The sequence below is a fragment of the Heptranchias perlo genome, chromosome 9 (assembly GCF_035084215.1).
Source record: "Heptranchias perlo isolate sHepPer1 chromosome 9, sHepPer1.hap1, whole genome shotgun sequence".
Taxonomy (NCBI): Eukaryota; Metazoa; Chordata; class Chondrichthyes; order Hexanchiformes; family Hexanchidae; genus Heptranchias; species Heptranchias perlo.
In genome coordinates this window covers 18,693,042-18,918,194 of record NC_090333.1, presented here as the reverse complement: position 1 = coordinate 18,918,194, position 225,153 = coordinate 18,693,042, and the positions used below count along the sequence as shown (strand labels likewise).

General features: G+C 42.3%; 5 protein-coding genes across 6 annotated transcripts in view; 4 read left to right on the top strand and 1 right to left on the bottom strand.

Annotated features, from left to right (window-relative positions):
- The first annotated feature begins 23,804 nt into the window (after positions 1 to 23,804).
- On the top strand, positions 23,805 to 26,224 carry abca4a (ATP-binding cassette, sub-family A (ABC1), member 4a). Its single transcript, XM_067989952.1, has 3 exons — positions 23,805 to 23,888; positions 24,275 to 24,416; positions 25,750 to 26,224. The coding sequence occupies exons 1-3, from the start codon at positions 23,852 to 23,854 to the stop codon at positions 26,000 to 26,002; spliced, it is 432 nt and encodes a 143-aa protein (XP_067846053.1). The 5' UTR covers positions 23,805 to 23,851; the 3' UTR covers positions 26,003 to 26,224.
- Positions 26,225 to 27,172: 948 nt separating this feature from the next.
- abca4b (ATP-binding cassette, sub-family A (ABC1), member 4b) lies at positions 27,173 to 129,109 on the top strand. Its single transcript, XM_067989577.1, has 47 exons — positions 27,173 to 27,290; positions 30,028 to 30,155; positions 38,069 to 38,266; positions 41,075 to 41,164; positions 45,736 to 45,976; positions 47,005 to 47,144; positions 49,016 to 49,132; positions 49,919 to 50,116; positions 55,173 to 55,378; positions 59,426 to 59,602; positions 60,458 to 60,680; positions 62,495 to 62,716; positions 64,404 to 64,608; positions 66,636 to 66,722; positions 69,757 to 70,179; positions 70,295 to 70,490; positions 74,215 to 74,346; positions 75,322 to 75,461; positions 75,985 to 76,122; positions 81,910 to 82,103; positions 82,593 to 82,680; positions 84,454 to 84,659; positions 87,622 to 87,661; positions 90,459 to 90,539; positions 95,937 to 96,226; positions 98,190 to 98,314; positions 99,583 to 99,681; positions 99,879 to 100,068; positions 100,482 to 100,576; positions 100,757 to 100,789; positions 102,614 to 102,719; positions 104,352 to 104,426; positions 105,564 to 105,733; positions 105,957 to 106,134; positions 107,048 to 107,163; positions 107,277 to 107,424; positions 109,306 to 109,429; positions 115,254 to 115,383; positions 116,554 to 116,671; positions 116,758 to 116,820; positions 116,968 to 117,074; positions 117,306 to 117,447; positions 121,223 to 121,357; positions 123,300 to 123,403; positions 123,496 to 123,588; positions 124,222 to 124,471; positions 126,488 to 129,109. Exons 1-47 carry the CDS (start codon positions 27,173 to 27,175, stop codon positions 126,659 to 126,661), a joined length of 7,053 nt encoding a protein of 2,350 aa, XP_067845678.1. The 3' UTR covers positions 126,662 to 129,109.
- A 6,984-nt stretch (positions 129,110 to 136,093) lies between these two features.
- LOC137324966 (very-long-chain enoyl-CoA reductase-like) lies at positions 136,094 to 199,115 on the bottom strand. The gene is made up of 13 exons (XM_067989659.1): positions 198,658 to 199,115; positions 163,934 to 163,984; positions 163,333 to 163,384; positions 162,415 to 162,459; positions 159,373 to 159,476; positions 150,009 to 150,124; positions 147,400 to 147,505; positions 146,181 to 146,253; positions 146,039 to 146,082; positions 144,262 to 144,319; positions 140,934 to 141,022; positions 136,820 to 136,865; positions 136,094 to 136,695 (listed from the first exon to the last, which is right to left on the bottom strand). Exons 1-13 carry the CDS (start codon positions 198,679 to 198,681, stop codon positions 136,568 to 136,570), a joined length of 936 nt encoding a protein of 311 aa, XP_067845760.1. The 5' UTR covers positions 198,682 to 199,115; the 3' UTR covers positions 136,094 to 136,567.
- A 5,743-nt stretch (positions 199,116 to 204,858) lies between these two features.
- gclm (glutamate-cysteine ligase, modifier subunit) lies at positions 204,859 to 222,159 on the top strand. Its single transcript, XM_067989951.1, has 7 exons — positions 204,859 to 205,016; positions 205,254 to 205,319; positions 208,866 to 208,950; positions 210,724 to 210,780; positions 217,501 to 217,703; positions 218,540 to 218,654; positions 220,231 to 222,159. The coding sequence occupies exons 1-7, from the start codon at positions 204,894 to 204,896 to the stop codon at positions 220,398 to 220,400; spliced, it is 819 nt and encodes a 272-aa protein (XP_067846052.1). The 5' UTR covers positions 204,859 to 204,893; the 3' UTR covers positions 220,401 to 222,159.
- A 2,509-nt stretch (positions 222,160 to 224,668) lies between these two features.
- Positions 224,669 to 225,153, top strand: part of dnttip2 (deoxynucleotidyltransferase, terminal, interacting protein 2) — a 25,542-nt gene continuing 25,057 nt past the window's right edge. The window contains exon 1 of one of the 2 annotated variants that reach the window (XM_067989947.1): positions 224,669 to 225,084. In XM_067989947.1, coding sequence (XP_067846048.1) covers positions 224,938 to 225,084 — 147 coding nt within the window. In that variant the 5' untranslated portion in view covers positions 224,669 to 224,937. The remainder of the gene's footprint in view (positions 225,085 to 225,153) is intronic. The other variant, XM_067989949.1, reaches the window with a different exon arrangement.

Sequence of the window (225,153 nt, the reverse complement as noted above, 5' to 3'; positions counted from 1 at the left end):
AGATTTTTTGGAGGTGGAATCACATTAAAATTCCTTCAGAGGATTCATCTTATTGAAGTGGCACTCACACAGTCCCCAACGATTGTACCAGACTGGCCTTTGGAGGACAAGGAGGAGCTCTGAATGGAGTTATTTGTGTGAAGAAGGTGTTTGGTTGCAGTTGAATGTAATCAGCAAAGTCTGCTGTCTTAATTGTTTAGGCTGTCTGCATATTCTGCAAGGTGTTCTACCATTGTCATTATGCAGTTGGTGTAAGGTAGACTGAACAAGATTTGGTTGAATTCTTTGAGGAGGTTGTTGAATGTAGACATTATACATCTTGATTTTCAAAAAGCTTTTGATAAGGTGCCACATAATACATTTATATATAAGAGAGAGTCCTGAGAGACTGATTGGAAGGAGGATCCTGGGTTGGGTAGGGAATTGATTGCATTCTTATAGACAAAGGGTTGTCATTAAAGATAGTGGTTCCATGTAAAGACAGGTAACCAGTGAAATTCCACAAGGAACAATGTTACGACCATTACTTTATACAATCTATATCAGTGAACTAGATGAAGGTGCTGGGGGTATTGTTCGCAAATTCCCGGATGAGACAAATCTGTGCTGGTGCCTGAACCCTTGAGAAATCATGATTACAATCTAATCTAGAATTGCTGGACTATAACTTGGTGTTGTAAAATTGTTTACAATTGTCAACCCCAGTCCATCACTGGCATCTCCACATCATAATCTAGAATGGGCCTGCATGTGGTGTATACATTTAATGTAGATAAATGTAGTGTTAAGCAGGTTGGTAGGGTTGATGCTAAGTATGTGTAAAATGTGCTGGATTCTGAATTAAAGTATGTTGAGTGGGAAAGAGACCTAGGTGTTACAGTGCATGAATCTCTAAAGGTTCACAACCAGGAGGCTATAGCAAAAGCAAATAGACTATTAGAATCTATAACAAGGACAATCCAATATTAAACAAAAGGCACCATAATGTCATTGTACAAGACCTTGGTTAGGCTCCATCTAGAAAACTGTCCAGCTCTGATACCCTCACCTGATGAGAGTTATAGAGGCCCTGGAAAATGTTCAGATGAGGGCCACTATATTAACACTTGGTTTAAAAACCCTTAGTTATTACAATAGATTCGAAGAACTGTGTCTTTTTATTCCAGAAAAGCAGACTGGATGACTTTAAAATGATGAAAGGACTAGACTGTCCATGTGACTAGATTATTTGAATTTGATTAAATTAGGGAAAGCAAGGGGACATATGTATAAGCTATGTAAATATACAACTAGATTAGATGTCAGGAGGCTTTTGACAGCTGGACCTTTGATCTCGGGAATAAATTTCCATCTCATGCAGTGAGTGCGGATTCACTGCAAATATTCAAAAGGGAGCTGGACAAGTTCCTGGAGGAGGAAAATATTGCTGAATACAGAAGGTAGATGTGATGTACCTCATAGCCAACATTATCTCCTCGAACTCATTTTTGCCTTCGGGGGGGGGGGGAAGGATCGGAGAGGAATTTCTCAGAATCCCTTTTTCCCTGAATTGGCCTATGGGTTTTTTATTGTGTGTTTTGCCTTTCATAGCATTGGAGGGTGGAAAGCATTGAGGCCATGTTGCCTTGTTGGAACACGAGTGAATAACAGAGACTCGATGAACCAGCTGGTCCGATTCTGTCCGCCTTTTTTGTATGTTAGTATTGTGATGTAGGAGGAATTCAGTGAGATACCAAAGGCCCGTGGAACTATACGCTAGCATAAGCAGCTTCTTTGAGAAAGAAGGGGTTAGGGAAGAAAAATTATGGGGAAATTGGAATAGATGTATCAAGATTTTTAACTTTTTTTAAAGCAGGAAAAATTTGATGAGCTCCCCTGCTGCGTCAGTTGGTAAAAGGCAGCAAGTAACTACATTATACTGATCTGAAGATTCTTGGTTCAATATTTAATCTGTGCAGAGTTAGCTGGCCTCAGCACCTCTGATAGTGAGTTTTTGCTCATGACTGTCCAGTGAACCTTGATGGAAGGTGTGTTATTTGCCTTTGGATAGAATGCACAAATGCTATTCTTTGGCTCCCAACCCAAGAACCCATTTTTCAATATGTAAATTCATTTATACATATCTTAACATAAGAAATAGGAGCAGGAGTGGACCATACAGCCCCTGAAGCCTGCTCGGCCATTCAATCAGATCATGGTTGGTCTTCAACCTCAACTCCACTTTCCTGCCTGATCTCCATATCCCTTGATTTCCCCTAGAGTCCAAAAATTTATCTATCTCAGCCTTGAATATACTCAATGACTCAGCATCCATAGCCCTCTGGGGTAGGGAATTCCACCCTCTGAGGAAAGAAATGCCTTCTCATCTCAGTATTAAATGGCCGACCCCTTACCCTGCGACTATGCCCTCTAGTTCCAGACTCTCCAGCCAGGGGTAACAACCTCTCAGCCTCTACCCTGTCGAGCCCCCTCAGAATCTTATACGTTTCAATGAGATCACCTCATTGTTCTAAACTCCAGAGAGGATAGGCCCATTCTACTCAACCTCTCCTCATAGGACGACCCTCTCAATCCCAGGAATTAATCTAGTGAACCTTCGTTACTTTGCCTCTAAGACAGGTATATCCTTCCTTAGATAAGGAGACCAAAATCTGTACGCAGTACTCCAGGTGAGGTCTCACCATAGCCCTGTACAATTGTAGTAAGACTTCCTTACTCTTGTACTCCAACCCCCTTGCAATAAAGGCCAACATGCCATTTGCCTTCCTAATTGCTTGCTGAACCTGCATGCTAATTTTTTGTGTTTCTTGTACCAGGACACCCAAGTCTCTCTGGAGACTTATTTCTCTTATCTTCTCCTTTGTACCTGATTTGTAGGCTCCTAATCACACCTGGATGGACATGGTGATCATGATAACAGCCTAGTTTGACTCCAGTCTCCTAGTTCTCCAGAAGTGATCTGGCCAATCAGATGGACCAGATTAAGTTCACAAGGACTAAGTGTAAGAATCATTCAAATCACTGTTGCTTCCTGTAAGTCTGATACTCAGATGCTGTACAATTGTAAACGCCACCTCTTTGCTACTGTATGTCAAAATCAGCAGTTTACATACACTGTCCAGCAATGTGAATTAAGTTCACCAGTACTTCTACAGACTACCCTTAAAGGACATTAGTGAACCAGTTGGGTTTTTTCGACAATTCGAATGCTTCACGGTCACTTTTACAGATACCAGCAATTATTTCCAGATTTTTTAAAATTAAATTCAAATTCTCAAGCTCCCATGATGAGATTTGAACTCACATTCTCTAGATTATTAGTCCAGTAACCACCATACTACCGTATCCTATGTTTGTATTGAAGTGTTATTTTTAAGTTAAATTTAGCTTTCAAGGGTTTAAAATTCCCACTGCTGCCATAAACTTGGAGGGGAGAGGCTGAGGAGCCAAATTCAAGCCAAGCCAAATTGACCAACAACAACAACAACAACTTGCATTTATAATAGTGCCGCTAATGTGGTAAAATGTCCCAAGGTGCTTTGCAGGACCGGTCTGTGACATGTTGCCTGTCTTCAACTAATACAATGAAAGCCCATTCAGACCTTCCTGCAACCCATTTAGATCCACTGTGTCGGGATGAATCCATTCATTTTGGACAAGGGATATTTTCAAGGGCCTTCAGCCCGGGGGTTGCGGGTGGCTGGTTTAATTGGTAGCTTTACTGGATAATCCCTGGACAGGTAGGAAATCACAAATCAAGCAGCCAAATTGCTGTCCAACAAGGAACCAAATAGGAAAGTGAACCACATGTTCTGGCTCCATTGCTAGAAAGGTTACTGAGGGAGACCAGCCTTAAGAAGAGAGCTGACTAGGCCTAGAAAGAGCTAAACAAAAAGCAAAATACTGCAGATGCTGTAAATCTGAAATAAAAACGAAATGCTCAACAGGCCAGGCAGCATCTTTGGAGAAAGGAAGGTAGAGCTAACGTTTCAAGTCAATGAACTTGTATCAGAACCGCAAGAAATAGCTGGCTGGATTCAGTAATTAGGCTGACCACTAAAAGTTAATTTAACCTGCTAGTAGCAATTTTGTTTTATATGTTACGGAAAACATTATAGAAGTTGTTAAAAGTCTAGAATTAGTACTTTCTTCAGTCACCTATAATCTGCAAGTAAACCAGCCTCTTTATTTTTCATTGGTCTCATCTCACCAGAGTTTTCATCAGTTCTACCTCTCAGAAGATTGGAGAAATGCATATGGTCGTACCTGTCAGATTACAATACCCAATTCATATAACACAAGGTTTTTATTGTTACAGCCCTGGGATATGCTAACTCAATACTTGATATTGGGCAGTAAATGTAAATTGCTGATCATACGGGATGCTGGAGAATAGATAGTGATATCTAGAGCAGAAATTTGTAACATCTATATACTATGTGGACTTTGAGTCTCCTCATGGGTGATGAACACAAATGCCTTGAAATTCAGCAGCTCTTATATTGACACTATGAAATTCCTTTATCCACTATTTTAACTGAAACATTAGCCCCTTGCCCACACAATGACAATGACTACACTTCAAAAGTAATTAATTGACTGCGAAGTGCTTTGGGACGTCTGTCTTCAGAATTTTTTTTTCATACAAACATTAATATTCAACAGTCTGAATTTCAAGGCAAGGGTGGGCTTGCTCTATACAAATATTGGCAACTTTTTGTAAGAAAGCTATAAACCTTTGCATGGAGCCTATAATCCTTTCTAATATATTTATTGTGAAATTATTTGTTTTCTGTTTGTTCTTTTTACTTGTGCATGCAAGTTTAATTTAACCCAGAACCTATACAGTAAATCTTAATCATACTGATTGGTTTACTTCAGCAGTGGGACATCAGACTTTTAAGACTAGTACTAAAATGCAAGTATTTAATATAAACAATAATAGTCTTTATTTGAATCTTAGGAATATCCACCCTTTCAATTTTATTTTCGGATCCTTCCAGCTACTCTGTAGGACTGAACCAGGTTAAGGAGCTTTATAGGGACATAACAAGCAATGTAAGGACACCTAACATTCAAGTGAAGCCACTTATAGGAGGAGAATGTAGCAAAATCTGTCTTTGTTATTGTGTATTGCTATGTACAACAGTACTCTATTATTTATGCATGCAGGAAATTACAACATATATATGAAGAAATCCAACTAAACACTTTAACAACAATCTGTAGTTTTGTTTGTGATTTAGTTAGAAGTAATAGCAAAATCAATAAGGGAGAATATCCTCATAAGGTTCAAATTATCACTCTAATTGTTTCATATTAAATATTTGGAATTTTTTGTGGCATTGACATATGGAACGCCTTAACAAACAATTGTCGTCATAATTAAACAAGCAGGTATTATTTTATCAGTTAACCTGAGAATATGAGAATATTATGTCTGTGTCCAATTTGTACTGTTACTGAGACTAGAGGGTTTTACTGTACTGCATCATCTTGGACTAATTAATAATGACAGCCTTGCATATGATTTGCTACAATTTAATAAGGATGGCATCATAAAGTGCCGCAAAATGTAGGTCACGTATTAACAAAGCCTTCTATTGGCAATTTACTTCACGCATTTGTTTCAAATGTTTTAACCAAAAGTCAGTGAAATATGTAACTTCTTCAAATAGTTTTCACTTCAACCAAGTCGATGGAAAAAACAAATAGACATTAACCAGTTTTTTTTATACATATTGCTCGGCTAGAGATGTTCCATTTTGAGAAGGGGATTAAAACAATCAGATTACAATTGAGCTGTGTAGTTTGAAGCAGTTCCTGGTGAGATGTGCAGCAGTAAGAACTCGCTTAGAAATGTATTCTTATAAGAGTTTGTTTCCCTTAGCTATTACTTTCAAATGTCAGTTCTCAATCTGAGGTAAGCTAAAATTATTCTCTTTTTTTACATTCAACAAGTAGTTCTCGTTTTGCATGATCTACCTTCTCCATTGGCTCTTGTTAATCTGATGCAGGCCTTACTGCTTAGTCTAGATCATTATTGCTAAAGCCATGCTTAATAACTACTGGAATGTAAGAATTGTTGTGTAGATACGCATGCGAATAAAGTCCATTTGGTGTCTGGAATCATACAAGGAGCACATTAAAGCCCAATTTTTGTGGGAAAACGTCGTCTGAAATGGATGTACATTCTTGAAATGCTGAGAGTGAGAAGTATTAATGCTCCAGATTAAATCTACATATGTAAAGGTAATTCTCTAAATTCTAGACTATGTACGAAGGACCATAGAAAGCCTTTAAATTACAGAATGTTAGCCTAGAAATTGGATTGTGCCTGAATTGGAGCGCAGGGGTGAGGAGATGTGTGCAATGAACGCTGCACGCGCCTAATGAAGCCAGTGACAGGACCAAGGCAAAGCGGTCTGCTAGCCTCATTAGGATAGTAGCCGCAAACTGCAGCGCCATTCGCGGCCCCAGAAGCAGCTCGGCAGTCGCAGGGGGCAGCAAGATCGGCTGGCTTGGACGCCAGCTGGGGTCCTCGGGAGAGTCCAGGAGAAGGGGGTGAGGGGGTGGGAGAGCAGTGGCCGACAACGAGCCACAGTTTTAATGTGGAGCTGGGAGGAGCACTCTTACCAATAAGGCAAGTAAGAAACTTAAGACTTACCTTTTGGACCTCAGCTTTGGCTGCTGTGGTTATTCGCAGTACCGTTTGGCAAAGGGGCCTGAAACAGGCATTAGGCCACCTATTTTCATAGGCATTGCACCTAACGCCAATTTAGGCGTGCGCCCTGGACTCCTACTGAGCAGGCCTAACCAAAACGGCGCGCACACATGTCACCCGCCATAGTGGATCCTTTGACACCTGTTTTAAGCCTATAAAATAGGCACAGCACGATCCAATTTCTAAGCAGTTACTTCTTACTTTAAAGATGCTTCAGTGCAATGTAATCTAAAACTTCCTATAAAACTACGAGAATATTGAATATGATTTATTAAGTATGAAAAGACCAAGTCATGATTGTGAGAAATACTTGGGGTGAGGCTATGAATATCCCAATCTGACCCCTCCAGTCTATACACCTTAAAATGTGTTTTGATAATTAAGTATAAACTAATAATCTGTAGATCTCTGACTAGATTTAGTTGCAAACAGATATTGAAAAATATCTATCTAGTTTGTTAGTTGGAGTACAGGTTTTGTTGCAGTAAAGCTGTTGTCTTTGCTTGTCTGTTTCATATGTTCATATATGTGTATCATTTTTTAAAAAGTTTATAAAGCAACATTCTAAGAACTAGATTTGAATCCGTTAAATATTGATTGAGTTTTGCCTACTTTACCGTCTTGACATTTTAGTACAGTTTTGTATAAGGATCTAATGTTTGTCGGTCAACATTTCTGGGCATGTCAGCAAAATAAAATCCTGTTGCATCACAAGAATTTGTTCTAATTGGATTAAGTATTATTATAAAGCAGCAACAAAATACTAATGCACCAGCTTTATGAACATGATGGCCCCTCTTATGAGAGCGCATGTGTACTGGACCTGTAAATAATCCTTTTCAATTCTGAACCAATTAATGAGATTTAGATTATAGTGTACAAGATATGAAAAAGAGTTTAATGTTAGATATATTAGTGACTATTTTTGTGAACTTTATATAGTTTGTAGCATATGTGGAATCAACATTGCGAGTGATAACAGCATTATAAATGATTTTATACTAAAGTAACAAAATGTGTAACTTGGGTAATAAAATAATGAAATAGACTTTAATTCCTTTAACGTACGTTGGTTATTACGAAAGAAAACGTGTACTTCAGCTTTCTGAGCTCAAAAGACCTTTTCAGCTTTTAAAATAAATTCCTTTTTTTAAAAAAAAAACAAAAGCCTCTGCAAAACTGATTTTCTGTAAAGTCGTTTCCATAAATTATGTGAAGTAGAATTAGTGAAATGTGTGGAACAATAGGTATATATAAGCTGAAGACTAAAGTTTTGAAGTTAACACTAAAATTCCACTGTAATCCTCAACAGTCATAGGTGTGTGAAAATGCTTAAGTTGCATATTGGTTATTGATACTTTTAGACAGCTATTCCCACACTGTAATAAAGCAAACCTCCTAATAGTCAATAAAGAGTAGAAATTAAATCATATTCACATGTTTATATTTGTGTCATATGGGTTCTTCTAGGATGAATATCTTGAACTTTCTAATATCACCTATATGGTTCACACTACTATAATCTTGGGTGCTAATCTGGAACAGGACCTCAAACTGTTCCTTTAGACCATCTTGATTAGATTATCTGGGATGGGAGGTGAAACTAGTGAGGAAAAGGACTGCTCCCCATTACTGAGAGTCAGCGTCAGCAATGCTCCAAAAATATTTCTCACCAAGTTTCTCTATGCCCTCCTCCTGACTTCAAAATCGGAAGACATGTAAAACGGCCTGCCGATTCACTGTACTATTGCACAAAGTCAAAATTATCCCCATAGTTCCATAAGTCATCGGTCATTCTCTAGCTATTCATCCAAGTGGCCATTGACGGCGTGTGTGGACTGGCTATTGCACCACATCCAAATCCTAATCCTGTCCTTACCCAACATATACACACATGCATTCACTGGATTGTGATCAGGAAACAAGACTGGCAGCCAACATAAAAGGGAATCCAGAAGTCTTCTATAGGCATGTAAACAGTAAATGGGTAGTAAGAGAAGGGGTGGGGCCAATTAGAGACCAAAAAGGAGATCTCCTTCTGGAGGCAGAGGGCATAGCCGAGGTACTAAATGAGTACTTTGCATCTGTCTTTACCAAGGAAGAAGATGCTGCCAGAGTCTCAGTAAAGGAAGATGTAAGTGAGATACTGGATGGGCTAAAAGTTGATAAAGAGGAGGTACTAGAAAGGCTAGCTGTACTTAAAGTAGATAAGTCACCTGGTCCGGATGGGATGCATCCTGGGTTGCTGAGGGAAGTAAGTCTAGAAATTGGGGAGGTCCTGGCCATAATCTTCCAATCATCCTTGGATACGGGGGTGGTGCCATAGGACTGGAGAATTGCAAATGTTTTACGCCCTTGCTCAAAAGAGGGTGTAAGGATAAACCCAACAACTATAGGCCAGTCAGCTTAACCTCGGTGGTGGGGAAACTTTTAGAAACAATAATCCAGGACAGAATTAGCAGTCACTTGGACAAGTATGGATTGATTAGGGAAAGTCAAAATGGATTTTGTTAAAGGCAAATCGTGTTTAACCAACATGATAGAGTTTTTTGATGAGGTAACTGAGAGGGTAGATGAGGGCAATGTAGTTGATGTGGTGTATATGGACTTTCAAAAGGCGTTTGATAAAGCACCGCATAACAGGCTTGTCATCAAGCTTGAAGCCCATGGAATAGAAGGGGCAGTAGCAGCATGGATACAGAATTTGCAAAGTAACAGGAAGCAGAGAGTAGTGGTGAACAGTTGTTTTTCGGACTGGAGGGAGGTGTACAGTGGTGTTCCCCAGGGCTCGGTACTAGGACCACTGCTTTTCTTGATATGTATTAATGACTTGGACTTGGGTGTACAGGGCACAATTTCCAAATTTGCGGATGACACAAAATTTGTAAGTGTAGTGAACAGTGAAGAGGATAGTGATAGTCTTCAAGAGAATATAGAGAGGCTGATAACGTAGGTGGACACGTGGCTGATGAAATTTAACACAGAAAAATGCGAGGTGATACTTTTCGGTAGAAAGAATGAGAGACAAAATAAAATAAAGGGCACAATTCTAAAAGGGGTGCAGGAACAGAGATACCTGGGGGTATATGTACTCAAATTATTGAAGGTGGCAGGGCAGGTTGAGAAAGCAGTTAAAAAAGCATACAGGATCCTGGGCTTTACAAATAGAGGCATAGGGAGTCATGACGAACCCTTATCAAACAGTGATTCGGCCACAACTGCAATATTGTGTCCAGTTCTGGGCACTGCACTTTAGGAAGGATGTGAAGGCCTTTGAAAGGGTGCAGAAGAGATTTACTAGAATGATTACAGGGATGAGGGACTTTAGTTACGTGGATAGACTGGAGAAGCTGGGTTTGTTCTCCTTGAAACAGAGAAGATTGAGAGGAGATTTGATAGAGGTATTTAAAATCATGAAGTGTCTAGACAGAATAGAGAGAAACTGTTGGCAGAAGGGTCAAGAACGAGAGGACATAGATTTAAGGTGATTGTCAAAAGAACCAAAGGTGACATGAGGAAAATCTTTTTTAACCAGCGAATGGTTAGGATCTGAAATTCACTGCCTGAGGATCTGGTGGAGGCAGATTCAATCATGGCCTTCAAAAGGGAACTGGATAAATACTTGAAAGGAAAAAATTTGCAGGTCTACAGGAATAGGGCGGGGGCGTGGAACTAGTTGGATTGCTCTTGCATAGAGCCGGCACGGACTTGATGGGCCAAATTGCCTCCTTCCTTGCTGTAACCTTTCTATGATTCTAATTCAAACAATGAGCAGTGTTCAGGTAGCTCTTCAAAAGTTCATTAAAACTCCATCAGGCTGGCTGGCTGGCAGGGATAAGTGGCACATTAGGGTGTATCTACATATAAAATATTAAAAATCTTACATGTGCACATACTTCCTTTCAACTTTTTCCTTTATATGTTCCTATGTCCACATATACAACAGAAGCTGCTTGTGTAAATTTCCCATGTTATAATTGAACCCTCCTGCCAGTGGTGGCACTGCAGCACCTCCTCTGTGAGAGGTTACAATTACAGCACTGGAAGTTTACAGCAACAGCTTGTATTTATATAGCGCCTTTAACATAGTAAAACGTCCCAAGGCATTTCACAGGAGCGTCATCAGACAAAATCGAAAACCAAGCCACATAAGGAGATATTAGGACAGGTGACCAAAAGCTTGGTCAAAGAGGTAGGTTTTAAGGAGCGTCTTAAAGGAGGAAAGAAGATGAGAGACAGGTTTAGGGAGGGATTAGAGAGGTTTAGGCAGTTCCAGTGCTTGGGGCATAGACAGCTGAAAGCACAGCCACCAATGGTGGGACGAAGGAAATTGGGGATGCACAAGAGGCCAGTATTGGAGGAACGTGGAGTTCTCAGAGGGTTGTAGGGCTGGGGGAAGTTAGAGATTGGGAAGTGTGAGGCCATGAAGGGATTTGAACACAAGGATGATCATTTTAAATTTGAAGTGTTGCCGAACAGCGAACACAAGGGTGATAGGAGAACGGGACTTGGTGCAAGTTAGGATACAGGCAGCAGAGTTTTGGATGAGCTCAAGTTTACGGAGGGTGGAAGATGGGAGGCCTGCCAGGACTGAGCAGTTCCTATTGTAAATGCAGGTGTAGGAATTTACAATGGAAACCTAAAACTAAGGACAGAAGGTATGACTTTAAAATAGTATCTAAAATTAGTCTGCGCCCCCGGTCCAATTATTCCCCACCCACTAACCACACTTCACCTGCAGACTACACTTTGTTTTGGCTTCCCGAATGGGAGATCGACCAGTAAATTTAAAATGGTACAATTTCCTGTGTGTCACCTCAGTTTTCCTGTGCATCACACTTTTTGATTGGTTAAAATAAAGAAAAACTGAAATCAACTCACCATAAGCAGTCCACAGGAGATCCACTAGTAGTAAAATAAAAAGAAAAGCTGGATGCTGGAAGTCTGAAATAAAACAGAAAATACATAGCAGGTCAATCAGTTTTTAAAAGATGGCTTAACATTTTAGTTGTGATTTTTTAAGAGAAACCTCTATGCCAGTATAAAGCAATAATCTGAATGCCTCTGTTTATAAGCCAATTACATAGGTGTGAGGGGCGAGTTGGCTGAGGTTGATTGGAAAATTAGATTAAAATATATGACTGTAGATAAGCAATGGCGAGCATTTAAAGAAATATTTCATAATTCTCAACGAATATACATTCCATTGAGAAATAAAAACTCCACGGGAAAAGTGATCCATCCGTGGCTAACTAAAGAAGTTGCGAATAGTATTAGGTTAAAAAAAAAGTCTTATAATGTTGCCAAGAAGAGTAGTAAGTCTGAGGATTGGGAGAGTTTTAGAAACCAGCAAAGGATGGCCAAAAAATTGATAAAGTGGGAGAAAATAGAATATGAGAGTAAACTAGCAAGAAATATAAAAACAGATTGTAAGAGCTTCTACAGGCATATAAAAAGGAAGAGAGTAGCAAAAGTAAACGTGGGTCCCTTAGAGGCTGAGACAGGAGAAATTATAATGGGGAATAAGGAAATGGCAGAGACGTTGAACAGATATTCTGTGTCTGTCTTCACAGTTGTAAACAATTTTACAACACCAAGTTATAGTCCAGCAATTTTATTTGAAATTCACAAGCTTTCGGAGGCTTCCTCCTTCCTCAGGTGAATGCTGTGGAGAAAAGGTATTACATCCACTGGTTTCCCTTTATCTACCCGGCTAGTTACATCCTCAAAAAACTCTAATAGGTTTGTCATACACGATTTCCCTTTCATAAAACCATGTTGACTCCGCCTAATCATATTATGATTTTCTAAGTGCCCTGTTACCATGTCCTTAATAATTGATTCCAGTTTTTTCCTGACTACTGATGTCAGGCTAACTGGCCTGTAGTTCCCTGTTTTCTCTCTCTCCCTCCTTTCTTGAATAGCGGTGTCCACAGCATTCACCTGAGGAAGGAGGAAGCCTCCGAAAGCTTGTGAATTTCAAATAAAATTGCTGGACTATAACATGGTGTTGTAAAATTATTTACAATTGTCAACCCCAGTCCATCACCGGCATCTCCACATCATGTCTTCACAGTAGAAGTCACAAAAAACATACCAGAAGTAGTGGGAAACTAAGGGTCTAATGAGATTGAGGAATTTAAAATAATCAATATTAGTGAAGAGAAAGCAGTGGAGAAATTAATGGGACTAAAAGCGCACAAATCCCCTAGACCTGATGACCTAGATCCTAGGGTTTTAAAAGAGGTGGCTGCAGAGATAGTGGATGCATTGGTTGTGATCTTGCAAATTCCCTAGATTATAGAACGGTCCCAGTGATTGGAAGGTAACAAATGTAACACCGCTATTCAAGAAAGGAGGGAGAGAGAGAAAACAGGGAACTACAGGCCAGTTCCAGGGTCAAAATCCTGGAACTCCCTTCCTAACAGCACTGTGGGAGAACAGTCACCACACGGACTGCAGCGGTTCAAGAAGGCGGCTCACCACCACCTTCTCAAGGGCAATTAGGGATGGGCAATAAATGCCGGCCTTGCCAGCGACGCCCACATCCCGTGAACGAATAAAAATAAAAGTTAGCCTGACATCAGTAGTCAGGAAAAAACTGGAATCAATTATTAAGGACATGGTAACAGGGCACTTAGAAAATCATAATATGATTAGGCGGAGTCAACATGGTTTTATGAAAGGGAAATCGTGTATGACAAACCTATTAGAGTTTTTTGAGGATGTAACTAGCCGGGTAGATAAAGGGAAACCAGTGGATGTAATGCCTTTTCAAAAGGCATTTGATAAGGTGCCACATAAAAGGCTGTTACACAAGATAAGGGCTCATGGGGTCAAGGGTAACATATTAGCGTGGCTAGAGGACTGGTTAACGGACAGAAAACAGAAAGTAGGAATAAATGGGCCATTTTCAAGTTGGCAGGCTGTAACTAGTGGGTGCCACGAGGATCAGTGTTGGGGCCTCAGCTATTTATAATCTATATTAATGAAGGTACTGAGTGTAATGTATCCAATTTTGCTGATGATACAAAGTTAGGTGGGAAAGTAAGCTGTGACGAGGACACAAAAGAATCTGCAAAGGGATAAAGACAGGCTAAGTGAAGTGGGCAAGAAGATGGCAGATGGAGTGGGGAAATGTGAGGTTATTCACTTTGGTAGGAAGAATAGAAAAACAGAATATTTTTTCAATGGTGAGTAACTATTAAATGCTGGTGTTCAGAGAGATTTGGGTGTCCTTGTACACGAAACACAGAAAGTTAACATGCAGGTACTGCAAGCAATTAGGAAGTCAAATAGTATGTTGGTCTTTATTGCAAGGAGGTTGGAGTACAAGAGTAAGGAAGTCTTGCTACAATTGTACAGGGCTTTGGTGAGACCACACCTGGAGAACTGTGTACAGTTTTGGTTTCCTTATCTAAGGAAGGATATACTTGCCTTAGAGGTGGTGCAGCGAAGGTTCACTAGATTGATTCCTGGGATGAAAGGGTTGTCCTCTGAGGAGAGATTGTGTAGAATGGGCCTATATTCTCTGGAGTTTAGAAGAATGAGAGGTGATCTCATTGAAACATATAAGATTCTGAGAGGGCTTGACAGGGTAGATGCTGAGATGCTATTTCCCCTGGCTGGAGAGTCTAGAACTAGGGGGCATAGTCTCAGGATAAAAGGTCGGCCATTTAGGACCGAGATGAGGAGAAATTTCTTCACGCAGAGGGTTGTGAATCTTTGGAATTCTCTACCCCAGAGGGCTGTGGATGCTCAGTCGTTGAGTATATTCAAGGCTGAGATCGAAAGATTTTTGGACTCTAAGGGGAAGCAAGGGAAATGGGAATCGGGTGGGAAAGTGGACTTGAGGTCGAAGGTCAGGATGATCTTATAGAACGGCAGAGCAGGCTCGGGGGCCCGTATGGCCTACTCCTGCTCCTATTTCTTATGTTCTTGTATAACAAAATTCAAATTAATTAACAGTTGAAAATCACAGCATTGTGAGTATTATTTGTTCTAGTTATTGTGATTTCATAGGAGTTGTATGTTTAAAAGTTAACATCTCACTAGCTACCTTGGTGTGAATTTGTCTTCAGTGGTAGCGCAAAATGGGCAATAGCAAATCGGACGCCTGTTTTACACTCCACCCAACATTCTTTTCCATTGAGTTCACCAGTATTCAGTTGCAGAATAATAACATTGTATGATTGTTTTATTAATTGGTATAAATTGGTCATTTGCCAAAAATATGTTTCTAACACATTGCCACAAACTATACTTTGGATGGGCTTAACCTTGAACAGTTTATATTGCTACCTTTACTTTTTGATTTAAATAATGAAAATGTATAACTATGTAAATTAAATCAGTAAATTTCATTTATGAATGAAATTTATATAGAAAATGAACATTCAAAGATGCCTTCAGAACTACCAAAACCCCAATGCAGTTTCTTTTTTTCAAGAAACCTTGCAGCTGCTGCTTCATCTCTGTGGATAATGCAGTCTTAATTGCAACAAACTTTAATAATAACTTGGATATTCTATGTAAAGCAGCTCAGGCGCTGTTAATATGAAACTCGTATGTTGACTGAAACAGCTGTAGGAAGTGACTGTTCAGCTATTTAAGATGATGGAGGATAGAAGATTTCAAATTTAGCAAAGTGAAATGGCTTACCAATACAGCCTGAATGATCAATGTGTCTAAATAACTTGATGTACATTAATATAGCCTGAATGATCAGTGTGTCTAAATAACTTGATGTACATGAATACAGCCTGAATTTATCAGAATATCTAAATTTAATATGGTATATGCTAATTTATTCAAAATTATCAATATGTCCATATAATCTGATATACACCAACACAACCAGAATTATCAGTATGTCTAAATACAATGTAATATACACTAATGCACCCAGAATTATCTGTGTATTCCGGGTCATAGAAGATGTAAGTTCTTCTCACAGGTGTAATATGAGATACCTTGAACATGATAAAATAATGTGGCCTGAATTATCAATATGCTTTAATAACCTAATTAGGTGGTCTGAATTGGCAATCTGTCTCAAGTAATCTAATATACACAAATAGGGCATGAATTATCAGTGTGCCTAAATATAAACTAATATACACAAATACAGCCTGAATTACCAATATATCTAAAACAAAATATCCTGATATACACCAATATGGCCTGAATTAGCAACATAGAATGTTACAGCACAGAAACAGACCATAGGTGTCTAAATACCCTGATAAAGACTGAACATATTTTCCTTTTTTTAAGACCCATTAAATGACATAAAATGAACATCTGGAGACAGCTGTAACAAGGACAGATGTCTCAACAACAATTTGAATTTATATGATGCCTTTAATGTAGAAAAACTTCCTAAGTAGCGTCATAGAGGTGTAGGAAAACAGACATTGGGAGATAATGCACTACCGGCAAAGTCACAGAGAACGCTGTTCATGAATCTGGTTAAGGCTGTTTAGTTGCTGTAGAAAGCGTAGAAACTTGATTAAAGGGATTCAAACAGGCAGTTGTGGGAGAGATGGGCACAGAACCACATGGACCTTGAAGTTAAAGGGAGGATGGTGATGGAATGGTTTGAAGAGACAGGTGATGTCATTGGTTTTGAAAATTAGAGTGACAGTGCCTGAGGAGAGGGAACCATTAACAATATCAGCTAGCATGAAAGCCAAGAAGGGAAGTTGGGTGGTCTGAAATTTAGTGGGAATGGGATTGAGGGAGCAGGAGGTGAGATGAGCTTGGAGAGAGCATGAAAGAACTTGGGAGATAAACCACAGCAATAGAGAGAAAGCGACAGGAGTTCAGGGCTAGGATGGGAGGGCAACTGAGGGGGGTGGGGGGTAAGGTTTGGCATGGTGGGCAAGGGGAAGGCAGAAAAGTAACACAGGCAGCTGAATGCTTGGGCTATTTTGGTGATGAAGAAATGTATAAGTTCCTCACACTTGTTATTGGAATCTCCATCAAATCTCCATCAAAGACGGGCACCTCAGCACCTCACTCTACCGCAAGCCCACGGACAACCTCACGATGCTCCACTTTTCCAGCTTCCACCCTAACCACGTCAAAGAGGCCATCCCCTATGGACAGGCCCTGCGAATACACAGGATCTGCTCAGACGAGGAGGAACGCGATGGACACCTACAGACGCTGAAAGACGCCCTCGTAAGAACGGGATATGACGCTCGACTCGTCGATCGACAGTTCCGACGGGCCACAGCGAAAAATGGCATAGACCTCCTCAGAAGACTAACACGGGACGCAACCAACAGAGTACCCTTCGTCTTCCAGTACTTCCCCGGAGAGGAGAAACTACGCCATGTTCTCCGCAGCCTTCAACATGTCATCGATGACGACGGACACCTCGCTAAGGCCATCCCAACACCTCCACTACTCACCTTTAAACAGCCACCCAACCTCAAACAGACCATCGTTCGCAGCAAATTACCCAGCTTTCAGGAGAACAGCGTCTCCGACACCACACAACCCTGCAACGGCAACCTCTGCAAGACATGCCAGATCATCGACACAGATACCACCATCACACGAGCGGACACCACCCACCAGGTACATGGTTCATACTCCTGTGACTCGGCCAAAGTTGTCGACCTCATACGTTGCAGGAAAGGATGCCCCAGAGCATGGTACATTGGCGAGACCATGCAGACGCTGCGACAATGGATGAACGGACACCGCGCAACAATCGCCAGACAGGAGGGTTCCCTCCCAGTCGGGGAACACTTCAGCAGTCAAGGACATTCAGCCACCGATCTTCGGGTAAGCGTTCTCCAAGGCGGCCTTCGAGACACACGACAACACAAAATTGTCGAGCAGAAATTGATAGCCAAGTTCCGCACCCATGAGGACGGCCTCAACCGGGATCTTGGGTTCATGTCACGCTACACGTAACCCCACCAGCGAATAAAGGTTATCTTTTTAATACAACAGGTCATTCTCTGTCTTTCTCTTCCTTTCGGATGTTTCTCCCTCTCTCTCTCTGTCTTTTCTTCTGGCCGTTTGTATATTCGGTGGTCCTGTAGGTAACATCTCTCTGTCTGAACACTTTGATTGCCTTGACAACGGGCAGTTGGAAAGATTATCTGTAATCACCAGGTATTGTTCTCTGACGATAAATGCGAAACGTTCAAGTAATCCCACTCACTCACCTGACGAAGGAGATAATCTCCGAAAGCTTGTGATTTTCAAATAAAACCATTGGACTATAACCTGGTGTTGTAAGATTCTTTACGTTTGTTATTGGAAGTGAGGGTATAGGTGGCAGGGGAGAGGGACTTAAGGAATTGGTTGGTAGTAGAGAAAATCGGATTATCATTTCCCTCCAGGATGATTCTAGAGTAGAAACTAAGGCCTGGTAGTGTTGTCTATGGTCGAGGCTAATCTAGTTGTGCATGAGGTATACTAAAGTTTGCACCCCTTGGATTTGAATGAGCAAAGATGGGGCCCGTGCCTGGGGAATATCCCAGATGGGAGACGGTGAAGATTTTCCTAGGGACAGCATCAAAGGTGGAGGTGTGGGAGTGGTTGAGCAAATCAACAGCTGCAGAGGTATTGTGGCGAATGAAGGGCTAAAGTCTTGGCAGCTGGCAGTCTGTAAGTGCGGTTGTAAGTGACTGTCTCAAATTTGTGAGTGCAGGCAGGAAGGAAAAGTCTGGAGAATTCATTTTCAGCTGCCAGGCTGTAAGCTCAAACCCTTCTCATAGTACAGAGCATGCTCCATGAAGCCTGGTTCAACACGTTTTGGTAAACGTTATATTCGCGCTTCTGTATTGTCGTTCGTAGAAAGACTACAAGACACCAAAAAAAGGGATAATATGCTAATTAAAATCAGCACAAGTTTGTAAAAAGGCAGGTCATACTTCAGTAACTTAATTGAAATTACTGTGTGTCGATGAAGGGAATGCAGTACATGTGATATATTTGGATCTACAAAAATCATTTGAAAAAAAGGCCAAATAAGAGATTTGTTACAAAGATTAAGGCGCAAGGTACTAATGGTAAGGTGGCTCATACAGTTAAATGTAGATAGATGTGAATTAATACATTTTGGAAAATGAAAAGAGAATGGAAATATATCCTAAGCTGTAAAATTTGCTGTCAGGTGGAGGAAGACTAGGAGTGCAAATACACAGGTCTTTAAAAGTGGGATTAAAGCTGTAAAATGGGCACATGGGACTGTGACTATTATAGATAGGGACATTGATATAAAAGCAAGGAGGTGATGATGAATCTCTACAAGACGCTGGTTAAATCTCAAATGGAGTACTGCGTGCAATTTTGAGCACACCGTTATATTAAGAATATTGGAGCAGTGAGGGGCAATTCACATTTACAAGGAATGAGAGAATATAGTTTTGATGAAAACCTGGAGCTGAATTCACTGGTGCAGAGAAGGTTGAGAGTAGATTTCATTGCAGTGCTCAAAGTTCTGAAAAGGTTTGAGATGATAAAAAGTGAAAAATAATTTCTACTGGCTTCTGAATTGGTAATAAGGGGGTATACGTTTAGGATTAGTACTAGAAACATAAAGGGTGTGGTTAAAAGAAATTTCTTAAAGTAGAGTTATTACAATATGGAATACATCATCGTCATAAGTGGATATTGAACCTGAGCCTATCACAACATTTCAGAGGGAATTAGATAAACACTTGAAGGAAAATATTAAAAGATAAAGACTAAAAGCAGGAAAGCTGGATAAGGCTAGGTAGCTCCAAATGATCTAGTACCTACACCAGCACGATGGTCTCCTTCTGCATTAGAATTTCTATGATCCTTTCCAAGGGACAAAACTCCAAGGACTGCACTGTCTGAGAGAGAGAACGTTGTCACTGGTATTTCAGGTAGAAGTTTGAGTTTGAAATGGGATGTTATGGTGCAGTTGCAAGATTCTTTAAGTTCCTAGCATAAAGATGGAGGTCTGGTATTTCTTGCTTCTCTTTTTCCCATCCATTTTATCCCTTCTTCTCTCCTAAAGATGTTAGGGCCTTACTGTTATCTGGTTCTGCAGGCAACCATCACCCTCCAGTGCCTCTTCCAAGTGGCTATTGGCTATTCATCGTCTAGACAGTGAGTGTCAGAAGGCTATTCCATCACAGGAACACATCACAGCCAATCCTGATCCTGTCCTCACCTGAAATCTATATATGTGCAATGGTCACTGAATAGTGATCAGGAGTAGGAAACTTTGGCCGATTTTCCCCTTTCCCATCCAAAGATCTAATTGTTACATCTCTAACAATAAAAACGCAAAATGCTGGAAATGCAGAGTTGGTCAATCAGCATCTGTAAAGGGAAAGGACAGGTTTTGACATTTCAGGTGTGTACACTTCATCAGAACTGAAGACTGAGAAACATTTCTGTGTTCAGTTCTGATGAAGGGTATACATCTGAAATGTTAACTTGTCTTTTCTCTTTACATATACTGACTGACCAGCTGTGTATTTTCAGCATTTTCTGTTTTTATTTCAAATTTCCAGCATTTTTCACTTTTTTTTTATAGCCATCTCTACTGTTACCTTGACTAAAATCAGCCAACACAGCACATACCACAGTTCTTGGGACTTTCTTGGTCTGTGTAGTTCAGCTAGTCATTGGTTTAACCAAATGAGCTGTTTGAGGAAGCTAAGGAACTCTGGGTCAAGCACTAGCACCTCCTGAAGAGCTGCTCCTTCCTGAGTTTAAAAATAATTCAATTGTCTAATTCAATTGTAAACTAATATCTTAAGACATTGCTGTTTATATTTTTAGAATTGCACATACCAAATTACTGTAGTGGGAGAGAGGCAGAAGAATGGGCTCCTCCAATCAGATTTCTCTGCTGCTGTGGAAGAATTGGACGCTCAGGAAGAGACAAAAGGTCAGTGCATGAACAAAGGCAACAGCTTGCATTCATTCCCACATCACTTAACAGTAGAAAGGAAATGGAATAAGGAGACTGGGATCAAATGTTGGGTAAACAAGTTCAGACACTGGACTAGCAGATTGTCACTGAGTTCAGTTAGCTATTTTTACTTCAACACTGTGTTCACACAGTTGGCTCAGATTTCATTTTGTTTAGCCTGCTTGTATACAATTCCAATTTGCCAAGCAAAAAGTTGAATCCAATTCTGAAGTTGCATGCAAATGGAAGATCTCTGCTCTGTTTGGCCTCCGTTCCATTCTTTGGCAGCGGACATCACTTACCAATATAGGAATTCAGCACTGCTCTTTCTCATTCTCATTTACCCAGCAAGAGAACAATATTAAGAGGTGGGGCTGCCAAATCATCCACAGTAAGAATGAAAAAGCTCCCGTTTGGCATTTGTCATCTCTAGGCTTGTTTAATCATCACACTTGTTCTTGAAATCATATTGGATATGCAATATGCAATTGGATAAGCAATACTTATGAATGCAGTGAAAATGTTCAGAGCATTCTAGATTTATATTATCTCTACAAATCAAACTAAACACAACTAGGATTTGATAAAATGGAAACAGAATAGGAGTATAAATTAGCCATAACATGTTAAAATAATAATTAGTAATTGGGAATTTAGACTTGCAGTATATTTCAATACTATGGAAGAATAGCCGCTAGCTATTTAACATAAGGAAAGAAAGGCTTGCATTTATATAGTGCTTTTCATGACCTCAGGACACCCCAAAGCACTTTACAGCCAATTAAGTATTTTTTTGCAGTGTAGTCACTGTTGTAGGAAGCGCGGCAACCAATTTGCACACAGCATGCTCCCACAAACAACAATGTGATAATGACCAGATAATCTATTTTAGTGGTGTTGGTTGAGGGGTAAATGTTGGCTAGGACACCAAGGAGAATTCCCGAGAGGGCAGATAGGGCCTCGGTTTTAACATGTCATCCGAAAGACAGCACCTCCAACAGTGCAGCGCTCCCTCAGTACTGCACTGGAGTATCAGCCTGGATTTTGTGCTCAAGTCTCTGGAGTGGGACTTGAACCCACAAGCTTCTGACTCAGAGGCAAGAGTGCTACCCACTGAGCCACAGCTGACATTTAAGATGACATTTTGAGACGTTAAAACCGGTGGTATACTAGACTGGCACTAGGCATGACAAAGTAGAATGCCTAGGTAGTTGGAATGAATAGTTGCTTTGGACTGATTGTAGGACCTGATGTTCCCAATCTCCTCTGTAAGCAATAATACATGGAAGATGACACAGGCCTTCACAGCTGCAATGTGTCATTCCATTATCAGGTCAGCCTGAGATGCTTTTATGCATCTCCTACTGACTGGGCTTTGAGTAGCACTGGCAATGGTCCGATGTCAGGTCTGTAGATTGTCCCCTTAGTGAGGGGAATTGCATGGAACATGGAGACCCCACAAAAGAAAATCAAGTAATTTATTAAAAGGAGAAAAAATATAGTTTATGCAGTAGAAAGGGAAGGTTTTGAACTATGAGTCAGAGTTCACAGCCAGAATTTTATAACTGGAGGCTCCAAAATGGCGAAATGGGGTCTTGGTGCATTTCATTAGGGTTTTTACTAATAGGTTTCCATGGAACTCATGGCAAGTTGCAAAGGGAGTTAGGTATTTTGAGAGCCTATCCATGTTGAGGATTAATTTAATGCAGGGGTTGTGTTCTTTGACCTTAAACTCTGTTGCAAAATTCTGTTGATTTGGAGTTTCTCTTACAGGGTTATTACTAATAATGGGTCAATTACCTGCTGTGCAATCTAATATACTTCAGACAGGCATGCCACTCATAGTTTCGTGAAGGGCTGAGGGAAGTATTTTTCACATGACATAGTTTAATGAGTTTTCACCTGACTAGCTTATGGACATGACCGAAAAATGAGCAACTTCTTGTTCAAACATTTGCGCTGCCTTTTACTGAAGGAAATTCATGCATGTTGTCAAGGGTTCAGCTTTGTGTGTTAATAATTGTGAGCATGATCTTGTTGCTCCCCCTCACATCCTGCAAAGTGACTTGACAAAAGCTTTGTCCATCCACCAGCTGCCTTTAGGTCATTTTTAACATTCAGGGAGCCCAGAGGCAGAACACATTACCAACAAATATGGGAATTGTTGAATCATGTTGTATCTTTAACATGTTGTCACCAATAATTAAGGCATAGGAACAGACACAGGAAAATTCTGAGGAATACACCAGTTAGTGATCTGGACAGGTAAATGGCTGGTCTGATGACCTTTCTTTTCTCTATTAAATAGTCGCGTTATTATTTCCATATTGCCTGAGCTTGGCAAGAACAGTGCTGTGGTCAATGCGCCAAAAGTTTTTCTTAAGATAAGGAATGTGGTTTGTTCCTGATCCTTTCTCCAGGGTATGTAATTCATCGGTCATAGACAAGGCTGCCTTTATTGATCTTTTTTTCTGAATGCTAAACTGATCAGATCTAATGAGTTTTATGTAGTCGTGCTTCTAATTGTACTTAATTGGGAGTCTTGATGCAGCTCTCAGTAACGATGAACCCAGTCCACAAATCAGACCTGAAGTACAACATAATTTGCTCTAACATGGTCATCTTGTGCAGGGACGAGTTTTAGGGTTGCGATTTAGTCACTGTATGTGGGGGAGCAACTCTGAATTTTTTCAGACGGGTGTTATGCCTGACTTGCAAGTTGTAAACACCAATGAAGTGTAAAATCTGTTCCTAGTACAGCCATCCTGCAAAGTGACTTGACAAAAGTATACAACAATGATGAAGCAATTGTTGATGTGTTCACCTGCTCACCCGGCTGAGAGAGAAATTATGAAGATGAATGACTAAATTGAATTTGATGAGGGGTAAAATGGAGGAAACCTGGATTCAAAACAACTTAAGTTATTTGTTAAAGCTTCATATAAAACATAAATCTAGTGATTTTTAACACTGGTCTTAAACTGACACCCATTTTATAATTTTTACCAGCTCCGCTTCCTGGTGGAACTCGTCTGGCCTCTCTCTCTTTTCCTAGTTTTGGTTTGGCTGCGGAAATCAAATCCACTTTATCAACAACATGAGTGTGAGTAATAGCAAAGATTATGTACATCGTGAATTTTGTTGTTATTGCTAAATCACTGCCAAAAAGATAAGTCATCGCTTTTGAATCTCTGGACCAATAACTTGAAATGGAGCCCAACGATACGTCACGCGGAGTTGCTAAGTGTAAGATTTTACAAGTTGGTAATGTTGGCAGGAGTCTCCGTCTGTTTTTGGTCTGAATAATAACTGCAAGGCACAAGCTGCCCTAATTCATCAATCTCTTTCCCCTAGAGGTGCATATTTCACGGACAGAGAATGACAACAACAGCGGTGCGGCATGGAGAGGCTTTCTGGTGCTTGGGCTGAAACTGAATAGTTGATACAGTTCCAAGGACACTTAGATTAACTGAAGTATTAGTACAATCAGAAGAAGTAAAGTTGAGAAACCGAGCTCCTTTCTTTGGAATCATCAGCTTTGTTTGGAAAAGAGAATTTAAACAAGTTTCTAAGAAGAAGTAATTAAATAAACATACTTTTGAAATTTCTTTGCATTTTTCCCCCCTATTTAGGCCATTTTCCTAATAAAGCGATGCCCTCTGCAGGAATGTTGCCATGGTTACAGGGAATTTTCTGTAATTTGAACAACCCCTGCTTCCACTACCCTACCCACGGGGAGTCTCCTGGTGTGGTTTCAAACTACAACAACTCCATGTAAGTATAGTTTAAGGATTCATGGCAACAATAACCAATTGTTATAATCCATTTAAAACAACCTAAAACCTCACAGACCTTACAGATAGAAAATGAATGCTGGCAGCAGTGAGATACGTGACAATAAAATTAACAAGTTGTAAGTGTATATAACAATAGATGCTTAATTAAAGGTAACTCACTTATTCATTCATAAATAAGTGGAAAAATAGATTTTAAACTTTAACATAACCCTAAATGAATTAGCTGTGAATGGTACTGATGTTTGTTAACCCTTAATCAGTTTTCATCCTTTTTTTGGACATATCTACAACCCTTACTTTCAGCTCTCGTCCTCTCCTGAACGTTGTGACTCATGCTGGCATGTGGTTCCATGCCATAGTGGCCATTCTTCATTAGAGGCTTTTGAGTGAAGGTTGGGAGCCCATTAGGGGTTGAAGAGATGCTGCATGTCGATCCTTTCAGTCTGATTAGTTTTCCTCTTCCTATTGAACTAGCACTGTTTGTTATTGCAATTAATGACCTGACTAAGCTCAATTGTCATGTCAACAGTGGCTGAGATCAAACCTTTGACCCCTTGCTCATGACAAATTGCATTAATGCTACCCACCTCAATGAGCAAATCTGATTGTGGGAATGTATCATGAAAGCTGAAATATTTGTCTTCATTGGGCATGTACTGATCCATTCATACAATCGTAGAAATTCAAGTGTGTTAAGCTTGGTATACAGGTTCAACTCATTCGTTCAACTCAATATATATATAAAGGTACAGTAAAATGTTCCTGTTTCAGAAAGCTTACTAAAAATAGTTGTGTTAATGCTTGCATTCAGTCTGTTATACAAAATATATATTTGCAGGGGGGGTTTTAGCCAATGTTCTCTCCTCTTCCTCTTCTAAAGGTGTTGACTCTTGCTGGAGTAATGCTCCAAGAGACCAACAGCCCTCTACTTCCTTGCTGAAGTGGCCATTCTTCATGTTTGAGTTGAGTTAGTGAGTGTCAGTGGGCTGCAATGGAGAGCATCATAGCTGAGACCAATCCTATTGTGACCTGATATCCAAACATGCATGTTTTCCAGCAGTGGATAGTGATCGGGAGCATGGAAATTTGACTGATTTCCCCCTCCCCCCACTCTCCCTGACTCAGTGAAGTAAATTGTAGCACCCCAACCGCTGCCCTGGCTGAGGACCGGATGTGAAACCTATAGTTCTGCTTGAATATTGATATTTATCCATGTACATTGTTAAGAGGTAACAGCTGAAGTTTTGGGTGAGTTTGGATCAAATGCTGTCAAAGCTAACATTCTCGTGTGCTCCTACACTTCTTTCTAGACTCGCTCGAGTATATGCAGATGTTCAGGAGCTTCTGTTTGATAAACCTGAAATCGCCAAGCTGGGAAAGATCTGGGATGACATGCGTTTTCTGTCCGACATCATGAATTTACTCAGAACCCACCCCAGAAAAGTTGCAGGCAAGAAGAAACTATACAGTCACCTTTACTATAAAAAAAACTTGCATTTATATGGCGCTTTTCATGACCTCAGAACATCTGAAAGCGCTTTACAGCCAATTCAGTACTTTTGAAGTGTAGTCATTATTGTTATGTGGGCAATCACGGCAGGAGAACAAGGTCCAACATACAGCAATTAAATAAATGATCAGATAATCTGTTTTAGTGATATTGGTTGAGGGATAAATATTGGTCAAGGTACCGGGGAGAACTCCCCTGCTCTTCAAAATAGTGCCATGGGATCTTTTACATCCACCTGAGAGTGTAGATGGGGCCTCGGTTTAACATCTCATCTGAGAGATGGCAACTCTGACAGTTCAGTGCTCCCTCAGTCCTGCACTGTAGTGTTAGCCTAGATTTTGTTCTCAAGTCTCTGGAGTGGGACTTGAATCCATAGCCTTCTGACTCATAGGCGAGAGTGCTACCACTGAGCTACGCCAACACTAATATTATTGTCGTGCATTGAAAGTCATCTTTCTGGATGGAGGGGCTTGTCTTGTCATTAGCGGTAGACCAGTGCTTATACTGGACCAGTGTGACTGCTGTACTGAGAGAAGAGCTGTCACAGCTCTAGCTGCTGCTTAAAAGCTCTCCATTCTAGTTCTACAGATACCAATTGCGCCACTACTTTTAGGTTTTACAATAGACGTTCATGGTACCTGTAATGAATAAAATATGTACTACAACTAGAAGATTTTAGGACTGATTTATCCCTACATGTATGGGGCAGCACCGACTCAAAAGACGAGAGAAAAGGCTAAGTAAATCATAAAGTAGTGATAAAGTGATACCAAGTTTAGGTTTTAAAAGCCTGAAGAACGCAGCAGGGTGTAAAAACTGAGGGAGGCAAGGAGTTCCGCAGATTTGTAGGTTCTGGGGAAGAAAGTGTTAGAGTAGGAGTTTGTCTGATGAGTTTTGATGTAAGGAGCAGCAGGTGTATAGAATAGCATATTTGGAGCATATTTCTGATGTATGGAACAGAATATTTGGAGCTTAAAAGAAGCAAGAGAGGAAAGTTCAGAGGTATGCTGACCATAGTAACATTGATAAACTAGAAGAGATGAGAAAGGTTGTAATGGGGAAAGACGGACTGAAAGCTAAAGGTGAAAGCATTTTCTTGTATCCAAGGGTGCAAAAGAGGTGTTAGAAGGGCTTCCCCAGAATTGGGAACAGTTTTCAAATTCTAGATGGACTTTGCTTTGTAGAGTGAAAAGAGTTGTTGAGGAAAATAATAAATTTTCAGCATGAAAGAGGAAACTGAACTCCTTGGAAGTAGCTTTATTAATGGAGGACTTGTGGGAGTTCCACTGAGACCAGAGGAGTTAGTGAAGCCACTAAAGGTGAAGTCATCAAGAATAAGAGGTACTGGCTGTTTTTAAGGGACATGAGGATACTGTGTCCTTTGAAGAACTGAAAGAAATAAGATATGTTCCATTGAAGGACAGGGAAAAAAAATCAGGATGTAGTGATTCAACCATTGCAGTGATGACGTATTCTGAATGTAAAGTGAATAGGATTAGATGAGTGGGTGAGGTTATTGCCATGAAGAGTGGGAGAGAGAACAATGCATCATTGAGCCCCTGAGTTAATGAGAGAAGAGTCAGAGGAAGTGCTATCAATTACAAAAAGCAAGTAAGAACTTGCACCTTATCACATTGTCAGGGTGTCCCAAAGCACTTCACATCCAATGAATTACTTTTGAAGTGTATTTACTGTTGTCATAAAGGCAAAGAAGTAGCCAATTTGCACACAGCAAGATCCTGCACACACCAAATCAGATGAATGACCAGTTAAACTCATTTAGGTGGTGTTGGTTTTAGAAGAAATATTGGCAGGGACACTAGGAAACCTCCCTGCTTATCTTCAAATTGTGCCATCGGATCTTTTACTTCCACCTGAATAGGCAGGCAGGGCCTTGGTTTAACCTCTTATCCAAAGCACTGATAGAACAATTTAAGTGAAAAATATATAGCCAAGTACATAGCATTGATGGGAGCTATATGATGGGAATTTATTTAGAGGTGAACAATTTGTCCAAGGATTTGTCATACAATTTGACAAAATGTTCAAGAGTAGATTTTCGGACATGTGTAGCGTGGATAAAACCATGTTGAAAACCATACTGCCAATAAAAGAGTAGGTCAAAACTTTCAAGGTGTAATGTAAGAGTTTGAATATCAATACAGGGACAAGATGAGTCACCTTTCTTACTTAGAAAGGGTGCAGAAGAGATTTACTAGAACGATTCCAGGGATGAGGGACTTCAGTTACGTGGATAGACTGGAGAAGCTGGGGTTGTTCTCCTTGGAACAGAGGCGGTTGCAAGGAGATTTGATAGAGGTATTCAAAATCATGAAGGGTCTAGACAGAGTAGATAGAGAGAAACTTTTCCCATTGGTGGAAGGGTCAAGGTCCAGAGGACATAGATTTAAGGTGATTGGCAAAAGAACCAAAGGTGACATGAGGAAAAACTTTTTTACACAGCGAGTGGTTGGGATGTGGAATGCACTGACCGAGGGGGTGGTGGAGGCAGATTCAACCATGGCCTTCAAAGGGGAACTGGATAAGTACTTGAAAAGAAAACATTTGCAGGGCTACGGGGAAAGGGCGGGGGAGTGGGACTAGCTGGATTGCTCTTGCATAGAGCCGGTGCGGACTTGATGGGCTGAATGGCCTCCTTCCGTGCTGTAATCTTTTTATGATTCTATGATAGGCTTTATACGAGCAAATTCCCAAGGAGAGGGAAAGGTGGGACTGGGAGGAGAGGGATTGAAGAAATGATAGAGGACAGAGATAAGTTCTTCAGGATAATGAAAAGGATGTCATCAGGACCAGAGATAATATTGCAGTCCAGAGAGGAAAAGATCTGACAGACCTGGCAGGAATAAAACTTGATGTCTAATATAATGGTAGGATAAAAGCAAGCAACGGATGGAGGTTCTTTATTAAGATCATTAACAGCAAAGGTACAGAGAAAAGTGGCTTGAAGAGGTAAACTTTTCCTTGGAGTTAACAACTGTATCAGGATGGAAGAGGGGTGGAAAGAAGATTCACCAAAATTCCAAGAGACAACAATGCAATTGCCAAAGCTATCACTCATAACAACATTCAACACCACAGTCCATTGCCCAAAGCAGTCAAAAGCTGTTTATAAATTCATTAATTTTATGTAATAAAAAGGTTATTATTCTAAACAGGGAGATGGGGTAAATTTTAACCCCCAAGAACGGGTGGGAGGTTAAAATAACACCTTTTTTGGAGCAGGACCACATCCTGGCTCCAACTCGCTCACTTCTGTGTTTAATCTAGGCAGATTTGTATGCATAAGCACAGCAGACACCAAGAAGTCCCGCCCCCACTTAAAGATCCTTAAAAGGGCAATGTACCTCATTGAGATACTTGAGGTACTTAATATTTTGTGTATTGGAGACTTAAAATGAATTTAACCTTACCTGTTCGGGTTTCCCGTCGCTTCCGATTCACGTCAGGTGAAAGCAGATGGGAAGGGTCAGATCCATGAGGTGAGTGCCTTTATTGCACTGCTTGTGGGCCCGGAGGAGCAGGAGTGCTTCTTTCAGGCCCAAACAGCTCACCTGGCCGATAGGAACCCTCGATCAGCCAAACGCCCCACTCGCCCCGATCTCTGTTGCTGGCTGACACCCCCCCACCTCCGATTTTTTACAAGCTCGAAGATCTCCCTCTCGCCCCCCTCTCTGATTTGCAGCTGCTTTTACTGTCGACAGGCAGCCAGCCTGTAAATCTGGCTACCCGGTGCGTAGGAAACCTTCAATTGAGTTGCGATCACAGATCGCGACGCACTCAATTTTCTTCCGGGTTCCCCAAGCAAATATCTGCGGACGCGTGGGGTACCCGGCTCCGAGTAAAAATTATGCCCATGGTATCCAAGTTTGAATATAATGGATTTTGATAGATAATGTGAATAAAATCCATTTGTCGCCCTGGTTTCATGCTGGATTTCGAGGGACACCTGCAACCTTACATTCTGACTAACCTAACAACGTAAAAAATAAGTTAATGGGTCAAGAAGACCTTTCTTTCTCTGTATTCTGTTTTCATGATATTCCTGTTTTATTTCAAGGGAGAGGTATTCGAATCAAAGATATTCTGAAGGATGATGAAATCCTGACCTCATTTTTACTCAAAGAAATGGATCTCTCAGACTCTGTTGTTTATCAGTTGATCAACGCCCAGGTGCGGGCTGAACAGGTGAGTGTTGCTGTGGCTGTGTCACTGGCATGATAACATAAGAAAGCCAGGTATGAGAAAAGGCCATAGTGCCCATCAAGCCCTCTCTTTTCACCTTCGACTTATGGACTCATGGACTCCTTCAACCCACCCAGCCAAGAGCTCCGTAATGCCCTTGTGAATCAAATTATTAATATCTCTATAATCCAATGCCCCCTTCTCAACAGATATAAATCCAGTTCCTTTTTAAAAGTATTAATTGGTCCAGAGTACTCTTTCTGGTATTGTCTTGTGCAGAAACAAAATGCAGATTATATCACTGTCTTAACCTAGCTCACAGAGTCATCTGATGTCCTAGATCCAGAACATTTGGGTAAATTCATTTATTTAAATAGATATTTAGTGTGTGGGAGAGACAGTTTATTGGCGTGGGGTTTGATTCACCCATGCCCCTCGAGCTTCCACACTTGGATGCACCGAGTTGGGTTCGGTCGTCTGCTTCCTAGTGGCTGGCGCAGAGTGACCTTAAGAGCGGCCTGGTAGCAGGTCACCAAACCATCTGCTTTATTTGCAAGTGTTACATCGAATCTACAGTGCAGGAACAGGCCGTTCGGCCCAACTGGTCTATGCTGGCGTTTATGCTCCACACGAGCCCCCTCCCTCCCTACTTCATCTAACTCTATCAGCATACCCTTCTGCACTTTTCTCCCTCGTGCTTATCTAGCTTCCCCTTAAATGCTTCTATTCTATTTGCCTCAACTATTCCTTATGGTAGCGTGTTCTACATTCTTATCACTCTTTGGGTTAAGAAGTTCCTCCTGAATTCCCTATTGGATTTATTAGTGACTATTTTATATTGATGACCTCTAGTTTTGGACTCCCCCACAAGTGGAAACATTTTCTCTATGTCTACCCTACCAAACCCTCTCACAATCTTAAAGACCTCTATCAGGTCACCCTCACCCTTCTCTTTTCCAGCCTGTTCAGCCTTTCCTGATCAGTATATCCTCTCATATTATCCTTGTGAATCTTTTTTGCACCTTCTCCAATGCCTCTATATCCTTTTTACAATATGGAGACCAGAACTGCTCGCAGTACTCCGAGTGCGGTCTAATGTGTTCTATACAAGTTTAACATAACTTCTCTTCTTTTCAATTCTATCCCTCTAGAAATGAACCCCAGTGCTTGGTTTGCCTTTTTTATGGCCTTTTTAACCTGCATTGCCATTTTTAGCGATTTATGTATCTGTACCTCGAGATCCTTTTGTTCCTCTACCCCATTTAGACTCTTATTATCCAAGCACGATGTGGCCTCCTTATTCTTCCTACCAAAATGCACCACCTCACATTCATCTATATTGAAATTCATTTGCCAATTACACACCCATTCTGCAAGTTTATTAATGTCTTTTTTGATTTTGATGCATTCTTCCTTTGTATTAACTACACCCCTAATTTGGTGTCATCTGCAAATTTTGAAATTGTACTTCCGATTCCCGTGTCCAAATTGTTAAGTGCTGTATGGACTGGGGAAACTGAGGAGAAGATAGAGAGATTCATACCACCACAAAAACAAAATAAAATGCTCTACGTGAAATTTCATCCTTAACTTTTCTATATAATTGAAAATTGTAATCAAGCCCTTCCCGATTAAAAAAAAAAGTTTTAAAAAATTGATGGAGAATCTGTTGGAACATATCTTCATCACACCCTCAACCAAAGATTTTAGACATAGTGCAGCCCTTCACCCACTGAATGTCTGAGTGCTGAAGTAATTGAAATCTGCATCAGAATGTTCCCTTTGGTAATGGTGTGTGGCCTCAAATTCTTTAACAGATGGAATGCACCAGTGTGGGAAGCAGCACTGACTGACAGTGCCGGAGTAGTAACAAAATGGGAAAAAATTGGAACACAGTGCTAAAGGACCTTTTCATATGCAAATAATAAAATGATTAGAAAACATCCACGTATGCTGTGATTCAAAATTACCCAGACTTAACCACCTTAACCTTCATTAGAAGCTTCAAGCCAAATAGTTCATAAAGAACTGTCAGCACTTTTGTGATGGGGCTCTTTGACCAGTGTGTATTTCTGTGTGTTTGTGGTTATGACACATGGATAAGTCCTGAATAGTAATCTAGCAAACAAATAGTACAATATCTTCATGTCTCACACATTACTGCTGGAATGTCGACGGATTTACAGAAGCTCGCAAAGGATTGACTTAAGTGGCTTTTCTGTTGGAATCCATTTTCAGATTTTTTTTCAGACATAAAGTGAGTTAATTTACTATATGATTAAATGAAGAGAAACTTTCGAAAGATTGACGGCAACTGGAAGAGTTTATGGCTGATTTACAGCATACAAATGGACTGAGGAGTTAATGTACCCTGTGATGCAACTGAAGTCAAAGGTCATAATGTATTTAGAGTCGATTCTGTGACTGAAGCAGACCTGCTGGCTTTGTACTAGACCTGTGGTGCCAGTGTCTAAAGGGCAGTGTAAAGCTGCCATTGTGAGCTATTATTGCCATAAGTGAGATCGTCTGCAAGAGATGGGCTCACCACATAGAAAAGATACAGCATAGAAGGGGGCCATTCGGCCCATCATGTCCGCGCCGGCTCAAAGAACAACCAGGTTCCCATTCTAATCCCACCTTCCAGCACCCGGTCCATAGCCCTGCAGCTTACAGCACTTTAGGTGCAGGTCCAGGTCCCTGCCTCTACCACCAATTCGGGCAGCGAATTCCATACGCCCACCACCCTCTGGGTAAAAAAGTTTTTCCTCATGTCTCCTCTAATCCTTCTGCCAATCAGCTTAAATCTATATCCTCTAGTTCTTGAACTCTCCGCTAGGGGAAACAGGTACTTCCTGTCAACTCTATCTGGGCCCCTCATAATTTTGAACACCTCAATCAAGTCTCCCCTCAGCCTCCTCTGCCCCAAGGAAACAACCCCAGCCTATCCAATCTCTCCTCGTAGCTGCAATTTTCAAGCCCTGGCAACATTCTTGTAAATCTTCTCTGCACTGTCTCCAGAGCAATTACGTCCTTCCTGTAATGTGGTGACCAGAACTGCGCACAATACTCCAGCTGTGGCCTTACCAGCATTTTATACAGTTCCGTCATTACATCCCTGCTTTTGTATTCTATACCTCGGCTAATAATGGAGAGCATTCCGTATGCCTTCTTCACAACCTTATCTACCTGTACTGCCACCTTCAGGGACCTGTGCACATGCACTCCAAGGTCTCTCACTTCCTCTACCCCTCTCAATATATTCCCGTTTACTGCGTATTCCCTTTTACTGTTTGCCCTCCCGAAGTGCATTACCTCACACTTCTCCAGGTTGATCTCCATTTGCCACTTTTCCGCCCACTCCACCAACCCATTGATATCTTCTTGGAGTCTACAGCTATCCTTTTCACTATCAACCACACGGCCAATTTTTATGTTTGCAAATTTGCCAATCATGCCCCCTACATTCAAGTCCAAATCATTAATATATACCACAAACAGCAAGGGACCCAACACTGAGCCCTGTGGCACACCACTGGAAACAGATTTCCATTCGCAAAGACATCCAGCGACTTTTACCCTTTGTTTCCTGTTACTGAGCCAATTTTGGATCCAATTCGTCACATTTCCCTGTATCCCATAGGCTTTTACCTTTCTGACCAGTCTGCCATGTGGGACCTTGTCAAATGCCTTACTAAAATCCATGTAGACAACATCCACTGCACTACCCTCATCAATCCTCCTTGTCACTTCCTCAAAGATTTGTAAGGCATGACCTTCCCTGAACAAATCCATGCTGACTATCCCTGATTAAACCATGCCTTTCCAAGTGACAGTTTATCCTATCTCTCAGTATTGATTCTAATAGTTTGCCCACCACTGAGGTAAGACTGACTGGCCTATAATTGTTCGGCCTTTCCCTCGTACCCTTTTTAAACAATGGTACTACGTTTGCAGTCTTCCAGTCCTCTGGTACCTCCCCTGCATCGAGTGAGGATTGGAAAATGATCCTCAGAGCATCTGCTATTTCCTCCCTGGCTTCCTTTAATAGCCTAGGAAACAATCCATCCGGCCCTGGTGACTTATCAACTTTCAAGGATTCCAGTCCCTCTCGTACTTCCTCTCTCGTTATGTTTACCTTATCCAATATTTCGCACCACTCCTCTTTAACTACTACATCTGGATCATCCCTTTCCTTTGTGAACACGGAGACTAAATATTCATTTAAAACCCTGCCCACATTCTCTGCTTCTACACGCAAGTTACCCTTATCATCCCTGATAGGTCCCACCTTTTCCTTAGCTATCCTCTTGTTCTTAATGTACTGATAAAACATCTTTGGGTTTTCTTTAATCTTACTAGCTAACATTTTTTCATGCCTTCTCTTTGCTTTCCTTATTTCCTTTTTTATGTCATCCCTGTACTTTCTATACTCCTCTAGGCTTTCTGCAGTATTTAGTTTTCTGTGACAGTCATAAGCTTTCTTTTTCTGCTTTACCTTGCCCCGTATACTTCTAGACAACCAGGGGGCTCTAAATTTGGCAGTGGCACCCTTTATCTGTGAGGGGATGTGTCTACATTGTTCCCGTAGAATTTCACTTTTTAGTGCCTCCCACTGGCTTGCCACTGATTTCTCCTCAAGTAGTTGTGTCCAGTCCACTTCTGCCAAATCACCCCTTAGTTCTGTAAAATTCTGCCTTCCCCCAATTTAAAACATTTACTCCTGATTTAACTCTGTCCTTTTCCATAATAATGCTAAAACTAACGGAATTGTGGTCACTATCCCCAATATGGTCACCCACTGTCACTTCACCCACTTGCCCATCTTCATTTCCCAGGACTAAATCTAGAATTGCATCCCCTCTTGTTGGGCTTGTCACGTACTGGTTAAAAAAGCTCTCCTGGACACCGATCAAGAATTTTGTGCCCTCTGTGTCCCTCACACTGTTTGAATCCCAGTTGATGTTAGAGTAGTTGAAGTCCCCTACTATAATTGCCCTCTTATTTTTGCACTCAGAAATTTGCATACATATTTGTTCTTCAATCTCCCTTTCGCTATTTGGGGGTCTATAGTACACTCCTAGTAGTGTGACTGCCCCTTTTTTATTTCTTAGCTCAACCCATATGGCCTCGATTGATGATCCATTTGGCATATTATCCCTTCTCACAACTGTAATTGATTCTTTAACCAATAGTGCTACCCCTCCTTTTTTATCACCCACTCTATCCTACCTAAAAACTCTGTATCCAGGGATATTGAGCTGCCAATGATCCCCCTCTTTACGCCAGGTTTCTGTTATAGCAATGATATCATGCTGCCATGTGTCTATCTGTGCCTTTAGCTCATCTGCTTTGTTTGTAATACTCCTTGCATTGAAGTGTATACCCTTTAACCCTAATATATACCCTTTAACATCAATAGCAGTGCCCTCTCAGGTGGACGTTAAAGATCCCATGGAATATTCGAAGAAGAGCAAGGGAGCTCTCCCCATGTCTTGGCCAGCATTTATCCCTCAACTAACATCACTAAAAAACATATTATCTGATCATTTAACTCATTGTTGTTTGTGGGACCTTGCCAGGTGCAAATTGGCTGCCACATTTCTTTACATTACAACAATGACCACATCAAAAGTACTTCATTGGTTGTAAAGCACTTTGGGACATTCTGAGGTCATAAAAGGTGCTATATAAATTTCTTTTTTTCTTTACTTCTCCCCCAACCTCATCAGAATATGGACAATTACAAATAACCCACCATCCCCAAATGCCAGGAGACTCAAACGCCTAGTTACCATAATGTTGCCAGAGCATGTGCAGCTGGGGATAGGGGGTGGGACTGCTTCCTGCAAAATTTGATCACGTATACATCCTCCTCCCACTAGACCACCATGGATGAAGTATTTCACAAACTAAACTTTTATTAATATTTGAAACAAAACATCTACCTTTGGTGCTATGTCTCCAGTCACATACAAAATATGCTACATATTGCTCAAATTTGGATTTTCGAGAACATATCCGTGTTCCTGATTGGCGCACAGTACAACTTCTTCAAGTCTTTCAGTATTTCCAGCAACCATCAGTGTCTGGTGTGAGAGGTACTACTCTTTGCTCTTTTCCTCTAATATAATATAATTGCCCTCTTTTACCTGAGGAAGGAGGAAGCCTCCGAAAGCTTGTAGATTTCAAATAAAAATTGTTGGACTATAACTTGGTGTTGTAAAATTGTTTACAATAAAATAATTGAACAGATTCAGACCACACTAGGCTTATAGTTCATTCTGGAACCTCAACCCCACTTCTAGCATGTGTGACAAATTTCCAGATCTGAATAATTCACTCCAAACACTTTATAGATAGTCAGCTATTATTTAATTTCTGATTCTATTAAATAATCAAAAATCAGACAGTCTATAACTATAAGAGTCCAGATTTTTTAATTAGATTCTTCAAATTGAGTAGACCTGTAAATGTTTCAAAGTCAAATGGTACTACATTCATTTAAAGAAAATAACAATCTGGTGTAAAAAAGTAGATTTTTTTAACATTTTATCTAAGTGAAAATTATAACTCAATGCTTGGTATCAATGGAATAAAGGCTATAGCAGGGTATGTTGGAGTGCTTGGAAAGCCAACACCGCAGCCTGCCTGGGGAGTTTAGTTTAACATTACTCTGCTGTTGGCTGGGCACCTTGGAAAAAACAAGGAGGGAACCACATAACCCACATTTCCCTTTAGACGGGTGTGTTCTTCTTAGCAGCTGTTTCACTGAGCAGAACTCTCCCACAGGAGCTGTGGTTCTGATCGTCTGCTTTCAGTTGCGAGGGCGGGGGGGAATGTTTTCCAATGAGGCAAGGGAATAACAAAAGCAAGAAGGAATCAAAACAAAATAAATTGGATAAATTTCAACTAATAAAATCATAGTTAACCTTCTCTTAACATCTTATCCTTTTAACATCCTGAAATATTTGACCAGTCTGTTGAAGACTTTCACATAATTAATCTTTTGAAACATCAGTAATCCAATTATCCAGACAATGAACTCTAATTAGTCCCTAAAATATTTGTTGAAGTTTAGATATCAGTAAACGCACAGCAGCACAATTATGTGCTTTCATTAGATTAATAAGATCACAACATTCTGTGTCTTCAGTGAGGTTGAAGGATGATACATTGACAACATTTGCAAAGTTAACCTTGATTCTCCGACTGAACCAATCACAACAACAAGCTTCTGATGCCAGTTGCTTGGTTACCAAGTATTCGTCAACTTCAGCTGGGTAGGAATTGTGAGCTCGGCAAATTTCCTGAGCTGCTTTTGTCCAAAGCAAGCAACTCCGTGAGAGACGTGCAATTTAATTGATTAAGATCGATGGAAAATGTTATGGATGAGATTGTGGCAATGTCACAGTGGGGTACAGCACTAGAGTAGTTAGGCCCAGATTTGTTGTTCGAATTTCTGATCCCAATTTGAATGTTCTTAAGGAGTGTTGAGGGAAAATCAGAAGGGGGAATTGATTAGCATCGCTTTTGTATGGATTACAAAACAATGTTGATGTGACTAGTGAGCGAGTTTCTGTTCACTGCACTTTTATATTACTTCTTCTCTTTCCCACCCACTCCTGCTTAGTTCATGATAGATATAACCCACAGAACATCTTACATGGGACAGATGGCATGTCCTTGTACCAGGGCTGCTTTATCGCTGACTAGAATCACATCTCCGTATTGCTGTCCAGATCTTTTATATAGTACATGCCAAAATAATTTTTACTGCTTTTTATGTATGTAGGCCCTGAACATGAAAGCACACGTGTAGGTGTTTGCTAATGAAGAATGGATTGTACGAAGTGCTTGGGAATTGTCGGCTAAATGTAACACTGCTTGTAAATATTTTTGGTCTGCTTTACTTCCAGTTTGCTTATGGAGTTCCGGATCTATCCCTCAAGGACATAGCATGTAGCCAGGTCCTCCTGGACCGTTTCATCATCTTCCCGAGTCGCCGAGGACTGCGTACCGTTCTGAATGGAATGTGTGTTCTCTCCGAACAACGGCTCCAGAAAATAGAGAACGCACTTTATGCAAGCGTGGACTTATTTAAACTCTTCCAAGCAGTAGGTCCATTATTTTGCCCATTTATTGTTGTTCAAAAGTATGTAGTGTTCTTCTTAGCTGCTACTAAATGCCTTCATTACATGTACTTTTGACTTGTATAAGTTATCTGTATTGATGACCATAAATTAAGTAGTACTGATTGAGTACTGCCTGCTTTCATGTTTACCTGAATCTCAAGGTGGAATTACTACTTTTAATTCACTCCCTAGTGTTGATTATTTTAAATAATGTTTATGTTGTTTGCTCCATTTATTCCCTTACAACTTTTCTGAACAGCTTTGAACTGGATATAACCCTGTTAGTAACAGGAAGACAAACACATTGTGAAAATGCCATGGGTATAATAGAGTCTAATAATGTTTCTCCATCCCAATGTCCACAATACGAATAGACGAACATACGAACAATGATGGACAGGAAAGACTCTCTGGTCTATCCAACCTGTCCCACACAATTGTGATACCTTGTTTATCACAATATATACACTCCCCATCCCACCCAAAACCATGTGATCTCCTGGGAGAGATGAAAAACCAGATAAAAACCCAGGCTAATTTGGGAAAAAAAAAATCTGGGAAATTCCTCTCCGACCCCTTTGGCGATCGAAACTAGTCCAGGAGATCACTCTGGCCTTGATAATTCTATGCATACCCTACCTTTTGTAAGAGGTGATCTCCACCCCAGCCAGAAATAGGTTCAGCTTTCACTTGAAGGAATTCAGCAAATCGGTGTCCACCGTATGAGCTGGCAGCCTGTTCCAGACGTCCACTATTCTCTGGAAAAAGAACCACCTCCTGACATGTAACCTAGATCTAGCCCTAAACTACTTAAAATTGTGACCCTTGGTCCTCCCAAACCTATTTAATTGGAACAAACTGTCAAATTGAACACAATCTATTCCCTTCAGCATCTTATAAAGCTCGATCAGATCACTCCTAAGTCTACACTTCTCTAAAGTGTAGAGTCCCAGCTGTTGATAACTGAGATGCTTTATACTGGCAATTAGTTTAGTGGTTCTTTTCTACACCCTTTCCAAAGCCTCAATATCACCCACCAGGTGAGGAGACCAAAAGTGGTCACAGTATTCCAACTGAGGCCTGACCAAGGTCTTGAAGAAGGACAAAATAGTCTGCTTTGTCTTATAGTCAATTGTCCTATAAATGCACTCCATCATCCTATTTACTCTCGCTATCGCTTCACGGCATTGCTCATGAACTTTTAGCAATCTATGCACTAGAACACCCAGATCTCTTTCTTTATCCAACTGCTTTAATGCTTTTCCCTTAAGGGTGTATGTATGTTGAGTATTTGCCCTGCCCTCATGCATAACACTGCACTTTTCCAAATTAAACTTCATTTGCCAGTCACGAGCCCAATCCCCTAACACATCAAGATCTGCCTGCAGCAGTCGAGCATCATCTACAGTCCTGACACTCGCACAGATCTTAGTATCATCTGCAAATTTGCAGATCATACTCCCAACACCTACCTTTTGATCATTAATAAAAATAGTAAAGAGCAACGGTCCCAACCCCAATCCCTGCAGGACACCACTGGTGACCGGTCTCCAAACAGATAAAAATCCATCTATAACTACGTTCTGCCTATGGCCTTCCAGCCGGCTCTCAATCCAGCTCAATATTTAACCATCAATACCAGAGGCTTCGATCTTGTAGAGAAGCCTCTTGTGCGGTACATTGTCAAAAGCTTTTTGGAAGTCTAAGTAGACAATGTCTACTGTCTAAGTAGACTATAGGTTGGTATCACTCAAAGTTAACAAGTCACCCAGTCCAGATGGGATGCAACCCAGGTTGCTGAGGGAAGCAAGGGTGGAGATAGCAGAAGCTCTGACCACAATCTTTCAATCCTTGGATATGGGAGTGGTGCCAGGGGACTCCAGGATTGCAAATGTTACACCCCTATTCAAAAAAAGGGGAGAGGGATAAACCTGGTAACTACAGGCAAGTCAGTCTAACGTTAGTGGTGGGAAAACTACTAGAGACCAGTGTCAAGGACAAAATTAATTCTCACTTGGAGAAGCATAGGTTAATAAGGGACAGCCAGCATGGATTTGTTAAAAGCAAACCGTGTCTGACTAACCTGATTGAGTATCAGAGAGGGCTGATGAAGGTAGTGCAGTAGATGTTGTATATATGGACTTTCAAAAGGCAATTGATAAAGTACCACATAACAGACTTATTCCCTAATATGTCCCTCTCTATCCAAGTAATCATATGTTACATCCCTAATAATTCCCTCAAGCATCTTTCCTATTACTGATGTCAAACTAATGAGCCTATAGTTACCCGGGTCTGTCTTGTCTCATTGTTTAAAGTTGGGGACTACATTAGCCTGCTCTATGTCCCAGAGTGCAGTGAGCAATTAAAAATATGGGTAAGGGTCTCACGCAGCAGTTTCCAGGCAGCACAGATTAACAATGTATTTCATGTAATCAGACAAAAATGGATGTTAGGAGGGGTTGTCAAAGAAGTGGGTTTTAAGGAGGGTCTTAAACGAGGAGAGGTTAGTGGAGAAGTGAAGGAGTTTAGGGAGGGAATTCAGAGCATGCGGCCTAGATGGCTGAAGGCAAAGCTGTCATTGGTGGGGTGAAGGGAGAGGGAGATGCACAAGAGACCAGATATGGAGGAATGGAGAGTTCTGGAGGTGGTGTGGGAGGCTGGAGTTGTAGGGCTGGAGGAGCTTATAGAAATTGAACCAGACTGTTCCCAACCTCAACGTCCTATTTGACCCTGAGCAGAGCTTCCGGCACAAAAATAAAAGTATATAAACATGCTCTGTTTTTTCAGCTTCCGAGAGTGCTAAACAGTCATTCCGATGGAATAGATCTGCAGTTTTGGGTGAGAATTATGAATAATGCATCACCAATATTAGAAGAGGTAAGGAAATTAAAATGCACAAGAAATAGTTTTACTTTGTTCTGTATAACCCATACCATATACCTTGAGGAAGCCAGCTTATTTGGCTAGATATTTAGTAGAATGGAATCAAATATTTAAAACTTTTACACCTTTATATTTAATAAGTAATAGTTTGAATGATGAATTTCCTTTTAAGTTTTCAGGATTTTTTTTTGTGGTGGGTGGGTGGAGGCTGTAATTTGTACTCATCAAGATGAGGGATGTCAGTGCAGTGGAATGGAACATTTTTCACTGTATGTACCCAGCATCAGGATGAAGCAATCTCAGGTCAAGCACAGCACAGCCAAAAATGAAGGGCAAAGCTCCCTCCACTTTGGCCTAACAAGTTTTTGTATCCCAGTTATACTGCTCTTTGAGGTTAGTACCCTGCCATTAATTTTCTCATACGTGTAGTGTGACATTGCTATACTTAAGACATTCTTAATGCAGCTCCCTCCAAGGTTCTGTGTTGCATTATTCTTTCTCTCTGATAACTGCATTGTGACTGCAGTCAGTACAATGCCCCCTTTTACCTAATACTTTTAAATGGCTTCGGTTGTGCCATTCAGTTTTCTTCTGATTCAAAAGAGCTGACTGTAAATATTTTCAATCAGTATACCCATAGTATAGGAGGCTGGTATATCGCACTCCATGTATGTGTTCAAGTGCATTTGTAGAAAGTTCTCTCATCCATCCTATCAAAAGCAAAATACTGCGGATGCTGGAAATCTGAAATAAAAACAGAAAATGCTGGAGAAGCTCAGCAAGTCAGGCAGCATCTGTGGAGAAAGAAACAGAGTTGATGTTTCAGGTTGAAGATCTTTCGTCAGATCTGGAAGAATCATAGAAAGGTTACAGCATGGACGGAGGCCATTCAGCCCATTGAGTCTGCACCTGCTCTATGCAAGAGCAATCCAGTAGTCCCACTCCCCCGCCCTATCCCTGTAGTCCTGTAGTCCTTTCAAGTGCTTATCCAGTTCCCTTTTGAAGGCCATGATTGAATCTGCCTCCACCACCTCAGGCAGTGCATTCCACATCCCAACCACTTGCTGTGTAAAAAAGTTTTTCCTCATGTCACCTTTGGTTCTTTTGCCAATCACCTTAAATTTATTTCCTCTGGTTCCTGACCCTTCCGCCAATGGGAACAGTTTCTCTCTGTCTACTCTGTCTAGACCCTTCATGATTTTGAATACCTCTTTCAAATCTCCTCGCAACCTTCTCTGTTCCAAGGAGAACAACCCCAGCTTCTCCAATCTATCCACGTAACTAATCAACTTGATGCCAGCAAACAGCCAAATGCACAGTGATTTGGAGAATGAAAGCTCTGAGAAATAACTGTAAATCCATTTTGACCAATGTACCAAAGTTCCAATTTCTGGAATGTAAATGGAGCTGTATATAATTGCATTAATTATCTAAAATTGTGAAATGGAGTGCTTCATTACAACAACTTGTATTTATATAATATTTTTAACATAGGAAAACATCTCACAGAGGACAATCAGGAGTAAATGCAAAGCCATTGTGCGACATTTATGACAGCTGACTGAAAGCTTGATCAAAGAACTATATTTTGAAATTAATTTAGTAGCAGGAAGAGAAGCAAAGGAGTTTAGAGAGGGGGCTTCCGGAGATGTTAAAAGTTTTTGAGCAAGTACAGAGCAGGGAAAGCAGGGGAGGGAGGGGAGAGGAGGAAAGAACAAAAGGGAAGGTCTCTGATAGGGTGGAGAGCACGAGTGATTAAATGACAAAAGGGATGATGGTGCAAGGCAAGGAAAGTGGTAGAATCATAGAATCATAGAAAATTTACGGCACAGAAGGAGGCCATTCGGCCCATCTTGTCCGCGCAGGCTGAGAAACGAGCCACCCAGCCTAATCCCACTTTTCTGCATGATGTGGTCCGCAGCCCTGCAGGTCACGGCTCTTCAGGTGCACATCCAGGTATTTCTTAAATGAGTTGAGGGTATCTGCCTCTACCACCCTCTCAGGCAGTGAGTTCCAGACCCCCACCACCCCCTGGGTGAAAAAAGTTTTCCTCATTTTCGCTCTAATCCTTCTACCAATCACTTTAAATTTATGCCCCTGGTTATTGACCTCTCCGCTAAGGGAAATAGGTCCTTCTTATCCACTCTTTCTAGGCCCCTCATAATTTTGTACACCTCAATCAAATTACCCCTCAGCATCCTCTGTTCCAAGGAAAACAAGCCCAGCCTAGCCAATCTGACATCATAGCTAAAATTCTCCAGTCCTGGCAACATCTTCGTAAATCTCCTCTGCACCCTCTCTAGTGCAATTACATCCTGGAATGGGACAGGTTAAGAAACAAAAGATTGATCAGGAGTAACTGTAAATGGCAGCAGCCAAACCATTACCAGCACCAGCTGACTGAAAAAATAGGAGCAGTGGTTATGATCTGAAGTTATTGAAATCAGTGTTGAGTCAATGAAATCAATGTTCATCCATCCAATCACTGCTAATATAATAGTGCTATAAACTCCAAATTCTCCTCACTTATCCCCATGGCTTTTCTGAGTTAGATTGTCAGGTTAGTTCCAATTTGTCCTGAATTATATGTGATGGGCCCAAACCCACTTGGAACTGAGCTAAAATTGCCAAAGTTAATTTTACATAGGACCCATGTGCTGGAAGTAACAATCTGCTCCAATCCATTGCTCATACGATCTCCTTAGGCAATCAAAACTAGTCTAGGAAATCACATTGACCATTATTTGCGTTTGGCTACCGACCACTGGTGGGTGGGTGGGTCGGTAACCACAGGACACAGATTTAATATAATTGGCAAAAGTACCAAAGGGGAGATAAGAGGAATTTTTTTTAGGCAACGAGTTGTTATGATGTGGAATGGTGCCTGAAAGGGTGGTGGGAGCAGATTCAATAGTAACTTTCAAAGGGGAATTGGATATATACACGAAAAGGAAATATTTGCCGGGCTATAGGGAAAGAACAGGGGATTGAGACTAAGTGGATCGCTCTTTCAAAGAGCCAACACAGGCATGATGGGCTGAATGGCCCTTGTAAGATTCTATGATTCTTCAATGATTTATATTGCTGAGTATTCCATCTATCTTTTGTATGCTGTGATCTCCGCCCCAGCCAGGTCCAGCTCTCTTTTGAAGGTATGCAGCGAATCAGCATTCACTGCATGAGCTGGCAATTTGTTCCAGAGGTCTACTATCCGTTGGGAAAAGAAGAGCCTCCTGACATCTATCCTAGTTCTTCCTTTGCGTGGCTCATACGCATGACCCATGGTCCTCCCCGACCTATCTAATTGAAATAATCTGTTAATACGAACACAGTCTAGTCCCTTCCTTATTTTAAACACTTCATTCATTCCTCCCAGAATTATATATTTTTAAAAAATCTTTGGGAAACCAAGCAGCTCCAGCAGTGGAGCTCTTGGCTCTCAATCGGTGACCCTGTGTTTCATTTCTCGCCTTGACTGATGTTCAGGCTCTAAATATGTTTCAGTAGGATTAACTTTACTGGTGCTCAGATGGTCTGTGGAGAGGGACAGCACTTTATTATAGCAAATTGCTTTATATAGGCAGTTAATCTTCCTTACAGCAGTACAATTCCTGTTGACTGACCACATTGACTGTGTCTATGGAGAAAACCTGGCTTAAATTGTTCCACACTCCTGAGTTGAGGAATAAGTATGACAGCAGTGAGTATGTAAAAAGGACGCACATTCATTTAGACCCAGTTCTGATGAAGGGTGAGTGATGAAAGGTTGATCACTGGACTGGGAACCAGAGGATCCTGAGATTGAATCCTGGCAGGGTTCATTCTGAGGTGGATAAAATGAGTGCTGAATGTAGGAGGAGAGTCTGCAGGAACTGGAACATAGGAACAGGAGAAGGTCATTCAGCCCCTCGAGCCTGTTCAGCCATTCAATTAGATCATAGCTGATCTGGATGTTAACTCCATCTACTCGCCTTGGTTCCATAACCCTTAACACCCTTGCCTAACCAAAATCTATTAATCTCAGTTTTGAAATTTTCAATTGATCCTTAGCCTCAATAGCTTTTTGGGGAAGAGAATTCCAGATTTCCACTACCCTTTGTGTGAAGAGGTGCTTTCTGACATCACCCTATAACGGCCTAGCTCCAATTAAGGGTTATGCCCCCTTGTTCTGGACTCCCCCACCAGAGAAAATAGTTTCTCCCCATCAACTCCTTTAATCATCTTAAACTGAATGCTGTTCTTGCCATACTGTCATAAGTACTGTCTTTGGACTCTACAGACTGTTGACAACAGAAATAAAGAGCAGCATCATCTCAGCTACCATGTGATGGTGAACTGATAAGCCTCCTTCTCTCTTTCATGAAGGGTCTCCCCCAAAACATTAACCTCTCATTTCTCTTCCAGACGTTGACAGATCTGCTGTGTGTCCTCAGGATTTTCTGTTTTTATTTTAGGTTTCCAGCATTCACAAGTTTCTCTTTTCATTGCTACATTTATTTAATTATTCAAAACGTGTGTGAAGGTGATAGATATAATGGCATTTTTAAAAATTGCTCCTCGTACAGTTTGCCGCAAGGGACAGTGTTCAAGATCTGCTCCAGGTCCTTTACCCGCTCTTTACTGAAGGTGGCCCAGCTTCATTCAGTCAGCTAACGGACTTGTTGTCAAATCTAATCTGTGGTTATCCTGAAAAAGGGGGCTCCAGCGTCTTTTCTTTCAACTGGTATGAAGATAACAATTACAAAGTTTTCCTGGGAATTAACAACACAAAGAAAGGGTCGAAGTATGCTTACGATTACACAATCAGTAAGTATTTTCTGTACAGCTTTACATTTTCTCCAGAAATTGTAGATTGGGATAAGCATTTGGACATTGGATTCTGAAGAACCAAAATGTGGACCTTTTGAATTTGAAGTTCAAATTTTATTGGGCTGGAGTGTCCACTGGCACATTGATTCAGGCTTGTAGCTGCTTTGGGCTGCCCTGGACTTGAATGAATATAGCCACTGGACAAGCAGGGAATTGAACACTTCCTTTTCCCCACCCTACACAATTCAAATTACCAAAGAAATTGGATGCTCACATAACCACCAAATCATTAGGGCCTGGATGTACAGCCCTCATATCTCACTACTTCCAGCAAAATGGACACAAACTACTGAGCTATCACTAAATGAATGCTGAAAAATGTAAATATTAACAACTGCTACTATTAGAAGAGACTCCCAGCCTCTGACACCCATCATGTAAACCTCTGGTATGGTAGGAAATAGGCCTGCTATGTTGTAATGTGGGGAATTAGCTCCACCAATAGTTTAATTGGTGAATTCACCTCACAGTGTATAACTGAACCATATAGGTCAGGAAAAGTGGCAGGTTTGATCCCAAATCTGTACTGAGTTGACTGACCTCAAATGGGGATCAGTAGGGGCACAACAGCTGGCCTAAGTGGCTCTGGGTAAGAGAAAATTAATATCAGCTGGGGTTACCTGCTCCTATTCAGTGAGCCCTACTGGAAGTGTGGACATCGGATGAAGGCAGGACTAAGGTCGGCTATCACTCCTGTGCCTCCCCAGTTGTATAGGCTGCCAATTTTCCCGGTCTTGAATCACACATGAAGAATAGCCACTAGGCTGAGTTACTGGAGAATGGCTAGTGCCTATGGAACTGTCATCACTTTCAGAGGGAAGGGGGAGAATATTGATGGGAGGTGTTCAAACAAATATAGTGAATATATATGGACAGGATTTTATGTGATTGGGGTAAACTTTGTTGGAACGAAGTATCAGATTGTGATGGTACAAATACTAATTTTTGGTAAACACTCACTGTAGCTCCCTCCTGTAATGTACTTAATGAAAACATGGAGTCCAACCCTGCAACCAAGATAGTCTGGAATGTGCTGAAACCATTACTGATGGGAAAGATCCTGTTTGCCCCAGATTCTCCTGCAACACGGCAGCTGATAAAGAATGTAAGAGCACATACTTTTTACTTTATTTTAATGATCGATTTGAACAGTTTAAGTGATCACACACACTGGGCACGATTTTAAAAGGGAAAAACGGGTGGGTTGGGTGGGGGCATTCAAAATCACAACCATTTCAGACCCACCTCCAACCCGCCCACTTCCGATTTTCACCAGGGCGGGACGAGGGGAGGGCGACCATCCCGGTCTCGGGAGGCGGTTTGGTGATTAAAATCTTACAAGGAGGTTGTGGGCCTCCATTTTTCCAGAGTTTCCAATTTCAACCCCAGGGTGCCGGGATTCCTGTGCCTTCTCTTTTAAACCACGTGAAAGGAGGGGAGAAGGCCTGAAACTAACATGTACGGGCCTTTCTGGCACCGGTTGTGGACCCGGAGGTCCAGGAGTGCTTCCCCCAGACCCAACAAGCCTACCTGCAGTGACCTCCCCCATTATCTCAGAACCTCCCCGCCAACGATCAAGGACTCCCCTCCCGATCTCCGACGCCCCCTCCCATGATCGCGGACCCCGCAATGACCCCCGATTTTCCCTCCAATGATCGGAGACCCCCACGATGACCCCCGATCCTGACAACCTCCCACCGTGACTGACCCCCGCTCCTTCCACCCCATGTCTGACTCCCCCCCCCCCCCCCCCCCCCCACCGGTGTCCACCCATGCCTCCCATTCCCTTGATGCCCCCCCTGCCCCCATCCGTACAAACAAAGACTTACCTGAAGACTTACCTGAACATATCCTCTCCCTGGCTGCTCTCCCATCCGACTGAGGTTAGCCTGTCAATCAGGCCGGTCAGTCAGACGGCAAACCGACAAAAAAATAAAAGACATCCTTATGTCAAAATCGTGGGCTCGGGGTCAAAATCATGTCCACTGTATCTAAATAATATATATGCACTTGTTGTGAAATCCTAATCTCTTCAAAGGAACGTGTTAGGAAAGTTTATCCAATACATAATATCAATTATGAGCAAAATTAATTGTGTGATTTTTTAATACTGCCTAACCAATGTAGTCATTGGAGGGGTGCATTTTAAATTGTCTTGCTGGTGTGGATGCAAATTTTGGATAAACTAGGTTGGTAATGATGGATTAACCTGCACTGTTCCAGTAAGTTGATGATAGGAAAGTCAACTGAAAGCTGAGACTTAACTTATCGCCAGCAGCCTGATAGCTACAGTCAGTCTTCCATTGTTAGGCACTAATCAATCATTGCTTCACCCACCAGATGTGAAAGAGTTAGAATTGTATGCCAGTCCAAAAAATTGCTGAACAATATTTCTAGATGTGCTGCTGAATGATGAATGTTTGTAAGATGAACTTTTAATTGCCAGTTTTCTGTGCAAAATGTAGCTTTCTTTTTTTGAATAGTGATTAAAACATATTCTACATGTTACTCTGTTCTGTTCGAATTTTCAAAAGATGCTCTCCTTGCTCAGACAGGGAGAAGCTGGCAAATAATGGAGCACATTCCATGGTCTCTGATTTCCAACCTGGCGTGAGGTGGGTCTATTTAAACAGACCAGACTGCCCTGCATTGAGTTTCAAAGTACAGTGCTCAGCCAGTCAGAATGCCTTTAAAGCATTATCAGATACAGATTCATGCATCAGTTTTACTGCACGTGAAAAGGTCCCTTCTTCATTTTTGAATATGCCAATTTATTTTACTGACTCCATTTTTTCACACAAGCGCAGATACAGTTTTTTGCATTGATCACCTAAGGTAAGGATTAGCAGCTCAAACGAATGATCGGCCTGTGTTGTTTCGGAGGAGGATTTGTTCAGGCCTATGTTACAGACACATGGCCATAAAATAGTTAAATGCAGTACACAGTGATATGAGTTGATGGAATTTTCTTCACAGGCTAATGCCACTTTCGAGGAGCTACACAGACTTAAGCAGATAGGAAAGGTCTGGGATGAGGTGAAGTGTCAACTATGGAACTTCTTCCAAAACAGCATACACATGAATATGATACGAGTAAGTGTTGGCCATCAGTACGGGAGGGCAAAGTGTCTCCTCAGCTGCAAAACAGCTCTTTACCTTCTGTTTATCTTGAATGGTTAGTTGTCTGTAATAGAGATAACATCAGATTGCAGAAGATGTTTAACATTTTCCTACTTTCATTATTTTCTCTATCTCTTGATGGCTTGTTTTCCCTCCCTCAGTTTGTACTTTGCATGTCATTCTTGTGTCAATCATATTCGTAAATACTGTCAGGTGGAACTCACTAGCTGGGCATTTTAAGAATAAATCGATATAGAATGCAAAATTTTGAAAGCGCGTAACAGTTCTATAATACTTCTTAATGGACATCCTACACTAATGTGGATTGATGTTAAAGAGGTTTAATTACCTAGTTATTAAGGTGCTACATGAAATGAGTTTGGGCAACTTCCATTTCCTAGAGGGCATGGGCCTACAGCACAAAACTGCCCCAAACTTGGCATTAATTGACCCACTCAATCTGAGGTGTCACAGGATAGCTGGTGTGGGAAGTGGGAAAATCTTGAACCACTGTGGTAAGGGGTGCTTTTCTGATCTTGGGGCTGTGGCACATTGTTGGGGTAGAGTAGAGAGAGCTTTGCTCTCCCCGTAACCGTGCTATACCTGACCTGGGAGTGCTTGAAGCTAACCCAAAATGGAAAAAGTTCCATTCCCCAGCATCAACATGAGACTTTATGAGCACAAAATTCACAACGCAAATTTAAAAAATGAAATGTTACTATTTTTTTCAATACATTTATTGCCTTTTATTTCTCACAGGATTCAATAAAAAACCCCACAGTGTCATATTTCATAAACAGGCAACTGGAGGACTTAGATTTGACAGCTAATGATATCATAAACTTCCTGCACAACAGGCCATCCAGTGAACGTGCAGAAGGGATGTCAAACTTTGACTGGCAAAACATTTTTAACCTAACAGACCAGCTGCTAACCATATTCAATAATTACATGGAGGTAAGAAAATAGCAGAATTGGATTGGAATAGGATTATGTTGCAAAGGTTAACTGTTTTATGTTGTTTTTGCTGCATTTGTTTACGACTATTGCTGGACACAGGCAGCACAGAACTACATTTTGACAAAGAATTTCAGCATTGCACAACATGAACCTATCACTTATCCAGATACAATTCAAATTAAGAAGAAATTAGTACCGTGCTAGTACAGGGACTAGCCATACTTTCCGCTTACTCTGGCCCTAATGCTAGTTTGGGGAAATTAACCAACTGATTTTTGACGCTGACAATAACTAGAAGCTAAGCTTCTGATGGTTCAAAAAAGGAAAAGGTCATTTTAAAAAAGCAAAATGTTACATAGAATTACACAGAATCTACAACACAGAACCAGGCCATTTGGCCCAACTGGTCTATGTCAGCGTTTATACTTCACACAAGCCTCCTCCCACTCTAATGACCTCTTCACACCCTGCCCCTATATCCCACTATTCTCTTCTCCCTCATGTATGTATCAAGCCTCCCCTTAATTGCATCAATACTATCTGCTTCAACCACTCTATGTGGCAGTAAGTTCACATTCTCACCACTCTCGGTGTAAAGAACGTCGTCCTAAATTCTTTATTTGATCTGTTATATTTATGCCCCCTTGTTCTGGACCAAGTAAAAACTGTTTTTCTACATCCTCCTATCGAATCCCTTCATAATTTTAAAGACCTCTCTCACATCTTCACTTAGTCTTCTCTTTTCCAGAGAAAAAAAGCCCCAGCCTGCTCAATCTTTCCTGACAGTTATATCCTCTCAATTCTGGTAACGTCCTTGTAAATCTTTTCTGCACTTCTCCAGTGCTTCAATATCCGTTTTTGTAGTATGGAGACCAGAATTCTAAGTGTGGTCTAACCGCACTTGGTTGATGGAATGTTTAATCTAATCTGAATTCGGCATTAAAGTATGGACAACTGCTTCCTTCCCATAAACCTGCCAGGAACTTGGAGCATTTTGGACTGATAAGAACAGACTGGTTCCATCAGCAATGGCATCTATATAATGGCTGCATCTCAGAGATGATTGCCTTACAGCTGCTCTGCTCTGTTGCACTGGTTTGCTCGCCAGTTCTTGGTTAGTTATATTTTTCTCAGTTATCTATCGGACTCGGGCATGGAGTATGTGGACATTGCACAGGGGTTTACTCTTGAGGGTGGAGTGAAGCCCAGCTGCCTCATGCAATACCTTGCAGGGTGCTCACAGGGTGATGTCAATGGCAGCTGTGGAGATGTTTGCATCCTCTGTACAGCCATGACCCCGACTGTAAAGCAGCACCTTCAGTGAGAAATAAAGTATTGCCCGTCTCCACCCAGCCTCAGCCCACCTGCTGCTGAAACCCTCATCCATGCTTTTCTTAGCTCCAGACTTGACTATTCTAATGCTGTCCTGGCCAGCCACCCATCTTCCACCTTCCATAAACGAGCTCATCCAAAACCATGTTGCTTGTATCCTGACTCGCACCAAGTCCCGTTCACCCATCACCCCGGTGCTCGCTAACCTACATTGGCTGGCGGTCCACCAACCCCTCAATTTTAAAATTCTCATCCTTGTCTTCTGTTCCCTCCATGTCCTCGCCCCTCCCTATCTCTGTAACCTACGCCAGCCTTACAACTCTCTAAGAACTCAGCGTTCCTCCAATTCTGGCCTCTTGTGCATCCCCGACTTCCTTTGCCCCACCATTGGCGGCCGTGCCCTCAGCTGTCTAGGTCCTAAACTTTGGAATTACCTCCCCAAAGCTCTTTGCCTCTCCACCTCTCTCTCTCCTCCTTTAAGACGCTCCGTAAAACCTAACACCTGCCCGAACGTCTCCTCCTTTGGCTGACACTTCGGTGTCAGTTTTTGTCTGATTATGCTCCTGTGATGAGCCTTGGAATGTTTTACTATGTTAAAGGTGTTATAGAAATGCAAGGTGGTATTGTTGCTGCTGTGCCCATTTGCTTCTTTCTTATTTCAGAGGTCCTCATCTCCTGGCTCATTTCAGTTGATTACCAGCACTTTTTGGTTGAGAAGCTGGAGGTTCAGTGGAATGCTGAGTTTTTACTACATTGGGCTCCATCTTTGCTGCTACTGCTGGTGCTCTCAGCTTCCTGTAGTGTTCTCTTTAATGTTAATAAAACCAAAATAATTGTGCCAACACATTTTACTGATGTTAGCATGTCCAAATAGTTACAGAAATTTTTCAGAATGTAATTTGAGAATGACACCAGGTCTTCAAATAATTCTGATTTAACTTCAATCCCTGACAGCTAAATTTGTTTCAATGACCATCCAATCAGTAGATAAGGTGTCTTGACACTGTTACAACAGTTTGACATGAGAGATTAAAAGCATTATCAAGACTTTGAAGTGAAGTAATTGAGGGTTATAGTCTCCTAATAGCTCACTGAGAAAAACAAGATCAAAGTTGTTACCTAACTCCCAATTTGCAACATTTGACAACTAAGTGAAATTCACCCATATTATCCTGGTGCCTTCTTACAGTTCTTGCCAGGATAACTATTCATTTTCTCTCTAGTGCTTTAACTTTTGGAAAATGTACCTGGAGAAGCTCCTCATTAATTAGTCTTTTCACAAGATCACAAGATAGATACGGGTGAGGAAGGCCAATCAGATCATATTAGTTCATCCATCTGAAAGAATCTACAGCTGTTGCCATCATTGAATCCATCTGTTTCTTAAAAGAATCCGGAATTTTGGCCTCCACCCGAAAGTGAAACTCCATGTGTTGACCACTCTTTGTGAGAAGAATTTTCTGAAGCCAATCCTACATTTGTCTTTTGCCAGTTTGAAACTTGTGCCCCTTTGTCCTACTGTTACAGTTTAATTTTAAACAGCTTTCCAGATATTGTTTGCAATTTTATCAATGAAAGCCTGGTAGATGGTGGGTGGGGGGGGGGGGTCCAATGCTGTTTACTGGGTTTCCTATTTGCGTTTTTAAGTATTTTATTTATTGCACAATAATCCGGCTAATGACAATTTTATCTTTACATCTGTAGTTGCCCATTACAGGCACTGGAGAGTCCTCTAAAGTATATTATTACTGGTTTGCATTGTAAGAAAAGCTGTTCTTTTCTTTTGAAAGTGTTTGATAATTACAGGCACTGAGCATCGGTGAGCAGGTTATTGGTGAGTAAGTGCCACTTGATAGCACTGTCGGCGACACCTTCCATCACTTTGCTGATGATTGAGAGTAGACTGATGGAGCGGTAATTGGCCGGATTAGATTTGTCCTGCTTTTTGTGGACAGGACATACCTGGGCAATTTTCCACATTGTCGGGTGGATGCCAGTGTTGTAGCTGTACTGGAACAGCTTGGCTAGAGGCGCAGCTAGTTCTGGAGCACAAGTCTTCCGCACTACAGCCGGGATGTTGTCGGGAACCATAGCCTTTGCTGTATCCAGTGCACTCAGCCGTTTCTTGATATCACATGGAGTGAATCGAATTGGCTGAAGACTGGCTTCTGTGATGGTGGGGATATCGGGAGGAGGCCGAGATAAATCATCCACTCGGCACTTCTTGCTGAAGATGGTTGCAAACGCTTCAGCCTTGTCTTTTGCACTCACATGCCGGACTCCGCCATCATTGAGGATGGGGATGTTTACAGAGCCTCCTCCTCCCGTTAGTTGTTTAATTGTCCACCACCATTCATGACTGGATGTGGCAGGACTGCAGAGCTTTGATCTGATCCGTTGGTTGGGTTTGGGTTCCACCAGGACCACTCGGCTCCAGACCTCATTACACCCTTGGTCCAAACATGGACAAAAGAGCTGAATTCCAGAGGTGAGGTGAGAGTGACTGCCCTTGACATCAAGGCAGCATTTGACCGAGTGTGGCACCAAGGAGCCCGAGTAAAATTGAAGTCAATGGGAATCAGGGGGAAAACTCTCCAGTGGCTGGAGTCATACCTAGCACAAAGGAAGATGGTAGTGGTTGTTGGAGGCCAATCATCTCAGCCCCAGGACATTGCTGCAGGAGTTCCTCAGGACAGTGTCCTAGGCCCAACCATCTTCAGCTGCTTCATCAATGACCTTCCCTCCATCATAAGGTCAGAAATGGGGATGATCGCTGATGATTGCACAGTGTTCAGTTCCATTCGCAACCCCTCAGATAATGAAGCAGTCCGTGCCCACATGCAGCAAGACCCAGACAACATCCAGGCTTGGGCTCATAAGTGACAAGTAACATTCGCGCCAGACAAGTGCCAGGCAATGACCATCTCCAACAAGAGAAAGTCTAACCACCTCCCCTTGACATTCAATGGCATTACCATGACCGAATCCCCCACCATCAACATCCTGGGGGTCATCATTGACCAGAAACTTAACTGGACCAGCCATATAAATGCTGTGGCTACAAGAGGCTGGCGAGTGACTCATTTCCTGACTCCCCAAAGTCTTTCCATCATCTACAAAGCACAAGTCAGGAGTGTGATGGAATACTCTCCACTTGCCTGGATGAGTGCAGCTCCAATAACACTCAACAAGCTCGACACCATCCAGGACAAAGCAGTCCGCTTGATTGGCACCCCATCCAGCACCTTAAACATTCACTCCCTTCACCACCGGCGCACAGTGGCTGCAGTGTGTATCATCCACAGGATGCACTGCAGCAACTCGCCAAGGCGTCTTCAACAGCACCTCCCAAACCTGCGACCTCTACCACCTAGAGGGACAAGAGCAGCAGGCACATGGGAACAACATCACCTGCACATTCCCCTCCAAGTCACACGCCATCCCGACTTGGAAATATATCGCCGTTCCTTCATCGTCGCTGGGTCAAAATCCTGGAACTCCCTTCCTAACAGCTCTGTGGGAGAACCTTCACCACACGGCCTGCAGCGGTTCAAGAAGGCGGCTCACCACCACCTTCTCGAGGGCAATTAGGGATGGGCAATAAATGCCGGCCTCGCCAGCGACGCCCACATCCCATGAACGAATAAAAAAAAACCATGAGCTGTTATCTTCTCACTCTGCTATTTACCTTTGAGGTCATAACCTCTTTGATTATTTGCAGTGTTTAAACCTGGATAAATTTGAAGGACTTTCAAACGAGGGTCAGCTCACCCATCGGGCACTTTATCTGCTGGAGGAAAACAAGTTTTGGGCTGGGATTGTATTTCTGGACATGTATTCCTGGTCAAGCAAGCTTCCAACTCACGTGAAGTACAAAATCCGAATGGACATTGATGCAGTGGAGCGAACAAATAAAATAAAAGACAGGTCGGTTTCATTGTTATACATAATCAGGATTGTGAGTTCCAGTCAGTAAAACTCATTAACAACTGCAAACTCTCAGCAAGTTTAAAAAGACACCATAAGTAGAATTTCTCCCCAGTGTCAGAAATGTCCAAACTATGACCTGCAGGTCATACACAGCTTCCAAGCCCTGTCCATCTGACCCCCAAAACTGCAATGACTCACCCTCTAGTGGTCTTCCCCTGAAATGGTGCAGCACAGTTAGATAGTATGTGACCAAGGATGGAGGAAGAGGCAGGGTATTTGCATATTTTCAATTACATAGGATCCATTTTTAATTTATGTCTAACTTAGCTTTATGAAGGGGGGACGGTGGGCTAAGTGATTTTTTTTCCCCTCTTGATAGCAATGCTTTGTATTGTATGTGGCCCATGAAGCTTCATGGCACACCGTTAAGTGCCCATAAAGACAAAAAGTCTTTTTTGTCTCAATAGTCCTGGTAGAACTAAACTTACCATTACATTTCACTGAGGTGATAAAACATGCTACCCCAGCATTACTAACGAGTGTAAATGTGATAGACATTCAGAAACAGTAGACATCATGTGACAAAATGTCCCAAGGTGCTTTACAAGGGAAGCATGGCCACCAAACAGAAAGCAGAAGATAAGTTATGGCAGCTGACCAAAAGCACAGTCATAAAGGTAAGTTTTGAGGAGGATTTTGAACGTGAAAGAGAAGTAACAAAGCAAAGTGGTTCAGGAAGTGAGTTCCAGAGTGCAGGGATATGGTAACTCAAGTCTCTACCACCAACGGTGGAGTGGAGGGACGGGGGATGTGTAGTAGACCAGAGTTGGAAGAACAGTGAGTGAGTGATAGGATGTAGGGCTCAGAGGAATATTGCAAAGGTGGGGTGGAGAAAGGGCATGGATAGATTGGAGGACAAAGATTTTGCTATGCTCCCAGTGACATTTTCAATTCTGCTGCTAGAAAACATTGAGGAGAGTAAATAGTAAACACACTCAACCCCCTTTAAACTGAGATTAGAAACAACAACAAAAAAATTACTCCTGGACAGGTCATTTTCTTTGATTGAGGTGAAAATCGAGACGGTCCCATGGACCCGACATCACTGACTCAACCCCTTCCATACTACAAATAATTTGCTCCTCTCATTTGCTTAGGAATTAAGCTTTTTTTTTTAAAAAAAGATTGTAGTTGAAGCCGAGCTTGTGTTTCAAAATGGGCATCTATCCAATTGTGTCACTCGGCAGAGCTATGAAGTGTAATCGTAAGAACTCGAGGTATTGAAACTAAATTCATCAAGCGTGTACATTCTCTCCTAGAATTGTAACACTTACACAATGGATGATTGTTTCACACAATAAAGCAAAGTGTCCATAGAACAATTTGAATGTTCCCCACTGTTCTTGATTCCATAGAGCTTTGGTGTAGCTATTTCCTCATCATTCCTCTTTGTTTGATAGCAGTTTGTTTCACCTTATTTCCCCCCTCCCCCCACCCTCGCCCACTGTTCCAGGACTCGTACAAGGCTAACTGTGAGGGAATATATTCAGGGGTAGATTTTCACCTTCGTCGACTGGGAGGTAATCTGGTGGAGTGGATCGCCCGCTCTTTCAAGAACTAATGCAATTTTCATTCCATTTCATTGAAGATAAAAATCTACCCCCAAGTGTTCTATTTTCTCTTGTAATGGAACATGCCAGTCACTCACACCTCACCCACACTCCCCAACAGAACCTCCACGCCAATAGCCTCCAGCCCAGTTACATTGCCAACACTATTAGGAGTCAACTCAGGATGGCTTGTTCTCTAGAATAAACAGTAATGCAAACCCTATTGAATTACATAATCTAATCTCTTCACTGGTATGAGAATGCATTACCGCCAGGAGTAGGATTTATACTGCTATTCTAGAACCACTGTAGAGTAAATAAAAACAGCAATTTGCACCTTTAATGTAATTTAATTTGACCAAGGCCCTTGAAATTCAAGGATAAGGAAAATGGATGCTGAGCCAGGGAGAGATGAAGAGGCGAGACAGAAAACTTGGTGAAAGAGGTAGGCTTTGAAGATGTTTTTAAGGGTGGAGAGAGGCGGGAGAGGTTTCGTGAAGGAGTTTCAGAGAGTAGGGCCAACACGGCTGAAGAGTCTGAAGGCTGAAGGGACGGTGATGCACAGAAGGCCTAAGTTAGAGGAAGGGAGGAGCTACATGACTGGAGGAGATTGCAGAGACAAGGTGGGTCAAGGTTATGGACGGATTTACAGATAAGGATAAGGATACTAAATTTAAATTTAATGCACTGGAGGATAGGAAGCCAGTGTAGGTCAGTGCGGAGGGGCTGTTAGGCAAGTAGGACTTGATGCATGGCAGGATACATACAGCAGAGTTTTGGACAGGTTGGAGTTTATGGAAGATGGATCGCCAGCAAGGAGAGGTCAGAGTAGTCATGCCTGGAGGTGACATATATTTAGATCTCAATAGTTTGGGAGTTTATGCACAAAAAACCTCTGCTGCAGTTATCGCGATTGCTCAGTGGGTAAATATCCATACCTGGTGTGCTGGGCCAAGCAGACTAGGGCGGTCTTCAAGCTTGATGCCTGGCATGTGCTTAGTTACCTGAAAATGGTTGAACAGTGTAATTACCGTACATTTTCAGGGCTAAAGAGGGGGAAAATCAGCCAGGGCACCCATTCCCAATTTCAGTCCAGTGATCTCTATTGTAAAGTGAATTTGTGTGGACATTGGGTGTAAACAGGAATAGACTTGACTGTGATGCCCCCTGTGGTCGTCTAGTCTGACAGTACTCGCTATCTAGGTTCAGGTGTGAAGTATGGCCACTTGGGTGAGGTACCAAAGGATTGCCAACACCCATGGAACTGGCCCTCTCCTCTTCCTCCTTTACATACTGCTCCTCCCACACTAAAACCCACATGCCTGCTGGCCTTGTTAAACCTACACTGCCCCTCTTCCGTCCATCTACAAATCTCTCTGCAGCTTCACTCATCCTACTTCTACAACCTCCTCCAGTCCTGTATGCTCCTATGCCCTCTGGCCCTGTGACTCTAGCTTTCTGTGCCAACCCCCCCACTCCACCAGAGCCTTTAGGCAACTCAGCCCCACTCTATGGCATTCCTTCAGTAAACCCACCCATCCATCCACTCTCTCCATCTTTAAAAGCCATTTTGCAACCATCCTATTCAGCCAAGCTTTCAGTCATCTGTCTTACTTCCTCAAAAAGGCTCAGTATTTGTCCCTTCTTCTCCCTTAAAGGCGCTCTATAAATGCAAGTGACTGTTGGTGACGATGGGGTAGCAGTAGTGGTGATTGATGATTCCGTTGATGGAGGTAAATAATGGAAGCCCAGCACATTGTGCGTCCCTAACTACTCTCTAACAGTAGATTTGTACTGGGTGATACGATATAAAAACGGGTCTATTGTTTAAACAACAGCAAGAGATAATGAAAACTCTACTTAACTAATGATGGTAACTATACTTCATTTGTTTAAGGTACTTCCCTCTGTTAATCCATTAAAGGAGTGGGTGGTAGTGGTGCATGATTCTAAAGCAGTAACCCCAGTGTTTCAATATGATGGTAAAATGAAGGGAAGTGCCTCAGGTAATGTTCCCTTTAAATAAGTAGAAGGCCTATATTTCAGTCTCAGGGCACTGATGATGTTCATTCTTGTGGTTTGCGTTATCCAAAGCTCTCAATTAAATGATAATCTTATACAAGATCACAAGATACATTAGGAAGGCCATTTGGCCCATTTTAGCTCATCAATCTAGAAGAAACCTACATTGCCCCTCCATCCCCATCACCACATCCAACTATTTTTAAATGATTCTAGGGTTTTGTTTCAAAAAACCCTCTTTTGAAATACATTTCACGTGTTGATCAGTCAGTGTGTAAAGAAGAGCTTAAATTTGTCTTTTACTAGTTTGAACCTGTGCCCGCGTGGCTTCTTTTCACTTTATTGCTAGGTTGCAATTATTCCATATGTTGTGTAAATTCAGTAGATTTCCCTAATTCTGCTTCTCCCACAGGTATTGGGACCCAGGCCCGAGAGCTGACCCAATAGATGACTTGCGCTACATCTGGGGAGGTTTTGCTTATTTACAAGACATGATTGAACATGGAATTATCAGGACACATACCAATATTGAGGTGCCATCAGGGGTCTATGTCCAGCAGATGCCATATCCCTGCTTTGTAGATGACATGTGAGTAAATTAATATTTGGAATTTTTTTTTTAAAACTTTCCTTGTTATTTTTTTAAATTGTCGTAAATTCAAAACTTTAAAACTGACTGCTGGTGGGGAGCTTCACCCATCGAGAGCGCATATTGCAAATTCAGGTGCACTCTAACTAAAATTTTCGGACTTGAATCTCCGACATGCGGCTCCCCACTGGGAGACTGAAAGCAGAAAATTAGCTCTTAGGTACAGCCATAAATAAATGTGGTCTGCCGTATGAAAAAGGAGTGGTTTTAGGTTCTGTACCGCACATTCTGGAATGACCGTTAAATAAGGTAATCAGTGCTCCTAAACACACGGTAACTGTCTCTCACTCTGCTACCTTAACTCTTGTTGGACACAATTTAGAATATTTTTTGTGATTCAAGTTTTAAAAATGTAGTGTTGTCTTAAAAATTAGTTCACAAGCAATTTGATTTGAATTCATTATAAAAGTGCAGATTTTTGTTCTATAAAATGAACATAGAACGGACTGTGGTGCAATAAAAAGTGCTAGAGGTTGGCTGTCATGGTCCTTCTGTGAGAGAGAATAGAGTGAATTAGCTGAATTGTGTGAAGGCTGACGGGCTGACAAGGAGAGCATTTGAGAAACCAATTCTTGAACTGATAAAGGTGCGAACCAGGGTTTCAACAGTGAAGGGTGAGGAAGGGACGTAAATGGGCAATATTTACAACTTAAATATTGACGTTAAATATTAAATGCTATTTCTTTGTTTATGTCTAATACTTTTCATTAAATGCTTTTCTACCGCAATGCTGTCTGCTGCACCTGCCCATTCCCCCTCCCTCCCACCCCATGTGCTTGCTGATTCTCGCCCTAGCTTCATGCTAGCTCTAACCCGCTGCTTCCCAATGTTCATGGTGCTCTCCTGGATCTACTCTGTCTCCATGATTGTGAAGAGTATTGTGCTCGAGAAGGAGATGAGGCTTAAAGAGACCCTGAAAATCATGGGAGTCAGTAACTGGGTGCATTGGGTCACATGGTTCATCGACAGCTTCATCATGATGGCAGCCAGTACAGTGCTGGCGACCATAGTGATTATGGTAAGTATTCAGATAAAGCACAATCTAAGTATTTAGCATTCACCCTCAGACAACACCAGGCATGTTCAAGTCGAATATGTGAATACAGGTGGTGACTGAGTACAGTGGTAATGAGCTTCACTCATGTGTCACAAGGTGTTTAATACTTTTACGAGGGTTCTTTTATTTGGAAGCTTGATTTTGCTTAACTGTTTTCCGGCTCTGTCACCAACATTCTCACCAGATTACAGCAGTATGACCGACTACCTCATCCGGTGACTGCTATGTTTATCTATGCCCATGTTAGTTGTGCCTTTCTCCATCTGAATATAAATCCTCTTTTGATGCTGTAACCCAATGGAAGAACTACGTCACTGGACTATTTTGACTCGTGGAACGTGATTTTAAGATTGGGGTGGATGCTAGTTAAGTGTTCTGATGTACTTTGTTGGAAATCAATTTCAAGTGATATAATGGGAGGAGAAGAGGTGGGGATGAAGAAACTCAAATTCAGGCACAGAGACTGCAAATCATCCAAATCACAAGTGACTGCATGATCTAAATGAACTTTTCTTTCGTAATAAGTTAATTTAAAATAAGAAATTGGAAAAAGTGCACCAAACAATCAGAATATCACTAAAACTGGGATAAGGTCAAAACAGGGCATAGGAACATTTGGTTTCCAGGAGTAAATGTCACATTGTGGGAGATTGGCTTGTACGGTCATTTTATTTGGGCAGGTGATTTTTTTTCAAGTGTGTTGGGCTACAATAAAGCCCAGGACACTGTTAACTCAGGAGTTATTTATTAGAAAGTAATGTTTTAACTAATTATATTACATTTATATACCACCTCTAATGTCTTCAGGATGCCCTAAAACACTTCACAGCCAATTAATTACTTTTGAAGTGTTTTGTAGGCAAACATGGCAACCATCTTGCAGACCGCAAGGTCCCACAAAGAGCAAATTAAATAAATGACCAGCCTAATAATATTTTTTTGGTGTTGTTGGTTGAGGGATACATGTTGGCTCCCTGTTCTTCATTGAATAGCACCATGGAATCTTTTACATCCACCAGAACAGATAGCTGGGGCCTTGGTTTAATGTCTCAACCAAAAGACGACACCTCCAACAAAGCAGCACTTCCTCAGTACTGCACTGGAGTGCTGGCCTAGATTATGTGCTCAAGTTCTGAGTTGGGCTTGCACCCACAATCTTCTGATTCAGAGATGAGAGTACTCCCACTCAGCCAAGGTGACACTCAGTCAGAGTATTTCATGCAATGATATGGCACAGTTAGTTGGAACGGAGGTTTCAACCATTGCCCATTGCCTCTGGTGACCTGGGTTCATAAGGCTTTGAAAATAAGGCCTCTTTGCTATGGATGCAAAAGGTGACAGTTGAACGAAATGATAATCATATCAGTCTAATTTCTGTTATCAACCCCTAAATTCACAACATGGAAGATTGTAGATTATGACCATTCCTCAGCTCTCAAAAGTATTTCATACCATAGTATTACTAATTACATGGGTCAAGTTTCATCCAGCCATTATCCTACAAGTAAAAGTACATAGTTGGTTCCTAATTTTAATTAGCTCTATTAATGTCCTCAATCTAGACTTTATTTTATCATCTTTCCTTTGTATTTATTTAAATTATCTACAAAACAGACTGTAATGTGTATTATTGTCAGGGTAATTGACCTTGGCCAACCTTTGAGTGTTTACTGATGTGATCTGATCTTTTTCACAATCTCCAGCGTTTTGTCTTACTCACATGTTATCCTCTACAACTTTAATAATTTGCATCTCTTTTTTTTTGTCCCTTACAGAGAGGAAACGTACTCCACTACAGCAACTCTTTCCTCCTCTTTGCCTTCCTCTTGGTATTTACCGTGTCCACCATTATGCAGTGTTTCCTGATGAGCGCATTCTTCTCCAAGGCCAACCTGGCAGCTGCTTGCAGCGGGATCATTTACTTCACCCTCTATCTGCCTCACATTCTTTGCTTTGCTTGGCAGGACCGTATGACCACAAATATGAAATTGTTTGCGGTAAGCTTAATGTATTCAAAAGTTTAACCCTTTGATTCACATTGATCCTAGTCCAAAGACATTCAAGATACAAAAAAAAATGTGCATTTCATGACCTCAGGACGTCCAAAGTGCTTTACAGCCAACAAAGTAATTTTAAAGTGTAATCACTGTTGCAATGCAGGAAACGCAGCAGCCAATTTACACACAGCAAGATCCCACAAGCAGCAATGTGATAAATGACCAGATAATCTGTTTTAGTGATGTTGGTTGTGGGGTTGCCAGGGGGGAACTCTCCTGCTATTCTTCAAAATAGTGCCAAGGGATCTTTTACAATCACCTGAGAGGGCAGACGGGCCCTCAGTTTAGCATCTCATCCAAAAGACAGCACCTCCGACAGTGCAGCAGTCCCTCAGTCCTGCACTGAAGTATCAACCTAGATTTTTTTGTGCTCATCTCTGGAGTGGGACATGAACTGACAACCTTCTGATTCAGAGGCAAGAGTGCTACCAACTGAGCCACAGCTGACACCATAAGAGATATATTAGAGAGTGCATTTACAAGATTTTAATGCAGTCAAGGAGGTGAACTCGTGTTATAAACCTGGAAGATAACCCACAGTTGGTGTTATGGCCATAACTCACTCCGGTATTACTATTAATGCATAAAATATATCATGGCTATGTTACTCTTCTACTTACAAGAGGTTACTGTAGCCATGACAGTCTTCTGAGGGTACCCGCAGCTTGTGGCTCACCTGGCAGAGTGCGGAGAACAGTGCCCTTTTAAAAGTGCTCACTGGCTCTTTAATTCAAGCTTTCATTTTAGGGCAGCTATGATTATACCGCCTGCTCACATCACTTCTGGGTTGGTAAAAGCAGAGCTCCCCACTTAAATGCTGCCCATTAGTCTCTAACTAACTGTGATGAGGTAGTCAGCTCTTTCCTATTATTATTGAAGACTTAAAGAAGGCACGGCAAGCTGTCCAAGTTCTTGTTAAACTCAAAGTGTAAAGTCCTAAAAGTTGGCTCAATGCCAACCGCAGTTATACGGCAGTCAATGCACAGCTTTAATGGTACATTTCCTTCAGGAGATTTCATATCAATGCCAAACTGCCAAATTCTGTTTGGGTGGCAGTATAATTCAGTTTTAATGGTGAAGTGCAAAACTTTGCACCACACTGTTATCAAGCATGTAATTTAACTGGGACATGAGTGAGCGTGTATACAATGCCATTAAAATGTATCTTGATTGTAATGATGTTTGAATGATCTAGCCAAGGATACAAATTACAAAAACTGGTCCACAATGGGTAAATGTACTGTCTAGTGTGATTCTGAGCCATATAGAACAAGAAGATCCCAGATTTGGTCCTTGATTTGTGCTGTGTTATCTGATCTTAATTGAGTGGCAGGAGGGCACTATAGTTAGTTTCAGTATTTTAAACAAAGTTGATGAGAGGAGCAGAAAATGCGCCAATTGTAAGACTAGCCTGTAACATTCTCCACTGCTGGGTGAGCAGAGAGAATCAGAGGAATGAAAACATGATCCTCATTAAAACCATATTGTACTGTGAAATAATTTAATAGGCCAAAAACAGAACAGTAAAAGCCTACATCGTATTCCTGTTTCTAACACCTTGTTGGAAGTTGAAGAGTGCTGTGACGTGACCATCGCTGAATCTTCTGTTTCCTCCTTGAAATTTTAGAGTTTGTTGTCTCCAGTGGCATTTGGCTTTGGCACTGAATACCTATCCCGTTATGAGGAGCAGGGTCTTGGTCTACAGTGGGATAATATCCATGCCAGCCCTGTAGAGGGAGATGAGTATAGTATGCTGCTCTCCATCAAGATGATGCTGTTTGATGCCTTTTTGTATGGAGTTCTTGCCTGGTATCTTGATGCTGTGCTTCCAGGTAATCCTGACAATAAATTAAGTAGAGGATGTATCCTTTAAAGGAGAATTTTTTTTCAGAAGCCTCAAGTCTTTGTTATAGTGATGATCTGTAAACAAATATTATTCAATGCACCTCTCACTGTAGCAACATGTTCAGCCAAACATAAATTACATTCAAATCATAGAAGGACTCACAGTCACTGCCAGGTCCATTAGTTTGATTACAGTGGCGCTATAGACAATATTTATTTACCCAATGTCATTGTATTCACTTCATATGGGGATGTGCTCCCAGTATTTAGCAGTGTACATTGTAATTTATTTTCTCTTGTGTGTTGTCATTTTCTTTCTATTGTAGTAAAATAAATTGGCACAGACTTGATGTGACTGTTAAGTCAGCCAGTGCTTGGATTAGATTTGGATCTGCAGTGTTCCTTATTGTGTCCATAATAGGACCTATCTTATAGTGTAGAGACATGAAGCCAATATTAGGGCAAAGAAGATTGAGAGGGGGCATGATCCAGGTTTTTAAAATGTTGAGACATAGATAATGTAGATGTAAACAAATTATTTGAGTTAGACGGTGAGCACAGAACTAAAGGACATGAGTACAAAGGCACATTTACTTTTCGGGATCCAGTTTCAGATGAGTGACCTCCATTGACCCCTCTCGCTTTTCACACAGTGAATTGGGAGCTGGGCTCTTTCGTGCTGCTGGGATCTGTTGTGTAAACCTGGGGACTGGTTCCCTGTGTTTGCTTTACAGAAACTGGTTCCCTTGATCCAACGGGACATTTGTAGACTTATCTTATCATGGGTCTAAGATCTTACTGATTCACAGAACTTTGGTTCATTTACACAATGGCATTCAGTTCTCACAGGGAAAACTGGGTGTCTATTATTCTGTAGTATAAAAACAACTTAAAATTAAGAAGCTTTAAACAAGACAAGGTTAGAAAGTCTCCTCTCCCCTTCACAAACTAATGGATTTGTGGAAAAGACTCCAAATAAAGAAGGTAATGCTGTGTTAATTAACACTGTAAAAATAAGACAGATAACTATCTGGTTAGGAATGGGATTGATGATTATAAGGATAATTACAGATGGGGTTGATCCAATGCTATGTGGAACATGATGATTCCTGAGCTGCAGCGACCTTGGGAATGTAACGTCAAGGAGGGAAACCAGTCAAGAAAGAATGATAAAGGATTAAAGGCTGGTTGGATATTTGCAATTTCACTTACCTCTGGAGGGCAAGGAAAGAAGTTGTGGGACCTCTTCTCAGGAGATTAAATGGGTTGGGTAAAGTCCATGGTGGAGCAGATTGTACACGGTCTGTGAAAGATTAGCTTTTGTTCACTCCATTCCTTATGTTCTAAGGAGAAGCAGCCCAAGAATAAAGATTTCCTCTGGTCAATATGTTAGTGACATTGGCATCATATCAAGAAGAGCCATATGTTTGCCATTTCTAGCAATATTATGAAAATGTTCTAAAAGGGGGTTTCTATGGAAGGATGTCCTAGATGGGCTGAATGGCCTTCCTCATCTGTATTTGACCTTTGTGATATTTGTTTCAGCAGTCAGAGGAAATCTTCCACAATGTTTCCAATGTCATCGACAATCTTACCCCCACCCCTCCACCCCCCGTGAGCAAAGGAGATAATATACAAAACTGAGAAGAAAACAGGTAGAATGGAAAGAGAAAAGTTGGGGTATAGATTCGACGACTGCCACCTCCTCTCCAACACTTCAGCCAGGGGGCTATTCCAGATTTGAGCCTAGATAGTAGCCATTAGGCTGTTCAATTATGGGGGTGGTTGTGTTCTCTGTCGACATGCATGTGTACACATTCACCAGTAGAGGTCACTGGGTAGTGGTCAGCGAGAGTCCACACCTTCAGGAAAGGAGGGAACATGATTGGGGTCTGGGTGAACAAATCTTTTCATTCTGTAGCATCAAAGTCACTAGTCAGAAGAAACATTCTCTGGAGCATTCCATCACCCCTTTAATCATGCTTCACTGTGTGGTTCTTTCCCATGTGTATAGGTCAATATGGAATACCATCTCCATGGTATTTTCCACTTCAGTCCTCTTACTGGTTTGGTGTCGAAAAGCCACAAGCTACCACAGATGGTGAGTTCATTTATAAATTAGGGACCTAGGATAACAGAATAACATCTTTAACATTGTAAAATTTCCCTGCTTTTCTAATTCTGTTCCTCACTAATTATACTGGCGCAGTTTTCTGCAACAGTGAGTGTGGGCAGTTGTGGGTTATACCACTTGCTCATATCACTCCTGGGTTGGTGAAAGCAGAGCTCCCCACTTAAATGCTGCCCATTAGTCTCTAACTAATGATGATGAGATAGTCAGCTCTATTGAAGACTTGAAGTGTAAAGTCCTAAAAGTTGGCTCAATGCCGACCACAGTTATACGGCAGTCAATGCACAGCTTTAATGGTACATTTCCATCAGGAGATTTCATATCAATGCCAAACTGCCAAATTCTGTTTGGGTGGCAGTATAATTCAGTTTTAATGGTGAAGTGCAAAACTTTGCACCACACTGTTATCAAGCATGTAATTTAACTGGGACATGAGTGAGCGTGAATACAATGCCATTAAAATGTATCTTGATTGTAATGATGTTTGAATGATCTAGCCAAGGATACAAATTACCAAAACTGGTCTACAATGGGTAAATGTACTGCTTAGTGTGATTCTGAGACATTTAGCACAAGAAGATCTCAGATTTGGTCCTTGATCTGTGCTGCGTTATCTGATCTTAATTGTATGGTAGGAGGGCACTACAGTTATTTTCAGTATCCTTAGTTTCAACATGATCCTATTTCTTGTTGCTATCCAGTGATCCCTTCTGTGTGGACATTGGGTAAGAACATAAGAAATAGGAGCAGGAATAGGCCGCATGGCTGCGCCATTCAATCAGATCATGGTTGACCTTCGACCTCAACTCCACTTTCCTGCCCGATCCCCATATCCCTTGATTCCCCTAGAGTCCAGAAATGTGTCTATCTCAGCCTTGAATATATTCAATGACTCAGCATCCACAGCACTCTGGGGTAGAGAATTCCAAAGATTCACGACCCTCTGAGTGAAGAAATTCCTCCTCATCTCAGTCTTGAATGGCCGTCCCCTTATCCTGCAACTATGCCCCCTAGTTCTAGACTCTCCAGTCATGGGAAACAACCTCTCAGCATCTACCCTGTCAAGCCCCCTCATAATCGTATATGTTTCAATGAGATCACCTCTCATTCTTCTAAACTCCAGAGGGTATAGGCCCATTCTACTCAACCTCGCCTCATAGGACAATCCTCTCATCCCAGGAATTAATCTAGTGAACCTTCACTGCACCACCTCTAAGGCAAGTATATCCTTCCTTAGATAAGGAAACCAAAACTGTACACAGTACTCCAGGTGAGGTCTCACCAAAGCCCTGTACAATTGTAGTAAGACTTCCTTACTTTTGTACCCCAACCCCTTTGCAATAAAGGCCAACATTCCATTTGCTTTCCTAATTGCCTGCTGTACCTGCATACTAACTTTTTGTGTTTCTTGTACAAGGACACCCAAGTCTCTCTGAACACCAACATTTAATAGTTTCTCACCATTTAAAAGGAATAGTCTGCTTTTCTGTTCTTCTTACCAAAGTGAATAACCACACATTTCCCCACATTATACTTCATCTGCCACCTTCTTGCCCACTCACTTAACCTGTCTATATCCCTTTATGGAATCTTTGTGCCCTCCTCACAGCTTACTTTCCCACCTAGCTTTGTATCGTCAGCAAACTTAGATACATTACACTCAGTCCCTTCATCTAAGTTATTAATGTAGATTGTAAATAGCTGAGGCCCAAGCACCGATCCTTGCAGTACCCCACTAGTTACAGCCTGCCAACCTGAAAATGACCCGTTTATCCCTACTCTGTGCTCTCTGTCCGTTAACCAATCCTCTATCCATGCTAATATATTACCTCTATTCCCTTGAGCCCTTACCTTGTGTAACAACCTTTTATGTGGCACCTTATCGAATGCCTTTTGAAAATCTAAATATACGACATCCACTGGTTCCAATTTATCTACCCTTAGTTATATCCTCAAAAACCTCTAATAAATTTGTCAAACACGATTTCCCTTTCATAAAACCATGTTGACTCTGCCTAATCATATTATGATTTTTTGAGTGCCCTTTTACCACTTCCTTAATAATGGATTCCAGCATTTTCCCGACGACCGATGTCAGGCTCACTGGCCTGTAGTTCCCTGTTTCCTCTCTCCCTCCTTTTGCTACATTTGCTACCTTCCAAACCGCTGGGACCGTTCTAGAATCTAGGGAATTTTGGATAATCATAACCAATAGATGCAGTATCTCTGCAGCCACCTCTTTTAGAATCGGATGTAGGCCATCAGGCCCCGGGGATTTATCAGCTTTTAGTCCCATTAGTTGCTCAAGTACTTATATCTCTACTGATATTAACTACTTTAAGTTCCTCACTCTCATTCGACCCTCGGTTCCCCACTTTTTCTGGTATGTTTTTTGTGTCTTCTACTGTGAAGACAGATATAAAGTTTAACTCATCTGCCACTTCCTGATTCCCCATAATAATTTCTCCTGTCTCAGCCTCTAAGGGACCAACATTTACTTTTGCAACTCTCTTCCTTTTTACATACTTGTAGAAGCTCTTACAATCTGTGTTCATATTTCTTGCTAGTTTACTTCCATATTATATTTTCTCTCATCAATTTTTTGGTCGTCCTTTGCTGGTTTCTCTCCCAATCCTCAGGCACCCGTGGCTAACTAAAGAAGTTAAGGATAGTATTAGATTAAAGTATTAGTAAGGACTATGGTGCCTCGTGGTCAAATGATCTGACGACACTCACAGTACCCTAGTGTGAGTAACTGTCTTCACAAGAGATGGGGAGAAAAGTGGGAGGAAAAAAACAAATGAACATCAGTGTTCTCAGTCTATTTAGTTTCAAATAATTGCCCTTGAGTATATTTTTGAGTGAAGGAATTTTTTTTTTTAGATGCTGTAATTGTGGACTGATCTAATAGTGGTTTATACTAAACTTTGAATGTAATCCATCTTCTCATTCTCAACATCCAAAGTAGACATTAATCATGCTTTACTGTTTTAACTTTGGTAAGACAAAATAAAAACCAAAGAGGATGCAAAAGCTGAGACAGGAAAGGAAGAGAAAGCAGACAAATCTGGTGAGAAGACGGAAGACAAACCAAAAGACAAAGCAATAGAGCAACCTGGAGGACAAACAGACAAACCTACAGAACAATCTGCAGAGAAATCAGTAAAACAGCCTGAAGATAATGACAAACAAAAACTGGACAACAGGAAGTTATGTAAACGTAAGGAAAAGCAGGAGAAGGAGAGGCAAGAGAAGGAGAGGCAAGAGAAGGAGAGGCAAGAGAAGGAGAGGCTTGAAAAGGAGAGGCTTGAAAAGGAGAAGCTTGAGAAGGAGAAGCAAAAGAAGGAGAAGGAGAGGGAAGAGAAGGAGAAGCAAGAGAAGGAAAAACGAGAGAAAGAAAAACGAGTGAGCGAAAAGATCAACCCAGGTAACTTTTAATTCATAACAGTAACATTTTAAATTGAACTCTGTTCCCTATTCCCAGTTCTCTTTCTCAGACGCTGAAGCAGTGACTATGTCCATTTATTGTTATCTGTTGGCAGTGACAGCAGCAATGGCAGGAAACCCCTTCTATGAGTTGGAGCCATCAAGTCTGACACTGGGGGTGTCTATTCAGAGCCTAGTGAAGATTTTTGAAGAGGGGAACAAGCCAGCTGTGGATGGACTGAGCATTAACTTCTTTGAAGGACAGATCACTTCCTTTTTGGGTCACAATGGAGCTGGAAAAACCACTACAATGTAAGAGTTCACATTCCTCTGTTACAACAAGAAAATAATCATTGCCCAGCTTAAAAACAAAACAAGCCATGTTCATGCAGTTCTTTTTACATCCCTGCACAAACTGAAGGCAGCAAGAACAACATGGATGTAGGCTGTCTGTATAGTGAAAATAATTGCTCCACAATGGGTTACTTTCGTAACTTTTGATGAACAGCTATAATTTAAATCAAACGTTAACGAGCAGCTTCATTACAACAACAACTAGTGTGTTTATATCGTGCCTCTAACGTAGTAAAATGTCCCAAGGCGCTTCACAGGAGCATAATCAAACAAAAATTACTTCGAATACGGTTTGCTACTGATCAAAGACCAAGTGTAAAGTTACTGCAAATCAATTCCTGAGACCAAAGGCAGGGGAGAAGGAAAAGATGAGATAGAAAGTTGAAAACTGAGAGGAAAGAAAGTAAGAAAGATGGAATACAGAAAACAAAATGAGAGAAAGTCAGATGTTTGCTTTTACAGATGCAATATGTTTTTGTTACGGATTATTGGAAGTAATTCAATTTTATTCAATTAAACTATGTGCTCCTGTAGCCAGCACCTACTGCCTTAAGACTTCACTGCATATGATTTGTTAAGTCACTATAATCACCCGACTGTAATGTGAACTGTGGAAAGTTAAGCATTCAACCTCAAAGTAACACACGTGGCAATTCACTGAACTAGAATAATAGCTGCTGTTAATCAAGCCACATTACAGCGCCTTGAAAACACATCCCATCTCAGTGGTGCTGCTGCCTGCACTACCCTCTCAGATAAATCCGACTTGCATCAAAAACCAGCACCAACTCCTAATAATCACAGCATTGTGAAACTGTTTTGTCCCGAACCAAATGTTTTCTGCCTCAGAAACCAGCAGCAGGAAAACTCACTCCCCTTTCTGATCTTTTCCTTAATCTCTTGCTTGCACATGTGCCAGATTGGGCTGCGTATCAAAAGATAATAAAGGAAACAAACTTGAGAGTGTTGAGATATGAAGCACAAGCTGCAGTCTGTCCAAAATGGGTGAAACATTTTCAGTTTTCCAAGAAATTTAGCCCAAAGGCTATATGAAGATAAATATTAACTGGAATTTAGCACTGCACTTGGTAAATTTTTGAACCCGAGATTACTGAAGTAACCTTGAGTGTTGTAACATTTCGATTCTTCGCTGGAATAAACTGATTCCAGACTCCAACAAATATACAGAAACCTAAATGGTATGATTAAAGAAAGGAGAAATTAAGAACTTGCATTTATATAGCACCTTTCACGACCTCAGGTCACCCGAAAGTGCGTTACAGCCAATTAAGTGCTTTTTGAAGTGTAGTCACTGTTGTAATGTAGGAAATGAACAGCAAAAAGTCACCAGTTGCAGGGATGTTCAAAGCATTAGCAGAAAGTCAGAGAGAAAGGGAGTCAAAAAAAATCTAAATGGGCGACAAACAGACATACAGTTACAGGAAAAGATAGATGCACAATTTTATTTTAAAATGTTGACATACGATCAACTAATGGAAATGAAACAGCTTCACAAGGAACTACCTTAATTCAGTCAGGCAATCTTTGAAGAAATTCAAAATAATGATTAAACTGTGCAGTAATGTCTTTAAGACTTATTTCGCGCTTCTGTAAACCTCCTGGCAACAGTTGACTGCCGTAGCCAAAAAATTATACTCTGCATTTTTATTGAATTTAACCAAAAAGTACAAAAATGTCAAAACCAAGAAACTTTGATAGGAAATGGTTCAATAAACCTATGCTTTGTTTTGCAGGGATTCAGTTTTAAGCTTGCTATTCTTCACCCACATAGAAAGTGACATTTTCTCCTTTGTGTAATGCACGTAGTTTAATAACCAACCAATTTGCAGGAAAGGATCCAGAACTGGCACATTATTCCGAGCACCAGGTCACAAATCCTGCTTCAACTAATAAAGTACAAGACAGCATCTTGAAGGAAGGTGTTCCCAGTAGTGTATCCCAGTTAGGCTGTTTTCACTCAGAAACCTGTACACACAACTACAGGATGAAGAAGAAATGCCATCTCAGTTCATGTTACAAAGTGACATGGGTTCAGCAAGTATAGCCATACAGAGCAGAAAGGTATCAGGGTTCAACCACCACTGCCTTCCACCACCGCCCCCCACAGTCTGTGCTGAGTTAGATGATTTCAGTAGTGTCAGTGGTATGGTCGCTACACTTCAATCAATCGGCCCACCCTGGGTTAGGGCAATGAAAATCAGGCAGCTTTCCCACTCCTGATCACTATCCGCAGCCCATGCTGGAAGTATGCGTTTGTGGATGTTGGAAGAAAACAGGATCTGGCTCTGCTGTGACGCCACACGTGGTCAAATAGTGTGCCCGCACTTGCTATTCATTGTTCACGTAAATAATGACTTCTTGGGCAACATACTGGGGCTGACTTGGTGCTGGTGGAAGGAGTCAGCATATTCCAGAGGGGAGAAAATCTATGGGAAGAAGAATTCCAACAATGCAAACTTAACTCCTCCAGAAAGAAGCAGCGTGTGCTGGGAGCAAGATAGCTGATTCTGTTAATAAGTAACCTATCAGGATTAATATATATTTTTTGTTATAGAGTTCAAGTTCCCTTTAATGTCAATTGAATTTGAGCAAAATTGTGCAATTATCTCCTCTTAAAGACATGTAACATCTTCTTTATGGGTAAAAGAAAGAAAGACTTGCATTTATATAGCACTTTTCATGACCTCAGGATGTCCCAAAGTGTTTTACAGCCGATGAAGTATTTTTGAAGTGTAGTCACTGTTGTAATGTAAGGGTAGTCCTTAGCTTTCAAAATTAAAAAGTAAAGCTGAGGCTGTGGATCATGGATCTTCATGGACTCAATTTTCAAATTTAAAGAATGGGTGGGTTGGGGGCATGGGGGCATTGAAAATTGTCACCGTTTCAGACCCCACCTCCAACCCGCTCATTTCGGGTTTTCACCAGGGAGGGATGAGGGGCGGGTAACCAACCCGCTCCCAGGGGGCGGGTAACCAACCCGCTCCCAGGAGGCGGGTCGGGCCTTAAAACTTTCAAGGAGGCTCAGGCCTCCATTTTTCACTAGTTCCCGATTTCAACCCCGGGGGGGGGCCGGGATTCCCGGGCCTTCTGTTTTACACCTCATGAAAGGAGGCGAGAAGGCCCGAGACTAACAGGTAGGTGCCTAGAAAGGCACAGCTTGTGGGCCCGGAGGAGCAGGAGTGCTTCCCCCAGACCCAACAAGCCTACCTGCACCGACCCCTCAACGATCGCGGACCCCTGACCCCCGATCGCAGTCCCCCAACCCCGATCCCCCCACTCTGATCGTCCTACCCCGACCCAGAGCCTCTCCCCGCCCCCCCCCCCCCACTCTGATCCTCCAACCCCCGACCCTCCCCCCGTGATGACCCCTGATCCCGACACCCCCCCGTGACTGACCTCCGATCCCATCCCCCATGACTTGCGACCCCTTTGCCCACCTATACCCGCCCATGCCCCTTGCCCACTCATGCCTCCCGTGCCCACCCATGCACCCCTGCCAATCAGCTGGTCAGTCGGATGGGAAACCCATAGTAATGGGTTTTCTGATCTCAATTTGACTCCCTGCTCCTTCCCGGCTCCGTTTTAAAATCGCCCCCAATATGTCTAATGTTTGGGATCCACTGTTACTGATTCTAATGCACTTTTCCCATGTATTCAACAGGTCGATGCTGATTGGTTTATTTCCACCTACATCTGGTACTGCGGTGATTAATGGCAAAGATATCCGCACAGACATTGATACAATTCGACAGGACATCAGCATGTGTCCCCAGCACAATATTTTATTTAACAAGTAAGTAAGATGTCATACATTCTAATGGTCATAAGCAATAGAGGCTATTACATGGGCTTCTGGGCTAAGAGGGAAGTGAAGGAAAAATTGAGGTGAAAAAGTGAGCTTGAGATCAAACAAAATGCATTAGGCGTTTGGAGCTATATGACATGACACTGCTCCAAAAATTTCCTGTTCTTAATTTGCCTTCATTCTGAATGACCTGCGTTAAAGTTTGTACTAGTATTTTCTGCTTTATGTGGTTGATATAAACTATTAATACAAGGCACATAAAATAGATGCAGTACAGTTCAGACTTTAATGGGTATTGGGTAACAAATTCAACTGAACAATAATCCACAGTAAATGTAACGCTTTACCCAGAGGGTGTTGATGAACAGCAAGTTGCACTTTTGTTAAGCACTTTATTTGCTGTAAAAGGACTAGTTGTTTTGTAAGGTAACACAGCTACATGCTACTGCTGACAGTGGAGTTAAGAATTAATCAGGACCACAAAAAAAAAACGCACTGAATTTGGCCTGTAAGCTTGGCCCAGGCTACAGCAAACCTTTATCTTTCAAAGATAGGTTCTTCTCCATAGGACTTCACATAAATTCTCCTGCCAAAAAAGTGGCACATTGTGGAATGCAAGAACTTTCTTTCGGCCTGGAATCTGTCCAGGGAAGTAGTGTATGTTGTTCGTGCCTACAGCATCTACTACACTGCCCAGGGTCTGTAGATTGATTCTGGGGAAGGATTCTGCCTGGCCAGGGCTGCAGCATCCATCAAGATAAGCCTATTGTATCAGTCTGGGAATCTGGTCCTCCATCAGGGTGAGCCTGCAAACTGATCATCAAATGCTGGGGAATGCTCGGAATGTTCATCCGTGGAAGTTTGTCTCTCTCTCGGGGTAAGATTGGAACATTGGTCATGAGTGTAGAGTTTGAAGGAAACTGGAAGCATATTAATCTGATTTTATCTTTATTTTTCTTATAGCCTAACAGTGGCAGAACATATCTTATTTTATAGTCAACTGAAAGGCCAGACAGTAGAAGAGGCAGAAAAGCAGTCAGAAGTAATGCTGGATGAAATTGGACTTCCTCACAAGAGAGATGAGCTGGTACAAAATTTATCAGGTAACGGTCCAAAAATGATCTAAAAGGTCTCAGCTGAAGTGCTCAGGTAGATATTAATCACATGGGAAGATAGGAACAGGAGTAGGCCATTTTGCCCTCAATTAGATCCTGATTGATCTGTACCTTGACTTCATTTACCCGTCTTTGCTCCATATCGCTTATACCCTTGCCTAACAAAAATCTACTGATGTCAGGTTTGAAAATTTCAATTGACCCTGCATTCACAGCCTTTTGTGGAAGAGAGTTCCAGATTTCCCATATCCTTTGTGTGAAAAAGTGCTTCCTGATCCGGTCTGTCATGATGCAGATGGACAGTGTTAACGCCATGTGCATCTTATCTCATTGAGGATCTTAGTAGTGTTTTACATTACATTCTCAAAGATTATCATTAATAACAGAATCACCAATCCACTGCACATTCAACGTGCTATGCACTGTTTGCCTTTATAACTCAAGGCATTAATATTATGAAGACATTTGATGTTACCAACATGATAAATGGTTTCTGTCTTTTCCTCCACAGGTGGAATGCAGCGAAAACTATCGGTAGCCTTAGCATTCATTGGAGCAGCTAAAGTGATCATTTTGGATGAGCCAACGTCTGGAGTTGATCCATATTCCAGACGATCCATCTGGGACCTGTTACTCAAATACCGCTCAGGTACAGTGCCCTTCCCTCGACTCAGGCTAGAAAATAAAGTCTAATGCACGTAATTAAGTTACCATGTAACTTCTGTCTATGCTGTATCCCACTTATGAAATTTTGCAGTGAACAAATGTATTGGGATAAGACACATCGATCGCATTAAACCCATTTACTCTCAACTCTGCTGTTTTCTATCAAATTCCAGTGGAATCTTTATGTAAGACAAATAATTGGATATAACAAACTTCATATAGCAGGACTGACTATACCACAATATGTAGGGAAAAATGTTCCCAATGGCTCAGTGGGCAAATGCATCGCCCCATTGTAAACTGAGCCAGCAAAGTCTCCTTATTTTATCCCAGATCTGTGCTGAGTTAGCTGATTTCAGTTTAAGTTAGTCCCTGGTCCGCTGTACTAGGTAAAAGCCCAGCCAGGGTTCCTGCTCTTGGTCAATAGTCAGCGGCTCCTGCTGGAAAATGCCCGTATATGTTGGCATCAGGCACGGACAGAATCAGAACTGGGCATGATGTCCCCCATGGCCATATATCCTGCGAATGTTCACTGTCCAGGCCCATACAGGAAGATTTGGACAAAGCGCTGGAGTGTTGTGTTATAGGTGCCCATGCAGCCATAACACAACACAATCAGCATCTTCAGAAAAAAACAGGCAAAGGCGCTTGAAAGTAAAGGTTGGTAATAACTGGAATGTACCTAAACATTAACTTGTATCAGGTTTACATATTAATGAATCAGACTGTGGGTCTCATAGCACCAGTGCTTGATGACTTTACTCCAAGCAAAGCAACAAGAGCGTGACACTGCACTGACTGTCCCTCCAGTGCCTGTCCCCACTTGGGTGGATGTCATCAGCTCGCAGCTCGCAGCTGAGCAGCTACAAGGAGGGTCACACAGAGTCAAGGGATTTATCCTTGGGCAGGTGAAAAACTGACACTGTCTGATTCATACACGTTATGTATCCGAAGATTGGAAGTTGATGAATGAAATCTGGATACTGCTGGAGCAGCTGCATCAAACTAACATTTCTAATACCAAACTAATGTGTCCGTTCGTGCTGCCCATGGCTGTAATCACGTCCACGATGTCACTTTACTCAGCAACAGAGAACACTTGTGCCGGATCATGTGCCAATCTGCTTTTACACAATGAGAACATTATATAGTAGAATCCAGAGTTTGTCGCTGTTTCCTGGATTCTGAAAGGAGAGCTGCCAGGATTGCAGGGGTTTGTCTGGGGTTATCTAGCTGATAAGGTGATGTCCAGTGCCTGTTGCGCTGATGTGTATCAGGCGCTAACTTTCCGTGTTATCAGGTGCTGCTGGAGCTCAAAGACTGCACACAAGCTGTGCACAGGGGCCCAGCATTCATTTAAATGAGGACCAAGCCTTACAATGTGACTGGAGCACCTGAACACATAGTACCATAGTACCAGTGCAGGAGGAGGCCATTTGGCCCATCGTGCCTGTGCCTGCTCTTTGAAAGAGCTATCCAATTAGTCCCATTCCCCTGCTCTTTTCCCATAGCCCTGTAAATTTTTTCCCTTCAAATATTTATCCAATTCCCTTTTGAAAGTTGCTATTGAATCTGCTTCCACCACCCTTTCAGGCAGTGCATTCCAGATCATGACAACTCGCTGCGTAAAAAAATGTTTCCTCATGTTGCCTCTGGCTCTTTTGCCGATCACCTTAAATCTGTGTCCTCTGGTTACCGGCCCTTCTGTCACTGGAAACAGTTTCTCCTTATTTACTCTATCAAAACCCTTCATAATTTTGAACACCTCAATCAAATCTCCCCTTAACATTCTCTGTTCTAAGGAGAACCATCCCAGCTTGTCCAGTCTCTCCACGTAACTGAAGTTCCTCATTCTAGTAAATCTCTAACATTCCAGTAACTCAGCATCTGTACTAAACCAGTGCTAGTAAAAAAAAATGTTTACATTTTTTTTAACCTGGGTGATGCTGGCAACATGATGACCTTAAAAGGCCGACTTTGGTCAGGCACCAGCTTTGCTGCGCTTCCACATCTTGTGCTGTGTGCTGGGATCACTGTTAAATTATGTTAATGAGCTGATCTAATACAATGCAACGAGGTCGGGTCATTCCGACACAGGTACGGCCAGCGCGTCAGGAGCTGCCATCCCGCATTAGCAGCCCTATTGAGTCACCTTACCTGACCTCTGCCTGGTTACTGAGCAGCATTCCAGACCAGAGCTGGTGGCCTACTTGGTAAGCAGCCCATGAGGTAGTAAAGTTAGTCTTATATGTATATGTATATGTATTGTTAAACTATATATATATATATTAGACTACAATATATAATGGGCCAGAAATCCCGCAGAGCGGTGAGGCAACGCTCACTGCAGCTCCTGCAAAGTAAATTAACGAAAATACTTACTGCGGGCTCTGTAGCGTCCAATTGCTTGAATTTGAACTTTAAACAAAATGTGCGCTATCGACCCGGCCTCTGAGCAGCGTGAGTTGCCTCGCGGCTGGAAAAGTCTGAGAGGAGAAGACACGGCCACAAAATCTGTCAGGAAGAGAAGTCATGCCCGCAGATTCAGGCTGCACTGCTCAAGCAGGCAAGCAGACTTCATTCATTTAAAGTTAGTATTCTGTGCGTCATTGTAAATAAAAATTTTAATTTTTTTAAATAAAAAGCCAAAGAAATTATTGAATTAAATTAAAGAGACAGAAGGGAAATTTTTTTTTTAAATTTTTAATTTTTAATTTTTTTTTAAATGACCAAAAACTATTAAAATAAGGAGTAATATGAGACTCCACATTTTTAAAAGTTAATTTTTAGTAGTTTGGCAGTCATTTAAGACTAACCATGCTTTTAAAACTTAGTTTAGACCTGTATTTTTAAGCGTGCCTGTTTGGTGGCGTAATTAGTTACTTTCCAGCTTGGCAGATAAGCAAGTTTGCACTTTTTCAATGAGTTTTCTGATTGCAGCGTGTGATGTCCCTTTAATTTGAATCTGTCTTATCACTAGGAGCAAGTTCATGATTTCCGCGTTTCACTGCGCATGTGCAAATGCGGGAACTTGTTCCTTCAATTCACCACTAAAAACTGAGAGCGCTGATTAGCTGCACTGTTATTTCGGGAGCAATACCTGGCCCATAATGTTGGACTCTACAATATATACAATGTGAGACTCAACAATATATATAGGGATAGAGTTTCCACTTGTTTACACTAGTTATATTAGCGCAATCCGGGAGGAATCGGCCGAACCAGCGCAAAAGACCGGGGAATTTTAAACATAAATGAGTTGCACCCAAAACCATTCACGTTTGTGTTTCTGCTGTCTTTTACACTGGTTCAAGATTCAATTCTCCCAAATCAAGCCCCGCCCCCAAACTGGCCACACCCCCAGGTCAATAATGCGAGATCCACCGATTGCGCTGGTTTGGGAAGACTCTTCAAATTGCGTTCATTTTCTTAGGTGCACAGGCACAAGTAGGCACGTTTTAAAAGTTTTTTCATAACAAAAAATATTTAATTTTCTAAGAAACTGACTAGTGGGTACACCAATGAAACTATTGATGGTTCAGTATAGTTTGAACTCATTTTCAGTGATTTTAAATCAAATTGCTCACAGGAGGAGGACTGGACACCCTTATTAAAAATGCTTATTTTTGATATTTCTGACCCATTTTCAGATGAATTAATAAAACTGTACTCTTAAATACATTACAGAATATTTTTTAATGGAAAGAAAAAGAAAGGAAATGATTGCCTTCTATTGCGCTGTCAGATTGCACTGGTTCACGGAAGATTTCATGTTTGCGATTATGCAAATGAATTTTAGTGGAAACTTGAACTGTAACCTAGCCAGTGTAATTTCAAGCGCATTTTGGCCGCAATTTCCCGATTACGCCCAAAGCGGAAACTCTACCCCACAATGTTAGACTTTACTAATTTGTGCTGCTGATGTGGAACTTCGTGCAACCAGAGCGCATATGGGAAATTTGAGCAGTGTGGTCAGCACTTCCTGCAGGATTTTCCGTAAAAATAAAACGAATGAACCTTGTGGGCCCCGAATTCCTCATGTTCACTTCTAGCTCGCAAATTTGTAAAAAATCTTTCCTATAATTTTAACTGGAAAAAGATTTTTTCAAAAATCTTTAATTAGGGTTACAACAATTAGTGAACTCTTGCTGCTTTTGCGAATTCTTAATGGAACCCATCCCATTAAAGAGATAGCATTGGCTCACCAGGGAGTTTCAGCCACGTTAGTTGCTGGCAAAGCCTCCTCTCAGACTCTGTTGCATGTTGACTGTGGGGAAAGTTATGCACCACAACAGAAGCTGCATGAGCTTTTGTATTGTGGTTTCACAGTATTAGGTCAGAATATTATTATAGTGACAAGCGCAGTTGATGACATGACGTGTCACTTCATTACAAAATTTTAAAAATCACCCAAGGACAAATTTCAGAAGATTATTTCTTAAGTTTAACTCCAGCTCAGGTCTGTAACCTTCACCGACCAAAACAACAATTTTTGAAGATGTTTGTTATAACCTCAATGTTCCCCTATTGTCTGTAAATGGAGGGAAATTCCAGCCAATTTGTTTCAATTTCACAGTTAGTCACCAGCAGGCCTTCAGTCCGAAAACATCTTGCCTTTCAGCAATGCATAAAGTAACAAGGAGAAGCCTGATCCTCCCATGGATCTGAGTTCATGTGATAGTGACACTTTCAGCAAGTGAATAAGACAGGATTCAGAACATAATGTTACAAGAGTGACACTCCATCATTATGTGTACTGTGAGGTACACAAGGAGGTGACCAGATTAATATTCACATTGTACAGAGCTATGGATGCAGTAATTTAATGCTGCTGATAGCTGAAAGCAAACCTGTGTAAGCCAATTGGGTTTGACCTGAACCTTTATGCACAAAGTCTTGGCTGTGATTTTGCTCCTAAGAAGGAATATTTACTGGAGAGAGGGGAGTGAAAGGAAGTATTATTTTCCTTTGAAGTAGGCGAGAAAGGATTGTGAAATATGTTCCCTCACTGAAAGGAGATACTGAAGCTACTACTTGTCCAAAGGCAGCTCATGGAAATCCACTATGTCTCATCTCCAGATTGAGAAAGATCGAGGGGGGTCTCTCCTGCAGCTTGCTGTGAACTAGTGCTGTTTTCTTGCTGCTTTTTATGCCAGTCTTGGGCTAAAACATGCATACAGAGTCTGCAGTGCAGTCTCTAAGCTGGAACATAGATTGTTCAGTTGTGGTTAGTAACTTAATGTGTGAGGACATTTGGAATCAAATCATGGCCAAAGAACCCCAGGGTAGAACATGCTGATATCAGATCTTCCAATCCATCCTTATTTCTGGTAGTCACCTACATTTTTAATATATACGTACACTTATACCAATAAACAAAATAATGAAATAGTTTATATCAAACAGAATAAATGAAGTGTTTACAAAGGCCTGAAGCAGCCTCTGAACCCCCAGCAAATTTGATTGTGCTGCCAGCTTTCTGTATTTGATTGAGTTTTCACCCTTATAAAACCATCTTCAGGTTGAAAGACCAGTAATGACTTGAGCCATTGGTTACATGCTCTAATTTTGGCTTTTGAAACTATCAAACAAATGTGTGATTGATTCCAAAAGAGAAACAATATGATGTTAAGAACAAAACATTATCGAAATGATCTGGCACACAGCTATTTGAAAGTATTGGCTGGTGTGGAGGGTCCCTCTAGTGGACAGTATTGATTTTAAGTAACAAACCGAGAAAGATGAAAAGTTCCCATGTTCTTACACTTAGGAAGAACCATCATCCTCTCCACACATCATATGGATGAAGCAGATCTTCTAGGTGACCGGATCGCAATCATTTCTCAGGGAAAGCTGCAGTGTTGCGGCTCCTCTTTGTTTCTAAAGAATTGCTTTGGCTCTGGTTTCTATCTTACCCTGGTTCGCAGGATGAAGAAGGCAAATCGGAAGAAACTAGATGCCATGGTAAGTTGATGCATCTGCATCTCACGGGACTGATCACTTACTCTATCAGTGTAGAAACTGCCCTAAAGGTTCTTCAGTTGTAAAATCAGATCATAAGCTTCATTAAATAATGATCCGTTGAGAATCTACTTTCATCTTTAATGCACAAGTCAATTGAAATGAGTTTCTCTGGTTCTCTTCCTAGTCAGTATTGGCAAGGCACAAACTACTAATTTTCTGCAGGAATAATGTTGCTTTAAACACCCTCACATGAAGCAGGAAATTACACAAGAACACACAGAGGAAACACTGCCGCAAAAACAATATAACTTCAGCTTCGGGGAAATGGGTCAGAATCGTGAAGCAAAAATAAAAAAGGATCAAAGGGTTACTTTTACACAGATGCAAGATCAGCCTGTGTAATGAGATATGTTTGCTATCTTTTGCTGCTGATGGTGTTCAGCAGTTCAACTGATCTCTGCTTTTCTTTTACCCGCAAAACTACCACAGCCGATTTGCACCTGTGCAACAGACTGCTGCTGTTCCTGCTCCAACTGTTGCCCTATTGATGAAACCCTTCCAGAAGAAGAATTAGATGGTAAGGCTTGTAATTTCCGCTTAGCTTTTATTAGTGTTACTCGAACACAACCAACCCATCCCATGCATGTCACCCTGATCATTTTTCTCTGCTGTGTATGGGCTGAAAATGCTCGGATCTCATTGGATCTGCTCTAGACTTGTACTGGACAGATCCGTACTGCTGGTTAAAAATAAACGCTTTGTTGGAGGTTCTCAAGCATTTGTAATCCCTCATCCGTTTATGTTCCAAAAAACGGCACAGGGAAGGAAATGGTGTCAAAGTGCACACATGCAACAATCTAATGACATTTTTTATGTCAAATTTATCCCTCCCTGCATCTTTGTTATTTCCTCACCTCTATTACAAGTTTTTCTGTTCCGTTTTGTGTTTGTTGACAGGAAGAGGAGCTGTTTTACAAAGTTCTAAAGGTTAGATCAGTAGGGTTAGCCAACAGGAAGCATGGTTTGGTTGACAAATACAGCACACCATTTTATATGAGGTGCAAAACATTGGGAGCTCAGATCACTTAATAAAGCATGGAAGAGGCCCTCTCATTGTTTGACATTTTGCATCACACTTTCAGCCATCTATTATTCTTTATAACAAGGATAGTCCGGAAATAACTGTTTGTGATATTAGCTGATAAGTGGCAAGTAACATTCGCACCAGACAATTGCCAGGCAATGACCATCTCCAACAAGAGAGAGTCTAACCACCTCCCCTTGACATTCAATGGCATTACCATCGCCCAAACCCCCACCATCAACATCCTGGGGGTCACCGTTGACCAGAAACTTAACTGGACCAGCCACATAAATATTGTGGCTACAAGAGCAGGTCAAAGGCTTGGTATTCTGCGGCGAGTGACTCACCTCCTGACTTCCCAAAGACTTTCCACCATCTACAAGACACAAGTCAGGAGTGTGATGGAATACTCTCCACTTGCCTGGATGAGTGCAGCTCCAACAACACTCAAGAAGCTCGACACCATCCAGGACAAAGCAGCCCGCTTGATTGGCACCCCATCCACCACCATAAACATTCACTCCCTTCATCATTGGCGCACCATGGCTGCAGTGTGTACCATCTACAGGATGCACTGCAGCAACTCGCCAAGGCTTCTTCGACAGCACTTCCCAAATCCACGACCTCTACCACCTAGAAGAACAAGGGCAGCAGGCACATGGGAACAACACCACCTGCACGTTCCCCTCCAAATCACACACCATCCCGACTTGGAAATATATCGGCGTTCCTTCATTGTTGCTGGGTCAAAATCCTGGAACTCCCTTCCTAATAGCACTGTGAGAGAACCTTCACCACACGGACTGCAGCAGTTCAAGAAGGCAACTCACCACCACCTTCTCAAGGGCAATTAGGGATGGGCAATAAATGCTGGCCTTGCCATCGATGCCCACATCCCGTGAACAAATAAAAAAATAGTGCTTATTGCATTCATATGACATTCTTCTGTCTGTTATTTTAAGAGACACTAACCCATTCAAAACAAAACAGTTAACACCTTTGTTAAATTAGAATTTCATGTGAACATGTTTAACATTTGTATGTTAATATTGCAAACAGTCATTTCTAGACTGATCTATTCTGATCTCTGCTATTAGCTATTTATATAATATCCAAGGTTCTGATTATAATGAGATGCCAGTGTGCTTTAAATCTAATGATAAAGGATTGGTGCTATTAATATAAAGATCAGTGACTAGTAAACTTGCAGTAAATGGCAGCCTATAACCTTTCACTGTAACCTTTATTGCTGTTTCTCCCATACAGGTGATGTAGATGCATTGACAAATCTCATCCAACATCATGTCTCTGAGGCCAAGCTGATAGAAAATGTTGGTCAGGAGCTTTACTATCTGCTACCCAGTAAAGACTTCAAACATAGAGCCTATGCAAGTCTGTTCCGAGAAATTGAGGAGACTCTGCAAGATTTAGGCCTCAGTAGCTTTGGGGTGTCTGACACATCGCTGGAGGAGGTAAGGCTGATTATTACTTACCACAGGAAACTGTTGTTTTTATCAATTCTTTGTCAGCTGACTTGGAACAGTTTTCACTAGAGGTTGTAAAAGATGACTATGGAGAAATGCGGTTACCCATTAAGTCTAATAAGTGCAAACAAACCTTGAAGGCTCTGAAATTACACTGTGTGGATATTAGCATACAAACGTATAGCACATCTGTATGCAATTCCTTTCCCCACTGTTTTAACAGAGGCATTAACCTGTTTAAATTAAATTGGTTAATGTCTCTGTGAATATAGTGGACAAAGGAATTCCATATGGGTGTGACAGGCATTCGTACAGTGATATTCTCACAGAGTACTTTCAAGGCCAAAGTCTAGTAACAGATTGGGACAATATGAACTTGTGACCTTCTCATTGGCACATTATGTTAAAGATTGTACAAACACCATGCACGGTGGTCGTTCAACAGTTTAAAAACTTTATTGAAAGGATTGGTGTATGATGATATTGTCAAACAGAGCAGCAGAACAGCACATTATTATTCAGAGTAATGTTGACACCAGCTGATGTGGCTGCTTTGCCTTTTGGTGTAAGATCTTGAACCCAAAGCAAAGTACCTGGTGCCAAAACTTCCACATAACTCGATCTGGAAAGTATGGTCAAAATGTTAAACAAGACTAAATTGTTTCTGTTGCCTTCATTTTTGATTATTTAAAGTAGGAGGAAAACAGGATTTTTAAAAAACATTATGATACCAAATGATTTGTGTTATAAAGCTGTTTGACTAAACTACAAAAGAAACTATATTCCCCTTTCCCCACCCATTAAAATTACACTGGAAGCAATTATTTTTGATAGAAATTTATGTATAAGTAACTGTTGAAAATCTAGGCAGGGGTGGGCTTCCAATTGGATAAATTGTTTTTGGTCACCTGAGAAAATCCAGTAACTGATAGGAAAGTATATTATCAGTAAGTTGTATTACTGGCTGACACATTTTCTGGCTCGTTGTCAACCATTTTATAATAATAGCATGTTACTAAAAGAGGGTCTGCTGTAGAATGGTAGATGCTTTTTTATAACCCATTTAAAAGAGAATGAAGGTTTAAAGCAGTAATTTCCATAAACCACCACAGCTGCTGACTGTAGTAACCAGTGCTCTTGTATCGTTATTTGCAATGTCATCTACACCCCAGCATAGGGACCTAATTCATTGCTAAGCCATTAACTGTGGAGTACATGTTACATCTACAGACAGCCACAATTAGTTTCCCTTCTTGTTGTGAAGAATCATAGAATCATCAAATGGTACAGCAGGGAAGGAGACCATTCAGCCCATCGTGCCTGTGCCTAAAGGTACATGCACTTCAGAAGTATTCTCATAAATGAAAATTGAAATAGAGTTTTCACAGCTCAGAGATGGACCATTGGATTCCCAACCAGCAGACATGGGTTTGAACGAGTGGTCTTCGTTTAGGGCTTGAATTTCCATGGGGAATCTCCCTCTCGTCCACCATGACCTTGGTAGAAGATCCACAAAAACGGCAAAAACAGCATTTGCGAATCATTTTAACTTTCGGTGATGTTGTAAAACTGGCGATATCGGATCAGCTGCCTGTTACACTCCCCGCCAAATTTTCCTTTCCATTGACTTCGGGCAGGGTGTATTACGGGCAGTTCTGCACCATCACTAAAAGTTCAAATTATCCTCTTTGTCTGGGGCTCCTAAGGATCTTCTGCTGAAGTTATGGTGGATGAGCTGGAAACCTCCACAGAGATAAATGGCGTTAGTATTTTGCACTAGGCTGCTAGATAGCGCATTACTGGAGAATGATCCATTACTGTTGAACATTTATCGTAGCGCAAATATATCTAATCGAACAACATTGATTGTTGCGAAATGCAATAATACATTTCTGCCACGCAGCAGCTATGTGAATTTACGTAGGGTAACGAAAGGGTTTGATAGAGCAGACGGAGAAAAATGTTTCCACTTGTGGGGGAGTCCAAAACTAGAGGTCATCAATTTAAGACAGTCATTAATAAACCAATAGGGAATTCAGGAGAAACTTCTTTACCCAAAGCGTGGTGAGAATGTGGAACACGCTACCATAAGGAGCAGTTGAGGCAAATAGCACAGATGCATTTAAGGGGAAGCTATATGAAGGAGAAAGGAATAGAAGGGTATGCTGATAGGGGTAGATGAAGTAGGGAGTGAGGAGACTTGTGTGAAGCATAAACGCCGGCACAGACCAGTTGGTCCGAATGGCCTGTTCCTTTGCAGTAGACTCAAGGTAACTGAATGAATATACCACTTCAGATAGGAACAATCAATCCAAACGTTAGATTTCAGACTTATTGAACTTTGGCCCTGTTTGGAACGGCTGGAGTTCAGAAGTTGTGGCCATTTAAAGGTATGACTTGTATTCTTGTATGGCTTGTATAGATTCGGCTTGTATTCCCTTGAGTATGGAGATTAAGGGATGATCTAATTGAGGTGCTTAAAATGATTAAAGGGTGAGTTGATAGGGTAGATAGAGAGAAACTATTTCATCTGATGGGAGAGTCCAGAATAAGAGTCCAGAATAACCTTAAAATTAGAACCAGGCCGTTTGTAGAATCATAGAATCTTACAGCACAGAAGGAGGCCGTTCGGCCCATTATTAAATTGATTGTACACAACTCCCTTTTAATAGCTAATTAGCACTTCAAATTGCCATCATAACCAGCATGGTTCCAGGCTGCCACTTCATTGTTGAGAACAAAATCAAAACAAATATGCATCTAACATCTGAATTTGCCTGAAGCTTGTCCCCACTATTTATTGTGAGGTCAGTGTTGAGTATCTTCCTTTCATCTAATGCTTTCAAATTATATTTCCTTTGTAAAATATCTGAGAGATGCCTGTACTGCACCGACCGCACTGCACCGACTGACCGCCTGTAATTCAATTCTATTGTTTTCTCATTTCCAGATTTTCTTAAAGGCTACTGAAGATCCTGCACTTAGAACAGGTAAACAAGCATTCTTGAGAATTCAGGAAAGTGTGATTCATGTGGAACATGTTGGGTGTAGAAGTTATCCTCTTGGTGAAGTTTATATACAAATAAAGAAAGAGTGAACTAACTTGCATTTATATAGGATCTTTCACAACCTCAGGACCAAAGTGTTTCACAGCCAATGAAGTATTTTTGAAGTGTAGTCACTGTTGTAATGTAGGGAAATGTAACGCAGCCAGGTCCGGCAAACAGAAATGAGATAAATGACCAGATAATCTGTTTCACTGATGTTGATTGAGAGATAAATATTAGTCAGGGCACTGGGAGAACTCCACTGCTCTTCTTTGAATAGTGCCATAAGATCTTTTATGCCCATGTGAGAGGGCACACAGGGTCTCAGCTTAATGCCTCATCTGAAAGACCGCACCTCCGACAGTGCAGCACTCCTTCAGTACTGCACTGAAGTGTCCACCTAGATTGTGCTCAAGTCTCTGGAATGGGACTTGAATCCATAACCTTCTGACTCTGAGATGAGAGTGCTACCGCTGAGCCAAGACTGATACCTTGCTGTGATAATATGGACCGTACGCTAGTTATACCTTCTCTTTTGACACTGAAGTATAAGTTTACAAACGTATTCAATATAACCTAGAATATCTGATGCAATGTTGCAAAATAACAGGAATTTCTGCTTAAACAGTTCTATCTTTTTCATTATTAATTGCTTAATCTAATTTTTGCTTGACAAAGCAAAGAGACAATGGACTCATAGAAAGGTTACAGCATGGAAGGAGGCCAGTCGGCTCAATTTTAGGGGGCAATTGCGGGTGCATTGGGGGCAATTAAAGCCGGCGGGATGACAGTTAAAGAGCCAAATGTACCTGAGGTACTTAAGGCACTTCACCTGTGACAGATGAAGGGATTAGAAAGATTTTTAACTTATCTGGGCGGCTTGCCCACCGCCTCTGATTCATGCCTGGTGAAACCAGGCGCAAAGGGCCAGATCAGGGAAAAAGAAACGAAATAAATTAAATAAAAAACCATGCAAGGAATTGAAGACACTAAATGACCCTACCTTTGAAACCTGCTCCGATGTCTGACGTCTCCCGTTCCAATGTCCCCCTCTTCACCCTCCCAATGTTCCCCTCTTCACCCTCCTGATGGCCCCCCCAATCTTCCCCTCTCCCACCCCCGATCTTCCCCTCTCCCACCCCCCGATCTTCCCCTCTCCCACCCCCAGATCTTCCCCTCTCCCACCCCCCGATCTTCCCCTCTCCCACCCCCCGATCTTCCCCTCTCCCACCCCCCGATCTTCCCCTCTCCCACCCCCCGATCTTCCCCTCTCCCACCCCCCGATCTTCCCCTCTCCCACCCCCCGATCTTCCCCTCTCCCACCCCCCAATCTTCCCCTCTCCCACCCCCGATCTTCCCCTCTTTCCCCCCCCCCCCCCCCCATCCCCAGTCTTCCAGTCCAGCAGTAGAACTTCCGTCCTCCCCCCCTCCCTCCAGTCTTCCGTTCCATGACGTCTGGCTCTCTCCCTTTCTCGACCCCCCCCCCCTCACGTTTCAACTCCTGATGGCAGCCAGCCTGTCAATCAGGCTGGCTGCCGGGCGCGAAACCCGGAGAGGACATTAACCATTATCAATCAACGTGCGATCGCGTCGGAAATGGTACGTTTGGTTCATGCGGGTTTGCCGCGCGCCCAATCGCCCCTCCCCCCTCCGCTGCCATCCCGCCTCCCCGCTAATATCGGGGCCTATGTCTTCCTAAAGCCACTGGGAGAATATATATGTGTTGCAAAGGAAATAGTCAGGAGCAGAGTTTGGTTTTGCTTTCAATGATATTCTTTGACACTAATTGATTTAGCAGAGTGCTAAATTTAACTGAACATCTGAAATTAAATACGTTGTACTGAATCATCCCTAACCATCAAACATCCTTGAGATTATATATAATCAGCCAGATCTTGCTGGAAAAATAACAGCGTGTTAACGACGCATGTTGTTATTAATATGCAAAACGGCCAGCAAATTCAGGGGATTAAGAGATATGCCGTGAGTTGCGAATCTCCCAAATTTGCTGGTCAATTTAGGCTGCTCCACCATTTGCTTCACATAAACGGCATCTTGCCCTTAGCTTCCCCATTATTTTTAAGAACTTGCTGGATTTGCACATTAATTGCCCATTAAACTAGCCACAGAAAGTTAAGTCTGGTAATTAACAGTGTAAATACTTTTTTAACAATGTGATAATTGTTAATGCAGTGCCAATCAACCTCTCTGGCCCAGAAATTGAGCAATTTAAACTGTGGAGTCTCATTCCTTCAGGTGGTAAATTGTTCTTAAGAGATTTAAAAATGTCAAATTTTAAATGTTTTAATTTTTTTACGTTTTCCTTTCTGTCTCTCTTTTTTTCTCTCTTTTAAGCCAATCGTTCTTTCGTCCTTCTCTATTTCTCTTTCTGTACCTGATTTGACTCTAATTCGCGCTCCTTCTCAGTCGTTCCCTCTGCTTCTTTCTCAATCCTTAAATCGCATTGGTTAAGGAGATACACTGTTGGTCCCGCCATTCACTAAGGTCCCAGATATCCCTTTGATCTCGCCACACCGTTATCAGCTCGCACATCCAGCAAGTTACGGCGCAAAAATATTTTGAGCTGAAGGGTGCAGAAAAAAGTCTAACTGACAGGGCACGCCCTGCTCCAGGAATATCCAGCCTAATGTATAATCTTGACCAAAGGTCAAGATTTTCTTTCAGTTACTAATAACTTTTTATCATTGTTCTTTTCTTTGTTAATCATGATCTTTGAAAGGCTATCTGATACCAAGAAAGTCAGAAACAGGCCTTGGAGTGGAACACAAGGCAACAGTTGTCAACATTGAAGCTAATGATGGTGAGCATGAAAGAACATTCTCCAAATTCTAATCATTCTGTCTCTTATTCCACATTAGGACATAAAGTACCAGATTATAGTTTTGGTGAGAATGTAACAGCATCTTCTGTGACACTAGTATTGACCCAAAATATGAATTCTGAATAATCAGTGTAGTAGGTCCCTTCTCTTGATATCCTGTTTTATTGCATACTTCATTTTTAATTTACATGCAGATCTCTGACACTAATGCGCTGCGTGAAAAGTTATGAATAATCGGCTTGCATGCGTCAATATTTTTGACCCTGTTGCAGTCCATTTCCTTACATTTGCATATCTCCATTATTCCTGGTCTATTTGCATGCTCTCTGAGTGTGACTTCTTCCACAAGATGCTGCTCTGTAAAGGTGCAGCAACATACCTAGGAAATAGCTGTTTCCACTTCAATTTTTCTGTCTTTTTGTTCAGTTCTTCTTTTGTTTCACTCTGCTTGTCTGCTGTTATGCTTATTTCACTGCTTCAATTATTTTTAATTCCAGTCCTGATGCTATCTAATTAACTAGGTCCCCCCCTCACTGCAAAAACTTATAAAGCTACAGTAGCCCCATAATTAATTACTTTCTCGCAGCCGAACCTTAAATAAGAAATCACATTCCTGATTCAATATGCAGATAGTTTGATTTTTTTTTTGAAGTGCTCATTTTGATTATTGACATTTTTGATCTTGCCCTTTGAGCACAACTCCTGACACTATCTTTGACAGAAACCAGGGAGGGAGATAAAAAGTCATTGCAACACGTATACAAACACTACAGTTCCACAATCTCTGGACCGACTACAAAAAAAACAAATCCTTTCATAATGAATCATGTTAAGAATGCGATCCCCCCACACACACACACAGAAAAGGTTCTTTAAAGCTGCTCTGCTGACAGGATAAAAAACTAATTATGGGGCATTAAATTTAATAACTTCCACACTATTAACGTAGAAGCTAATCTGCACTTCTTTGAATTAATAATTTTGGTCTCCAAGCTTTTAAAAAAAAACCTCAAAGTTAACTTCAAAGGATAAAATGCCAACAGTTGGAATAAGCACGTTACCAGCTATAGAAAATACCTATTACCAACGTACAGCAGAGTCTATATCCATGACCCAAACAGCAACTTATTCTGTACTTCACAGTGTACAGTTCACATCGCCAAGAAAAGGCAGAAAATTATATAACCAATTAGATGAAGGATACTAATTAATTAATCAATGAGATGAGTTTTAAAAAGTTACAAAATCACTGGGGATTGTTGTCCTATTAATGAGTTTCTGGGTGAGTTTAGTCTTGACGCTGTGCTGCACTCCCATCGCAGCAGGCAACATAGGTACTTCTGCAATCAGAAGTGTGTAGCTGCAGAGGTGATGTGATGATGCTATTGCTCCTGCCAGTGTATAAATATAGTGAAGTGTTCCACTGGACATTTTAGCATGTTGACAGTGCCCTTTTTATCTCTGCCAATTGTCTGCCCTCTCCTACTCTACTGAAGCTAATGATTCACCTTGGGTACAGTTACACAGGTAGCCAGGCATCCTCCAGTGTCTTGTCCAAGTGGCCATTGTACATGTATTGAGTCTTGGCAGTGAGTATTTGATCATGGAGGCGCATCACAGCCAAGCCTGATGTCCACACACCTGCAGTTCCAACAGGAGTCTCTGGGTAGTGACTGATGAGGAGTGAAAACCATGGTTGATTTTTTTTTCCCTTTCTTAATCTAAAGGCACCAAAGTTGACTGTAGTGAGGGTACTGCCACTCCAGCTGTGATGAGTTAAATCGGCACAGCGCATGAATCAGATTTTCCTGCTCTCTGTGGCTCAGCTTCTCTCTGAATAAACTTGCTGAACCATCAGACAAGGCGTGACTGCTCTTTAATCATTATCCAGGACTCTTTACCATGGCGACACCCTTTCATCATCATCTAGAAAATAATCATTTAAAAAGTCTGGTGCAGAAGTCTGGTGCAAAAGACGCTTTTAAATAATAGTCAAGTTAAACAGAAGAACAGAAGGGTTATGGAACAGTGTTGTCTCATTGATGTGAAGATATGTAATTACACTTGCTTCTAATTATCAGGCCTGCAGATGCATACTTTCATGGAATCACAAAATAACCTTTTTGGTATCGTACAAATGTAATTAGAATCATAGAATGATGCAATACAGAAGGAGGCCATTTGGCTCATCGTGCCTGTGCCGGCTCTTTGAAAGAGCTATCCAATTAGTCCCACTCCCCTGCTCTTTCCCCATAGCCCTGCAAATTTTTCCCTTTCAAGTATTTATCCAATTCCCTTTTGAAAGTTACTATTGAATCTGCTTCCACCGCCCTTTCAGGAAGTGCATTCTAGATCATAACAACTTGCTGCGTAAAAAAAATTTCTTCTCATCTTGCATCTGGTTCTTTTGCCAATCACCTTAAATCTGTGTCCTCTGGTTACCGACCCGTCTGCCACTGGAAACAGTTTCTCCTTATTTACTTTGTCAAAACCCTTCATGATTTTGAACACCTCTATCAAATCTCCCCTTAAGCTTCTCTGTTCTAAGGAGAACAATCCCAGCTTCTCTAGTCTCTCCACATAACTGAAGTCCCAGATCCCTAGTACCATTCTAGTCAATCTCCTCTGCACCCTTTCTGACCTTCCTGAAGTGTGGTGCCCAGAATTGAACACATTATTCCAGCTGGGGCCTAACCATTGTTTTATAAATGTTTAGCATAATGTTCTTGCTTTTGTTCTCTGTGCCTCTGTTAAAAAAGCATACGGGATCCTTGGCTTTATAAACAGCCTTCTCAACTTGTCCTGCCACTTTCATAGATTTGTATATATACACCCCGAGGTGTCTCTGTTCCTGCACCTCCTGTAAAATTGTACCATTTAGTTTATATTGCCTCTCTTCATTCTTCATTCTTCCTACTAAAATGCATCACTTCACGCTTTTCTTTGTTAAATGTCATCTGCCATTTGTCTGCCCATTTCATCGGTCTGTCTATGTCCTCCTGAAGTCTGTTACTCCGCTCCTCATTGTTTATTACATTTCCGAGTTTTGTGTCATCTGCAAAATTTGGAATTATATCCTCTATACCCAAGTCCAGTTCATTGATATATATCAAAAAGAGCAGTGGTCCTAATACTGACCCCTGGGGGACATCACCGTATACTTCCCTCCAATCTGAAAAATAACCATTCACCACTACTCTCTGCTTTCTGTCCCTTAGCCAATTTTGTATCCATGCTGCCATGGGCTTTAATTTTGCTAACAAGTCTATTATGCAGTACTTTATCAAATGCCTTTTGAAAGTCCATATACACAACATCAATATTGCACTGAAATCATTCAATTTCGAAACTGTAAATTGCTTGTTAAAGGGGAAGGAAATTGTCAGGAAGGAATACTTTTGGTTCAAAGCACTTCCCCATTAAATAGAAGAAAATAACTTTGACTTCAATATTAAACTGACAATTTTATTCTACTATGGATATTCTTGAGTAGGGCCTGCTCCGATGACATAAATTATGGGACGTTTCCCCTCCGTTTGCCCAGGGCACTCCCATTAATTCACAAAATAGACATGGATAAAGAAGGCCATTTAGGTCATAACAGCTCAGCCGTCCAGAAAAAATATGCAGTCTCCCCCATCATTGGATCTAACTGGTTCCTTGAATCAGTCCGCAGCTTTTACTTTCACTACCCTATATGGGATGTTTTACGGGAAGAACTTACTGACATCAGTCCCAAATTGACCTTTTACTGATTTGAACCTGTGCCCTCTTGTCCCATTGTCACATTTAGTTTGAAGTAATGCTCTGGGTTTATCGTTTCTATTTTTTTATAGTACCTTATATACCTTTCAGTCATCTCATTTCAAGGTCAAAGGGTCCATATGTTTCCAGATTTTCCTCATAACAGTCCTCTGTTGCAAGTGGACAGTTTCATTCCTCTTCTCTGCACTATTTTATCTGTACATTTCACCAGTTTGCATTGAGTTTCTGAATCCCAAGTTTTGAATGTAAATTATAAACAGTAGGATTGGTACCACTCTAAAAAGTACCATTCACTTCAATCTTCAGACAATTTCTCATCCAATCCCAGGTTTTATCATGAATCTTCACTGCTTTAAGGTCAAATGGTAGCCTTTTGTGTGGAACTTTTTCAAATACTTTTTGGATGTTGGAGGCTTTACTATGTTTTGGGGTTGTCCACGGTTCACTGGCGTGACCACAGTCCACTGCGCTGTCATTTCCTAATGGATAAATCTGGATAGATTTGTCGTCTGATGTCCTCATTCCATCATCATTCCGGTTATACCCAACATCTTCTAAAGGCAGAGTGTTTCAGAACTAAGCTTCTTTCATTTATTTTCTGCCTTCTCTGAGAACTCTGCATTCCTTCAATTCTGGCCTCTTGTACATTCTCGATTTCCTCACCCCTCCATTGGCAGCCGTGCCTGCAGCTCTGGAATTGCCTCCATAAACCTCTCCACTTCTCTCTTCCTTTAAGACTCTCCTTAAAACCTACCTTTTTGACCAAACTTTTGGTCACCTGTCCTGATATCTCTTTATGTGGCTCGGTGTCAAAATTTGTTTGATAATCGCCCCTGTGAAGCACCTTGGAACGTTTTACTACGTTAAAGATGCTAATTAAATGCAAGTTGTTATTAATGTTCGCACCTACAGCCATTAAGGATGACTGGGATTTAGCAAATCGTTTGTCATTTCAAGAAATAATATCAGTTTCACTGCTAAATAGACTAAGAACTATAAATGTACTAATAAAATGCATTTATATAACACCTTTAGTGTAGAAAAGCATCCGAGGGACTTCACAAAGGAGAGAAATGGGGGAAACTAGTGAGGAGCTAGGAGAAGTGGTCGAATAGGTATTCAAAATGTGTTCAAAAGGAAGGGAGAGAGGAAATGAGGTGAAGGAGATTAGGGAGGGAGTCCCAGTCAGTAGGGCTAAGAAGGCTGGAAGCTCTGCCACCAATGTTAGAATGGAGTTGGGGGGGGGGGGTGGGGGGAAGAGGTACACAGGAGGCCAGAGTTGAAGGAACGAAGGGCTCAAAGCAGGGCATAAGGGTGGAGGAGGTCATGGAGCTAGGGTGGGGAGAGGTTATGAAAGGATTTGTAGATCAGGAACAGGATTTTGAAATCGATGAACTGGGAGATAGGGAGCCAATGTAAATTGGCAAGGTTTGAAAAATGAGGGACTTAGTGAAGGACAGGATACAAGTATTCTGCATTCCGTGTTCATCCCTAGTTTATATTGTTCTATAATTTGTCAAATAATAAAATTAAGCCTCATAAATAAAGGCAGCATATCACCAACATTTTGTTCAAAAGGTTAAATAATGTCTTAAATCTAAATGTACTTAGCATCCAAAGAGGCTTCCCCAAATGGACAGGCTGTGGAGAAAGGACAAAACAGTGAAATGAAAGCACCTGCTTCTGAGGTGAAACCAAATGGACAACCAGCGGCAGAAAGCACGGATCCAGCCGTTGCTGGGGCTCCTGCTGGCACTACTGAAAACCAGCAAGCGGGTGGAAGCAATGGAAAAGGCTCCAGGCAGATTAAAGGTTCAGACCTTCTTAAACAACAGTTCAAAGCATCGTTTATCAAAAGATTCAACCATGCTACTCGCAGTCAGAAGGATTTCTTGGCGCAGGTACAATGAAAAATATCTGATCTAAGCTGTTCCCTGAATGTGATTTGCCCCTAGCTGAATGTATAACATTTACAGAGGAACAAACCTAATGCTGCAGTAACTTTTAATTGCAAAAAAAAATTGCTTAGATTAATTTTATTGATGTTCCTATTGAATTCCACCCCCCCCCACCCCCGCCCAACTTCCCAATTTTCTTTCTCCTCCCCCGAAAGTACTCACTCAATCCTGTGGGTACCTCATCCAAAAGGCCATTTTTCCGTGTGTGAATATGAACAATGAATGTTGTCAGATTGTTGTACTGTGGAGGATGACAACCAACCCCAATTCTGTCCCCGCCTGATGTCCAAACCTGTGCACTTCCCAGCAGGAATCACTGGACAGAGGTTAAGAGTTTAAATATTTCTATAGTCCAGCATGGGAGCGTTGAGACCAACTCTAGCGCTCCTCACACTTAGCCTGGCTGAGGTCAGCTGACTCAGCACAGGCTGAAGATCAAACCTGGGAGTTTCCTGATTCAGTATCTCACATAATGCAACGTACTCACACAATGAGCCATCAGTGGAATTAAGCTTATTTTATTCTCGACTGCACGATTCAAAGTTCTAATTCTGAGCAACAGAAAATCTGTTTAGATAATATTTTATCACTTGGGGCGAGGTTCTTTCCCCACTTTATTTTTGACACCACCAAATAAAATGGCCACCAAAAGTCGATTCTCAAGTAAGCAGCCAGCTTTTTAAAAAAAATGCACAGCTGGCTGAAATGAGTTTGGGCTGTCTCAATTCAGTTTTTAATGGAAATGGGCTAACAACGCCAAACTGTCCCATATTCAGCATTGATTGGCGACGGTCTCACTCAGAAAAGCCACAGGATGGCTGATGGGGGAAATGGAAAATAATATCAGATTAGTGCAGTAGGGGGTGTTCTGACGTTGAGGCTCCTTTATTTAGACAGAATAGAGGGAGCTTTACTCTGGACTTGGTTGTGTTATACCTGACCTGGGAGTGTTTGATGCTCAACTTGGTGCTTGACATGGAAAGAGTTCCATTTTCCAGTACTAACATGCTTCACCTTGCTGAAACAAAAACATACACAGAGACAAAACCCATCAGAAGCAAAGCTTCAACTCTAGTCCAATAGCCACTGGAAAATTGGGCTTTGGGTACCAAGTTCAAAGTATTCACTTAAATTACGTGTCAGCCGTTGCTCAGTGGTAGCACTCTCGCCTCGGTATCAGCTGCTTATAGGTTCAAACCCTACTCCAGAGACTTGAGCACATGATCTAAGCTGACACTTCAGTGCAGTACTGAGGGACTGCTGCACTATTGGAGGTGCTGTCTTTTAGATGAGACATTAAACCGCGTCCCTATTTGCCCTCTCAGGTAGACGTAAAAGATCCCATGGCACTTTCCTGGGGAGTTCTTCCCTAGCCGATATTTATCCCTCCACCAATATAATTAAAACAGATTATGTGGTCATTATCTCATTGCTGTTTGTGGGAGCTTGCTGTGTGAAATTTGGCTGCCATATTTACATTACAACTGTAGCCATCCAAATAGAGAAAATTCAGATTTGGTAGTGTCTTTGGAACTGATCCGTAGCCATGGCAAACATCCTCCAGAGATATGTGAATCGGCACTGTTTCAGTGCTGGGCTGATTTGCCCTGTAGAAAGGTCTTAATGACCCACTGAAATACCAGTGTATTTTAGATTAGAAGCACACAATAGTTCATTCTTGTAAGCCATCCTTTGTCTCAAACTGAAAGCTGTCTACCTATTTTTGTATCACATTACATATTGTGGTGAGTTTCTTAAAATCCAAATACATTTCTTGACAACCTACTAAGATTCTTAGAAGTGAAAACTGCCAAGTTTGCTGTTGTAAAGCATAAACTATGATTTTGCTGATTCCGAGGATTTGTGGCTGGATCAGTACCAAGCTAAACTACTTCTTTTTCAACAGTTTCTCCTTCCTGCAAACTTTGTACTATTGGCTCTGATCTTCACACTCATAATCCCTCCATTTGGGGAGTATAAAAGTTTAACAATTCATCCATGGATGTACGGCAAACAGTACACCTTCTTCAGGTAGGCTGTTCAAACGGTTTTTGTCTAACAATTTCATATTTGTTTAGGGTTATGTACAATTTAATTTATATACAATAAACAAATGGATAAAGATCTCATACAAATGACAAATTGGCTCAAAGGTAGCTCCCTTGCCTGAGTCAGCAAATTGTGCATTCAAGCCCCCCCAGGACTTGTGTGCATAATCTAGGTTGATACTTTAGTGCAGTACTTGAGAGAGTACTGCATTGTCAGAGGTGCCATCTTTCAGATGAGGCATTAAACCAAGGCCCCATCTGCCTTTTCTTGTAAAGATCCCATGATACTTTTTCAAAGAAGAGTGGGGGAATTCTTTTAGGGTGCTGGCCAACATTCATCCCTCACCAACACTACCAAAACAGATTAACAGGTCATTCATCTTTCTTGCTGTTTGAGGCACCTTGTTGTGTACAAATTGGCTACAGTGTTTGTTTCGATAACAACAGTGATTGTGCTTCAAGAAGTATTTCATTGGCTGTAAAGCCCTTTGGGACAACCTGAGGATGTGAAAGGCACTATATAAATGCAAGTCTTTTTCTTACAGCATCCACTGATCATCAGCTCATTCTGATTTTAAAATTCTCAAACTATTTTTTAAGTCATTAAAGGCTGACAATTATAATTAGAGCAATTTAGTTCCATTTAAATTTGAAATTCATTTTATAAAATACAAGTAAGATTTCCACAATATAGACACTTTTGGTGATTAATATGTACTGTTTAGTTTTCTATTTGTACGCAGTTGTATTTTTATTAATGTTATTAATTTCCAAAATAATGCAGATATGACCTCAAAGTTTCATCTGGAAGTTAGACATATTGGAGTTAGCATGTTTTATTGCAGCAGCGTCGAAACTTTTGTTTTCATGGGTTGTTTAGGTACACATGGAGGCAATGTATAAAGTTTAAATCATGTTTCCATCGATTCACATATCGCAAGTTGCTGACACCAGTAGACCACGGTGCTCTGATTTAGGATTTATTCATCAATAAGGCAACAGCACGAGAAGCAGTCCTTTATACACCTTCAGCCCCACAAAATTCAAACAAGACAATCCAATAAATAGGAAATGAGCACAAACTGGGCTCAGGGACCACATGTGGACAGCCCTGGTTTTTTATATACATTTATGCTAAATAAGTCTGCATTATTTTATCAAGCTTTAGGAAAGTGGCCAAGAAAAACTGTTTGTCTAATCAGCATTGTATGTATTTGTTAAATAATATGTTCTTTCCCTTAATTTTGATAGCAATGAACGTCCATGCGATAAGAAGCTGAGTCATCTGACCGAGGTGCTACTGAATAAGCCTGGATTTGGGACTCGGTGCATGAGGGAAAATCCCATTGCGTAAGACCGCTGCTTATGTTTTTTATTCATGTTGTCACTTGTACATTTTTGCTAAGGTTAGATTTGCCTTTCTGATGTCATGTTTCAAGATCAATACTGTATTTAAGAACAAGTTACACGTATCTTAATGTAAGAAACCCTGTTTCAACATTCAGCGTGCATCTTACAACAATACTCTTGTATTTATTTTAAAACAGGGGTTACCCCTGCAGTAATCAGTCCACTGATTGGAAAATCTCAAGACGTGATCCCATGGTTGTCAACCTACTGCAATCCCCATTCTATTCTGGCAGCAACCCTTCCCCATCCTGCCAGTGCAGTACAAGAAATAGGCTGATTATGCTCCCTGACTGCCCTCCAGGAGCTGGTGGCCTTCCTCCAGCACAGGTATCAATCACACTCTTTCATACTAATTCCAAATTAATAAAACAGACCTGAACAATAAATAGGGATGTGTGTGTGCGCGTGAGTGTGTGTTCGTGAGCATGTGTGCACGTGCGCGTGAGTGTGTGCGCACGAGTGTGTGTACGCGTGAGTGTGTTCATGAGGATGAGTGTGTGTGTGTGTGTGTGTGTGTGGTGGTGTTAGGAGCAGATACAGTTGTGTAGTTAAAAGGAACTTTCTCCATTGTAAGAATACCTTATTGAAACACTGCTCAAGATGAACTCCGCTACAAAGAAAATGGAAAAAGATAATTTAGCTACAAGTACAACTTTTGTTTTGTGGAAGCCTGTTTTATTTTTAAAATTTAAGGCAAATTCTAGCTATTGTCACTAAACCAGTTGCTTTCTCCATTATAGAGAATCCAGCACACGACTGACATCCTGCAGAATCTTACCCAAAGAAACATATCGGACTTCCTGGTCAAAACATACCCCAAACTAATAAAGAGCAGGTAGGGCCCATTCTACACACCAACAAACATTTCAATATTTAATACCAAGAATTCACAAACAAGACCATTTTACATCTAAGTAACATATCATTAGCTGTAATAAAATTATCTGAAGTTTGATTTTAAAGATTTTTAATAATTTGTAAGGGTTAATCTTTTCCCTTTTTTTTATAATTCCAGCATGAAGAGCAAATACTGGGTTAATGAACAAAGGTACTGAATTGTCTTCAAACTTTGTAAATCCCAGGTGTCTGGTTACTTCACTGTAATTGAGCAGAAGTGGACCTCATTGTGAATGTGTTACACACACATCTATGTAACATCATTTTTTTGTGTATGTTATGTTACTTGGCACTGTTGAAGCACTGATTAAAAAAAGTTGCAATGCATTGAAGTCTCTTGATTATAGCCTGGAAATTACACTGTGCGATATCATCTTATGAACGCTTAAGCGTGTTCAGATCAAATTTCTCTGCTATTTCAATGCAGCAATTCATCCATTTATTTTCATTGCACAGCATAGTTTCCAGGCCTATTTTCCAAATTGCAACCTTAATATACTCAATAGTAAACAAAAAGCAAAAAAAAACTGCGGAATCTGGAAATCTGAAACCAAAACGGAAAATGCTGGAGAAACTTAGCAGGCCAGACAACACCTGCGGAGACAATAGAGGAGTTGACAAAGGGACCACATCCAAACCATGAACTCCTCCATTCTCTCCACAGATGTGCCTGAGATGCTGAGGGTTTGCAGCATTTTCTGTTTTTGTTATAAATTCACTAGTATTCAGTTATGGGTCAAATGATCCTTGTGACATTGGTAAGGTTGGGAGATAGAGGACTCAGAGTAGGGACAACGGATTTTTTTTTAATTGATTCTCGGTATTTGGGTGTCGCTGGCAAACCCAGCATTTATTGCCCATCCCTAGTAGCCTTTGAGAGGGTGACGATGAGCCTTTTTCTTGAACCATTGCAGTCCACGTGGTGATGGTACTCCCACAGTGCTGTTAGGTAAGGAGTTCCAGGATTTTGACCCAGCGACAATGAAGCAATAGCAATATATGTTTAAGTCGGGATGGTGTGTGACATGGAGGGGATCTTGGCGGTGATGGTGTTCCCATGCACCTGCTGTCCTTGTTCTTTTAGGTAGTGGAGGTCGCGTATTTGGGAGGTGCTGTCGAAGAAGCCGTGGCGAGTTGCTGCGGTGCATCCTAAAGGTAGTACACACTGCAGCCACGGTGCGCCGGTGGTGGAGGAGGGAGTAGTTGTTTAAGGTGGTGAATGGACTGCCGATCAAGTGGACTGCTTTGTCCTGGATGGTGTCCAGCCTCTTTAGTGTTATTGCAGCTGCACTCATCCAGGCAAGCGGAGAGTATTCCATCAGAATCCTGACTTGTGCCTCGTAGGTGGTAGCGAGGCTTTGGGGAGTCAGGCGGTGAGTCACTCGTCACAGAATACCCAGCCTCTGACCTGCTGTAATAGGTAAACATTTATGTGGCTGGTCAGTGAGTTTGTGGCTAATAGCAAACCCTAGGATATTGATGGTGGAGGATTTGTTGATGGTGATGCCATTGAATGTCAAGGGGAGGTGGTTGGACTCCCCATTGTTGGAGAGGGTCATTGCCTGACACTTGGGTGGTGGAATGTTACTTGCCACTTATTAGCCCAAGCCTGAATGTTGTCCGGGTCTTGCTGCTTCATTATCTGAGGAATTGCGAATGGAGCTGAATACTGTGCAATCATCAGTGAACAGCACCACTTCTGATCTTATGATGGAGGGAAGGTCATTGATGAAGATAGTTGGGCCTAGGACACTACACTGAGGAACCCCTGCAACAATGTCCTGGCACTGAGGTGATTGGCCTCCAACAACCACAATCATCTTTCTTTGCACTAAGTACAACTCCAGCCACTAGAGAGTTTTCTCCTTGATGCAGAAAGAGAAGTGATTTGAAAATATCTGATGTAATTGCTCGTATGTTACAAAATGAGAGGTACAAACTGTCAGCTTGGTGTTTTGCTGTTTCAACATTCTAGGTACGGTGGGATTTCAATTGGAGGAAAACTTCCAGTCCTACACATCAACAGTAAACAGATCAATACCTTTTTCACTCAGTTGGGTCGTATGTTCAATGTCACTGGGGTAGGTCACACACACATTAGTTTTCTGCCATTGCAAATGAGATTTTTTTTCAGGCTGATGTGATGATTTTACTGTGTCATACCTTACTTAGTGTGGTTTACCTAAATGAGGAAGTTGTAACTGAACCAGAAGCCATTTGGCCCATCATGTTTTACCAGCTCTGTTGCCAGAGCAATCTGAAATGAATCCCACTACTCCGCTCTCTTCCCTAGCCCTATATCTTCCTCTGTTTCAAATATTTATCCAATTTTCCCTTTAAATGATGCAGTAGTCTTGGCCTCAACCATTCTCTGTGGCAAACATTCTGGGTACGGTGGGATTTCAATTGGAGGAAAACTTCCGGTCTTACACCTCAACAGTAAACAGATCAATACCTTCATACTCCAACAACCCTCTGTGTAAAGAAATTTCTCCTAACCTAGTAAGAAGAACGATTTGCTTCATGAACCAATAAAGGAACCTTAATTCATAGGAACCCAATAAGTCCCTAATATCTCATCGAGCAGCTGCCAGAGAATCTACGGTCCACGTTTAGGGATTATCAGATGCCTAGCTCAGTTGAAATGTCTTACTTTAACTGGTCCAAATTATAGTAACTGATACAGAAACCAATCTGCTCCTCCAGGAGACAGGGTACCCCACTGAGTGAATGAATGAGTTAACCTTTTCTTCCCACATCATCAAAGAAGGAATTATACAACAAAATCATGAACTAATATTTCTTTATTAGCACATACAGTTACACAATTAGCAACATTTTAATACTAAACATTAAAAGTACACAATGTACTTAGGCTGATGTAACTAACTGACAGAATTAATAAACTTATGGTTACAAAGGCAGTTGAAGTAAATTACCGTAACTCCGCTGGTCTTTACAAAGTAAAATTACAGTGTCTATGATTGACATAAAGTCAGCAAGGTTATACAGTTAAACCCTTTAGAGTCTTAGACAAGTTAACAGCTTTGAATAACAAGTCCACCAGATATGTTAGAGTCTATTTCAGTATTTTGCTAGTAAGCTCCTAGGTTTAACAATGTGATTCCTTGATCTTGTGCAACCTCGTCCTTCTGAGTTGCCGAAGCAGAGTTGGCTGTCTCGCCTCCTCTGGTCACTTGTATTTGCTTCCTGGGATGTCAGCACAGTGAATCCTCATCCATAGATTTGGCATTTGTTCCCTCCTGGGTCGTCTGTCTCTCCTGGGTAGATCCAGCTTGTACGTTGGTAGCTAAATTTGGTCCACAACTCATTCAAATTTCTGTTCCCTTATTCTCAGGGAAACATAACTCTTGTATACAAGCGAAACAGTCAAAGATTTGTCTGTCTCTGGCTACATTTCTTAATTTAAAGTCTTACCCTTAACACACACATACATATATATATATTTATATATAAAGCTGAATGTTGATTATACCCAAATGAACAGGCAAAACACTGGCAATTCAGCTCATTGGCAAATTGTGAGGAGATCTTCCAGCATTCAGTGGATAATTTCAGGCCATGTGTTCATTGCTCCCTCTAGTGATGCAGAAAATATAATGTTCCTTCCATTATGTACTTTTTATAACATTCATATTACCTTATTCTCAGTGATTACCTGCATGGTTTAATTTATTTATTTTTTGCAATAGGGTAACAATACTCAGGTGGTATTCAGCAGCCTGGATGATTTCCTGAAGTATTTGGAGACTGAGGAAAATATCAAGGTGTGTTTCTGAACTCTGACCTTCTCCATAAAACATAAATTATTTAAGACTTAACTGAGCTCTGAAGCTATAAAGCATGTGGATGCAAAGATGAAATGACTGACATCATTACTTCAGGAATATTTATGTTTCTTAGACATTATTTTAATATAATTTTGTTTTTCCATTTTCATGGATGGTAATTATTTTTTCCACCTGTTCGATATCTGTTTCACAGGTACATTATGAAGATTCAACGATTATGACTTCTGTCCCACTCCTGGGCTGACCCAATAACTCTTGAATGTTGATGTTGAGTTGAGTTATGGCCTGTACTGAGTTGGATTTAAATCAGACCCGGAGAGTTATTGTAGTACCTGCCATTATTACCATTCATTAAAAATCATTTAATTGCTTGATGCTAACACTAAGACAAAATTAGAAATACTCTTCCATTCACCTTGATGAGTGCAAACATCAAGTCCCTACATTTTCTTTTTAAAGAAAATAAATATTTAATGTGTATCAGTCAGTAAATGAGTATAAAGGTGCATTATATTGAATTGAGAGTGCTGATTGGTCTGTTTTGTAAAGCAGGCAACATTTTCTCCAAGTGAAATTTTTAAGGTAAAATAGTTCCAGTAATTAGATTGTGTCAGGTGCCGACTCCATGATATGTGTAAAACATTTCTTACACATTATCACGTGTGATTTTCACAGTGACTTTGGTAGGTATTCTTTTGCCAGTGTCTCCCTGCAGCCAGTTGCTAGGAGATGTGCAACATAGTCTTTCGGAACTCCCATATCTCCAGGGTTTGGAAGCACCTAGTCTTTGCTTGGCATTTCTCTTGACAAGCTAGGATTGGGAACTCAGCACGTAGGGAATAGGGAACACCAACTTGTGGCTTAAAGCTCTATGACTCACCACCTTGGTACACCAACTCACTATGCCACACTTTTTAAAGCTACTTTAATGAATCAGGGTGTGAAGTCAGTTGGGTAGCTGATGAACCCCAAAGTAAATGTGCACTCAAAAGCAAAATACCTGCTTTTTCTGGCACTCCATGTTATCAACTCAAACTATAAAAACTGGTTCTAGATTTAATGTTGAACTGTCAGGCTCCTGTATTAGTGTTTAAATATAACAATCTGTTCTAGGTGTGGTTCAACAACAAAGGCTGGCATGCCATAGTTGCATTCATGAACGTTGCCAACAATGCGATTCTCCGAGCAAACTTACCAAACCAGCACTACGCAGAGGACTACGGCATAACTGTTATAAACCATCCACTCAACCTCACAAAGGAGCAGCTTTCAGAAGTTACTGTGTAAGTTCACGAGAGCTGAGGCCACATTTAATTACCAGCATTACAACGAGTTTTAATGCTTCCACTCATTTAGTAGTTCCACTCTTTGGAAAGTAATCTCTGGAGGCATCATCAACATGATATGGCAATCAAATTAAGTATGTGAGTCTCTCTCATTATAGTTCTGCCACATTCACTGATGTTCTTTGCCCTCAGTAGCACCAGATTGATTTTGTGTTTTCAGCCTTACTACCTCAGTGGATGCAGTGCTTGCAATCAGTGTGATCTTCGCCATGTCATTTGTCTCAGCAAGCTTTGTGCTCTACCTGATTCAAGAGAGGGTTTCAAATGCTAAGCACCTACAGTTTGTCAGTGGAATGAGCCCAACCACTTACTGGGTGTCCAACTTCCTCTGGGATATGGTATGTCGCAATCTGCTATTAAACTGAAATTGTAGTTAGGCAGAACATATAGCCAATAACTGCTGTTATCAATGTCCTATAGCATGTTGTCCATCTTGAGATGTTCTGAATTACAGCTATAGTGTGAAAGGTAACACATTTCAATAGCACAATAAAAATAGAATTGGAAATCTGTGATGCCCAAAGATTTAAATAAATGTTTATAATATTGCATTAGTTTAAAGGATCCAGAGCTGAAGACATAAAATCTAGATTTGAACTAATCCCAAGGAAGAGAGAGATGAACCTATAATTGTCAAAATCCTGTTTACCTAATTCTTGTGACATTTGTCCTTTGCCTGTAAAATAATAGACTGTCATGCACTGTGTCAAAGTAAAATAAATGAACTGGGAATATCTTCCCAAATCCACATTATAAGGTAATTTAGGAATAAAATATTAACAGTTGGTAGCTATGTGAAAGTGCACTTTTCCTGAAAGCTGTTAATCGGTGAAGCGATTTGAGTTCTAACTTTCTCTGCCAGTTCCATTGCACTGAGATCCATGGTTGGAAATTGCAATGTTTGTCTCAGGTCTCAGATATCAGTGGATCGTAGCAGTGTTATGTATCATGTTTCCAGGATACAGTACAGGTTGGCTGGTCTAGAAGCAAGGGTAATGAAAGAGATTGTGATGCAGGTGTATATCGCATCGTATTCTTTGGGATCCTTCTGGGTGGGTTGAACCTTCCTCATTCATAATTATCTGGTGATCTTTTGACTGTATATTTAGATAGATGATCAGGACAATGAGTCTCAAAGGGAGAGAACTAAGAACCAGAGTGATTGCATCATCACTTTTGTTAGATGTGTTATCTGGCAACATTTGTAAAACTGTCTTGACATTGAAATTTGAATGTTTTTCCATTTCTCAGTGCAACTATTCAATAACCACAGTAGTGGTGGTCATGATCTTCATTGGCTTCAATAAGAAAGCTTACACTTCTGCACAAAACCTGCCTGCTTTCATATCTTTGTTGCTGCTCTACGGGTAAGATATTCTCAGCAGTCTGCTCCTTTTGCTTTCTCCTACCTTTGCTTTATCACATTTTTTCCTAAATTAAAATCAGCGTCAAGACTCATCTTTCTCTCCTTTATTCCCAGATGGGCCGTGACTCCCATGATGTACCCAGCATCCTTTGTGTTCAGTGTTCCTAGCACTGCCTATGTGGCTCTGTCCTGCATCAATCTCTTCATTGGTATCAATGGCAGTGCTGCCACTTTTGTACTTGAGTTGTTTGAAAATAACAGGGTAGGTTCTCCTTGGGTTTTGTATGTGAACCAATCAGGTATTTCTTTTTTTAGCATTTACCTGAAAAAAAGAGTAACTGTTTTGGTGACTTAACTGGTAACCATATTTATTGATAGGACAAAAAGACTGGACAATAAAAACCCAATGAATGGGCTCTTATTTTTGTTTCTGTTCAGAAAAATGTTCAACCAGTTGCATCTAATGTAAAAATTTGAAATAAAACCAGAAAATACTGGAAATACTAAGCAAGTCAGGCAGCGTCTGTGGAGAAAGAAAGAGAGTTAACGGTTCAGGTCAATCAATGACCTTTCATCAGACGAAAGGTTCTTGACCTGAAACGTTAACTCTGTTTCTTTCTCCACAGACGCTGCCTGACTTGCTTAGTATTTCCAGTATCTTCTGGTTTTATTTCAGATTTCCAGCATCCGCAGTATTTTGCTTTTGATTTAATATAAACATTTTATTGGTTCTAAAAATGAATCTGTGAACATCTGTGGGCCTTCAATAACTTTCAAACCAATTACAATTCTGTTGTTTTGTCAAAGTTCAAACAAGTGACACAGAGTAATAAGTGGCCAACTGTGGTACAGGGTTTTTTTTTATTCATTCATGGGATGTGGGCGTCGCTGGCGAGGCCAGCATTTATTGCCCATCCCTAATTGCCCTTGAGAAGGTGGTGGTGAGCCGCCGCCTTGAACCGCTGCAGTCCGTGTGGTGAAGGTTCTTCCACAGTGCTGTTCGGTAGGGAGTTCCAGGATTTTGACCCAGCGATGATGAAGAAACAACGATATATTTCCAAGTCAGGATGGTGTGTGACTTGGAGGGAACATGCAGGTGGTGTTGTTCCCATGTGCCTGCTGCCCTTGTCCTTCTAGGTGGTAGAGGTCGTGGATTTGGGAGGTGTTGTCGAAGAAGCCTTGGTGAGTTGCTGCAGTGCATCTTGTAGATGGTACACACTGCAGCCACGTTACGCCGGTGGTGGAGGGAATGAATATTTAAGGTGGTAGATGAGTTGCCAATCAAGCGGGCTGCTTTGTCCTGGATGGTGTCGAGCTTTTGGAGTGTTTTAGAGCTGCACTCATCCAGGCAAGTGGAGAGTACTCCATCACACTCCTGACTTGTGCCTTGTAGATGGTGGAAAGGCTTTGGGGAGTCAGGAGGTGAGTCACTCGCTGCAGAATACCCAGCCTCTGACCTGCTCTTGTAGCCACAGTATTTATATGGCTGGTCCAGTTAAGTTTCTGGTCAATGGTGACCCCAAGGATGTTGATGGTGGGGGTTCGGCGATGGTAATGCCGTTGAATGTCAAGGGGAGGTGGTTAGACTCTCTCTTGTTGGAGATAGTCATTGTCTGGCAATTGCATGGCGCGAATGTTACTTGCCACTTATCAGCCCAAGCCTGGATTTTGTCCAGGTCTTCCTCCAATACATGACCAGCAGTATTGTTGGCCTATAGGTCACTGGCAGTGGTACAGATGGATGGCAGTGATACAGAGCAATAGATAGCTGACTGTGGTACATGGTATTAGATGGCTGGTAAAAGCACAGGGTAATAGATGGCTGGTAAAAATACAGTGTAATAGATGGCTGGTAAAAGTACAGGGTAATAGATGGCTGGTAGTGATACTGCATGAGAAATGGCTGGCAGTAATGCAATATGATAAATAGTTGGCAGTGATACAGGATAATGGATGGCTGGCAAGGATACAGGGTGATAAATGGCTGGCATTGATACAGGATAATGGATGGCTGGCAAGGGTACAGGGTGATAAATGATGCAGTGATGCACAGTATTCTTCTATGTTCCTCTTTGGTTCAGTAGCGTGTGCCTCATTTGGCCTGCAGCCAAACTCCACTAGTAATACTTTTTTTCTTTTCCAGGCTTCCCAAAGGTTCAATGCAATGTTGAAAAATGTTCTGATAATATTTCCACATTTCTGCCTGGGAAGAGGTCTGATTGATCTGGCCATGAATCAAGCAGTGACCGATGTATATGCAAGATTTGGTGAGTCTTCAGTATGGCCACCTTTTGTGATGTAACCATTCTATAATTCTAGTCTAGATTATACAGAAAATCAGAAAGTAAATGTATTTCAATTCCCAGATTCTGATGTTCTGCGTATATGAGTGATACATTGATCAGAAACATTATAAAGTTTGTGGACTCATTACACAAATGAGATCACTATTTTAAGGTAAATTTCCTCCCCTATTTTAAGTTCCGTTTATGCTTCATTTCCCAACACAGAACTTGTAGGCAGGAAACTTGCTCTCGCTTTTGAGCCACCTACCAGAGGTACAAGCATAGCAATGGTTAACTTGTCCTCTCAAGTTTGTCTTCCTCCCTGTGGAGAAGCATGACTGTATAAAACATTGGTTCGGCCACAGCTTGAGTACTGCATACAGATCTGGTCACCACATTAAGATGTGATTGCACTAGAGAGGATACAGAGGAGATTTACGAGGATGTTGCCAGGACTGGAGAATTTTAGCTATGAGAAACGATTGGATAGGCTTGGGGTTGCTTTCTTTGGAGCAAAGGAGGCTGAGGGGATATTTAATTGAGGTATATAAAATTATGACGGGACTAGATAGAGTGGATAGGGAGGACCTATTTCCCTGAGCAGAGGGGTCTGTGACCAGAGGGCATAGATTTAAAGTAATTGGTAGAAGAATCAGAGGGGAACTGAGGAGAATTTTTTTCACCCAGAGGGTGGTGGGGGTCTGGAACTCACTGCCTGAAAGAGTGGTAGAGACAGAAACCCTCATCACATTTAAAAAGTACTTGGATGTGCACCTGAAGTGCCGAAACTTACACAGCTACGAACCAAGTGCTGGAAAGTGGGATTAAGCTGGATTGCTCTTTTTCGGCCGGCATGGACACAGTGGGCCGAATGGCCTCCTTCTGTGCCGTAACTTTCTACGATTCTATGATGACAGCTTAGCTGAGATTGGGAACTCCTCAAGTCTGGAAGTCAGGTGTTTTCTGAAGATTTGGTATTACCATCCCGGGAGTTTGTGGGCAATCAGATAATACTGGACCTGCAACAGCCAAGCTGCAATCAACCAGTGGCACTCAATGATGTCACCCATAATGCAAATATATATCTGGGCACCAACATGATTAACATTTGTTACCAACAAAGCCATCATAATGTTGTCACTGGATAGCATTTCAGAAAATAATTGATTGATGAGTTCAACTTAGTCATTAGTAAATGAGAAATAACTAAAACTTAGATTTTTATTTTAAAAAAAGGTTGAAAAAAGCAAGTGTTGAAGATGAGACAAATCGAGCTGTTGTGGCTAGATGACAACGAGCTTAATCCTTTTGGAGCTTCTTTTAGTAGACCCTTGCTACAGTGCATCAAGTCTTCCGTTAACTGCATGTTGAAAGTGTAACTACGTCTCAACGACCTAGAGAGACCATAGTTAACCACAGTGGCAGAACAACTGCGACCAGCATCACTAGTTTCCCATTTGTCAGTAACAAACACCCTCTCCAGCTTTTTGTTCTCACGACAGTAGATGTGCTCCACACACCGAGTAGTTGGCCACAACTCTTTGATGAGGCCGCTCCCTATTGATTCATAAAGCTCATGGAACCAAGTTATTGAGATTATAAATTGCAAGTTGACTCCATTCAGAGATCTGCAGAATGAAACAGACTCTCTGCTTCACTAATACAGACGTGTATTTTCATTCTTCACATTCACTGTGCTGCATGCCTAGGTTGAGTTTGATAATTGCTCCTGTGTAGCGCCTTGGGATGTTTTATGACATTAAAGGCGCTATATAAATGCAAGTTGCTTTGTTATGTTATGTTGAGAAAAAAAAAGTGGATTTGAAATAGAAAAGATATGTTAATATGTTGGGTAGAGTCCCTTTGTCAGAACTCGTCATCAGGTCTGATGAAGGGCCTGTACCTGAAACCTGTCCTGCTGTGCATCTCTAGCACTTTCTGTTGTTATAATGTCTCACCCCCAATTTCAAATTGTAATATGTACGTAAGAAAAGTCAAGGACTAGAGCAAGCCATTTGGCCCTTCAAAGCTTATCTTCTATTGTTCTAAATCTCCCAACACAACATCCAACTGTATCTTTTAAAACCCCAACATTTCTACCACACTGCCACCAGACCATTGCAAACATTTATCACTGTACTAGTTAATCTTACATGGCTTCGCTCAACTTCTTCCTCTTAACTGACCTATTATATCCTAGTCCAGCACCATTGTTATTGTATATTGAATAGCACAACAACAGGGTATAGCCAAGACAACTGCAACAGAAATACTTGGACAAAATGCATTAGGCTACCAATAGACATATCACAGACTTCCTTTGCTCCAACAACTCTGGTTCAATAATTGAGGCCTATTTGGTTCAAGATGGTTCAGCAAGTGATGTGTTTAAACTCCTGGATATTAGGTACAGGAATCCAGGCGACAGCCACTCGGAGAGATTGAGGCCTAGAAATGAGATAGCGCTTGAAGTCAATCCACACTTAAAGAGGCAATGACAGGACCACAGAGAATTGGTCCGCCAGCCTCACTTGCGTATTACCTGCAAGCTGTGGGTGGCAGTGGTAGCCCAGAGGCAGCTCACTGGTTGCAAAAGGGAGCAAGAGCAACTAGCTGGCAAGAAGGCCGAGGGCAGCAGAAAAGTCTGGGGGGGCAGGATGAGACAATCGGGGCTAGAAATCTCATTGCGCAGCGCCCGTTTTTTGGGCAAGAAACGTACGCTGAAGGGTCCAATTATGGCATGCAGTGTGCACGTGCTCAATCCATGTCAGGAGTGCGGAACACGCCCCACTGGTTAGGGAGTCCAGGGTGCCTGCCTGTACCATCCACAGGATGCACTGCAGCAACTCGCCAAGGCTTCTTCGACAGCACCTCCAAAACCCGCGACCCCTACCACCTAGAAGGACAAGAGCAGCAGGCACATGGGAACAACACCACCTGCACGTTCCCCTCCAAGTCACACACCATCCCGACTTGGAAATATATCGCCATTCCTTCATCATCGCATGGTCAAAATCCTGGAACTCCCTTCCTAACAGCACTGTGGGAGAACCTTCACCACACGGACTGCAGCAGTTCAAGAAGGCGGCTCACCACCACCTTCTCAAGGGCAATTAGGGATGGGCAATAAACACTGGCCTCGCCAGCGACGCCCACATCCCATGAACGAATAAAAAAAAATCATCAGTAATCGACGCGTGCACCAGATTGGAGAAGGGATGTTGTTTTTAAACACATTCACAGCAGTATTTTGGCAGCGTTAAGAAACAGCAGCCAAATTGCACACTGCAAATAAAAGAATATGGGCGCTAAATTGGGCCATGTAGCGCCTGTTGTTTCGGTGCAACACGGCCTCTTGAGGTGCCAAGATGGCTTCTTAGCTGCGCACGCATGTTTCCAACGTGACGTGCACCAGACGTCATCTTGGTATAGAAGTTAGCACGTGCACAAATACCGAATGCTGGCTGTATGTAAAGTAAGGAGAAAATGGATAGAATCAGTGTGCAACACTGATTTAAAGTGATAGATACCATTTTGGCACTTAACGCTCAACTCAATGCATAGTCTTAACCCCGACCATCTGAACGTGTCTTAGAGTGCATGGAGGACCCCCCACCAGCGCTATTTAAAGGGACTATGCAAGATTTACAGGTTAGTGGCTGGATTATTGCTCCTGGCTGCAGAGACATTTGTAACTGTTTTTGGAGGTCTCTTAGACTTCAATACTAGGACCCGGGGACATAGCCTAACATTTAGAGCCAGGACGTGCAGGAGTGAATTTAGGAAATGCTTCTACACGCAAAGGGTGGGAGAAGTTTGGAACACTGTTCTGCAAACGGCAGTTGATGCTAGCTCAAATGTGAATTCTAAATCTGAGATTGATAGATTTCTGTGAACCAAGGGTATTAAGGGATATGGGGCTAAGGTGGTTATATGGAGTTAGGTCACAGGTCTGCCATGATCTCATTGAACGGGAACAGACTTGAGGGGCTAAATGCCACTGCTACTTGCTGCCTCCTGATATGCGCCACTTTCTCCTGCAAGAAAGCGGGACGTGTGTCTGGGTGATGTGTCTGGCATGGTTGAATAGCTGCCAGTGTGTGTGACTTGTGAGTTGTGGGTGGGCGGCTTGCAACAGTGGTAATTTGTAAGAGTGAGAGGAAGCATCTGATTGGAAGAGTTGAGTATTGATGGAAAGAGTTTGTTGGTATGTGGGTGATGTGGGTTATAGTGTGTGGAGCAGTGGATGCGGCTAGTGGTGTAGTTGGTAGGAGACGCCACTTGACAGCTGACCTCACTCACCTTGACCACTCGTGTCAAAGCATTGAACTTCTTCCTGCACTTCATCCATGTTCCTGGTGCTATGCACCTGGCGTTGACTTTGTCCTCTACTGCCTCCCACTACCTTTTGTGCCTCTTGCTTCTGGCTGCTGAGACATTTGTAACTGTTTTTGGAGGTCTCCTATACTTCCCCCCCACCTCCCCCCCCAACCTTGGCGGATATAGGATGTCCCTCCTTCTGTCCACCTCTTGCACCAAGGTCTCTAGTGCATCATCAGAGAGCCTTGGTACACATTCTCTCACAGGCCTGGTACAAATTCAGATCAGCAGATCGGTGAAGTCTGGCATGCAGATTGGAGGATGTGGGATTTAGTAGTGCGCAAACTTTATTCAATACTTTAACTCATCAGTGTGAAAACATAGGGACGGGACCTGCGTCTGTGTTTAACGTGTGAAATGTCTGATCTCGGTTCAGACTCCGTGCAGACAGCAGACTGTTATTTTCAGCAAATAACAGGTACCAGCTACCTTTAGGAGAGTTTAAAAGACAGCCTGCCTTTAAAAGATTGGGGCTCCCCCTGCTGGTGGAAGGTGCAAATTGCATTGAATTGACGTGCAAGGCTGGATTTGAACGCAGCATGACGGTGAGTACTCAGGCCGGACGAAGTTCTCGTCCTGCCTGCGCAGGGGCCATTGGCGCGGATTAATAGCAGATCACGCTACCAATAATAGGCCCTATTGAATTTCTTCCCCTAATTTCCTGGTCCCAGGAGATTGTTGACACCACTTTAAGTAACCACCAATCTGAAAGGCAGCCAGGAACATCCAACATCCAGTTTTCATGGCTGTCCACGACTGGGATGCCTCAGAAAATGTGTGTCCAGTGCAGAGGGGTGCAGATCGAGCCGTATGGCTTTCGACTCCTTTATCCTCTGTCTGTTGTCCTGATGAACTGTACACATGGGGGGGCATGAAGCAGAGGAAAATTAGCCCTAGACTGTTGAAATCCAGTGGCAGCAGCTGTTTCTTTTTCTTCCGATGTTTTTCTCTTTTACTTTACATCTGCCCCCTCACATAGGCTGGGATACAGTTGGACCATCATCAGCTGTCTAGTAGCTGATCCATTCTTTGTATGAGTCTAGGCAGTGAGTGTCATCAGGCTATTTGGCTGGAATATTGTGGGCGTATCACTGCTGAGCCCAATCTTGTCCTCCCCCAATATCCAGACACTTGTACTTTCAAATAGGAGCCACTGGATAGCATCCCGGAACAGGAATCCTGGCTGAATTTTCCCTTCCTAAGGATGCTGAAGCCAATTGTCATGCCCTTATCACCATCCTAACTGAGTTAAGCTAATTCAGCCCAGACCAAAGATTGAAATTGAGGACAATAATCATTGTGCACTGAAACATCAGCATTAAAAATCAGTCGATATTTATGAATACTATTTCAGAATTGTTCTGATCAGTTAGCTACTCATGAGCTTATCTGGTTATTTGATAATATGCTGAATCTTGCTTTGCAGGTGAAGATTTTTATTTTAACCCGTTCCATTGGGAGTTTATTGGCAAGAATCTTACTGCAATGGCAATTGAAGGAGTCGTGTACTTCATTTTGAACCTCCTAATCCAGTACCGCTTCTTCCTCAGCAACTCGTACGTATACACGTTTCTCCAGCAAAACATTTCCTTCCTCCATCTTGTATTGCTGCTCACGCTCACTCCTCAAATCGTATAATATTCTTTTTCAAGCAACTATTAAAATAATTTATTGATTCTGTTTCAACAATGATTTCAATCGTGGCCTTCAAAAGGGAACTGGATAAGTACTTGAAAGGAAAAAAATTGCAGGGCTACGGGGACAGGGCGGGGGAGTGGGACTAGCTGGATTGCTTTTGCATAGAGCCGGCGTAGACTCGATGGGCCGAATGGCCTCCTTCCGTGCTGTAACCTTTCTATGATTCTATTTGTGGCAGAGAATTCCACTTAAAGGAGTAGAGGGAAATGGAGTGATTTAGGGAGGAAATTCCAGAGACTGGAGCACGGGCGGCTGAAGGCACAGCCGCCATTGGAGGGGCGAAGGAGGTGGAGGGGATGCACGAGAGGCCAGAGTTGGAGAAATGCAGAGTTCTGGAAGGGTTGTAGGGCTGGAGGGGGTTACAGAGATAGGGAGTGGCGAGGCCATGGAGGGATTTAATCACGAGGATGAGAATTTTAAATTGGAGGTGATGGGGGACCAGGAGCTAGCGTGGGTCAGCAAGGACAGGGGCGATGGGTGAGTGGGATTTGATGCAGGATCGGATGTGGAAACTTACAGGGTGAAATTGGTCTACACCAGTGGCATGACATGGGCTTCCATTGAGGAAAAGGAAATCAGGTGCGATGCAAAACACGCTGCCGATTTGCTATGAGTCCGTTTTGCGCTACTGCCAGACCAATTTCACCCCCTTAATATCCTGTATTTAATTTTTTTTAAACTGTAAACCTTTAAACAGCTCTGTGCCTTCACTGTCTTGAAACTAAGGATAGGCTGAAAACTTGGCATATTCAACATTCATGTCTTTCTCTTGAGTGTTCCGTCTATTCTCAGTTTGGCAAAACATCACAGATTGTTTCATTGATGAATGTAGCCAGCAGTTGATGGAATCTGCAGATTAGAGGGCTGATTTTACAAATGCACACTGCTGGCTAGAAGCCTCGCCCACCAGCCGCACATATCAGGAAATCACAGGCACATGCCCCACGATTCTTGGCCCATTAACATTTTAATCAGCCCTTAGCTGTTATTTCAGCACCTGCGTTATAACGTCTTTGTGTTTGATACAGGCCATCAAGCCTCAGCAACTTACCCGCCATCGAAGAAGATGATGAAGTAGCTAAGGAACGTAAAAGAATTCAAGGCACGAGCAAGCATGACATTCTGAGAATAAAGGAACTGACCAAGGTGAGAGGAACCCGAGCAACCTGTTAATGTGGATGTATGTGAGAAATATTAATATATCGAACTAAGGCTGAATTGTGTTCCCACAGTATTACATGGGGAAAACCAAGCCAGCTGTTGATAGAATCAGTGTAGGTGTTCGGCCAGGAGAGGTATGTTTCATCCTTCAAATTTTTATGTAATGCATCCATATAAAAACTATCTGCACTGGTATACTCAGTATACATGTTTGATTACAAATAAACAGGACAATAAAATTGCCCATTATCTTAAAGGTGTATTTTTCTTCTGTACTTTAGTGCTTTGGGCTTCTGGGTGTCAATGGTGCTGGAAAGACCACTACGTTCAAAATACTGACAGGTGACATAGATCCCACCTCTGGTGAAGCATCAGTAGCGGGCCACAGGTATACAGCAATGATAGCTGAGCTACATTCCTGCATCTTAATACACGTCATTAGAAATTAAATTTAGATCTTTTCTGACTAAATCCATCAGAAAATGAGACCTAATTTTTTTGAGCTGTTTAGTACAAACGTAACACTTGAAAACCACACACCATCTTTTGATAACTATGCTTTGTCTTAAAATTCATTGTTTTCACTGGAATCTGCCTCTGTTTTGTGAATCTCCCCCAGTATTCTCACCCATATTGACGATGTCCAACAGAACATGGGATACTGTCCTCAGTTTGATGCTATCGATGACCTGCTCACGGGCCGTGAACACCTTTTATTATACGCACGCCTGCGCGGCATTCCGGAAGATGAGATTGACCGGGTAATTCAGCCAATGATTATTATCTTGTGACTTATAGCACAGGTATGAGAGATGTAAGGAATCTTACAACACCAGGTTATAGTCCACCTGTTTTATTTGAAAATCACAAGCTTTCGGAGGCTTTCTCCTTCGTCAGGTGAGCGAGTGTCACTCGCTCACCTGACGAAGGAGAAAGCCTCCGAAAGCTTGTGATTTTCAAATAAAACAGTTGGACTATAACCTGGTGTTGTAAGATTCCTTACGTTTGTCAACCCCAGTCCATCACCAGCATCTCCACATCACAGGTATGAGAGAGACCAGGGTATAAGGAGGAGAGGGGGCTTGCTGTGTTATCTTGCTGTAGGAGGTTACCCTACAATGAATTAAATAAACCTCACTGCCTGTGACCTCTAACTGCTGAGAAGGATACAGATCTCAGATAAATGTTCCATTTTGAGCTGCCATAGTGATAGCACTGGCGGGCAGCAACCATATAGAGTACAGAGCTAGTCAAGAGTCTAGACAACATGACATAAGTATAAACTGCTGAACTCTTCTCTAGTTAATTAGTATTCATTTATAATACATATTTATAGAAATGTTTTTAATTCCTGGGTCAAATGTTGAATGAGGTAATTCAAAGAAAATGAAAGTAATATTTCATGCTTTTTAAATAAATTTTACAAAATCTGGCCGTTCCATGTTAAAACTCAGTGCTAAAAAGTTCAAAATCGTCAAATTTATTGCCAAAGCACTGCTTTGTTTTTTAGTTCATTTGTACGATCCAAGATCGGTGTGAATTGAACAGACGTGACTCAAAATAATAGCAAAGCACAGCTCAGATATAGGTCATGGCATCATCAGTGACACTATGGGCCCGATGTTAGCAGGGCTGCGGGTTCTCGGCGGGGGGGCTATCGGGCGCCTGGGTAACGCGCCCGGTGAAATTAGTCAGCTTCCCGCGCGATTGTAGCATCCAATCCACTAATTGGATCCACTTACCTGGTCCTCCGGGTTCCCCACTGCTGATCTGCGCATCGGGCGGGCTGCGCATGCCCAGTAAGATCTGTCAGCTGGAGGAACTCTATTTAAAGGGGCAGTCCTCCACTGACAGATGCTGCAACAAATAGCAAAAATTACAGCATGGAGCAGCCCAGGGTGAAGGCTGCTCCCAGTTTAATGATGCCTCTCTCCAGGTATCAATACATGGGGTGAGGAGGAGGGGGAGGACAGAGTACTTCCTCCCGGCGTGCGGGAGGAAGCGGCCTGCCTCTGCCATCAGGAAGGCCTGGCTCGAGATGGCAGAGGAGGTCACCAGCGCAACCAGCATATCGCCCACCTGCATACAGTGCAGGAGGCGCTCCAATGACCTCAGTAGGTCAGCCGAAGTGAGTACACGTAGTCTTTCCCCTACACTCCGTCTGCCACATCACTGCCCCCACCCCACATCTCCTTCAGCACTGCCAACACTACTCTGTCACATCACCCCTCATACCCACTCAAACCTCATCCTCATCTTACCTGCACCTACTCACCTCGCCAGTACTCATCCCGCCACTACCACTCAACCCAATCCTCATACAATCTCATGGCTCTATCTCATACTCACCCTCTCGTGCATCTCTTTCATGGCCAGCCTCACTCAACCTGCCACTACCTGTGCTGCAGCCACAGGGCATGCATCACATATGTGCAGTAGGCAGCGTAAGGCAAATGTGTCGTGAGCATGAAGAGGATGCACAAGGGTGTTTGAGGGTTTGTCATGGGTGTTACTTATATTGAATTTCTGACCAACTCACATTACATATTATATTGGCACCACTACTGCTATGTCTTCGCGAATCCTGTCTGGTTTGTGCAATAATGCCCTCTCCTGAGGATCACTATGAAGACCCACAACTGATGCCACCCATTGTGTCACTGCGGAGTGGGTGGAGGTGTATTTGCAGGGCTCTTTTACGCAGACGACTGAGAGACATCGGCGATGTCCCCGGTTGCACCCTGGAAGGATGCGGAGGAGGAGTTGTTGAGGGCAGTGGTGACTTTGACAGCGACAGGTAAGAAGATGGTGCTTGGGCCAGCCAGGAGCAGCTCGGCATGAAAGAGGCTGCAGATGTCCACGACTACATGTCGAGTGACTCTGAGCCTCCGTGTGCACTGCTGCTCAGAGTGGTCCAGGAGGCTGAGCCTCGGTCTGTGGACCCTGTGGCGAGGGTAGTGCCCTCTGCAACGCATCTCTCTCTGCGGTAGCCCTCCCTCCTGCTGTACAGGTGGATGTGTCACAGCACTCTGTTGTGGAGCTCCACGTGTCAGAGGTGGACGGCGTGGATGGCGAGGCTGGTGATGCTGTTCGCCCTCCGAGGAGGTCATGACTGCAGCTACGGCGGCCCCCATCCGCAAGATGTACATCTGAGGGGGTCCGCAAGGTAGGTATGTGCCTCCGGACCCCGGGGTAAGTGTGCAGGTTGGTGACTTTGACTGTCAGGAGGAGGGTGGTGGAGGCCAAACTTTGTCCCAAGTGACAGAGTGGCCTCCTGCAATGGGTGAGGGTCTCCCCTCCCCCACCTGTCAAATGGACCTTTGCAGCTGCCACAGGCTGACAGCTGCAACACGTCCATTTGACCTGGGAGTGTTTCCCCCAGTGTGGGAGACAGTCCCAGTTTGCTCTAAAATCCCACCCCTCCTCACATAATCCCTTAATCAGGTCAGTTAATGACCTGAAATACCTAAATAAATACTTTCAAGTGGAACCCCGCTGGCTTTAATTGCCTGCGGGATTCCCACCAGCGGGGGCTGTGCGTGCACGCCGGCGCGTCAGCGGGGAACCCGGAAGTGCGCGTGTTTGAGGCGGGCTTCGGTTCCGCTTCGGGATTCTCCGATTTTCAGAGCCCCCCCGCCAGGAACGCACCCGATAGCGGGTGCTAAAATGACGCCCCATGTGTTGGGAGGAGAGGAGGCAACATAAATTTGAAGATATATGTTCAGGATTCTGTTAAACTTCAAAAGTTTTAACCAGAAATACATTACATTTACAATGTTGAAAGTTTGCCTTTAGATCCTTAGATTGAAAATTACTTTGTCTCTTAAGTACAGCAAAAAAAAATGTTTTAAAATTTTTTTTTATTATTGCTGTAGAATATTCTAGACTGGTATTTGGGGCCTCCCTTTCCCTGCTCCCCCCCCCCCCCCAATTAATCCCTAGAAACCAAGACTATACCAGTTGCCTCAATCCCTGACCCACGTTGCTGCCAGTACAAGCATAGTCACCCAAGAAACCTAGATGTGTCAGTGTACTCCTCCTGCAAGCAAAATCTATAATGGCTTCATAAAAAAAATATACATGAGTATACATTTTTGAGAATTCCATTAGAAAGAATATTATAGACTAAGAAATAGGCTCTGGTTCTATAGGTAATTCCATAACTCTATTCTTTATATTCAACATTGGAGACTCACTGGACAGCATTCTCCTGTTGAGGCTTGTGAGAAACATTGCTGCACCACTGCCAAAACTAACATAGATTATAAAGTATTTCATTTCTGAAATACAACAACAACTTGCATTTATATAGCGCCCTTAACATGGTAAAATGTCCTACAGCTTACTGAATATAGTTTCCCCATGCACAGAAACTTGTTAGTTTAGAGTGAACAACCGCTGCCCAGAATGTGAACTAAACATGACCTCTACTTGAAACGTTCAAGCCTGTGAGCACTTGGGTATTCCCCAGAAAATGATCTTTTGACTGTACCATTGATGTGTAAGGTGCTAAATTTCTGTCGATCCTGCTTACAGGTTGCTGACTGGGGGATTGAAAAGCTGGATCTTACTGAGTACGCTAATCAGACAGCTGGCACGTACAGCGGAGGGAACAAGCGCAAACTCTCCACAGCCATTGCCCTCATCGGCTGCCCCCCTGTTGTGTTGCTGGTAGGTGGCACTAGGGTTCTTTACTCCAATCCCAGAAGCACTTCAGAACTAGCTGAAGAATGACATTGTGCGTCATTGCTCAGGAAGAATTACAAGCATTGCTCTAAACATGACTGCAGGACCTTCCCCTTGGATTAGTGATGTATGTCAAAGACTGAAATCTCATGGTGTGGTGTTAGTAGCTAACATGAAGGGTTTTGATAGATTAAATAAGAAGAAACTGTTTCTACTGGCAGGAGTGTCAGTAGCCAGCAGACACAAATTTAAGATAATTGGCAAAAGAACCAGAGTGGAGATTAGAAGAATTTTTTTTAATGCAGCGCGTTGTTATGATCTGGAATGCATTGCCTGAAAGGGTGGTGGAAGCAGATTCAGTGGTAATTTTCAAAAGGGAATTGGATAAATACTTGAAAAGGAAAAAAATTGCAGGGCTATGGGGAAAGAGCAGGGAAGTGAGACTAATTGGATAGCTCTTTCAAAGAGCCGGCACAGATGGACTGAATGGCCTCCTTCTGTGCTGTATGATTCTATGTTCGTAATAAATTCTTTCGTCTGCAATTTTACCAAAGGTGCAAACCCATTTATTTTAAACAAGTTAACACTTTCATTATGTAACGGACAGAGAAATTTCACATTTGTTACAATCACCCACCATGATTTCAACCCAATTATTCTATAATTCTGAGAGGAGGAATAATTCATTCATACCCCACCGTGCCTCAATGTACTCCAGCATTATTATATAGCTGCTTCAGGTTGATCTTTATTTTATTTTTTGTTTGCTTTTCCAAATTTCTCCCTTCTCCTCCCAAAGGAGCTGCAGGAGTACAGGTCCATTAGTTCCAGCTGACCCCGGTGCTTTGGCCAAATAGCCATTCCTCATATGTGAGCACGCAGAGTGAACTATTTAACCATGGCAACATCACCATCATCACCCAACAGCCATGCATGTATATGTCCCAGCTAGGGGAGAGGGGAGGGGATAAGTGGGACACTGGACAATGAAAACCCTGGCTGATCATTCCCCTCCCTAGGAGCACAGAAACCTCTAGCAACAAACAGGCTAAGATGAGCCATTTGAGCAGAGGCAAGAGATCTGGTGCTTTTGTATGGGAACTTGGGACCTTTTGTATCACTAAGTTACATATTGGGTATTGTGTCATCAGGAGATATAAATTACTGTGTTAATAGTTCCCTCAGCGAGATTGCATTGTGTCTTTCTTTCTCTATTAAAGTATCCTTACAGGCCTGGTCTTTCAGTTTTATCAATGAAACCTTACCAGCTCCAGAACAAAGTTTTAAGACATTTGGAATCTCTCCTGTAGCAAGAATGGGAATATTCACCATATACTATAACAATATCTGCCTAGCTACTGTTAGATAAGTACAGATGTGCTAAGGCTTCTTGCATCTCTTCAATTTTCCACTGAAAGCTCTAACCACCGAGAAAGACAAGAGCAACAATGTCATGGGAACACCAACACCTCCAAGTTCCGCTCCATTTAACGCACCATCCTCACTCAGACATATGTCCCCGTTGCTTCGTCGTCGCTGGGTTAGTATCCTGGAATTCCCTGCGTTAACACCATTGTGGGAGCACCATCACCACAAGGACTGCAGTGGTTGAAGGAGAAGGCTCACCACCAACGCCTTCTCAGGGCAAATCGGGTTCGGCAACAAACATGGCCTTGCCAGCAACCTCCACATCCTTGAGAACAAATTTTTTTCTTAAAAAAAAGGAAACATTTTTTCCCCAAATACAAAAACAAGTTAATTTTATAGTAGCAGCCACCTTTTTGTAAATAATTTGACTTTTATAACAACATAACAATCAGCCTGGTGTTCTTACATCCTATGTTAGTCAGGTAATCATTAAATGATGAACCGTCACCTGTAGTATGGTTTGTGTACATGTTTCTAAGATGTTAATATGTTCTGTTAGGATGAACCAACTACAGGGTTGGATCCAAAGTCTCGCCGGTTCCTCTGGAATTGTCTCCTTGGTGTTATGCGAGAAGGAAGAGCTGTAATGTTGACCTCACACAGGTGATGGAGGAGCTTTTTAATCTCTTGTTAAACTTAAACAAATCCCTTGCACTAGAGGTCCAGAAGTGACGGGTCTTTCTGTTTGCTTACAGCATGGAAGAATGTGAAGCTCTCTGCACGAGATTGGCCATAATGGTGAATGGACAGTTCAAGTGTCTGGGTACCATACAGCACTTGAAAAGCAAGTAGGTTCAAATTCCTTGCCGTGGTGCTGCTACCTGTCAGAATTGGTATGTTACAGGGTGGGTTTTGACAAGGCGTTAAGTGCTTATTGCAAATTTGGGCATAAACCCCTCCCGATTTTCCTTCTGTTCATTTCAATGGGAGGAGAATCGTGTGCAGTTTGTGCCCAAGTTGAAATGAGCAATTACAAACCCTTCAAGCTCTTACACCTGGGCCCTGGAGAGCCAAATCCACGCCTGTGACTTTAAACGATGAATGTTGTTAAAATTGTCCATATTTTTGACAGCTGCAAGAAAGCATTCTGTGTATCTCCAGTACTTCTAATCATTTGTAGGGGAGGGTGACTGATGTTACAGTAATACTGATATAATCTAATACACATTTGACCCATTTCACAAGTTCACCAGATAAATGTGGATGAGGAAGGCCATTCGGCCCATCCCAACTCATCTGTCTTAATTTGTAGCTGTGAAGACTGGCTTCTTACTTGTTATTTTTGTCCATCTATTAATTATTAGACATATCCTTTCCTTAACGAGTTGCATGTAACTCAATGATCAAGTGAGTTTCAATAGCAGGAGCTCACACACTGGGAAGGAGTTTTATAAACTGCTGACTTGTCTCTCTTTTATCAGGTTTGGTGACGGCTATGTTGTGACTTTGAAGATTAAGGCGACTCAGCCTGGAGTTTCACCCGACCTGAGTCCAGCTCAAGCATTCTTCGAGAGCAACTTCCCCGAGAGCTTACAAATAGAGAAACACCACAGCACAATCCAGTATCAGGTCTCTTCATCATCATTAGCCAAAATCTTCCAGTTACTGATCTCCAGCAAAGAGCAGCTGAGAATAGATGAATACTCTGTCTCACAAACAACTTTAGACCAGGTAACTGAAACAATACGTGAAGCATTCTGCTTCTTGTATACGCTTATCGGCGCTCGACATCTTTCTGTTCTTTCAAACTTTCTCGCTGTAATGAGACGATCCCATGTCACTGCCAACATCCAAGAATATCTTGTTATAACTAGGAAATACCAGCTGAACCTAACGTGCTTCTCTTCTTCCACTTGACACTGCATCCTATTTCAGGAGAGCAATGTCAGCACACTGCTATTCTGCTTTGACTTTCAGACTGGGGGTGCTGGGGGCAGGGGACATGGGAAGTGGGGAGAGGAGGGTCTCCATAGGTGCATTGGGTTTCCCTTTTATACATTGAGCCAACAGAGAGCAAAAATGTAGCTATCAGCAACCTGTGTTCACACAACTCTAACCAACTCCCTTATCCCAATGGCAGAATTGCTGACTCACATTATCATGGGTGTGTGATACTCTCAGCTCCTAAACCTGGGGTTGTTTACACTGTTAAATACAGTTGAGGTGGTGGGAGGGGAACCCGTGTGTCTGCAGTCAGCTGCACTCCTTTAGTGTAAAAGCTCCTCTAGTTGGACTCTTTATTCTCTTTCCTTATAATTAACGACAAGGCAATTTTACTCTGACAGCTGCTTTTGGGTCTGTGTAAAAGTCAAAAATAATTCACTGTGTGATGGGCTTAAACTTCAATGTGATATATATCTATATTAATGCAGTAACACTTGTGTAAATTGTTTATTAACCAGCAACTTTCCATTCGATTAAGTGGAGAATGAATCAATGCCTAATTAAATGTGGCTATTAGTCAAATATTAACGTTAACAAGCACAAACTGCATACCATATTTTTTACAATTTTCCTTTCTGAACTCTGGAATCCCCCTTGGTGGCCGCCCATCCTTGGCCCCTCCTTTCCCTCATCTGCATGCTGCCCTGTGGTGACATCACTGGCAAACGTGCTTCCATATGTACAGTGACACCCAGCTCTACCTCTCCATCATCTTTCTCACTGCTTCTGTGTGATCAGATTACTTGTCTGACATCCAGCCCTGGATGATCCGTAACTTCTTCCAGCTAAACATTAGGAAAACTAAAACCGTCCTCTTCAGGCCCTACCGCAAACCCCATCCTCTCACCACCAACTCTATTCCCCTCCACAGCCACTGTCTCAGGCTGAACCAGAGTTTTTACAACCTCGCCGTCCTGTTCAAGTCCAGAGCTGAGTTTCCAATCCCTATCTTCTCCATCACAAAGACCACCTATTTTCACCTACATAAATACAAGCACGAAAATCACACACTTCTGCCCCTATTTCAGCTTATCTACAACTGAAATCTTTATCTATGCCCTAGTAATTTCCAGACTTGATTACTCTAATGCTCTTCCGGCCAGCCTCCCATCCTCCTCTCTCCAAAAACTTCAGCTCATCCAAAACCCTCTTGTCCATATCCTGTCCTACACCAAGTCCCGTTCTTCCCCCACCCCTGTCCTTGCTGACCAACATTGGCTCCTAGTCCACCAAAGTCTCAAATTTAAAATTCTCATCCATGTATTTGAAGCCCTCCAATTGCCTTGTACCTAACTATTTCTGTAACCTCCGCCAGTCCAACAACTGCTCCTGAACTCTCTGTTACTGAGCATCCTCCTCTCCCTTTGTCCCACCATTGTCAACCATGCCTTCAACTGCCTAGGTACCACACTCTAGAATTTCCTCCATAAGCCCATCTACCTTTCCACTTCTCTGCCTTCTTTTAAGACCCTCCTTAAACCCCACCTCTTTAACCAAACTTTTGAGCACCTCTTCTAATTTCTCTCTTTTTGGCTTGGTGTCCATTTTTCCTCATGCTCCTGTGAAGTACCTTGGGACGTTTTTCTACATTAATGCAAGTTGTTGTTTCTTTAAGTGAAGAATATCCTTCTAAGTTAAGAATGATGTACTCTTAGCTGCAGACTCAAATCCTTGTGCACGTTTGTTGCCTTGGTGTTGTCGTCAAGCTTTACCACAGTTAATGATCAATTCACCTTTGCGCAGGTATTCGTGAACTTTGCCAAACAACAAACACCTGAGGATGAAAACCTTGATCTGCACCCGCGTGCTGCTGGGGCCAGACGGGAGGTAAAGGTAACACCAGCTCCAGTGAAATGTGCTCAACCAAATGCTACCAACCCTTCCACTACTGAGTCAAACAAGGAGAAAAAATCTTGAGGAATGCCAACAAAACAGCAATAAACAGATTGCACAACATGGACTAAATCACAAATACTCTGACTCTGATATCTTTCCTCAGGGTGGTTTCAGTAATACAAACCACATATGTGACAACTCTACAGTATCAACATGACTGCAATTACCAGGATCAGCAAACTGTAACACCAAGGTCTGTGACATGCAGATGTGTGAGCAGCCAATCTCCAGATCATGCACGTCTAACTCTAAAGGAAACTCTACTGTCACTGACTACGATAGCTATAAGTTACGCATGGCTGTGATCATTTCTCACAGTCGTAACATAGATGCCTGCAGAGAAATTCATTATAATGCTGTGCATCCCCCATAACCAACAGCATGCATATATAGTAATTAAATCTCTATGTACTAAATGCCTGTTGCCTATGTTCATTGTCATATAACATCCTCAAAAGTGGGATTCTGTACATTTTTAATATTTAATACTATGGAATAGAATTGGAGACCTGTAATAACACAGTGTAATCTTTTCTGAACCTAAATAAAGAACCTAGGGGGAAGATTTCCTCTGAGCACTACATCGTAAACACTTATATAAAGAATAGGTTTACAATTTTGCTATAGCTAACACAGATGAAATCTTCCCCTATAGTTCTATTTTGATGGGGGTTCTCAGTAAGTAGTTGTAAAGCTTGTACCCATAATGTGTGATCCCATAGCTGAAGCAATAGCAGTGCAATGTGTACATGGTAGAGCCTGTTCTCTGGACCTGAACTATAAGACCCTGATTGATAGTGACCTGACATCAATCCTATAAATCAGCACCAATGTGAGAGCTTTCCTAGAGTCACATCACCTATTAAAAGGTGAAGCGGAAGGAACATATTAATTTGCTGATTTAAATACATTTTAGATTTTTAGAGGTACTTATGGGTCAAAAATATCCTCGATTAAAATAACAAAATAATTAATAAAGTTTTAATTTCAGCCACAGTTTAAAGTGATTACCTGAAACTGTCAGCTACAGATAGTCAATAGAAATAGGACCTCTGCTCCTTTCAAATAAATATCCTTAGCCTGGCCCAAAACCCTCTCTTCTCTCTCACACAGAAACAGACTCACATTTTTATATTTTAAAAAATCCACTCAATGCAATATCTTTCACTTTGAAAGGCTCTTGTGAAAATAGATGAAGCAATATAGGTTGCGCACTGGAGAAATGTTGACAAGGTATAAACTGCAGGCATTCTGCTACATACTCTATCATTGAGTATATCACTGTTAATATGCCTTTGGCAAAAGAAATGAGAACAGATGTCCTGCACGTAATAATAAACTGTCGGAGTTACTACATGCCTGAGAATGTCTTAAATACAAAGTCAGGGCTTTTACAATATGATTCTTTATTAAATCTTAGTCAAGAAATGCTGATGGGATCAGAAGTTTCCCACTGTGATCAGCAATGTTGGTAGTTATATGATGATAATGAATACTGAGTGGTACCCAGTCCGACATCCGGCATTTTTAAACTCCATGGAAGTCTTTTTGATGCATTTGGCACCAAAACCAATCACAGGATGCTGACTACATTGCACACTCTGCAGTCCTGTAATGATAGTTCCTGCATTTTATGAATTCATAATATGGCTAAACTGCTTCTTGCAGAGGCAAGAATGGCATCTCCAGAACTGGCACGTGAAGAGGATGGAGCAGTGCCAGCTGAGCCGATCCTTTCATTGGCTCCTGTGTGAGAGATGTTGCAATTATCTCTACTGGAAGTAGTTTACAGTATATAATAAATTAGCTTTCTCCTTTCTCTTGATTCCTTAAGTGTTAGCAGCAACAGCCCTGAGGGACTGGCTCAGAAATTTCTGACCACAGAAATGGTAGTGGCTGCCTTTAATGACTAGCGAATAGTAATTCCACTCCCCGGGGTCATTATTTCAAATTAATGGAGAGCAAGTCTGAACTATACAGACCCTACAGTCTGAACACTCACGCGGTGTAATTATAATTGTAACAATCTGATTGGTTGAAACTCTTGTTTTAATTTATAATTTGAGAATCATTTTATATATTACAATTGGCTGAGTGCTCACAGGTATGGTGTAGTATAACACTGGATATGTATTGACATTTCATTTTGAGATCTTTATTCTGAATTTTATTGATACAGGTTTGCTTCCATTCATTCCTCTTCAGAGGAACTACATAAAGCTTTATAAACAAAGCAGTTTGTTCATTTTGTTTGACTTGTTGGCTGTGTCTGCTCTGTTCAAAATCACGAATGATCACAAAAGGAGCTGGCCAAGTTACCTCCAGTTAACTTGAGTGGTTTAACATTATCAGCACTGCCATTACAGGACATGGCATGGTGCCATCTGTACAGAGCTCATACATGGTATCTCATGGTCATTGAAATGTCTTCTTTATTGGTCTGACATTAAAGCAAGTCCATTGGCTCCAGTGTGTCACTGAGTACAACATTTTTGTGAAAACAACATGTGGGATAAATAGGGGCTTTTTCCTATGAAATATTGGGTCAGAAATGACTCACCTGAGGACACCGCTCCATAATGGCGTCCTCTCCAACCGCCAGCAAATCGATTGTGCAAGTTAGTGAATGCGCACATGCACAGTAAAACCCAGAACTTGCTCTCATTGGTTCGCCGGCCAGTTTGACAGGTCCAAATTAAAGGGCCACCTACATTACAATCAATAGAATCATTAAAAATTCGTAAACTTACCCATCTGTCCAGCTGGAACGAAGATACTTAGGCCACCAAAAGTTACGCTTGAAAATACCAGCCGTACACTACTTTTTAAAAGCGTGGTGACTGTTAATGACTGCGAAACAACAAAAAAATTAAAATTTTTTAATGTGGAATGTCAAATTACTCTTAATATTTTTTGATCATTAAAAAACAAATTTTAAAAATTAAAAACTTTTTTTTACTTTTAACTTCTGTAAGTTTAACTAAATTAAATCATTTGCTTGGCTTTTTATAATAAGGTATGTTAAATTTTTATTTAGATTAACATAGATGAGTTCACTTTAACTGAATGAGTTTTACTTGCCTGCTTGTGGGCGAGGCTTCCATTCTCACACCATATCCCATGCGTCTCAGCCCACGCTGTTCAGAAGCTGGGCTGATTTTGTGTTTTAAATCAAGCGATTCTACACCTTGGATCCTAGGTAAGTTAATTTGTTCATTTCATTCGTAGGGGCTGCTGTGGATTTTGCCAGGCCGATGTGAGCAATTTCCAGCCCAATATCCATGTTCTACACATACTCAAGATTTAATCAAGTGTAAATTATTGGGCTATCCTCAAGGAAGTGTGGATGTGTAGATATTTGTGTGGTGTATATGTTTGCGCATTTATATATATATATATATATTGCTCGGTGGGTCATAACATTCCAATGGAATAGCACCTGCAGGCAGTGCTGTGAGGTCTCATTATGTGACAGATTAGCTCTTATCGAGTCTAAGGTAACATTATGTGACAGCACATTAAATAATGTTAGACTCTAATTTTCAATCTGCATGCTATTCCTAATATTCACCTCTGGGGGGGATGCCTATTCCCAAAGTATTCAGCTTTGCAGAGTTTGAACATGAATCAGTGGAATAAAAAGCTAATGTGCTGTAAATGTTGGAAGTTATTGAAATATTTATAAGCTTTGCATTTAAAGGACTCCCTAGATTCTTTACCTGGTCCCTGTTTCCAACCCCCACATCGTGCCTCCCACTATTTCTGTCGTCGTGTATCTGGCAGCCCTGCCTGTCAAGTTTTGATTTCTCTGGGTCAACAGTTGATTCTTGGCTTTCCTTCCTGGCCACTTCACTTCCAAACTAAAGAGGAGTGATTTACTTGCTCACCAATAGCCCTTCACCCTGTCCTCCCCCACCCCAACTGAAAGCATATACCACGTCCATCATAACGGAGGTTAGCGGAAAATATTTGTATTGTTAACAGCACTGCAGCCCTCTGGGGAGGGGAGACTTTGGCTTTATAAGAACAATCACCCTACTCCCAAACCACTGGCAGGATCCTCCCGCAAACCTCATGTTGAGATTGTTTGCCGTTCTTCCTCTCTTTTCCCTCCCGCCCCCCCTCCCATTAGTGTAGCCCCTTTACCCTGTAGTTTGATGTTAACTGGTTTCTCCTGCAACACTCTCTGTGTTGGGGGGAATGGAAGCATGCATCCTGCCCCCAGCTCAGTGGAAGAAGCAAAACTCCCTCCCCTCACACAAAATCCCAGCCCCGATAGAGGGAAGAGGGAGCTTACCTGAATCCCTCCCCTCCACCTCCAGTTGAGTGAGCTTATTAACCTCTTCATCATTCCTCCACTGAGACAGTTTTGCTGCCTTTTCTAGAATCTAGAATTCACTAGATTCTGGAAAGGTCCCAGCGGATTGGAAAACCGCAAACGTAACACTCCCATTCAAGAAGGGAGTGAGACAGAAAGCAGGTAACTATAGACCAGTTAGCCTAACATCTGTCATTGGGAAAATGCTAGAATCTATTATTAAGGAAGTAGTAGCAGGTCATTTGGAGACTCATAATACAATCAAGGAGAGTCAACATGGTTTTATGAAGGGGAAATCGTGTCTGACAAATTTATTAGAATTCTTTGAAGAAATAACGGGCAGGGTGGATAAAGGGGAACCAATGGATGCAGTATATTTGGATTTCCAAAAGGCATTCGATAAGGTGCCACATAAAAGATTACTGCACAAGAGCTCATGGTGTTGGGGGTAATATACTGGCATGGATAGAGGATTGGCTAACTAACAGAAAACAAAGAGTTGGGATAAAAGGGTCATTTTCAAAATGGCAATCTGTAACTAGTGGGGTGCCACAGGGCTCAGTGCTGGGGCCTCAACTATTTACAATATATATCAATGACTTGGATGAAGGAACAGAGTGTCTTGTGACCAAATTTGCTGATACAAAGATAGGTGGAAAAGCAAGTTGCGATGAGGACACAAAGTGTCTGCAAAGGGATATTGACAGGTTAAGCGAATAGGCAAAAATTTGGCAGATGGAATATAATGTGGGAAAATGTGAAGTCATCCACTTTGGGAGGAAAAATAAAAATGCAAAATATTATTTGAATGGAGAAATACTACAAAATGCTGCGGTACAGAGGGATCTGGGTGTCCTTGTACATGAAACACAAAAAGTCAACATACAGGTGCAGCAGGTAATCTGGAAGGCAAACGGAATATTGGCCTTTATTTCTAGGGGGATGGAGTATAAAAACAGGGAAGTCATGCTACAACTGTACAGGGTGCTGGTGAGACCACACCTGGAGTACTGCGTACAGTTTTGGTGCCCTTAATTAAGGAAGGACATACTTGCATTGGAGGCAGTTCAGAGAAGGTTCACTAGGTTGATTCCAGGTATGGAAGGGTTGTCTTATGAGGAAAGATTGAACAGGTTGGGTCTATACTCATTGGAGTTTAGAAGAATGAGAGGAGATCTTATTGAAACATACAAGATTCTGAGGGGACTCGATAGGGTAGATGCTGAGAGGATTTTACCCCTCATGGGAGAATCTAAAACTAGGGGCCATAATCTCAGAATAAGAGGTTGCCTGTTTAAGACAGAAATGAGGAGAAATTTCTTCTCCCAGAGGGTCATGAATCTTTGGAATTCTTTACCCCAGAAAGCTGTGGAGGCTGAGTCATTGAATACATTCAAGGCTGAGTTGGACAAATTTTTGATCAGCAAGGGAGTCAAAGGATATGGGGAAAAGGCGGGAAAGTGGAGTTGAGGTAAAAATCAGATCAGCCATGATCTCATTTGAATGGCGGAGCAGGCTCGAGGGGCCGAATGGCCTACTCCTGCTCCTATCTCTTATGGTCTTTTCTTCTCATTCCCTCCTCTCCTCCAACCCCAATCTCTTTCCCTCCCCTCTTCTTACCATCCCCATCCCCCAATCCTCCTCCTCTCTCCACCCCTCCTCTCTTCACTACCTCTCCCTGCTTGGATCCAACTATCCCCTCCCTCCACCCTTTAACACTACTTGACCTGTATGCTTCACTTGGTCTTGATTCCACGTGGGCAATGCCATGAGAGATCAGCCAGTAAAATATTAAATTAGGTTCTTGGGGTGCATGTTCCATTGAACACTCACTGTGTATGAGAAATTCCATTATGAAGTATCCACATGTGACATCTGTAGGTGGCACTGAGATCAGGCTTTCAATGTTAGAGGTTGTCACACCTCGGCTGTTATGCCACACCTACTGTTTTAGTGAATGTCCTGATATTAAAAAAACTGCTTTGAATCTGCAGGCAGTTGCGGGCTCTGGCCTCTGGGTAGCGGTGTGCAGCAATTTTATTAATCTGTGAAGCTCCTCCGCGTCAGCCATGTTGCTTTTCCCATCTCCAGGTTACATAGCTCGGTAAGCTCTGAGTTTATTAACATTGTAATTTCTTATGTTACGTTTTATATATATAATTACGTTTTATAGATATATATATATATAATTAACCCTTTTAAAAATGTTTGCCCCCTTGCTGGTGAAAGCTGTGTTCACATGCCTCCTGGGATGGGCATCTGCCACCCACTGGCCTTCCCAGCTGACCTCAAAGCAGTTGACCTAACCCTCTGGGAAGCTTCTTCTCCTCCTTCACCACCCCGACCACTGGTACGTTCTCAGCCGCCAGTACTCCCCTGCATCCAGGGACTAAATTTCTGTGTTAACTTGTGGTCATATTTTGTTTACAGATACAGTAATAGATAGACTAGAAATCTTGAGATGCTTTCTCCTTTATTATTATACATACTAGAGGTGAAAGGGCAATGATGGCAATATAGAATCTGATTGCCTATGGCATCAAATACCACAGCATTCAGATTTTGTTCCAGCGTCAAATTATTGAAACTATTCATTACGTACATTTATATATACTAGGAGTCCAGCAACTGTGTATCTTCCCCAGTGAAGGGGAGGCTGGCTCTTTAGGGTTTGATTTCCTCTTGAGTAACCTGGCATTCAGTGGTGTAGAATGAGCTCTAATAATCTGCAAGTTCCCTACTGATTGCAATCAGGTCTGAAGTTAGTTTGCCATCTGTTTATTCAGCTGATCTGATAGTCCTGCTTTGCATTTCTTTAATTTTACACTTCTCCCACCAAATTGTTCCTATTTTTGATTGGCATCAAGTGACCTCTGCTGGAATGTGCACATGTGCAGACAGTATTGGGCTTGGCGATGGTGCTGCCATCTGCAGGTAACCGACCGACAATGATCAGCACCATCGATCGGAGAGATGGGGAAAAAAGTGGCCGTCCCTTCCTGAGCTGCTGGTCTCCAGCAGAAGACAAAGCGTTTTCTGTTCGACTACGATGGCACCCCTCCCTCACTCCTCTTGGACAGATAGGACGTGGGCAGTGTCCATTCAGTCAGTGTCCATGAGCTGTGCGTACATTGAGGTGTGTCTTATATTAAATTTGGTACATGGGGAGTGCGTTCCATGGAAAACTCCCACATAAACTACCTTGTCTGATATATATAAGGATGTAGGATGTTTCTAATGTATTTATATATGATTTCTCTAAATTATAACAATATAGGGTTCTTGAATATTTATGTTTAGGTTATGTAACATATGTATGTGTATATATATGTTCATTAGATATCGATTTACATGTTCTCTATCAGGTACTGATGTACTGTTTCTCTAATATACAGTGTGACTATAGGGGTTGTCTAATATAATACAGCATTTCTGTAATATATTATCGTATAGGGTTTTTCTAACATATCTTTTCCCTTCGCACTTTATTGGTAACAATACTATTGTTAAAAAAAAGTCTCTCCTGATTACCCGTGCACAATGCAATGGGAGATCAGCTGGTCTTATAGAAAGTATCCTGATCTAATATTCAGGAAACATCCTACTTATTCACTATCTCACAAAAGCTGTACTGTAAAGTCATTCAAGCTACAATGATATTGTAAAAAAATCCCCACCTCTGCGTTTCACATGATGTTAATACCAGGTGCTGATGTTAAATTTTCTAGCTGCGTGTAAAAGGTTGTCGTTGATATTGCTTCAAAATACATATTTTTTGAAAAAGTTTCTCTTGCCTCACTTAGATCTTGTGCAAAGGTGAATTTTTTTTTTGTTTTCAAATGTCGTGTTGTAAAACGCTTCACATGACGAGGCAGTCAGCAGCAGGCCTATTAACAATGTGTGGCTTGAATTGCCAAGCAAGAGTTTGGATGTGAAGAGCTGTTGAATTAAACACTGAAAACCCTGAAAATCCTCTCTTCCGAGGGTAGGAAAGGTTGCGTTATTTGGCCAGGTGGGGGAAGAATCTGGTGCTGGACTGTTTATGCTGGATCTTCGGCTCTTTCAATGTTACAAAATTCTGGTGGAAGTGGAGTTTTGTGCTTAATGCCTCCTTCCGTGTGGACATAATTGTCAGGAATGGCAGAATGACCTAATCCACTCAAAATCCCGTCAATCCCACCTCAGTTGCCCTAATGCAATGCACACCTGTAAAAAAAGAACTTGCATTTATATCGCGCCTTTCATGACCGTAGGACGTCCCAAAGCGCCTTACGGCCAATTAGGTACTTTTAAAATTAAGTCACTGTTTGGAAACACAGCAGCCAAATTGCGCATAGCAAGGTTCCACAAACAGCAATGAGATAAACGATCTGATAATCTTGTTTTTTTTTGAAGTGATGTTGGTTGAGGGATCAATGTTGGCCGTAACAGTGGGAAAACAACTATGCTCTTCTTCAAATAGTGCCATGGGATCCTTTACATTCAAAGGGCCTCGGTTTAATGTCACATCTGAAAGACAGCACCTCCCACAATGCAGCACCCACTCAGTACTGCACTGAAGCGTCAGCCTAGATTAGGTGCTCAAGTCGCTGGAGTGGGGTTTGAACCCATGACCTTGTGACTCAGAGATGAGAGGCAGGTGCACTCGTGTGTCAGGACTTGATCCTGGCGGGAGTGAGGCTGAATTTAATTCAAAAATAATTTCTGTACAGCAATTGATGGCAGAACCATTGAAAAAGCAGCAAATTTGAAATGTCTGTCTTACAATTATCTGTAAAAGATGTTCAGCCCTTTGCAATGTGGCAAGGTCTGTACAACCACCCCACCGAAGCACGACACTTCAAATCTACGTAATTGGCTGTAAACTGTAAAGTATTTGGGTTGTCCTGAGGTCATGAAAAGCAGTAAAAAAAAATGCAAATCTTTTTTTTCTTTATATGCACAATTATAAGGGTGGTATTTGCTGCACATGTATTGTTAAGCTACAACTCAAGGGAAGCTCTGAAATGTCTCTCATTGCTTCCTTCTCTTGGTATTTATGGATTGTAAAAGAGTATAAAACATTTCAGCTAAACTTTTTATTCAGAGATAAACTGTGACGGTAAAGGATCTGCAAAATAACATGTGCGCTGCACTTTGTTGTCAGCATCTGTGTTTATTTAAAAACAAAATCTCCCTAACAGCAAAGCTCTCCACCCTTACACTCAATCAATACCAAACATGCTTAGCAGACAGTAAAGTATCAAAAGCAGTGATTCGACAGGGTGAGAAGTGCCTAAACATCTGAGCACTGCAATAAGGCAAAGTTAATGTACGATAATGAGAGACATTCAAGGCTAGCATCGATCCGGTTTGTAATGCAACGATGAGGAATAATAAATTAATCAGCCAACAATGTTCTTGAGTTGGAGTGATGTGTTACAACAAGGCATTTGAGTCAATAACACTGTCATGAGCAGTTTCAGTTTGCAGTCCCATGCTGAAGGTTGACATGCACGGAAGGCCCTGGTACAGAATCTTTTACGTCGATAAGGATGAGAATTTCTGCCAAGAAGACTTTGTTCCTTTTGGTGTTACGTGGCTTCATGTACTATTCAAATTATGCTACATTATAGCAAGAAAGGAATTATCGGCATGCGCAGGGTGGGGTAATCCTTAAACTCCTTCAGGTACATGTGGTGCTTGCCTTTAGCCCAGATTGTCATCTGGAAGAAACCTATCAGGGTAAACAGACCAACTGGAAGGCAAAGTAAAGAAAATGTTAAACGAGAATTGCATATATGTATTTAGAAATGTTATTCTTGCACTTGCGTTGAATATTTTTATAAGGAGATTTAAATCACCGCCGTGTACTGTCCTACCTGGAAGACACTGTGTCATTACTGTAAAACCAATCCAGGATCCCACCTATAGAAGGTCAACAAACAGAGTGTGATGATTAAAAATTTAATTGTTATGTTCTTTCTAGCTAGGGATGAAACAACAAAATGCAAATTAATAACCTGTTCCTCAGTGTTTTAGTGTGCATTAAATACAGCATCCATGGTTAAAGCAAGTGATTATATTAGTAATCTAATTGAGGGATTCAGGTGTTGACAGAAAAAAGTTCTTAAAAAATAACATTGTCTCCCCTTCACTGCACACTGAGTGCAGACAAACAACCTCCCCCAGACCCCTGACCAACTCACTCAGTTATCAGATATGTGTATAGCCTGGAAGCACCCAGTTCATGCTTCTTTGGAAGCAAGTTTGAGATTCAGGAAGTTTTAACATAAGAACACAAGAAACAGGAGCAGGAATAGGCCATATGGCCCCTCGAGCCCGCTCTGCCATTCAATAAGATCAAGGCTGATCTTCGACCTCAACTCCTCTTTCCTGCCCGATCCCCATATCCCTTGATTCCCTTAGAGTCCAAAAATCTTTCAATCTCAGTCTTGAATATACTCAACGACTGAGCATCTATGGGGTAGAGAATTCCAAATATTCATGAGCCTCTGAGTGAAGAAATTGCTCCTCATCTCAGTCCTAAATGTCCGACCCCTTATCCAGAGACTATGTCCCCGAGTTCTAGACTCTCCAGCCAGGGGAAACATCCTCTCAGCATCTACCCTGCCAAGCCCTCTCAGAATCTTACATGTTTCAATGAGATCACCTCTCATTCTTCTAAACTCCAGAGAGAATAGGCCCATTCTACTCAACCTCTCCTCATAGGTCAACCCTCTCATCCCAGGAATCAATCTTCGTTGCACCGCCTCCAAGGCAAGTATATCCTTCCTTAGATAAGGAGACCAAAACTGTACACAGTACTCCAGGTGTGGTCTCACCAAAGCCCTGTACAATTGTAGCAAGACTTCCTTACTCTTGTACTCCAACCCCCTTGCAATAAAGGCCAAAATGCTGTGTGGAGTTGTACAAATTGTTCTTCTAACATCCCACTGCACAGCTGAATGGGGCTCTGTGTGTCACTGGTATTTTTTGTAAATGCAGCTTTTAAGGTACGAGTACTTGAACTCTTCACTACTTTCTGGGGAAAGTTGCGAGGTGTCAGTATCACCAGAAACCAGCACAGCTTGTGACATCATTGCTGCTGCGTGTTACACAAATAATAATCTGCACCAAATGCAGGTAAGTTCGACATCCAGTACGTTTGATAACAAGGAATTTTAAAGGTAAAATTAATATCTCCAAACCCTGCAGCGGTGCTTTTAATAATCTAATGCAGGCACTTCTATTCCACACTCAATTACCCACTTCTATTACCCACTCAAGTCCACATACAACTCGGATTACGCTGAGAGACTCTGCCGTCGTACCTCTCGCACACTCCGCAACCATCTCATACACCAACTCTACAGCAGACGCCACAACCTCGAAACTAAGATAGAGTCCATACTCTCAACCTGTACTCAGGACACAGCAGACCAGCTACGTTATACCGCCAAACAGACGAGGCAACGGAACTACGCTGCCTACATGAAAACCAAGAGCAGGAAGCTTGAGAAACTCGGCATCACCACCAGCAACGACCAAGCTTCCCCTGGTACCACGGTTGCAACCACAGGGAAGTCTATTGTCAATTTATCCGACCACACCCTTCAACCAGACGAAATCGAAGTTCTCAGCCGAGGGCTCAATTTCTGCCCCACTACCAAAATGGACCCCACTAGTCTCGCGGCGGACACAGAGGAATTCATCAGGAGAATGAGGCTCCGGGAATTCTACCACAAACCCCAAGATTTCAGCAGCGAACCCAATGAGACAATCGACGATCCGGAACAGCAGACAGAGGGATCCGCGGTACAGCAACCGAAGAGGAAAGAGTCAAACTGGACTCCTCCGGAGGGTCGCTGCCCTCAGCTGGACATGTATGCTCAAGCTGTCAGGAAATGCGTCAATGCCAGATTCATCAGCCGCACTCAGAAGACAGTCCAGAATGTCACCCGAGCACAACGCAACGCCATCAACGCTCTCAAGACCAACCGCAACATCGTCATCAAACCAGCGGACAAAGGAGGAGCCATAGTCATACAGAACAGAACAGACTATTGCAAAGAAGCATACCGACAACTGGACAACCAGGAACACTACAGACGGTTACCCGCAGATCCGACCAAAGAACACACCCACCAGCTCAACAAACTGATCAAGACCTTCGATCCAGACCTTCAAAGCATCCTACGCACTCTCATCCCACGTAATCCCCGCGTGGGAGACTTCTACTGCCTCCCAAAGATACACAAAGCCAACACACCCGGACGTCCCATCGTATCAGGCAACGGAACCCTGTGTGAGAACCTCTCTGGATACATCGAGGGCATCCTGAAACCCATTGTACAGGGAACCCCCAGCTTCTGTCGCGACACTACAGACTTCCTACAAAAACTCAGTCCCCACGGACCAGTTGAACCAGGAACACTTCTCACCACGATGGACATCTCTGCACTCTACACCAGTATCCCCCATCAACAAGTTCCATCCCACCATCAAGCTCACCATGGACTACTCCTCAGAATCAGTTTCTTTCTTGGACACACGAATCTCCATCAAAGACGGGCACCTCAGCACCTCACTCTACCGCAAGCCCACGGACAACCTCACGATGCTCCACTTTTCCAGCTTCCACCCTAACCACGTCAAATAGGCCATCCCCTATGGACAGGCCCTGCGAATACACAGGGTCTGCTCAGACGAGGAGGAACGCGATGGACACCTACAGACGCTGAAAGACGCCCTAGTAAGAATGGGATATGACGCTCGACTCATCGATCGACAGTTCCGACGGGCCACAGCAAAAAATCGCATAGACCTCCTCAGGAGACTAACACGGGACGCAACCAACAGAGTACCCTTTGTCGTCCAGTACTTCCCCGGAGCGGAGAAACTACGCCATGTTCTCCGCAGCCTTCAACATGTCATCAATGAGGACAAACACCTCGCTATGGCCATCCCCACACCTCCACTACTCGCCTTTAAACAGCCACCCAACCTCAAACAGACCATCGTTCGCAGCAAATTACCTAGCTTTCAAGAGAACAGCGTCCACGACGCCACACAACCCTGCCACGGTAACCTCTGCAAGACATGCCAGATCATCGACACAGATACCACCATCACACGAGAGGACACCACCCACCAGGTGCATGGTTCATACTCCTGTGACTCGGCCAACGTTGTCTACCTCATACATTGCAGGAAAGGATGCCCCAGAGCATGGTACATTGGCGAGACCATGCAGACGCTGCGACAACGGATGAACGGACACCGCGCAACAATCGCCAAACAGGAGGGTTCCCTCCCAGTCGGGGAACACTTCAGCAGTCATGGACATTCATCCACCGACCTTCGGGTAAGCGTACTCCAAGGCGGCCTTCGAGACACACGACAACGCAAAATCGTCGAGCAGAAATTGATAGCCAAGTTCCGCACCCATGAGGACGGCCTCAACCGGGATCTTGGGTTCATGTCACGCTACACGTTACCCCACCAGCGAACAAATGTCATCTGTTTTTAATATAATGGGTCATTTGCTGGCTTTCTCTGCCTTCCGGATGTTTCTGCCTCTCTCTGTTTTTTTTCCTGTTTGTTTTTTTGTTGAATGTGTATTCGGGGGTTCTGCAGGTGACACCTCTCTGTCTGAACACGGTGATTGCCTTGGCAACGGGCAGTTGCAGGGGCATTCTGTAAACACCATGTATTGTTCTATATGTATAAATGCGTAGGCTTCAAGGAGCTCCTGAACATTTACCTGAGGAAGGAGGAAGTCTCCGAAAGCTTGTGAATTTAAAATAAAATTGCTGGACTATAACTTGGTGTTGTAAAATTGTTTACAATTGTCAACCCCAGTCCATCACCGGCATCTCCACATCATGACTATTCAACAAAGGTCATTCGAGAGATGTTTTGTTGGTTTCATGCAGCATCTCTGTAGGTTATAAATGATAACTACTGGGTGAGTGCTGCCGACAAAGAACGTACCTCGTAGGTGTAATTGGGGCAGGACACAAAGAAGAAGAGCCAAGTGAAAGGGTTCTTCGTTGGATGAGGAATCTTGCGCATCTTGGATCCTGAGGGGAAAAAAATGGACATGCGCTCATGATAAATACGGATAACTTCCAAACACAAGGGTTTGTCTTCTCACCCTGAGACCTTGAACAGGCTTCCTGAGTGACCTTCACCTCAATATCACATGAGGCTCAAGATTTCAATGAGTTGACTTGTGTGACAATTTTTTGAAATCCCTGCCTTGTGGATTACAGCAAACTGAAGCCACTGATTACCAGAATCCAAAAACAGAGCAGGCGGTCAATTGGTGGCAGTGAGGAGCTAGCAGAATCAGAGAGAGAGGGAGATGCAATGGGACAAGTTAAAGTCAACTTACACCTGTACGTAAGAAAGCTGGTTTTATTTTTGAAAATGTTCTACTCTTGACAGTTGATTCTTGCAACATTCTGTAAAAAGTATAAGATACTAATTGAAAACTTTTCTGAGTAGGGTAAATAATGGGAATTGTTTATATGGTTTCTGCGTTGTTTATACTGTAAAGTGAACATCTGAAGTGCACAGGAAAGTACAGGACTAAAAAAGACTATGTAGTCCATCCTAAGTGGTAGCACTCTCACCTCTGAGTCAGAAGGTTGTGGAAATCCCACTCTGGGTCTTGAGCACATAATCTAGGCTGACACTTCAGTGCTACCTTTTGGATGAGATGATAAACCAAGGCTCCATCTCCTGGCTCAGGTGGTCATAAAGGGTCCAACGGCATTACTCCCAAGATAAGCAAGGGAGTTCTCCTAATCTCCTGGCCAACATTTATCCCTCAACCACCACCAAAAACTGATCTTTCATCTCATTACTGCGTGTGGGGCTTCGCTGTGTGCAAATTGGCGACATTGCTTATCTACAAAAGTAATTCATTGGCTGTAAAGTGTTTTGGGCCATTCTGAGGAGGTGAAAGGCACTATATACATGAAAGTTATTTAATTCTATTGTTGCCTATTTGTTCTTTTCCCTCTGATCCCATTTTTCAATCAGAACGCTGAATATACAAACCAGGAAAAAATTTATTTGGAATGCATTGCCTGAAAGGCTGGTGGAAGCAGATTCAATAGTAACTTTCAAAAGGGAATTGGATAAATACTTGAAGGGGAGAAAATTGCAGAGAAAGAGTGGGGGAGTGGGACTTACAGGATAGCTCTGTTAAAGAGCTGGCACAGCACATAGAATCATAGAAGTTTACAACATGGAAACAGGCCCTTCGGCCCAACATGTCCATGTCGCCCAGTTTATACCACTATGCTAGTCCCAATTGCCTGCACTTGGCCCATATCCCTCTATACCCATCTTACCCATGTAACTGTCCAAATGCTTTTTAAAAGACAAAATTGTACCCGCCTCTACTACTGCCTCTGGCAGCTCGTTCCAGACACTCACTTTGAGTGAAAAAATTGCCCCTCTGGACCCTTTTGTATCTCTCCCCTCTCACCTTAAATCTATGCCCCCTCGTTATAGACTCCCCTACCTTTGGGAAAAGATTTTGACTATCGACCTTATCTATGCCCCTCATTATTTTATAGACTTCTATAAGATCACCCCTAAACCTCCTACTCTCCAGGGAAAAAAGTCTCAGTCTATCCAACCTCTCCCTATAAGTCAAACCATCAAGTCCCGGTAGCATCCTAGTAAATCTTTTCTGCACTCTTTCTAGTTTAATAATATCCTTTCTATAATAGGGTGACCAGAACTGTACACAGTATTCCAAGTGTGCCCTTACTAATGTCTTGTACAACTTCAACAAGACATCCCAACTCCTGTATTCAATGTTCTGACCAATGAAACCAAGCATGCCGAATGCCTTCTTCACCACCCTATCCACCTGTGACTCCACTTTCAAGGAGCTATGAACCTGTACTCCTAGATCTCTTTGTTCTATAACTCTCCCCAACGCCCTACCATTAACGGAGTAGGTCCTGGCCCGATTCGATCTACCAAAATGCATCACCTCACATTTATCTAAATTAAACTCCATCTGCCATTCATCGGCCCACTGGCCCAATTTATCAAGATCCCGTTGCAATCCTAGATAACCTTCTTCACTGTCCACAATGCCACCAATCTTGGTGTCATCTGCAAACTTACTAACCATGCCTCCTAAATTCTCATCCAAATCATTAATATAAATAACAAATAACAGCGGACCCAGCACCGATCCCTGAGGCACACCGCTGGTCACAGGCCTCCAGTTTGAAAAACAACCCTCTACAACCACCCTCTGTCTTCTGTCGTCAATCCAATTTTGTATCCAATTGGCTACCTCACCTTGGATCCCATGAGATTTAACCTTATGTAACAACCTACCATGCGGTACCTTGTCAAAGGCTTTGCTAAAGTCCATGTAGACCACGTCTACTGCACAGCCCTCATCTATCTTCTTGGTTACCCCTTCAAAAAACTCAATCAAATTCGGGAGACATGATTTTCCACTCACAAAACCATGCTGACTGTTCCTAATCAGTCCCTGCCTCTCCAAATGCCTGTAGATCCTGTCTCTCAGAATACCCTCTAACAACTTACCCACTACAGATGTCAGGCTCACCGGTCTGTAGTTCCCAGGCTTTTCCCTGCCGCCCTTCTTAAACAAAGGCACAACATTTGCTACCCTCCAATCTTCAGGCACCTCACCTGTAGCGGTGGATGATTCAAATATCTCTGCTAGGGGGCCCGCAATTTCCTCCCTAACCTCCCATAACGTCCTGGGATACATTTCATCAGGTCCAGGAGATTTATCTACCTTGATACACGTTAAGACTTCCAGCACCTCCCTCTCTGTAATATGTACACTCCTCAATACATCACTATTTATTTCCCCAAGTTCCCTAACATCCATGCCTTTCTCAACCATAAATACCGATGTGAAATATTCATTCAGGATCTCACCCATCTCTTGTGGTTCCGCACATAGATGACCTTGTTGATCCTTAAGAGGCCCTACTCTCTCCCTAGTTACTCTTTTGCCCTTTATGTATTTGTAGAAGCTCTTTGGATTCTCCTTTGCCTTATCTGCCAAAGCAATCTCATGTCCCCTTTTTGCCCTCCTGATTTCTCTCTTAACAATGGGCTGCTTCTGTGCTGTATGATTCTATGAATTCCCAATAGAATTATAGTAATATGAAGAGGAGAAGGGTGAGGTGGGATGGATTCAAGTCAGCTTCAAAAGGTGATATGTTCTAACTTAACCTCCTGACAAACACCTTGTTGGAAATATGTCATAAATAGAAAAGCAACAGGAGAATATACTGGTGCTTACCCTCTGAACGTAAATTCCTCAGGGCTATATGGATCGAGAAATTTCCAACTTCACATACCTACAATGATGCATAAATCACTGTGATATAGTTACTGGCTGCGCGTAGTCTGCAAAATATACCGTTTAGGATGTTACAACAGTGCGTTAGCTGTACGGAGAGTTACAGCTTAATAGTCCTGCCTGAAATTTGAATTTACTTCTAATTATCAAAACATTATCAATCATTCATATATGAATTCTAAACAAAAATGATTCCCCACTTGCCCTAATGCCTAATAGTTAAATGCACAGTCTGGTATATTACCAAGTCACACAGACCAAAAGGTGCCAGTTTCAATCGTCAGTCTTTGCTGAGTTAACTGATCTCAGTCAGACAGTCATTGGGATGCTTAATATTTTTTCATGTTTGCAGCCAAGAAAGCAATTTCTTTATGCAGACCCTATGAACTTACAACGTTATGCATGATGTGACTGGGATAGTGCGCTACAGAACTCACCATTACCATTTTACCAGAGTATCATGCATCAGACATTACGTGGCCTGCCCTCCACATTCTCCTGGCTTCTAAAGGTGGTAAATACCATACTGTCAGGCCATTGTGTTCAGGCTAAAATAGTGGTCAAATTTACTTGAAAGTAAGATAATTACACAGAAGCAGAAACACACAAGATGTTAACAGCACAAATAATTATAAAACAACAAATTTTGAACCAATCCACTGGAGTTCAAATATCTTCTCCAGATTGTATTTCTTACACAGTCCAATAATTTACGAGACTTTTGAAAATCATATACTTTAGCAGACTTCCTGATGTGATGCTTGGACATGGGCGAGGTGATATTCTCGCTTACTGCTTGGATTCCAGCTGTCTACACTTTAAACTGAACTAAAAATGACAAACTTCTGAATATAGAACTGTCAATCAGGCCAGTTGAAGGACACAATGGTGCATTTGGTGTCTAGAATAACTTGGTGAAATGCCATTCACATTTTGTCCAGGCTTCATATAATTATTAATGTCTTGACTATGTGCAATCTTATCAACTGTCAGACAAAGCTTTAGCATCCTGGTTAATCGACCAACAGCCTGCCTGCAGCTGGCAGACATCTGGGCTGCAGCTCTCCTGTGTAGCAAGGCAAGTGAAGACAGCGTCTATCCTTCTGCTAGATACTTAAAAAAACACACGACCCTGAATCTATGGTCACGTGTAAAATATATAATCGACATTTTCCCTATTGAAGGCATAATGAAGCTCGGCTTCTGTCATCTGGGGCTACATTTGGGCTCCAAAGTTGAAAAGCCTGTTGACACTTCTCACCTAGGTTTGCATGAAGAATGAGCACTTGGATGAGTGTCAGCAGACTACTTAACCATGCAGAGTGCTATCAGGAGCCCCGACAAATTACAACTATCTCTGGACACAATGGGAAAGATTTGTCAGTCACAGTAAAATCACAAAATTGTGTATAATGAATACATTTAGAATATCCGTATACTGAGCAACAGAAATCTCCCCCCCACATTTTCATGCCTTCGTTGTTTGAGGATAAATCTAATCAGTCTGTTTTCTTATAATTGCCTTACGTCCGTCAGTATAATTAACTATTGATTACCTTTGTGATTGATTGCATAAAATAAGTAATGATAATCTCCAGATGATAAGATCTCATCACACTACACATTGTTTAATTTCATTCTGAATTTCACACCTCCGATTTGAAATCTATGGGAGTGCAGGCAATGTAAACATATGATAGTGGAAAAGATGACCTACCAGGAAGGTATATAGAGCCAGATTGACTTGTTGGTCACCATATACTGTAAAAGCCAGAAAACCAAATCAGAAAAAAATGTAGCATAATATTGGATTATTTTCAGCTGTTGAGATGCAGCAGGCTCAGTGTCCTGTTACTTACTGGGAGGCGTGTAGAGTGGATGATTGATGTAATAAGCCAGCCAAGCAGTGAAACCCCAATAATAGAAACAGTTCTGTGAAGGCAAAGGCCGATATTCAGACTTGGAGCCAGCACCATTTTAATCGAGTAGCTTCAGCTGTTTTACAATATTATTCAAGCTGCAGTTACTGCAGATCCAAAACTCTTTTAAACCAGTTTTACTCTCTGAATAAAAAGTAACTTTGCCGAGAATGTAAAAGAAAAATCTTGTTGGAAATCTTTCCAACAACCTTAACAAATGCCTATCCTCGGTTAAGTACATCCAATAAAAACTGGTATTTGTGGATAGGTTTAAATTTATACTGTTGCTGTTCTTCATTTATGATTCACAGCTACACACTCCTAATGGTGTTACATTCTGAGAGTTTATTTTAATTAAAGTGAACGTGCATCTAAATGGTATGGATTGGTTGACTGCAGTGTCCCTTATAATAATAAAAACAGAAAATGCTGGAAATAGAATAACTGTGAACTTGTGCACTCAGTTAGGTAATCCTGTATTTGTCTCACTTGAACAGAATGAGGCTGTTTCCACTTTGCCTTTGTCTTGCCGTACCAGTGTTGTAAGTGCTTCAAGTTCAAGTTGGCAACCCTGCCTTTGGGTTCTTTGGGACTCCCAAGAATGGCTGGAGCCCTCCCTTTCTAAAGAGCCTATTTATTAAAACCCATTTATACTTTGCTTTCACAAACGTAGTTGGTTCTTTAGTAACTGAATGACCTGAAATTGCTTGGAATATTCATCTAAAACTGTACCTCAAGGTTGTTTCCATCTATGACTTGGTATCAATATTATTTACTAAGTGAACACAGACATTGCAACCGACTCTCTGTCTATTTGTTCGAGTGATTCCAGCAACAGCTGCTTCTTTTCAGAATCCTGAACACCTCACAATGAGAAAGTAAGAATATGGTGTTAATCTACTTCTCAAAAGCTCTACTGTGAGTCCCACGTAGTTCCTAACATTGGACTTTTGTAACTAACTTCAGCCTACAAGCAAATAGAATTTGGGGCTTGCTGTCCTTTAAGCATGAATAGACCAATGTAATTGCACATAATACGGTTTCATTTTGAAGATATTGTTTCAGTGCTTATACTCCAACCAAAATATACATTACTTCTACAGAAAAATGCTTGAGTTTAAGTTGTAATGAGAGTTCGATGCAGCTGGGAGGCACTTACCTTCACAGTGTTGCGAAGAGGCATCGTACCGTGAGAAAATCGATGCACAAACAGAGTTTCGATCAGTCTTTTGACATAGTGGAAAGAATGGCAAAACCCTGCCAAGCTGGAAAAGACAAGGAACAAAGCTACAATACCAAAAAAATCACACCGTGATCCTGGTGTTGACTCCTTCAATCGGGTGAGGAGTTCACTCGCCAGGTTACTGTGGGTCTATCCTAGCTGTAGATATAAAGATGCAGTCTAATTACAATCAAAAAATATCTGACATAAGCAAAGATTTCATACGTAAGTGCCTATACTACTGATTATAACTTAAATGCAGGAACATGAAAATGTGGCATAAAAGTTGATTTTACTTAAGACCACCTTGATAAGTTGCCTCATCAACTGGTATAAATCCCCTCCCTAAGGCTTTTTAAATTGCTGCAAAACAAGAGCTTTCTCTTTCCGATGACATCACTGTCATCTCTCGCATTCCCTACCCCCACCATTCTTTAGCTTCTAACAATGTGTGTAATTACTTGCTTCCTTTTCAGAACTGGTCATTTTCACACATTTTCAAGACAGTCTAGTGACACTCCCGATTACTTCTGTGGCTCAGTGGGTAGCACTCTCGCCTCCGAGTCAGAAGATCATGGGTTCAAAGTCCAGATACATGAGCACAAAATCTAAGCTGATATTCCAGTGCAGTACTGAGGGAGTGCTTCACTGTCGGAGGTGCCGTCTTTCGAATGAGATGTTAAACCGTCTCAGGTGGATGGCACTATTGGAAGAAGAGCATGGGAATTTTCCCCGTGTCCTGGCCAATATTTATCCCTTAAACAACAGATTATCTTGTCATTATCTCACTGCTGTTTGTGGGACCTTGCTATGTGCAAATTGGTTGCCGCAATTCCTACATTACAACAGTGACTACACTTCAAAAGTACTTTATTGGCTGTAAAGTGCTTTGGGACATCCTGAGGTTGTGAAAGGCGCTATATAATTGCGAGTCTGTCTTTTTCAGTAGTTCCAGTCAATTTTAATGTCGCTGTCTTTAAAGGAGTCTGTGCTCCTCCTACAGTCAGACACCATTCACTCCACAAACATCACTAATTCCACCTCGTGGGTTGCTGAGGTAAATCAGAGATTATAGCTACAGTTACTGCAGTATAAATCACCAACGGGTGTGGCCTGAATCAAATACTCTGGAAAGCTTCTAGATATATTAATTGCTTTAGGAACAGTGAACCCCATAAATTCACAATGATTTAACTATAATTTATAAAATATAACCCTGTCTAATAACCTCCTTCACCGTACTAAAAGACTTGAGGCCTGATTTTAACCCTCTGCTGGCGGGAATGGTACCCAGATGGGAAGGGGTGTTTACGCTGCATTTCCGTCATGTTTCCGCCCCCCCCCAATCTTAACTTTCCTGAATTCAGGCACAGGAAGGTCCCTCACCCCAGAAGAGCAGGGCCTAATTTAAAAGCAGAAGTCACGTCCTGCGGTCACATTATCCAGACACGTAAACTATTTTGACTGCAGACCCGACTAAGGTCCGCACAGTATTGAACCGATCCTGACAATATCCTGGCAACAGGAGGCCCAGGTAAGTTCAATTTATTTCACTTTTTTGCGGACCAGGAGGAGCAGGGATACCTTGGGCCTCCTCTGTCCCGGGCCTCCCCTCCCCCCTCCCCCCTCCCCCCTTCCATCCCCCGATCGTGGACTTGATCAATTCCCCCCCCCTCATTTATCTTGCAGTGAGTCTTTATAATTAGCCTTATCACATCTCTCAGAAACATCTCGAAGTGCTTTACATACAATAATGATCGAAGTGTGACGTAGCCAAGGCAAACCCCATTTTACACACGGTAATTAATCCCACAAATGGCAATGCAATGAATGACCAGCTTTTGTGGTGTTGGTTAGAGGGAGAAATGTCGGCCACGACACCAGGAGAATGCGCTGCTCTTCAAACATCCCCATGGATCTTTAATGTTCACCTGAACCACCAGAACAGGCAGACAGGGCCGCAGTTTAACATTTCGCCTGAAGGACAGCACCTCTGACAACACGGCACTCTCTCAATATTGTACTGGAATGTCAGTTTAGATATTTAGCACAAACTGTTGGTTTGGGGCTCAAACTCAATCTTTTGACCTGAATGATACCAACTGGACTGTGCACCACTCGATGTGACACAGCAACAACTCGCATTAATATAACACGTTCAACGTTGTAAAACATCCCACAGGAGCGATTATCAAACAACAGGAGACACTGAGCCAAAGAAGACGACATTAGGACAGGTGACAAAAACTTGGTCAAAGAGATACATTTTAAGGAATGTCTTCAAAGAGGAGAGAGGGGCGGAGAGGTTTAGGGAGGAAAGTCCAGGGTTTAGGGCCTTGACGGCTGAAGGCACGGCTGCCAATGGTGGGGTGAAGAAATTTATAAAAGCCATTGAGTGACCTCTATGAAATCGACACTGTTTTACAGGTGAAACTCAGATGACCGTAGAGCTCCACTATACTCGAGCTTGAAAGTAATTCCCATGTGTTTGAAGGGAAGTGGTGAGGGGTTCGTTAGTACCAAGCATCCAAAACCTGTTTACTTACTGCACCACAGTGTGAGGGCTGGTGGTAAATTCATCCTCTTCTTCATAAATAAATGGCAGGCGTAAATAGAACAGCAGGTAGATAAAGAGTGGACCTGCATACTCCGTCAGAAACACCTGCAGTCAAAGGACAAAGGACAGCACACAGATACATACGTACACATGGCAGCTTAACGTGATAATTGAATGAAATAGATTTAAATACAATTTAAAACAATGCAGACATTAAACTTTAAGCCTTGCTTTTCCTTCCACTTGCTCCCATTTCCCCTCCACCCCCTCCAAAAGTGGTCATTCATTTTGAGGTGCAGCTCCACAGATATTGCCAGGCCTCTGGTACCTGGCCTAGGTGCCATTCTTTCTATGGGAGCCCAGACAGTGAGTATTGTCTGGCCAGTCGATAATGGAGCATCACGGCTGCGCCCGATCCTATCCACACCCGACATTTTCACCCTGAAACTTTCCACTGACAATCACTGGACAGAAATCAGGAATTAAACCCCAGACAATATTTTTGTCCCCTTCCCTGGTGAGATTGTCGTGCCCTGGGTAAGGTTTTAGAGACCATAATACAGGACAAAATCAACACTCACCTAGGAAGACATGGGCTAATTAAGAACAGCCAACATGGACTGAAATCCCCTACCCTTGTTGAGACCCTCCACTGAACCTCTCCTCACCCACCCCATTCCTTTTGGTGGATGAATTCCCCCTCCCACAGAGCAAGGATTAGGGACTGGATCGAGACAGAATTCCCCACCACTGCCAAGGAACAAGGATTCTGGCCCTAAGCCGAGGAACTCCCCCGTCAACGAGGACCTGGGGCCTGGATAGAGTCAGAGCTCACAGCACCCTCCCCCCTGCTAAAATAGTTTCTCTCCCACACTCCACACCCTCTCCTCCACTCACCCACAACTCTCTTCCCATTCCCTGCTCTCCTCCAGTCCTCATGCTTCCCCTGTCTCCCACCTCTCCATCCCCCTCCCCTATCTAACTTCCCTCTTCCGTATCCTCTTTCTCCTTTCTCCCTCCCCTCCACTAAAACCTCACCATCTCTCCCCTCCTCCTTCTCTCCCTCTCCTCTTTCCTCCTGCTCCCCCTTCCCTCCCCATCACTCCTCACCTGCTCTCTCGCTCTCCCTCCTTCCCCTCCCCTTCCCCTATCTGGGTCCAGTTACCCCCCACCCTCTAACCCTGCTGGATCTAAACAAAACGCTTGGTCTTGATTCCTAATGAGAACTAATATATTACTAAAGCATTCCTTATGGATATGTTAATTGTGTCCATACCTGGCGATGCCCGCCTGTCAAGTTTTTAAATAGGATTTTCACATTACTGTGACAGTCTGTGACTTTAAGCACGGTTTTGGGTCTGCATGCCATTGCAGGCTCTAGCCACTGGGTGACACTGTGGACCACAACATTGCTCTTCTCAACTCCAAATCTCTGCCACATCACAGTAACATCGTAGGAACAGCACAGGAGGAGGCCATTCGGCCCATCGTGCCTGTGCCAGCTCTTTGAAAGAGCTACCCAATTAGTCCTATTCCCTTGCTCTTTCCCCATAACCCTGTAATTTTTTTCCCTTTCAAGTATTTATCCAATTCCCTTTTGAAAGTTACTATTGAATCTGCTTCCACCACCCTTTCAGAAAGTGCGTTCCGGATCATTATAAGTCGCTGCGTAAAAAAATGTTTCTCCATCTCACCTCTGGCTCTTTTGCCGATCACCTTAAATCTGTGTCCTCTGGTTACTGACCCTTCTGCCACCGGAAACAATTTCTCCTTATTTACTCTATCAAAACTGTTTATGATTTTGAACACCTCTATCAAATCTCCCATTAACCTTCTCTGTTCTAAGGAGAACAACCCCAGCTTCTCCAGTCTCTCCACGTAAATGAAGTTCCTCATCCCTGGCACCATTTCAGTAAATCTCTTCTACACCCTCCCTAAGGCCTTGACATCCTTCCTAAAGTGTGGTGCCCAGAATTGAACACAATACTCCAGCTGAGGCCTAACCAGTGTTTTATAAAGGTTTAGCATAACTTCCTTGCTTTTGTACTCTATGCCTCTATTAATAAAGCCCAGGATCCCATATGCTTTTTAAACAGCCTTCTCAACTTGTCCTGCCACCTTCAAAGATTTGTTTGTGCACTCCCAGGTCCCTCTGTTCCTGCACCCCCTTTAAAAATGTACCATTTAGTTTATATTACCTCTCCTCATTCTTCCTACCAAAATGCATCACTTAACACTTCTCTGCATTAAATTTCATCTGCCATGTGTCTGCCCATTTCACCAGTCTGTCTATGTCCTCCTGAAGTCTGTTACTATCCCCCACATTGTTTACTACATTTCTGAGTTTCAGGTCGTCTGCAATCTTTGAAATTATACCCTCTCTACCCAAGTCCTGGTCATTAATATATATCAAAAAGAGCAGTGGTCCTAATACTGACCCCTGGGGTACACCACAGTATAATTCCCTCCAGTCTGAAAAACAATCGTTCACCACTACTCTCTGCTTTCTGTCTCTTAGCCAATTTTGTATCCACGCTGCCACTGTCCCTTTAATCCCATGGGCTTATATTTTGCTAACAAGTCTATTATGTGGCACTTTATCAAATGCCTTTTAAAAGTCCGTTTACACAACATCCACCGCACCACCCTCATCAACCCTCTCTATTACTTCATCAAAGAATTCAATCAAGTTAGTCAAACACGATTTCCCTTTAACAAATCCGTGCTGACTTTCATTTATTAGCCCATACTTTTCCAAGTGCCAATTAATTTTGTCCCAGATTATTGTCTCTAAAAGTTTCCCCTCCACCGACGTTAGGCTGACTGGCCTGTAATTGCTGGGTTTATCCCTCTCCCCTTTTTTGAACAGGGGTATGATATTTGCAATCCTCCAGTCCTCCGGCACCATCCCCATATCTAAGGAGGACTGGAAGATTGTGGCCAGAGCCTCTGCAATTTCCACCCTTACTTCCCTCATTAACCTAGGACGCATCCCATCTGGACCGGGTGACTTTTCTACTTTGAATACTGCCAATCTTTTAAGTACCTCCTCTTTATCTATTTTTATCCTATCTAATATCGCTACTACTTCCAGAAGGCATTCGACAAGGTGCCACATAAAAGATTATTACTTAAGATAAAAAATCACGGGATTGGGGGTAATATTCTGGCATGGGTGGAGGATTGGTTATCGAACAGGAGGCAGAGAGTTGGGATAAATGGTTCATTTTCGGACTGGCAACCAGTAACCAGTGGTGTTCCACAGGGGTCGGTGCTGGGTCCCCAACTCTTTACAATCTATATTAACGATTTGGAGGAGGGGACCGAGTGCAACATATCAAAATTTGCAGATGATACAAAGATGGGAGGGAAAGTAGAGAGTGAGGAGGACATAAAAAACCTGCAAGGGGATATAGACAGGCTGGGTGAGTGGGCGGAGATTTGGCAGATGCAATATAATATTGGAAAATGTGAGGTTATGCACTTTGGCAGGAAAAATCAGAGAGCAAGTTATTTTCTTAATGGCGAGAGACTGGAAAGTACTGCAGTACAAAGGGATCTGGGGGTCCTAGTGCAAGAAAATCAAAAAGTTGGTATGCAGGTGCAGCAGGTGATCAAGAAAGCCAACGGAATGTTGGCTTTTATTGCTAGGGGGATAGAATATAAAAACAGGGAGGTATTGCTGCAGTTATATAAGGTATTGGTGAGACCGCACCTGGAATACTGCATACAGTTTTGGTCTCCATACTTAAGAAAAGACATACTTGCTCTCGAGGCAGTACAAAGAAGGTTCACTCGGTTAATCCCGGGGATGAGGGGGCGGACATATGAGGAGAGGTTGAGTAGATTGGGACTCTACTCATTGGAGTTCAGAAGAATGAGAGGCGATCTTATTGAAACATATAAGATTGTGAAGGGTCTTGATCGGGTGGATGCAGTAAGGATGTTCCCAAAGATGGGTGAAACTAGAACTAGGGGGCATAATCTTAGAATAAGGGGCTGCTCTTTCAAAACTGAGATGAGGAGAAACTTCTTCACTCAGAGGGTGGTCGGTCTGTGGAATTTGCTGCCCCAGGAAGCTGTGGAAGCTACATCATTAGATAAATTTAAAACAGAAATAGACAGTTTCCTAGAAGTAAAGGGAATTAGGGGTTATGGGGAGCGGGCAGGAAATTGGACATGAAGCTGAGTTCGGATCGGTCAATGCCCTGTGGGTGGCGGAGAGGGCCCAGGGGCTATGTGGCCGGGTCCTGCTCCGACTTCTTGTGTTCTTTAGATTTGTGGTTGGGATCAGATCAGCCATGATCTTATTGAATGGCGGAGCAGGCTCGAGGGGCCGATTGGCCTACTCCTGCTCCAATTTCTTATGTTCTTATGTTCTTATGTACCTCCTCCTTTACTGCCAGAATGGCAGCATCCTCTTCTCTAGTGAAGACTGATGCGAAGTATTCATTTAGTGCCTCAGCCACGTCCTCCGCCTCCACAAGAAGATCTCCTTTTTTGTCCCACACTTCCTTTGACTTCCCTTTTACTATTTACATGTTTATAAAAAGACTTTTGGGTTCCCTTTTATGTTAGCCGCTAATCTATTCTCATACTCTCTCTTTGCCCCTCTTATTCCCTTTTTTAGATCTCCTCTGTACTTTCTGCATTCAGCCTGGTTCTCTACTGTATTATGAACCTTGCATTCGTCATAAGCCTCCTTTTTCTGGTTCATTTTAATCTCTATATCTTTAGTCATCCAGGGAGCTCTAGCTTTGGATGCCCTTCCTTTCCCCCTCATAGGGATGTGTCTACTCTGTACCCGAACCAACTCCCCCTTGAAGACCTCCAATTGTTCAATTACTGTTTTCCCTATATATTTTTGATTCCAATCCACCTGGACAAGATCCCTTTTTAACTCACTGAAATTTGCCCTCCTCCAGTTAAGCATTTTCTCACTGGATTCCTCCTGTTAGTTAAGTTCTTTTTTTAAAAAAATTTAACTTTCAAAATTTATACTTTAAGTACGTAAATCTAGTTAACTTCTCTAATTTCCCCCTCCAGGTGAGATTTGCCCCCAGTGTTTGTCTTCAGGTCCTTCCCGTGCCTCCTCGTCCCAGTAACTGTCTGGGCCCTAGCTCGCAATATTTCCATTCAAGATTATTTTTCGTATGGTGGGACATTATTTTTTTAATATATTTTCATATTTTTTATTTAATTCACTGAAGATTTACCCCCGGATTGGCATTCCACTGCCTCTAGCCCCAGCTATAAATAATTATGGGCCTCAATCTCCTCGGATTGAGCAGAGCTGTATCCCACTCAGGTAGTAAGAATCAGCCCCCAGCCCAATAATAATCCTGTCAATAAATAAATAATTATCCCTCCCCCCCGCCCACCTCGATCTTAGCAGAGTTAATGGAGGGATTCCGATAGGTTAGTTTCAGAGTTGTCCTGGCCCCATGTCGATAATATTTTCAATAAATAAATAGTTAGTGCCTGATTTTGGGGTTTTCTGAAATGATCTGTATTGTATTTCTATTTCTTTGGCCTGTCTTATCGAACTCACTGTAGCTGCATATTTGTCTACCGAACGACGAACGTTAATGGTTATTGTTTCTTCGGAGGACTTTTTTCTACGGGGAAAGAAAAACTCCTGTCATCGTGACATTGCACTGCAGATAAACGCCACTAAAGCAAACTTTCCTCCTCCGCTCCTCCCTTACTCCCTTTACCCCTCCTCCCCCTCTGTCTGCACCCCTTCTTCCCCCTCTCCCCACCTCCTCTTCCTCTACTCCGTGTCCCTCCCCCGCCCTTCTCTCTTCCTGCTCCTCCTCTTCATTCCCTTTCTCTTTCCCTCTGTTTTCAGCTTCCGCCCTCTCCCTCCTCCTCCCCCTCCCACCTCAACCCTTAGCCCCCCACCCCCGCTCCATTCTATCCGCACGTACTGTACTAGTGTCACCGGTTACAGCAGTGCAGCCTCATCCTCTGGGCGCCTGCCCTGCTTCACCATTCTCCGGTGGCCAATGATTCTCTCCCTCGTGCCACTAACTCGCCTCCGCCCTGTTACCATGCTGTATCTTCCCCCTCTCCCCTTCTCCTTGTTCAACCTTCCACCTCCTGGCTTCCCAGTCTCTAACCCTGCTGTATCTTCCCCTTCGCCCCTAATTGTTCCCTCCTTCCCCACTTCAGCCTCTACCCCTCTTCTCCTTCCTTGCCCTGACCTCTAACCTACTAACCTTCCGGTCTCTTTTCCAACCCCACTTGACCTTCCCCCTGGGCCTTCAGCGTCCTCCGTTAGTCCTGGTCCAACTATCACTCGCCCTCTAATCCCCTCACCCTCTGCTTGACCTGAAGACCGCACGGGGTCTTAACTCCCTGTTGGTAATTTTGGTAGCGGATTGGCAGCCCGTTTTACATTTCTCTCGATTTTTATTTCCATTGACTTAACAGGGGGCCAGTGCGCTTACACTATTGCCAAAAATACCCCCACGTGGAATGTCACGGGACTAGTGTAAAACTAAATGGTAAAACTTTAAAGGGAGGAGAGGAGCAGAGAAACTTCAGCAGGTCAGAGACACAAATCTGAAACCTATAACGAAAGCATATGAGATGCTTGATGTTATAAACAGGGTCACAGAATACAAAAATAAAGAGGTAATGCAAAACCCAATCACCGTATTAGTTAGACCAGAGTTAGAATAATGGGGTCGAGTTATATCAGCAAAATCCAGGCGGAATTGGCCGAACCAACGCAAAAGATCGGGGAATTTTAAATGTAAATGAGTTGGGCCCAAAACCACATACGTTCGTGTTTTCTGCGATCTTTTACACCAATTTAAGATTAAATTCGCCTGATCAGGCCCCGCCCTCAAACTGGCCACGCCCCACCCCCCAGGTCGAGATTCTGCCGAATGCGCTGGTTTGGGAAGGCTCTTCAAATTGAGTTCATTTTCTTAGGTGCACAGGCACTGTCAGGGACGTTTTAAAAGCTTTTTCATATCAAAAAACATCGAGGCCTAGAGTTTCTGCTTTGGGCGTAATCAGGAAGTTGGGCACAAATTGCGCTTGAAATCGAGCTGTTTTCTCGAATTGAAGTTATGATTCGAGTTTCCGCCCGAACTCATTTGCATAACGCCGAACGTAAAATTTCACATGAATCAGCGCAACGTAAACGAGCGCGATCGACAAGTGACTAGTGACTGGGAACAGAGCCAATCAGGCCTCGAGTATCTGAGGGGGGCCATATAAAAGTCACTGAAAATTTCTCCCTCAGAGTGAGAGACTAAAAGGTAAGATCACACTGCTCTCTGCAAAAAATACCATGTTGCCTGATTTATCTGATTTTTTGATTGATTGATTGAATGCAGAGCAGTTGTGAGTGATTTCAATCTGAGCATTGGGCACATTGATTTAAGGAACTGCATTGATCTGATTGATTGATGTAAATTTATTAATGCAAAAGTTAATAAATGCTTACGTTTTAATTAAATTATTAATGCAGTTGACCTTAATCCGAACAGTGTACAAATTGATTTTAAAAACTGCATTCATCTAATCGATTGATTTAAGTTAATGTTAATTTAATAATGCAAAGTTTGAAGAGCAGTGAGAGAACTTGCAATCTGAGCAGTGTGCCAAGCAGTCTGAAAGTATTGTGTAATTTATCCCTCCATACCGATGACTGATGAAGACCATCGCAAGAGGGCCTACAACTTTGCCTATGGTGACCTGCAGGCCCTCCTTGACGAGATCAAGGCATGGCGAGGGAACCTGGTTGCCTGGTTTGAGGCCCAGCTCTCACGGGCAGTAAGGAGGCAGTGCCTGGAGGGAGGAGGTGGCAGTGCTGAGTGGGTCTACCCTCAACCCCAAGACGGCGGACCAGTGCTGCAAGAAATTTAATGACCTGACGAGGTCAGGAAAGGTAAGAGGACTAAACCCTCCTCTCCCTTTTTATGCATAGCAGTGGCTCGCTGGAATTGCTCGACACACATTTTGATCATTTCCTTTTGCCTTTGCAGGCCAAGCAAGCGCACAAGGGTAAAGAGTGTGGGGGTAAAGAGTTGGGACATCCCAAGCATGGAGACACACCATCGTGGCTGTGGCGCAGGCAAAGGCGGGTTGGGAGAGTCCAACAACCAGTGAGTACCTACCCAACGGCTATTCAACACTTCCGTACAGGGCAGAGGCAGAGGGTTGCCACCGACACCCATTTTTGGTGATAAGCCCATTTTCAGCTGTATTAATAAAAAGTGCACCAGGTCACCACTCTTAAATACATCAAGGAATACTTTTCAATGGAAAGAAAAAGAAACGATTACTTTCTATTACGCTGCCAGATTGCGCTGGTTCACGGAAGATTTTCCGTTTGGGATTTTCCGTTTGGGATTATTCCTGGTTGCGCCCAAAGCGGATACTCTACCCCATTGTATCCCATTTTGGGTGCCTTATTTTAGGAAGGATGTCACGGCCATGGAGAAAGGGATAAGAGGCTTTATTTATGAAGTGTGACTAGGGGTCTTTTCGTTAGAACAAAGAGGGGTAAGGGGAGAGATGTTCGAAATTATGTCCCACACACAGGGCGCTGGATTTCCTTTTAGGGGCAGGTTAGCGGTGGGAAGGGATTTCCACCAACCGTGATTCTGCCCAGACCCATTTTCCTGAGTTGGGGGTCATTTACTATGAACCAGGTTCCTGGCAGGGTTCTTGCTGCCATGACAGAGGCCCCCCCCTCTTCAACCACCCCCCCCTCCTCCCTCTCCCCCTCCCCCCCCCGCCCAACCCCAGGGCAAAGGAGGGAAATCTGGTGGGAAACCCAAAGAGGCAACGAGGGACCTTAAAAGGGCAGGAGCCTCGGAGAAGGAAGGTGCTGCAGCCATTGTAGGCCTCGGCAGAGACTTACGGTTACAAAGGTAAATGTAGGAGGCCAGACTGCAGGAAGCAGAGGCCTAGTCTAGGCCCACTGCCTCCATGTACAGAGAACGGGGCCAATACCACCACTACCCTGGGCCGACTGCCACATTCCAGCAGAGTGTCTTGGGGAGTGGCGGTAAATGGGGCGGATGGAGGGGGGGTGGTGAAATGGGATGGGAGGCCATGTCCTACCCACCCCCCCTCCCCCCCGCCCCCGCCGCTGGACTTTGCATTCAGCAGGCAGGGAAGAGGAAGGGTTGGCCAATGGTGATCCTGGAGGGAGCAGTGTGTGGGAAATCGAGGTCATGGATGAGAGGCAGCAGTAGGCCTCACCCCCTCCCTTTTTCCCTGCGATCGCTGCTGCCATCCTGCCCATTTTCACATTTCTTGCCATCAGACCAAGATCCTCCTCGACATGGAAAGCCATCGATTTCCCCGCTGGATAAACGAATACTCACCGTGGTCCAGCCCACTTGAGGACCCAAATCTTTGAAATAGAAGGTAGCAGTGGTGCCTACAGGGAGGGTCTGCAGGATCTCTTCATCCCTTAAACATTTGCCCTCTGTGGAATAAATCAACATCAGGAAGAGACGTTCAGTCACTGTGTAAGTACTCGGAACCAGACTGAAAGGATTCAGAATGTAATATTGTACCAATCTGGCCGGATCTGACCCCAGGTTCCAGGGGAGAAAGACTAGTGAGTGTTCAAACCCACTGCAATGCCCAGCCCCTGCTTCATTTGAATATTAAAATTAGACTGACTCAATTCATTGAAGGCAGTTGTGCTTTACTGAGGATACCTTGTTGTTATCTTTGTGTTGTCCTCGTGGCTCAACATTAGGCAGCAAAGGGGAACTAATGTACAGATGGGCCAATAGTTAGTAACCAGAGTAAAAATATATCCTCCCTCCACCCAATGGGCCAGCGTGTTTATCCCACAAGGAGTTGATCCACAGGGGACCAGGTCGGTACCTCTGGCCTGGGCTGAGTTCGCTGATCTCAAGTATTCCAGATTAAGGAGGTGAAAATCACATGGGGTTCCCGCGCCTGATCACTCTCCAGCAAGACCTGCTGCAAGTAAGTGAACGTTGGATGAAGACAGGATCAGGTCTCCCCACACCCGCCTCGCACCCCCTCCCCCACCCCCCATGACAGAATAGCCTGCCAACACTCTCTGTCAAGGCTCACACATAAATTGGTCACTAGTACCCAACCTCTCCTCAGCTTGTCAAAAACACTGCAACATGCCTCTTATTGTGAAGAAACATCCAATCTACGTAGAGTGGAAACCTGATGAAATCATATTGCTGGGAAAAGAATGAAATTCTGATTTAAAGTAGCGTGTACCTTCCCTGCCGCGGTCCCTTGTTACACTAAATAGAAAAGGGTAAAATTCTACACTTGTGATCAAAAAAGGGATTTCTCATGTAACCGTAGCACGTTCTGCCTTTTTGTGCCGACTTGACCTCAGCTGAGAAGCAGCTAACTCACTACGGACCAGGGATCAAATCCGTGTTTTTCTGGTCTGCACAGCTCAACACTGCAAGGTGTTGACCCACTGAGCCAGTACGGAAGCTCATTGAAAATTACTTTGAAGCATCTACACAATTCCTGAGGGTTGTTAGGACATGAAATGCTTTGCCAGAAACAGTGACCAAAAGCAGAATCCGTGACGGCTTTTAAAAGGGTAGTGGAGAAATATTAGAAACAGAAAAAATAATTTAAAGGGTATGGGGAAAGGGCAGAAAAACGGGAATCAGTGGATATCTCTCGAGAGAGAGAGAGAGAGAGAGAGACTGAGCCTGTGTCCAATGGGTTGAAGGCCCTGCTGTTGTGCTGTAAAATTCCACGATTCCTTTCTGAAACATTCTGAAGCAAAAGCAGCCAAATCTCTGGGCTCCGAGGCACCTTGATGTCTCAGTGCGCAGCTCAGTCATTCAGACCAAGAACATCCCAGATTCAACCCCTGGCCTGCCGTGAATTACCTAATCTCAGCAGGGGCCATTACAACTGGGCTCAGTGCCCAGGTCGGGAAGGGGAAAAGAGCAGGGTGCTGACTGCTATCCAGTAACACTCTGGAAGTGTGTGCGTGTATATTGAGGAGAACTCTGATGCCCCTGCAGTCAAATAGGCTGTTAGCATTCACTGTTCAGGCTTGCACATGAATGTTGGGATATTTAAGCATGGTACTGGAGAGTGGCCGATACCTAAAACCGTGGCCCAGTGCCTCCAGGACAGGAGGTGAGGGCCCCAAGAATCTGCGGGCCCTCCAGCACTGACCCCATCCGAGTTGGCGGGCTAATGTTTCACTACTGTGGCAGCTGTGCTGTACACTGTTCGATCTTACAAAGTGGGTGGTGGTTTGAAGTGTAACTCAATCTGTATTAGTTTCAGCCCAGTGACCCGAACCTCACTGTCACATCCACTAGACACCAAACATGCCCTCACAAGCGGATTCTTTTGGCAGTAAGCATTTCTGAAATTCCAGGACTATTAAGGTACACAAACAGTACATGTTATTTGTAAGTCAGTAAGGCACCGCGTTCAAATCTTTCACCCTCTGTGAATTTGTAAAAGAAAATCAAATTGTTGACCCAGCTCAATGAAGTGACCTCGGGACCCAGTGACAGCAAAACTGAATTATGTCCAAATTGTGTTTGTATCTGCACCAACTCAAGGAAAAGCAACTAAATTAACCCATCCAGGGTTGGCTCCATTGGCGATGTCTCCTCCAATGAGCGCCACTAATACCGGCACACACAGACTCATACAGCACAGAAGGAGGCCATTCAGACCATCATACCTGTGCTGGCTCTTTGAAAGAGCTATCCAATTAATCCTACTCCCCCTGCTGTTTCCCCATAGCACTGCAAATTTGGTGTTTTCCAGATCAATTCTGAGATGTTATTGAATTTATGATTCCTCTGCTAAACGGTCAATGATGTCACCCTGCTTAGCGCAAACAAACTCTGTCATTAATTCTGTAATATAATTGCCTTTTTCTTAGTTAACCATATCATAGAATCATACAGCACAGAGGGAGGCCATTTGGCCCATTGTGTCCGTGCCGGCTCTTTGAAAGAGTTATCCAGTTAGTCCCACCCCGCTGCTCTTTCCCCATAGTCCTGCAAATTTTTCCCCTTCAAGTATTTATCCAATTCCCTTTTGAAAGTTACTATTAAATCTGCTTCCACCACCCTTTCAGGCAGTGCATTCCAGATCATAACAACTCGTTGCATTAAAAAATTTCTCCTCATTTCAAATTTCTCCTCGTCTCCCCTCTGGTTCTTTTGCCAATTACCTTAAATCTGTGTCCTCTGGTTTCTGACCCTCCTGCCACTGGAAACAGTTTCTCCCTATTTACTCTATCAAAACCCCTCAGAATGTTGAATACCTCTATTAAATCTCCCCTAAATCTCTAAACTAATTTTAAAAGCTGGATGATTTCAAATGCAATAAATAAACGCAAATAAGTCTGTACATAGCAACGAGATACTTACTGGGATCTAACCTGATGGACTGTCTTGCTGGGTACCACTGAGGGTCTGTAAAAGGAAATGAAAAAAATAGGATTCATCTGTTATTGCGAACAGTCTTACAGATGTAACGAGTTTGGAAATGGAGTGATTCTAGACCAAGGAGACTGGATTTTCCGCTGGGATACGATCCCGGCAGGAAGTGTGGAGCGACAGGGACTGCTGTCTGCCCAAACTCACTTATGCCGACTTGCTATATTTTCCAGGGTCAGCATCATTTGTATAATCCGGTCAAACACCAGACGTTGGAAAGGGCTGTCATGGGGAGTTTGAAGGCGCGAAATAGCTCGCCCTTGCAGTGCCATGGGGGCGGGGGGTGCTTTTTCTGTAATGTCTAGCAACCCCGGGTGCCCATTTTATACGGGCAAGACCACAACTGGGCATAATTGAGGTGGTAGTGAGAGGAAATCACTATAATGATGTTACTATTTGAATGTGCCCGTCCAAAAAAAATAGGAGCTGGTGTAACAGATACCATTGTATTGCTCCATCTGTCTTCGTTCTGCTTTGTAGATATCAGATTTCACTGAGGACGTCCTCATAATAATCATTGTTAAATTTATCCCTGAGGGCAGCTGGTGGGGGAATAAATAAACCAGATCCAGGAATTGTCATCCATTCCAAAAGGATTTGCATCGAATGATTTACAACCTCCCAAACTATCCTGGGAATTCTCATTACAAACAACCCCAACTGCATGTAGTAAGGAAAGAAATATCTGTACTAAAAATAATGATGTAACAACCAACAAGACTGAGTCTTGACAGAGAGAAAATAAAGCCATGGATAAACTAAAAACAGAAAATAGGCAAATTAATTTGAATACAACAAGAATGCTGTCATTGGGATTTAAAGAAAATCTTCTCAAATGCTTTTACTTACACGATTTATGGAACATGGATTTGATTTCTCCAAGTGTGGCATTTGGTTCCACCTAAGTAAAAGGCAAATAAAATACAGTCAATAACACTGCATACTGAAAATTCTAGGCAGGAAGGAAGTCTGACACATTGTAATGCAGATTTTGTGAGAAAGAGCCCCAGCTGTGTAGTACACGATATAGAAGTGAACTCCTCCTCACTAAGGGCATGATCATTCATTAGTGTGACATTCTCAGCTATGGGGCATAACAGCGCCTGACGTCAATTCCGCTGCCCTGCAACAAAGTAGGGAGATTTTCAAAAGCACCTAATCTGAGTTTGATTCTTTGTCACATAGTTTAATGTGCGTTAACCAAGTCACTTCAAAAATACCCTTCAAATCAATTAAACACTTCGAATAGTATAAAAATAGATGAAAGGCTCAGACAACTTTGTACTTAGTAAGCGCCTCCATCTGTTAAAGAATGCATGGATCAAACACTTGGCTAGGTAAATCACAAAGCTGCACAAAATATTTATTTTTTAAAAAGTCAATTGTGCAATGATTCTTTTGGCTATAATTATACATGAGACATATTTGTAAGTAATGTTTAGAATCTCACCTTGTCGAGGAAGCACAGCTGCTCCTTGTTCTTGGCATCAAGGATTTCCACCTCAAAGAAAACAAATGATTTTGCCTTTTTAGTTGTGGTTGAATCTCTTGTTTGCTGAATGATGTTAGTAGTGAGTGCTTTCTTTTTTAAATTCGATGCAGTAAATACAGCTGTTAAGTCTATCGTCTGCATTGGTGCCACTGCTTTTCAACGGGCTCGCAGATAATGCTAAGTGTTGCACAGAGAATTCAACGGGAATCTACCAGTCCCCAATGTGAGGAAAGTGGCAAACACGCATGTCCTTGACATTTCCAGACGGTAACAAGTGTAAAGAGGCATCATGACAGCGCCATGATAGAACAACCCAACTGATGGAAATGTCCTTGTAATTTGATAGAGGACTCTTTCTGGACTATCAGTCGCGGTTATACTTGAGCAGATCCCTTTGTTTTTTTAATCCAGCTGTTTCACTGCCTGCAAACACATCCTTCAAACTTTCAAACTAATGTTTTGTAACAGTTACAGAAAAATATATCTCAAAAAAAAATTTAATCTAACAAACTCTTTGAATGTAAACGCTTCAGTTGAAATGTGTGGCCAAAGTAGTGTAAATGAAACATAGATTTCAATTCATTTCAAAACATCTCACATTATGGGTGAGTGTGTCCTCACCTCTCTCGACTGAATATCGTGTATAGATATCAACACGTTTTTCGGCACGTTATTTCAACAAACTGATGCTTTAAGGTTTGTTAACTGCCCCTTTCCCGGGATGCACATGAACTGAGCTGTAAAATTTCTGAGAGTTTGGGATTAAAGATGAGTTTCCATGTGGTCAAATGGAAAGGGAGTTTCGTATTTGAAATAATTTTTTTATATATTTAAAAGTGACCACAAAGGGAAAATATCTGATCCTAACCTTTGCTTGTCTTTCTCATTTTTAGAAGTCATGTTCTGGAGGGGTCCTGGAGTAACCCTTACCCATGTTTCACATTCATGGGATTCTGCATCAAGGATGTACCCACTTCAAGTAAAATTAAGGAAAATCCAATCATGTTTTATAAATACATAAAAAGCAAGAGGATAACTAATGAAAGATTAGAGTCTATTAGGGTCAAAAAGGTAACCCTATGTTTGAAGGCGGATGATGTGGGTTTGGTTCTTAATGAACACTTTGTGTCTGTCTTCACAAAAGATGAGGACGATGCAGAGATTGTAGTTAAGGAGGAGAAGGAATGTTCAATATTGGATGGGATAAACATAGTGAGAGAGGAAGTATTAAGGGGTTTAGTGTCTTTGAAAGTAGATAAATCGCCAGGCCTGGATGAAATGTATCACATGCTGTTAAGAGAAGCAAGGGAGGAAATAGCGGAGGCTCTGACCATCATTTTCCAATCTTCCTTGGCTACAGGCGTGGTGCCGGAGGATTGGAGGACTGCTAACATTGTACCATTGTTTAAAAAGGGAGAAAGCTATAGACCGAGTAATTATATGTCAGTCAGTCTAACCTCGGTGGTGGGCAAATTATTGGAATCGATTCTGAGGGACAGCATAAATAGAAAGGCATGGGTTAATCAAGGACAGCCAGCATGGATTTGTTAAGGGAAGGTCGTGTCTGACTAACTTGATTGAATTTTTTGAGGAGGTAAGAAGGAGGGTCGATGAGGGTAGTGCGTTTGATGTAGTCTACATGGATTTTAGCAAGGCTTTTGACAAGGTCCCACATAGCAGACAGGTCAAAAAATAAAAGCCCATGGGATCCAAGGGAATGTGGTTAGTTGGATCCAAAATTGGCTCAGTGGCTGGAAGCAAAGGGTAAAGGTTGACGGGTGTTTTTGCGACTGAAAGGATGTTTCCAATTGGGTCCCACAAGGCTCAGTACTAGGTCCCTTGCTTTTTGTGGAATATATTAATGATTTGGACTTGAATGTGGGGGACTTGATCAAGAAGTTTGCAGATGATACGAAAATTGGCCGTGTGGTTGATAGCAAGGAGGAAAGCAGTAAACTGCAGGAAGAGATCAATGGACTGGTCAGGTGGGCACAAAAGTGACAAATGGAATTCAATCTGGAGAAGTGTGAGGTAATGCATTTGGGGAGGGCAAACAAGGCAAGGGAGTACACAATAAATGGGAGGATACTGAAAGGTGTAGAGGAAGTGAGGGACCTTGGAGTGCATGTCCACAGATCCCTGAAGGTAGCAGGACAGGTAGATAAGGTGGTTAAAAAGGCATATGGAATACTTTCCTTTATTAGCTGAGGCATAATAAAGCAGGGAGGTGTAGCTAGAAATATATAAATCATTGGTTAAGCCACATCTTGCCTACAGTTCTGGTCACCACATTACAGGAAAGATGTGATTGCACTCGAGAGGGTACAGAGGAAATCTATGAGGATGTTGCCAGGACTGGAGAATTTTAGCTATGAGAAAAGATTGGATAGGCTGGGGTTGTTTTCTTTGGAACAAAGGAGGCTGAGGGGAGATTTAATTGAGGTGTATAAAATTATGACAGGACTAGATAGAATGGATAGGAAGGACCTATTTCCCTTAGCAGAGGGGTCAGTGACGAGCGGGCATAGATTTAAAGTAATTGGTAGAAGGATTAGACGGGAGCTGAGGAGAAATTTTTTTCACCCAGGAGGGTGGTGGGGGTCTGGAACTCACTGCCTGAAAGGGTGGGAGAGGCAGAAACCCTCAACTCATTTAAAAAGTACCTGGATGTGCACCTGAAGTGCCGTAACCTACAGGGCTATGGACCAAGTGCTGGAAAGTGGGATTAAGCTGGATAGCTCTTTTTTAGTCAGCATGGACACGATGGGCCAAATGGCCTCCTTCTGTGCCGTAACTTTCTATGATTCTATGATTGGGGGTAAATTTTAACTGGGAGCCGGGAAGAGGGCGGTGGGGATATTTCCTGACGGGAAACCCATACTCACCACATTCTTATGATTTTGATGTAAGGACGTCTTTCATTTTTTTTCTGTAAGTTTCCTGCCCGACAGGCTAGCCAGATTGACAGGCTGTCTGTCAGTCAGACGGGAGAACAGTCAGGCAGCGGAAGCCAGCAGGTACGTCATATATGGGGGGTTGGGGGGGTGGGGGCGTCCATCGGGGGTGGGAGTCGGGGTCGAAGATCATTTGGGGGGATCGTGGGTGGGGGGGGTTTGGAGATCGTGGGTGGGGCGGTCGGTGATCGTGGGTGCGGGGGGGCAGAGATCGTGGGTGCGGGGGGCGGAGATCGTAGGTGCGGGGGGGTCGGAGAGCGTGGGTGGGGGGGTCGGAGAACGTGGGTGTGGGGGTCGGGGATCGTGGGTGGGGGCGGTCGGAGAGCGTGGGTGGGGGCGATCGGAGAGCATGGGTGAGGGGGGGTCGGAGAGCGTGGGTGGGGGTGGTCGGACAGCGTGGGTGGGGGGGGGTCGGAGAGCGTGGGTGAGGGGGGTCGGAGAGCGTGGGTGGGGGTGGTCGGACAGCGTGGGTGGGGGGTTCGGAGAGCGTGGGTGAGGGGGGTCGGAGAGCGTGGGTGAGGGGGGTCGGAGAGCGTGGGTGAGGGGGGTCGGAGAGCGTGGGTGAGGGGGGTCGGAGAGCGTGGGTGGGGGCGGTCGGAGAGCGTGGGTGGGGGCGGTCGGAGAGCGTGGGTGGGGGCGGTCGGAGAGCGTGGGTGGGGTGGGTTGGACAGCGAGGGTGGGGGGGGTCAGAGAGCGTGGGTGGGATTCTGAGAGCTTTGGGGCTGTCGAAAAGCGTAGGGGGTGTTTTGATGGAAATGAAAATCAGGAGAGAGGGACAATGAGCGGCTGAATTGATAACACCCGTTTTACACTATCGACCAAAGTCACACTTACCCCCATTGAATCCAAAGGATCCCCCTAAACGATTTTAGTGCAGAGTTTGCACAATCTATTTAGGGAGTGAACAATACAAGGAAATACCTTTCTAGCACAGTACACCCTGTTTGTGGTGATTTTTTTTTGTCCCTGTGATGTGGGCAATACTGAAAATGCTGGTGGGTTGTCTTCTAGTAATTACTGTTACAACCGAATGGCTTGCTCGACCTCTTTAGAGGGCATTAAGGTTCAACCGTGTAGTGTGGAGTAGGCCGGACAGAGCTAGGGTGACGGGTTTCCATCCCTGAAAGAAATCAGTGAAGCAGTTGGGTTTTTATAACCTTCGTTGTTATTTTTTTTTCTAGTTCCAAGCCCACAAATGACCAGATTTGAATGTAATTCTATTTGCCATGGTGGGATTTGAAGTCACAAACCTCTGGGTTGCTAGGTTGGCACAGTGAATGATCCAAGAGGGAGGAAAAGTTTCACTAATAATAAAGGACAGGTTTGGATTGAATTTGAGGGCCCTGCTTTGCGGAGTGCAGAAGGTTTGGTGCTTAGCACCTGTGAAAGTGAACCTTGGTTAACTGTAACATTCGAGGTACAGATTGCACCAATTTTTGATACTTCTGGTACGAGGCACCTGGAGTGAGGCGGAGGACCGCAGTCCATTGATACAACTGTATTACAGTATTACACGGCTGTAAATACAATAGTTCTTTTAGTCTCAGTTGTTACTTAGATTGAAATTTCAACTGTCTTTGTGGCTGTGGTTTCAGTGCCACTGTATGCTGATGTGTACAGCTGGTGAGACTGAACTTTTTAATTTACTCTTTTGCATAAAGTTCAAGACAGGCCTTCAAAATTGTACTATAAATAGGTAGCTGCGTAGTAAGTACATTTGAGGGAATAAATTGCTAAGTTGTGTTTGATTTAAAATATAACTGAATTTATGACCTTGTAGTACTGCAATACCATTGTATTTATGGCCGTGTAGTACTTTATTACTGTCACATTTATGACTAGTACTGTAATACTGCAGAGGATTTTCGGTCCCAGCGTGTTTAGACCCATGGTAGCGAAACAGCCATGTTCAATCAAGAGCTCATTGATAATCCATCCTTTTCCTGGTGCACAGGGAGGTTCCTGCCAGTATCCTGGTGGACTTCATATCTACAGTGGCTGTTGCTAGTAGTAACCACCCTCAACTATTTCAAACCAGAAGTTCAAAAAGTACAGATGTGAGTAAAAGATATCAAGGTTTGATGTGGGAAATTATCCTGCCTCCTGTACTATTTCACTCTAATCTAATTTTAACCTCAGGGTGCGGTGTAGGGTCTTAGAGGGCCCGTTCAGGGGCTGGAATTTGGAGGTTAGAAAATTTACAGAGGAGGCCATTCAGCCCATCGTGTCCATGCCAGCCGAAAATGAGCCACGCAGCCTAATCCCACTTTCCAGCACTTGCTCCGTAGCCCTGTAGGTTACAGCACTTCAGGTGCACATCCAAGAACTTTTTTAATGAGTTGAGGGTTTCTGCCTCTACCACCCTTTCAGTCAGTGAGTTCCAGACCCCCACCATCTTTTGCGTGAGAAAATTTCTCCTCAACTCCCCTCTAATCCTTCTACCAATTACTTTAAATCTATGCCCCCTGGTCAATGACCCCTCTGCTCAGGGAAATAGGTCCTTCCTATCCATTCTATCTACTCCCGTCATAATTTTATATACCTCAATTAAACCTCCCCTCAACCTCCTTTGTTCCAAAGAAAACAACCCCAGCCTATCCAATCTTTCCTTAGAGCTAGAATTCTTCAGCCCCAGCAACATCCTCGTAAATCTCATCTGTACCCTCTCTAGTGCAATCACATCCTTCCTGTAATGTGGTGACCAGAACTATACACAGTACTCAAGCTGTGGCCTAATCAGTGTTTTATACAGTTCCAACATAACCTCCCTGCTCTTATATTCTATGCCTTGGCTAATAAAGGAAAGTATTCCATATGCCTTCTTAACCACCTTATCTACCAGTCCTGCTACCCAGGGATCTGTGGACATGCACTCCAAGGTCCCTCAATTCCTCTACACCTTTCAGTATCCTCCCATTTATTGCCTTGTTGCCCTTCCCAAAAGCATTACCTCACGCTTCTCTGGATTGAATTTCATTTGCCACTTTTCTGGCCACCTGACCAGTCCATTGATATCTTCCTGCAGCCTACAGCTTTCCTCCTCACTATCAACCACACGGCCAATTTTTGTATCAATTGAAAACTTCTTAATCATGCCCCTTACATTTAAGTCCAAATCATTAATATATACCACAAAAAGCAAGGGACCCAGTACTGAACGCTGTGGAACCCCATTGGAAACAGCCTTCCAGTCATAAAAACACCTGTCCACCATTACCTTTTGCTTCCTGCCACTGAGCCAATTTTGGATCCAACTTGCCACTTTCCCTTGAATCTCATGGGCTTGTACTTTTTTGACCAGTCTGCCATGTGGGACCTTGTCAAAAGCCTTGCTAAAATCCAAATGCGCTACCCTCATCGACCCCCCTTGTTACCTCCTCAAATAATTCAACCAAGTTGGTCAGACATGACCTTCCCTTAACAAATCTATGCAGTCTGTCTTTGATTACTCCGTGCCTTTCTAAGTGATGGTTTATCCTGTCCCTCAGAATTGATTCCAATAATTTTCCCACCACCGATGTTAGACTGACTGGCCTGTAATTACTCGGTCTATCCCTCGCTCCCTTTTTAAACAATGGTACAATGTTAGCAGTCCTCCAATCCTCCGGTACCACACCTGTATCCAGTGAGGATTGGAAAATGATGGTCAGAGCCTCCGCTATTTCCTCCCTTGCTTCTTTTAACAGCCTGGGATACATTTCATCCGGCCCTGGTGATTTATCTACTTTCAAAGATGCTAGTCCTCATAATACTTCCTTTCTCACTATGTTTATCCCATCCAATATTTCACTCCTCCTCCTTAACTTCAATCCCTGCATTGTCCCTCTCTTCTGTAAAGACAGATGCAAAGTATTCATTAAGAACCAGATCAACTTCTTCCGCCTCCACACATAGGTTACCTTTTTGGTCTCTAATAGGCCCTACTCTTTCCTTAGTTATCCTCTTGCTCTTAATGTATTTATAAAACATCTTTGGGTTTTCCTTGATTTTACTTGCCAATATTTTTTCATGCCCTCTCTTTGCTTTCCTAATTTCCTTTTTAATTTCACCCCTGCACTTTCTATACTCCTCTAGGCTTTCTGTAGTATTTAGTTCTCGGTGTCTGACATAAGCTTTCCTTTTCAGCCTTATCTTACCCTGTATGCTCCTTGACATCCAGGGGGCTCTAGATTTGGCAGTCTCACCCTTTTTCTTTGTGGGAACATGTTTACTCTGCACCCCTTGAATCTTCCCCTTGAATGCCTCCCACTGCTCTGACATTGATTTACCTTCAAGTAGCTGTTTCCAGTCCACTTTTGCTAAATTATTTCTTAGCTTAGTAAAATTGGCCTTTCCCCAATTGAGAACTTTTACTCCTGTTCTACCTTTGTCCTTTTCCATAACTATGCTAAATCTAACTGAATTATGATCACTACCACCAAAATGCTCTCCCACTGATACCCCTTCCATCTGCTCAGCTTCATTCCCTAAAACTAAATCCAGAACTGCCCCCTCTCTTGTTGGGCTTGCTACGAACTGGCTAAAAAAGTTCTCCTGAATGCAATTTAAGGGTCTATAAGGAATGAGTGCTCTTCAATATACTGGTACTTCTGGGGCTTATTAATGTGTTAATGCTTGCTTATCTTTTAGTTTTTAGTTCTGATGTAGAGTGTACATTCCAAAAAATTAAGTGTCTCTTCTCTTTACAGATACTGACTGCCCTGCTGTGCATTTCCACCATTTCCTGTTTTTATTTCAACTTCCGGCATTCCTTGTACAGTTTTAAGGAATGGCAGCTTTGAAGAAGTTTCGTTTTGTTCCTCTCCTTGTCACGAATATTATTTGTTTGTCTCTTCACTGTGCTCACCATCATTGTTATCCTTTCCTTTCTTGTTTGCGTCTGTGTTTTTGCCAAGATCTGTTTTACAGCTGTATCTCTTTTCTCTGCACCTGCTTCCAGCGTTGACTCACTCCTCATGGATTTCGGCTAAAGTTTCACCCTTTTTCTTTCAGAGATAGTCATGATCATCGATACCTTTGTGATATTGAATGCTCCACTGGCTACTGCTTTTGGTATTTCATGTAATCCACCCTCTCCACCACACGTACACTCTTGTCCTCTCAACATCAACAACAACTTGCATTTATATAGCGTAGTAAAACGTCCCAAGGCACTTCACAGGAGCATTATCAGACAAAATTTGATACCGAGCCACATAAGCAGATATTAGGACAGGTGGCTAAAAGCTTGGTCAAAGAGGTAGGTTTTAAGGAGCGTAATAAAAGGAGGAGAGAGAGGTAGAGAGGTGGGGAGGTTTAAGGAGGGAATTCTGGAACTTAGGGCCCAAACAGCTGAAAGCACGGCCGCCAATGGTGGAGCGAAGGAAATCAAGGCTGCGCAAGAGGCCAGAATTGGCGGAACGTAGAGATCTCGGAGGGCTGTAGGGCTGGAGGAGGTTACAGAGATAGGGAGGGGTGAGGGCATGGAGGGATTTGAACGCAAAGATGAGAATTTTAAATTCAAGGTGTTGTTGGACCGGGAGCAAATGCAGGTCAGCGAGCACAGGGATGATCTCTTCAACAGTACCGAATGAATCTATACCATAGCTACCCTGGGCCTCAGTTCCACATTATCTTTCGTCACATCTGAAACTTTATAACAAAAAAACTTTTTCTCTTCATTTCAGGTGGCAAGAGCAGGAACTCAAGCAACTCTTGGAAGGCAGCCAATCCCCATTGTCTCTTCCTCTTTACATTCAACTGATCTTATCTCTCCTAACTTCACTCCTGGCTGGATTTACATCATCCCCTCTGACGCTTTCTGACCCTGAACAATCTTTCCTTGGCAAAGGCCTGAGCTTCATCTCCCAGGCACCCACTTCAATAAATTCCAAGCTCGACATGATGTTGAGCTTTTCTTCTGCAGCCTCTTCTAATTCTAAACACAATAGGGTAGAATTTCCTCTATGTGTCACATTGATCCCATGGACAAAGTCCCATAACTATGGAGAAATTCCCAGCCAAATGTTCATGTAACAGGGCTTCACGGTCATACTTCAGAAAAGACGTGCAAACTCACATTTGGCTTAAAGCTGGGAATGTTCAGGTCATGTATATTACTTTACTTTCCTGTCTGTTTAGTTTGTAACCGGGGTTTAGTACCTTTGGTATGGTCTTCACAGCAATGTAGTGGGTGGAAATCTATTGGTCGTCTTGTGTTGCTCCTGTAGTGTAAAAATAATCCCAGGAGAAGTGTATCACACTGCTCTGAAGACCACACTGTCGCAGACACCAGATTACGTGTGCACTTGCTGGATTGGTCAGATTAGGTCTCTGGTGTATAGCACTGCTGAACCTGCCTCCACATCTTCATCACCTTAAGGCTCCAATACTCTCCTCACCAGCCTCGCAAGCAACACTTATATAAACTTAAACCCATCCAGAACGCTATGGCTTGTATCCTAGTCCATACAAAGTCCTACACACCCTGCACCCCTGTTCTCTACAAGCTCCATTGGCTCAATGTCCCTAGCACATCAACTTTGAAATCATCATTCTTGTCTTCAAATCCTTTCAAGGCATCATTTGACAGTCCCGCTGTAACCCTGTCCAGCCCTACATATCAACACACGTACTCTACTCCTCCCACTCCAGCCCTCCATCCCATTACAAATACTCTACTCCTCCCACTCCAGCCCTACATCCCATTACAAATACTCTACTCCTCCCACTCCAACCCTACTTCCCATTACAAATACTCTACTCCTCCCACTCCAACCCTACATCCCATTACAAATACTCTACTCCTCCCACTCCAACCCTACATCCCATTACAAATACTCTACTCCTCCGACTCCAGCCCTACTTCCCATTACAAATACTCTACTCCTCCCACTCCAGCCCTACATCCCATTACAAATACTCTACTCCTCCCACTCCAGCCCTACATCCCATTACAAATACTCTACTCCTCCCACTCCAACCCTACATCCCATTACAAATACTCTACTCCTCCCACTCCAACCCTACATCCCATTACAAATACTCTACTCCTCCGACTCCAGCCCTACTTCCCATTACAAATACTCTACTCCTCCCACTCCAGCCCTATGTCCCATTACAATTACTCTACTCTGCACTCTTCCATATCTGAGGTGTTCCCTCCTCATCCTGACCCATTCCACTGCCGATGACAGTACCTTTAACCACACTCTGGAACTGTCTTCTTGGGTCTCTTCACCCTGCTATTTCTCTCCCCACCTTCAAGTAAGTATGTGAAAGTATGCCTCCTCTCTCCCCCCACCCCCACCCCACCATCACCCCCCACCCCTCCACCCCAGTAAAGCACCTTGTAATGTTTTGTTGTGTGAAAGATGCTTTAAAAATGGAACTTGTTGTTTGATGTTTGTGGAAAATGTCAAGAAAAGGTGGCGATGGGAAGTTGAAATGATAGTGGGGTGGTTACTTGGTGAAAGCATGTTTGTTAACTCACCGCTCGTGAGGATTCAGTTTAAGTAGCAATATTCTACAACTAAGAATTTATAAAAACTGAGTAGTACAATAAAGATGAAATCAGTCTTCTGGTGAAATCATATACAGAAGGGCAGAGATGCCCTCTGCTGGCACCACTGATTGCTGCTGCAAGTGCAAAGTAATGAGTGAAGTTTTGTGTGACTTTCAGGCTGTGCACTAAAACAGACCCTGCACAGTACCATCTTGGGGTCACATCTGACAGTGTTCTGATAGCCACAAACACGTGATTTAACTAAAAGCAGCATCATCCACATCTCTCAGAGCGCTGCTTCTTGTTGTTGTTAAAACTGAGTTCTACCTCGGCATTATTTTGAAAAAGAGCAGGAGAGTTCTCCTTGGTGTCCTGCCCAATATTTATCCCTCAACCAACATCACCGAAACAGATCATCTGGTCATTATTACGTTGCTGTTTGTGGGATCTTGCTGTGCGCAAATTGGCTGTTGCGTTTCCTGCATTACAACAGTGACTACACTTCAAAAGTACTTCATTGGCTGTAAAGCGCTTTGGTCGGGAACCTGTTTCCGCCCCTTACTCACTCCCAAGACGGAGTGGGGGGGCAAGCACTTCCCCCACAAGCACTTCCTCCACCTGTACTCCCTCTGCCCCAACTTTACTTTTGGGGGGGGGGGGAGGGGTTTGTCTGTCAGGATCTCAGATTCCTCCAGAAATCTGACTAACTACGCCTCCAATACAGTCAATGGTAAGTACACCTCCGTGAAGCAGGTGCACTTGCTGTACAGGGCCATACATGAGCCCCACAAGGCAGTATTCAAATGACAATAGGTCCAAGAGACGTTGGTTGCCATTGGAATTTGGAACCAACCAGCGAGAGACTGTCAGAAGAAATTTGAAGGCCTTTAAATCTTCAGCCAGACAAACCTGTGGCCTCTCCTGATGGAGTAACAAGATGTCAGTCCAAATCCTACCAGGAGTGCAAGGGGGCTGCCCCAGTAGTGTCGGTACTGGTGCAGCCACCTGTCCCCGATATTGAAATGACCCTATCTCGAGCATTTGCTGCCAGACAGGCAGACAGCAGTCCCAACCTCGCAATGGGCTTCTGTCCCTTTATTGAGACCAGACAGGCCCCAGCTTTGATTCCTGGTTTGTGCTGAATCAGCTGGTAGCGGTAGAGATTCTATAATTGGCTCAAGTCCCCCTTCAGTCGGGGTACGGTCCCCTCTTCTGATCACTAATGCAGCAACTCCTACTGAATGCCTGGTGAGGACATGATCAGGGTCGGCTGTGATGTAGCCTGTCTGCATTTACTATCAAAGTTAAATAGCAAATTTAAAAAAAAAGAGACCATTTTAAAATATCAACATCAATCGGAACACACTGAGTACAGGCTATTGCACTGTATAAGGAGCACAGAATGGGGGAGTGCTTCATGAGAAACACTACACACCAGAGTGCATCTTATGTGGGGAATGCTGCACTGGGGGATTGTGCCGTGCGGACTGAGGATTTTTGGGTAGGTGAGCTGCGAGGGAGCCTGAGTATTTATTAATTTGTAAGAACCAATTCTGAGGGACGGTATAAATCGTCATTTAGAAAGGCACGGATTAATCAAGGACAGTCAGCATGAATTTGTCAAGGGAAGGTCGTGTCTGACTAACTTGATTGAATTTTTTGAGGAGGTAACAAGGAGGGTCGATGAGGGTAGCGCGTTTGATGTAGTCTACATGGATTTTAGCAAGGCTTTTGACAAGGTCCCACATGACAGACAGGTCAAAAAAGTATTTAGAATTGGCTCAGTGGCAAGAAGCAAAGAGTAATGGTCGACGGGTGTTTTTGTGACTGGAAAGCTGTTTCCAATGGGGTTTCACAGGGTTCAGTACTAGGTCCTTACTTCTTGTGGTATATATTAATGATTTCGACCTAAATGTAAGGGGCATGATTAAGAAGTTTGCAGATTATACAAAAATTGGCCGTGTGGTTGATAGTGAGGAGGAAAGCTGTAGACTGCAGGAAGATATCAATTGACTGGTCAGGTAGCCAGAAAAGTGGCAAATGGAATTCAATCTGGAGACGTGTGAGGTAATGCATTTGGGGAGGGCAAACAAGGCAAGGAGTACACAATAAATGGGAGGATACTGAGAAGTGTTGAGGAACAAACAGACCTTGGAGTGCATGTCCACAAATCCCTGAAGCTAGCAGGACAGGTAGATAAGGTGGTTAAAAAGGCATATGGGATACTTTCCTTTATTAGCAGAGGCATAGAATATAAGAGCAGGGAGGTGTAGCTAGAAATGTATAAAACACTAGTTAGGCCACAGCTTGAGTACTGCGTACAGTTCTGGTCACCACATTACAGGAAAGATGTGATTGCATTAGAGACGGTACAGAGGAGATTTACGAGGATGTTGCCAGGACTGGAAAATTTTAGCTATGAGGAAATATTGTATAGGCTGGGGTTGTTTTCATCGGAAGACGGGAGGCTGAGGGGAGATTTAATTGAGGTGTATAAAATTATGAGGGGCTTAGATAGAGTGGATAGGGAGGACCTATTTCCATTAACAGAGGGGTCAGTGACCGGGGGCATAGATTTAAAGTAATTGGTTGAAGGATTAGAGTGGAGCTGAGGAGAAATTTTTTCACCCAGAGGGTGGTGGGGGTCTGGAACTCACTGCCTGAAAGGGTGGTAGAGACAGAAACCCTCAACTCATTTAAAAAGTACTTGGATGTGCACTTGAAGTGCAGTAACCTACAGGGCTATGGACCAAGTGCTGGAAAGTGGGATTAAGCTGGATAGCTCTTTTTCAGCTGGCACGGACACGATGGGCCGAATGGCCTCCTTCTGTGCCATAACTTTCTATGATTCTGATTCGTCTCCCCCCCCCATCCCACTTACTCCCAATTCTCCCCCCACTCCCGATTCTGGCAGCTCTCTCCCATTGTTCTGATTCTAACCCCCAATGTAACCTGGGATACCTGCATCTCCCACCCCAGTTCTGCTGCAGGTGGGTGAACGTGTCCAGCTGTTGGTGGCTGGCTGTAGACCGACACTAGTAGCAGCAATCTTTCAACAGCAAGTCCAGTTACTGTTTAAAGAGGTGCTTCTTTTCAATGTTTATTATTCAATGCTGGCTACTTATTGACATGCAAACAGAAAGCTGTTGAAAGAGCCCAAACATAGAGCATCATGCTTGTCAACAGGGCATAACAAGGTTAATGAGCATGTGCGTGTAGTGGAATGTGCATGGTGGATGTGCTAATGTACCTTTCTGTGGGTAAGTTTTGATGATTTTACTTTTTAATTGTCTCCATCCATAGGGTTTATCTGTGGAGCCGCGTTAGTAACCATTTCAGACAGCTGATCTGGAGTGGGTGAGCTGGGGCTATGTCAATCAGTGGGTTTCCCTACAACATGTGTGATCCAAAGAATGAGATCAATCATTACTGGTCTCAAAGAGCCAAATGCCTGTTGAGCATCCCCATGTATTTCATCCCTCTGCTAAGTATTAATGGACTGGATGGACCAAGGGGGATTCCCATGGCCTCGGTCAATTATTAATAAAACAGACTTGACATGAGACCACTGAACAGTGAGCAAGCTCAAATGGACTCAAGATGTGAAGCTGCTGCCTCATTGTTTCAGTCCCTCACTGGGCACATGCTCATTGGACTCGTTGCTCCTCACTGTTGAAGAATATTTATAACGAACCATTTGCACATTGTTGAATTATCACATGCAAGAACTTTAACCCCATTGTTCTTTATTATTCGCAGATATTTTCTTAATGGACTGAGGCCGAGAATATAAGCATGCTGCAATTTACCTTTCAGGGTCAGTAAATCTGTTTTACTGAAAGGAGGGAGGAGGGAGGCACTATTTTCAACTTCCTTGAAGGAAGATATATATATATATATATATATATATTTTAAAAGCTCTGAGTATTCTCGCATTTATCTTTGAATTCCTTTCTAAATGTTAATTCTATTCCCTTCAACCAGTCCAAATTCCATTTTATTTTGTTTCTTTAAAAATTATTTTGTGTGTGTGATTGTTGCATCTTTATTTAACCCTTTAGTTCATCCCTTGTACATGCACCTGGATAGCAATGTTGGTGGAGCCAGGTGTCAGATGTAGCACTTGTTGAGCAGCAAGATAGATACTGTTAAGTCTCCTGTCCCCATGGTGAGATTATTTACTTCCACTTGGCATCTCCCCCCAAGCAGCCCAGCTGAGAGCTGACGAGGCTCCTTCTATGGACGCACATCGTAACACTGCATGCAAAAGATCAATAAAATGTCATTAAATCTAATGACCAGTCACAAAACCGTTGATTCATTATAACCAATTACCAAAGAAGCTGACTCTTACTGCTAAAGGTTAACATTTTAATCTATCCAGTCTGCCTGGCTCAGCATTTTCTGTTGAGTTTCAGATGAGGCATGTGAATCCACTGCGTTACTGTCTCTCAGAATTTCAGTTGCACAAGATTACCTCACTCTCCTGACAACCGCTGGCAGGACTTCAGAAATATTACATGCATCCCCAAAGCAAGAATACACAGGAAATTAAGGAAGAATGGCACTTTTACCTTCTAGATGTGTAGAGCTAAAGCTCCCCCCCTCCCCCCCCCCCCCCATAATCCTCCCCTGGATGCCTTAGCGAGTTTAAGCAATGAGTGGCTAGTTTTACAGCCTAGGTAAGTAGGCCCCAGGTTCAGTGCTCAGTTTGTAATGAGTTTGCTAATAGTAGCAGTGGTATATTAATCGCTCCACCATTGGCGGCCCTGCCTTCAGCTGCCTAGGCCCTAAGCTCTGGAATTCCCTCCCTAAACCTCTCCACCTCTCTATCCTCCTTTAAGATGCTCCTTAAAGCCTACCAGTACGACCAAGTTTTTGGTCACCTGTCCTAATATCTCCTTATGTGGCCTGGTGTCAAATTTTGTTTGATAATCGTTCCTGTAAAGCGCCTTGGGACATTTTACTACATTAAAGGTGCTATATAAATGCGAGTTGTTGTGGTGGTGGTGGTGGTGGTAGTAGTTGGGGCTGCAATTGATTTCAGGCCCCAGGTTAGAGATGAGAAATTCAGTCAGGGATCCTGGTCAAAATTATTGCCTGGTTAATTATTGCTGAAAGAGAGAGAATGTGTGTGTGTGCACATCAGATAGGGTGTGATCAGGATTGGCTGTGGGCCCCCTCCCCTCCACGGTCAAATGGCGTGCTGCTGCTTACTGCCAAGGGTGAATAGACACTCGGGCGAGGTACTCGGAGGGCACCTGATGTCATGGTGTCTGTGGAGCTTAGGGATACCAACTTTGGTGGGACGTATCCCTGGAGGTTTCATCACATGACCTCTTGCCTCCAACCCTCCCGCCCAGTCAAACAGCCTTTCTTTGCCATCTCTAATATTTTTATAACTAATAAATAAGAGTTCAAAGAAAATGAAAAACACACGCCTTTTTTTTAATGTCCCTATGATTTTTCTCCTGGGCTGCTCGCAGCAGTGTCTTGGAGATTAATCTTCAAATCCTGGAGGGTTGGCCCTAGTGGAGCTATAATCTCAGCACCTGGGAGAACAGTGTTTTGGCATGGGATGTACACGTCAGGAAAGGAAGGCAGGTGAGAAAACCGGCTACGAAGAAATAATTCAGGGTTAATGAAAAGACCAATGAATCATGACAAAACTCTTCCTTAGCAAGCTAAAGTTATTTAGCCATGATGTCGAGATGCCGGTGATGGACTGGGGTGTACAAATGTAAGGAATCTTACAACACCAGGTTATAGTCTATATTATAAAACTGTTGGACTATAACCTGGTGTTGTAAGATTCCTTACATAAAGTTATTTAGGGAAGTCTTTCTATATGTTTGTGCACTGTTTCACTTTTGAACTATAACATGCCGTCCTGTCCATTTAAATTAATCTAGTGGAATTTTCTGGAATTTTTCTAAAAGTCCATACAGTGGAATCTTTTTTCTAGGTGGTCGGCAGCTCTTTTCCCCCTTTGATTACTGGAATTCCAGATCCACTTTGCCGTTTGGAATTATAAGCCTAGAAATTCCAGCTGCACCGCTGGAAGTGCAGCAGGAGACTTCCATCTGTCTCAAATCTTCAGGTGTCAGTTGTGGCTCAGTGGGTAGCACTCTTGCCTCTGAATCAGCAGGTTGTGTGTTCAAGTCCCACTCCAGAGTCTTGAACACAAAATTGAGATTGACATTCCAGTGCAACACTGAGGGAGTGCTGCACTGTCAGAGATGCTGTCCTTCAGATAAGATGTTAAACTGAGGCCCTGTTGAACCACCCAGGTGGATGTAAAAGATCCCTTGGCACTATCTTGATGAAGAGTGGGGGAGTTCTCTCTGGTATCCTGGCCAATATTAACAGATTTATCAGATCATTATCACATGCTGCTAGGTTTCCTATATTACAACAGTGACTACACTTCAAACATACTTAATTGGCTGTAAAGTGATTTGGGACATCCAGAGGTCATGAAAGGTGTTTTTATAAATGCAAGTCTTTCTTTCTTAAAGTCATTTGCATAAAAGGACAGACATTCATGCCATTTAAGGGGCTCCCTGGGATATCAGAATTTCGGAGTGATACCTTGCCACTCAATTGGGATGGGGTGGGTTTTGGGCTGTTGGCCAAGATTAAAAATTCTGAGTTGTTGATTTGCTACTTTCCGAATGGCAATTGATCTCTCGATCCCACATGGTAAGAAGGATGAAGGGTTTGTTTATCGTGAGGTTGGAAGCCCTGCCTTGTGCCAACTGAGAAACCGTGATACACAGCGAGCGTGATTACAGTAACGCCAATTAAAAACCCTTCTGTACCACCAGTCATCTGTGACTCCTAGAGGCAATTAAATCATTCCAAAAATAAACAGTGCAGAGTAACAGCTCTTCCTTGGCACTTCTTGATACCGGGACACTTTCCTCACAAATATCAATTCCCATCAGAAGATAAACCATGTAAAATGATACATTAGGGCAGCAGGGTATCCAAACTGCAGCCTTAGGAGGACCATTTGCCGCTCCTGATGCTTGGTAATCCAGCCCTTGAGGCCCACATGGTCGGTTCTGTTTGAATTTACGTGGGTTCTGAAATCATACGCACCAGTACAGCCCATGAAGCTTGGGTTAGAGAAACAGCTTTAGAGACTATAATGTACCAAAATAATGATAAATGCTGGCTGGGGTTTTCCACTGTGAGCTCACCAGCCTACCAGTCTCCCCATTCATTTTAATGTACAGGAAAATCATGGCCTGGTGCAGAAGCAGAAGCGGAAAATCCCAGCCAATATGTGCTAAAAGTCCAACTGAAGATTTAATGACACAGAGATCGGGTACAAGTGTGAAGAATGGAGATAAGCCTACAACATAATATGTTACAGCACAGAAGGAGGCCACTTGGCCCATCGTGCCTGTGCTGGCTCTTGGAAAGAGCTATCCAATTAGTCCCATTCCCCTGCTCTTTCCTCAAAGCCCTGCAATTTTTTTCCCTTCAAGTATTTATCCAATTCCCTTTTCAAAGTTACTAGTGAATCTGCTTCCACCGCCCTTTCAGGCAGCGCATTCCAGGTCATAACAACTCGCTGCCTAAAAAAATGTTTCCTCATGTCGCCTCCGGTTCTTTTGCCAATCACCTTAAATCAGTGGTTACCGACCCGTCTATAAAAAAATGTGCGGCTTTTCAACCAAAAAAATGAGCAAATAATTGTGAGATGCCCAGCTCATCACCATTTTATAATGCTGTGTATAACAAGTACTGCCTGGCATCTGTCCTAAATTCACTGTTTGCCAGTTTGAACCTGTCCCACTGTTACGGTCAACCTTGAAGTAGTGTTCCAGATTTATCTGTTCTATACCTCTGATTATCTTGAACACTTCTATGAGGTTCTTCTCTCCCCCTCCCTCCCCTTTCCAAGTCCAAAGAGCCCCCAATTTCCTCCCGTCTTTCCTCATCACTGATGCAAAATGAGTGGGGCAATCTTGCACAAAGGGAAAGCTGTTAGGAAAGATGGAACAGGCTGGGGCTCTTTTCTCTAGAAAAGAGAAGGCTGAGGGGCGACCTGCTCGAGGTCTTTAAAATTATGAAAGGATTTGATAGGATGGATGTAGAGAAGATGTTTCTACTTGTGGGGGGAGATCAAAACTAAGGGCCATAAATATAAGGTAGTCACTAATAAATCCAATAGGGAATTCAGGAGAAATGTCTTTACCCAAAGAGAGTGGTTAGAATGTGGAATTCACTACCACAAGGAGTAGTTGAGGCGAATAGCATAGATGCATTTAAGGGGAAGCTAAATAAGTACATGAGGGAGAAAGGAATAGAAGGGTATGCTGATAGGGTTAGATGAAGAGTGGTGGGAGGAGGCTCGTGTGGAGCATAAACACCGGCATAGACCAGTTGGGCCGAATGGCCTGTTTCTGTGCTGCGCATTCTATGCGCAGTCCCTTGGGAACAACCGGGGTGAATTTCTGCGAGAGTTGTAACTTTGGCGGAGGAGCAGCGGAAACCCCAGAAATACGACGCAAACACAGTTTACGCTGTTTTTCTGCCGTTTCTCACAGCTGTTTTGCCAAAGTTATGGAGGACAAGTGAGAGAACTCATAGCGAGAATTCACCATCCCTATATCATCTGTTCTGACGGAATATGCTGTGAAGGGGTCAGTGTGTGTCAATCTGAACATGTTACAAAGGGGCAGAGGAGGTTGCTCCACCATAGAGATACAAAAGTAGAAATCACTGTCGCCAGTATTGAGCACTTTAACACGCTGACATCAACTTCTTCTCTCCACTATTTCAATGGAGGGTTATCCCATTTAAAATAAGCAGGCTAACTGCTCGGCTGAAGTAACAGAAAGAGGAATTTGATATGAGTGTGTTAAGCATTTGTACGATAGCTCCACCTTTCTCAGAGTATTAAAATAATCGCCATAGGATCATTGAACTGTTTGGCTGGAGCACAATGCTGAATTTACACTTTGGCCTGGAAGAAATATTAGCCTCAATGAGCTGGGCCTCCCTCTGTCCCTCCGGAGTTGAAAGTGCTTACTGAAGGATTATTGCTGCACTTTGGTTTGGAATACCTACACTGCCTGTACAGTTTTGATTGCTTGTTCTATTCCTCCCCAATGACTGCTCTTACTCATCAAATTCCATTACTTCCTTCTTATTGATGCCAAAGCATTGTTCTCACTGGTGCTGTGAGCATCTGATGCAATGATGCACTGATCGGTGAAACATGCTGAATAATACAGCGCCATTGATTTTATTGAGAACAGTAATTTTTCTAAATGTAGTACATTAAACCATGGGTTTACATCAGACAAATCCAATGCAGACTTAAGGGGCCAACACACACACACAAGTATTGGAATTGCACTAATGTGGAGATGCCGGTGATGGACTAGCAGAGCAAGTGCACTAGCAGAGCAAGTGAATGCAGTGACCACCAGAATCATTAATGATGACCTTTTAAAACAACTGCAGTGGTCTTTCGTGCTACTACCCCATCCCCCATCACAGCTGCTCATTTTGTTTACATATCGTATATCCTAGCCTTACTCTATGGTATACTCCATTTCCACAATAACTCTTAGACTCTCCGTTGGGAGATTTAAAGAAATTCATATCTCCAGGGCTGATGCACTGTGATTGAAAAAACAACAATATTACAGTAATAAAACTAATAAACTAAGTCAAAAGAATTAAAAATGTAATCATTTCCCATCTGTTCACCCCACCATTCAATTTTGGTCCTTCTTAGTCTACTGTTCTTCCTTATTTTAGCCGTGGCTCAGTGGTATCCCACAGAAGGTTGTGGGTTCAAGTCCCACCCCAGAGACTTGAGCACAAAATCTAGGCTGACACTCCAATGTCGTACTGAGGGAGTGCTGCACTGTTGGAGGTGCTATCTTTTGGATGAGAGGTTAAAGCCTGTCCTCTCGGGTGGACATGAACGATCCCATGCCACTATTTCGAAGAAGAGCAGGGGAGTTCTCCCCAGTGTCCTGGCCAACACTTAATGACCAGATAATCTGTTTTTTTATCACATTGCTGTTTGTGTGACCTTGCTGTGTGCAAATTGGCTGCTGTGTTTCTTACATACAACAGTGACTACACTTCAAAAGAAGTTCACTGGCTGTAAAGTGCTTTGGGAGGTCCTAAGGCCATGAAAGGCGCTATATAAATGCAAGTTTGTTCTTTTTCTTTATTTTAAAATAAAAATAAAGACATGTAAAAATATTTTGCCCCCTTTGCTCAATATATTCAATTCCAATTTTTATTGTGTTTTTTTAAAACTTAAAAAATTCCCAATTATCTTTATTCCTCTGACTACCTGCTTCCATCATCTGTTTTGGATACATGGCAATTTTTTTTAGTAAAAGGGTTTTCATTAGCTGAAAACAGGCTTTAAAGGCTGTTTCTTCTAACTGATTGAAAGCCCAGATTCTGAAGTTAGTCCTGATCAATTATTGAGATGAAAACATACCCAGGTCTAGAAGTGGTGCAGCTGACAAATATATTCGTCTACGACCCCCCCATAGTGTCATCCCTTTCATTCAAAAGGTACACCATATTACAAGTACATCATTCTAATTAAACAGAGCTCAGTATTGATTTAAAGGGGCAGGGTCACCATTTTGAGTTGTCTTCAGGCAGGTTCAGATCCTGGAACTTTTTGGCTACAGTGCAGGAGACAGTGTAGCTGCTACAGCAGATTCTCACGATAATTACTTTGCATTTTTAACCTTTGTTTTATTACAGCTAATTGGATGCAATGATGTAAATGTGCCACTGACTGTATCACTGCTTCCTCTTTTGTGTATAGTGATTTATAAGACTTTGTACCACAGCAACACTGCATCTTGAAATTCAGTGCCATACAACTGATGGCTGAGTTACACCCCCTATAAAAGGGTGCCTCGATTGACCATCCCCTTCCCCTCACTGTTAACTGCTGTCAGCCATGCTCTGTGCTGACTGTTTAAGCAGTTCTCTAGTACCTGCTGGCACTGGATTAAAATCGGCTGGGCAAGTATCTTTTTTTCTTCTCTATCATTAAGTTAGCAGGTGGAGCCGACTGCTGACAGAGCAGTAAAAATAGAATTGAATCCGCTGAAATGAGGCAGATTCTGACAGCAATTTTAACAAGGACATTATTGTCCTGTGAGGCTGTGCAATTTACATCTCCAGGAAAAGCTAAAGCAAGTCAGCTGCACGGTACTTACTTAAATCAGATTACTTCATCAATCACATAATAACAACTGCCATTGATTTTCATTCCCTCCCCCTGAGAGTATCTTGCAGCAGTGACATACTGCTCTGCAATAACTGCAGGAAACAACCAGAATTGAGCAGCCTAATGAAATGTTACAGAGCATAAAGTAAAAGTCAGATCAGATTAATGCATTTTCTCGGTAAAAAAGCAAACCATGAATCCTGGAGATGTGAAATAAGGACAGAAACTGCTGGAAATACACAGGCATCAGCCATCGTCAGAATTAGCCAGGTCATGCTGGAGAAGCCCATTTGTAGGAGTGACAAAGACAAGTCAAGACATGCCTAAGAAAGAAAGAACTTGCATTTATACAGTGCTTTTCTCAATCTCAAAGTCCCAAAGCGCTTTACTGCCAATGAAGTACTTTTTGAAATGTAGTCACTGTTGCAACATAGGGAAATGCAGCAGTCAAATTGCGCACAGCAAGATCCCACAAACAGCAATGAGATTAATGACCAAATAATCTGTTTTAGTGATATTGGTTGAGGGACAAATGTTGGCCAGGACACCAGGAGAACTCTCCTGCTCTTCTTCGAATAGTGCCATGGGTTCTTTTACATCCACCTGAAGGGACAGACGGGGCCTCGGTTTTACCTCTCATCCAAAAGTCAGCACCTCCGACAGTGCAGAGGGATTTAAATCAAGGCCATCGTTTCTGGCTCTGATTCTCACTCCAAAAAGTTCATAATATGACCGCACATGATACAAATTTTAAAAACTATATGGAACGAAAGTCAGTTTGAGGAGCCACTATGTAATTGGCAAGTATGAACAAAAGGCACAGGGCTCAAAAAAGGAGCAAAAGTGAGAAACAAGAGTATGGTTAAAAGACAAGATTAAATCAGTTGGGGGAAGGAAAGAGAAGATCCAGCCAGAGAGGATTAACCGGGGGATGGAGGATAGTGAAAGTGATAAAGAGCCATGGGGAGATAGGGAAGTCAAATAGAGGCTAAAAATAGGGCAGAGTAAGGAGAACTAAACTGAGAATTGGGATGGATGAATTAACAGATGATGGGGAGAGGGGGAAAGGTGCTATTCCACATTGTGCCCAATATTCTGCAAGGAGTGAGCACTGCCCCACATTAAAGTGTCAGGAAGTTCAAAGGTGTCTGAGCCACTAACAGGTTAGGGCCCTCCCAGAAATGGAACTTGCACTGAACAATCAAAATCTTAGGACCAGGCTTGGGCCTATAGCTTTTTATTTCTCAGCTTACTATGCGTGCCTTAGTTCATTGTCAGTACCACTGGCCTAACTTTAATCAGTGTTAATACAAGAAATAATAGTAAGGTTCCCGATACTGTAGTTTGTCTTCACATGTTATACTGGTCTTTTATCCTTGCTTCACTAAGATCTGTTCCTTTCAACTGGCACGAGGTATATTGCACACAGACCTGTTGAATCTCACTCTGTAATCATTCTTCACCTCCACCCAGACACAAATGTCAATGTAAACAAATGAACATTTTTTTTACCCAAGGTAGGGAAAGATGAAAGATTAGTGAATGTGGCCCTCAGTCTTATTAAAATGTTAATAACACGGTGTATAAATTCTCCTGGGTTTTTTAAAATTCCAAACTTAGTCAATCCACAAATTAACTTAATGATTACAGAATATACTTTGCTTAATGGCATTTTCCTCTTAACATCATGCAGCACATTTTATTTTGGGTGTTTATTTGTTTCATTTTAGAAACAATCATTTTGGATTGTATTACGCTTTGTAATGTAATTAGTTCAAGTCTTACAGCATTGCTCGTGGGTCAAAACAATGGGGCTAGGCAAGCAGACGTATGTGGAAGGTGGCAAAGATGCATCTTTGGGCTGAATTTCAACAGCAGGACAAAAAGTTAGAAATGTATATAGTAACGAGAAAGCAAAACAAAAAGAACAGAAAACGCAGACAAGGAAAAAAATCACAATGCACTTCAAAATGCTGGAAAATGTACCAACAAATGACAAAAATCAAAATTTCCAGGGGGCATGCCCCCCAAATCTCTCTAGGAAATATTAGTTGCAAATTGAAGCTCGCTTCCTGCTTCAAAAATTTCTCAATCGGTTGCAAACATTTACTTATGTGTACTTTATTTTTTCACTCTACTACAACTGACGGAATATTGGGGACAGCTGCAGCTTAAGTCGTGACAAGGTCACATCCACTGCATTTTTTATCTGTCATACATGAGGCCACTGGCTGTCAGTTTTCAAAGAAAAACAGGCTTAATTGCAGAATGTGATCCCAAAACACCAATAAAGGTCCTGAAATCTGAGGTAATAAAAAGAAATTTAACTTATTAAGTTGCCTTGAAGCAGTGGTCTTGGTCAGAGACTTTATTCAGGAGTATTTTTCAGTTGTACGTTGTTTTGTTGAGTTATCAGCTTTTGGGGGGCTGTGTCAGCCTTCTGAAGCTGTTCGTCAGCTCTTCCAAGTTTTGTTGATTGCTGTGTATGGTTAACAATTTATACATTCATACAGTATAAGAGCTGTCATTGAACCTCAAACTGAAATGTTTCAACTGGCAGTGTGACCAACTATAAAAACATCTATTCAGTGTGATGATCCCACCACGGCCTCGCCCCTCCCTATCTCTGCAACCTCCTCCAGCCCTACAACTCTCTGAGATCTCTGCGCTCCTCCAATTCTGGCCTCTTGTGCATCCCCGATTTCCTTCGTCCCACAATTCGCGGCCGTACCTTCAGCTGCCTAGGCCCTAAGCTCTGGAAATCCCTCCCTAAACCTCTCCACCTCTCCACCTCTCTCTCCTCCCTTAAGACACTCCTTAAAACTTACCTCTTTGACCAAGCTTTTGGTCACCTGTCCTAATATCTTGTGTGACTCAGTATCAAATTTTGTTTGATAATCGCTTCTGTGAAGTGCCTTGGGACATTGCACTACATTAAAAGCCCTATATAAATGGAAGTTGTTGTTGACGTTAATTGTACCACCCCAGTTGCGGTCAGCTGTAGCAGCGAGAACATGTGATGGTTCTTTGAACCAGTTAATGCTATAGAAAAATACGCAGCAGGTAACTGAAGTACAGAGCAGCATGCCTATTATAAATCACCTGAGTTATGAAGCACTTCCTCACTCCATTGCACATGGTATTCCATGCAGTAATCACCACTGAACACCCTCACTATATTTCACAGTATTTATGTTTGACAATTATACATTCCCTTTCATGTGAAGTTTCATTTTATAATCTCATTTTAAAATATTTTTGATTTGGTATGGCTACCGTTTATCAGCCTTTTTCAATTGTATCGTAGTATGTTACAGCACAGAAGGAGGCCATTTGGCCCATCGTGCCTGTGCCGGCTCTTTGAAAGAGCTATCCAATTAATCCCACTCCCCTGCTCTTTCCCCATAGTCCTGTAAATGTTTTCCTTTCAAGTATTTATCCAATTCCCTTTTGAAAGCTACTATTGAATTTGCTTCCACCACCCTTTCAGGCAGTGCATTCCAGATCATAACAACTCTCTGGGTAAAAAAATGCTTCCTCATGTCATCTCTGGCTCTTTTGCCAATCACCTTAAATATGTGTCCTCTGGTTACCGACCTTTCTGCCACTGGAAACAGTTTCTCCTTATTTACTCTATCAAAACCTTTCATGATTTTAAACACGCCTATCAAATCTCCCCTTAACATTCTCTGCTCGAAGGAGAACAACCCCAGCTTCTCCAATCTCTCCACATAACTGAAGTCTCTCATTCCTGGTACCATTCTAGTAAATCTCTTCTGCACCCTCTCCCAGGCCTTGACATCCTTCCTAAAGTGTGGTGCCCAGAATTGAACACAATACTCCAGCCGAGGCCTATCCAGTGTTTTATAAAGGTACAGCCTTTGAATAGATAAAGTAACATTTGATTTGAAGATTCACACTAAATATTTTATTGCTATTGCTGGATGTGCATAGTTTGTTGAATATTTTTAACATAGCACCAAATAGGTAAAGAAAATCAGTATGTAAAGGTATGCACTCACAATTTTGGCCTGACAAACATCACATTATCAGTGCTTGGTGTAGCATTAGGTAAATATTGCTAAATATTGTTAGTACAATACGTTAGTTATTAATTACTAAATTGTGCAAAATTTCACTATAAAAGCGAACAGTAAATTCATTACTACAGGCAGTTAAATAGCAACAATAAATTAATAATGGAACTCTCTCCCTGAAAAAGGCTGTGGATGCTGGGACAATTGGAGTTTTCAAGACTGAAATCGATAGATTTTTGTTAGGAAAGGGTATCAAGGGATATGGAGCAAAGGCAGGTGAATGGAGTTGAGGTGCAGATCAGCCATGATCTAATTGAATGGAGGGACAGGCTCGAGGGGCTGAATGGCCTACTCCTATTCCTAATGTTGCTAACGAGGAAGGCGCTGAAAAAGCAATCCTGCATTTTCCACTCCAATTTATTCAAAAGTAATCTCAAATCATTACAACATGTAGGTGAGGGGTGCTACATAAAAAAAAGTGTCAACACTTTAATTGGTTCAACTGGCCATCATGGTCTAACGGAGATAATATCGCATAGTATCAGTATGGTTTTTAGTCATTAAAAATTTATCGTGAATCAGAAGTGACTTTGTCTGTAAGGCTGTTGCCAAGCAGGGCTTTTTTGTATATATGATAGGGTTCTAAAAGCAATTTGATTATAAAAGAGAAGTGATCTTGGTAGAGAAGATCTGAGGTGTAGCCCACTGTAACAGAGATGATTGAGAAAGCACTTACTGCTGAATTTGAAAGTACCTTTTGCTTATTATAGATCCATGTCTGGTTATTGACTTATAGAATAAACTGCCACCCAGCGCAGTGAAAGCTGCGTCAGTAGATTCTTTCAGCATGACCAGTTTCTGTTACAGAAAGTTCCAAGAGTTAGAACCCTAACTGTGGGACTGGGCTTCAAACAGGGCTCCCCAGATCCTGGAGGATCCATGAGGGGATTTCAGGGAACCCCTGAGGTCCATGATGGGATTCCAAGGAACCCCTGAGGTCATCAGATTTCTGTATTTGTTGACTTATTTCTGTTGCAGTATATCTATATAATAGATTAAAAATATGACTGCATGCACTTCCTGTCAACTTTCTCCATTAGAAATTTCTATGTCCACATTTAAAATGGAAACAGCCTCTGTGAACTTGTTACCATGTAATGACACCCTCTTCCCAGTGAAGGTGCTGCAACTTTAGTTGGAAGAGAAGCTTATCTTAATATGTACTTTTATATAGCTTGTGTCAGACTTCATTAGTGTTTCCAGCTAACCAATGGTTAAAGGACCAAGTGCTATTGTTGGAACTATTATTTTACAAATCTAGGAATGCATGTGGTATATAAACAGAATACATGACAAGACAGCACTGGATAACAGTTAACCACTCATGACATTGGGTCACAGCTCATTCATCTTTAGCACTCACAAATAAGGAGTTCGGAGTCACGTGGTTTACTTGCATCCCCCTTCGACTCATCAATCATACATTATGCACACAAACAAGTTAATCATTCTGTGTGGGATGTTTAAACTCTTCTATGTTTGGGTACGTAAGGGGATATTTAACATTGGCTATAATTTGCCATGAGCTCACTTTGTTTTGCTTTTATCAATGTGCTCCCTGAAAACATTGGGCAGAACTTTCCATCTACCTGTTCCACTGGCGGAGCTTCCCATACAATGGGAAGTTAATCGGAAAATGACGGGTGCACTGCACCCACGATTTGTTAATAAGCTTCCCACTGCATCTGAGGACCCACCATTGCTGCATGATCTTGGAACGTACTGCCCAGTGTTTCTTGCCGGGGTATGTGCCAACGTCCCTCCGGTACTTTGCCCAAATGGCTACTCTTCAAGGATGAGCCTGGGCAGTGAGTGTCAGGAAGCTACTAAATTGTGGGGCGTCATGGTCCAATCCAGCCCAATCCTGTCTTCACCCAACATCCACGTGTGCACTTTTCAGCAGCAATCACTGGAAAGCAATCAAGAGCAGGAACCCTGGCTGATTTTATCCCCCTTCCCTAACCCACCTGAGGCTAGTTGTAGCACTTTGACTTTCAGATCAGCACAGATCAGCATGAAAGCCTGAGACCTGCCTGGTCTGAATGGTACAGTGCCACACTATGTGGTGCACTTACCTACTGGGCCACCAGAGGTGCCCATTTGAAAATATCAAACACTAAATACGTTTGACAGCTCAGCTAGTAGCTGAACTATACAGACCGGGATTTGATCCCTGTTCTGTGCTGTGTTATCTGATCTCAGCCATGGTGGTGATGTGCATGCTACAATTGTCCTCACTACCTTGGACTAAGGAGAGGGAAACATTTCCAGGCTTCCTCCTCACGATCACTGTTGGAAATGTAAGTGTGCACATCAGTCGAGGACAGGATTCTGCTTCGGTGCAAAGCTCCCTGTGATCAAATGAGCCATTAATACTCACTGTCTAGACTCGTGCAAGAATAATCACCCCTTGGGCAAGGTACCCGAGGGCAATCGGCGTCCCTGAAATTGTACCCCAGCAAGGAGTTAAAGTATTCAGGATAGGAGGGGAGAAAAATTGGTGGAAAAAGGAGAATGGGGAGAAATCTGCCAGAAAGAAGTGGAACACTGATCTAAACGATAGATTTATGCTATTGTGTGACTGCAGCACATTGACAGGACTATTAATGACAATATAAAAGATTTCAATCCAGATGCCTACAAGTAAGCATTTTGTTCCAATAAAATGTTTTAATATTGATTCACTAGCGGCTGACAATTATAAATTGTGGCAAGCTGAACAATCTGCAGTACATTAACGTCAGTAATATTAAACGTGGCAATGGTTATGAGAGTACATTAGAGTTTTAATTGCAACAATTATATATATATATGTATAATATATACAAATAAAAGCCAGAAATTGATCTTGGTGGTTGCTCTCACTGCAGGAAAAACATGAAAAAATTCTACTGACACCAACCACAACAGATTTCCTGTAATGTATGCTTTGGGGTTGTACTTCAACAACAACTTGCATTTATATAGCGCCTTTAAGGTCGTAAAACGTCCCAAGGCGCTTCAAGGGAGCGATTATCAAACAAAACTTGACACTGAGCCACATGAGATATTAGCGCAGGTGACCAAAAGCTTGGTCAAAGAGGTAGGTTTTAAGGAGCATCTTAAAGGAGGAGAGAGAGCAAGAGGAAGGTTTAAGGAGGGAATTCCAGAGCTTAGGGCCTAGGCAGCTGAAGGTACAGCCGTCAATGGTGGAGCAATTAAAATCGGGAATGCGCAAGCGGCAAGAATTGGAGGAGTGCAGAGATTTGAGAGGGATGTAGGGCTGGAGGAGGTTACAGAAATAGGGAGGGGTAAGGCCATGGAGGGATTTGAAAACAAGGATGAGAATTTTAAAATCAAGGCATTCCCAGACTGGGAGCCAATGTAGGTCAGCGAGCACAGGGGTGATGGGAGAACGGGACTTGGTGCGAGTTAGGATACGGGCAATAGAATTTTGGATGAGCCTGGACCATGACCAGTGTCTCAAGGCTGTTGCGTAAGTGAATAAGGAGTTAGGATGTACAGCTATGACAAATAAGTATAAAACTAGAAATACAATCTTACCTTGTGCAAGGCCTTGGCTTGGCCAAATCTAGAATACTGTATCCAGCTTTGGTCCCCTCACATAGCAGGGTATATTGAGGCCTGATAAAGGTTCAGGAGGGCTACTCAATTGATATCCAGTTTAAGGATTCTTGTTTATCAGGCTTAGAGAACTGGGTCTTTTTAGTCTAGAAAAGCATTGACTTGGAGGGAAAATGATTGTTGTCTTTATAGGATTATATTCTGTCAAAGTAGCAAGGTGATTTGAGCTAGATAGGAAGAGGAGAACTAAGGGGGGCAACAATACAAGTAATGAAAGCATAGACAGGTTAGGTGCCATGAAATACTTCTTTTCACAGAACCATTGACCTCTGGAACAGGTTGCCAGTATGTGTGATGAGTATGGATTTGCTACAGGCCTTCAAAAGGGAGCTGGATCAGCTGCTGTGTGAAAGACATCTCAGGTTATAGAAGGTAGGCGGGCTAACTGCAACTATTGGTACCAGTCACCATGGTCCCTCAGAGCTTGTTTGTATGTCTTTGGGGTGGGGGAAAATAGGAACATAGGAACAGGAGTAGGCCATTCAGCAACCTCGTGCCTGCTCCGCCATTTGATAAGATCATGGCTGATGTGTGATCTAACTCCATATACCCGCCTTTGGCCCATATCCCTTAATACCTTTGATTGCCGAAAAGCTAAATTTAGCAATTGAGCTAGTATCAATTGCCATTTGCAGAAGAGAGTTCCAAACTTCTATCACCCTTTGTGTGTAGAAATGTTTTCTAATCTTGCTCCTGAAAGGCCTGGCTCTAATTTTTAGACTGTTCCCCCTACTCCTAGAATCCCCAACCAGCGGAAATAGTTTCTCTCCATCCACCCTATCCGTTCCCCTTAATATCTTATAAACTTCGATCAGATCACTCCTTAACCTTCGAAACTCTAGAGAATACAACCCCAATTTGTGTAATCTCTCCTCGTAACTTAACCCTTGAAGTCCGGATATCATTCTAGTAAACCTACGCTGCACTCCCTCCAAGGCCAATATGTCCTTCCGAAGGTGCGTTGCCCAGAACTGCTCACAGTACTCCAGGTGCGGTCTAACCAGGGTTTTGTATAGCTGCAGCATAACTTCTGCCCCCTTGTACTCCAGTCCTCTAGGTATAAAGGCCAGCATTCCATTAGCCTTCTTGATTATTTTCTGCACCTGTTCATGACACTTCAATGATCTATGTACCTGAACCCTAAGTCCCTTTGGACATCCACTGTTTTTAACTTTTTACCATTTAGAAAGTATCCTGTTCTATCCTTTTTTGATCCAAAGTGGATGACCTCACATTTGCCTACATTGAATTCCATTTGCCACAGTTTTGTCCATTCACCTAATCTATCAATATCGCTTTGTAATTTTATGTTTTCATCTACACTGCTTACAATACCACCAATCTTTATGTCATCGGCAAACTTAGATATGAGACTTTCTATGCCTTCATCTAAGTCGTTAATAAATATTGTGAATAATTGAGGCCCCAAGACAGGTCCCTGCGGGACTCCACTAGTCACATCCTGCCAATGTGAGTACCTACTCATTATCCCTACTCTCTGTCGCCTTTCGCTCAGCCAACTTCCTAACCAAGTCCGTACTTTTCCCTCGATCCCATGAGCTTCTATCTTAGCTAACAGTCTCTTATGTGGGACCTTATCAAATGCCTTCTGGAAGTCCATATAAATAACATCCATTGACATTCCCCTGTCCACTACTTTAGTCACCTCTTCAAAAAATTCAATCAGGTTTGTCAGGCACCACCTACCTTTCACAAATCCATGCTGGCTCTCTCTGATTAACTGAAAATTCTCGAGGTGTTCAGTCACCCTATCCTTAATTATAGACTCCAGCATTTTCCCCACAACAGATGTTAGGCTAACTGGTCTATAATTCCCTGGTTTCCCTCTTTCTCCTTTCTTAAAAAGTGGAGTGACATGTGCAATTTTCCAATCCAGAGGGACAGTTCCTGAATCTAGAGAACTTTGAAAGATTATAGTTAGGGCATCTGCAATGTGCTCACCTACTTCCTTTAAAACCCTGGGATGGATAATAAGTAACAAGGAATTTCACAGTATCTCTTCCTAAATTGGCCTACGTTTTTTTCTCTGTGTTTTTTGCCTCTCCCAGAAGACTGCGTGACTGCGGGGGAAGGGCAGTTAATGGTACATCTAGGTTGCACCACGTCGGGATGGAACAGCCTTGATGGACCAGCTGCTCTTTTCCTGCTCTTTTTTGTATGTTCAGTAAATCATGGTTAACTGAAAATCACTGCATGGTGCTTGAATGTTCCTTACTTCCTAGCACTCAACTATAGATTGAGCTTGAGGATAAACTGCCCAAATATAGAATAAAGTCACCTCCATAAACTGTATGTACTGCATGACAATAACAGACACATGGGTGTGATTTCAAGGTAGTAATATCACTCTTGCTCAGATGTCTGTTCTAAATCTCGTGAGTTTCACTGTCAAACTTTATAACATCCTCTGAATTCTCAATCGAATCCCTACTACTCACTCCTGAGTATCCATTGTTCCCCAATGAACAATAATCCGCCAAATGAAAATGCCTCATAATGCATAGTTATTCCTCAGTAACTCACTGAAAAACATATTGGTGTAGGGATTGCTCTTGTCACTATGTGCAGTGACATTGTAAATAATTTTGTGAAGATTTTTTCTGATTTATGATTTCAATAGAAACACAGAGCAAAGGAAATATTCAGAAACTCATTTGTGATGTTGTTAACACATAGTGCCCAGGGAGATTCTTATCCTAGTGATGTTATGTGATAGATCGATCACGTGAGGCTGTTATTCTTCACATCAAACATTTCCAAATACAGTTAAGCGTTTAAATAAAAACAGAAAATGCTGGAAACACACCTTGGGTTTGTCAACATCTGCAAAAAGAAAAGGTAGACTAACATTGTGAGTTAGAGACCCTTCTTCAGCACAAACAAAGTGTCTATTGCCAAAGCCTTGACCTGCCTTGCCTCTTTTTAGATGCTTACAAACCCAATTACTGTATATTTGCAGCACTTTCCATTTTTATTTATATTTATCACTTTTTCTGATTTCCAGTATTTGCGTTTTTTTATTCCTTTATGGCTGTTCAGTAGATTTTTTTTAAGAACTAACTGAGTACACTTTATATAAAATGAAAAAACACAACAAAGTGAGGAAACAGCAGCATTTCTACATGAAGGTTCAGAGGGCACTTTGGAGCTTCATGACATCTTCTGTGCCAGCTGTGGAGTTACTGTCCACATCAGCATCCTGTGACTCATTCCATCTACCGATCATTCTATATATAATCTACCTTCCCAATAGTCATGGGATATTATACTCCTCCATGCTGTCACTCTAGTTATTAAACCTTATTGTGAATGGCAGTGTGGTACTTCACAATGTGTCCTCACAATACTCCATCTAAGCAGCAGCACACTCACAATTATCTTGTTCATCTGATAAATGCAGTTTGCATCCATATCACGTAACTCATAATATATTGTATAAGATACCAGGACTGCAGAGAGAGTTAATGGCTGGAATTAATAGTGTATATTGTATGGAGTACCAGGACTGCAGGGTGAGTTAATGGCTGGAATTAGTAGTGTATATTGTATAAAGTATCAAGACCGCAGGGGGAGTTAACAGCTGTAATTAATAGTATACATTGTATAAAGTATCAAGACCGCAGGGGAGTTAATGGCTGGAATTAATAGTGTTTATTGTATAAAGTACCAGGACTGCAGGGTGAGTTAATGGCTGGAATTAATAGTGTATATTGTATGGAGTACCAGGACTGCAGGGTGAGTTAATGGCTGGAATTAATAGTGTATATTGTATGGAGTACCAGGACTGCAGGGGGAGTTAACAGCTGTAATTAATAGTGTATATTGTATAAAGTATCAAGACCGCAGGGGGAGTTAACAGCTGTAATTAATAGTATACATTGTATAAAGTATCAAGACCGCAGGGGAGTTAATGGCTGGAATTAATAGTGTTTATTGTATAAAGTACCAGGACTGCAGGGTGAGTTAATGGCTGGAATTAGTAGTGTATATTGTATAAAGTACCAGGACTGCAGGGGAGTTAATGGCTGGAATTAATAGTGTATATTGTATAAAATACCAGGACTCCAGGGGAAGTTATTGGCTGTAATGAACAGTATATATTGTGTAAAATAACAGGACTCCAGAGGGAGTTAACTGCTGGAAGTAATGGCTTGAAAGACTTGCATTTATATAGCACTTTTCACGACCTCGGGCTGTCCCAAAGTGCTTTACAGCCAGTGAAGCATTCTTGAAGTGTAGTCACTTGTAATGTGGGAAAAGTGGCAGCCAATCTCACACAGTGAGGTCCACAAACAGCAATGTGGTAATGACCAGACAATCTGGTTTTTTTTAGCGGTGTTGGTTGCGGGATAAATATTGGCCAGGACACTGGGGAGAACTCCCCTGCTCTTCGTTTAAATAGTGCCTGGGATCTTATAGATCCATCTGATTGGGCAGACTGGGCCTCAGTTTAAGGTTTGATCCGAAAGACGCACCTCCAACAATGCAGCACTCCCTCAGTACTGCTATATTGTGTAAAGTACCAAGACAGCAGAGGGAGTTAACAGCTGTAATCAATAGTATATATTGTATAAAGTCTGGGATGCTGGAACGGGAGTTAACGGCTGTAATTCAATCCTGGAGGATTTGCTAACATTTACACACCAGTCCTACTTCACTCTCCCCAATTCCAATATTGTCAGAATCCTTTGATTGATTCACAAGCTTAGTAACTCCCTTTATATTAATATCTATATTTTCCGCGAACACATTACTTAGACTATCATCCAATTTCAAAACCCACACCCCATAATGCAAGATTTTTCAGTGGAGTGCAGGATTTTTAAGTGTGGAAGAACAGGTGAGTTCATTAAACTGATCTAAACGTGGGAGTATTTTTGTAAGACTAATATTGAAATTACTTGTATGTTATTACAAGCCGAGCAACTGCGTTCTCTAAGTGAACAGTAGTAATACTGACACCTCCACGCACAAATAAAGTGCTGTTGCTCACTTGTTTTCTTTTTGCACCACGAAATAATGCAATATAACAGCAAGTAATTACAATTCACGTCTGGCAGTACGTGGGACACCAAGATATACAGCGTAGCCTACTACCATATACTACTTTTAGCCATAGTATAAAAACAGACTCCACAGCAACAGACCCTTACATGGATATAGTGCCCCCGTGTTCCCTGTACACAGGTCTCTTTCAATATTACCGTGCAAGAAAACGCCACTATTTTCACAACTTGCACCGATTTCCGATCCCTTTTATTTGTTACCTCGAAGAAGGTCGCCCGACTCATCGTTGCAGGAGTTCCCGGGCGCTAGGCGCTCGTTTCCCGTGTGATCTCAGGAGTAGCTCCGATGCTCTCCGCTCGCTGATCGCTCAGCAAAGCAGGAACCAGAGCGGGCACTAGCACTGGACGGATCCTCATCCATCTCCCCTTTGGGATCCGGGAAACTCTATATACAGGGTGGAGCTAAGAACGAAATGTGACTTATGGCCAAGAATGGGAGCATCGCTCACATCCACGTCTCACTGACTTGACGAGAATTTAGCAGTCTTCAATTCCCATTACTCCACAGCAGGGAAAGTTGTAACTGGTTCTTGGTTCCGTCGGTTAGTTAGGACACCAGCTAGGTTTGAATGCAGGAGGTCAATTTATTTTCCATGTTTACCCCTTCGTCTCTTGAAGGTGGTGATTGATGCTCGGGCTCTGTACCATGGGCACCAGCAATCCTGCAGTACAAATGTGAGGAAAAAGTAACAATACTGCAGATACTGGCATCTCCAGCGCTTTCTGTTTTGGTCTGCAGAGTGTGTTCAGTTCATGTTAATAACATAAATACCGATTGAAAGGTAACGCTAGCCCTTTATCCAAATTGGACACTTGATTCTCAAACAGAAAGTCTTGAGTTCTGTAACTACAGGTGAGGCAGTCCAGCATATAGCGGGAAATATATATTTTTAAATCCTCACAGTGTGTAATGGCAATGATGTGGATCACTGGATATTTATAACTGCTGATCCCATCCAGACAAAATAATTCTAATAATATTAGTTCTATTCAGGGTGCCCAAAAGATAAGTAATAGACCTTGCATTAAACTGCTTTTATGTTGGTCTTCGGCCGCTGGCTCCCGCAATGCAACCCATCACACCGTATGTGACCACATTAAGATTAACCTGCTGTATATTTCTCGGCAGGCAGCCCAGGCATCGTACGAAATCATGATGTCATTACTCCAAGCATGTGCAATGCACGAAACGTTACGGTTGTTCTGCGCATTCAGCCAGTTTGCAGACAGCCCAGCTGCCACATCAGAAAGGTGAATGTGGGCGAGCATACCGTTAGCTCATGCTCCTGGTTTAAGAGTGATTTTCACATCCACAATGACTTCAAGTTCAAGGTTTCCCCCCAAATCAACCTGCTAGTTCGTATCCCCCCAGTCCCTTGCCTGTCCCGAGACTGACTACACAGGATATTTTACAACCTGGGCGCTCAAGAAGTAGGGACATTTTTGTTATACATGCAAACATATTAACATCGCATGGATAATTATGCTGAGTAAAACCTTAGTTACTCACCCACTGTTACAAGCAGTGGTATTGCTTCTTCAAGATATGCAAAGTGCTCTTTTCTATTTGTTTTTGAAATGTGGATGACATTGACAAGGCAGTATTTATTGCCCATCCATGGTTACCCTCGAGGCATTAAGAGTCAACAGGAAGCAGAGAGTTGGGATAAATGGTTCATTCTCGGACTGGCAACCAGTAGCCAGTGGTGTTCCGCAGGGGTTGGTGCTGGGTCCCCAACTCTTTACAATCTATATTAACGATTTGGAGGAGGGGACCGAGTGTAACATATCAAAGTTTGCAGATGATACAAAGATGGGAGGGAAAGTAGAGAGTGAGGAGGACATAAAAAACCTACAAGGGGATATAGACAGGCTGGGTGAGTGGGCGGAGATTTGGCAGATGCAATACAATATCGGAAAATGTGAGGTTATGCACTTTGGCAGGAAAAATCAGAGAGCAAGTTATTATCTTAATGGCGAGAAACTGGAAAGTACTGCAGTACAAAGGGATCTGGGGGTCCTAGTGCAAGAAAATCAAAAAGTTAGTATGCAGGTGCAACAGGTGATCAAGAAGGCCAACGGAATGTTGGCTTTTATTGCTAAGGGGATAGAATATAAAAACAGGGAGGTATTGCTGCAGTTATATAAGGTATTGGTGAGACCGCACCTGGAATACTGCATACAGTTTTGGTGTCCATACTTAAGAAAAGACATACGTGCTCTCGAGGCAGTACAAAGAAGGTTCACTCGGTTAATCCCGGGGATGAGGGGGCGGACATATGAGGAGAGGTTGAGTAGATTGGGACTCTACTCATTGGAGTTCAGAAGAATGAGAGGCGATCTTATTGAAACATATAAGATTGTGAAGGGGCTTGATCGGGTGGATGCGGTAAGGATGTTCCCAAGGATGGGTGAAACTAGAACTAGGGGGCATAATCTTAGAATAAGGGGCTGCTCTTTCAAAACTGAGATGAGGAGAAACTTCTTCACTCAGAGGGTAGTAGGTTTGTGGAATTTGCTGCCCCAGGAAGCTGTGGAAGCTATATCATTAAATAAATTTAAAACAGAAATAGACAGTTTCCTAGAAGTAAAGGGAATTAGGGGTTACGGGGAGCGGGCAGGAAATTGGACATAAAGCTGAGTTCGGATCGGTCAAGGCCCTGTGGGTGGCGAAACGGGCCCAGGGGCTGAGTGGCCGGGTCCTGTTCCTACTTCTTGTGTTCTTTAGATTTGAGGTTAGGATCAGATCAGCCATGATCTTATTGAATGGCGGAGCAGGCTCGAGGGGCCGATTGGCCTACTCCTGCTCCTATTTCTTATGTTCTTATGTCAACCACATAGTGTGGAACAGGAGTCATAGGTAGCCTAGACTCGGTAGTATGGCAGGTTTCCTTCCCTGAAAGATGTTAGTGAACCAGTTTTTTTTGCGACAATCTGTCAGCTTTCATGGTCATTTTGTATCACTAGTCCACAAATTACCAGATTGGGGAAAAAATGGGTGTCATCCAGATACTCTACTATGGATGGTCTAGAAATAGCAAGCAGTGAAAGTGAAAAGGATTTGGTATGACAGTAGATGTGGCATTGAACACCCCAAATTACTGTGCAACAACACAAAGCAGACTAAATAGAGTGCTAAATTATATTGCTAGATCAGTAACTAGTGAGAGGAAGCATACAGTGCCCTGGTTAGACTGCATCTTAAGTACTGCATTTAATTTTGGTCACCAAGATATAAAAGGAATAGTCAAGTCATGGGCGTTGTGCAGAGAAGACCTACAAGTCTGATGCCAGTTGTCAAAGGATTGAGTTATGACTAAAGACCGGAGAAACTGAAACTCCGGCCTTGAAAGAAGATAAATCAGAGGGGGCCTTATAAAGGTATACACGATAGTGATTAGGTAAATCAAGAGAATTTGAGCCTAAGCCATATTAGAACAAGGGATGTATGGTAAAATTGATGAAAGGACAATTTAGGACTGATATGAGGAAGAACCTCTTCACATAAAGAGTGATCAACACTTGGAATAGTCTTCCAGTTAGAGAAGTGAAGGATGAAAACCTTAGATTAATTCAAGATGTGATCAGTTGATGTGACGGGGGCGGGAAAGTAAGTTTTTTTTTCCTGGATGGATTAGTTAAATTGGGCTTAATGGCCCCTTTCATTTGTATTTATCTCGTGATCCTGTGTCAATAACACTTTATCTGGATTCTCAGTGCATTCTGCTATAATTAACTAAAATGGATTGAACTTTTGTCTTTGACACTCCCACTTTCCATCCCATAATTTTAATGGATGGAAAATCGTGGGCCCGTCTGAATTTCCGACATGCAATCTGCACCTGTAGCTCTGCGCCAGGCAAGGTAATGATAGGAACTTATCCAATGTTCCAAAGGAAACAACTGACCAGGTTTTGCCAGCACAGCTATTGCTATTCATCAAATTGAAGCAAACATCAGATTTGTTTAATTTTATTACAGTATATTTTTTGCATTATTTCATTCCAGCATTTGGCTGTTTTTTAAATGAAATAAACCAAATTATTTTTGCCCAAACAGTAATAAATTTACACTATGATAATGCTATATTTCAAAACTATAGAAAGATGTGAAAAGGGTGCCCTGCATCTCCTAATTATCAGTGCTAATTCTGCGATACTTTAAATATGTGTTGCAAACGCGAAAGAATAACTAAACACCCTCCTAAAAGGATGTATTCAAATGATAATGTGTAGGAGGTTCTTTAATTTCATCAGAATATGAAAAGGTCAGCTTCTTATATTAATGCCACAGTATCCCTGCCAACTGACCTACTTCTCAAGTGCAGGCTGACATCATAACTTTAGATTCAACCAGTGAACCATAATGTTTAGGACTTAAGTAGTCAATAAATAGGATTGCAGCAATAAAATGTGTAACTTTTGTATAAAATATGATGAAGATGAATGTTTACATATAAAACAATATCTTGTTTATTTTGCTTCAGATTTCAATATACCCATAAAAAGGGCCTGATTAAGAGGCATGCAACTCACTCTCTTTGGCCTTCCTCTCCCCACCCAAATTGAACATATAATTAAATAATCCTTCATCACTTGTGCCCTTTAGTTCTGTCCTGATCTGCTTTGGGTTTCCTTTGAGTATTAATGTTTTTATGTCACTTCAAAGTGATGTTGCCTCAGGAGAGCCAGAGGCTAGTTATCAAGTTGGATACAAGGCAGTGCTGTCCTCCATTGACCTACATAGCAACAGAATGAAACTTTCCACTACCAGCATAAAACATGATTTCAATGTAAATGTCACCGAGCAGACAATGCAATTTATGGAACAGTAGTTGAATCTGCATCTAGATGTTATTCTACTCAGTATCTTGGACCAACCTCTGCTCTGCTATTTCTACCAATAGACCCAGGAATTCTGTCAAGCTGCAAAGTTGCCTCTGCTAGAATGGTTTTCGAAAGTGACTACAAAGTCTGCAGATCACATTAAATGTTCCCCAAAACCAGAATAGAGATAACTAACTAGACTGTTGTGTCACCAGGATAAGGAATGAATTCCTTATGTGTTAATTGATATAGCTATCAGATACAGTGCCTGAAGTTTCCCATTGTGTGTGGGAACGAGTACAGACACAGTTCTTCTGTGGTCTTGCCTATGGTTGTTAAATGCACTTACATTTTTACATTTCCCCTCCACCATAGACAATGTAAACAACCAATGTCTGTAGTATCTTTCAGTTCTGATACAGGGTCCACAACTGCAACGTTAACTTATCTGTCCTATCCGCAGATGCTGCCTGGCCTATTGAGTGTTTCCATCATTTTCTGTGTTGTCTCAGTTAACTCCACATAGTTGGTGTAGACAAGGACAGGTACTGGGATAGGGACAGGGACTGGCAATGGGACTGGGATGGTGGGATCCTGCAGTGGAGAGACCATCATGTGGGACCATGCAGTTTTCGGTGCGGACGGAGGTGGGGCTATATTGTGCTGTGGTGGGCCGGGCTATATTGCGCTGTAGTGGATTGGGTTATATTGCGCTGTGGTAGGCCAGGCTATATTGCGCTGTGGTGGGATTGGGCTATATTGCGCTGTAGTGGGCCAAGCTATATTTCGCTATATCTCTAGACTCGACTATTCCAATGCTCTCCTGGCCATCCTCCCATCTTCCACCCTCCATAAACTTGAGCTCATCCAAAACTCTACTGCCCGTATCCTAACTCGCACCAAGTCCCATTCACCCATCACCCCAGTGCTCGCTGACCTACATTGGCTCCCGGTCCGGGAACGCCTCGATTTTAAAATTCTCATCCTTGTTTTCAAATCCCTCCATGGCCTCGTCCCTCCCTATCTCTGTAACCTCATCCAACCCTACTACCCTCCGAGATCTCTGCGGCCCTCCAGTTCTGGCCACTTGCACATCCCCCATTTTAATTGCTCCACCATTGGCGGCCGTCCCTTCAGCTGCCTAGGCCCTAAGCTCTGGAATTCCCTCCCTGAACCTCTGCGCCTCTCTCTCCTCCTTTAAGACGCTCCTTAAAACCTTCCTCTTTTCTGTTGGTCACCTGTCCTTATGTGGCTCGGTGTCAAATTTTTGTTTGATAATCCCTCCTGCGAAGCTCCTTGGGAGGCTTTACTATGTTAAAGGCGCTATATAAATGCAAGTCGTCGTTACCTGTCGTTGTTGGAGTGGGCGGGGCTAGATTGCGCGGTGGTGGGCGGGGCTAGATTGCGCGGTGGTGGGCGGGGCTAGATTGCGCGGTGGTGGGCGGGGCTGGTGACGCACGCCGAATGAAGAAATTGCGTGGCGTTGAGCGCGCCCTTTTGACGTACGCAGGCCCGGCCGTGACGTAAAGCGGGAGTCGGGGCTTGTGACGTTGTTGTTAGGGAGGTGGGGGGGGGGGCGTGGACTCGAAGCTGGGAGCGGTGGGCAGTGCGATGTGCGAGATGGAGGGCGGCAAGCAGCTGTTCGCTCAGGCCTCAGCCGTCTCCATCCACACCGGCAACATCGTCAACTGGAGTCGGCTCAAGAAGAAGTGCCCGACCTCGCCGAGCGAGGAGGTGAGCCCCGGAGCGCGGGGGCGGTAGGGCGGTGACTGCTGAGCGGGAGGCGGTGGTGCGGAGGCGGTAGGGCGGTGACTGCTGAGCGGGAGGCGGTGGTGCGGAGGCCTCTCCGCAGCTCAGGCCGCAGGGGGTGGAGTTCTCCTGAGCGGCGCTGCGGTCGGCTTGAAGCAGGCCTGCGCCGCCTAGGCCTGTTGACTTTGACCCCTCACACACACTCTCTCTCTCTCCATGCAGTTACAGGATTGTATTCGCGAGACTCTGGAGAAATGGTGCTCCCAGGTCAACCCCGAGCTGTTGAAGGTGAGCGATCTCTTTACATTCAATAGTAACTAGTTGCAACAACATTGCATTTATATAGCGCCGCTAATGTAGTAAAAACACCCATAAGGTAGGGGGGGGTCAGTGTTGGGAGTGAAACACTTACCCTCCCCTCTTCCTCCTTTCCCCCCTCCTCCCCTTCCCCCCTCCTCCCCTTCCCCATCCAGGTTAACACTCCAGTGCAGGGCTGTACTGTCGGAGGTGCTGTCTTTCAGGTGAGATGTTAAACCGAGGCCCCGTCCGCCCACATGGGTGGACGTAAAAGATCCCATGGTACTATTTCTAAGAACAGCAGGGGAGTTCATCCTGTTGTCCTGGAATATATTTATCACTCAACCAACAATGCTGAAAAACAGATTATCTCATTGCTCTTTGAGGGACCTTGCTCTGTGTAAATTGGCTGCCATGTTTCCTACATTACAACAGGGACTACAAATATGTCCAATTGGGATGTCGTGAGATCATGAAAGGTGCTATATAAAATGCAAGTTCTTCCTTTGCCGGGTAAAGCGTGCTCTGCTCTGGCAATGTGCCATTTAAAACAAAACAAAAAAATCTCAGGGAAAGGATTGTTTCATTGGCATAACTGGTAGAAATGCTGCAAATCTGAAATACATTTTTAAAAATGTCTTTTTTCAGCTTTCCTCTCCACATAACAGTAAATCAATTAGGGTAATTTCCCTTTTAGGTGATATTTTAATTTTGAGTATTGGTTCCTCTGCTTCTCTTAAAGACTAATTTTTAGGGTTCACCCACTGCAAGACTCCAGTCTCCTTTGCTAGATCTACTATATAACAGATTGGCAGATGCAGTTTACTGAACATTGACCATGTACGAGCCATGCGTGTCAGTGGTTTAGTGTAATCTGCCAGAGCTAAGACATTTTTTAGCACTACATCATGATGGGTTGTGAGTTTTCATTTTCTTCATTTTTGCAACAGGAGCTTTATTTAAGCTGCATCTGAGTCAGAAGGTTATGGCTTCAGTTCTTACTCCATGACTTGAGTACTTAATCTAGACTGACATTTCAGTGCAGTACTGTTGTCGGAGCTGCTGCCTGCCTGATCCAGTGGTTCAAGTGGGCATTGAAGATCCCATGGCACCATTTGAAGATGGTGGGGGGCGATCTCCCAATATCCTAGCCCAGATTTCTCCCTTGATCAACACTGGTCAAAACCAATTAACTGGTCATTTATTTTGTTTGCTGTTTGTGGGCCCTTGCTGACTGCACTTCTGAAAGCAATTCATTGGATGCTAAGTGCTTTGGGAAGTCCTGAGATGCTATATAAAAGGAAGTTTCACCCTTTTCTCCTGTCTGTCAATATTAGCCAGTGCTGTAACTAATTCTCCTGGTTAACTCAGTAACCATGCTGGCTCGTGACAACCATGGTTGATTTAATGAAATGTGAGAAGATGCATAGAGTACTGTGTCCCTCTGTTTTCACTGTCCTCGTGCTGCTAGTTCTCCAGTACTTTGCCTAAGTGATCACTCACCTTGAGCCAGAGCAGGAGTGACCAAGCTGTCAGTGTTCCTGGTCGCTTGGGTGCGAACCATTGAATCTCAGCGGCCACAAGTAAATCAAATACCCATTGACTTACATATACATGAAGCTGCAGGTTGTAACAAATCTTAGTGTTCTGACTTAGCACTGGCACCTCATGGGTAGATAAATCCTAAGAAAATCTGAGCCGTATCCAAATCCCTATGAAATTCAAACAGCGAATAAAAGTGTATTTGTAAATCTAACTGAGTTATCTGGACCTGGGCTATTTGCAGACTCCCCTGGCCTAGAGAGCGAGTGTTGGCAGGCTGTTCATTTGTGGCTGACAACATTACAGGAGAGCCTGATCTTGCTCGTCACATTCACATCTTTTAGCAGAATAGCAATCGGGAGAGGGAACCTTGGTTGATTTTATTTTTATTATTTTTCCCCCTCCCTAGTCGGGCCCTAAGACTGACTGTAGTGCTGCCAGTACTACCCTGCCTGAAGATAACTAATCTCAGAACACAACAGAGATTAAGATATAATCCTAGGTTCTGCCTTGTCTCCATGGCTCAGTAATGCAGTGGATGATGCATCAACTGCTCTAAATAATGCAATGGTTGTGGATTATATTCTACCTCTAATATCTATTACCTTTTGTGTTTTGGTGCCTGCACTTGAGTGGGCTGGAGGAATGAGTTATACCCTCCTCTGTTTAAAAACAGAGTTGATTACCAAGGTGATTTTGAGCATATTTCTTTTCACTGATGTTTTTCCACTATTGCTTATCATACTTGATTAATCAATTAATACAAGTTCTGTGTACTTTGCAGAATGGGCCTGTGATTGAAATGTCTGCACTGAATTTTTATACTGTGTTGAAAATAGTTGTACCATGAGCAGCTGCAAAAACTTTAGGTGGGCTCAATGTTAGAAATGCTGGAGGAACAGTTGGCAAATATTGTTTATGGCCGGTTGGACAGTCCATTGATGTGGGGGAAGTGTGGTGTGTTCCTTATTTTGTATCATTATGCAAAGATAAGTTGTACTGATCTAAGTAAATCTGATCATAACTGTTTTCCTGTATGTTCGTTCACTGTGAAGTAAAGCAGCTTAAGGATTTGTATCGAGCCTTGTCTCACCGTGTTTTCGCAGGCTAGCTTCAGAGAGATTGAAATACGAAAGACACAAATATCTGGTTCAGGTGACAAGGCGGGTACTATTGTTACATCACCTTTACCCTGCCCCTCCCTTTCCCAGGTCATGCTTTTGTACAAGCAGATATAGGGAAATGTGAGTCAACTTCCATAAAAGAAAGATTCACAGACATTTATGGGAGTGACTGATGTCATTGGGCCGGAGAAGGTATCAATGGATCCAAATTTGTAGCAGGCACCCAAACTGCTGCTCTGGCTGAGATCAACTATATCCCTATTTATATACAAAACTGCAGCCTCCAATCCTGCAGCAGCATTGATTTAATGTAGTTTTTAGCTGAAGTAATAATTGCAACCAAATTCTGATCATTTTAAAAAAGCAACAGCAGCAATTTGAGCAAAAATTAATGTTGCTGCAGCTTAAATGAAGTTGATTTTCTTGACATCACTTTTTCAGCAGCACCATTTGGTGAGAAAATGCTGAAACAGTATTATGTTCACTTATGGTGCAGCAGGAACTGTCGGTGGTAATTTATTACATTACTGGACTCTTTGACCTAGGGTTGAATTTGGGAACCTTCCTGGCATGTATGGATCTATTCCACATTGCTGTGCATTTACCAATTGAGCTATGGGGAAGCTATTGTTAACTTTCAAAGGAAAAGTAAGTGTAGACCATTAGGTTCCAATGTAGGCAGCTGTAATGCATGGCTGTAATCTGTTCCAGGAAGAAAAGGTTAAAGGGGTATTGACCAATTTATCAATTGCAGCCTACACATATTTGCACCAAGCCTCTACAGGCGACAGGAAGCACTATGCGCAGCAATATTTGTTTCTTGGGTGTTTCTAACCTCCAAAATTCAATGTCTACTTTTGGTTTGTTGCAGGAGCCACCTGCTACACTGGAATGTACCATTACTCAGGAAGTAGACTCAATAAGCCCCGAGGAGAGGGAGGAAGTGAAAGTCTCAGGTAATGTAGTAGGATAAAGTGTCCAAAGATGGCAGCCTTTTCTTTTCTCTTTTCTCCCCCCCACCCCCCCAATTCTTTTCCCTTTCACTGGATTGTTCCATTATCAGTTAAAAGAGCAACGTGGTCTAGCCTGCCAATTTTGTAGATGTAAACTCTCCATGTAAACTAATCTGTCCGCTCTTCATTTACTCCGGTTGTGATAATGTATTCTATATTCTAATAACCATTAAGGGAAAGCTAGATAAGTAATGAGGGAGAAAGATATGGTGATAGGATGAGATGAAGTAAGGTGGAATGAGGCATAGACCTGTTGGGCTGAATGGCCTGTTTAGTGCTGTTAATTCTATGTAATTTGCGTGAAAAATGCACCTCCCCATTATCCTTCCAGCACTAATACTAAATTTATGTACTGACTGATGGAAACCTTTCACTATTTACCCTCTCAAGCCCTTTCATAATCTTTAACGTTAGAATTAGGTATTCCCTTAGCCTTCTCTGCTCCAGCTAATGCAGTTCCAGTTTTTCAAGTCTCATAACTATAGTCTGGTGTCTGTCTAATGAATCTTTTTCCAAGCTCCAATAGCCACAGTGCCCCAAATGTGGCCTGACCAGTGTCTTGTACAGATTCGTCATCACTTCGTTGCTTTTGTATTGTGCCCCTATAAATAAATCCCATTTCCCTTTTTATGCCTTTTCGGCTTTCAATCTGTATTCGCACCCTTAGATCTGCACTCCATTGAGAATTTTACTATCTAGGTATATTTCCATTCTCTGTTCTTTTTCCCCAAATTTACCACTCGGTTAAACTGCATTTTCCATGTAAGAGTGTGCCCCAAGCTGCATTCAGTAAAAGAGTTTGACTTCCAGTGCCCCGATCCTTAAAATGGAAGCAGACACAGGCAACTTCACGAACAACAAAGATACAAATAAACCTGGAATTAACTGTTGAGTGGGTGCCTAGTAAAGAGCCGTGACCTGCAGGTGCACATTGTGTTTTATTTGAATTTATTTTTTGAGTTGAAATATTTTGAGGTGAGTTCTTCACTGTTTTGCTGTTTTTACATTTGTCTGTATATTAATTTTGATTGTTGTTGAAACTTAATATTACTTATTACTATACAAATGCATTAACACCCAAACAAGTGGTACAAAGAGAAACTTTATTGAACCTTAACTTGTATACAAGTGGAAGAGCACCTCAAAACAATGGTTGAGGGTACAACTTCGCCAAGTTAAAGAAACAGCTCACGTTTATACAATTCAGTAAACAATGCCCACCTGTTACAGAATATGGTGTACATGTACATTCTTTATTGGCTCAGGTAGTTGGTCAATCAAATAGGGAGCCCGCCCTTGAACACCCATAGCCATCTTGTTACCTTGCATGTAGGCCTGAGAAAGTGTTAGTCATCTGCTTTCTCCCTACGTTCCTGTCTCTCGTTATCAGTCGGCTGTAGCTAGTCTCAAGGCTATATGGCCATTTATTCCTGTAGTTAGTTACATCCCTATCTCGGGGGGAGGACAGGCTGTGCTAGGCGACTTGCCCAACTAAATTAATTATCAATGTGAGAAACTCGAAAGTAATTACACAGTTGTGCTTCTATGTGTATTTGTGACTAAGTCTATTATGTGAGTTAAGTGAATTAATAAAGAATTAATATGGTCAAGTATCCCTTCATGCACTTCCACATTGTGCTTTTGGTACTTTGATTTGCTGTCTGCAAACATTTGCATTAGTCAACACAACAATTGTTTTTTTCCCCTTATGTGCAGCAAAACTTTTTCTCAGTGACCCCGACTTCTCAGGCATCAAGGATGCAGTGGAAAAAGGTATGTGGCAAAAATTAGGTATTGGATTTTTATTTGCTCTTCAGTGTACTTGTTATATTTGCATCCTTTTTAAATAGAAGTTCAACATGTTTAGAAATAATCATACCTGCTATAGCGTTAGTCAATGGGCATTTATTCAAATGATATATCAGCTTAGTAATGGTGAATACAGTGATGTAGAGAATCCATGCTGGATGCAATTGATTATCATGTTTTTATACATTAGCTATGGGTTCTGTAGCGGTAGATGCCATTGTGGGCTGACCCATGTGACAAGTTTCCACTGCCCTGTTGCTAACCTAGATCGAATTTCACTTTTTAAGAAGAAAATTGTCAAACAAAACACAACCATCTCAACACAAGATTAATTACACAGCTCATCAGGGTATTTATAGCAAAATTCCATTACTGCCAATGTGGATGTATTTAATCTTTTCAAATAACAAATCTACAACCTCTGAAATGTCATTTGGATCGGATGCTAACTGGCCACGTACCATTAAATGACCACACGCAGTATTCGCCTAGATACAACACATCAGCTAGGTATACCATCTGTTTTGCTTGTAATGATGCTTTCCAAATTTTAACTACTAATGTTAATTAGCTAGTGTATAGATGGAATATTACACCCGTCTTGGCATGATGCCACATTTTAAGCGACTGATGAAACCAACTAGAACCGATACTTGAAACTTTTGTCACTTGTGTTGTGGTCAAGTCTGTTCATTTTGAATTTAGTATTGCAAGGAATCCCATGAGGTGTCTAAATCCAAACAATGAGGTTCATTTCAAGTGTGTTACGATAACAAATCTTCTTGCTCTGTAAATGTATACAAGGTTATTAACTTTATAAAAGTTGTTGGTATGAACATCATTCTGGCACAAAAACACAAAAGGAAAAGCGGCCCAACCATTGCTAACAAAAGAAATTAAGGATCGTATTAGATCCAAAGAGGAGTCATATAAAGTTGCCAGAAAAAGTAGCAAGCCTGAGGATTGGGAGCAGTTTAGAATTCAACAAAAAAGGACCAAGAGATTGATTAAGAGGGGAAAAATAGAGTATGAGAGTAAACTTGCAAGGAACATAAAAGTGTACTGTAAAAGCTTCTACAAGTATGTAAAAAGAAAAAGATTAGTGAAGACAAATGTAGGTCCCTTACAGTCAGAAACGTGAGAATTTATAATGGGGAACAAGGAAATGGCAGAGCAATTAAACAAATACTTCAGTTCTGTCTTCATGGAAGAGGACACAAATAACTTCCCAGAAATGCTAGGGAACCAAGGGACTAGTGAGAAGGAGGAATTAAAGGAAAATAGTATCAGTAAAAAAAAATAGTGCCGGAGAAATTAATGGGACTGAAAGTCAATAAATCCCCAGGGCCTGATAATCTGCATCCCAGAGTACTAAAAGAGGTAGCCATGGAAATAGTGGATGCATTAGTTGTCATCGTCCAAAATTCTATAGATTATGGTATATAGATTATGGAACAGTTCCTGCAGATTGAAGGGTGGCAAATGTAACCCCACTGTTTAAAAAAGGAGGGAGAGAGAAAACAGGGAACTACAGACCGGTTAGCCTAACATCAGTAGTAGGGAAAATGCTAGAGTCTGTTATAAACGATGTGATAACAGGACACTTAGAAAATATCAACAGGATTAGACAAAGTCAACATGGATTTATGAAAGGGAAATCATGTTTGACAAACCTACTGGAATTTTTTGAGGATGTAACTGGTAGAATAGATAAGGGAGAACCAGTGGATTTGATTTATTTGGATTGTTAGAAGGCCTTTGATAAAGTCCCACATAAGAGGTTAGTGTGCAAAATTAAAGCACATGGGATTGGTGGTAATATACTGGCATGGATTGAAAATTGGTTAACACAGGAAACAGAATTAGAATAAATGGGTCTTTTTCGGGGTGGCAGGCAGTGACTAGTGGTTGGGCCCCAGCTAGTGTACCATCCACAGGATGCACTGCAGCAACTTGCCAAGGCTTCTTCGACAGCACCTCCCAAACCCGCGACTTCTACCATCTAGAAGGACATGAGCAGCAGGTACATGGGAACAACACCACCTGCATGTTCCCCTCCAAGTCATACACCATCCCGACTTGGAAATATATCGCCGTTCCTTTATCGTCGCTGGGTCAAAATCCTGGAACTCCCTTCCTAACAGCTCTCTGGGAGAACCTTCACCACACGGACTGCAGCGAATCAAGAAGGCGGCTCACCACCACCTTCTTAAGGGCAATTAGGGATGGGCAATAAATGCCAGCGACGCCCACATCCCATGAACGAATAATTTTTTTAAAAGTCACTATATATCAATGATTTGGATGAGGGAACCAAATGTAATATTTCCAAGTTTGCTGATGACACAAAACTAGGTGGGATTGTGAGTTGTGAGGAGGATCCAAAGAGGCTTCAAGGCAACTTAGACAAGTTGAGTGAATGAGCAAATACATGGCAGATGCAGTTTAATGCGGATAAATGTAAAGTTATCCACTTCGGAAGGAAAAACAGAAAGGCAGAGTATTATTTAAATGGTGATAGATTCGGAATGATAATGTGCAAAGGGACCTGGGTGTCCTTGTACACCAGTCACTGAAAGCAAACATGCAGGTGCAGCAAGCAGTTAGGAAGGCAAATGGTATGTTGGCCTTCATTGCAAGAGGATTTGAGTACAGGAGCAATGATGTCTTACTATAGTTATACAGGGCCTTGGTGAGACCACACCTGGAATATTGTGTGCAGTTTTGATCTCCTTACCTAAGAAAGGATATACTTGCCATAGAGGGAGTGCAGCGAAGGTTCACCAGACTGATTCCTGGGATGGCAGGACTGTCGTATGAGGAGAGATTGGGTTGACTCGGCCTGTATTCACTCGAGTTTAGAAGAATGAGAGGGGATCTCATTGAAACGTATAAAATTCTGACAGGGCTAGACAGACTGGATACAGGGAGGATGTTTCCCCTGACTGGGGGGGTCCAGAACGAGGGGTCACAGTCTCAGGATACGGGGTAGGACATTTAGGACTGAGATGAGTAGAAATTTCTTCACTCAGAGGGTGGTGAACCTGTGGCTTTCTCTACCACAGAAGGCCAAGTCACTGAATATATTTAAGAAGGAGCTAGATAGATTTCCAGGCACAAAAGGCATCAAGGGGTATGGGGAAAGAGTGGGAATATGGTATTGAGATAGAGGATCAGCCATGATCATATTGAATGGCAGAGCAGGCTCGAAGGGCCAAATGGCTTACTCCTGCTCCTATTTTCTATGTTTCTATCATTGAATGTTTTAAAGATATTAGGAGGAAGAATTCTTTCTATGAATAGGTTTAATATGGTTTGTAATAAGTAATCAGCTCTTTTGATGGGAGGGATTTCCTCTGAAAATTATTTGAGTGGGTAATATTCCATGGGCCAAATGGTCAGTACGCACCCCAATCTTTGTGGATTAAACAGATGTAATTTAAATCCGAATCTGAGCCCAAGATGCTTGCACTTTGTGTGCTGTACATGTCACATCAGTTAAAGGCTGGTCTGCTCTCTGTGTGTTCATGGGCTGGGTTATTTTTGCATATACAGGGACCAGGAATGACAGTGTTTAAATATTCATGCCCCTGACATTTTATCTGTAATATTATTCCTGTGCCAATTCAGTAAATTTAGACTACTATTATCTGTTGCAATTGCAAGCACTGTGTTTGTGCTTGGAACAGCCACTGAACCTAGCTCAGGAGTATTCAAATCTCAAATGGTGCATTAGTGTTGCTGCTGAGACCATTCCAAATGATGCATCTTTTCTGGTATCTTTCAATCACAAAATGAATATAGGAACAGGAGTAGGCCATTCAACCCCTCAAGCCTGTTCTGTCATTCAGTTAGATCATGGCTGATCTGTATCTTAACTCCATCTACCTGCTTTGGTTCCGTAACCCTTAATACCCTTGCCTAACAAATCTTATCAATCTCAGTTTTGAAATTTTCATTTGATCTAATCTCAAAAGCTTTTTGGGGGAAGAGTGTTCCAGATTTTCACTACTGTGTGAAGTGCTTCCTGACAGCAATGAGAGTTCACCAGTCAGCTAGTAGGTTGCAACCACATCACTCCTGAACAGCCTCGCTCTAATTTTAAGGTTATACCCCCTTGTTCTGGACTCGCCCGCCAGAGGAAATAGTTTCTATCTACCCTATCAAATCCTTTTAAACATCTTAAACACCTCAATTAGATCACCCCTTAATCTTCTATACGCATATAATCGGAGAACATATTCCATAAATAGAGAATAAAAACCTGGGAGCAACTACAAGCCATGTGTCTAATTGCGGAATTCAATTGACTCATAATTCACATCTTAAGAGCTAAGATTTGGTCACAGCCTTGAAATCACTCTGGGGTTTGTGGTTACTATATACAGTAAGCACTGGGTGGCTTTATACAGTTTGGGTCTTTCTGTAATGTACACTAACTGAATGTTGCACTCTCATTGACCTGTGATGACATTCAAACAGAAGGACCAAAACTTTGACAACATTGCAAATGTTTTGAGACATTGGCAGTTAATTACTAGTAAAATCTTGTTGCAATATGTTTTTCTAAAACCTGGACCTTGTAAACATTTAACAAAACTTTAAGCAGATTCTTCTTGAAATGCATTTTCAGGGGGTGGGGATGGGGGGGGGGGGGGGGGGGGAAGTTCCAATTATGAATGTATTTTGCAGGGACAGTTGTCTTTTGAAAATGTTGCTCTATAAAACCATAAGAGATAGGAGCAGGAGCAGGAGTAGGCCATTTGGCCCTTCAAGCTTGCTCTGCCATTTAATGAGATCATGGCTAATCTGATTTTTGCCTCAACTCCACTTTCCTGCCCTTTCCCCATATCCTTTGACTCCCTTGCTGATCAAAAATTTGTCGAACTCAGCCTTGAATGGATTCAATGACTCAGTTTCCATAGCTTTTTGGGGTAAAGAATTCCAAAGATTCACAACCCTCTGGGAGAAGAAATTCCTCCTCATTTCTGTCTGAAACGGGTGACCCCTTATTCTGAGACTATGCCCCCTAGTTTTAGATTCCCCCATGAAGGGGTAACATCCTCTCAGCATCTACCCTATCGAGTCCCCTCATTATCATATGTTTCAATAAGGTCTCCTCTCATTCTTCTAAACTCCAATGAGTATAGACCCAACCTGTTCAATCTTTCCTCATAAGACAACCTTTCCATACCTGGAATCAACCTAGTGAACCTTCTCTGAACTGCCTCCAATGCAAGTACATCCTTCCTTCAATAAGGGCACCAGAACTGTACGCAGTACTCCAGGTGTGGTCTCACCACCCTGTACAGTTGTAGCACGACTTCCCTGCTTTTATACTCCATCTCCGGATTACCTGCTGCACCTGTATGTTGAATTTTTGTGTATGAGGACACCCAGATCCCTCTGTATCGCTGCATTTTGTAGTATTTCTCCATTCAAATAATATTTTGCTTTTTTTATTTTTCCTCCCAAAGTGGATGACTTCACATTTTCCCACATTATATTCCATCTGCCAAATTTTTGCCCATTTGCTTAACCTGTAAATATCCCTTTGCCGACACTTTGTGTCCTCCTCGCAACTTGCTTTTCCACCTATCTTTATATCATCTACTTGAAGGATACAATTAATCTCCATCTATTAGAATGGAAATAGTTAACCGTTAACAATACCACTGGGATTGCTACTGATTCCCACGTTAGTAGTTTACCTAATTATAAGTGCACGACCATGTAGCTCCTATAGTTCTTCTGTGTGGTTAATTTGCTGCCTTCTGTCCTATTCACTTGCCTTAGCTGTTGAGGATACAACTTGACTGTTTCTTGGTTCTTAATGGTTTGCTCTCACTTTTTTTAAATAAGTGACTCAGTGTACATCGTGATGGTGATTGTAGTTTAACATGGCCAGGAGTTTGCTACAGATAACATGTACGATCACAATTGACAACATACCAATGAACCAGTCCATTTCCATGCCTTTTTTGAAAAAACGAATTTACTGAATGCTCAAGTTTAATTTTTTTTTATTATTGAGGTAACAGCTTTAAAAATGATGGCCATAATGTTTGCATACTGGAAAGACATCAATCAACCAGTTAACGTGCCAGCCTCTGGGAAAAACATAATAATGTTTATAGTGCCATAAAGATACATAAACACATATGAATTTAAATTTGGTAATTTTTGGCATTTGTTAATGACTACCCAGCTGTTAAAAGGTGCCTGCCATTACTATGTTAGTCATTACTATGCTCTGCTAAACTGCAGATATACATGGAAAGTGCCAGATGTCCTGTGAATTATTTCCCAATAGTGTCAAATCTTCTAGCATTTAATATGGGATTAGATTAGACTGGGCTTGATGGCCGGCGCGGACACGATGGGCCGAAGGGCCTCTATCCGTGCTGTATAACTCTATGACTCTATTAATCAGTTGGACCCTTGGGTCATTTTTCTCCTCCAAAGATTACTGCTAGCTTTATTCATTTATAAGGTAAGCTTTCTCATCACAGACAGCAATCTGCTATTATACAAAAAATGTTTCTCAAACAATGTCACTTTTTTCAAATTAGTGATTTTTTTTTTACCAGCTATCTGTTTTCTATAAGCAAAAAAGTGCTAATTAACACTATAAAGGTTTAAAATGTTGTCCAGGAAATAACCTGAATTTTGTATTTAATGCAGCTTGTTCAGCACTTACTGTGTCACAGCTGGACTCTGTGATAATTGCTCCTCCTCCACTCGCAGATGGAGCTAGTCTTTCTCTCGAGCACCTGCAACCATATTGGGAAGAACTGGAAAATCTTGTTCAAAGTCAAAGCATTGTAGCAATTGGTACATCTGATTTGGATAAAGTACTTTTAGAGCAACTCTATCAGTGGGCTCAGGTAATAGCAGGTTGAGATATTCTTGGATATAGTTCTGTCTGTAGACTTTTGAAGACTAATAGATTTACTGCATCTTTAAATTTATCTTATCCTTTTATGTTTGAGAAATAGCTGTATTGATCTTCCTGCTTTTACATTTCAATGTTTGGCATTAAAATTATACAAAGTGGATGCCCTGGGTTAAGTGGGGAAACTGACCAGGGTTCCCATTCTTGATTCCTATACATTGACCCCTGCTGGAAGTGTGCATGTGATCATTGGGTAATGATAGGATCGGCTTGGCTCAATGCTGCCAGGTTTAATTCTTGATCTGTGCTGAGTTAACTGATCTCCACTGGGATGCCAATGGATGTGCTGCAATTGACCTCTGTGTCCTTGGGCCACACAGCAGGAGCAAAAATTGGCCAAGTTCCTGGACTTGATAGTTATCCAGAGCCTTGTGCTGGAAGATGTTTATTTGTAGGCATAGAGTGTAGACAGGGTCAAACTTGACCGGAACGTCCCCAGTTGAATAGCCTCCAAAATTAACTCTGAGCTCGCGCGTGAGGAATGGCCAAATCTGTGGAATGCTTCCCTTTCAGAAGGGGAGGGGAAGGTTGGAGATTGACTGTATAAAATATTATCTTCATCTGAGATTTGGTTACTCATAAATGCTGTACATAATAGTTAAAAAAAAAATGGGAGAACAAGTTTGTAACAGGTTTTTGTGGTTTGATTAGGAATTACAAACAGTGCAACTCTACAGTGAATAGTTTGCTGCATTGGAGTTCAAAAATTGCATCGGTGAGTTTACCTAGTGTTGCCTGTAACTGTTCATTTTTTTTCTCCATGTCTAGGTAAAACCTAGCAGTAACCAGGTGAATTTAGCTTCCTGTTGTGTAATGCCACCAGAGCTTACAGCCTTTGCTAAAGAATATGACATACAGTTACTGACTCACAGTGACCCTAAAGGTGAGGTGTGTGTGTGTGTGTGTGTGTGTGTGTGTGTGTGAGAGAGAGAGAGAGACTCTCTGATACATGTTTGGCGTTTGAGATAGGGGTTGGTTGGAGGTTGCCCTTAGTTAAACAAACTGAGCATCACCTATTTTCCTGTTAAATTTTACCTTCACGTTGAGAAGAAATGTCAATCTACATTGTTACTACAGATGTCAGGTAAGTTTACCCTCAATAAGATATCTTGTAGAAATGTTCGCTTTGCTTCTTCTGTCGTACAGAGAGCAGGTTGTTGCAGTTGGCCTAAAAAAAAGTGGTTTGCACTCGGATTACTGCTCTTCAACAAAGGTGCTTGAGATTAGTCCATCCCAACAACAGACAGCACCAGAAACGGCAGCTGGAGTCACTTCCATAGAATTTATTTGTAAATCTTGCCCACAGCCCAGACCTGTAATATTATGCAAGAATGTAAAATTTGACTAATTTATATTTGACTCTCTTAAGCTTGCTGTCAGGTTATTTTAATGAGTTCTGTGTTAAGACTTGGTCTGTTATGTACAGGAATATTACAATTTAAAATAGAAAGTGTTAAAGTAATGATAGGATCGAGTTTGGCTCTGTGGAGAAAGAGCCTGCTGAGACTTGACTTTTTAGGCTTGTGCATGAAGAATGACCGTTTGGATGAACTAGCAGAGGGCGGTCAACACTTGTGGAGCAAAATTCAGCACCTTCAGGAAAGAAAGATAATGCACTGATTTTTTTTTAAAGAAATGAAAATGACAGGGGTGAGTGGGGTTCTGCTGGATGAGCTTCTGTTTGATGAGCTTCTGTTTTTTTTTTCTTCCACCTCCTTCACCATTTATTTTGTTCTGTCCTGAAGTTGCTGATGCTGCAGGGATATGTTTCCATTGGTGTCACCCAGGCTTGGTCAAATCACCATTCTGCGTGAGCCAAGGAAGTGAATCTCAGCATACTGTTTGAAAGTCGGGAACATCACAGCTGAGCCCAGACCTTTTCCTTAGCAGGAATCCTGCCTGAATATTCTCCCCAGAATCTCTTCAGTGAATGAAGCACTGCATTGTTGAAATGCAGCATTTTTCAAATGTGGTGTTAAAGATGAGGTCCCGTTTGCTTGTTCTAGTGGTTCAGATGGACTACAAGATCCCATGGCACTTGGGGAAGCATGGAGTTCTGGTGTCTTGGCCAACATTGCACCCTGAACCAATACCACCAAAAAAAAGATTAATCATTTATCTCATCTGTAGAATCTTGCTGTGCACAATAGAAGAAGGCTCGCCACTACCTTCTTGAGGGCAACTAGGAATGGGCAATAAATGCCAGCCTTGCGAGCGATGCCCATATTACAAAAATGATTTTTTTAAAATAGACAATAATCACCACATTTGCCTGCATAAATTGCTGCATTTCAAAGTAATTCTTTGCAAGTGAAGTGGTTTGGATTGTTTTGAGAGACTGATGAAGGCACTATGTAAATGCAAGTCCTTTTTATCTTATAGTGCATTCTCTAAAGCATAATCACTGAGCTTAATGTTTTAAATAATTCTACACTAAATGGATTTTTTTTTAATTCAAGAACTGATTCCCATGTTAAGTTTTCAAGAGGCCGTTATTGCCAGCATTCAAGACAATCTGGCATATGAATGGATAACGAAGTGGGTGCTGCGCTATTCAGTAATTGTTAAAAGCAGAGGAATTATTAAATCAAAGGGCTACCTTGTATATGCTAAAAGAATTCATTATTAGGATCATCTTTGAAGAGAAACCAGCTGATTGGACTAGCACTTTTATGAACCAATTTATGCATGATATGCAAAGGAAGAAATCCTAGAAGCTGCACTATTGACCAAATGCCTTTTGATCTTTTTTGATTATCTATTACTGGGTCCAAGATAAATTTTTTAAAAAAGGAAAAAAAAAATTTACTGAGTTGAAAAGAATGCATCGCAAAACCAGATTGTGTTTTGCATATTGTACACTGTTTCTACCTGTTGATTTAACTGGCTGTTCTGTTAAATTCCTTTTTTTTAAACAAAGTATTTTTGGTTTTAAAGATATGTGAAGAATGTATTTACTTTTTGTAGTTCATGTATTTTTTGGGAAAATGACATGGGTACTTGTTCAAAGACACGAATACAAATAAAAGAAAACCTTCAGACAGGTGCAGATTTATGGTCCACAGCTTACCTGGACAAACGTCAGGCTGAACCCTTAAGTTAAAATGAGCTGTTGGCAAATGCCTAAGTCATTGCTATTTATACAACTAAACTATAGTCTCTTTGTTTAAATTGTAACCCATTGACATTTTCCATTTCAGAATAGTTTTCATTGAACTAATTTTCCAAGTACTGAACCTGTGCTACTGTGTCTAACATATTATGAAATTTGGGTTATGGCATACAAGGCAGTAATGTTTTAGAAAATAACTTTTATCTTGTTTTGAAGGTTTGCTATTGTTGTGTATCAAGAAAACCTTGCTGATGTACAGTTATTTGTGATGGAGTGAAACATTTTAAACTCCCTCCCACATGCCTATCCCAAATTCTCCACTGTCTTAAGGACAGCTAAGAGAAGGATGTGTTTGAATATGAATTCCATGGAATGTAGAGGATAGACGACTAGACTCTGCAGCTTGCTGCAAAAAGACCACAGAATAACATCAGGCCAGACTCACTGGTGGCTTATTTTCTGCAAATCACTGACTCCTCATGTTTATTTTGTTAATGCCACATGGATTATTAATTTCTAGTAGTTTAATTTTTTTTGAAGTTAAGACAACATAATTGCTTTATTATGCAGGAACATGCTGTCACTAAAAGTTGTTATATTCCCTGCCACACATTGCTGTACTGTGATGCAGTCACTTAGTAGTTGGTGAGTTCAGTGGCTAGGTTGGTTGAGGTGGACTTTGCGGAGCAGTGGAAAATAGAGCAAAGTTTGTAGGTTATAATGAGTGATGGGAATGAGCAGTAATGGCAGGGGATTCACTAGGGGCTCTATTACTGGGTAGAGTACAGTGCTGCAGTCCACTTGTAATTGGTGGGATGGATGACAGTTTAAAATGCTTCTGTATGCATGAGTGCATCATGCGAGCCACTGATTTGGAGGGCAGGGGCTTTTGAAGAAAAAGCCAAGTTCAAAAATAATTAGCCACAAATAAAGTGATATTCAACCTACACATTCATCTGCTTGCTGCTCTTGAAGAAAATCTTGACCATAAATCATGGGGATGCCCCTCTGGAGCATTATCCTTAACAAAAGTTGATTGAAATTGTAACTTGGGGCCACTTTTGGTCATAATTTATTGATGCTATTTTTTAAAACTATCAACTTTGTGCTTAACATGTTTAGGCTGAAGTACTTTACAAGCTTGAATGTACAGTAGTTCTAATGAAATAGTACATATTTGGAAATAGTGAATCTATGATAAGATGTTATATTTTGTTTACTTGGCTATGTAATGCATTTGAGGTGATTTGCACATTAAAAGTGTGATCTAAATGCCCCTCACTGATTTTCTATTTATTCAACATGTTTTTGCCTTTGCATCAAGTTCAGAAACTAAGACACTTTAAAGGAATCAGTGTGTGCTAGCAGCTCTTCTGTGGTGTTGCTCACATATAGTTGAAGGACAGGCTGTTTTATAGTCAGGGTGTTCTTAGAGTGTGACTGGAAGTGTTTACAGCAGTTGGGGTTGGCACTTGTATAGTCTGCACATCTCACAACAAGCTTTTAATATAGATATATAAATAATATTTGACATCACATATACTTGAGTAAGCTGGGCATTACGCTCAACATCATTTGTCCTTTAGAAAATCTATTGCATGGGAACATAAACTGGCACTCCATTAGAGTACTCTGATGTACAAGTGCAAGTCTTCTCAGTGGATATGAGTGAAAAGATTTTACCTTTTCCCCAGTTATTGGTCTTAGGTGAAGATCTGTACACAAGAGTTGATGGATGACATGTAAGGAGGGCAAGATGAAGTACAGATATTCTGATAATACAAAGATCTTCCACTTGGAAGCTTCATGGAATAGAACTGGTGAGGAGAGCCCTGATTTGTGCTTGACATTATGAAAGGATTTCTTCTTTTTTCAAAAATGTGATTGGGAGAATATTTTTAAAATTCTAGATGGATGGGCTCCCTCATCAGTAACAATCCTGTAAACATTTTTTTCCTGCTTTCTTCTGAATACTGATTCCTGGTTGAGGTGAGGATGACTGGTTCCCTCTGGTATCTTCCCCCTAGTTCATAAACTAAAGTGGCCACTTGTGAGCTTAGATAATGTGTCAAAAAGTTATTGGACTATAGCATTTATCCCAGCCAAGCCTGATCCTGCTCTTGCCTGTTGTTCACACTTGTGCTTCCAGGATGGTGATCAAGAGGGGGACCTCTAGCTGAGTTTTCCTTCCCTATTACAGGGACAGTGAAAGTAATTGTGCCCCTAATGCAATCACAACTGAGATCAGTGAACACGGCAGAAATCAGGACTGCCTTGTCTTTGTGGCTCAGCTACTTACCAAATAAACACAATGAGCCATTGGGCAAGCTGGAACAATCCCTGAATCAGCACTGAGGGTAGGGATGTGGGTTTAATTAGGATTATGGAGCAAATTGAATTGGCTGAGTGGCATTTTCTAATTTGTGCATTCTAAAATTTAAAAACTGTCTAGGTTTAACCAACACCAAGCAATGCAAGAACCTTTCCGTTTGTGGAAAAATTATAATATGCTCATGTCCCAGATGTTTTGCATCTTTGCTTACAGAAGCTTGGTGCATTTTATAAAAATTTGTTAACTCCAAAAAATCATTAATTTGTGGCTAATTGGGAAATGATACTGGAGATTGGCTGTTGTATTTACCTACAGAAGAGAAGCTGCCCTTAACAAAATTAGTTATTTTCTGAAGCTCTTTAAATAATTGTGAAATATATGAATGCAAGCATTTATAGCTCAATTTTATTGCAAATTATTGGGGGGGGGGGGGCTTATCACCTGTAAACCCTTCCTAATGTATTTATACTTTTCCTCTACATTTTATATGGTGCACTGCTTTATTATCTAGTAGATAAAGGAACTGATTTTCAAAGACTGTAAATACTGTTCGAAGCTGTTAGGAACATGGCATTGATAACCAAGTCTCTTGTGATTTATGTTGACACTCAAGCTCCAAGATTTTGTTACAATTGAACACTTCCTTTTTAAAGTACGTGTCATATTATCTCAAACTATTCTCATAAACTAGTTTATTAATTCATGACCGCATAAATAAAATTCATTTTCACTAAATTTGAGCAGACTGTACACCTAACCGTTTCAAAGTCTAATTCAGTGAATTTAAAATTCTCGTCACATCTTCAAATCCTTCTGCGACATTGCCCTGTTCTGTCTCTGAACCTCTTCCAGCCTTCTCTCTCCTTTCAGTACTCTTTAATCCTCTCAATCTGGCGTTTTGTATATCCTGCCCTCCCGTTGCCCTACAATTTGTGGTAGATTCTTCAGCTGCCTCAGCTTTATTTACTAAACATCTCCACTTCTCTTGCTTTTTTTAAAAAAAAACTTCCCAAAACCTGCCGTTTTGATCAAGCTTTTCATCAGCACTTCCTATGGTTTGACCTTTGTTCCTTTTATCTGTTTTATTCCCTTTCCCTCGCAAAGCTTCTTGGAAAGTCTTGTGCAGTAAAGCTGCTACATGAATGTAATAAACTATTGTATAACCCAACCTATTAATTAATGCCCTTCGTCCATGAACTTGCTCTTCTCCGAAATTAATGTGCAACAACATGGGTTTAATCATCACACTGACCTTCCAGTTCGTCCTCAGTTCTGAACAATCGCCAACATATATTTTTTTAATGTGTTAATGTATCTCATTACTTGCGACTCTGGCATATTTTTGCACCAATTAAAATGAAGGAATCAAAAGAAAATATTGAAAATCTGAAACAAATAGGAAAAAAACCCCCTCAAGACTACGTCAGGCCACTCCCCGTTCGTGGAGAGGAGAGAGAGTCAATGTTGTGGCTCGCAGCCATTTACAGAGGCTGAGGCTGAAGTCAATGTTCAGAGCACAGGGCTGCAGCGTTCCCGGGAGAAAGATGCAACATCAAACGGAGGGGCTTTCAAACAACCTAATGCTACTGAGGACCTAAAGCAGAGTGACCGACATCAAGACACAATATATATATATATATATTTAAACAGGATGATGGTCATCCTCCCTGGGCTGGTCTGAACGGATCTGGTTCATTTCAAATCCGGTACCAATCGCCCGCGATGCAGAGGCGGTGGTGTCCCGGCCGTGGTAACACCGGGCGGAAGTGTATGAGGGAAAATCTCGGTGTGGCACCGAGCGGAAGTAGTGTGGGGAGGGCCGGCGGGATGGTGCAGACACGGAGCGGCTGTCGGACTCCGCTGAGAAAGGTAAAGCGTGGGGCGGGCTCCGCATTCACTCCTCCCTCCCTCACTCACTCACCCCCGCCCGCCCGCTGT

Bases quoted from the DNA above. Each gene is read 5' to 3' on its own strand.
- gclm (XM_067989951.1), top strand. From the start codon at position 204,894: ATGTGCGAGATGGAGGGCGGCAAGCAGCTGTTCGCTCAGGCCTCAGCC. The intron at 205,320-208,865 runs GTGAGCGATCTC...GGTTTGTTGCAG, and splicing joins TCAACCCCGAGCTGTTGAAG to GAGCCACCTGCTACACTGGA. The intron at 217,704-218,539 runs GTAATAGCAGGT...CTCCATGTCTAG, and splicing joins AACTCTATCAGTGGGCTCAG to GTAAAACCTAGCAGTAACCA.
- LOC137324966 (XM_067989659.1), bottom strand. From the start codon at position 198,681: ATGAGTCGGGCGACCTTCTTCGAG. The intron at 150,125-159,372 runs GTGAGTATTCGT...CTTTGACTGCAG, and splicing joins CTCAAGTGGGCTGGACCACG to GTGTTTCTGACGGAGTATGC. The intron at 136,696-136,819 runs GTAGGACAGTAC...TTTGCCTTCCAG, and splicing joins AATGACACAGTGTCTTCCAG to TTGGTCTGTTTACCCTGATA.
- abca4b (XM_067989577.1), top strand. From the start codon at position 27,173: ATGAAAGAGGAAACTGAACTCCTTGGAAGTAGCTTTATTAATGGAGGA. The intron at 87,662-90,458 runs GTAAACAAGCAT...GATCTTTGAAAG, and splicing joins AGATCCTGCACTTAGAACAG to GCTATCTGATACCAAGAAAG. The intron at 96,227-98,189 runs GTACAATGAAAA...CTTTTTCAACAG, and splicing joins AGAAGGATTTCTTGGCGCAG to TTTCTCCTTCCTGCAAACTT.
- abca4a (XM_067989952.1), top strand. From the start codon at position 23,852: ATGGAGCCCAACGATACGTCACGCGGAGTTGCTAAGT. The intron at 23,889-24,274 runs GTAAGATTTTAC...CCCCCTATTTAG, and splicing joins GTCACGCGGAGTTGCTAAGT to GCCATTTTCCTAATAAAGCG. The intron at 24,417-25,749 runs GTAAGTATAGTT...ACTTCTTTCTAG, and splicing joins TCAAACTACAACAACTCCAT to ACTCGCTCGAGTATATGCAG.